We start from the raw sequence: 288,358 nt of genomic DNA on the forward strand, positions 1-288,358 counted from the left end.
AACCCTCACCTCTTAGCCAAGTACTGAAACAATCAATTCACAGATACTCACTTCATCAATACCCTTCTCTTAATCTCCCAGCCTACTGGAATATTTGAAGCAAATCCAAGACATCTTATGTCATTATAATATAAAAAAGTAACTGTACTACCATTATCCTCCCTACAAAATTAACAACGAAGATTTTTGCTACTGCCAAGGTGGAGTAACAAGGACTGGATTTACCCTCCTACCTGAAACTGAAAACAAAGGACCAAAAAAATGAGACAACAGTTCTTACCTGGACAGCAGGAAAATAAGGACAGTGGTCTCTGGGTGACAGGAAACAAGCAAGGTGATTCCTATAGTTGTCCTGGCTATGGCCCATACAAAGTTTCCAGGCCATGGTGTAGAGGGGCAGGACACCGTGGTCCCCAGGAGGTGAGGATCAGAGCTGCAAGTCTGAGGACGCCCACGTGGCAACACTTCACAGGGCAGAACACCTCAGAGGAGACAGCTGCAAACAGAGAGCACACAAAGACTGGCAAAGGTCACCCTCAAGTGCTCAGCTGAGTAATGATCACTGTCCGTATGTGAGGACGATAACCAAGGCTGGGAAAGTATCACTCAAAGGATTAGATGGAAGAATTCCTGAAACACACAGGGTCAAAAATACTGTTTTCATAATATTTCAGAATTCACAGGGTATCAGGTAGAGTACCAAAAAGGGTCTTTCCTCAGTTGTAGGGCAAAATTATCTTAAATGTTGATCTGGTTGGGCAAATCCCAAAGGGGTCAGTCTGTTTCCAATTAACTTAACTGTACCTCATAAAAAAGTTTAGGCCAGGCACGGTGGCCACGCCTGTAATCCTAGCACTCTGGGAGGCCGAGGCGGGTGGATCGCTCGAGGTCAGGAGTTCGAGACCAGCCTGAGCAAGAGCGAGAACCCGTCTCTACTAAAAACAGAAAGAAATTATCTGGCCAACTAAAAATAGATATAGAAAAAATTAGCCGGGCATGGTGGCCCATGCCTGTAGTCCCAGCTACTCGGGAGGCTGAGGCAGGAGGATCGCTTAAGCCCAGAAGTTTGAGGTTGCTGTGAGCTAGGCTGACGCCATGGCACTCACTCTAGCCTGGGCAACAGAGCGAGACTGTCTCAAAAAAAAAAAAAAAAGTTTAAAAATTATTGCAGATAAATATTGTAGAAAAATATTTATCACCCAATAAAATAAAATTCACAATGTCTGGCATTCAATTTAAAATTTCCAGGCACACAAAGCAGCAGGAAAATTTGACTCATAATGGGGAGGAAAATATTTATCCATCAAAACCAATCCTGGGCTGAGTGCTATGGCTCATACCCATAATCCCATTGCTATGGGAAACTGATTTGGGAGGATCATTTGAGGCCAGGAGTTCGAGACCAGCCTGGGCAACATTGCAAGAACCTGTCTCCACAAAAAATTTAAAAATTAGCTAGGTGTGTTGGCATGTGCCTGTAGTCCTAGCTACTCAGGAGGCTGAGGTCAGAGGATCACTTGAGTCCAGGAGTTGGAGCTTGCAGTGAGCTATAATGATGATGCCACTGCACTCTAGACAGGGCAACAGAACAAGTCTGTCTCTAAATAAATAAATAAAGACAGCAACAGAAACTATCCAGAATGAAACAAAAGAGACTGCAAAGAGATGGACGGCGTAGCAGTGAGAGAGCCGTGGGGCAGCTTCAGCTCACTCACACGCTGTGACCAGAGCGCTCAGAGAGGAGCCGAGGGATAGGAAAAAATATTTGAAAAAACAATGGCTGCAATTCTTCCAAATTGGAGGAAAACTATAAACCTACAAAGCTTAGTGAACCCCAAGCACAAGAAATGTAAAGAAAAATACATAATGGCAAGTCAATATCAAATTGCTTAAAACCAGTGATAAAGAGAAAATTTTAAAATCAACCAGAGTGAAAAGGACACATTAGGTACAGAAGAGCAGACACAGGATGACAACAGATCCCCACTGGACACTGTGGTGAGCAGCCTGAGGATGCTCCCTAAGGGCCACCTCTTGGTGTCCATGTAAACCCTCTGTTTGAGTGTGGGCTGGACCCCGTGATTAACTTCTACCGAACAGAATATGGCAAAATATGGGCTGTCACACCTGAGGTGGCACGACTGACTCCCGGTGTGCCCGTCGCCCGCTCTGCCCTTAATGTCTCTCAATAGCCTGCAAAGCGAGGGCAGCAAGTTGCCAGGTGGTGGGCCGCACGATGGAGGCCCACATGGCACGGACCCGGCGCATCGGCCAGCAGTGCCCAGGACCTGAAGGGTGCTGGCGAGTGACCCGGGAGCAGATCGTCTCCAGTCCAGCTTCAAGGGGACTCCGGCCCCGGCAGGCACCTGTACTGCAGCCTTGGGAGAGCCAGAGGCACCAGCGAAACCGCACCTGCAATCCTGGGCCACAGAAACTACGAGCTAATAGACGTGCTGTTTTATGTGGACAACTTAATTTGTTATAGTAATCAAAAACTAATATGGAAAAAAATGCAAAGTAGAGGAAAGTGGAACAACCTCTTTAAACAACTGAAAGAAAATACCAGTGAAAATACCTTTCAAAAACGGTGGCAAAGTACTTTTTCAGATGTACAGAAGCTGAAGGAACTCATCGCCAGTAGACTTTCAGTACAAGAACAGGTCACGGACATCCTCCAAGCAGAAGGAAAATGCTATGAAATAGAAATCTGGATCCGCACAAAGGAAAGGTACCAGAAATGATAACTGTACTGGAAAACATAGACTACACTCCAGCCTGGGCAACAGAGCGAGATCCTGTCTCTGGGGGGAAAAAAGTGTACTGTAGATTGAAAATGTAGTAATATAAAGCATGGGAAGGAAGAAATAGAAATACACTGTTGAAGGTTCTTATGCTGTATTTGAAGAGCTATAATATTACTTGCAAGTAAACTGTGGGCCGGGCGCGGTGGCTCACGCCTATAATCCTAGCACTCTGGGAGGCCGAGGCGAGTGGATTGTTTGAGCTCAGGAGTTCGAGACCAGCCTGAGCAAGAGCGAGACCCCGTCTCTACTAAAAATAGAAAGAAATTATATGGACAGCTAAAATATATATATAGACAAAAATTAGTCAGACATGGTGGCACGTCCCTGTAGTCCCAGCTACTCGGGAGGCTGAGGCAGGAGGATTGCTTGAGCCCAGGAGTTTGAGGTTGCTGTGAGCTAGGCTGATGCCACAGCACTCACTCTAGCCCGGGCAACAAAGTGACACTCTGTCTCAAAAAAAAAAAAAAAGTCCACAACAGAAAAATTCTTAGAAAATCCCCAAATATTTGGAAATGAAACAACACACTTCTAAATAACACATGGATCAACATTGAAATAAAAATGAAAATCAGAAAATATTCTGAACTGAATGAAAAGAGAAATATATAAAAATTTATAAGATGCAGCTAAGGTAACAGAGGGAAATTTTTAGCACTAAAGGCCTATTATTAGAAAATAAGAAAGTTTGGCTTGTCTGCCTGATGATAGGAAAATAAAATAAAATAATTTTAAAAGGAAAATAAGAAAGGTTTCAAACAAATGACCTCAGCTGTTATCCTAAGAAACTAGAAAAGAGCAAATAGAAACCAAATTAAGTTGAAGAAAGGAAATCATAAAAATCAAAATGAAAATCAGTGAAATAGAAACTGAAATGCTATAGAGAATTCAATTAAACCAAAAGTTGGTTTAATTATATGTTAGCATGAAACAACTGAAATTGAAATCATAAAAACAAACTATGACCAGGCTTATGCTGAAATCCCAGCACTTTCGGAGGCTGAGGTGGGAGGATCACTTGAGGCCAGGAGTTCAAGACCAGCCTAGGCAACATAGTGAAACCCTGTCTTTACAAAAAATAAAAAACATTAGCCCAGCATAGTGGCACACGCCCATAGGCCCAGTGACTCAGAAGGCTGAGGCAGGAGGGTTGCTTGAGCCCAATAGTTGGAGGCTGCAGTGAGCCATGATGATGCCATTGCACTCTAACCAGGGCAATAGAGTGAGACCTTGTCACAGAAAAACAAAACAAAACAAAAAAAACAAACTATTTACAATAGCATCAAAAAATATAGGAAGGGCCAGGCGCGGTGGCTCACGCTTGTAATCCTAGCACTTGGGAGGCTGAGGTGGGTGGATCGTTTGAGCTCAGAAGTTCGAGACCAGCCTGAGCAAGAGCGAGACCCTGTCTCTACTATAAATAGAAAGAAATTAGCCAAAACAACTAAAAACAGAAAAAATTAGCTGGGTAGAGTGGCGCGTGCCTGTAGTCCCAGCTACCTGGGAGGCTGAGGCAGGAGGATCGCTTGAGGCCAGGAGTTTGAGGTTGCTCTGAGCGAGGCTGACGCCACGGCACTCACTCTAGCCTGGGCAACAGAGTGAGACTCTGTCTCAAAAAAAAAAAAAAAACATTGGAAACTACAAAACAAGGCTGAGAGAAATTAAAGGAGACCAAACGACTGGATTGAAGATTCAATATGGAAGATATTAATTTTCCCCTCAAATTGACCTATAGCTTCAGTGCAATCCCAGTTAAAATCCCGACCTTTTTTTAATAAGTTGATGAGCTGATTCTAAAATTCATATGGCAAAGGACCTAAACAGCCAAAATAACTTTGAAAAAGAAAAGAAGTTGGAGGACTTACACTGTGTGACTTTGACGCTTCCTAGAAAGCTACAGTAATCAAGATAGGGTGTTACTGATGTCCACATAGAGAAATAGATATAAAATGGGAATCCAGAAATAACTAGACTCACACAGTATAATCAACTGATTTCCAACAAAGGTGCAAAATGCAATTCGATGGAACAAATTTCCAATTTTCAACAAATGGTGCTGGAACAGTTTATATGACTATGTGAAAAAAAGGAACATCATACCGTTTACAAAAATTAAGTCCAAACAGGTAATAAACATAAATGTAATATCTAAAAATATAAAACATCTAAAAAAATAGGATGCAGTCTTTGTGACCTTAGGTTAAACAGAGATTTTAGATTCACCATAAAAATTAAGAAATTCTGCACTTTGAGAGACACTGCTAAGAGAATGAAAAACCAAGCAACAGACTGGGAGAACATTTTTGTGCATCAATTATCTAATAAAGGACTGTAGCCTAGAATATATAAAGAGCTTTCAAAACCAATAAGAAGAAAACAAACAACCCAATAAAAAATGAGAAAAATTCAAATGATCATTTAATCTAAAAAGATATATGAATGGCAAATAAGAACATGAAATATTGTTAGTCAATAGGGACATACAAATTAATACCACAAGACACCACCATACACCTATAAGAATAGCTAAAATCACACAGACTGACCAAATCAAAATCACAATGAGATACTACTTCACACCTGCTGGGATGTTGAGAATAAGAAAGGCAGAGCTAAGTATTGGCAAAGATGTGGAGGACCTGGAGCTCCTCCACACTGCTTGTGGGAATGTAAAATGTGCAACCTCTCTGAAATACAGTTTGGCAGTTTGTAAAAAATTAAGCATACACCTGTCAGATAACCCAGCCATTCCACTCCTACATGTTTACCCAGGAGAAACGAAAGCACATGCCCACACAAATGCTTGTAAACAAACACTCCTAATAGCTTTCTCTGTAACAGCCCCCAAACTGGAAACAACTGCGATGTCCATCAACAGGTGAATGCATAGATGCTGGTCACTAGATTAATATTACTATATTAGAGACAGAAATTATCTCAGCAGTTTTGCAGGGCTTTGCCCTGAAGGAATAGGCAAACTTGATAGTTTGCATATCAAAAGCTGCCTGACCTGGGGGGGCGTCTCAAATGTCAGTGGCAGCTGCTTTCCAAGATGACCCTGCAGTCTCGGGCCTGTGGTTTTCGCCTGCTTTGAATGACAAAGCAGGTTTGCATGGAGCTGCAGGACAGGAGCTGATCAAAGAAGTGCCCGCCCCGAGAGACAGACACCTGCGGCTAAAAGCAATTAGTCTAACCTTCTGTAGTGTGATTTTATTTTAATTAAAAGGAAACAGGCTATGGTGTTACAGCGGGTGGTCCCGAGGACAGACCAAGCGGCACACGGAGAGTCGGAGAATTAAGGTTTATTCGCCGGCAGGCTCAGAGGGGTCTTGCCACCAAATTCTGAGCCCCGTCTACCCAATTTTTCCCACTTTTATTAAGTTGGGGTGGTCTGAGGGGTGGGGTCTCAGGTGGCTAATGTGCCAGGTAATAGGTTAGTTGATGTGCCAGGGAATAGGATAGTATTATGCTGATGCACCAGGTAATAGGTTTAGTGTTATGTTACTACTCCTGTCTGGTTTATGTAGTAGCAGCACTCTTCCCCTAGGAATATACAGGTCCCCCCCTTTTCAGCAGTGAGGAGGTCTAAGGCCCGTCTGTTCTGTAAGGTCGCTGTCACTAGTGAATTCAGTTGACTCTGGAGGGACAGTAGGGAATCTGCTACTCGTTCCATGTCTTCATTTAGTTCTTGGGGTAAGTTGTGGTAGATGCTCAGGGATGTTCCTAGGCCTCCTCCTGCTCCTATCCCAGCAGCAATTCCTCCCGCTGTGAGAACTGATGCTAGTAAGGCCCGCCTTTTCCGGGTGTTTGGGTGGGGGCTTAGTGCAGCTTCCAGTTGCTGGGTTTCAAAGATAGAAACATCTGGGTCGAGGAAGACCTGGGTGCAGGTCCCCGTCCAGTTTCCTGGGAGGCAGAGGTAGGCAATGTCTCCACAAAGAAAGAATATGCCATCCCGGGAGCAGGTGGCAGTGGCATTACTGGGTAAGGTTTGGTTATTTGTGCAGAGCTCACCTCTGCACAAATGGTATGAATCCCAATATTTCATTTTCTCCCGCGTTAGTAATGCAAGTGATATGCATGTGGGAAGTTATGGCTAAACGGACATCGTATGCTACTAGTCCCACCAGGGATGTTCTGTTTGGGCCTCGGTTCAAGATGCTGGAGTTCCAGCCTGGAGGTACAGGGACCCCAATATAGACTCATTTCTGGAGAGGTAAACAGACCCAACATGAAGTATGGTTGGGTAGGGCCTGGAGGGTCATGTTGAGGAACCGGGTTGTTAGGGGAGAGGTTTCCAGGGGTTCAGTGATCTTTCATATGCCTGTAAGATCTGGCCTCTTATGAGCTAACTCTGTTACTGAGGCTGTCTTAATAAGCTGAGCCTTTGTGTCTTCGAGCTGTTGGATTCTAGCCTGGTCTTGGACTCCTCCCCCATCAGACATCCCCCAGTGGGTGTAGTAAGTCCAAGCTGGATTGCACCTTGGGGCTATACAGGTTCGAATACCACCTGTAATGGTTCCAGTCCAGTATTTCTTTCCTCCACTGTGGCACACCTGAGCCTCACTATAACATGTCTTTGGCATGTAGGTGCTGACTGTGAAACCTCCCGTGGTCCAGAAGCCTTGAGTAATCCCAATAGTGGAGGGAATCCAAGTCCTAGCATAACAAGCCTCAGGGCAGGGTTTCTCTGCCATAGTTATTAGAGTGAGTGTCCCATCCAGGAGGAGGGTAGGGACTGAGGCAGGAGCAGACATCCTGTAATGAGCCAAAATACCACAGTTAGAGACGCCCTCTACAGTCCAGTCCAATCTCCCGGAGCTACTGAGAAGAGTCCAATCCCCAGTAAGGTCACTACAACCACAGTGAGGACCAGGGCCAGTGGTCCCGTTTACTCCTGTTCAGTCCTGGGTGTGGCTGTCCTTGTTGGCAGACGGTTAAGCTGGATCTTCAGCGGGTTCCGCTGGTCCTGATGTGCAGTCCAGAGGTGAGTTTCGTTGTCTGGTTCGGCCTTTTTCACCCGGGAATGGTGGATCCACGGAGTGATACCTGCAACTTTAACAGCAGTGGGAGTAACTAGCATCACAGTATGGGGACCCTTCCAGGTGGGCTCTAGGGGTGTTCTTTCCAGTGCTTTACCCAGACTAGATCCCCAGGTTGGTGGGGTGGACAGGGAGACCCAGGGCCATAGGGTTTTTTTCTAGGATGGGTGGTGGATATGGCGCATAGTTTTGGCTAAGGCTTGGAGGTGTGTGTTTAAATTCAATTCCCCTAGTTGTTTGATGTCTCCCCTTAATTGCTTGATGAGTGGGAGAAGTCTACTGAACAGAATTTCAAAAGGTGACTATCCTGTGGGCCCCGGTGTGCACCTGACTCTGAACAGGGCTAGGCTTAGCGTGTCTACCCAGGGTAATTGTGTTTCCTGACATAGCTTTGCTAGAGTGGTCTTGAGGGTCCGCTTCATGCGCTCTACTTTCCCTGAGCTCTGTGGCCTGTAGGCTGCATGTGTTTCCATTTGATTCCTAGTGCCTTGGTGAGGGTTTGCATGACCTCCGCAGTGAAGCTGGGTCCGTTGTCACTGCCAAAGGAGAGTGGTAGACCGTACCAGGGGATGATTTCTCTCAACAGAAACTTTGCCACTTCCCTAGCCTTTTCAGTCCGGGTAGGGACTGCCTCGACCCAGCCTGAGAAGGTGCGTATCACTACCAGCAGGTATTTATAGCCCCGACATGGTTTTTACTTCTGTGAAATCAACTTCCACATCCTCGAAGGAGAGGCTCCGGTGTACTGAATTCCTGGGCGGGTCTCGGCCCGGCCGCTGCGTTGTTTTTAGCGCAGGTCTGGCAGCGGGCGCTGCCGCGGTGGACGGAAGTTTGGCGATGTAGCGGTACCGGGCGAGTAGCTGCGTGAGGGCTGTTTTCCCCAAGAGAGTCAGGTTGTGATGTCGGGAGACAATAGTGTATGTTAATTTACTGGGGATAAAGATGTTATGGTTCCGTAAGTGTCACCATCCGTCTGTGTCCTTCTTGGCCTGCTCCTGTTCTGCCCACTGGTTCTCTTCTGGAGTATATTTTGGTTTTTCAAGCCACTCGGTTGGCAACAAGATTTGGCATTGGGTCTCAGTATTGTCCTCTGAACGTTCTCGGGTGGCTGCGTTTTTGGCTGCTTGGTCTGCCAGGCAATTGCTGGTGGCAATTGGATCTGTGCCCTTTTGGTGCCCTTGACAGTGGCTGACCGCAATTTCTTTTGGCTCCCAGACTGCCTCCAGCAGTTGGAGGATTTCATCCCTGTTTTTGATCTCCTTTCCACCTGAGTCAGCAGTCCCCTCTCCCTGCATATTGCCCCGTGGATATGTATTGTGGCAAAGGCAGACTTAGAGTCTGTGTATATGTTTGCCTTCCTACCCCGGGCCTGCCTGAGGGCTTGGATGAGGGCCCATTGCTCTGCCCTTTGTGCCGACCACGCTTGGGGCAAAGGGGCTGACATGATGACCTCATCAGCTGTGGTGACAGTGAAGCCCGCCAGTCGTTTCCGATTCTGGATAAAACTGCTGCCATCCGTGTAGAGTTCTAAGTCCGGTGCCGGTAGAGGACTATCTTTCAGATCCGGCCGGCTGGCACAGGCCTCCTCTACCGCCTCGGTGCAGTCATGGTCCGGGGCCCTGGCTCGGTGGGCAGGAGGGTGGCGGGATTCAGGGTCTGCACAGTCTCCAGGGTGACCCGCGAGTTTCCGCACAGCAGCCCTTGGTACTGCGCTAACCGGTTGCTTGAGAGCCACGGGCGCCCTGAGGTGTTCGTTAGAGATATCGCTGTATGAGGGACTCGCACACGGAGGTTCTGTCCCAGTGTGAGTCTGTCTGCTGCCTTGACTGGCAGGACGGTGGCCGCCAGTGTGCGGGGGCAAGGTGGCCATCCTGCCGCAACCGGATCTAATTGTTTTGACAAGTAAGCCACTGGTCCCTGCCAGGGGCCCACAGTTTGAGTCAAAACCCCCAGAGCCACTTGTTTCTTCTCGTGTACGAACAGGTTAAAGTCTTTGGTGAGGTCCGGTAGCCCTAGTGCGGGGGCTCTTTTTAGTAAGTTTTCTGTTTCTTGGAAAGCCCTTTCCTGCCTCTCGGCTCATTTTAACTCTTTGTTTTCAGGCCCGCGTGCGGCCTCATACGGAGGCTGAGCCTTTAAGGAGAAACCTGGGATCCGGATGCGGCAGAACCCGGCCACACCGAGGCATTCCCTGCGTTGTCTCCGACTGGTCGGCCTGGGAATCGCACAGACGGCGTGCCTCCGCTCACGGCCCAGCGCCCGGCGCCCCTGAGTGATGTGGAAACCGAGGTTCTTCACCTGTTGCCTGCAGATCTGTGCCTTTTCCAGGAGACTTTGTATCCTTTGTCAGTGAGCAGTTGAAGCAGGCACCGCTTCCCCGTCGACAGTCTTCCCTGGTCGGGCTCGCTAGAAGGAGGTCATCGACGTACTGTGGAAGTGTGCAGCAGGTTTCTTCTCGCGGAAAGGAGCTGAGGTCAGTGGCTAGGGCTTCCCCAAACAGAGTTGGTGAATTTTTTAAGCCCTGTGATAGTCACGTCCAGGTGAGCTGGGTTTTCCTTCCAGTCTGAGGATCCTCCCACTCGAAGGCGAACAGGGGCTGGCTCTTCGGAGCAAGCCGCATGCAGAAGAAAGCATCCTTTAAGTCCAGGCAGGAGAACCAGGCAGCATCAGGAGGAATGAGGCCTAGGAGGGTGTATGGGTTCGGTACCACTGGGTGGAGAGTCACTGTGGCCTCATTAATCAGTTGCAGGTCTTGGACGGGCTGGTATCCACCTCCACTGGGCGTTGTGACTGGCAGGAAGGGAGTGTTCCATGGGGATTGGCACTCCACCAAAATCCCCTCCCGCTTAAGCCTATTGATGTGTTCCTGGATTCCCTCTCGAGCCTCCTTGGGGATGGGATACTGTGGTCTCCTGGTCGGTTGGGCGCTCGGTTTCATCTCGATCACCAGGGGTGCATGTTGGTGTGCAAGACCAGGAAGGTTGTCCTCCACCCGTACCAATGGAAAGTCCTGCCGGAAGTCAGGTGGGTTCTGTTCCTCTTTGGCTTCATCGTATAGCTCCATTCCGATTCCCAGGGCAAGGTGACTGCCATCATGAGAGTCTCTGGAGCGCCGAGCGTGAGGCTCATGGTCCCTTCTGGGTGGAAGGTGATTTGGGCTTCCAGTTTGCTCAGGAGATCCCGACCTAGGAGGGGCACGGGGCAGTCTGGTATGTATAGGAATTCATGTCTTATCTGGTGGCCCCCCATCTGGCACATTCGGGATTGGCAGAAGGGTAGAGCTACTTGAGTTCCAGTGGCTCCCACAGTGGTGGTTTCCCAGTTTGTAAGTGGAGCCACGGGGGTTGTTACCACCGAATGTTCTGCCCCAATGTCAACTGTCCACCATGCATGTTATTGGTCAGCCCCCCACTTCCATTATGACTGTAGGTTCTCAGGGGCCAAGAGTCAGGGAACCTGGTTGGTACTATTTCCAGTCGACCCCAGTGAGACCAATGAGGTCCTGGGTCTCGGCTCCTGCTGGAAGCCCCCGGGCAGGTTCCTGTTTGGCGGTGGGTGGTTTCTTTTGTTGGGGCATCCATGCTTCCAGTGACCAAACTCCTTACCATAGGCACACTGGTCAGGCTTCAGGGTCCCTCATCTCCTGGGTCCTCCTTCCCGTGGTGGGCCAGGTTTCTTGGCTGGGTCAGGTCTTCTGGGCAGTGGTCAGGAGAGCGGCTTTCAGTTTCATTTTCTGGTCCTTCTCCCTCTGGGCGATCTGGTCTCGATTAACATAGACCTTCTGGCCACTTCCATCAGCTGCGTGATGTTCATTCCTGCAAACCCGTCAAGTTTCTGGAGTTTCCGTCGGATGTCAGCATAGGACTGCTCAACAGATGCAGCATTCACCATCCTCTGGTTTTCAGCTGCCTCTGGGTGGAAGGGTGTATAGACTCGGGAGGCCTCACAAAGGCGCTCGTAGAATTTCTTCGGTGATTCCTCTGGCTTCTGGGTGATCAGAGCGACTTCATTCATGTTGGTTGGTTTCTGGCTCCCTCCCGGACCCCGTGGAGGAGAGCTTCCCGATACCTTCCGAGTGCCTCTTGTCCACTCGGGGAGTTGAAATCCCAGTCCGGTTGGTCTCAGGTGCTGCTCTCAGTGCCCACTGCTCCGCGTCCAAGGTCCCTGCTGGAGCCTGGTCCTGGAGCCACCTCCAGGTCCCAGCTGTAATCCAGCATCGTTCTTCCATGTTAAAAAGGGTCAGAAGGAACTGGCGTTAGTCTTCCCAAGTGGGACGGTGGGTCTGACAGATGGATTCTAGGAGGTCAATGAGGGCCTGAGGTTTTTCGGAGTAAGGCTGGTGTGGTGTTTCCAGTTCAGGTCAGAGGTGGAGAAGGGCTGGTAGTCCAGGACTGGCTGCCCTGGCTGAACGGACCCATCGTCTGTAACCTGCATCAGACCTGGCACCTCACGCAGGGGCATCTGGAGGCTGAAGTTGGGGCCTGAGCTGACCGTAGCCGGCGGGTGATGGGAGTGCCGGCACCTGGCTGGTCTGGAACTGCTGGCGGGGAGACTGACGGTGGCGGGGTGTCTGGCGGATTCGGGGGCACTTCAGGAGGTATCACCGTAGGGTTGTAGGGCGGTGGTGGCTCCTCTTCAGGAGGTTCCTGATGGATGGGTTTGTACATTCTGGAGTCTCTGGTCCTTTGGGCCACAAAAATCCTGCCCTGTCCCTTATTAGCACAGAATCGGACCCAAGGGGGCAGGGTCTGGGCAATCTCTAGCCATGAGTCTATGTAAGGGAACTGGTCGGGGTGGCCAGGAGTCTCTGTCTTGACTCTCCAAACTGCTCGCATGGTGGGGAGGTCTAGGGTTCCTGTTGGGGGCCAGTCGACCCCAAATGCCGGCCATTCGTGTTCACACAGGGCACTAAGTCTGCTGGGACTGAGTGTGACGCCGTAATCTCCTGCGAAACCCTTCTTAAAGTTCTTTAACATGCATTTAAGGACCGTAGGCTTAGACTCTACACTACCCACCCTAGACCCTTGAACGGTGTCACAGCTTAACAGACAAAGGTGGGGGGTTCTCTCCGGTGTCCGCCTGGCTGCGTCCCCTGCGGGAACTTAGGCGCGTCTTGGCAAAGGTGTGTCCGTATAAACCCCGGGCCTGGTCGCTCCATTTAGGGGAGTGAGTCACCGTTATGCTGTAGGACGCCACAGAGAACCGCAGGTGACGACCCACTCGGGCTCCGTGGCCGTAGCCGTGGAACCAGTCACTCTTCACTCAGACAGGCCGAGGTCACACGTTCCCGCCCCGGGACTTCCCTGCGCTCAGGAGGTGACCAAGCTCCTCTTCCGTCGTCTGACGGGCCTGACTCGGACGGTCCCGGGGCCCCACCTGGTCCGCTGCCCCCAGCCCTGGCTTGACTTGTCCCTCTCTCCGGCGTGTCCGGGCGAGCCGGGGACCGCGGCGGGCGGCTCCCGAGGAGCGAAGATACTCCGCAAAAAGGCGGCTGTCGCTGAGGTCCCGCCGGTCGCTGCGCCCCTCCCCGGTGGCTTCAAGGGGCCAGCGCGGTCGATTCCCAGGCAGGGAACCAAAATGTTACAGCCAGTGTCACAGCGGGCGGTCCCGAGGACAAACCGAGCGGCACACGGAGAGTCGGAGAGTCGGGGAATTAAGGTTTATTCACTGGCGGGCTCAGACGGGTCTCACCACCAAATTCTGAGCCCCATCCACCCACTTTTTCCCATTTTTATTAAGTTGGGGTGGTCCAAGGGGTGGGGTCTCAGGTGACTAATGCCTGCCAGGTAATAGGTTAGTATTATGCTGATGTAGCTGGTAGTTGATGTACCCGGTAATAGGTTAAGTGTTATGCTGATGCGCCAGGTAATAAATTAGTTGATGGGCCAGGTGACAGGTTAGTATTATGCTGATGCAGGTCTTCCGTGACGGGTGGGGGTCTCAGGTGGCTGCTGTGCCAAGTAATAGATGGGGGTTTCCTTATCAGTGGGAGGATGAGTCCACAGATGATCTTAGTCTCAGACATCATCTGACTGCAACTGCATGGGGGCCCCAACTGAGGACAGTCGCATCTGTCTCCAGGCTTAGGAAGGATAATGTCCCTTCCACTAGGTTTGGAGCAGTTTGCGATGCGGCAATGGATAACCAGGACAGTAGCATAAATGTATTTAAGGCAAACTGGATGGCCTTCTTCTGGGTGATATTTGTTTGTGAACTTTAAATGCTAAACTTAATATAGTTATCTCCAAGCTAATGAGTGAAGAAAACTTACATTTATATCTTTCTGATGTTTAAATGTTACATTAAATGCACATTAAAGTGGGAATTATTTTAGCTTTGTGCATACTAGTTTATTTTAATCTTGCTGACTTCCCTTTGGAATTACTGAGTTGAGTATTTTAACGTAAATAAATATAATCAATTTCTGTACTGCTATTATCACTGAAGATGCCAGATTTCAATAATTTTTAGGGTAAGGTGGGGGAAAGGGTGAATTGTAAGGGTCTAAAATGGTAGGTTGCATCTCAGTCTGAGAAGCAAGCAAAAAAAGATAAAAGAAAAAAATAATAAAAAAATAAATACAATGGTAGGAAAGGGGACAGTTATTGCCTATGAAGGATGTTTCAACAATAATACTTTATATTGTGAATTAAATCGCCACAAAGAATGCTGTACTGTCGGTAGTAAGACTGACCATGCTAACATGCTAACTCTGGAGAGAAGATGCCATGTTGACTTTTATCCCCAAGAACTTTGGCCAATCAGGTTAGAAACACTAAGTACCAGCCTACATCAAAACAAAATCTATCACAGGTACTGGAAAAAACTCAAAGAATATTCCTGATTTACAATAAATCAGGGACATAATCTCTAAATAGACAGGACACCATGGCAAGTGCCAAAGGCAAGTGGAAGAATACAATCAGAAAATTATTAAATGTGTGTAAGAGCAGAAAAAAAAATCTAAGCTGAATTTTTATACAAGTCTTTATTTACAACTTAACAACTGTACACTTTTTGTAGCCTTGAAAACATTTTTGTACTTGAATGGGAAAATATAGTTTGACCAAATCTTAACTTTATTCTTCATATACATATACATATATTATATGCATACATATAAACACATACATATAATTAATACCACAAGTCGGCAGTCATAAAATTAAAATGAATACATGATATCAAAAAGAAATGTAAGATTTCAAAAAACTAAAAATTCATTTTCTTGTGGTTTCTTGGACTTTGTTTTTGTGATTTTAGTTAAAATTTCTTACTAAGGCTCTTTAGCAAGTCATTTACCACAAAAAAAATAAAAAACAGTGAGAAAATCCACCAATCTCAACATATAGTAAATGGTTGGTAAACTCTAAGTAAACAGGTGGAAAAATGCTTGTACACCGTTATGTACAATGTTACTCAATCTGTATTGTGTTTCATCTGTGAAGTGAGAAATTTAGAGTCCTATGTGGACATCATTTTTGGATTACAATGACAAAGAATGAAACTGTAAATTCAATAGTTAACCAGAAATAAGAATATAGCTAGCAATATCCTTTTTGCAAAGACTAAAATGCAAGGAGAAAAACTACAATGTCAAATAAGAAACTAACAATTCACACAATAGATACTACATAAGACGTGAGTGCCGGCCTTGAGAGCCCAGTGAGTAATGAACACAACTTCCGCTCCAATGGACTAAGGTGTTTACCAGCTCATCTAGAAAGTTTAAAAAATACTGTAAGGGAAAAACTGCCTTTTTCTATTCCCAAACTTTTTATAGAATTTATTAATCAAAATATGGCAAATTATTGAATTATTAGAAATGTGTGAATTTTGCCATTCATTACATAATCAAAAATTGGGCGTTAAAAATGGTGAGCAATTGTCAAAACATAAAAATTGCAAAACAAGATAAACCTGGAAATTATTTTCTGAGTACAAAGCATTCTGAATTATACAAGACCTGTAAAAAGCAAAGTTCGTGACCACCATGACATTTTAGTGCACCTGAATCATAAATAACTAAGGCTATTAGAAAACAAAAGATTACTGGTTAAAAAATTAAAAGGCCTGAAATCATTGACTGGCATTTGTGTATAGTCATTTCCTGTATTTGTAGTAAAATGCTGTTTCTTAGCATATGGAAAATTTACCTTAACTAATATGAATCTCTGCAGAACACATTAAATTAGGCCACCAAGAAAATAATAAACTGAAAGCACACCATTTACTCATCTGTCCTTGAACTGCAATAAGAATTTCATCATAACTTGCTTGGAATTTGACACTACGGGACCAAGTCTATTGCTTGATTATAAATATTTAAAAGGAAGAAGAAAGCATCAAGCTTTTTTTTTTTTTTTTGAGACAGAGTCTCGCTCTGTTGCCCTGGCTAGAGTGAGTGCCGTGGCGTCAGCCTAGCTCACAGCAACCTCTAACTCCTGGGCTTAAGCGATCCTCCTGCCTCAGCCTCCCGAGTAGCTGGGACTACAGGCATGCACCACCATGCCCGGCTAATTTTTTCTATATATATTTTAGTTGTCCAGATAATTTATTTCTATTTTTAGTAGAGACGGGGTCTTGCTCAGGCTGGTCTTGAACTCCTGACCTCGAGCGATCCACCCGCCTCAGCCTCCCAGAGGGCTAGGATTACAGGCGTGAGCCACTGCGCCCGGCCAGCATCAAGCTTTTAACTACGCACTAGTGGACTCAAAAGAATTATGATCAGTCCATTATTTTCATTAAAAGATTCAAAGACGTGTCACTGTTGATCCTTTCAGTTATGTCAAGCACTCTAGTAACAGGCCAAGTAAATTAATAAATATTTAATGTTTTCATTAGCTAAGTCACTGGAATAATAATGTTTGCTTCATACATAAAATTTAATTTGATTCATAACCCAAGTTAATAAGAGCAGGAAGCTATGAAAAAGAAACAAGGAAATTATTTGCATTTTGATGTATCTTTCAGGTAGAAGAAGGTCAAATGTGACTTTTGGGAGAAATGTTTAATGGAACAGAAACAAAAAAACTATTGGCAACTTTCATTAGATCTATATAGATTTAAAAGTAATAGAAGAATATGATGGTTATCAATTTTTATTTAAAAATAAATTAGGCATTCACATCGGTTTGCTTGTTGTTAGACAACTATTTATCACCAATTTAAAAAGAACATATAAAAAAGGAAGAAGACCCTGAAGATACTAAAAATGATTTATGAAATGATATAATCAGATCGCTTGAAAAATCAAGTACTGAGAATCTGTTTTTAAAAAAGAATATATTGAAAACTAGCTTAAAGGAATGGGATTTTGATGTTTCCAAGGTCCTTAAAAAGGGTTAGTATTAGTTTTTTATTATGTAAGAAGAAAGATTTTTTAACTATGGTGGTAAAATCTAAGAGTTGTCCTAAGTTAAGTGACTGCCTTTATTGTGTCCTCATTTTCTCTGCGGGCATGACAAGTGCCATCAAATAGCGTTGTTTTTTTTTTTTTTTTTGAGACAGAGTCTGGCTCTGTTGCCCAGGCTAGAGTGCCGTGGCATCAGCTTAGCTCACTACAACCTCAAACTCCTGGGCTCAGGTGATCCTCCTGTCTCCATGCGAATTAAATTAAGCCACCAGGCTTAAGCGATCCTCCTGTCTCAGCCTCCCAAGTAGCTGGGACTACAGGCATGCACCACCATGCCTGACTAATTTTTTTCTATATATATTTTTAGCTGTCCAGATCATTTCTTTCTATTTTTAGTAGAGACAGGGTCTCGCTCTTGCTCAGGCTGGTCTCAAACTCCTGACCTCGAGTGATCCTCCCGCCTCGGCCTCCCAGAGTGCTAGGATTACAGGTGTGAGCCACTGCACCTGGCCTATCAAATAGCGTTTTTAACAGTGATAGAAATATTCTGTGTCTCTGTTGTCTGATAGGTAACCACCGTCACATGTGACTACTGAGCACCTGAAATGTGGCTAGGACTGACAAACTGAGGTTTTAATTTTATTTAATTTTAATTAATTCTAATTTAAATTGCCACATGTGACAGTGGCTACTGCACTGATCTATAAGCTACTCTTAACCTAGATTAACAAGAAGACAACAGAAGTTAAGATACTTAGAGACTTACCTGTTCAAAAATTAATTAGTGGAAGATAGAATATTGTATTTTGGCCTCATATGTCTGTGTATGTTTAATTTTTAATTTTTTACTTTAGGAGGAACAAAAGCAGCTCTTTCCCTCAAAGGCCAGAGTCTACATGTCTCTGCTCCAGCACTGCTTTCTCTGGCTGACCTCCCTGAACAGAGCACGTCAGTAGGACAGGGAGCGACACAGAAGAAAACACTACAGAAACTTTTACACTCTAAAAGCACATCTCTCATCTAAAACAAAATAACAACTCTGAGAAAATGTTCTTAAGAGCAAATATCCCTATTCTTTGGTAATAATCATATCCATGTTTATGTAACAACACATATTTCAGTACTTTTGGACTATGATTTGAATGTTAATATATTCAAGTTACAAATGGAAGAGTGCTGGCTCCTCAGAAAACAAACAAACAAAAAAAACAACCCAATAAAACAAGCTAAAAACTTTGCTACATATGAACTTAAGAAAATGGCCAAGTTCATAAAGCCTATCTTTTACAGCACAACTAAGAATATTTCTGTAGCATTTCGGAGTACTCGCCAGCTCCTGCCTGCAGGTGCCTGCAAGCATGACTGCAGGGAAGGGCGGCCTGCAGGCTTGGGTGTTAGGAGGCAGGCACTCAAAGGCAAGTACAGCTTCTGATTAACCACAGGGTTGTTTAGTTTTTATTACTGCAGCTCCAGAAAACATCAAGTTTCAAGTGTCTTTGCATTTGAGAGGATTTGGCTTCACGGTATTATGTTGTAAGAGAGTTTTCTTAACATGACATGTAAAAAGTAATCCACTCCCAATAGCCCCATCGTAGCTTCACATGGATTTCTAGACTTAGAACTGCAGACTCCTGGCTCTGAGATATTAAAAGAAAATGCCAGAAAGGTAGAGAATTAAAGTAATGATCTAATATTAGTAAAGTGCTATAAATCTTGCAGTATACTACATAAATGATTAGACGTAACAGTAAATAATATTAAGATACTCATCTCTAATAGAGGTGTAAATAAAATGAACACACTATAGAATATATACGGTAATCACTGTCCATAGGTTGACAAATACACCAAGAATAAACACAAATGCTTTTTATTAATTTCACAACCTAATTGCTAAAGTAATTATTTTCCTTCATTAACTCAGAGACCCCCTCAAATGATGATGCCTGCAGGGAAGTCTCCATGCGAATCAAAGCCTTAGCATGCTTTGGCAGTTTTCTTTTCCTCACTTTGAGGCTGCTTGTCTCATGATACCGAATTCCTCCTTCGGACTCTGCGTAGAGACAGTTTAGGATTGACAGGCCCACGGGCCTGACATTGGGAGGCTGTGGACACCTCTGATTTCATCTGTAGACCTGAAGCACCTGATTCTGAGCTCCTGATGCTCATGTATCAGATACACAAAGGCTCACTTTAAATATACTTTTTTAAAAAAATGTCTCCTTTTGCCTTCATTTTAAATGAACCTATGTGTGGGGCTACTGTGTGTAAACAGGAGGACACGACGTTGACCCTGTGGTTTGTAACCAGACAAGCCGCAGATGTAGGTAACAACACAGATGGGCACAGACTTCTCACCTCCTCAAATCGCTGTATCCTTAATGGCCTAAAATCACTACCTTAGATTTAGTAATGGGTTGACAGTCCCAAAATGAAAATAAACATTTTCCCTCCACTAATGAACACACAGTTATGTGCCTAGTTAACGCCCACTGAAAGGAAGGAGAACTAGAAGACAGATTTTGGTCTACTCTTTTATCAAATGATCATGTAATAAAGACAGAAGATCTTATGTAAACTGTTACTTTAGGAACACTTGTTTAGAAAGTGCAAGTTTCACTGTGTTAGTACTTCTACCTGCCTGGGTATTTGTTTGTAATTAGGCCATTTCTTATTCCAACAATCCATTCTATTCTCTAGGAATGCATTTGCCTTGTTAGTCTTCTGCTACTTTCTTAGATTTCTATTGTTACTTATATACAGCATGCAAATCTAATCTTATAGAATATTATTGGAAAATATAAGAAAATAAAAATAGTAAAGAGAGATATCAAGTAATTCTGATATCTATCTACCTATCTATCTTAGGAAACACGGACTCCCCACAATCACCAGAACTCACATACTTGCCATAATTAGGTTCAGGTCTCTTGTTTCTCAAATAAACTAACATCCCTTTCTCTATCATTTCAGTGCAATGTGAAGAATCCAAGGATATTCATGTTTTAAGATAACATGAAATATAAATTTTGTAAGTTTTTATATTTATAAAGATAACACATATGAATTAGATTGATAAAAGGCTGTTTAAAAATCAAATAATCCATACATACTCCCGGAACATCATTAGTGGTTTAAAAGAGATGGCTCCCACCACATTTGTGCTTTTCTTCAGCGAAATATTAACACTTCTGTAATTTGGGGGAATGGGAAGGGTAGACATGATTATAGCTGTATTAGCAGCAAATTATATTTTTTTAGGCTCCTGAGAATTGAACAGTATCTACTGTAAAACTTTAGATCATTTCTGTGCTAAAATTGGACAATAAAATTTTCAAATATTTTAATATTTTGAAAATAAATTTTTCAAAAAGGAATATACACTATTATTTCAATATTCTTTATAGGAAGTACAAAATTGAATGACAGATACATTGAGAATAGCCTTCCTCATATAAAAAACTTCATGATATATTCAAATCGTTTTAGTCATAAAGAATATGTTCTGAAACCTCTTTCTGAATATAATGAAACTGGGTTGGATAATTATCAAAGTAAGCTGCCACTTTGACAGGATTATAGGAAAAGATTATCTTTATTGAATGGAAAATCCTTGTAATTTATAAAGAGGGGGAAATAAAAAAAACATGATAAAATAATTTTCAAAGATTCTGACCCCCATTTCATCGTGCTCAGTACCGTCTTTCAGCCTTCGGAGTGTCAGGGGCTTTACTGCTACCGACAACGCCACACGGGTCTGACGGCTCGGCAGAGTCCATTCATAATGTAAGGATAAACAGTCAAAATATTCTTCTATAGTTTAATGAACGGACAACAAAAAACATTTTGTCTTCATGTTGTTGTTTTGTCCTTAACAAAAAAGCAAGATGCCAAGCACTTTCCTCTCCCTTTGGAATCAAAGATTGTTCTTATCCACATGGCTGTAAACTAGCTAGGTTTCTATACTAGCTGTGGGTTGTGATGCTTTTTCAGATAAATCTCACATGTTCCATCTGGGGATAAGTGTGACATTCCCAGAGTCAAGATCTGGACAGGTGAAGATTAAATGCAGAGAGTTAAGAGAATTTTTAAAAATTTAGATTTTTGTTTCAAGAAATTCTTATATTGTGACAAAAATTTTCAAGTTTTTGACATGATATCATCACTAAAACAACAAATGAATGCTTGTGTGGGAGCAAAAGACGAACCTCTCTTATATCATTACTCAGTTAACAAGAATAAACCTAACTGCTACTGAAAAGGAAACATGAACAAAGTGGCTTATAAGTATTAATAAAACGTATCTTTTCTTCAACCTAACTCATCTTTCACTCACCAACCACTCACTACTGATCTGTTTGCACAGTACATAATTATAGTTAGCTCCTTTGTGAGAACTAAGGAAATAAATAGGCTGATGTTTCTGACTGGGTAATATTTAGCTTGATTTTGTATAATTGAGCTTTTTTGTATATTAACAAAACAATAAAACCTCAACAAAATTACAGACCACAATATTACCTTTATTATAATGTAATCATCTCATTAAGCCAATTTTACCAGATTAAGGATATCTACTAGAAATAAATCAATCTTGATAAATTTTGGAACATGGGTCCTTTATTTAGGGATTTTTTTCTTGGTTATTATCAAGTAGTTAGACAAATGATAAAAAGATTTGATTGAGTTTTTCAAAGTTCCTTTAAAATAAGTACAATTGTATAATTTATTCTCTTTTCAGATGTTATAAACTACTGTTTTGCTGGATTCTTTCCCTATTACAAACTTAAATACACGCTGTGGAACGCAAAGGCTGCTTTAATATTCTTTAGTTATTACCTTTATACTCTTACCCTGGTTAGAATGAGAACAAAAAATGAGCTGTTTGTTTGCAGGAATTCAGACCCTGGGGACAGCTCACTCCACCCTAACGGATCGACACTGTGTTTACTCCACTGCTGCTGCCCGCAGGAGCAGACGGGGCTCCAGGGACTTGGTGAAAATACAGCACAGCATCACTCCCATCTAGCAAGGCTCCTGGTGTCTTTTACCTTCCAGATAGACCATACGTCATCACAATCCTCCTGAGAAATTATTACTCATTACTGTCCAAAGCTGGGCAAAAGAAACAGTTGCCACTGTTGGTTATGTTTTATTCTTAGCTTTGACACCTGAAAGTATATTCGGAAGCTATTTTTTTATAAAAGCCTGTTTTGTTTTGTTTTTAACCATCATAAAATGTTTAGAAACAGAATTGCCTCTCTGTAATGAAAGTAATAAACCAAATTTTAAAGGTGCCATAGAGGAGAGTGAAAGTTATAATGTAAACACCACGATGAGAGCATACGACAGATGCTGGGGGAAATCAGAATTAAAGCTCCTTTCTAGAAGCTTGGCACCTTTCCAACCCAATTAGAGAAAAATATCTGGATGGGTGAAACAGAACTGGGCAATAAACAGGGAACAAAAATTAAAACTTCTTATCACAGAATAGAGTTTATTTAATCATAGTTCATAGATTCTTGCTTTCATCTATCTCACCTGCACATATAATTTCCCAATAATTTAAATTTCACCAAGGTTAGTGTTCCTGTCCTAATTTGTTTTAAAAACAGCTGAATCCTTATGCTATTTGTGAAATAAGGGTGGGGGGTAAGAACCATCTTAGTTTTTAATCTTTTATTGCAAAACTCTGCATGTGGCTCAGGTCTGCCTGGCCTCCTGCCAGCCCACCAGGCGGCTCTCCCTCATCACTAGCTCTTGCTGCTTCGCGGTCCCAGCAGGCAGGAGGCTCACGCAGTGCGCAGACTTCTGCACTGAATACAGTCAGCACAGCGCACGAGGCATTTCTGTGCATATTCTGATACCTTTCTCCAAATAGTTTCTGAGGACAAATAAAAACACCACTGATTTTGAGGTCAGCTTTCTTATATAAAAAGGAAATAAGGACTTAAAATTAAACACACGAATATAGTTTTGAAAATTTCTTAATTATATTTAGCTTAATTTAAAATTATTTATATTTAATATACAGAACTAAATGAAACCTGAACTTCCAAAGAGCAAGTACATGAAATGACATCCTCCTAGTAGGTGACCTATCTAAAAACAAACAAAAAACTCGCCTAATTTCAAAAATTTTTTGCTTTTAAAAAAATGGGCTGCGGTACCAAAAAAGGGACAGAGGGAAACTTAAATATAATTTGGGATCAGATACTTAAACAAGTCAACGTGGAAAGTTAGACCGAAGACATCTCATTTTCAAATGAATGATATTTCGCATTTATATAGCACCTTACATATACACAGTGCTTTACTGTGATCACTTGGCAGCCATTCATCACTGTAAATAAATGTGGTTTACAATCTGTGGACAAAAGGAATAAGCATTTTGAGGCAACCCAATACCAAAGAAAATCTATTTAGTAACAAATTCCTGTACTAGTAAATAGACGTAAGAAAAAAATGTAGAGATTTATCATAATATCACATATAAGAAGTTACTTATTAATCTTAATGACTGATTTTAAGATGTTAATTGTTAGGAATTATTGAGAAATGGAAGGGTTTACATTAAGGACTAAGCAAAACAAATGAGGCACAAGTGAACAAACAGCCCAAAAGGTAAGGCTACGTATAACTTGTAAGTATACGTACGAAAGATAAATAAATCTTTCAGATGTGGAGAGCAACTGAAAGTATAAATGTCAACCATATTGTTAGCATCAGATCCTCAGTTACTAAGATATTCCAAAACAAACAAAAAAATTAATGTACTGCCTGATCTTTTTTTTTTCTGTAATATACCCCCAAATAACCTCACCAGTGCATTCACTTCTGCCAGCAAACAAGATAGCAAGAAATAATGAAATTTTACATATTTATGTTTTAAAAATAGTCTCCAAATCTATGGACAAATTTAAATTTCCTACAAAATAATGTGAAAACTCATTTTTTCTCTAAATAATTCTACCAGGTGCCTTAAATAATATCTGATTAGCACCTCTGCCAATGTATTTACGTCTTTGCAAAAAGAACACTTGTCAACCATTTTGTATAGTAAATATGCAAGTTATTTGAAGTGCATTTGGAAAACAATTGAAAACAGAGATTAATACATCATAAAAAGATTAATTCCCTTTAAACAAAGACATTCTTATAAAGCATGATAACACATAGGCACAATAAGGAATATAAATTGTGTATCAATTATTGGCAGAAAATCTAATTCATTACAAAGCCTACACCTTTGGGGAAGAGGACATTTTCATACAAAGAAAAGTATTACACTATTATACAACATTTTTAATTGGACATGTATAAATTTTTGGCACATTAAAAGGAACTGAAAGGACTACAAAATAAAGGACAAAGAATCTAAAACAAAGATACAGGAGAGAGAAAAAGTCCCCAAATGAGAAACACTCCATGTTAACAGAGAAGAGAAACAAAAAATAAGCTGGCTGAATTTCCTGAAATGTTGTTATATGGAACAGAAGTATGCTTTGAATGCAGGCTGTTTTTTGTTTCTAATGGCAATACTTCTCTACCTTGCTGTAGCTGGCTGAACATGGCCGGGGTAAGATCTCCGTGTGCTGGTTGCTTGCCTCTGTCTAGCCAGAAATGACTGCCCGGAACCTGTGCTAGCCAGTCTGTCTTCAGCTGCCTTTTTATGCAGTGTCATTCCCTGTAACAGGAAAAAAAAAAAAAAAAAAAGAGTAATCAATGAAAATATAGTGGAATATTCTCTGAAAAAAGAAAATTTCATCATGCAGAATTTTGTTACATTGCATCAAAAAGCACAATTAGGAATATTAATTCTACTCATTGTGGATTAAAATCTTATAGAAGCATTTTAGTTCCAACAATTAGGTACAAATGTTTTGGAAAAATTCAGGCTTAATTGTCTGATTTCACAATAAGCAAGACAATACATAATGGAGACAGACTTTTAGAATACATTACCCGTATTCAATCATATTTCCCTTTCAAATTAAATGTATAAAGTGATTTTCCAAGAAAAAAAGTGCAACTGATTGGCAGCAGTTGATTCACTTGCGTTGTGGAAATCTCTGGGCTTATTTAGAATAGAATAGAAAAACACAAATGAACTTGTTTCTTAAGGTGGAAGCCCAGGCTAGGCATTACATATACATACCACTACGGTGTTTTTCTTCACTTCAAGGCAGACTTGTATTCTCAAATTAAGAAAAGTTCCTGACAGCCCACAACACAGGGCCCACCGAAAGCAGGTGGTCCTTCTCGAAGACAGGAGAAGGATCGCTTACTAGTCGGAGGGCGGAGGCACAGCTGCTGGGCGGGCGCGGCTCGACAGGAAGGAGGAACCCCCCAGGGCACTCCCCGACCGGGAGGAGTAACAACGGCGCAATAATTACTCTACCTTACTCAAGGCGGAGGCTGCGAGGGAAAAGCAGCCCCCGCCAGGGAAACACTAAGCACTGGGGGCTGCCGCCGCGTCTCGGCTGCAACGAGTGGGGGCGGCAGCAGGGACGAGGGAAGCCAAGGGCCCAGGGAGGCCGGGAGGCCGGGCGCGCGGAGACTCAGCTTTCCTGGGCGGCGCGGGCGCGCGCGGGGCACGGGGGCGCGCGGGGGACACGGGGGCGCGCAGCGGAGAATCTTCCTAGCGTTAGTTTCTAAGGAAAAGCAGGTCACGGCTTTGCATTCTTAACGATTTCAGCCTATCGATATATACTCAAATATACCACATTTTCCGAATGAGAAAATCTAGAACATGTTTTTTAACTCAACTTGAAATCAAAGCATTTAAGGATTTGAATAAAATTGTCCAATATCTATTGGTAATCTTTAATTCAGTAATTTGGCTACATATATTAAAAACTATATTTGATTTAAAATATTAAAAATTTTTCACTTTCACATTTCAAGCAACTGTATTCAGATTCTTCCCTCACTTCTCAGACCTGGTACCCGCGGCCAGGCCACCGCGCTGCCGCACCTGCTCGGGGCCACTGAGACCGCGAGCTCGGAGGCGGAGGCGCGACGCTGCTGCTGGTTTTCTTATCTGAACATGACTTGTGGGAGTCTATTTGGAGTTATTCTTTCGCTCTGAAGCATTAAAAATTAGTACTGTGCTTTAGTACCATGTCACAGAATAAATAAAATCTGGTTCCATGAGAAACACAGTATGTGAAGTCATAAAAATCAATCAAGAACACAAAATTACCAGTGAGGACTGAAATGAAGGGTTCCAAGATCACTAACACTAAGCTTCAAGGAGGACAAAGAAGAGACAAAATAGTTGAAAGTCGAGACTAATTCCCAGAAAACTTCCTTAAATATATAGTTTTCTTTTCTACCTTTAAATTTTAATTTTCAAGAAATCTACATTTGTTAACAATAATAGTATTCTAGATGCAATATGATTTCCTCTTTTGTTTTTTAAAATTGTGATAAAATCTTAACTACATAGTTTTGACCAAGGCAAATGTAAATGTGGCTATGTCATGAAATCTATGAATTTTTGACAAAGACCAAGTCACATTATAAGGAGGCCAGGGACACTGCCCTTTGAGAGGCAGTATCAATTCTAACTGCATAACAGAAACAGTGACACTGTGCCAGTAACAGAGTTACAGGGTCAGAGGATTTTGAAAGGAATCTGGTCCAATTTCCTGTCTCAGACAACCAACATTTTGAAAAGTCAGAAGTGGCGGTCTTGCTCGGGAAGAAGAACAAAAAAGGAAAAGGAAGACAAAAAGTCTGGGGAAAAAATATTGAAAAAAGTACAGCATTCTTTAAAAGTCATAACTATTCATGTCCAGACCAGAATATTGATGAGCACCAGTTTTTTTGTGTTGGGATACTCAATTTCAAAACCTCCCACGGCTCAGGGTCTGACACTGTGAACATTTCCAAACCCCCTGAGCTGGTTAAAACCATCCTGACCTAAGCACCACCTTGCGAAAGCACCGAACAGCCCCACAGAACAGCAGTTATTGCAGCTACGTACAGACATTACTAATGTCGTCTTCCCTCACAATCAACAGCTCTGAGGGCCAGAAATTAAGCTGACATTTATCTTTCTACCCTTCAGAAATGCTGCTGCTGTGAAAGTGCTCCAGCCCTGCCTGTGGTGCTCCTCGCACCTGCTCCTCAGCTCTGAGGCAGCACGAGGTGCCGCTCGAGTGCCAGGGCGGCAGTCGCTCTCAGGTTCGTGCGGCAGGGTGACTTCCACAGCAATGGGGTATAGCAGCACAACGCAGGCATCCAACTGCGGGTTGTGTTCTGACGTGCTATTTTCTTACCATATTGTACCAGGCACTAACAATATATTTCTCCTCCATCTCTCTCTGACTCTTCGTTTTCTCATATTCTTTCTAAAAAAAAAAAGCACACGTAAATATGAAAAGATATAAAATAACTCAACATAAAAAAATACAATTAACTGTCTAAATTATGGATACAATTATATAGCAAGGATCCCAGAAAATAAAGAATCAAAAAACAAATATTTTGGCTGGTCTCATGGTAGTGGGTTATCAGAACTTACTAACATTAGTGTCACTAAATTTGGTATATACAACCCCCGACTGCTAAATTTGACTGGCTTAAAGAAAACTACCACCAATATGTTATTGCATAGTACAGTGAACTACCTACCTCTAAGGAGTGGAACAGTCGGTCCCGTTCCTGGAGCTGATTTTTAAGAGCTTGTATTTCTGGTGCTGCTCCTTGATTCTGTTTAGGATCTAAAGTACGGATAACCTGCAAAAAGTAATAAAAGAAACATTTTCAAAGTCTCAAACTTAAAAACTAAAACATCTAAGAAAGCAATTAAAAAAAATCAAGGGATAAACCAATGAGAATCAAAGGCTATCTTCCAATGGTACTTTGGAAGTGAACATATAAAACAGTATTAACTGTTATAACTTTTTTCCTTGAGACAGGGTCTTGCTCTGCCACCTGGGCTAGAGTGCTGTGGCATCATCACAGCTCACTGCAACCTCCAACTCCTGGGCTCAAGCGATCCTCCTGCCTCAGCCTCCTAAGTAGCTGGGACTACAGGCATGTACCCACATGCCTGGCTAATTTTTCTATTTTTTGTAGGGATGAGGTCTTGCTATGTTGCTCAGGCTGGTCTCAAACTCCTGTCCTCAAGCCTCGGCCTCTCAACGTGCTGGGGTTACAGGTGTGAGCCACCACATCTGGCTGTAATTGTTGTAACTTAAATTTTTTTATGGCTACAGAATAGTCGTACATATTTATAACTTTTTAATTATGTAAAAGAATCAATTATAAGAAGCAATTCTGGCTAAAATTAATAAATATAGTCATCTGTCACACAATGGTGTTTGGGTCAACAATGGGCTGCATACATGATGGTGGTCCTGTGAGATTAATGGAGCTGAAAAATTCCTATCACACAAGTACTTACCATTGTGGCACGATGTCCTCACACTATTCAGCACAGTCATATGTGGCACAGGTGTGTAGCCTAGGAGCAAGAGGCTACACCACACAGCCTAGGTGTGCAGTAGGCTAGGCTACATCATCCAGGCTTATGTAAGTTGACTTTATGATGTTTGCACAACACAACTGCCCGATTCTGCATTTCTCATAACATGTCCCCATCATTAGGCAACTCGTGACTACACACAGGCACCACTGACAGCTGTCTACCCTTTTCCTTTCCTCCGATTCAGGTCAGCAAGCCCCCCGCCTCTCCACAGGCACGTACCTCAGGGAGTGGGCACTGACTGGTTCAAACCTATTGCTGTGGCCCCATCTCCTCCTCTGCTGTAGCTCAGCCTGGGCCTGGGTACCAGGCCAGTCCTGGCTGGCCAACAAGAGGGCTTCTGGGAAAGTCTTCTTACTTTTTTCCTTAAAGCTTTTATTATTAAAATGCTTAAGCCTATAGAAAACTTGAAAGGGTAGAACAATACAAACCCATTTACCTTAACCTAGAGTCACCAATTGGTACACAGATGCGCACACGCACACACACGCACACAAATGCTTACAGGCATAGTTACTTGTTTTAGGGACTATTTTAAAGTAATTTGCAGACCTTATGAAATGTAACCCTTAAATACTTCAACGTGAATCTCCTTAGATTAAGGATATTATTCTATATAATTACAATACCTTATCATCTGTAAAGAAAATGAACAATTCTATAAAATCATCACTATTTAGTCCAAATTCACGTTTCCATAGATGTCCCTAAAATGTCTTTTATAATTGACTTCCTCCACCTCCAATCCCAGACCCAAAGGTGAATGCACTTCATCTGCAAATTAGGTGGGGCTCTCCCACACTCCACTGCCTGTTTTTGTTTTTATGACCACAACTTTTATACCAAATTTTAAATTTACCTAATGGTTTATTGAAGGTGTTATTTAACTTGTTCCAATAAACCTCATTTTTTCTGTGAACTGGAAGTTGCTTGGGTTTGGGCTGATTATTACTTATAATGACACTCCGTCAGGAGGCACAGGATGTTGGTTGTCCCACTGCAAACTAGTGTTGTTCATTCTGATGACTGGTTACGGTGGTGACTACCACTTGTTTCCTATATCAGGTGTATTTCCTCTCAGTAATTAGTAAGTAATCTGTGAAGTGACCTATTTTGATCACTGCTTCTTGTTCAGGCTCCTATTTGTTGACAGATTTCTTTGTTTTTCCCTGACAGTTCTCTGTGTGAGAACTCACTACACTGTACGTGCACTGCATTTCAAGACTATAGTGAAACATGGTCAGAAAATGGAGTGGGTGTCCACAAATTCATACTTACACTTTTGGCTTTCTCTAAGTATTTTTTATATCGTTCTTCCATTTGCTTCATTTCTTCTTCTTTCTTCCGTAAAGCTTCTTGTAGTTCTTCAATTTTTAAGGCTGCAGATGAGACACAGTAAAAAAAAAATACTTTTACATCGTAACAACTTTAAATATATTTCAATTGACTAATAACGAATAGTTAAAAGCTTTGAGAGATTTTATACGCAATTTTCTTTCCTAAAAAACCAACTCATAGCTGGTCGTAGTGGTGCACGCCTGTAGTACCAGCTGCTTGGGAGGCTGAGGCAGGGGGATCGCTTGAGCCCAGGAATTGGAGGCTGCAGTGCACTATGTTTGAGCCACTGCACTCCAGCCTGAATGACAGAGCAAGACCTCATCTCTAAAACCAAACAAACAAAAACCCAATTCATAATTTTTTTTACAAAAAGCTTTTCTTATAAATGAACAAAAATTTTGCCCAATTTGTGCTTTATACATTACTCATAACAGTATAGAAGCACATAAATTAAAAAGTAAAAATTGATGGATGAACAGATAAACAAAATGTGGCATGTATGTACAAGGTACCATTATTCAGGCTTATTTCTGATACATGCTAAAACAGGGAGACATTATGCTAGGTGAAATAAGCAAGACACAAAAGGAAAAATATGATTCTACTTATGTGAGTTAACTAGAATAGTCAAATTCATAGAGACAGAAAGAATGTTGCTTACTAGGGGCTGGGAAGAAGGGGGAGTACAGAGTTTCAGTGTGGGATGATGTAAACCCATTCTGGAAATGGGTAACGGTGACAGCTGTACCACAATGTGAATGTACTTAATGCCACTGGACTATAGACTTAAAATAGTTGTTTGGTTATGTATTATTTTACCACAATAAAAAAAGTAAAAGCCTGTCCTCTTACCTCTCATCTCTTGGTTAATACAAAAGAATTAACAAAGTTAAGCTACCTACAGGTGTAAATATCAATGGAAGTACTAGTTTGGCTGACTTACACGCAACTATAATACAATATGAAAATATCTAACTTCATATAATATTCATTGGAATCCACGGTTGTGGAAAATTTCATAACTATAATGAGAAATTTAAGACATAAAGATGATTATATACTCTTTCTGTAAAAAAGCAAATTCTTTAATTGGTAGAATATGTAATAGGGCCTATTTCTTAAAGAAAAAATTTATATAAACTCATTATCACTAGGGTAGTGTATGGTTAGCCCATTTTAAAACTAAGAATTAGGAAAAACTCACAGCTGTTGTTAAATCTTGGCTCAAGATCTTCGATAATGGCTCTCTTCTTCTGCAGTTCATTATTGGCTTCGTGCAGCTTCTCTCTGTAACAAAATATGTAACATTGTGTCACCTACTACTGTTTCTATTTAATATATTTTTCCCACTTCAAATTAAAGATCTAAGTTCTTTATATTTGGATTGCACACAAGTGCTATGAAACAAAGATGAAAAGACTAAACTAACATGAATATATTTTAAAAATAAGTAAAAAATAAAGACATTTTTGCTTTGTTTGAAATAATAGCCATTTCTTTTATGTAAACCGGTATAAGCGAGGACACAGATCTTTATTTTTTCTAGGAATAAGGATATTGTAAAAATTAAATTTAAAACTTAGCAGAGGTTTTACAATGCAAAATCTTGTTGCAAAAAAAATAAAGTTCTAAAAATAAGAGAACACTACCTATCCATAAAAAGAATGAACTAATGACACAGGCAACCACATGAATAAATCCCACAGAATAATGCTGAACAAAAGAAGTCAAAAGGGTAATTAATGTATGACTCTATTTCTATGAAGGTCAAAAGTGTAAAAACTAAGGGAAGGTGATATGAATAGATCTCACAGAATGGTGAACAAAAGAGGTCAAAAGGGTAATAATGTATGACTCCATTTATGCAAAGGTCAGAAGTGTCAAAACGAATGGAAGGTGACTTGGATCAGCACTGTGGCTCGTCTGGGGATGAAAGCAGTCAACCGGAGGGAGAATGCAGAATCTTGCTGGGTTGCTGGAAATACTCTACATGTTGATCTGGGTTACATCACACTGTACACGTAGGACTCAGGATATGCATACTTTCTTACTTAAGTTATATTCCAATACAAAAGCAAAAGAATTAACACAAAGCAAATTTTTCCCCTGGTATTTGTATATGTGTAGTTCTCCTTTTATAGTATTTATTTATTTATTTATTTATTTTTTGAGACAGGGTCTTGCTGTTGCCCAGGTGAAAGTACAGTGGCGTCAGCCTAGCTCACAGCAACCTCAAACTCCCGGGCTCAAGCGATCCTCCTGCCTCAGCCTCCCGAGTAGCTGGGATTCCAGGCGTGTGCAACCATGCCCGGCTAATTTTTTCTATTTTTTTGAGGGACAGGGTCTCCCTCTTGTTCAGGCTGGTCTCAAACTCCTGACTTCGAGTGATCCCCCCGTCTCAGCCTCCCACAGTGCTAGGATTACAGGTGTGAGCCACCGCGCCTGGCCCCCTTTATAGTATTTAATGTGGCACTATGTAACATGAGTTGGAAAAACAGCTGTAAACACTGGAAGATATAAAAAAACATGAATTAAAAAAATACAGCACTTTGTTATATCTATTTCTGATATTTATGTATACATATATAAATCTTTTTCTTTCTCAGTTCTTTTTTGAGAGTGTGACATGTGACTTGTGTTACATATGTGATTTATATAATATATATAAAGAATGAAAACTAAGCCTAGTGACTTGCCACCAGGTTAGGAAACAGAAATCATCCCAAACCTTAAAAGCAGCATATATCGCTATCCCCTTCCCTGAGGCAATCAAATCCCTGCATTTTAATCATTCTCATGATTTTCATGATGGTTTTATTGCCATTGTGTTATTCCTAAACAATACATTGCTTAATTTTGCCCAATTTTTACTTTATACATTAATCATTATATATTATTCTGATTGCATCTTGCACTAACCATTAATGTCTTTAGATTAACCTATGCTCATGTGCTGGCCCTAGTGCACGCATTCTCCTCACTGTATGGTGTTCTATTGTTTGAATATACTTCATTCTCTCGCTTTCCAACTGGTAGGCATTTGTATTGTTTCTCCTTTTCTGTGATTACAGACAATATTCTTCCATACTTTCTTCTACATGTCTCCTGGTACACATGGACAACAATATCTCTAGGAATCTAGGGTATATATAGTGGAATTGAGAGGTCATAGAATATGTGCATGTTCAAGTGTACTAAGTAAACTGATGTATATAGTCCTACCAGTGGTGGATAAGAATTACCATTGCTCAACATCTTTAGCAGTACTTAGTATGCATGCTTTTAAAAATATTTGCCAATATGGTGTGTGTAAAATGGTCTCCATTGTAGTTTTTTTTTTTTTTTGAGACAGAGTCTCACCCTGTTGCCCTGCATAGAGTGCAGTGGTGCCATCAGTCATCACAGCTCACAGCAACCTCAAACTCATGGGCTCGAGCGAACCTCCTGCCTCAGCCTCCCGAGTAGCTGGGACTATAGGCACGTGCCATGATGCTCGGGTAATTTTTGCTATTTTTTTGAGAGACGGGGTCTCACTCTTGCTCAGAGTTGGTCTCAAACTTCTAATCTCAAGCAATCCTCCCACCTTGGCCTTCCAGAGCACGCTAGGATTACATGCCTGAACCACCATGCCCGCCCTCTACTGTAGTTTTAAATTTGTATAAGACTATCTTTTGAGACGTCTATGGGCCTTGTGGTGGGTTGAATTGTATTTCCTCCCAAAAATAAATCGAAGTCCTAATCCCTAGGATGTATGTATGTATGTATTTCACCATTTGGAAATTGCATTTCTGTAGATGTCATTAGTTAAGATGAGGTTGTATTAGATGAGGGTGGGCCCTAAATCCAATGATTGGTGTCCTTATAAGGCCACATGAAGACACAGACATATAGAGAAAAGAATGTCACCTTGAAGATGGACAAAGAGATTAGAGTGATACATCTATTAATACTAGCTTATTAAGTATGAAATGCCTGACAGTTGATATCTCTGACATTTTGCTTTGACACTTTTTTTTTTTATTGTGAAGGTGCATCATCGTTTCAAATGCATGTTTCAGCCTGTGATTACCTTTCAAAAAAAATTTTTTAGAGCAATTTTTGTGAAACCATGCATAAGTCAAGAATTTGTGTTATTTTTATATGTATGTTCCAGCGCAGAGAGCTTGAAATATCAACAAAGTGTTTGGGAAAGATGTAGCTAATGAACGCACAGTACACTGATGGTTTGAGAAGTTACATTCTGGTGATTTAAATCTTAAAAATGAGCCATATGGTGACCTGAGACCTGGCTGGATAAGCTGAAAGCTGTCGTGGAAGCGAATCCATCTCAACCTATGTGTGAATTAGCAGCCAGGTTTCATGTTACTAGTCCAACAATATTGGACCACTTGAAACAAATCAGCAAGGTAAAGAAGCTGGATAGATGGGTTCTGTGTAAATTAAATGAGCATTAGAAGAAAAATCGTCTCAAAGCTTGCCTTTCTTTGCTGTTACGACATAAAGGCGAACCATTTCTACACCGTATTGTTAGTGTGATGAAAAAGGGATTCTTGTCCACAATCCCAAGTGTTCAGCACAATGGTTGGATAAAGATGAAGTGCCAAAACACAATCCAAAACCAAATATTCACCCCAAAAAGCTAATGGTGTCTGTGTCTGTTTGGTGGTCCAGTGCTGGTATTACCCACTACAGCTTCGTGAAACCTGGTCAGTTGATGACCGTGGATGTCTACTGCAGCCAGTTGGACAAAATGATGATGATGCTTGCGATTAAGCTGCCAAGATGGGTCAACAGAGACAGGCCAATCCTCTTGTAAGACCACATGTAGCAAAAAACAATGCTGTTCAAACTGCAGAAGCTCGACTCAAAACTCTCTGTCATCCATCATATTCACCAGACCTTGCACCAACTACCACTTCTTCCAGGCTTTGGACCACTTCTTGCAAGGAAAAATATTCAATTCTCAACAAGGTATAGAAAACGCCTCTTGCGATTTCATTGCCACTAGCTCTCCAGGCTTCTTCGCTGCTGGCATAAACAAGCTACTGTTAAGATGGCAAAACTGTCAACAGTTTAGGCTCATACTTTGATTAGTTGTATTGCTTCTTGTTTGAGATATAATAAACTTTTGATTCAAAATCGGACATTTCACGTTTAATGACCTAATACAACTAAGGAACACCAAGGATTGCTGGCGACAGCCACCAGAAGCCAGGAGAGGGGCAGATTCTCCCTCAGAACCTCTAGAAGGAACCAATCTGCTGACAACTTGATTTTAGACTTCTAGCCTCCAGAAAGAACTATGAGAGAATATTTCTGTTGTCCTAAGCCACCTAGTTTGGGGTAATTTGTTATGGCAGGAACAGAAAACTAATACAGCTTCCATCTTCATTAATGGATCCTTTCTGATGAAGATTTTTACCACGTAAATGACTGAGCACAGAACAATGGTCAACAGTTTTACGGAATGACAGGTGTTCTACCTTTTGCCATAAAGGAATGGGAAATTAATAAAAAGAAGACAGGATTTAGTATTAAATTCTCACTGTAATTCTTACAAAGGCTGGAAGTAACACTTTCTGTTCTTCCAGTACATTAAGATTCTGCCCATTGGTAGACTTTCTAGCAATCTCAGTTGCTAGGAGTATCTCATGTTGCCCACATTTAAAAAAAAAAAAGAAGAACACAAAACTGGATAGCATGAGGCAAACTGTCAGACAACAGAATTTCTTTCCAATCCTAGTAGAATAAATGAAAATTATCTCTGTGGTACTGAGGATGTCTGGTTTAGCACAGTGTAACACGGTGACACTCCGATGGGCTGGCAACTGATGGCCCCCAACTCGGGGCCTGTCAGGAGTTTCACCAGGGAGTGACAGGAGGATTAAAGCTCCTATGGGGTGTGAGAAAACCACGAACCATTTCTAATATTGTCAACTTCAGCTAAAGATAAAGATATTATATAGATGAAGATTTCTTCTTCATGAGAAAACAAATGTAACTGCTTTAAAATTTATTTCACCTTTTAGGTTAACAAGATGTCTGTAATTCAAGGAAAGATTTGAAAATCTGCTACTGACAAGTTTTTATACTTTAAAAAAATTTACTTAAGAAGGAAGATTAGTCCTGCCACACCTAAGAGCTGGCCAACAGCAGCCTGTGGGCTGAATCCAGCCTGCGGCCTGCTTGTGTATGTGAAGTGTCACTAGAACACAGTCGCAGTGTTAGCTTACGTGCTGTCACGGCTGCTTTCGAGCTACAACTGCAGAGCTGAATGGTTGGGACAGAGACTAGTAAAGTCATCACTGACGGGCTCTTTATAGAAAAAGGTGTCTGACCCATGGTCTGGAGTGTCTCAAATTCCTAACTATGATTATAAATACTATAACAAAGATATAAAAGCCTGGAGTGTCATCTGAGAGAGCAGTTCTGAAGCAGTCATTGTTCCGACTTGAGGACCTTGGGGGGAGAGGGCCCTGCAGACACTGGGGACGCGCGTTAGTTTCCAGATGGCTCTGCACGGCCGGCTGAGCCAGTGCCCAGGGGCCTGCAACCCCCTGACACAGGCACCACGGCCACACATCAGAAGGAGCTTCAACAGCCACTATACTTACAGATGTTCTTCAAGCTTCTTTTTTAGAAGAACTGACTAAAAATGAAAAATAAAAATTAGTTATTACCTACTATTTAAACTAATGTATTAATTTTTAAATTAAGAGTACAATAGTAATTAATGTGGGGTGAGTCCTCAGTAATATCTTTGTTCAAAGACCTCAAAACACACAACGTATCCCAGTTTAATTCTCTTTAATAAAATGAGAGAGGGCAGCCCATAAAGGATAGCTATCGGTATAAAATACCCAGAAACTGGATACCCGAATTCTATATGTGTAGCTAGGGAAATGAATAAAAAAGTCACTTAAATATAGATCTAATATTCCTGGACTCAACAGGCAGGCAGGACTCTAATAATAACAAACTTTCCTTAGGATACCATTTAGCTGCCATATTGTTTTCCTTGTATCATGGCATTCTTGGATCAATTCCCATAAATACTTGTGACTCAACCAGTGATTTACAAATACGCACAGGTTGCAGATCATTCATGTGATGGTATGGGATGTGACAGATGGTACGTGCAGATGGTATGTGCACAGAATTTAATATGATGGAGAATGTAGCTTTGACTGGGTATTAAAAAAAGGTCTCCTGTAAAGCAGGAGATCAAAATTAACCTAAAAATAAACAATGAAGACATTCTATAAAGGACCACTAAGTTTCATAACTAAACACTTACAAGGTACATATTATTAATGAATTTTACAAAACATTTTACTTTGAGATAAATGGTTATATAATTTAGTCAAAACCCAGTTAATATGGATTTATAAAACAAATCTTCCAATTTAATCAACAGCAGCAATAAAGGGAAATGAACTTGAATATTAAGTTCTTGGATTTTCAGTTACCTTATTTGATAATGATTACTGTAACTGTTTATTCAAGTCTATTCTCACACATCTCTAGGATATTTCAAATCCTCTTAGCTCAGTATGTTAACTATAGTTAGGTCAGCAGGCCACAAGGAATTCTATCACTGCTCCCTCCAAATATACAGAAAGATAACAACCACATAAACTTTCGATTATTACTCATTCTTTCTTTAGTACAAAGGGTAAAATGTAAATACTTTTTAAAAACCTTAACCTTAATTTTGTGCTTACGTTTTCATTAGACTCCAGCAAAATTTTAACTGAGATAATATGTGATAAAATGATTAGATTTGAGTGGTTAATATGCCAGGCAATGCACTAAGTCATGTCACGTATACAGTCTCACGGAAACCTCCCAGCACTGTGTGTGCAGCAGCCCCACCTGATGGCGAGGGAAGCGAGGGCTGGATAACGTGATAGCAGTTGCTAGGTGGCAGACCTGAAATTAAAACCTGGGTTTGCCAGACCCCACAGCCTATGCATGGTCTTCACTTACAGGCCTTCCGTGCTGCAGTGCCTCTCCAAAGTGAAGACAGTTACTACCAAAACAGGTGGCAGGAGGAGGCCAGACTGCGACAAGAAGCTAGCGTCAAAACAATTTATATAAATGAACTAGTAATGGTGTGGAACAGAAGTGGGATGGGGAAAAAAAAAACCCAAGAGCAGACTTCTTTTGGTTTAACTTTTTAAGATCTTGATATTCTTTAAGTGTCTTAATTGTAAGAGTCATAAACCTATATATAATATAAGGCAGGTAATATTGATAGTCACTCTGAATAAAATTGCCTTAATTAAAAATTTCAATACCATCAACCGTGATGGCAGATAATGCTTAAATCAAAAAACTGCTCAATATATAAAAATGAAAAGGATGCCATACTTACAATAGCCTTGAGCAGAAGCCATGCCAAGAGACAGAGAGGACAAGTTAGTAGGAAGCAAACACAGCAGCCAAGAGAAGGCATGATTTAGAATTCATGAACAGAAGTAAAAGATACGCATTTTTTTTTTCAGAAATGTACATTTTTCTTTCTTCTATGGTCTCCTCATCCTGTCTTGTTCTTTGAAGTTTTATATATTGTGGCTAGCTCAAATTATCCATGTGACTGGATATAACAATGCTTTTCTGCTTCCATGCTAAAAACAAATGACATAATAATGATAATCAAAATGTGCAAACCATCCTACTCTGACTTATGGTCACACGAAAGGACTATGCTTTTGATAACAGACAGGCAGAAATTGTGCTGTTCTTTGTCTGAAGGGACCGATCCCTTTGGCAGGTTGTTCTACGTATTGCACATTCCTGAGATGCAACACTGTAGGTTAGTGAAAGAGAAGAGTTAAGACAAAAACATAAAAAAATCTGCTGGGGAAAGAACCACGTATCTGTATTGCACTATTTCTTTCTCCAAACCATTTGGAGGCAGAGCTTCAGCCATCTGAATGTTTTCTACATATGGGAAAGAGATCAGAGAGAATTTCTGCTTAGTTTAGAGCGAGACATCTCATTTGCATCTGGACAGTCAAATGAAGTGATTAATTTATGCAAATAGTACTTGATAGGGCTGGCATCTCACCTCTCAAAGTTCTCTTTAATATGTCCTCTTGAAGTAATGGCACACAGCATTTTAAATTAGATGTGATTACCACAGTGATACCTCATCAGGCTATGCCAGATTCTTTTTTAAAGAATAAATGCTTTTATTTATGTTTTAAATAAGAGAACCAAGCTAATGGTGATCACTGTAACACTAAAGTTTAGCTGGTCCTGGTACTTCGCCATTTTTACCTCCTACATGCTACATGCCCTTCTCCTCCCTGCCATAATGAAGCAACAAAAAGTCTCCTCACAGCTTCTTAGAGACCAGAATGAATTTTACATTCATCTCAGTTTAAGGGACTTAGTGATTTCACTGAAGTAGGAAATGTTACTCCCTTTGGTTCATCTCTAAGGTACAGTTAATTAGGCTTAATAATTTTTTTTTTTCCAGACAGAGTCTCACTCTGTCGCCCGGGCTAGAGTGCCGTGGCATCAGCCTAGCTCACAGCAACCTTAAACTCCTGGGCTCACGCGATCTTCCTGCCTCAGCCTCCCAAGTAGCTGGGACTACAGGCACACACCATCATGCCTGGCTAATTTTTTCTACATATTTTTAGTTGTCCAGCTAATTTCTTTCTATTTTTTTAGTAGAGATGGGGTCTTGCTCTTGCTCAGGCTGGTCTCGAACTCCTGAGCTCAAACGATCTGCCCACCTCGGCCTCCCAGAGTGCTAGGATTACAGGCGTGAACCACTGTGCCCGGCCAATAAATATTTTAATACACTAATGGTGGCTTTGTTTCACGCCTTTGTGGCTTAGCATTTTAGATAAAAACATATTTTAAATTTTAATAAGGACGCAAAGTAGTCCTTTTATGTTGGTGACAATTTTAGGAACTGAGAATCCACCTGGGAGTCTAACAGGGACTACCAACACATAACGAAGGGATAAACTAAAATCGCCAGTCATAGACAGAAGGGTATGCTGCTAATATCAACTAGATGATGTTTGGAGAAACTGATTAAATTTGGTTACTGTGAGCTTTTTATATCTCACAGTCTCAGTACATTCTAAGTAACATACTTAACTCCCCTTCTTTGGCTCCTAACCCTCTTATATTAATAAGGCTGGATGGAATCAGCAAAATCCATAGTTTTGAAGTTGATCCCCCCAAAATGACTCTATCAATGGAAACAAACAGATTTATACTGAAATGTCAGAGTTTATAGCAATTACACTGGTAATAGGAAAAAAAATAAAAAAGCCACAAAAGAACTGGCTGAAGCAAAGACTGGTCACCAAAATTTAGACTTTTTCCCCTCTTACACTATTTTTGAACACTTTATAAGTCTTGGCTTTATTGTTTACTGCTCACTAAATGTAAAGGGGTTTGCAAAATACAATGTATGTGCACTGTTGCCCGAGGTCAGCCGGCTGTGGAGGACAGTTAACGGGTCGAGGTGGAGACATAGCCCTTGGCCCCACACACTGAGCATGCCTGCCGTGAGCCTGCCGTGAGCCTGCAGAGTGGGGGCAGAGACGCGCAGTGTGCGGAGGGAATACGAACAAGGCCAGTGGGGGGTGGATTCAGAAATTTAGAGATGATGAGATTCTAGGGATGACATTACTTTCTTAAATATCGATTCTATATTAAAATTTTCTAATTGAACATACTAAGTTTCTATTAGCATTTTTTTTTGACCAAAGGGGAAAAACCCTGTATTTTACCTTTGAATACTGAGCTGAACAAATTTAAAACATAAAGCCTCAATTAACTCCTTAGCTAATGACTAGAAATACACCTCTAATTCCCAGCACTGGGACCCTGAAAGAGATGATAAAGTACTGTTTGGTCCTTGTTATAACGAATGTTAGTAAAAAGGAAAACACTGTTTCTTTTCTATAACTAATATAATGCTAAATTATTATGGTAAAGACCATCAAATAAAAAATAAAAGCTATATCTTTTCTCAACATTGTGAAACTGTTGGACCACGGCGGGTGAGTATGAAAACTTACATCTTCTGCTTTTGAGCCTTGATCCTGTAAAGACTTTTGCAGTTCCTCAACTTGTGACTGTGCTTCCAGAAGTCTTTGATTCACCAGCCTAGAAATCAAATGTACGTTAATTTTGCAAGTACTGACTTACTTATGCCTTTTTTCCTTAGGTTATCATATTGGTTGGAAAGTATAATTAGCAAAATAAAGTCTCATTTATAGTAGTAGTAGTTGCCTCATGTCATGAGTAGTAGCTGACTTTTCTGATGATTTTTTATATTGCCTGAAATTTCTAACGATGATTTCTAACATAGTATTTGGGTGGACAAATATTTTGAAACCGATGTACTTATGCATATCCATGCATCTGAAATTTACTTCAGTATGTGTTGATGAAGTCTATGTGTCAGGCACTGTGCTCAGCACCAGTATTAAAAGATCCTGCACTCAAGGAATTTACAGTCTAGTGCAGAAGTAAAAATGTAACCAAATAGGCAAATAAAATGCAATGAGATAAAGGCAGCACAGAGGCATACAAAAGATGGTAACTTGCCAAAGAAGCAAGGACTCTAGAGGAGCTGAGACAGGCTTGATGTGAACCGAGACTAGAACAATGATAAAATACTCATGTGATTAAGGGTGGAATGGGGTTTCAAGAGGTGTGTCCAGAGTACACAGGAAAATGAGAGGGTACAGAGAGTTCAGGAATGGTATGGCTGACAAATAAGTTACGAGGGGAAGAACAGCTGGCAAGAAAACTAGAGGAGAAAAGGAGCAGATCAGGCATAACGTGGTGTGGAATCGAGATTGTCTGAGATCATCCTGTAATCAACAAGCCTCAAATCTGACCAAAACTGGAACAACCCGAGCAATCTACCTTTTTTTTTTTTTTGAGACAAAGTCTCACTCTGTCATCCTGGCTTGAGTGCTGTGGCGTCAGCCTAGCTCACAGCAGCCTCAAACTCCTGGGCTCAGCCGATCCTCCCGCCTCGGCCTCCCAGAGTGCTAGGATTACAGGCGTGAGCCCTCGCGCCCAGCCTAACCCAGGGAATCTTTACTAATGCTGATTCTAGGGCCTGGCCTTCATAAATTCTCTAGGTCGTTACGATGCAACATTCAGTAGACCAGTTTGGTTCCCTAGGTCTTGGGTGATATTGAAGGGTTGCGAGAAGGGGAAATACGATCAGACAGCAGTTTAGAAAGATCACATTGGTTTTAGAGAGGAAGACGCTATTGAAAAGGTCAGAGAGCAGACATGAAGACTGAGAGGAGACTATTACAATTATTACTAACTATGCCTGAAATAGGAGGAAATGTTTTGAGAAAAGGCAAAAGAATGTAAGGAATCAAAAATATTAGCACTAAATAACACTTAGGATCTTGGTATTCACCAAGAAAGGGAAGACAGGAGGAATAGGTTGAGAAAGGGATGTAAATTATCTGATTTTGTTTTTGTTCAAAATGAAGTGCCTGGAAATGTCTGTCAATAGCTAGAGATCTGAACCTGAAGCACAGGGTGAAATCTGAGTTGACCATGCAGATTTGGGAGCCACTTGGAGTTAACTGAAGGCAGGAACCTAAATGATATTATCTGAAAAGAAAGCGAAGAAGAGTGTAGAAGACTAACAAGGACCACCCGTGGCAGATCCATCAAGGGGCGTAAGCTCAGTCTGGAGAAGAACCAGAGAATTGGGGGCATAAGTGAGGGGCCTATTGAAATAAAGAAAAAATGAGAAGAAGGAGGAATTTAGCAACAAAACTGAATATAGTAGAGAGATGACGAGGAAGGAGAGTCTTAAAGGCTCCCCTGGATTGGCCATTTGAGAGATGACTGGTTATTTTAGTAAGAAATATTTTAGTGAAATGATAGTTGAAAAGCCATATTGCCCCAAATTAAGGACAAAACGGCAATAAGTGTTTAGGATCCAAACAGCCAAAAAGTTCAATAAGAATTTTTGTTTTTACTTAAGTTACAAGAAATTATAAGCCCTTTAGGCTTATTATTTACAGAGAATGACAGTAAAATTTAATCAATCTGTAATAACTTTTTCACATTAAGGAATACAAAATATGAATGCTGTTTGAGTAGTAAAAGAATAAATTATCTGAAAATCCACATTCAATATGGGGACACTGTAATCTTGTTCAACCATTTACTGAAAGCAGTATGGAAACACGTATTTAGCTACAAGACTATTTCAACTATGCATTTTAGCCATTTCTGAGATTATTACCAACATGGTGAGCCTACTAGATGGGCAGCATTGGAAATGTCATTAAAGCACAACCCCAGTCTATTCCAGGATGTTCCTTGGAGGGATTTGAAAACAATTTAAATGCCCTGCAATGGGGAATGGACGAGCAAACAGTAATGCAACTGTTAAACTATGAAGTATGTAAGCAACATAAATATAAATAAATGCACATTAAAAAAGTTCATCTACAAAATAAATGAGCATTATAATGCCTCCCTCATGGGGTTGTTTAGAGGATTACGAGATGATATATGAGTGCCTGCACACGGCAGTGTTCTATAATGTGGATCGCCTCTGCTTGCTTTCTCCCCCTTCAGGGAGTTAGCTAACATCTTAATCAAAGTCTAATTACTGAAGACACAGAGTTGTCAAGGGAGTGAAGAGGAGAGTGAGCTTGCGATCACAATGCAAGTGAGATCACGGATCCCTGCAAAAAGCTCCCTGGACAACACTGATACGGCTCCACCCTCAGCCTTTCATCCCTCTCCTAATATTGTCTGAGGGTCAGGAGGTATTATAGACATTTAAAAATGCTCACTCACTGGGAAAACTAATTGGAAGGGACTGTGGAGGTCTAATGCAAACCTTGCCTTCCAACGGATGATACATGGGTGGTGAGCAAACTATTTAAGGCAATAGAGTTAAAAGACTCAGTGGGACTAAAACTCAGGTTTCCTGGTATCCGGTCCAGTGCTGTAAACTAGTAAGTGATTAAGTTGGAAACAAGGTAATGTAAACACTTATAAAACTCAGTAAGAATAAACAGGGTAATTCACATAAGAGAAAAAGCATCCTGTGAGACAAAAAGACAGGAAAAATAATAAATGTTCTGCAAACATGGTATAAGATAAATTGGCAAGAAAGAGGGTATTGGTTAGTCACGGAGGCTTTAGAGCCAGGCGGCCTAGGTACGACAGGCCAAGAAGGTGGCTCACGCCTGTAATCCTAGCACTTTGGGAGGCTGAAGCAGGAGGATCCCTTGAGGCCAGGAGTTTAAGATCAGCCTGGGCAACATAGTGAGACCCTATCTCTACAAAAAATCAAAAAATTAGCCTGTATGGTGGTGCATGCCTGTAGTCCCAGCTACTTGGGAGGCTGAGACAGGAGGATCACTTGAGCCCACGGGTTTGAGGTTGCAGTGAGCTGTGATGACACCACTGTACTCTAGCTCAGGTAACAGAGTGACCCTGTCTCAAAAAAAAAACAAAACAAAAAGAAACGATAAGAGAACATATTTAAAACACTTAGCACAATGTTTGGAACACACAGGTACTTAATAAATATTGCTATTATTATTACTTTTGTTATAGATCATAGGTGGCCATAATCTAAAAATAAGTTATCATCAGTGTTGCAATTTAAGAAACAATCACAACACTAAGTTGCAAACAGCTGCAAATAACACAGGAAGTTGGGAGGTAATTAGTCATCTATACACATGGATACTGTATGAATGATGATAGCTGTCCCATCTCTGATAAAGAAAGAGAGCAGTAATTGCAAAGCCCGCAAGAAACAATGCAAAAGCATTCTCAGGAAAGTTGTGGCTGTTTTTTCATTAAAAACTTAGGGTAGGAAGAGACTTTCCTGACTAAAATGGTTAAAATATACCCCAGAGGCAGAAGACTGATGAGGCAAAGACAAGACACTTCCAACACAGCTACACATGGCCCAGCTGCTTCCCTCCTGCGAGGCCCTTCCCCCACCTTCTCCATTTCCCAGTCTCAAGCACTCTGTGCTCCTGAGAGCTGATGTAAAAATTTTCTCCTTCTGTTTATGCTTATTGGTGCTCTTGTAATTACCCTAGGATTTACACTGACTTATGCTGTTTGCTGATTCTACCTCAGCAGCTTCAAAACTTAAAGCTATAGGAGGAAGGGTAGGATGTATAAAACTGTCAGAGCCATTTAGGGACGATAAAGAAAACTTCTGTAATATCAGGCAAGCTATGGAGCTATTAATAAAAATGTCAACTCCCTCAAAAATGACAGAATATCACAGCAATAAAAAAAAAAACACTATATGTTTGCTATTTAAGCAACATTTCCAAAAGGTAAAAAGAAGCAAAAGACAGTCACAACAAAATATAAATGTAACCCATATCAGATTAAATTACTGATTTTAAAGTAGCTAACTTTGAATGGCTCTATAACACCATGCACTGAAAAATTATAAGCAGAAAAGCAATTTTCTTGTTAAATCTGTAAATTTTGAATTCTGAAAATAATTGAACTGTTCATAAGATCACTGATTTCCTTTTAGGGTCAAAATAAATAACAGATCAGGAAAAAGGCTTTGTCAATTCGGTTATGACAGATCCCACCTCTCTCCCCACACCAGCGGACCCTTGGAAACCGCTGGCTGGTGAACACACAGCAAACTTAACCAACCTAACAGTGATTAGGAGTTGAAATTGCTGGGAAAGACTGAATTAATGGTTAGATTTTATTTAATCCTCTCGCTTTAATTAGTCATTAGAAAGGGTAAATGGTAGAGCTTTGATATCATTTTGGTTGAAGAAAGAATGGTTAATGTCATTATAAAGAGGCACGACATTTCTTGGCAAGTTGGTCCAAAAGTGGAGGAATGGATTAAAGTTCTCTTAAGAGGAAAGAGCCAGGCGTGGTGGCATGGTGGCTGAAGCCTGTTGTCTCAGCTTCTTGAGAGGACAACTTGAGGCCTGGAGTTTGAAACCAGCTTGGGCAATATAGCAAAACCCCATTTCAAATTACAATTCAAATCTTTGTTAAAGGGAATCAAAATGAAGGCAAATAGGGAAAACTCGTGCCACCTATATGTACTCTACCTATTTTCTGTCTCCAGTTCATTCTTGCGTAGGTTTGCATCATCTAGAAGGCTCTGCAATAAGGCAATTTTTTCATTGTCTGAACCCTCTTGGTTAATTTTTAACATCCTGTTCTCATGCTGAAGACGAATAAGTTTCTCCCTGAATGAGCAAAATAAAAACTGATTATCTGGTACATCAATGCAATATAGGGTCAAAATCCAACTAAACAGTTACAGATTTAATACACAGAATAGAAATAAAAAACAAAGTACCTGCAACTAATTTAGCTCCTATTATAACTGGCCAAGACATTATATTTCCTGTATTAAGTACTTTCTTTTAAGAATGACTAATCTGAAGATAATAGAGTCTCTAAATATCATGGTTTTGTAATAAATGAGATTTTAAAATCCTATTTTCCTTTCTGATTTCCATATTTAAGATACGAATGCATTCACTCACTTGCTCTTTGCTTCTCATCAGGAAGCATGATCTCTAATGCTATGCTCTTAAATTACCAATCGCTTGGTAGCAAGATATACCCACTGAGGATCGCCTTCAATGCGTGCGGTCCACCCATTCCCACAGACACATAAAATCGTGTTCTTGTAACAAGCCAGATTATTAGAATCAGGTTATTGGACTGTTTTGGGCTCGCTGTATTATGCTGAAAGCTTACACTGAGAGATGCTGAAAGCAACAGCCATACAGAACTTGCCACCACATTTACTGTAGGGATAATGTAATTGAATATTAATTCCCATGAAGATAAAGTTGTAGAAGATACAGTTCATTCTTTACTTTACACAGGGTCATCTTTAGAGAGCCCCATGAAGACAGTACTATCAGATCTGAGATATTATGAAAAGCTGCGTTTCTCATGGAAAAAGAAACACCAAATCAAAATAATAAACACACACACACACAAAATTCTGCTTATTTTGTAAATATCATAAATCTTATAAAGTATTTTTACTTTTGCTACTGAAAAGACGAGAGTCAACTCTGTGACTCAATTTAAGCAACTATATAGGACTTGGTATATTTTGTATTTGGGCAACACTGACTTCATATTTTTCAATTACAAAGTAAAAACAGTCATCGTACAGGAAAAAACAAAAATGAAAAGAAAATATGAACCCTCCATAACTCTATGGTGCAAAATGCTGCTGAAACACAGCCTTCCAATGCTAAGCAGATACACACATGCACTTTTAAAAAATGAGACCACACAGCACATGTTACATTCGTACCTGCTATTTACACTTAAAATTTCATAATCATTTTGTATCATTAAATATTATACTTTAATATTTTAAATAACATGGTGTTGAACTATATAAATGTATCACTTCTTTAATCAATGCCCAGTTATTGGGCATTTAGATTGTTACCAATTTTGAGCTTTAACAAGTTAATAATGATCAGCTTTGTAAATATACCTTTTCGTACATCCTTGGTTATTTCCTTAGGATTAATTCCAAAAAAAGTAATTTTGGGGTCAAAAGATAGGTGCTGTTTTAGACAACAAATTCTGCTCAAAAGAAAAGCTGTACTACTTTAATCTTCTATCCCTAGATGATGAGATTTCCAATTTCTCTATACCCTTAGCTTTAATGAAAAGTATCAAATATTTTTTTTTTTTTTTTGAGACAGAGTCTCGCTCTGTTGCCCGGGCTACAGTGAGTGCCATGGCATCAGCCTAGCTCACAGAAACCTCAAACTCCTGGGCTTAAGCGATCCTACTGCCTCAGCCTCCCGAGTAGCTGGGACTACAGGCGTGCGCCACCATGCCCGGCTAATTTTTTCTATATATATTTTTAGTTGGCCAGATAATTTCTTTCTATTTTTAGGAGAGACGGGGTCTCACTCTTGCTCAGGCTGGTCTCGAACTCCTGACTTCGAGCGATCCACCCGCCTCGGCCTCCCAGAGTGCTGGGATTACAGGCGTGAGCCACCGCGCCCGGCCAAAAGTATGAAATATTAAGCCACCATCTATGACATATGTTGCAAAATTTGCATCCCTCTTTATCATTTCATTTTCTTGATAGCTATTCTGGGCATAGAGCATATTTTAATTTGTATCTAGACATACTCAGAAAAGCCATATTTGTTGAATCTTTATGCTTGTTCTTAGTCTAGAAAGCCAACTGCATTACCAATAAGCTTCCTTAATAATTATGGCTTTTTTGGACATAACCATGTATTTATAAATATTCACAAATATTATGTATTCATTCAACTAATTTTATTAGTTCAATTATAAAGTAGCATATCAGATGGCGAAAAGTAATAGACGTACAAGATGCTCCCAGACTTGGTGCTGCATTACAAACAACAGTAAACTGTCTTCATTTATTCAACAGTATTTTAAAACTCATTTCAACTTTTATAGTTGATAAATAAGACTCTTACACCACCATTACTTCATTTAATACCCGAAGGATGTTGTACAGAATCAAGGCCAGTGTCCATTTTCAAAAGGGGCAAACGGGCCCAGAAAAGGCAAATGCAATACTCAGGGCTGGTCGCTCCCCCACCGAATTTTAATTCTTACACATAAAGCTAGGTATGTACTGAAACAAATGGAATTTTGAAAATGTGATGACTAAATAAAAATATGAGGTGTTACTGAGGGAAGAGTAGTAGAGATGGGGAGAGATCTCCTCCTATCTACAACTGCCTATCTTTCCCAGGCCATTTTATGGGGTTAGCAGACACATCTCAGTAACAATTTTGCAGGCTGATAGCTAAAAGCAGAGCCGTGTCTATGGGCCAAGTGTTTTTTCACCGCTAAATGTCTGCTAAGGATACTCCAGCTCAGGATGTATTAGTTTGCTCTGTATGTGTGAAAGATTGGTCTGTTGAAGCAAGAAAATCAATTCTCTACTGGGCCAACTGAAGAAAGCTGCTAACAAGTTGAACATGAAAATTCAACACTGAGTTCATGCTGAAAGTGTGAGTAATAGAGAATAAGGAACTGATCCTCCTAATGTTGCAGCGGAGCGTTTTCTCGGAATACTGTGCAGTGTGACTATGAACATCACGATCTCCTTACCTGATTTCAGGTGTAGTAATCTCTGCTGCCAGACTGTCTGAAGACTCCTGACTTCCCAGAGGCATCAACCCTATAAATATATAAACATGAACACAAGGTTAATAGAGAGCACAATTACTAACCCAACTTTGAATATTAACTTTAACAGCTAAAATCTTCGCTTTTCTCAAGTCAAAGGCCATGTCACAGTAGTCTTATAATATTATTACCTGTATTTTACCATTTTAATTATTTTTAAGTATAGCATTAAGAGTAGCATTAGGTACATTCACAATGTTGTGTGACCATCACCACTATCTATTTTCAAAACATTTTTTATCATCCAAATCAGAAATACTGTAACCATTAAGTAGCAATTCCCATTTCTCCTTCCCCTAGCCCTCATTAACCATTATTCCACTTTCTGTCTCAGTCCATTCTAGATACTTCATATAAGTGGAATCATATAATATTTGTTATTTGTGTCTGGCTTACTTCACTTAACATGATGTTTTAAAGATTCATCCATATTGCAGCATTTATCACAACTTCATTCTTTTCTATGGCTAAATAATAGTACATTGCATGTACATACTATATTTTGTTTACCCATTTATCTGTTGATGGACACTTGGGTTGCTTCCATCTGTTGCCTGTTGTGAATAATGCTGCTATGAACATTTGTGGGCAAGTACCTGGCTGACTCTCTGCTTTTAATTCTTTTGGGTATAGACTTAGGAACAAAACTGATGGATCATATGGTAATTCTGTTTAACTTTTTGAAGAGCCATCAAACTGTTTTCCACAGTGGCTGCACCACTTTACATTCTCACCAGCAACGCACAAGGGTTCCAATTTCTCCACATTCTCACCAATACTTAATACTTATTTTCCTCTTTTTTTTTTTTTTTTTTTTTGGTAATAGCTATCCTAATTGGTGTGAAGTGGTATCTCCTTGTAGTTTTGATTTTTTTTTTTTCCTGAGACAGAGTCTCACTCTGTTGCCCGGGCTAGAGTGCCGTGGCGTCAGCCTAGCTCACAGCAACCTCAAACCCCTGGGCTCAAGCGATCGATCCTCCTGCCTCAGCCTCCTGAGTAGCTGGGACTACAGGCGCAGGTACCACGCCCGGCTAATTTTTCTATTTTTAGCAGAAATGGGATCTCACTCTTGTTTAGGCTTGATTTTCATTTTATTTATTTATTTAGAGACAGAGTCTCGCTCTGTTGCCTGGGCTAGAGTGAGTGCCGTGGCATCAGCCTAGCTCACAGCAACCTCAAACTCCTGGGCTTAAGCAATCCTCCTGCCTCAGCCTCCCGAGTAGCTGGGACTACAGACATGCACCACCATGCCCGGCTAATTTTTTTCTATATATATATTTTAGTTGACCAGATAATTTCTTTCTATTTTTTTTAGTAGAGACGGGGTCTCGCTCTTGCTCAGGCTGGTCTCAAACTCCTGACCTTGAGCGATCCACCCGCCTCGGCCTCTCAGAGTGCTAGGATTACAGGCGTGAGCCACCGCGCCCGGCCTTGATTTTCATTTTTTAATGACCAATGATGTTGCACACTTTTTCATGTGCTTATTGGCCATCTGTATATCTTCTTTGGAGAAGTGTCTATTCAAATACTTAGCCCACGTGTGAACTGGGTGGTGGTGTGGGGTTTTTTTGTTTTGTTTTTTGCTGTTGTTGAGTTGTAGAAACTCTTTATGCATTCTGGATATTAATCCCTTATCAGAGTTATGATCTGCAAATATTTTCCCCCATTTTGTGGATCATCTTCACTCTGATAGTATCCTTTGATGCACAAAAGTTTTTAATTCTGATAAAGTTCAATTTATCTATTCTTCTTTGTTGTTGCCTATGCTTTTGGTATCAATTCCAGGAAATCACTGCCAAATTCAATGTCATGAAGATTTTATTCTATGTTTTCTTCTAAAAGTTTTATAGTTTTAGCTCTTATGTTTAGGTCTTTGACCCATTGTGGGTTAATTTTTATATATGGTGTAAGCTAAGGACCCAACTTCATTCTTTTGCATGTGGACAAGCAAAATATGCAATCCCTTTCTTCTTTTTCTTTCCCTTCCCTTCCTTTCCCTTTCTTTCTTTCCTTCTTTTTTTTCTTTTCTTTCTTTCTTTCTTTCTCTCTCTCTCTCTCTTTCTTTCTTTTTCTCTCTTCTCTCTTTTTTCCCTCCCTCCCTCCCTCCTTCCTTCCTTCCTTTTTTAGTCTGATTGCTTTGGCTAGAACTTCCAGTACCTATGTTGAACAGAAGTGGTGATGATGGGCCAGGTGAAGTGGCTCATATCTGCAATCCCAACACTTTGGGGGGCCGAGGCGAGAGTATCACTTGAGGCCAGGAGTTTGAGACTAGCCTCGGCAACATAGTGAGACCCTGTCTCTACAAAAACTAAAAAATTAGCTAGATGTGGTGGCATGTGCCTATTGTCCTAGCTACTTGGGAGGCTGAGGCAAGAGGATCTCTTGAGCCCAGGAATTTGAGATTACAGTGAGCTATGATCAGCACTCCAGCCTGGGTGACAGAGCAAGACCCTGTCTCCAAAGAGAAAAAAAATTTTTAAATACAAAAATTGAAGTGGTGATAGTGGGTATCTTTGTCTTATTCTTGATTTAGAGGAAAAGCTTTCAGTCTTTCATCATTGAGTATGATGTCAGCTGTGGGTTTTCAAATATGGTTTTTATCACGTTAAGGAAGTCTTCTCTTTCTACTTTATTGAGTTTTTAAAAATCATGAATGGGTGTTAGATGTTACCAATGCCTTTTCTGCATCAACTAAGATGATCATTTGATGTATGACTACATTGATCTCTATGTCTACACTTATGCAAATCCCATGCTGCATTAACACAGTTTTATAATAAATTTTGAAATCAAAATATGTAAGTTCTTCAATCTCTTTTTCCATGATTTTTGGGTTATTTTGGCTCCTTTGCATTTTCATACAAATTTTGTTTGTAAAGTTCTTCAAAAAAATCTGTTGAGATTGGGATTACGTTGAATCTTTAGACCAACAAGGAGAACTGTGTAATCTTAACTATACTGAATCTTCCAATACCTGAATATGGAATGTTTCTTCATTTATTTAGATCGTATTTTAATTCTTTCCAGCAGTGTTTTATAGTTTGCAGTGTATGTCTTATATTTCTTTGTTAAACTTATTCCTAAGCATTTTATTCTTTTTGATACTATTGCAATTTCACTTTCAGATTGCTCACTGGTAGCGTAAGAAATATAATTAGCATTTGTATACTGATCTTATATATTAAGACCTTGCTGAACTTATTTATTAGATCTATGATTTATTATATCCTCCCTTCTAACCTTGGATGCTTTTTATTTCTTTTTCTCTCCTGATTGCACAGGCTAGAATCTCTGATACCACGTTGAAAAGATGCGGCAAGAGTGAACATTCCTGCCTTGTTTCTGACCTTAGGGGAAAAGCAGTCAGTATTTCATCAGTAAGTATGAGGTCAGCTGAGGTTTTTTCATAGATATTCTTTACCAGGTTAAGGAAGTTTCCTTCTATTCCTAGTTTGCTGAGAGAGTTTATCAAAAATGGTGTTACCTATTTTACTTTTTTTTTTTTTTTTTGAGACAGAGTGTCGCTTTGTTGCCCTGGCTAGAGTGAGTGCCGTGGTGTCAGCCTAGCTCACAGCAACCTCAAACTCCTGGGCTTAAGCAATCCTACTGCCTCAGCCTCCCGAGTAGCTGGGAACACAGGCATGCGCCACCATGCCTGGCTAATTTTTTTTTTCTATATATATTTTAGTTGGCCAGATAATTTCTTTATATTTTTAGTAGAGACGGAGTCTCGCTTTTGCTCAGGCTGGTCTCGAACTCCTGACCTCGAGGGATCCACCCGCCTCGGCCTCCCAGAGTGCTAGGATTACAGGTATGAGCCACCACGCCCGGCCCCTATTTTTTTAATGTAATGGTATAACACACATCACTCTATGTCGGGCATATACAAGATACACTTGATTCTTTTTAAAGGCTTTATGGCATACAATTGAATAAGAACGCCATTTCTGTACTGCTGAACTTTGAGTTGTTTCTAAATTTTACTATTAGAAGCAATGCTTTAATTCATTAGGGTAAGTTTCTAGAGCAAAATTGCTAGGTGAAAGGATATATACATAAAGAAGGTTCATTTCCTGCTGTTTATAACAGAATACCTGAAACTGAGTAATTTCTTACAGTTCTAAAGCCTGGGAAGTCCGAGGCCGAGGGGACACGTGTGGTGAGAGCCTGCTTGCTGATGGGACGCTCTGCAGAGTCCCGGGGCAGAGCAGGGTAAAAGGGGGCTGAGCATGCGAGCTCACGTCTCTCTTCCTTTTCTTACAAAGGCACCAGGCCCACTCCCAGGGTAACCCATTAACCCATTAATCCATGAGTGGATTTACCCATTCATGAGGGCAGAGCCCTCATGATCCAGTCACCTCTTAAAGGCCCCACCTCTCAATACTGCCACACTGGGAATTGAGTTTCAACATGAGTTTCAGAGCCAGGCATAGTGGTGCCCACCTGAAATCCTAGCCCCTGGGGAGGCTGAGGCGGGAGGATCCCCTGAGCCCAGGAGGTTGAGACCACCTGGGCACATAGTGAGAGCCGGTTTCAAAATAAAAACAAAACCAAAAACAACAACAACAAAAACCAACATGAGTTTCAGGGAGACCATTCAAACCAAAGCAGAAAGTTAAACATATAGGTTTCTGGGTAGCAAAGAAATAAATCTGAGCGTTTACATGAGATGTCCTATCTTTTCTTGATGATACAGGAACTGAGAGTAAAAGGGTTAAGGTTCAGGTGAGATTCTTAAAATTTTGTAAAAACTCATGTGGAGATAAGATTAGAGGCACATGAAAGAACTGCCAGGGCCAAGCGCAGTGGCTCATGCCTGTAATCCTAGCACTCTGGGAGGCCGAGGGGGGAGGATGGCTCGAGGTCAGGAGTTTGAGACCAGCCTGAGCAACAGTGAGACCCCGTCTCTACTAAAAAAATTGAAAGAAATTAACCAGCCAACTAAAAATATATAGAAAAAATTAGCCGGGCATGGTGGCGCATGCCTGTAGTACCAGCTACTCGGGAGGCTGAGGCAGGAGGATCGCTTGAGCCCAGGAGTTTGAGGTTGCTGTGAGCTAAGCTGATGCCACGGCACTCTAACCAGAGCAACAGAGTGAGACTCTGTCTCAAAAAAAAAAAAAAAAGAAAGAAAAGAAAGAAAGAAAGAAAGAAAGAAAAAAGAAAGAACTGCCAGGCAGCAATGAGGATCCAGTTATAATTAGAAGTTATATATTTTTGGTGAAAACAAGAAAGATACATAATGTTCTTTAGCTGGACTTGGTCATTTGGAAAAGAGAAAACAACTTTGAGATATCTGAACTAGGGTTTGACGAGCTTGGTCTGGGAGCAGGTCAGAGCATGGAGCCGGAGAGGAGCGGTGACAATGAGTGAAATCGGGTGACGCGGAGGCTGGGCGGGCTGGAGGCAGAGGCCAGGAGAGAGCTGGCTGACACAGACGGGAGAGAAGCGGTCAGGAGGCGAAATGAGGCAGGTGAGCATGTTTGTCAGAAGGAATGAGGAGGGGAAAAAGGAGGTTGTAGTCAGAGCAAACAAATTCTGGTTTCAGGTAACGGGAAAGCCCAGGGCTGGTTGTCAGTGTGGGGGTGAACAAACGGTGAAGCTGCGCAAGCCCCCGGCCGCCCGCGGGAGGGCCCGGCCCGCGCCAGGCCCGGCCCCTTCCGAGTGAGACAGAGCAGCTCTCTACTTGGCATGTAAGTCTCTTAATGGACTCACCCCAATTTCCTCAGGTGAAAAAAATCACTGATTTAGAAGGTTTGATATAATTTTAAAGAGGTCATGAAAAACGTTTCAGGTTAACATTTAATAAATGTTTATGCTTTTGACCTAATAAAATGCAAATGTTTAAAAATTTTTTTTAAAAGTAGGCAAGTAAATCCAGTCCCACAACTACAGCCTATTTGCCATAAAATCTGGGCAACAGCTTAAAAATTTATATCAGTTTTATTGCCTTGCCAGCAAGTTTTTATTTTCTTCTGTTGGGAGTGAACCTAATATTTTTACTGATACCATTAGAAATAAATCATCTTGTTTCGGCTGCCAAAATGTTTTTACCTTGAGTTGTGAGCTGCCCTTCTTGAGCCTGTACACAACGAAGCTCTTCAATGGTTTCCTTCAGAGAATCCCTTTCTGTTCTTAATCTCTTAATAGACATAAAAACAAGGAAGGTTAGCTTCAACTTTTATGAATTTATTCATCAGTGGTCTGTTAGGTCTCACCTAACAGAATGATAAGCAACATTGAACATGAACATGGTTTACCTTTTGACCTTTTATGGAAAGAACATGGAAAAAATTAAAACAATTTTTTTCCATTTAGCAATACTGAATGCCTACTATGTGCAAGGCAATATGCTGTCCACAGTTAAATATAAGAATCAGAACTGTCTGACTCGATCCTTAACAGTAATTTCTTAACATTCTTTTCATCAAACATAAAAGATCAAAGACATTAAATAATGACAAAGTAAAAACATTTTTAAAAGATTTGTAATATGCTGAACAACAGTCCTCTATATTAAACATACAGAAAACAGAAAAGCTACAGAAATTTATAGAAAGTCATGAGCAGAACAAAGTAAAGGAGGAAACAGTGGTAGAAAGGATAAATATACCTATAAGAGAAGTTAGAATGGAAGTAAAAATATTCTTTGTATCTTTTATTTTAGATCTATTTCTGAAACATGAATGACAATCTTTTATAATTTAAAAATAAAAATCTCTAATTTTTCAGTTCATAAACAGAAGGGATTAATATAGTAAAAAATGTGAATATCATTGCCTTAATTTTAGCAGTGCTCAAAACCAAAATGCCTAATACATATACTCACATCCTTTTCTTTTTGAAGACTGTCAACTTTTTCTTTTAGCCGCTTATATTCAAAATCTAATTTATCTGCTTTCTTCGATTCTTCAGATAATCTATTTTGCAGTTCTACTACCTGATACAGAAAGATACCATTACTTTTCATAATTTGAAACATCAGAAATTATCATGATTTTCTTCTATAGTTCTACGAAAATCCCCTCCCAGAAATACTCAAATAAATGCATATGGGCTGGGTGCAGTGGGTCACACCTGTGACACTAGAACTCTAAGAGGCCGAGGCACAAGGATCACTTGAGCTCAGGAGTTTGAGACCAGCCTGAGCAAGAGTAAGACTCCGTCTCTACAAAAATAGAAAAATTAGCCAGCTGTGGTGGCACATGCCTGTAGTCTCAGCTACTCCGGAGGCTGAGGCAGGAGGATCGCTTGACTGAGCCCAGGAGTTTGAGGTTGCAGTGAGCTATGATGACATCACTGCGCTGTAGCCCAGGTTACAGAGGCAAACTCTGTCTCAAAAAAAAAAAACTACAAAAAAACAAACACACACACACACACAAAAACCCCCAAACAACAAAAAACCCCAACAAAAACAAAAACATATGATCCAGCAATCTAACACAATGGAGAGAACCAGGAGCAAAAATCTGCCCAGATAGTTTGTATTTCCAAACCAGAATCATCCAGAGTAACAATGTTCAAAGTGACAAAAGGACTTTCATTTCCAGCAATACAGATAACTAACTGGGTAGTCTGAAACCCTTTTTTGTATAAAACAAAAGAAATGCTAGGGAGGAGGGGAAATCCACTTGCATAGCTAAGCTTGCAAGGAAGGCAGGGAAATCCTCAAAGGCTGAAGCAGGAACAGGAAGTTCGTGCAGAAGCTGCGAACAGAGGTGCCAACTGCCAACACCATGAACACAGAGCTTTGAGTTTAACCAGAGACAGGTGGTGGTTAAACCACCTCAGGCTTTAAAAGGTGGCAAGTCAGTCAACAGGTGGGTTAGGAAAAAAAAAATCCATCAGCTGGAAAAGTAAACTGAGTGCTTTGGGTTTAAAAATGTATAAACAAATTGTCTGGAGAGGCAAACCTCAACCCATGACCCTAGAATTCCCAAAGATAAAGATGAGGCAGTAAGAGAACAAAATCCAAAATTACAAAGGCCAGAGAACTACACCACAATGAACAAGAGTCAGTGGAAAACATTAACAGCAATAACAACAACAAAATAGATCTTCAAGGATTTCAGATTAGAATTATATACAAACACAAACACACACACACACACACACACACACACACACACACTAGGCGTAATGCTTAAAAAAAACAAAGAGGAAATCTGGGCTGGGCGCGGTGGCTCACACCTGTAATCCCCACACTCTTGGGAGGCCAAGCAGGGAGGATAGCTTGAGCTCAGGAGTTCGAGACCAGCCTGAGCAAGAGCGAGACCCCGTCTCTACTATAAATAGAAAGAAATCAGCCAAAACAACTAAAAACAGAAAAAATTAGCTGGGTACAGTGGCACGTGCCTGTAGTCCCAGCTACCTGGGAGGCTGAGGCAGGAGGATCGCTTGAGCCCAGGAGTTTGAGGTTGGTCTGAGCTAGGCTGACGGCACGGCACTCTAGACCAGGCAAGAGAGTGAGCCTCTGTCCCCACCTCCCCCCCCCCAGAAAAAAAAAAAGAGGAAATCTAAATTATAACATTGAGTAAAAGACCATAAAAAATAATCAGGGAGGTTTGAAAAAGCACACAAAGAAAACTTGTAAAAAGAAAATATTATCATTAAAAAACAAAGCAAATTAAGCAGAAGAGCAGAGTCAGGTAGAAGAAATTAGTGTATTATATAGTTTCACTACAATATTTGTAGGTATAAATATCGTTCAAATTCTGATATCCTTCATCAGTTCTGAAAAGTGTTCAGCCATCTTTTCCTTCAAATAATGTCTTTCTCCAATACTTTCTGTTCTCTCCTCTGGAACTCTAGATAGATTATGTACCATTTTATACTTCATATCTTTTAATTTTACTTATAGTTTCTTTGGGCTATATATTTCTGAGTAATTTCTCAGTCTATCTTCAAGTTCATTAATTCTTTTAACTTTGCTGTACGTTTGAAAATTTTATAATAAAATGTTGGGAGGAGATGTATCCACCAAAAAAACCCCCAAAACCTGCAGCCATTCTTGGTATACAGGGTTGTTCTACCAAAACTTCAAGGAATATTAGCTGGGCGTGGTGACGCATGCCTATAGTCCCAGCTACTTGGGAGGCTGAGGCAGGAGGACTGCTTGAGCCCAGGAGTTAGAGGCCGCTGTGAGCTATGATGATGCCATTGTACTTTATCCTAGTCAATAGAGTGAGACTCTGTCTCAATCAATCAATCAGTCAAAACTTCAAAGAATAGAAAATTCCAGTTTTATACAAATTCTGAGAATGATAAAAAAGAGGCCACTTTCCAACTCATTTTATTAAGATAGTATAAGTTGAATACCAAAACCAGGTAAGGAAAACAAGTAAGGAAAGTATGAGAGAGAAAATTTCAAGTGACTCATAGAGGGAAAACATTCTAATTAAAATGAAAAAAGCAAATCTAACAACATGAAGACAATAAATAAATCCACCATGACCAAGCTAAGTTTCTCTCAAGAATGCAAGGACAGTTTGAGCTTAATTCCATTAATATAATTCACCACATTAATAGAAAGGAAAAGAAGCATAAGCCTCTCTCATTAGATGTAGGAAAAGTAGTTTAAATCCAATATCTATTTGAGATAGAAACTCTGAGCAAATTAGGAATACAATGGAATTTCTTCATCCTAATAAAAGGTGGCTTGAAAAACCTATAGTGATCCTTATGATATATTGGTAGAACATTTAAAACACTTTGTACATAATCAACAACAAGAAATTGTTTCCCACTATTATTGTTTCCACTTAAAGTTGTATTAAAGGCCAGGTATGCTGATTAAGAAGAAAAAAAGAGTATGGAGTAGAAAAAAAGAAACAAAACTGCTTTTATTTGTTTACTAGATCACTTCTGACAAGAGAAATCTGCAGACATTATCAGGAGTAACAGAATTTGGCAAGGTTACAGGATCAACCTATAACAAACTGAAAATATTTTTCTTTATCTAACTGCATTAACAAAAAACACCAACCAAAACATAAAATACTTAAGAATAAATATAATTAAATATGCACATGAGCTTTAGAAGAACATTGTCAAACTTAACTGAAAGACAGGGAAGACCTAAATAAATAGAAACATATCATGTTCACAGATAGGAACAACTCTCCCCAAACCGATCAACAGATTCAAGGTAATTCTAATTCCCAAAGGTTTAGGGTTTAAAGGGAAAGCAAAGGGTCAAGAATAGACAATTCTGAAAAAGAACAAGGTATGGGGGTCTACACTAACATATATCAAAATTACTAAAAAACTAGAAAAATAAGATAATGTGGTATTGTTGTATGAACAGACAAGGAGGCCAATGGGACAGAAGAGAATGCCCAGAAATAAGCCCATATACAACACGGACACTTTAGAAATGTAAGGTAGAACTGCAGGTCATTGTGAAAGAATGAACTACTAAGTAAATGGTGCTAGGTTGACTGGTTATCCACACAGACAAAAACAGTATCAAATGGGTCCCTACCTCACACCCTACACAAAAGTCAACTCCAGTTGATTTAAAGACCTAACTGTGCAAAACAAACTTTAAATCTTTGTAAGAAAGATAGAGGAGATTTGGCCGGGCGTGGTGGCTCATGCCTATAATTCTAGCACTCTGGGAGGCCAAGGCGGGAGGATTGTTTGAGCTCGGGAGTTTGAGACCACCCTGAGCAAGAGTGACACCCTAGTCTCTACTGAAAAAATAGAAAAAATTAGCCCAGCAACTAAAAATAGAAAAAAAAAAATTAGCCAGGTGTAGTGGCTCACGCCTATAGTCCCAGCTACTCGGGAGGCTGAGGCAGGTGGATCCCTTGAGCCCAGGAGTTTGAGGTTGCTGTGAGCTAGGCTGATGCCATGGCACTCTAGCCCAGGCAACAGAGTGAGACGCTGTCTCAAAAAAAAAAAAAAGAAAGAAAATAGAGGAGAGAGGAGATTAGACTTATATACTTAGTAAAAAATAATTTTTTGGCCGGGCGCAGTGGCTCACGCCTGTAATCCTAGCACTCTGGGAGGCCGAGGCGGGTGGATCCCTCAAGGTCAGGAGTTCGAGACCAGCCTGAGCAAGAACGAGACCCCGTCTCTACTAAAAATAGAAAGAAATTATCTGGCCAACTAAAATACATACATATATAAAAAAATTAGCTGGGCATGGTGGCGCATGCCTGTAGTCCCAGCTACTCGGGAGGCTGAGGCAGTAGGATTGCTGAAGCCAAGGAGTTTGAGGTTGCTGTGAGCTAGGCTGACGCCACGGCACTCACTCTAGCCCGGGCAACAAAGCAAGACTCTGTCTCAAAAAAAAAAAAAAAAAAAAAAAATAATAATAATAATTTCTTAAACAAAAAGCACAAATCATAAAGAAAAAGATACTTAAAGTTCATTACACATTAAAATTATAAACTGCAAAAAAGGTAAAAGGACAGGTCATAGACTTGTAGAAGATAAAAAGGGAAATGTGCAAGTGATGAAAAATTAATATCTAGAACATAAAAAGAACTTTTAGAGGTCAATAAGAAACAATTTAATTTTAAAAATGAATGAAAGATTAAAAATAGGCAATTCACAAAAGAAATATGGTCAGTTAACATTTATAAACAGGGTAATGCAAAATACAATCATAAGGAGATACCATTTTATACCCATCAAATTGGCAAAATTTAAAGTTTGACAATACTATGAGTCGGTGATGATGTGGAGCAACAGAAATTCCTACAAACAGCTTGCTGGTAATGCAGTCACTGAGAACAACCTGGTGATACCAAATTACACTGAGGATACTCTAAGAAATTCCATGAAGATGTAAAACCTTCACACATGTATAAAAGAGGACCTGTTCACTACTTATATCCTTATGTATTTAATATATAAAAAAAGCTGAAACATGCTATGTCTTTCAATAGGAAAATGGATAAATTTTGGTATACTCACAATGGGATGGATACTACATTGTACTGAAAATGAATGGTATAAAGCTATACCTATCAACATAAATGAATCTTACAAATATATACCACTCAGCAAAAAAAGTAAATTACAGAGGAGTACTTTCACTGTATCATTCATAGACAGTTCTGGAATATGTCAAAATGCTCTAAATTTTCATGGATATATATACATAGTGAAAGTATAGAGATTCATGGGAATGAAAATCACAAAACAGCACAGAAGTCGCCTGTAATGAAGAGGGGAGAGTATGTTTTAGTTTTTAAGCACGGATATTTACTGTGTTATTCTTTTACTTTTGTGTATTTATTACATAATAAATTAATAAATAAAAGCATCTGCTATAGAGACCAATAACTTCTGAATAAGAACTAAGTTTAAACTTTTTAAAAAATAAGATAAATACAAATACGATAAAGAAAAGATAAAAACAGAGTCCTGTAAAACAAAAGCCAGTAGATTTTTGATAAGCCACATGTTTTAATGGGAAGGTTGCCTGAACCCATCATTAGGAACCATGTTCCTGCTCTTTTACCTGTCTCTTGTAGGTCTCAAGTTGGCTTCGAGCTGCATTGGCCTTTCTTAACTCTTCCTCTAGACTGACAGTGTTCTGCATGTACATAGTATTCTTCTCTTCTAAGAGTTTAACCTGCCGCCTCAAATCACCGAGGTCTTCTAGCTTCTTTTTGTAAGATTCCACTTGACCTTCTAGTTTAGACACTTTATCAGAAGAATGCCTAGAATGAGATGGGAAATTAAAAATCAGAAACATACCCACAGTTGTAAAGCTTTTTAGACAGTGCCAAACCAAGAGGGATTGCCAGAAAACACATGTTCTAATGAAATTATAAAATCAAAAGTAAACCCAGGTTAATTTTTGCCCAGGTTAAAAAGTTGACCAAAATTACAGCAAAATGTGTAACAGAGAATGTTCTATAACTGCAGGAAAGCGAACAGGAGGGGTAGCCAGCAGGGTCACACACAGGACGAGAGTAAAATAAGCCGTGCAGTGTCCTGTGTCCAAGTGACCTGGCCATTATTAGTGACCATAGGAACAGCGGTTTCAGTGGGGCTGGGGCAGGCAGTGGGATTGAGGAGAAAACACAAATTTTAGCTTATGTAATCTAAATTTGGTTCTGGAGGGAAGGAGGGAGTACTAAATCCCTCTCTTTTTTCTGAGATTGAAGAGCCCTAAACGTGTGTGCGCGCATGCGCGCTTGTGTGTACGGGAGGGCGAGTCAAACGGCGACTGACGCCACAGCCCCTGCAAAGGCGGGAGTGCGCAGGCCCGGGGCTCTGACGCAGGACTCAGGCCCGGGCAGCTGCACAGCAGGAGGAATAACAGGTCTACACCCTCGAAGCAAAAAGGAAAAGATGGCGAGGAACGCGGGGCCGTTTGCCAGTGCCGGAGACGGCGGCCGTGGGGATCGCAGCGGTCCGCAGCCTCCTTCCCGCGGCCGGGGACAGGCCCGCCGTGGCCGGCACCAGGGGAGGCGCGTCCCGGGGACAGGCCCGCCGCGGCCGGGGACAGGGGAGGCGCGTCCCGGGCATTAGCAGCTGCGACAGGGGGGATGGCGCCACCTAGTGCCGAGCAGGAGGGTGGGCCGGTGGGAAGAGCCCAGTGAAGAGGGTCGCTGACCTGCAGTAGGACAAAACTTACCACCACGTGATTGTCCCCATTCCTTCTCAGTACTCAAAAAGCAAAGGTGGAAAACGGGGATGGCTGAAATGATCCAACAGAGGACAGGAGATCGTCTAAGAAGTAGGTGGAAAACCGAGGTGGCAGGGAGTGAGGTGCCCAGGGGAGAGAAATTGAAGGCACAAGAAAAAGGTGCAGCAAGAAAATAAGGCCTCGTGGGTGACAGTGTCTGAGCAAGGGGCAGGCCCCAGGCCGCAGGGCCCGGCACGGATAGGCAGGAGTCGGAAGAAAATCCCCAGAGCTGCGCCAGGCGAAGAATCTCTGCTGAACGCTGACACAGCGAGCCCCTGTCCCGTGTTTACAAATACAAACTCACTCCCTTCCTCCTACACCTGAGGCAGGCACGCGTCGTATTTCCATTTTACAGATGGGAAAACGGTTACCCAGAAGTCAATAAATGGTCGCCCCGGGATCTGCACCCACGTGGCCTGGCTCTCAGACCCGCCGGCGAGCCCGGAGATGCGGGCGTGCACCCGGCGGCCAGGCGGAGGCCAGAGGGAGTTTACCTGAGCACGTCGATCTCGTCTTTTAGAGACTGAGCTTCATCGGCCAGGGTGGTGAGTTCTTCATTCTGTTGCCGAAGTTCGGAGATTTCCTTTTCTAACTCTTCACAGCGTATTCGATAATCATCTTTGGCAGCTTCCAGTCTGTAACCAAAATGAAACAGACCAAGAAAGGACAATTTACTGTCACGTAATTCTCCTCAGAACAATAAAAGAAAATAAAAATGCAAAACATGAGAATAAACTCTTCTTAAATACGTCTCCTACTTTTGTGGCCATGAGCTGCATTCCCAAGTCGTAACTGTCCCAAGGTCGGCAAAGGTGAAGACTGACTACTGCTCCACTACCAGAAAGCTGGACCCCAAGTACTCCTTTTCCAAAATACTACAGATAAAATTTATTTAAGGTTTTAATATGAAATTAACATATACTGCTTGTTGAAAATTTACAAAATACAGAAAAGCAAACAAAATAAAAATTATGTATTAATCCAGGTAGATAATTACTGCTAACATTTTTGGAGTATATCCTTCAGCCTGATTTCTGTTCCTATTTTCCCCCCAAAATATGGATAATACTCTTCTTACTTTTGTTTTCCTTTTTTTTTTTTTTTTTTGAGACAGGGTCTTGCTTTGTTGCCCAGGCAGGAGGGCAGCGGCGTCAGCCTAGCTCACAGCAACCTCAAACTCCTGGGCTCAAGCAACTGCTTCAGCCTCCCAAGTGGCTGGGACTACAGGTATACACCACCACACTCGGCTAATTTTTCTAATTTTTTTTTTAGAGATGGGGTCTTGCTATGTTGCTCAGGCTGGTCTTGAACTGATCTCAGCTGGTCTTGAACTGCTGCAGCTACCCACACTGCTACTTCTTATTAACCAGATTTGTTTACTTAACATACATCCTACTTTGACTTACAAGGCTCTTTGTCTCTCATGTCACAAATATTTTATCCAGTTGATTATTTACTTTTTGAGACAGAGTCTCCCTCTGTTGCCTGGGCTAGAGTGCTGTGGTGTCAGCCTAGCTTACAGCAACCTCAAACTCCTGGGCTCAAGCAATTGTCCTGCCTCAGTCTCCTGAGTAGCTGGGACTACAGGCATGTGTCACCATGCCTGGCTAATTTTTTCTATATATTTTTAGTTGTCCGGTTAATTTCTTTCTATTTTTTAGTAGAGACGGGGTCTTGCTCTTGCTCAGCCTGGCCTTGAACTCCTGACCTTGAGCGATCCTCCCGCCTCCGGCCTTCCAGAGTGCTAGGATTACAGGCGTGAGCCACCGTGCTCGGCCAATTTACTTTTAATTTATATTTACATGTGTTTAATGTATACTTCTCAACTTTATGTAATTTAATCGATTGATCTTATACTTCATAATTTCTGCTTTTAGTGTATGCATAGAAAGTTTTTTCTTTTAATCCTATGTTTTCTGTTAGTACTTTTAATGGTTTCATATTTAACATTAAAGTTTTTAATTTCCCTGGAATTCACTTTGATATATCATGAAATGTAAGAATCTAACTTTTTCTGCCAAAATATCTACCCCAAATCATTTAACAAATAATCTAACCTTTCCCTTTTGATTAGAAAATGCTACCTTTACCATATCACACATTTTTATATATTTGGATTGATTTTTGGATTTTCATTTTTGTCACTGGCTTATCTGCATTTTACTGTGTGAGTACTAAGCTATTTTAATTAGTACAGGTTTATAACATATTTCAACAGTGGATATGGCAAGTGCTCCCTCATTATATTTTGTTCTCAAAGTATCTTGGGAAAAATCTTGCTCATTAATACTTGTAGAGGAGGTCAGGTGCCGTGGCTCACACCCATAATTCCAGCACTTTGGGAGGCTGAGGCGAAAGGATCGCTTGAGGCCAGGAGTTCAAGGCTGCAGTGAACTATGATGACACCACTGCACTCCAGCCTGGGCAACAGAGAAAGACTCTGTCTCGGAAAAGAAAAGTAGTAAAATATTTTCATATATGAATTAGAAGTTTTCTTCACATAAATCCCTCCTATTACTTTAAAACTGGAAGTTCTTCCCGATGACACTAACTAGCTCTTGCTAGAAAAGCTTATGATCTACACAAACATGTCTTATATAGCTACCCTTCTGTTAAACGCTTATAGGGTCAGAACTTTTCAGTTGATTCTTTTATATTTCCTAGGTAGACAACACTATTATCTACAAATAATGATCATTTAGTTCTTGTCTTTCCAACATTTTCATCTCATTGCTTTTTCTTATTTCATTTTCTAGAAAAGTAGTAATAGCAGCTAAAACTCATGTAGCATCAGTCAGGCGATAGTCTCAGTACTTTACATGTATTGACTCGTTTAACCCTCACAAAGATTCTGGGAGGTAGATAATACTAGTAGACCATCTTGAGAGTTGAGGAGATGGAGGCATGCCCAATGTTACACACAGCTAGTAAGTGGTCAGGCTAGGATTTTAGAATCTCTAGGAAAAAGTCAAATAATAGATGAATACTCATCTTCATTTTGTTCTTAACTTTACTGGGAATTTCACATACCAAGACTATTTTATACTTTTATTTCTCCTTTAATTCGTGGATTGAAGGAAAGAGACTTAATAGTTATTGTAATAGATTAATAATATCTAGTAAGTTAACAAGCCTAGGATACAGTTTATCTTACTATAGTGCTAGATTGAATTTGCTACTGTTTTATTTAAGACTGTTTAAAGAACCTTTCCAAATGAGCTGCTGGTAATTCTGTTTTCAAAATCATTTTTGTTGGCCTTGGCACAAGGGACAGGGAGTAAGGGTGAGCTCAAGCTGTCAGCACCACGACCCTTCATCCCTATGCTCCTCAGGAATGAAGACATTCTTTTACTTTTACATAATCACAACACCATTATCACATTGAAGATAACTAATATTAATTTAATAATATTGTTTAATATGTACCTCACATTTAAATATCTCCAACTGTAACAAAAATGTCTTTTATAGTTGCCTCTTCCCACCCTGGCCCGGGACCCAATGAAAGTTTACACATTATCTTCAATTGTAACATCTCTTTTCTCTCTCTGTCTTTTTAGTTTCCTTGTTTTTTTGTTTTTTGTTTTTTTTTTGTTGTTGTTGTTGAGACAAAGTCTTGCTATTACCTAGGCTAGAGTGCAGTGGCATCATGGTAGCTCACTACAACCTCCAACTCCTGGGCTCAAGCGATCCTTCTGTCTCAGCCTCCTAAGTAGCTGAGACTACAGGTGTGCGCCACAAAGCCCAGCTAATTTTTCTATTTTTAGTAGAGCCAGGGTCTCTCTCTCGCTCAGGCTGGTCTTGAACACCTGACCTCAAGTGATCTTCCCACCTCGGCCTCCCAGAGTGCCAGGATTACAGGCATGAGCCACCACACCCGGCCTATCTCTCTGTCTTGTTTTTTATGACAGTGACTTGAGTAGTCTAAGCCATCTTATTAGGATATTCCTTACTGTGATTGCTTCTTCATGATTGGATTCCAGTTAAATATTTGGCACCAACACAACGTAGGTGAGTTGTGTACTTTTCATAGTACCATGTCATGCGGCCCATGATGTCAGGGTGTCCCACTGTAGAGCTGCTACATTTGATGACTGGTCAAGATCATCACTGCCAGATCCCTCCATTAAAAAAGTACATCATCCCTTTGTAATACAAACCATCTACGGGACTTAAATCTTAAAAGCCAACAGTGCTAAAAAATAAAAATAAGAAATTGAAGGTATTTTGTCATAATAAAGATGAGCCAGAAGCATTATATCCTACTATAAAGAATAGTTAATCAAAAATACTGAGATATATAAATAGAGTATTGATAAAATATTTAAGTTATTAAAATACTCCAAAATATTGCAAATATGTAGTTTGGAACAATAAAAGCATAAAACACTATTTTCTTGAAATGAAAATCTAATTGATGCTTCATGAAATGTAAGATAACTCTATTAAATAAATACCAACACCCCAAACCACAATTTATAAACTAGCCACAATTTAGAAACAAAAGGGTAAAGTCATGCTTGGATTTACCACCCACTGATTCTGTCTTAGGAAGTCAAGATGCAGATGAAGGGTTCTCAGATTTTTATGGTCTCAAGACCCCTTCACACTCTTAAAATTACTGAGGACCCATAAAACTTTTATTTACATAGATCTTATCTATCAACATTTATCACATTAGAAATTCAAACAAAGTATATTTAAATGTACTTAGTTCATTATAAACAACATATTGTTAATGAGAAATAACTATATTTTCTAAACAAAGAAATAAGAAGGCTGGTATTGTTCTACATTTTTGCGATGCCAGTGTCTGGTCTAACAGAAGACAGCTAGGTTCTCACATCTGTCTCTGCATTCGTCTCTTACGACACGCTGTTCTGGCTGGAGGGCAGGAAGAAAACCCAGCCTTGCCCAGACACGGCTGGAGAAGAGAGGGCCCTGCAGACTCTCTGACACTGTTGGAGAACAGGGCCCTGCAGACTCTCCGACGTGGTCTTGGCGAAACTCCAGGGGTCCCTGACCACCCTGTGAACTGCTGGTGCACAGCACAGGGAAACAGATTGTTTCTAAGGTTTCTAAGACCAAGAAAACCTTTTTATTATCCAGACATTTCAATGAGGAATAATGAATGATGGTAGATATGTTACCCCCCAGTTATTTCATAAAGTAAAAATCTAACTAATGCTTAATTTCTCTGTTTTAACACTGGAAATCCATGGCTAGGTAAGAAACAGGTTATACTGCACTTTTTAGTAAATTGTAACAATATTTTAATTAAAAAAATTCTCATCATGCTCCTAAGTCTTCCAATTTTGTGGTTCTGTTTTCTCTTCCAGGACACCAAATTTTCCCTTTTCTCCCTTTCCCCTTCCCCATTCATTGCCAAAGGGCTGTTCTTCCTTCCTTTCGGCCTTTTCCCCCTAGATGTTTGGAAGGCTGTTCCTTTAAGTGGTGACTATCCTGTTAAATCATCTTGCCCCTTTAAGTAAGTCTATCTCCATAAATCTCTCTCGATACACACATATTAAGTCTCTATAATTCTGTAAATGTACCTGGCTCTTGTACTATGTACCTGGAAAGGGCATCCGTACCTTTAAACTCCCTGCCTGCATCTTTTCATGGCATCAGGCCCTTTAAGAACATGAACTTACTTTGAAATCTCCACTCTGCAGTCTGTAGTCTACTCTGCCCAGTTACCTTTTTTTTTTTTTAAAGTAATTGTAGGTCTTGGGTGAAAGTACTCTTTCTGATAACAGCTCAGGCCTCTTCACTAGTATTCTTCCTTTAATATTCTCCCACTCAGCCTTTGCTTACCACAGAGCTCCAGGGCAGGGCTGGGTGGGCAGCTGTGGGGTGCTGGCTGGTTTCACTCACAGTTATTCTGCAGCTGGGGCATTCTGTCTTCAAGTAATATGAAGGATGTAGCTCTGAAAGAATTTTTCCTAGATGTGAAGTTATTTAATGTCATGTGGGGAGATTCTGGGAAGCTGTTTATTATACAGCCTCCTTGGTCTACAGTAACCCAGAAGTTCTAACACTATAATCTAAACTTTAAATGAGAGCTATCACATTTTTTTTAAAAATCTGGTTTTAAAGAGTGATCTTTTACCTGAATGTTTCTTCTTGGAGCTGTTCTAATTGAGTCTGGAGCTGCAAATGCCTTCTTCCTGCTGGACTGTTAGGATCTTCTATAGAATCAGACTGATTGAGTCTTTCCATCAATATCTGATTCTCTGCCAACAAACTACTTTTCTCCTCCTGCAATGCTGCCACCTGTTGGAATACAGGAAGTTATTTCCTCCAATTACACTGGTACCAGCTCAGTCACTTGTGAATTTCCATTATGAATTAAAGCCTATTTTTAAAGAAGTACAATTAATCTCCACTTAAAACATTTATATTATTTTGGAATGTTGCACACAGAGCAATAGGTAAGAGTAAGAATTCATTCTTGATTTCATATTTGAAAAAACACTTCATCAAAGAACAGATGGCAAATAAGCACACATAAGGATAATTATCAGTAGTTATCAACAAATTGCAAATTCAAAACACAATGTTATACAACTACACTCCCACTGTAATGGATAAAACTAAAAAGACTGACTGCACCAAGGGTTGGCAAAGAAACTTCTGGTGAGAATATAAAATGTTGCAAACACTGTGGAAAACAGCTTAGCAGTTTCTTAAAAAATTAAACATGTAACTACCATATGATTGATTTATCCATTCTACCTCTAGGTAGAATGCCCTTACTCAAGAGAAATAAAAGCATATGCCCACACAAAGACTTATAAAAGATGTATATAGCAGCTTTATTTATAAAAGAGAAAAACTGGAAACAACTCCAATGTTTATCAACGAGTAAATGGATAAACTGTAGTATATCCACATAGGTTGAACATCCTAACTCCAAAAATCTGAAATGCCCCAAAATCTGAAACTTTTTGAGCACTCACATGATGCTCAAAGGAAATGCTCATGGGAACATTTCAGATTTCGGATTTTTGGATTGCGGATGCTCAAGTGCTAATGCAAATATTCCAAAATCTGAAAAAATCCAAAATTGGAAACACTTCTGGTCCCAAGTATTTTGGATATGGTATATATGACCTGTATGAAAGAATACTATTCAGCAATAAAAAAGAATTCTTGATACTGATGACATGGATGAATCTGAAAATAATGGAAGAAGCCAGCCCAATTCAATATATATGGCAGAACTCCTTTTTACACACACAGAAAAGGGAATATAACTTTGAAAGCATAAACATGATTCATTTAAGAAAAAGTCACAAGGCAAACGGGCTTATAATGAGACTTTTCCCACTTTCTAGACAGAATGGAACAGCGTTTTAACTATTTCTAATTTTACTGCTTTTGGTTGTTACTTTCTATCTGTAAATAATATGCTATATAACATTATTTCTTGATTTATCAGCCCAGTGACTCTCTCCTCAGATATGCCAGATTATAGTAACTTGTTCTGTCACCATTCTCACTTCTTCACTGGTCACCTCTGCAATTTTGCACAACTGCCTGCTGCTTCATCCTACGCGGTCGCTGCTCACATCCTCGCCGCGTGCTCACTACGCGCTAGGGACGGCTGCACTTCTCCAGGTGCAAGAGATACAGTGATGAGCAAAATAGAGAAAGTTCTTCCTTGGATGTTATACATTTGAAACCAACCATAATAGATATATAAATAAAAAACAAATCATATGACACAGAAAAGGAAATTACTACATGCAAAACCAAGAATGAAAAGTGCTGTGCAGCAGGTTGAAATAAAAATAACGGGAGAGACCGGATAATTATTTTGGACTGGCCAACCAGGGAAGGCCTTCCTCAAGAGACCTACCTTGGACCCACTTTAGTGCCTGGCACATCTACACGCCCAATAAATATTTTATGACAAATAAATCAGGTGAGCTTGAGCTGAGTGAGGTTGGATGACAACCAGGAGCCAGCCATGTAATGATTGTTGCCTCACAGAAGCGGTTCCTGACACCTTACTTAGGAAGATGGAAACATTTTGGGCCCTCGCCTCCCTCATTGCTCCCACTCTACTCTTAAGCCTCAAGCATCTGTTCCTTTATTTTTACAATAATGTTTCTCTATAGGACAATTCTAAATGTTGACATTAAAGATCACATCATTACGACTGTGTTACCACTGTTTTCTGCATAGCAAAGGTCTTGTAGGGGTACCCCTTCTCTTCTTTGCAACACTATCATTCAGTTGGCAACCTGTCTATACCAGGACTGGCAAACCTTTCTGGTGTAAAGGACCATATAGTAAACATTTTAGGCGTACAGAGGTCTCTGGGGCAAGGACTCTACTGTGTCACTGTAGCGTGAAAGTAGCCACAGACAATGCGTAAATGAATAAGCATGACTGTGCTACAATAAAAGTTTATAAAAACAGATGGCAAGCTGTGTAGTTTGCCAATCCTAGCGTGCAACTTTAATTTTATATTATCTAAGATAATATTTATACCCCACTTGTAAAAATAATGAATTTTTACTTATTAATAAAATTCAGCATTTGTGTATATAGTTAAATTTCTAAATTTGAAAAGTAATTAGGCCAGGCATGGTGGCTCACGCCTGTAATCCTAGCACTCTGGGAGGCCGAGGCGGGTGGATTACTCGAGGTCAGGAGTTCAAGACCAGCCTCAGCAAGAGCAAGACCTCGTCTCTACTAAAAATAGAAAGAAATTATCTGGCCAATGAATAAACATATATAGAAAAAATTAGCCGGGTATGGTAGCGCATGCCTGTAGTTCCAGCTACTGGGGAGGCTGAGGCAGTAGGACTGCTTAAGCCCAGGAGTTTGAGGTTGCTGTGAGCTAGGCTGATGCCACGGCACTCACTCTAGCCCGGGCAACAGAGCAAGACTCTGTCTCAAAAAAAAAAAAAAAGGTAATTAACAGCACTTACATTATGACTATGTAAATATTATTTCCTATATAACCTAACAATACTTGCCAGGATTACACTTTGTTCTAAACACAACCAATGCAATGACCAACTCCTATGCCTTTCAAAGTAAAATGCTTCTTCCAGTACAAAGTATTATGAACTCTATATATGCATGACCAGCTTTAACAGGTATCCAAACGTGACCAATTATGTCTCATGTGTACCTCAATCTGGTGCCCCCCTTCAATTGAAGTAAACTCCAGACAAATAATCTAATTTCTGCCTTTTTATTTGTGAGAGATTTTCTTGACTTTATCTTTAATTATCCTATTGAATTTTTTTATTTTGACAGTTCTATTTTTTTATTTATTTTTAGAGAGTCTTGCCATGTCACGCAGGCTGGAGTACAGTGGCTATTCACAGGTGTGATCACAGTTCACTGCAGTGGAACTCCTGGGCTCAAGCAGTCCTTCTGCTTCAGCCTCCCAAGTAGCTGGGACTATGGGCACAAGCTACCAAGTCTAGCTTGACAATTCTATTTTTAATTTACTTGTTTCTTGATCTCTAATTTTTCCTTTGTAAGATAGCATCTTGTCCTTATATATGTAATATCTTGATTGAGGGTTTTAAATAGATTAAAAAGAAAAACCTCTCTTACTCCTTAAAATTTCTCTACTTCCTTTAGGGCTAGTGTTCTGTTCATATTGATCCTTTTCTCTTTTGTAATGCAGATTTTCCTTATATGCAAGAATTAGTCAATAGCACAGGTAACTAGAAGCTCTAAATTCACGGCTGCACTTTAGGGCTTATCCACAAGAAGCTGGCTTTTGTCTAAATTAGGGAACCCAGAAGGCCAAAATGAAAAGCAGCTTATGCTGCAATACTAACACTCTGACCTCTCTATACTTCTGTTTGTTTCATTTCTTTAGAAAAGAATCCTCTGATTTGGAACCTGGCTATAGGTCAGTCTATAACATAGTAGTTGACACAGCTGACAGGCTGCCTGTTCTATATAGTCACAGCCTCACTTCAGCTTCCCAGCACACCTGTGGTCCCTCTGGGGCTCTGCTACAGCAGCCCTGCCACCTTGTGGGTGTTCTTGGCCACTGCATTCTTGCTTCTTTCAGCCACTCAGCACTTTTCTATCTACCTTTTGGCTTTCTAAGGTTGATGAAGACTGGTGGTGTGCTGGAGCTGGTTAGCACCAAGAGTACTGTGAGCTGGTTGTTAAGGCATCAGTAACTTGAAATCAGCCATTGTGATAGTATTAACATTATGGAAACTGGCAGGCACTACAAACTAGGGCTTTTTATTTAGCTTATTTATTTATTTATTTATTTTTGAGACAGAGTCTCACTCTGTTGCCTGGGCTAGAGTTCCATGGCGTCAGCCTAGCTCACAGCAACCTCAAACTCCTGGGCTCAAGCAATCCAACTGCCTCAGCCTCCTGAGTAGCTGGGACTACAGGCATGCACCACCATGCCTGGCTAATTTTTTCTATATATTTTTAGTTGTCCAGCTAATTTCTTTCTATTTTTAGTAGAGACGGGGGTCTCACTCTTTGCTCAGGCTGGTCTCAAACTCCTGAGCTCAAACAATCCGCCTGCCTCAGCCTCCCAGACTGCTAGGATTACAGGTGTGAGCCACTGCGCCCAGCCTATTTAGGTTATTAAGTATGAAATGTCTGATTTCCTTAAGTACTAAGTTTGACAGCTGATATCTCTGACATTTCACTTTGACACTTATTTTATGTTTATTGTGAAGGTACATCCTCAGTTTTTCAAACGTACATGTTGGCTTGTGATTATCTTTCACATTTTTTTAGAGCAATTTTTGTGAACCCATGGGTAAGTCAAAAATTTAGTTATTTTGGAATATGAATTCCATCATGGAACCAATGCTGCACAGACAGTTTGAAATATCGACGAAGTGTTTAGGAAGGATGTGGCTAATGAATGTACAGTACATTGGTGGTTTGAGAAGTTCTGTTCTGGTGATTTTAATCTGGAAAATGAGCCATGTGGATGACCTGAGGCCAAGGTGGATAATGTTGAGCTGAAACCTGTGGTGGAAGTGTATCCATCTCAACCTATGCGTGAATTAGCAGCAAGGTTTGACGTTGCTAGTCCAACAATATTGGACCACTTTAAACAAATCAGCAAGGTAAAGAAGCTAGATAGATGGGCTCTGCATGAATTAAACAAGCATTAGAAGAGAAATCATCTTGAAGCTTGCCTTTCTTTGCTGTCATCACAACAAAAAGGCGAACCATTTCTACACCATATTGTTACGTGATGAAAAATGGATTCTTGTTGACAATCGCAAGTGTTTGACACAATGGTTGGATAAAGATGAAGTACCAAAATACAGTCTAAAACCAAATATTCATCAAAAAAAGCTAATGGTGTCTGTTTTGTGGTGCAGTGCTGGTGTTATCTACTACAGCTTCATGAAACCTGGCCAGTCAGTTACAGCAGACGTCTCTGCAACCAACTGGATGAAATGATGAGGATGCTTGCGATTAAGCTGCTGAGATTGGTCAACAGAAACAGGCCCTCTCTCTCTAGGCTTCTTGGCTGCTGGCATAAACAAGCTATGGTTAAGATGGCAAAACTGTGTCAATAGTTTAGGTGCATACTTTGATTAACTGTACTGCTGCTTCTTTGAGATTTAATAAACTACACTTTTGAATCGAAATAGAATTTTCATATTTATTTCATATTTATTTCAAATTATTTCATATTTATTGATCTAATAAAATCTCCCTCACCCCTCCTGAGAGACAGTTTACTGACACACCAAAAGACTCCTGTGTGCTACCCTCCTGTCTTCTTTTCCTGTGGGTTTATAACATTTCAATTCATTTATTATAAATGTAATGGGGTTGCAGGAAGAAAAGAAAGGACATTAACATCTTTGCTCAGTCACCTATCTTTAACCAGAAACCTGTTTTCCTTCCTACTTTTTTTTCTTTAGGGTTGCATTATAGTCAAGCTGTACTTCATGGCAGCATACAGCACATTTGGTGGTACATTTCAAATAGGAGGTACACAAGGAAAACCTCTTACCTGCATATCCAGTTCATGGCATCTTTGAGCAATTTCCTCCTTTGCTGACAAAGCTTCATTTAGTTCCTCTGTAGTTTTCTTCAACTGGTTAGAAACAGTTGAAACAAAGAGATACGATAAACATTTCAATGCAAAGTGGCAATAATTAATAGTTACATAAGTACAACATAGAATTAAAACATTTCCCCCCTTTCTTTCTTAGGGGTGGGAGGAACGTGAGGGAGGAAATCAAGACCCCCTTTGCAAGAGTTATTATAAAAGAAGGCACTTCTGACATTGAATTAATTTCTTTTAACTCTAAGTCTTATTTTTTCTGTCCTTTGAATTTGACTCATTCCCCAGATCAAGTTTCTTATCTGTCTTCTTCAAACTGGACTACTTGGTTCTTGGTGATGTTGATTCTTTAGTCACTGAGAAATTTTACCATAGTAAAGTACGTATGTGCTAGAGGAACAGGGAAATACATAGCTAGGGCACTTCAACCCCAGTTTTTTAATCGTATTAAACAAACCTTTATGCTAATTTGTACAGCACCATTTTATAATATTTTTCTTCTTTTTAAATTTATACATATTTATTTATTTATTTATTTATTTAGAGATAGGGTCTCACTCTGTCACCCAGTGATCATCATAGCTCACTGTAACCTCTCCTGTATCCCTAGTAGCTGGGACTACAGGCATGTGCCACCGTGCCTGGCTAATTTTATTTTTTGTAGAGATGGGGTCCCGCTATATTGCCCAGGTTGGTCTCAAACTCTTGGCTTCAAGTGATCCTTCTACTTCGGCTTCCCAAAGTGCTGGGATTCCAAGTATGAACCACCATGCCCAGCCCCTGTATAGCACCATTTTAAAAGAAAAAATTTTTATCATTCTGATTCTCAATGTAAATCAAACATTCCCAAGCTGTGTACCATTATTATATAAACTCTAAGTTGGCAAAGTATGAAATAAATTCTGATTAAAATAAAATTGTATTGTCTCTTCATTTCATGTGACCAAACTTCTGTGTAGCATAGATACAAAAAAAAAAAAATACATTCAAGGTAACAACTTTAAAACCAAACACTACAAGGTAGGAGAGAGACAAATTACAGTTTGGGTTAAAATTATAGCATATCCAAAGATTTTCCTGCAAAACATTTCGAAACCATGGGGAAGAAATGAGAGAAGATAAAGAATACGAATATTTCTGTTTATGCTTTGAAAGAAATGTCTCAGACAGCTGGAACATAGAAACCGACAGTGTAACTAACAGTATTTTATTAAGAAGCAATATTTAAAAGTACAGAATAACTCTTCCATTAAAATCATTAAAAAATTGCAGGATTCCTATAAAAATATATTATTTCCCTTAAAGTATTTAATTATCTACTGAAAGATTATTCACTACACTACTTCATGTCGTTTTCCAGGAATACATCTACTGTGTTAAATGTGGCATACAGATTTCACTAACAGAAAAAGAAAAAATCATGACTAGGCTGGGCATGTTGGCTCCCACCTGTTAATCCCAGCACTCTGGAAGGCCGAGGCAGGAGGACTGCTTGAGGCCAGAAGTTTGAGACCAGCCCGGGCAACACAGAGAGACCCTGTCTCTATCAATCAATCAATCAATCAATCAATCAAATTAGTTGGGCATGGTGGCACATGCCTGTAGCCCCAGCTTCTTGGGAGGCTGAGGCAGGATGATTTCTTGAGCACAGGAGTTAAAGATTATAGTGAGCTATGATTGTGCCATTATACTCCAGCCTGGGTGACAGAGTTGAGGCACTGTCTCTAAGAAAATAAAAAATCATGACCAGACACAAAAAATTACAGTAAGTCAAAGAAATTGATCTATCTTAAATTTAATTACAAATGGATTTAGTTACAAATTATAAACTTAATTATAAATGTGTAACAACCATTAGTAAAATAACAAGTTCTTAAATTTTAGATAAAATAAAAAGAATTATACCAATATATTCCATAAGCAATTTCAACTGAAATATTCTTCTCATTAATATCTGAAGTTTATCCTTGTCAATCTTTGCATGAATAAAATCAATGCAAAACCATATACCTGGCGATCAAGGTCAACATAGGTGTCATTTCCAGCAGAAACAGGAGACTCTTTACTCATTAGCTGAAATTAAGATTTAAATGACCATAAATAGGAGGCAAAAAAGACATTCTACATAATATACAACAAAACGAACACCCAGCCACTATAGAAATATAAAAATGAAAATGAGAATACAAATGTAAAAGGAACATTTACCTATACATTAAAGCCTTTGAGTTCAGAACTTTTTTTTTCCACTCTAGGATAATGCCTTCATTTAAAATTAGAGTCTAAAATCTCACATGTTCTCACTTATATGTGGAGCTAAGTATTAAGAACAATTGATCTCATGGAAACAGAGCAAAATGACGGTTATCAGAGGCTGGGAAGGGTAGCAGGAATGGGGACAAAGTGCGGATGGTCAACGGGTGCAAAAATAGAGCCAGATATGCTTGACAGCACCACAAAGCAACTACAATCAACAATAAGTTAGGGTAGACTTTAAAATAACTGGAAGAGTAGAATTGGAATGTTCTAACAAGAGATAAATGATAAATGCCTGAGGCGATGGATAGCCTAATTACACTGATCTGATTAATTCAAATTGTATGCCTGTATCAAAACATCACATGTACCCTTGAACTATTATGCACCCAGAATAATCAAAAATTTAAAATTTAAAAATAAAAATAAAATTAGAGGTCTGAATTCTGGTGCTCATTTTCACTGTAAGCCCAGTCATAAGGATCAAGTATTCCTGATTCTTATCACTAAGATAGCTATTAAGTTAAAAATCTGACTAAACATTTAAAAACAGTGACTTTTCAGTAAAAATAGCAACACCAAGTATCTGTTTATTTCTAAAGAATAAATGTGGACATCAATACTAGCCAAAATTAATCGGCTCATGTTTAATGACCACTCACCCCCCCCCCCCACCCCCCCGTCCTAGCCTCTCTCACACTCACATCCCAAAGAGAGATCCAAAGGGCGGGAAAGGGGTGAGGGGAGAAGGGACAGAACTCTGATTATAACTGTCTGGGGCAGACTCAAATGGCCCTACCTTCTACTATTTCTTTCTTATGTTCTGTCTGAAGGACAAAAGGGAGAAAGACCATCAGAAACGTGGAGACGTACTGTCGGGAGATCTTGTGATTTCAGCCTCCACCCTCTCCAGAGAACTGAACTGTTCAGCTGTGCCTTCTTCTCTGTACTGGGGCTCTCAAAGTGAGGCCCCCAGAGCAACAGCACCAGCACTGCCTGGGAACTTGTCAGAAATGCACATTCTTGGGCCCCATCCCAGGTTTACTGAGTCAAAACTCTGGGGTTAGGGGCCAGCAACATGTTTAATAAGCCCTCCAGGAGATCTGATGATACAGTCCAAAATCTGGGAACCACTGCTCTGTATTAATGTAATGAGAAGAGCTGAAGATCCCTTAGCACAATTAGGGGGAAAAAATTTTTCAGGAAAAGAAAGAAATATTATCTTAAATTTTTATCCTTTTATTTTGAGAATATTCATAAAAATATTTTAAAAACATCTTTCTTCTAATTGAAAAAAAATAATGCCCAAGGTAAAGAGAAAAAAATTCAGAAAAAAATAAAGAAAAAATTATTCTAAGATGTGGTATATGTATACCATAGAGTACTACTCAGCCATAAAAAGGATGAATGTTGCCTTTTGCAACAATTTGGATGGAACTGGAGACCATTATCCTAAGTGAAATATCCCAAGAATGGAAAAATAAACACCGCATGTACTCGCTAATGGATGAGCACACACGTGCACAGAGGAATATAAATCTTAGTGGAAGTCAAGCAGGGGGGAGAGGGGAGGAAGGGAGGGGCAAAAAACCTACCTAGCAGGTACAGTGAACATTGTTTGGGTGATGGGCACACCTATAGCTGTGACTCAAGCATTACAAAAGTGATCCACGTAACCAAAAACATTTGTACCCCCTTAATATTTTGAAATAAAAATATATATAATTCTGAAATTTTTAAGAATTTGCTATCTGTGGCAACCATGGGTCTAGCAGGATTCACATAAGGACAAATCAGTAGATAAATGCACTGCATTGTGATAATAAGGGTCATGACAGAATATTCCGATAGAAAGCATCTAGCTTAGAGGCAGGTGGAAGAAGGGAGGAGAGATATTTTTGTCCAGTCTTTTCCCCTTTAGTATTGTTACACTTTAGCTTTAGTCCTTATCATAACACAGCAACACCTCTCAGTAAAAATCTAGAGCGCCCACTCTGAGCACGGCCTTCTCTCACTCAGTTATATCTCCTAACTCGTTCTGCAACGTCAGGAGGCTCCTGGGCCCCTTCCCTCCATGCTGCCTCCCTCTCTCAGTCTCAGCCATGGCTCTCAAACTCACCGTCTTCCTCGTTTTGTTTAGACTCTGCGAAGAACACTGTGGCATCTGCCCGCCTAAAGTTTACTCTTCTTTCTTCTGCTAATGTCATCGCCTTATTTTGGGGGAATGAATATCCCCCCTCTACTTTATTTTTTTATTTTTATTTATTTATTTATTTTTTTTGAGACAGAGTCCGGGCTAGAGTGAGTGCCGTGGCGTCAGCCTTGCTCACAGCAACCTCAGACTCCTGGGCTTAAGCGATCCTCCTGCCTCAGCCTCCCGAGTAGCTGGGACTACAGGCGTGCGCCACCATGCCCGGCTAGTTTTTTCTGTATATATTTTTAGTTGGCTAGATAATTTCTTTCTATTTTTAGTAGAGATGGGGTCTTGCTCTTTCTCAGGCTGGTCTCGAACTCCTGACCTCGAGCAATCCACCCACCTCGGCCTCCCAGAGTGCTAGGATTACAGGCGTGAGCCACTGCGCCCAGCCCCCCACCCCTACTTTAGATTCCATGTTTTTTCATTTGTTTACTCAATTACCTTCTCTATTTAACCTAGATTTCATGTCCTATTACTCTGATGAATTTTGTCAATATTCTCAACTCTCTTTCTTACCTAATTCCTTCTTACTGGCAATATCTCAATCCAAGATCAATCCAACTAAAGATCAATCCAACTACCTATCTCTTATGGCCACATACCCTGACTGCTAACCACAGTCATCCCTTGGTATATATGGGGATCAGTTCCAGGACCCCACGTTTACCAAAATGCGTGCACACTCAAGTCTGACAGTCAGCCCTACGGAACTTTTGTATATGAAAAGTCAGCCCTGTGTATATATGTGGGTTTTGCTTTTCTTAAATACTGAATTTTCCATGAGCACTTGGTTGAAAAGAATCTGTGTATGGGTGGACCCATGTAGTTCAAACCCCTGTTGTTCAAGGGTCAAATGCACTGAGAGTAAAAGAAAAAAAATTAAAAACCACAAAACTGGTGTCACTATTAATAAACAGTTTCCAATCTCAACTGGCCTTCAAAGCCGCTCTCAGTGTGCGTGGATTTTTGAATAATCTATAACAAAATAAAGAGACTGCTGGTTATATTGTTATTGTACATACAAGTGTATATCTTGTTCTGTTCACTTTTGAAGCATAGCTGTACTTTTTCTCCTTAGAGATCATTTCAAACCTATCCTATCTCTCAAACCTCACCAACTCCCCCACACTCTTCATCAGAAAATCTTGCCTCCAGACAAGATATTCCCCAATTTCCAATATCCTATTTATAAAATTAGCAGCAGGCATGCCCACCCCTTCATTCTTCATTCCTATTTATAACACAAGCCTCTGCTTCTCACCTGAGGCTGACCCTCCACTTGTGCCCTCAACTTGGTCTCTTCCAGATTCTCAGAGACCCTGCTGCATTTATCATCAATCCCCTCTCTTGTATTTCAACCTCCCTCTTCTGGCTGCTTGCTATTAGCATTTATCTTTTTTTTTAAATTTCATCTTTCCTGATTAATTTCAGCTATTAGTATTTAAAGAGTTAAAAGACTACCATTTACTTGAACAGACATTTCTCCAAAGCAGATATTACAGAAATGGCCAATTAAGCACATGAAAAGATACTCCACATCATCAGTTATTAGGGAAGTACAAATCAAAGCCACAATAAGACACACCCACTAGGATGGCTATTATCATAAAGATGGACAATAACAAGGGTTGGCGAGAATGTGGAGAAATTAGAACCCTCGTGCATTGCTGGTGGGAATGGAAAATGATGCAGTTTGGCCATTCCTCAAACAGTTAAACACAGAATTACCATATGACCCAGCAATTCCATTTCTGGGTATATATCCAAAAGATCTGAAAACAAATGTTTAAAACAACTTGTACACTCATGTTCGTAGCAGCATTACTCACAACAGCCAACAGGTGGAAATAGCTCAAATGTCCATCAACTGATGAATGGGTAAATGAAACACGGCATAATGCGATGGAATATAATTCAGCCATAAAAAAACAAAGTATTCATACATGCTACAACAAACCTTGAAAGCATTATGCTAAATGAAAGAAACCAAACACAAAAAGGCCACATAGTGCATCATTCCATTTACATAAAATATCCAGAATAGGCATATCCACAGAGGCAGAAAGCAGACCGTGGGGTGTCAGGGGCAGAGGAAGAAGAAATGTGAGTGACTGCTTAGTGGGCATAGGGTTTCCTTTGGGGTGATGAAAAGGTTCTGAACTAAACAGTGGTGATGTCTGCATAACATTGTGAATGTACTAAATGTCACTAATGGTAAATTTTATGTTACGTGTATTTTACTACAATTAAATCACTGTCAGTAGTACCTGAATAAAGACATAAATAGAATAAGCCTTGAGAAAAAAAAAAACTATTACAAAAGTCCTTCTTTAATTTCATAAATCTATCCAGTCATCCCCTTGCCTCTTCCTCCAGTGTGATCAGTCACCAAGCCTGGTTTCACATCTGTCCCCTTCTGTCTGTCCTGCCTGCTGTAAGCTAGTCCAGGCTCCATTAATCTTCTCTTGGTAATTATCAAGGGCTCTTAACTTGTCTCCCTTTTTCTAGCCTTGTTTTCCTTCAGTCCGTTCTTCCCATTGCACCAGTGTTCTCAAATGCAGACCTCAAATGTATTTCTCCTTAGAATCTATCCAAAATTATAACTCTTAGCAAAACTGCACAAGGTCCTAATAATCTACTGTCTGTTGCTTCACCTCTGAGCACTTTCCACCTCACACTGTTCGCTGCAGGCTCTCTTCTTTCGGTGCCTCCACCATGCCACCCCGGTCCTGCTCTCTTGCCTCTGGGACTTGATGGTAACATTTGTGCCTCTCCTACCTCGCCTCACCCTTCAGTTCTCACCCTCACCTCCTCTGAGAAGTCTTATCTAATGCCCCCAAACTGAGCTGGAGACCCCTTTCAAGCACTCCTATATTTGTCCCCACCGTGGCACTTTTCATACTGTCTTTGAATTGCTGGTTTAACCATTTTCCCTGCAGGACACACACTCATGGCAAGAGGCCATGTCTATCTTTTTCACAGGCGCATGACTAGCGCCTACTTCAGTGGCTGATGCACATTGGGCACTAAGTATTAGCTGAATGAACACACACATAATAGACATAGAATCTGTTTAAAAAGTCTAATTGGGATTCTACTTGTATATACAATTGTATATCTTGTTCTGTTCACTTGACATTTTGACTTTTTTCCTCTTAAGATACCCTTTTTACACATTTTTATCAGTTATACAATATTTCATTGGATGGAGCTACCATGATTGAAACACTAGATTAACAATGGATATACATTATTTTCTCATTTCTGTTTATATAAAATTGTTTGATAAACACTGTTGTACCTAATAATGGTCTGAATTTTTTTTTTTTTTTTTTTTGAGACAGAGTCTCACTCTGTTGCCCAGGCTAGAGTGCCGTGGCGTCAGCCTAGCTCACAGCAACCTCAAACTCCTGGGCTCAAGTGATCCTCCTGCCTCAGCCTCCCAAGTAGCTGGGAATACAGGCATGCGCCACTATGCCTAGCTAATTTTTTCTGTATATATATTTAGCTATCCATACAATTTCTTTCTATTTTTAGTAGAGATGGGGTCTCGCTCTTGCTCAGGGTGGTCTCGAACTCCTGAGCTCAAACAATCTGCTGGCCTCAGTCTCCCAGAGTGCTTGGTCTGAATTTTTAAATAATTTCTTGGGATAGATTTATAGAATAAAAATCACTTGGTCACAGATTTTAATTTAAAATAATACCCCTGGTTATAGATGAAACATCTTTTATTATAGAAAAATGGGAAAATACTGAACAGTAAAGAACATTCAACTTTTTGGACAGAGTTAACATTTAACAAGTTTCTTTGTTTTCATTCATTTTAATTTCAATTTTTATTTTTAACAGAAATGATCTCATACTGTTGATGTGCTTTGTATTCTTCCTTTTCAAAACCTAATACAAGCTTTCCCTTATGTCATCACTGTTTCCAAAAATACGCTTTAATGCCTGCATAATATGCTGATATATGTTATACCATAATTTATTTTATCCATTCCCTACTGCTCTGTGGTTGGGTCTCTCTAATGTTTCAGTACTAGAAAATACTGAAACAAACTATCTTGAGGAGACACAACACAATGGCCATAGGTTGGGCTCTGGATTCAGACTGTTTAGATCTGAGTTCTAAGTCAGCCACTACTTCCCATGTGAACTTGGGCAAGTGACTCAAACTCTCTATGCCTCAATTTCCTTTTATAAAATGGGGACAATAATAACACATACCTCATAACTGTGGTTCCCGACCCTCGGGCCACAGACTGGGTGACAGAGCTCTGCCACGTCCCCCTTCCACAGAAAAATTATCTTCCATGAAACTTAGGAACTGGGGGGGGGGCGCACAGCAGGAGGTGAGCGGGTGAGCAAGCAAAGCTTCGTCTGTATTCACTGCCGTTCCCCATCGCTTGCATCACCGCCTGAGCTCTGCCTACCCCCATCCCTGCCCCATCTGTGGGAAAACTATCTTCTGTGAAACCAGAAAGGTTGGGGACTGCTGTCTCATAGGATTGCAGTGAACTTTTTCATTATTTTTTTCATTGTGGTAAAATATACATAAAACTTGCCATTTTAACCATTTTAAGTGTAAATTCAGTAGCATTAATTACAATTGTAGTAAATTTTAAATGAGTTAACATGTAAATTGCTTAGTAATAGCCCAATCTAGCACATAGTAGGCGATAAACACGATGTTATTACTATTATAATGTATCTTTGTACTTCACATTTCCTTAGGATAAGTTTTCAAAAGTGGATTCACAGGACCAATTACAGCAAGGCAGGACTGTTGCGTTCCTCTTACTTTTCCCCCTGCTCTTGCTTAGTCACAGAATCCTCAGATTTTGGCAGGGTCCCCGAATACCTGGAATAAGGACTTCATCTCCCAGTCTCACCGTGTGACTATGTGAGTAAGGTCTGGCTAATGGGAGTGAGAATTCCTGCAAGTTGACTTATCAGAAGAAGAAAAGCCTTCCTTCAGTCCTTCCTGCTGGCTGTGAACGTAAATGTGACCGCTGGAGCCTGAGAAGCCCAGCTGAAACCGCCAGTGGGAATCACGTCGTAAGAACGGCACAGCAACGCGGCAGAAGAGAGGGCGCTCCTGATGCCTCTAGAGCCTCCACACCAACCCAAGGCCGCCAAAGAGCGAATTAAACTTATGTCTTGCCTGGGTAACTATAATTTTGGTATTTCAATGCTTATGACCAAACCTAATCCTATATGACATAAAAGGGCATACCATTTTTAAAAGATACACCAGTTTACATTCCTACCATCAGTGCTGACTGCCAAACTGATCAACTTTTAAGCTTTGCTTTTTGAAAGGTCCTGTGTGATAAGGAATTTGGCCGGCCTTTGCCTCCAGTTCCTAGGTGGAGGCCTCTAAATCTTTGGAATTTCCCGAGTAACGGGTATCTCTGTTCCTCACGGTGGAGATGACTCCAGATGGGGGCTTGCCATGTGATTAGAAGGCTGAGACTTTGAGTCACATGCCATCAGCCAGACCTCCAGGGAGCAAAGCGGGGCTAGAAGTTGATTTCAACATCATGGCCAATCATACCTACATAATCAATCATACCTAAGTAATGGAACCCCAATACAGACTCTGAACACAAATGCTCAGGAGAGCTTCCCTGGTTGGCAATACTCTGTGTATTGTCACAAGAGGATGTGCCTAGAGGGTGACTCATCCTGATTCCATGACATAGGGACAACAGAAACTTTGCATTTGGAACCCTCTCAGACCTCACTCTATGAATTTTTTGGGTTAACAAAAACTTAATTCAGAAACCCATTTGATTTGATTTGTATCCATTTGCTATAATAAAAGTGTTATCATTCCTGAGTTCTGTGAGACATTCTAGCAAATGGTAGAACCTGAGAGGGTAGTGGGAATCCCTGAATTTGTCACCAGTTGGTCAGATGTATATGAGGGTGGCCTGGGGATCCCGGAACTTGGGACTGGTCTCTGAAGTGAAGGCAGTCTTGTGGAGGACAACGCCCCTAACCTGTGAAGTTTGCCCAACTTTGGGTAGTTGGTGTCAGAAGTCATTGCCAAAAGATTTTCTAAAAATATAACTTTATCTTAATTTGCATCTAGCATTTTTCATGTTTGTATTTTTTCTATGTTACTTGCATATTCTGTGCTATATAGTTTTTTATTTCCCTTAAGAATTTTTTCCATTGCTTTTATGATTAAAAACATACTCACAGGGCTGGGCACAGTGGCTCACGCCTGTAATCCTAGCACTCTGGGAGGCTGAGGCGGGTGTATCGCTCGAGGTCAGGAGTTCGAGGTCAGCCTGAGCAAGAGCGACACCTCGTCTCTACTAAAAATAGAAGGAAATGATTTGGAAAGCTAAAAATATATATAGAAAAAAGTTAGCCGGGCATGGTGGTGCATGCCTGTAGTCCCAGCTACTCAGGAGGCTGAGACAAAAGGATCGCTTAAGCCCAGGAGTTGGAGGTTGCTGTGAGCTAGGCTGATGCCACGGCACTCTAGCCAGGCCAACAGAGCGAGACTCTGTCTCAAAAAAACAAACAAACAAAAAAAAACATACTCACATCCTGAAATTGACCAGCTATTAGTCACTATTTTATTTTTACTTTTACAGTTTTATGTTTTCAATTTAAAATAAAGATTCACCTAGAAACTGCATTGGGTATGGATGTAGTTGAAGACCCATTTTCTGCCAAACAGGAAAACAAGAGTTAAGTGTGAGGAAGACTGCTGGTTTAAGACAGATATTATTTATTATTAGTTTTAGGAATTAGTCTACTATTCCTACTTCACTCGGGGCATTTTTAAAAATTAGGAACAGTTACATCTATAACTATAAAATAAATGTTTAAGATTTAAATAAAAATGAGAAATTTAAATGAGTATGATTTTTTAAAAATACAAATAATATAAGCTGTATCATAAATGTAAAAAAATTCTCTAAAATGAGAATCTCATTTTAAAATTTCTACTTCTATTATTTATACTCATGTTTGCTCCTTTAATTTTTCAAAAACAGCAAGCACAAAGCTCCAACATACCTCTTGAATGGCTGTCATGACAACATGCTGAACAGATTCCTCCATCATCATAATGGCTTGGATGTACTCTGAAAACAAGAATAACCTGGAATGTCACTGTTCAAGTTAAAGACAGTCAAGGGACTAAAGGCTAACACTTCACACATTCTCATAAGCAGCTTCCTGTGTTCTGATTCTTCCTAGGAATCCCTCACACATGGTTAAATATATTGCCATAGGTAAAGTCTGAAAATCACATTATTTTCCTTAAGATAGTTCTTTCCCCTCTCACCATTCCTTATAAAGTTGAGGTGGTAGGTCATGGGAATGCAGTATCAACCTGGGTGTGTCAACGTAAAACAATGAAATGGTAAAGCCTAAAGCCAGGATGGAAAAGACTCCATCTTACTTTTTCTAAAATCTAAAAATTATCCTTCGTATTATTGTTTGCTACATGGTAAAAAAACTCTGAGGTCTGCGGTTTATTCTTACATGACATCAAAGCACTGAATTGTATAATTCCTAACTTAACAGTTTCTACTATTAAAAAAACACTTAATGAAGCTGAGAGCTGCTTAGGACAAAGAATTAATTTAAGATAAATTGATACCATAGTTAAACAGAGATTGTAAAACCCTGGCTTTAAAATAAAGACCCACATCTTTGATAAGCTAAAGCAGCAACTTCATCAATCTCACCCTTACCACTGCCGAAAAAGAGGAAGATCTCTTTACTGTTAATAGTGACAAAGTTAAAAATGATTTCTTGCCTTCTAAAAAAGCCCCAGAAGAAGTTTTCATTATTTCTGAATCTAACAATGGATGACAAAAGTGACATTAAGCATAAAAAAAAAGAAAAATCAACAGGCTAGGTGAATTCCAACAAATGTGGTAAATATGCTTTAATAAGAAACATGTAAAAGGGTGACATAATTAAGAAACTTTACAGTCAACCTGCCTCTCCAATCCCATACACCCAAATACATGCACAGGAAAAATCTTCTCCCCCATTGAGGTAGTATATGAGGGAGTCTTACTGTTAAATTTTCAAAGTTGTTTTTTGACAAGAGACTCATATATTTGCAATGACAAATAAATCCTTTGCTAGACAGGTAACTTGTTCTAGAAAAAGATGGTATTTTAAAAACACTATTAAATTATGACATTATTATTATGATATTTTTGTTAATGCCAAAGCTTTTAGTATCAAAAACATGTTTTTAAGGAAGTATTGTCCAAAGATACTTGTATCCCACCAAATGTTTGGTTATACATATAAACATACACCATACGACTAAATCATAGGCATTATTCCTCTGCCAACAGTAGGAATATATCATAACTTATTCACTATTTGGTCAAAAAAGAATTTCTTTAGTCTGAGCTCAATTTTTTGTTTTTTTCTTAATGAGGACCCCCCTATGGGTGTTGGAATACAGTACGGGAGCTGTCGGATGTTCTGTTCAAAGCTATCAAACACAGAGCCCAGCGGCTATGGAGAAACTAGCATGGCTAGGATGACTAAACAGCCCTCAAAATAAAAGACTGTGAACATGGAAGAGAAGCAGCAGAAGCATTGATAGTGGAGAAGAAAACTGAATGACAGCCTGTGGAAAGTGAAGAAAATAACAGTGGACTCGGCGGGTGAGGGGTTAGCAGGTGTGAGAGGGGAAGCGTTAGTTAAGAAGCGGTGTTGCCACGTCAAGGCCCTTCCCCGAGAACACCGTAAAATGCTCAATGATCAAACGGTGATGAGAGCTATTGATGTACAACCTTTTAAATGAAAAAAAAAAAAAAGGACAAATCTTTAAAATCCAACATACAACTGTATGCTATTACTGGGTGCACACCTATGAGGCAATGGTGGAGAATGAGGGGTGCTACGTATAAGAGTTTATCCTGAAAGCTTAGCTGTTCAAAATTCACAGCATCATTTAGCACAGAGTATTAAGTTTACATGTGGAAGACACATGGGCTTTTGTCTTTGCCTAGCCTCTCACAAGTAGGAAATTTTGGGCAAGAAACATAATAGATATGAGTCCCAGCTTCCTAAATTATAAAAAGCATTTTTGTTCTGTTAGTGCCTAGGAAAGTACCAGACAGAAAGGAAACACTAGAAACACTAGACGTGGCGGCTCATGCTTGTAATTCCAGCACTTTGAGAGGCCAAGGCAGGAGGATCGCTTGAGGCCAGGAGTTTGAGACCAACCTGGGCAACATAGCAAGACCCTGTCTCTACAAAAAATTAAAAAATTAGCCAGGTGTGGAGACACACACCTAGGGGCTGCAGCGAGCTATGATCGCACCACTGCACTCCAGCCTGGATGACAGAGTGAGGCCCTGTCTCAAGAAAAAAAAATCATTATTAATTTGTCTTCTACTACTAATCTTTGTTTGTTCAAATATATCACCATTTTATTTGGCCCAGTCTGAGAAGTCAGGTAGCCAAGACAAATTTACATTGAGTTAGCAGTCCTGGCAGCTGCACCTCCCTTCTGCTTAGGAGCCACACCTAAGTAGAAAGCCCTTTTTATCTGTACAGTGCTTTATGGATTACAGAGCAAATACACACACACAATTTCACTCATTCCTCAAGACTACCAGGTTTCGCATCTTCATCTTGCACACCAGGAAACAGGCTAAGTATCTTGTCCAGGGTTAGGCAGTAAACAGCAGGGCTATTTTGGTGAGCTTTACATTATGTACCATACATATGCAGGGACAGCAAATACTTAACAATCCAGAATCTCATTTATTTGATTCTTAGCTTTCTACTGTGCTCTTGAGAGCAGAGAATCCCCTAAATCTCGACAAGTAAGATGTTAAAATCCTGTTCTATAAGTTTTCATCATTTATACAATTTCAGGGGAAAACAACCTAGCTGTTTCTATAGAACACCTGGTCTGTGTGAGAGCCTCAATAAGTATTATGACTGGACTATCTTCTTGTCCATAGGAATATGGATATGGGTAGCATCTTTGTCTTTTCCTAGTCCTATTCTGTAATAAATATAATTAGCAAACTCTTAACAGCTATACACTACACCAAGGACCCCTATGTATGAAGTAGAATCCCAGACATTGATGAGTTTCCTAAAAGAATACATAAGAGTTCATTATCTGCTATCAGTGAACTATTAATATAATTGAATAATTTTTCATCCTTTACACTTAAATCCCTTCCTCACTACACTCCAATTATAGTTTTGTGGGGTTTTTAAATCTCTCAAAGGCAATCTAAGCCTTTCTTACATTCTAGTATTCAGATTACTCTTAACCCATTACCCTCCAAATCTGTTTCAATAACTTCCCCCACAATGTCCCCCATTATACTGTGTCTTCAGAGCACTCACCCTACTCTGATTATATAGGTATTTGAGGCATTATTTAATGCCCTTACCTCCACTCAAGTTCCACAACGGCAGGTACTATCTGTTTTGTCTACCACTGTGTTCCTAGCCCCTAGTATAATATATCAGTTCAATAAATATTTGTGAAATAAATTGATTAGAAAAGAGGGGAAAATAAATTTAAAGCAAAATTTATCTACTTTATGTATGATAAATTTAAACAGTATTTTTTAGAAAACAAGTGATTTTTATGCAAATGAGTAGTTGAAAATAGAGGGAACAAAAAAGCTATTTAAGATTACACACACACTTTGGAAGAACTAAAAAGAGATATTAATTACATTATTATCTACATATCAAAGCTAGTCTTCAAGTAACTTCAACAAAGTGAAAATGTGTCAACTTGGATTTGCTTACACATGAAAGTACATTTATCTAACAAAATCTGTAAACTTTAACTTACTGAGAATAGCTTCTCTAGATCTAAATTATTGGTTTTACTAATTTACATTTCATATATTCATAGGATAAATACAAATAATTAGATAAATGCCACCTTATGATAATTGACATTTTAAAATTTGTGGTTATCTGGAAGTTCACAAAAAACATAAAATAGAAAATTGAACTAAAATTAATGTTTTAAAATACTATATATAAAAATTATAATGTTTCCATGTTTACTAGTAATAACAAACATTTTTTGAAACATTACTATGTGCAAGACACTGTACTGTTTTACATACCCTATCTCACTAATCTCCACAATAACCTTATGAGGTAGGTACTATACTAAATCTCTACTTCACTTAGAAACTAAATATTGAGATTAGGTGATTTTCCTGGTATCCCTCCCATGGCTGTGATGGGTGGAATCATAGTTGAACTTCACAGACAGTGCAGCCCATGCTCTTAATCCAAGTACAGAAATATTTCCTAAACTGCTATTTGACAAACTGATTAATAAATTAACCAATACTTTGATAATAATGATAATGATATAATATGTTGGGCCATTTCAGCTCTGGGAACTTAAAATTGGATATCCTAGGTTGCAATGCCAAGAACACAAGGAAAAACAAAAGATGATAGCTCAGATTTACATAGTTAGTCAGAGATTTTTGTAGCATTGACATATACACAGGGAAATCATTAATTTAATAGTCTTTGTTTATCTTTGTGAAAATTAATCACAAAAGGCCCTTGAATTTCAAGGCTTTCTTGACAGAGTGCGTTAATACAAAATATCCTGTGATATTTCTAAAAGTTTTACAATTATAAATAAGTGAGGTGAACCAATCTTGATATGTGTAATATTGTTCTTTCCTTTAAAAGGTACCCAAGGCAATATCTAAAATTCAACACTGAAAGTGAATTCTTGAGGAAGAATATCTACCAGATTTAGGGATAGGAAAGCTAATTCCAAACCTATTTTTACTAGAGACTGCATATAATGATATTCTTTCCTCCCTTTTCCCCTACAATAAAGACAAACTTTGTATATGTTTCCTTAAAAAAAAAAGCGTAAGGCATTTGTCTATTACAGATATATGCTGGGAAGGCAGATCTAAATACCTATTAAACTGCTGTACATCTGCTCATTTTTACCAAACTAACAGGTGGATCTTGCCCAGTTAACAGTAAACTTCATCACATTCGGTGTACTTAAGATGCATTAAAAACAATCCACTCAAAGAATCATGTGGCCTTACAGAAAGGAAAAGAATATCACTACAATCAAATTTATTTTAACTTGTAAAATTAATTTAAATTAAAAAATAAATTGCTAGCAAAATCATAGAAAACGGCATTCTTTTAGGGTGGCCTTAAAAAGAGGTTACTGTTTGTACTGGTGATTTATATGTAAAATATACTATATATGTCACTTTCCTTAATTATTTTAAATGCATACACTAACTTCAAACAAATTACCTTGCTTCTGTTCACAGTTCACGGCACAGCCTAAGATGAGCTGAAGCATCCTGCCAAGCTCTGCTGCGTCAGAATGCTCCCCGATGAGGTTCACATCAGGAAGGGTAAAGTCATTAATTTGCTGTCCTAAAACCTGAACGGAGATAAAAAGATTATAATTGGATTTACATGTATATGACCAAATAAAATATTTGATCGAAATCTGCTTGCTATCACCAAAAACTCACTGCCAAGAACAGAGAGCGATTATGTCAATCTCACTCCCAAATTCTATTTTTACCTCCCATACCTCAATTATAACTATCTTCGGTGATAGCAACATAGTCCTCTGGTACATATTATGTACACTGAGCAAAAAATGTGAGTACGACCGATTGTTCCACCACTTCAAGAAAGACTGAGGCAGAGGGCACCAGGAAGGGCTCACATTAAACATAAATTCACGTCTCAACAGCAAGATTTTCCTCAGCCACCTTCATTCCATTTGATTCTCAAAACAGAGGCAGCAAAATGCCTCTATCTGAAAGCAGCATAGAGGGTTCTTTTATGGGGAAATTGGCACCAAATGAAATAATTTATACACAGACGAATGGGTAGGTCTCTGCCTGATCACTCTACAGTGAAACTTACCACTAAAAAGCACCCCGCTCAGATTCCAATCAGCTTTTCATAGAGCTTTACTTGGAAATACCAACAAACAACCAAGGACCATTAAGACATTTGAGGAAAGTTTCCAACATGAAAAACAGACAAAAACAAAGAAACTCTGAGGAAAGCAAAAAATGCAGAAAGTGGATGAAAATAAAATTTTAAAAATCGTATAACTGTGTATGTATACACAGGTGGCAAAACTATAAAGAAAAGCAAGAAAACAATTATTTAAAAACTTGGATCGAGGTTTTCTAAACTGGATAGGAGGTGAAGAAAGAGGCTGTGACCAGCAAGGCAAACACAGGGCCTTCCAGGGTGGTGGCAATGCTCTGCCTACCTACGTTACATGAGTGTTCACTGCAGAATTAATGTTAAATTGTATGTATACATATCGTGTGCTTTTCTGAATGTATGTTTATTATACAAGGAAAAAGTAATGGGGGTGCTGGGGAAGAGGGATTGCTAGTTTACACGGGTGGACAAGAAAGGCCTCTATGTTAAGGTAAAAACTGAGCAGAGACCCAGAATGAGGAAGCAAACGACACAGTTACATGGGAGCAGAATACACCACACACAGGTTACATCGGACAATGTCCTGAGGTAGGAGTGTATGATGAACTCCAAGAACAGCAAGAAGGTCAGTGTGGCTGGGTGAAGGAGTGGTAGAAAATGTGGTGCAGGAGTTGGGATGGGTGGAGGCAGACCATTCAGGTCCTGGTGAGTTATGTTATTGAAAACAAACTAAAGTAAATAAATAGAAATATACCATCAACGCAGATTAAATTTAATTTTTCCCTTTGAATAAGAAAATCAATCTCCAGAAGGATATATAAGAAGTTGCTAACAGTGATGCCCCCTGGGAGGAAACTGGGCAGTGTGGGGTTAAGAAATGAATTAAAAAAAAAAAAAACTATGATTAACATTTTCAGAGAGGTAAAAGAAAATATTATATTTGTAAAGCAATAATAGGATATAAAAGTTCCATTGAGAAAACAAAAAATTCTTCGGAATTAAAAGATATGACAGTAGAAATGAAAAATTCAACAGGCAAGCTAGAAGAAAGGTATGTAATTATCTCAGAAAGTAGAGTAAAAACACAAGAGAGAAAAAAGGACAGGAAAGGTTAGATAATTAAAGGATCAATTCAGGAGTTTCAACAGCTGAGTAGGAATTCTAGAAAGAGAACAGAGAAAATAAAGGGAAAGAATTAAAAAAAAACCTTATATATATATGAAAATTTCCTAAAACCAAAGCTAGCAGGCATTCAGATTTTAATGGCTTGCTAAGTGCCAAGCACAATAAAACAAAACAAAACAACAAAAAAACCCTCCTTACACCAAAGCACACCAGCATGAACACGGAGCTAAAAAGAAGATCCTAAAAGCTTCCAGAAAACGAACAAGTTACCAACAGGGAATGGGAATCCACATGAAAGACTTCCCCCAGAGCACAGGAAGCCAGAGGACGATGAAGCAATGACTTCAAAACACGGAGGAATGATCCCAGCCTAGGATTCCATATCCAACTCAACCAAAGTATAAAGGGAGGACAGAGATTATTTTCAAATATGCAAAGCCTAAAAAAAATTATCTGTCATGTACTTTTGTGAAGATGCCACTGGAAAATGAGCTCCACCCAAAGAAGAAAGTAAACCAGGAAAGAGAAATATAAAGAATTCAGCAAACAATAAGATAGGAGAAAGACAAAGGAATTCTCAACATAAGGGTGAAAGGGAATGTCAGAACATGAATTTATTTGTTATCCCAGTTAAAGTGAATAACCTTAAATTCTGCTGCAGAAATACCAATGTAATAGATTAATGGGCAACCCCAGACCCCACTGGGGGTATTTATACAACCCATGGTGTGTGCATCATGTTACCTTTCTAAAATCTGAAGAACTATGGATTATAAAATGCATCCAGCCTAAAAGATTTGGGATTTGAGACTATGGACCTGCATATATGTTTTTACGTATATTTCTGTAAAAATTGGAATCATATGGCTCACACCTCATACTTTTGTATTACTGAAGAATTTGCATAAATATGAATTTTCATAGCTAAATGGCATTTGTCCTATAAATGTTTCATAATTTTCTTATTGTTAGACATTTGGGTTATTTTCAATATTTGTCTACTATGAAATGATGAGATCGATAGCCTCACATAGTTCCAAAAGACAAATTTCTAGAAACAGAATTACTGTGTCAAAAGATACATGCATTTATAAAGCTTTTAAAGACAAAGACAAGTACCTTCATGTAATTTACAAATAAATAAATGCACAAAGAAATATTTAATTACAAATTATAGTAGGTAGTAAGAAGGAAAAGAACCTTGAGCCATGAGAGAATAAATGTGTAGCACGGGTTCACTCAGTGGTCATATAGGCTCAAAATTAGGCAAACACTACACAAACTTTAGTTTTACTCGCATTCCAACTTTCTCATAACCATGTAGTAGTAATACGATTAGGCTTTTACAAGGGCATAAGAAAAGTTCCAAAGGTGCCGCCCCATCATCAGAGGCTGTGTTTCTTTTTACCCTCTGAGCACTACTGGCGTGGCAGAGATATGCTACCCAGGGCCCAAAGAATTGCCACGAATATGCTGGAGTCGGGGGCTGGGCGGGAGATAAAAGAAAAGTAACAAGAGGGGAAGAGGAGGAGGTGTACACAGGTAGGTGATCTGATCTGAGCCTCAGTGAGAGACGGCTGTGACAGGGACTTCCTCTGGGTGGAGCACAGCACTGAGCAGGACACCTGGCTCAGGACAAAACTCACTGAAAGGGCCCCTCAAACATCATCTTGTCTTTATGCCTTAAATTTTCTATTTCTTTTTTCATTGTAATACTTGGTTGAAAATTACCACCTGTATTTTACAAAAGGAACATGATGCTCAGAACAAAATATTTCTTCATAGCACCCTTAGGAAGTAACAATAACTTCTCCAGGCCAAAAAAAAAAAAAAAAGAAAGAAAGAAGAAAAAGAAAACATTGTCAAGATGTCAGCCCCACGTACAGTGGCTCATGCCTATAATCCCAGTGGCTGGAGGGGCTGACACAGGAGGATCGCTTGAAGCTAGGAGTTCAAACAAACCTGGGCAACATATTGAGACTCTGTCTCTATTTGAAAAAAGAAAGATGCCTAATACTAACCCTATCTTCACACTTATATATCTTAAATATAGTCTTTGGAAATTAATATTTGAATTTTCTTTCAAAATAATATTTACTTGAGAAGGTTAGGAAACTCACAGTGCTATGGTGTGACAGCACTGTGCTGGGGCTGGGACATAACAGTGACTACATCAGTCTGGCCCTGACCTCATTTCATAGCTCTAATAATATAGTGGGGTGAAACAACCAAATAAACCAACAAATAAGGGGACTTCTGAAATGGCAAGGATTAAAGGGAACAAACAGGGTGAGGGGCTGAGTGCTGGGGCTGAGGGAGAAGGTGGCCCTGGCTGAGACAGCACACGCTCAAGGAAAGCCTCTCCGAGGAGGTGATAGCAAGTCCAGGTAAGCACGAGCATGCAATGGCAGAAGCCAAGGGAAGGGCAGTGCGCACGGCACATGGGGCAGAGGCTCTGAGAAGAAAAAGCCTTGGTGACCCTGAGGCTCAGAGAGGATGAATGCGGCCGCAGTTGTGGGTCAGCAGGAAAGTGGAGTAACAGGTGGGCAGAGGGGTCACATGGCACCTGGTGGCTCACGGTGAGAAATCTGGGAGTGATTCTCCAGGGAGCAGGACACCACAGAAGATTTTAGGGAGGAGAGTGATATAATCACATTTATATTTTTAAAAATCATCCTGGCTTTAGAGCACAGAATAGACTACAGGGGGGCAATGGTGAGACTGGGGTCGGCAGTTAGACTTCTGCAACCTAAGCAAGAGTGAAAAACAGCCTGGGGGGTGGGGAGCTGTGCTTTGAAGGTTTACCTAAGAGGTCTCACACAGAATGATTTCTACCTGGGCTGGAGCAGCAGGGTGAATGGGAGGGTGATGGAGGGAGATGGAGGAGATCAGTGTTGTGGTCACCCATGTGGGCATAAAAGTAGGTGAGCTTGTGGGGAAAACACAGTAGGGAAATAAGGCAGGTTTCTAGGCAGCGCTGTGTCCATTTGACATCCATGACCATGAAATTTAAAGTGAAACTAGTTAGTTCCACCGCTTGATTTTCCCCCCAGCAGCTGACTTTTCTGCAGCAGATTCAGAGGATAAACTTGAGTTCATGCACGGCCGGGGCTCCGCAGAGGGATAAAAGGAAGCAGGCAGCGGAGCTGACGGCAGCGGCGCACGGAGTCTAAGCTACCTTCGCTAGCGAGGGCAGAAAGGAGAGAATTAACAGCACAAAATCAAATTTAACATTTATTAGTGATCATGTGCAAACTACCTATAATACAGTGAATAAGGTTATTCATCTATTGACCACCTAACAGCTGTTTGAACCGACATCCTAGAAACTATAAATGGAAGACAAACTGATTATTAATTTTGAAGGCAATTTTTCCTTAACTTGAAACTATTATAAAATTAAAGTATCCTATAGTAATACTTCCAGGCAGAATGAGAAAAAAGTCCTTACCTCATGATTATAATCCAAGATTCCTTTTAAAATTTTCTTTAAGTTGCTTATCTGTTTAAAGAGAGAAAACAACTGAGTAAAAGGCAAACATAGATCAAAACATAGTTTAACACAGAAAATTTGTGAGCCAACTAATCACTCTACTTAATCAAAAAGTAATTATAAAAAGATAAAATTCAACGGCATATATGAATTACCATCATCATCAAAAAAGGACTATTAAGGGCTTTTTTTCCTTTTTTTTATCAACAAGGATGAACTCAATATTAATGGCTTTTGATCCAAGAGGTTTGTAAAATACATTATGTTCCCAATTATGTAAAATTTTCAATGTTATGACCACACTGACAACAACTGGAGGGTAATAAATAAGACTTTTTACAGGTAAAGAAAAAATATGTCATCCTTAATAATGAAAACTTGAGTTCAGTGCTGTTTTCCCTAGGAAAGTAGAGCTGCATCTACATCGAGTTTAAGTTCTAAAGTTAAAATATTAAGAAAAAATTATAGTCAAAATTACCCTTGGAAATCTCTTTAAAATAATTCACAAAGTATAATGTCTCCAAGTTCCTCCACTGTCCCAAAAAACCACTACTGTTTCTTTAGTTAAGCACCAAAGTAAATATTTGAGGACATAAGGTTAAAAAAATTACTATTATATGTTGAAATACTAGAGCACCACTCAGCATTGCAAGATACTTGTGCTATAAGAAACACCTAGAAATGAGATAGGATGAGGAAGCAACATACGGATGTCTTCCAACATTCACTCCCTCCAGAGTGCAAGTTCACTGGGCACGTTACCTGGGGTGAAATGACAGGCAAAATCACTGCACTATTTACTGTCAACTGCAATTTTTTTCCTCTTTTTGACCCAACTCATGCAATTACATCTGTGTTAAATGTGTACATGATCATGTGTCAATCCAGATGACCTGGCCAGCGTGAGTACTTGAAGGTCTCCTGGAACAGCAGACAGCTGAGCCTGAGGCTATCAAATAAAAGAGCCTGAATCATAGCAGTGCAATCCAGGAGTTAATTAAAGACATATTTATTTTTAAGGGAGAAAAGAAATGGAAAACTTAGTTTATTTTTTTAAAAATCTCATAAATAAAGTATCTTATACTTCCGAAAAATTTTGGAGGTATGGAAATTTTTATTTTATTATATTTTATTTCCTTTATTCTAGGATGTTAATTTTTTCACATATCTATATTTTAAATAGACACTGCAGGTATAATTTTTTCATATTTTTAATATTTGAAATTAGAATGTCTTGAAAATCAATGTGTTCATTTAAAATGATAGTTTTTTATTCCATCACAAAAAGCTATGTATCTTATATTTAATCAGTAGCATCATAAAACTGAAGCAGTATAACAGAGTAAAAGAGAACAGGAATTTCAGTTTTGAATGTCAAGAACAAGATCAATCTTTTCATCCTTCTCCATATTGCTACCACTGTGCTACTCGTGATCCTGAAGGTGATGGGTGTGGGGTGTGTGCGAGTGTCTGTGTGCATGTGGGGGAGGGGATACACACTCCCTCTGCTCAAGCCAGCAAGCAAACACAAAATGATTAGCAGCACTATTTTAAACATTCATGGATTGTTTTAAACATGTTATAACATTAGAAAGTAATCATTTTCATTATCTGTTCTTGAAAAATTGTTTAAAAGTTAAAATAGTTCCATTAAACAGTTTGCATTTACTAGCTTAGAAAAAAGAAGGAAACGGATTTTGGCAGACACAATACTTAAGCACTCAGTAAATACCTTTTTTTTTTTTATCAAACATGTGTTTCTTAGGAGAAATATAAAGACAAACCAAGCTTAGCACATCTTAAGTCTAGGGGCATCACATGCTTAATCATTTGTATTTCTGAGTCTATACTAATCTGTATCAAAAAGAAATGGTCCCAGGGATTTCCAAACTGCCAGTCATGACCATTACTAGGTCATGAAAATCAATTAACACAACAAAATCACAGAGATGGAGAACAAAGGGATTGCAAGGGATTAGAGGTGGTGTGGATGTGGCACCAGGGAGCCATGTGGTGACGAGACAGTGCTGTGTCTTCATGCAGTGGTAGTTACAGAAAGCTACACGTGAGACAGAGCTACACAGAACTGCACACACACACCAAAGAGTGCATGTAACACCGGTGAAATCTGAATAAAATGTGGATTGTACCCACATCAGTTCCCCAGTTTTGATACTGTATTATAGTTATGCAAGAAGTTGCTACTGGAAAAATTCGGTAAAAGGTACATAGAACCTCCCCGTGCATTTTTTTTGCAACTCCTTGTGAATCTATAATTATTTCAAAATATAAAGTTAAATGAAAACATCACTGCATAAAACAAGAGGAAACACCTGTTCAAATATATTTGCACATATATTTTAGGAGGGCAGCAGGCTATAATGTAAACTGTATTTCTTGCTGTGGGTTTTGGTCAAAGAAGCTTGAGAAATACCAGAACATAAAAGCTGCTGGGAAAGAAATGAAAATGTTTCATTCTCCAAGTGCTCTGGACAGAGTTAATAATGATCAATATTATCTCATTATTAACAAAGCTAGCAACTGACATATGTCCCATGCACTATTCTAGTAGGTCCTATTGCAAACCCCACTTTATACATGGGGAAGCCAAGGCACAGAAGGGTCACATCATTGCCCCAGACAGTACATGGTGGAGCTATAACGTGGACACAAGCATGCTGACCCCAGAGTCCATGCCCTCAGTCACTGCACTTCACTGACTCATACCATGTCATACCCAGGTGAGCAACTCCAGGTGATCCCCAATCTTCAATTCTCGGTTATTTCACTATAGGCTAACCAAGTTTCTAAAGCTCACTGGACACACATCAGATTTAAAAAAAAAATCAACAAATATCATATACACACAAATATTTAAAGATTTAACACATGGAAAAAATTAAAAAATACCTTTAGCCTCCAATTATCTCCTACTTCGGTTTTGATTCTGTTTAGCCAATTTTCATCAAAATATGCAGGATCTCTGCAAAATAAGGAAAAACTAGTATATTAAGATCATGAAGCTATCAAGCTAATAAAAAAATCGAATCCCATCCCATATCATCATTTAACTGCAACATAAAAATATGTTTGCCACATATCAGCCACTAAATAACTTAGCACTTGGAACCAGATGCAATTACAACAGACTTCTCTAAAATCGACTTAACATTAGTATCTCATTTAAAAAAAAACAGATTTTTTTAAAAATCAAAAACAAACTAAAAGGCTAAAAGTGGTAACACACAGCTAACACATTTTACAAACAAGTTATAGGCCAGGCGTGGTGGCTCACGCCTATAATCCCAGCACTCTGGGAGGCCAAGGCAGGCAGATCGCTTGAGGTCAGGAGTTCAAGACCAGCCTGAACAAGAGCGAGACCCCATCTCTATTAAGAAAACAGAAATTGGCTGGACAACTAAAAATATAAATATATATAAAAAATTAGCCAGGCATGGTGGTGCATGCCTGTAGTCCCAGGTACTCGAGAGGCTAAGGCAGGAGGATTGCTTGAGCCTAGGAGTTTGAGGTTGCTCTGAGCTAGGCTGATGCCACGGCACTTTAGCCCGGGCAACAGAGTAAGACTGTCTCAAAAAAAAAAACAAAAAAAAACAAGTTATAGATGTATACACTAACCTGAAATTACCTTAATTGTAGATAACACATGAATATCTAAAAGCAGTCAAAATCAGTGATAGGATTTTTAAATAGACGAACATATCAAGAAAGGCAAAATAAAATTATCAGTTAATATAAATTATTGTCCAAGACCACAGAACACCTATGTTTGTCCTGCTCTAGCAATTGCTAAGTCCAAAAATCTTTCCGTAACACAACTGTCTCTATTCACACACACACAAAAACAGAATGGCAATGACACAGATACATGTAGGAAAAATCTGTATTTCAACTTTTACTGTAACTCAAACTGATAAAAATATAACCATCACTACTAAATTTTAGTTAAATTAGCTTTAAATGAAGCAAGATGTTCCTTAGAATTTTTAACTTTTGTTACTAAAAAAGAAAAATGTGCTTATTTAGGTAATAAGTAAAAACAGTTACAGCTAAATCACCTCTATAGAAATCTGCCTGGATTCTTTTTGAAGCCTGTATCACATCACTAGACAACATATTAACTTTTCTATTTTTAAAAACAAACTTTATTGAGATATAAGTCACAGGTGATATAATTTATCCATTTAAAATAGACAATGCATTTCAGTATATTCATAGAGTTGTACAACCATCACCACAATCTAATCTAATCTAAGAGTATTTTCATCTTCCCAAAAAGAAATCCTGTATCCATTAGCTGTCACTTCCATTTCTCCCTCTCTTCAGTCCCTGGAAACCACCAATCTACTTTCTGCCTCCATGAATGTGCCTATTTTGGACATTTCACATAAATGAAATCATACTATGTGGTCTTTTGGTTCTGTCTTCTTTCACTTCGCACGTTTTTCAGGTTTATCCACATTGTAGCATGTGTCAGCACTCCACTCCTTTTTACAGCTGAATTACATTCTACTTACAATATACCACATTTTGTTTATCCATTTATCACTGATGTACATTTGGTTTTTTTCCACTTTTTGGCTATTAAGAATAATGATGCTTTGAACATTCCTGTACCAGTTTTTGTGGGGACATATGTTTCATCTGGGGACATGTCTAAGGATGGAATTGCTGGGTCCCCTGATAAATCTATGTTTCACATTTGAAGAGTGCCAAGATTTTCCAAAGTAGCTGCAATCTGCATTCCCACCAGCAATGCATGTGGGTTCCAATTTCGCCACAGCCTTGCCAACACTTCTTATCGTCTGTCTTTTTAGTTATAGCCATCCTAGTGGATGTGAAGTGGTTCTGATTTGCATTTCTCTACTGGCCAACGATATTAAGCATCTTTTCACGTGCTTATTGGCCATCCATATATCTGCTTTGGAGAAGTCTATTCAGACTACCTGTTCTTTGAAAAACTACATTTTTTATTGATTTGCAAGAGGTTTTTTGATTTGTTTTAATATTCAGAATACAAGCCCCTCATCAGCTATATGATGTGTGACTGTTTTCTCCCATTCTATGAAGTTGTATTTAATATTTTCACTTTCTTGACGGAACACAAGGTTTTAAATTTTGATGAAGTTCAATTTATATTGTACTTTTGTATCTAAAAGCCCTTGCCTAATCCAAGGTCATGAAGATTTATGTTTTAAGAGTTTTATACAGTTCTGGCTCTAATATTTAGGTCTATAATCCACTTGTACATGGTGTAAGCAAGCAGGCTAACTTCACTGTTTGGTACGTGGATACTCATACCCATCTATTTTTGTTTTAAGCTTAGTGTCTTTAGTTGAGGTTCTTTTGTTATTAAGAGAAACCAATTTGAGCAAACTTGTACAAAAAAGGCAACTTACTTGAAGATCACTGAGGTATGTTATGGTACTAGAAGACAGCTGGGCCTCACAAAGTACTGGAAGAAGAATCTGGACAGTATTCTCTTCCTTTCATCTTTGTTTTTTCTGTCCACCTACATCATTTTCTCTCTATAGACCACTTTTTCCTATTTCCCCATACACAACGCTGGAAATGGTTGCAGACATGTTCCAAGTCTTTATCACTTCAGTTCAAGCAATTAAAAAACAGATATCACTCAGTCCCAATTCTAAATCCCCAGGAAAATCCACATGATCCAGCTGGTCTGTTTTTCATCCCTGGCCCAATTATATGTAGCCAAAAGGATGGGAGGCTGCAAGGAGGACACACACAACTTTGGGGGGAAGAGAGACCACACCTGTTGGAAAAGGGCTGAGTTCTCAGACGGAGGGACTGCTGTACACTGGGGCAGACATCCCCCGACAGTGTTCTCTATACTCAAAACCTCTTGGAAAAATAGCTTATCCAAAGAAAAAAAGCAATTGAAGTGAATTCCACTAAAATATTAAAGGATTATTATAAAAATCAATTCACAAGTTAGAAAACATTCACTGTAATATCTCCTTTGCTGAAACAAAGTCATTGTTAATTTTGATACTTAAATAATTTAAAAAGCTATAATCCAAAAACCACAATCAGAAATCAAGTATTAATCTTTTCAACTAAAAACAACTCACACGGAGGAAAATCTGGAGTCTGGTGCTACGCGGAGCTGAAGATTACCCAAAGTCACGGGCATGGAACTTACTAAGTGAACGGCAAGTCAGGTTCACGCAGCTAAAAGATACAGTACTTACATTTCACCAGAAAGTCCCTTATTTCTTTAAAAAATGATTTAAAATGTTTAAGAAATTATATACACCAAGAACTTCAAAGTTATGGAATACTTCATTTGCAATTTGGAGTAATATAGCTTATGAATAAAATGACTCAGAAAAGTCTACATAAAATGTTTCTAATCAAGTACCATGATACAGTTTGCTTATTCCTTAAAAAATTGCCAGATCAAAAACTCAGAATCATATCTGAGCTAGGAAGGGAAGATAAGAAAAAAAGCTGCTACTATCATATACACCACTTATTACACCAGTGATACATGTATTACATCAGTAACATACCTGGCATCAAACCAGACACTTCACATTCACAAAGTCATTATTATCCTGACATTACAGTTAAGGAATATCAGACTTAGAAATTAAGTAATTTTCCCAACCAAGTTAATGGGATAATTAAGTGGCAGAGTTGTTAGTACAATCATTTTTGTTAAAACAGATCAGCAGAATTCAATACATAACTGGGTCTAGCAAAACCACACAAAGGTCCTGTGGCTAATTATCTCCCTACGTTCAGTAAATTCGGTCACACAAGCAGAAAAAGCTCAGCATCACTCACAACTCGTTAAGGGCAGGCATTGTTTCATTCACTGCCGTCCTGCCCAACACCTCATGTCTGGGACACAGCAGTTTCTCAGTAAATCGGGTAAAGTAGCACTCACTTATTGCCAATCTACTACTTAGGCAGAACATAGCAAGAATAGTAGTCTACAATTTTTCTTATATTCAATGTAACTTTTCCTAGTAATAAACGTTGACTCCATATGCAGGTACCTAGCCATAACTTCTATTTCTATAAGTAGGTCACAATTTCAGCAATGTTTTCTAAGGACCCCTTCATTAATGGTCTCAGGCTAGAATCAAACAACATAAAGGTAATTTTCTCAAAACTCTTCATGGATGACAGTTCTGCACAGATATGTAAAGCACAACTGATCATCTTACTGGGGATGTTCTTCATGAGTAAGAGGCTATCTTTAGCTTCTTACTATGTCTTGACTCCTACTAAGAAAAAAAGAAAACATACAAAATCATTTCCTTAAATTTTGCCAGTAATACATTCACTTGTCTGTAACTTATGTATTAGTTACAGCCTAAGCTAAAGAAAAAGTCCATTAATCTTGATCCTCAATATAATTCCAGAAATATATTGTCTTCTTGCAGGCAAACGCCTTCACAGAAACCAAAAAATTAAACTTTATTTCTACTGCTATAATTATTTATGCAAAGTAATTTTCTTAATGAAATGCAAATTAAGATGGGGTCCAAAACAAGTGTATTTGGGGTCCATTTCTTAACAGGGCATTTTTATTAGCAAACTTTTAGTATTTTTTACAGATATGTTGATTCTTAGGTATGACTATTTCTTAATGATGTCTTAATTACCTAAAATAATCATCTTGGTCCTCTGCCATTAAATGTGTATTAAAGAGTTGACCATAATAATTAAATTTCACATCCATAATGACAACAAAAATATAGCAAATTATGCTTAGCCCCTGCTAAGACAAACAATACAGGTACATAAGGGATAGATTCCAAACCAAGGACAGGTACTTCAGTGTGCTATAAAATTAAAAGTCTCTACTAATATTTATGAGGCTCTACACCATGGTCTCTGCTTGACCTTCACGGCATCTACTCTGGTCTCATCTATTCTCCTTCCCCTTCTTGAACTTTGAAAACAAAACTGATGGCACTTAGAGGCACAAATTGTTACTTCTGACCTTACTCTTTCAACCAGCATGTAGTTGTGGTATAGTAAAAAATATCTTTGGTCTGTGTCCCCAGTTCCTGGCATTCATCCTCTAAAACCCTTGGAATTTCCTGAGGGTCAGGAATGTCTTTTGTAACTCATACTGAGGCCCTTTCGACCATACCCGAGTTTATGCTAATGAAGTGATTCACCGTGGGGCCCCTGGACTGCTACGGGATGGGGGCTGGTCTGAGAGGAGCCAGCCAGGAGACTAGAGGCTGGAACTTTCAGCCCACTGGGAAAGGGAAAGACTGGAGATTGAGTTCAATCACATGGGCAGGGATTTCAATCATGCCTATGTAATGAAACCCTAAATAAGCACTGTAAACAACCGGGTTGGACCAGCTTCCAGGTTGTGAACCCGTCAGTGTGCAGGGAGGGTGGTGTGCCCAGAGGGCATGGAGCTGTGTACCCCCCCCAGTCCACTCCTCGCCCTAAGCGTCAACTTGGGGGGGATCATAGGACGCTCCAAATTTGTAGTTGGCTGGGCAGAAGTATGGGTGAACTGAGGACTCCATTTTCAGGTGGGTGCCCTGTAGGACCGAGGCCCTAACTTCAACTTGTGGGGTCTATGCTAACCTAAAAGGAAGAGGTTGAGACACAAAATATAATTTAAAGAGCTTACTTGAACCAAAGTGAAGACAGCTGCTCAGAAGACTCAGTCCCAAACAACCCTGGATGCGAGCTCTGTTTGGCCTTTGTTACAGCAGGTTTTTTTTTTTTTTTTTTAAATTTTTTGTAGAGACAGGGTCTTGCTATGTTGCCCAGGCTGGTCTTGAACTCCTGGCCTCAACTGATCCTCCTGCCTTGGCCTCCCAAAGTGCTGGAATTACAGGCGTGAACCACTGTGCAGGGCCCAAAAGCAGGTTTTTAAAGGCAAAAAAAAAAAAAGGAGAGATAGGGAGCGAGCTGATACAAAGTTGTCTGTCAGAAATTCTCATTGGTTTACATAAATAATATTCATTAGTGATCGGCTGTACATTGTTAAGTTATAGGCTGTGGGATATACTTTCTGGTGCAGCATTATAGCAAGCAGTTTTAAGAGATGAATACATAGCTCAAGGGGGGGAGTAGGATGTGACTGCTGTCTCATTTTAATGTTTCTCTGGGCCTGATAATCTAAAAGGACTCACATTTCTCAGATCAAAGTTCTTTTCTCTACTAACTCTGGGTAGTGTTAGAATTGAAGAACTTTGCCCTTAACTTGTGGGGCCTGAGCTAACTCAGATAGTGTCAGAATTGAACTACAGGACACCCACTGGTGTCAGGGAAACTGTTGATGGAAAATGAGAGTGGTGAACCCTTCCTGAAGACAAAGGCCAAAAGAAGACAAAGTTGCTTTCTTTTAATTTTAAAGTTAAGTTGCATAATCCCATATTCATTTATTCAACAAATATTTTCTGAACACCTGCTACACTGCAGGACAAGGGGATGGGAGAGTGAGGGAGGTGGCAATATCAAACAGGGTGGACTACACTGAGAAACTGACGAATGTCAGCACAGGCTGGAAGGGGGAAGAAGAGTGGGATGTGAACAGCAGCCACTGGAGAGGCAGAGGCAAAGGCCGTGCAAAAGCCGTAACGCAGGAGATACCGACGTGCTTGAGAAGGAGCAAGGAGCCACTGCCTCCCAGAGCACTAGGTCACGAGGTCAGAGTGGTGACAAGTGGTCCTGAGCACTTAGAATCTTATACACTATTGTCAGCACTTCGGCTCCTACCTTGGGTGAAATCAGACACCAATGTAGGGTTCTAAGCAGCAAATCTGATTTACTAAAGAATCACTCCAGTATCCTGGGAGCCAAATTTAAAGTGTTACAAGGAGGTAAACAGGACAAATGTTATCAAATGATGCTGGCAAGTTAAGAGAAGAACTGAGAATGGGCCACTAGCAATATCTAGGTCACTGGTGGCCCTGCCAAGTGCAGCTTTAATATAATGGTAGGGACAAAAGCCTGACTGAATGAATTTAAGAGAGCAGGAGAAGAATCCAGACAACTGAGTATAGACTATTCTTCAAAGGAGTTTTGCTGCAAAGGGGAGGAGAAATGGAATCATGATAGAGAGATGTAAGACCGAGAGAAACATTTCTAAAGAAGGGAAAACTGACGGTGTAGGAAAGAGCGGAGAATTGGTAAAGTGAAGGTCCTGAGTAGGTGAGAGGCAGTGGGAGCCAGTACACAAAAGGCAGGGACTAGCTTGGAGATGGGACCCTCTCCCAAATCCTCCAGCTCATATGTGGTCACAGGCAGCAAACAGGTGCTGCCAGGTGGGTAAACACAGCCACGGGATTCTATGGAAATGTTCTTTTACAGGTATTTGTTCCAACTTTCTTAGAAGCAAGATATATCCTACTTGTAAGGGGACAGATGAGAGACAGAGAAGAGAGGTGGTACTGGAGGCTGAGAGAGATGTGGGACAGTCATCCAGAAGAGTGGGAATGAAAGAACGCAGGAAATACGGTGTGATGCTGGATTCCACGAGGTAACACCTGGAGTTTCCTGGTAAGAAATTAAAGACGAGACCCATCAGCATGTTTGTGTGTTTTTCCAGCCAGGCTCAGCTGCACTGGTGAGAAACAGAACAGGCAAGACATTAGAGTTAATCAGAGCTGTGGGTTTGTCAAACAAATACAAAGAAGTATGAGAAGACCTAAAAATGTGGGTGTGATTATGGGTACAAGGGAGCGACTATGATTGACCTGGAATCTCAGCTGAATAAGAGGAAAGAGAGAGAGCACAGCATGAAGGTGAAGGCCGTGCTGAGATCCACTGGTACCAGAGAACTGAAGAATTACTGGGGTCTCGGTACTAGAAAGTAGTGATCAGACAGTGGTAAATGAAAACTGAGATTATGAAGGGATTATGTATTACTGGTAATCAAGAGGTAGAGGGCATAACTACGGGAATGAGTGGAGGAAGCTGGGTGGAAGACGTGATTAATTGAAAAGAGTTCCAAGAAACTGATAGGCAAGGATACAGAGGATCATAAAGGTACATAGTCAAATCACCAAGAATCTGGACAAGAGTGGCAGTGAGCCAGGATTCCAGCTGTTGGGAAATGGCAGGGAATTATATCAACAATGAAGGGTAGTGGATGATGTCATAAGATTCAAAATTATAGGGCTTTTGGGAAAATGAAGGAAAGTGGCCTGGAAGCAGAGCCAAGGAGTGCCCTTGCTGGCGTAAGTGGCACATGAAGCCTGTGGCATCTGTATAATCTATAGTGACAGAAAGCAGATCAGTGGCTGCTTGAGGATGAGAAACGGTTATCAGGAAAGAAGGGATTACCAAGGGGCATGAGGACCTTTGGCAGTGATGGATATATTCCTTTTCTTGATTGTGGGGATAGTTTCACAAACATATACACAGGTCAAAATTTATCCAATTATAGTATACTTTAAAAATGTGTCATTTATTGTGTATTCACCTCAATAAAGCTACAACAAAAGGGGAGGGTGTCTAAAAAGTAGTAAGCCATCAAGCCAGGAGAAGACATGGAGGAGCCTTAAATGTACATAGCTAAGTCAAAGAAGTCAGTCGGAAAAAGGCTGCGTACTGTGTGATTCCAGCTATGTGACAGTTTGGAAAAGGCAAAACTATGGAGACAGGAAAAAGATCAGGGTCGCCAGGGGTGTTGGGGGCGGGATGAGTAGGCAGAGCACAGAGGATATTTAGAGAAACTGCTCTGTGTTACACTGCAGTGGTAGATACATGACATGCATTTGTCAAAACCCAAAGAATGTGCAACAGCAGGAGCGAACCCTCACGTACTCTACGGACTCTGGGTGATAACGACGTGACAGCGTTGGTTCACTGGTTGTAACAAACATATGGCTCTGGTGTGAGATGTCGACAGCAGGCGGAGGCTATACGTTTGGTGGGGCAGGGGTTATGTGGGAACTCACTGTATTTTCTGCTCAATTTTTAAAAACTTTTAAAAACTGTAGTAACGGCAGCAAGTACATTCATACTATTGTGCAACCACTGCTACTATCCATCTCCAGAACTTTTTTTTTTTTTTTTTTTGAGACAGAGTGTCACTTTGTTGCCCGGGCTAGAGTGAGTGCCGTGGCGTCAGCCTCGCTCACAGCAACCTCAAACTCCTGGGCTTAAGCGATCCTCCTGCCTCAGCCTCCCGAGTAGCTGGGACTACAGGCATGTGCCACCATGCCCGGCTAATTTTTTCTATATATATTTTTAGTTGTCCAGATAATTTATTTCTATTTTTAGTAGAGACGAGGTCTCGCTCAGGCTGGTCTCGAACTCCTGACCTCGAGCGATCCACCTGCCTCGGCCTCCCAGAGGGCTAGGATTACAGGCGTGAGCCACCGCGCGCGGCCTTTCTCCAGAACTTTTTCATCATCTCATACAGAAGCTCTTTTCCACACACTTTTCTGTGAATATAAAATAGCTCTAAAAAACAAAGTCTATTAATTTTTAAGAAACTAAGTAGGGGACACGAACCTACACAGACAAAAAGAGAAGACCAGCAACAAAATTTTGAAAGTTGGAAACCAGATGAACAAATAGAAAATGAATAAAAATATCAGACAGAAATTTAAAAAAACTTATACAAACAATAAGCATACTCAGATCCATTCATATTTGATAAAATTCCTCCTAAAACTACAAAATGATACAGTTTTTCACTTACCACCTCAGACAAAACAAAAAGGGTTGACATTTCCAGTAATATTCTCACTGGGCACCCCCACTGGATTGGCTCTCTTCCTTCCTCTGACCCCTCTGCTGGATGATGCTCTAACCAACACTAAGGGTCAAAGTTCTTCCAGGCTCAGGTTATATATTTCTTTCTTCTTACCTAATATTGTCCCCTAAGTGATTTAATGCAAACTGATGGCTTCAACGAAGAGACACCCAAATAGATATCTGCAGTCTGGACTCAGACTCTTCTGAACTCTAGACCTGCACAGTCAATTGCCAACTTGACATTCCCTCTCAATGTATCGATATCACTCAGATTCAATGTCCCCCAAACCAAACTCATGATCCATCCAGCACCCTCCACAGCCAATCATCTTTCAGTGTTCCCGTATCAGTGTTCTGCACCCTCTTCTGTGTATCTGCTTAAGTCAGAAACTAAAAAGTCAACTTTGACACTTCTCTTTCACTTACCACCCCCATACCAATCATCAAAATCTGCTGCTTTTATGTACCATTTTGAGTCCATCCACTTGTCTTCATCTCCTTCACCACTTCCTGGTCCAAGGTACCATCATCTCCCTTCGGGATTACCACAAACTCCTTTCCAACTAATTATCCCTCATCACCCTGATCTCTTCCAATTCATTTTATACCTGTAGCCAGAATATTTTCAAAATGTCAATCAACTGTGTTAATCCTCATCTCCTACCTTGATAACCCCTCAATTGCTTCTCATAGCCCTTAGAAGACAGACACAAGGCTCTGCACGGTCTGGGCCCATCTACCTTTCCATCCTTATGTTGCACCACACTCCCCTTCTCTGCTGTAACCACTCCCAGCGTGTCCTTTCAGCAGCAGCGTTCACCACACCCCTCCACCCTGCAGCGCCTCTGCACACACTCCACCCTCTGCTAAGAACTCTCTCAGAACCACCTTTCAGATGTAGCTTACATTTACAGGGTATCCCAAAAGTCTCCATACAAAGGAAAAATTCTGTAAAATTTCATAACGAATATTTTGTAAATAAAGGTACATTTAGCTACAATTTCCTATTTTCTCTATGTATGGCAACTTTTGGGACACCCTGTATTTACTCAGTTAACATGTTCATGATGTCCTAGACTAAGTTAAATATATCTCTTGTAAACTTTCATGACACTGTGTACTTCTCCTCTGAGGCATTTGTCAAAACAGCAATTTTGATCTTATGGTTAATTAAAATGTTTTTTTCCCCATGCTATAAATGCTGAGGGTGGACATCACGTCTGCCCGGCTCGTCCCCCTATCAGCAGTGCTGGACACAGAGCAGCCATTCAACAAATACCAAACTGACAAAGAAGTAATCAAATGTTGGTGAGGTTGTATATATTATACAACTACTTAAAATAGATATTATGCAACAATATGGATGAATGTCACAGACATTATATTGAATGGAATAAGACAAAAAGGAGTACATACTGTATGATTCCATTTATAAGATGTTCAAGAACAGGCAAAACTAATTAATGGTGTAGAAGTCAGAATCATGGCTATCTTTGGCATGAGGCGTATTAATTAGGGGAGCCATCAGGTAACTAGAAATGTTCTATACCTCAGTCTGGCTAGTGGTTACAAGGAGATACAGACACATAACACATATACACAAACTTATCACTTGTTTTTGGTATGCTTTTCTGTTTGTGATATATCTCAAAAACAGGAATAAGGAAAAAACGAAGGCATTCTGGGAGGGAAAAGATAGAAAACTAAGTATTGATAAGATATATGCCCACAAGACTTCGGTAAGTTAAAACAACCACTTTGCAGAATACAATGTATGTTACGATCTTTTTTTTTTTCCACTTAATTATTGTCATTGGAAATAGACAAATTATAATTATATATGTTTATGGGGTACAAAGCAACGTTATACATAACAAACACAAAGTGGACTAAATCTAGCTAATTATTGTAATACGAATCACCTCAAATACTTATCCTTTTTCATGGTGAGAACATTTGAAATTTATTCTTTTTTAAAAAATCCATAATACATTATTATTATTAACTAGAGTCACCATGCCATCCAGTAAATCTCAAAAACCATATTCCTCCTGTCTAATTGAAACTTTGTGCCCTCTGACCATCATCTCCCCATCCCCCACTCCCCCAAGCCTCTGTAACCACCATTCAACTCTCTGCTTCTCAGTTCAGTTGTTTTAGATTCCACAAACAAGCAAGATGGTATTTGTCTTTCCGTGCCTGGCTTATTTCACTTGGCATCACATGCTCCAGGTACACCTATGTTGTTGCAAATGACAGAATTTCCTTCTTTCTAAAAGCTAAATTGTACTCCTTGTGTTTTCTTTATCCATCCACCCGTTAATAGACACTTATGTTGATTCCATAACTTGGCTATATTAATAATGTTGCAGTGACCATGGGTGTGCAGATATCACTTCAATATACCAACTTCAAGTCCTTTGGCTATATACACAAAAGTAGAATTGCTGAAGTAGAATCGCTGAATCGTATGGCAATTCAATTTCTAGTGTTTTGTACAGTTCTCCATAACAGCTATACTAATTTACACTCCCACCAACAGTGTACAGGGGGTTCCCTTTGCTCCACATCCTTGCCAATACTCATCTTTCATCTTTTTGATAATAGCCATTTTAACAGGCATGAGGTGATAGCTCACTGTGGTTTTAATTTGCATTGCCCTGGTGATTACTGATGTTGAGCATTTTTTCATATACCTGTTGGCCACCTGCATGTCTTCTTTTGAGAAATATCTATTCAGATCCTTTGTACATTTTTAATTAAGTTATTTGTTCTCTTGCTATTCAGTTGTTTGAGTTCCTTCTATATTTTGGATATCAACCCCTCATCTAATGTATGTCTTACAAATAGTTTGTCTCTTCACTCTATTGATTGTTTCCTTGTTTCCTATGCCATGCAGAAGCTTTTTAATTTGATGTAATACCATTTGTGTACATAAGCTTTTGTTGCTTATGCTTTGGGGATCAAATTAAAAAAAATTGGCCAGGTGCGGTGGCTCATGCCTATAATCCTAGCACTCTGGGAGGCCAAGGCGGGCGGATTGTTTAAGCTCAGGAGTTCGAGACCAGCCTGAGCAAGAGCGAGACCCCACTAAAAAAAATAGAAAGAAATTAGCTGGACAACTAAAAAAATATATATAAAAAATTAGCCGGGCATGGTGGCGCATGCCTGTAGTCCCAACTACTTGGGAGGCTGAGGCAGAAGGATAGCTTGAGCCCAGGAGTTTGAGGTTGCTGTGAGCTAGGCTGACACCATGGCACTCTAGCCCGGGCAACAGAGTGAGACTGTTTCCAAAAAAAAAAAAATCATCGCCCAGAACAATGTCAAGAAACTTCTCCCCTATGTTTTCTTCTAGTAGTTTTACAATTTCAGGTGGTATGTTTCAGTCTTTAATCTATTTTGAGTTGATTTCTGTATATGGTAACAGGTAAGGGTCTACTTTCATTCTTCTACATGTGGATAACCTTTTCCCAACACCCTTTACTGAAGGACTGTCCTTTTCCCATTGTGTGTTTTTGGCACCTTTGTGAAAAATCAACTGACTTTAGAAGCATGGGTACATTTCTGGGCTCTCTATTCTGTTGGATTAGTTGAAATGGCTACTTTTATGGCAGTACTGTGTTATTTTAATTACCATAGCTTTGCAATATAGTTTAAAATCAAGTAGTACGGTTTGTTCTTTCTGCTCATGGCTGCTTTGCTATTTGGGGTCTTTTTGTGGTTCCATTTTCAAATTGTTTTTTGTTTGTATGAAAAATATCATGGGAATTTTGATAGGGATTGCATTGAATTTGTAAATTGCTTTGGGCAGTGTGGACACTTTAACAGTATTTTTCCAATCCATGAATACAGAATAGCTTTCCATTTATTTGTGACTTCTTCAATTTCTTTCATCAGTGTTTTATAGTTTTCAATGTAAGGATCTTTCACCACCTTGGTTAAATTTCTTCCTAAATATTTTGATGTTTTTGGTAGCTATTATAAATGGGATTGTTTTCTTGATTTCTTTTTCAGATAGTTCACTGATAGTGTATAAAAATGCTGCTGATTTTTATATGTCGATTTTGTATCCTACAACTTTACTATACTCATATATTAGTTCTAACAGTTTTTGGTGGAGTCTTTATGGTTTTTTACTAATATATATAATTTCATGTTGTCAGGAAACAGTGACAATTTCACTTCTTCCTTTCCAATTTGTATGTCTTTTATTTTTTTCTTGCCTCACTGCTCTGGCAAGGACTTTTAGTACTATGCTGAATAGAAGTGGTGAGTGTGAGCATCCTTGTCATGTTCCTGAGATCTTGTATTGATAAACCAATAAACATATACATATCTTTCTTCTGGTTTCTGCAAATGATAGAAATCCTACTCAAATTAGCTTAAGCAAAAAATTCACGTATGACACATACCTGGAAAGTTCACTTAGCTAGGCCCACATGCTCACAAATAATTTTTATTAGGAACTTCAATGAAACTCTCCAGAGTGGGGAAAGCTAAAATTTATTAGGGTACCACTCATGTGACCATGAAAATTATAAGATCACTATTCTCAGAGTGCTAGACCCAGGGCAGGCCAGGTTTCCAATGAGCCTTCTTGAGTTCCATCAAAAAACCTGTATGCCTCTATGTCTAGAGAAATGTGCCATGCATTTTAAGTTATAGAAGAAAGTGAAAACAACTATAGTTTCCAAACACTGAGTTCCCATTTCTAAAAGCAAACAGACAGATTCTCTGAAATGGAAGTATCTGAGTGAGCTACTTCTCAGATGGACAACTCTATGTAACTAACTACAAAGTAACACTAAGAATTCATTTAACAATGATACTGATTCTCAAAAGAACTGCAAGACATCCCAGGTAGTCATATATAAACCTCTTAGTGTTATCAGGCCGACAAGTGCTCAGGACTTCAAAATATAAGAGTATCCCCAACTCAATGACTTCTTAAATTCATATATAATAATTTATTTTAAAAAATTTCTAGGTCAAAAGTTTATAGTCATATAATATCAACTTCACAACTATTATGTTTTCAAAGTATTTAGAAAGAAAGAATCAGGTATGTTTTACATATCCCAAACATTCCTTTAGTTATTCAACAAACATGAACACCCACAATGTTGATTGAACCATGAGAAATCACTGATATTTGACCATTCTGACCTATAAGGAAAAGCAATTTCATATGGTTCGGCCAAAAACTAGGCATTTTCCTAGTTGCTAGGATACAGCAGTGAGCAAAACAAATTCCATGGCTCCACAGGAGCTTACATTCTGTGTATGTATCTGGGGTGGCAGGGAGGCAGCTAAATGAACAGCCAAATATACAGTGTATCACATAGTGTTACATCCTTAGGAGAAGAACACAAAAGGTTAAGGGGGATAAAGGGTAGGGAGTGGTTGTTGCTATTTTATTTGGGTGGTCAGGGAAGGCCTCACTGATAAGATGACATTTGAGAAAAATTCTAAAGAAAGCCTCTTAGATTCTCCTACAATGGCAAAATCTGGCCACTAACATGAAAATTTCTGCCAAGAACAAATAATTCTGCTAAAACCATTGGAGTACAGTAAAAATTACAGCTTCAATTAAACTTGTAACCAGCATATACCTAACAAGTAAGTGTTATTGAAATTATCACTGCTGCTCACAGTGCTTATTCTACATGCAAGTTTCATGTAAGCATTTTCTTTAATCCATGTTTTCAATCTAATAAATATCCACATCTAAGAACATACATAAAAATCAGTAATTCATTCTTACATCTTTTGAAGAACCTGGGCCATCACAACCCCATTCGTTAAATCTTCCACAGTCTGGCATGGTGCATCCACATTAAATGTCTGGATCTGAAGGAGAAAAGGGGGGGGGGGGAGAGATTCTGTGGTTACCCATATAGAAGATTTCTTAGGCTTCTTTTTGTGATTATCTCATCTTGGGGGCTGGAATAAATTTTAAAAAGGAAAACAGTTGGAAACTTTTTCCCTTCTGGGAAATTTCCTGCAGATTATTATTGCAATTTTCCCCCACTGGTAAAAGAGACATTGGGTGGACAATGAGTGACTTCCAGCCTCAGTTCTACTCCCAGATGACCAATCTAGGAAAATCATGGTACCTTCTTCCCATCTACCAGTGACTAACTCAGGGACACACAGGGAAAAGACAATTTGGACCAAGGAGATACTTCTGGGGAAGAAAAGTCAACCTTCTCTTGATGTGAATAATACTGCTGCCTCTATTACTGCATCATCCTGTGGCTACCAAGGGAATCAGTCATAATGCAGTGAAAGGCAGAGAAGAGGGACAGAAAGAACTGGGTCCTTAAGGTAAAAACTGAACCACTGAATTAAAATACTTTGGCTCCTCTATTATGTGAAGTATATGTCTTTTTTTTTTTTTTTTTTTTTTTTGAGACAGAGTCTCACTCTGTTGCCCGGGCTAGAGTGCCATGGCGTCAGCCTAGCTCACAGCAACCTCAAACACCTGGGCTCAAGCAATCCTCCTGCCTCAGCCTCCCGAGTAGCTGGGACTACAGGTATGCGCCACCATGCCCAGCTAATTTTTTATATATATTTTTAGTTGTCCAGATAATTTCTTTCTATTTTTTTTAGTAGAGATGGGGTCTTGCTCTTGCTCAGGTTGGTCTCGAACTCCTGACCTTGAGCGATCCGCCCGCCTTGGCCTCCTAGAGTGCTAGGATTACAGGTGTGAGCCACTTCACCAGTCCAAAGTATATGTCTTTACCGTTTAAGCCTGGCTTAAAATTTGAGGTTTCTCTTACACCCAAAATATCTCTATAGAGACGCAGAAGTCGCACTTACTATGGTTAGGTTAGAGATTCAATTTATTTTGACTTCAAATATATTCTGAATTAGAACTTTGTACCTGTCAACATGATAAGGCCAAGAAAATGCTGTACTTTTCCTAATAGTAGAAATTATTTCTACAAGAAAATGTGGCTGAGTCAACAATGCTTATGCCCAGGAGTGCACACGCAGGATTTAGAAGGAAATAAATCACTGACAATAGACAGACATAGGCCATTCTTTCCCGGAATGTATAGCTTAGCAAAATAAACAGTATAACAGGAAGTACAAACAGCAAGCACAAAGACTAGAAGTGAGAGTGCGATGCAATCAAGGAATAAACAGCTTGGTATGGATTGAGGGGTGGAGAAAAACTGGAGGAACAGATGGAATAGGGAAAAGTAAAACCAAAAGATTAAGGGCTAAAGAATGAAACAGCACCTTATGCACACATTAGGACTTTATCCCAAGAGTAAAGTAAGCACAGGATTTGAAGCGGGAGGTGAGGCCACGAGATGCGAGTTCTATAAAGATCACACTGGCGTCAGTAAGAAAGGACTGGCGGGAACGAGGCAGGAGAGCTACCTGAGTAGCTTTACACATTAACACACAGGAGGCTAACCAGGCAGTGACAATGGGAGCCTGGGGAATGACACTCAGGCGACCATGTGTCTGCACATATATTTTTCTTTATATTTATTTATTGGGTTTGGAAAGAAGCAAAATCGCTGGCTCAAACTGTATGCACATTTTAAGGTTTCTGATCAAACTGCTAAACTGTCCTTAATAAATGCTGTAACAATTTACTCTCTTACTAACAGTGAGTGAGTGTCCACTTCTCTGCACCGTATCATCTATCAAACATTAAAAACAAAAAAACTATGAACAGTACAGTCAGGAACTTTACATTTTACGTAGAAGAGTCTTATGGGCAGAGACAGTTGTGGCGGCAGAGGCCAAGGGAATTATTACAAGGTCCCCAGAGCAAGGAGTTTTTATTTAGGGTCCTTCCAAGCCACCCCCCTGACACTAACCTGATACTTGCTACAGGTTCAATAAATAAATGGAACAAATAAACTCCGTACCATCTCCAGCTGCCTCCTCACTGGTGATGTGGTAATAATTTTAAAAGAAATAAGAACCTGCTTTCATTTGACAGTTGCAAAGTTAATGGACCCATTTTCAAAAGAAAAAAGAAAAGACAAAGAAAAACCCATCTCTTTCCTGTAGGTTTGCTTAGAAGGAAAAAGAAAGGCAGCATGAGGGCCATGTCTCATTTACCTCTTTACCACTGACCTTAGCACAATGCATGAGACAGAACAAGTCTTCAGTAAATGCTGCTTTGAATGAAATGAATTTTAATCCCTAGTTTACTCCTAATTTCCTGTGTAACCTTGGAATTGTCACTTCCATCTCTCTAAATGTCAGTTTTTCCATGTAAAGACTGGGGAAAAATATCTAATGGATGGGTGTGTCACTTAAGGAATGAACGAGAAAAAGAACACACATCAGGTATTTGGAGAATCTAGAGCAGTGGTCCCCACACCTGGGTGTGTATGAGAATCATTTGGGAAGTTTTCATCTTGAAAACGCACATTTCTTGGCTCCCTAGGCTGAATAATCTGTGTGCGTGTGTGTAGAAAGCTTGGAATCTATTTTTAACAAACTCATCAAATAATTCTTATGCAGCTAGACACTGGTTTGGCATCGGAACCCTGGGATCTACAGCACTTGCAAGTGGAAGGGATGCAAGATCAGGAAACTGCCTCGGCCCAATCAGAAGAAACAATTCAGTAAAGCAAGTCATTCAAAAAACACAAGTAATCTCAATTAAGACTTAATCTGTTTTTCTCTTGGGACTTACAGAAAGCTAAATTTTCATTTTATTTTATTTTATTTTTTATTTTTTTTGAGACAGAGTCTCACTTTGTTGCCCGGACTAGAGTGAGTGCCGTGGCATCAGCCTAGCTCACAGCAACCTCAAACTCCCGGGGTTAAGTGATCCTACTGCCTCAGCCTCCCCAGTAGCTGGGACAGGCATGCGCCACCATGCCTGGCTAATTTTTTCTATATATATTTTTAGTTGGCCAGATAATTTTTATTTCTATTTTTAGTAGAGACGGGGTCTCGGTCAGGCTGGTCTCGAACTCCTGACCTCCAGCGATCCACTCGCCTCGGCCTCCCAGAGGGCTAGGATTACAGGCGTGAGCCACCGCGCCCGGCCTTCATTTTATTTTTAAAATGTGGCTTTATTCAAACATTTTCTCTGTATTAGCCCTTGAGATCCGTAACTGCCCATGAGCGCTAGAGATGGCGACCTCTGTTACGAGAGTGAAGTTGATCTCAAAGGAAACATCCTACAGAGTTTCTTTTTAGGGTGATGACAATGTTCTTGGAATTAGATAGTGGTGATGACTGTACAACCTTGTGATCATATTAAAAACCAATGAATTGTATATTTTAAAAGGATGAATTGTTTAGTATATGAATTATATCTCAATTGTTAAAAATCTATCTGTCATCTACCAGTTCTCTGAGCTAACATCTATGGCGTGTTTCAGGATATAGTACAGTAAAATTGAAAGATATCTGCACCTGACTGCATTAAGGCAAGAAATTCTACCCAAAGGGTCATAATCTTCCTTTTAATTCCAAGAAGCTCTATAATGCCACCCAACCTCCACCTCACCCTCCCTCACAAAAGCATGAGAGGAATAAAGCATGAGATCACCTAGAATTATTCTAGAGCAGTGGTTCATAACCAAGGATGATTCTGCTCCCTAGGAGACAATTTTGGTGTAACAACTAGGTGAGCGCTACTGGCATCTACTGGGTAGAGGCAAGGAATGCTACTATTAAACATAATACACATAGCGTTGCCCGTGACAAAAATTATCCAGCTCAAAATGTCAAATGATGGTAAGGTTTAAAAACCCTGCTCTAGAGCATCTGTTCTCAAAATGTGGTCCCCGGGTCACCTGGAAACCTAGAAATGCAAAATCTCAGGCCTCGGCCCAGACCTACAGAATTAGAAACTCTGAGCGTGGGGCCTCGCAATCAGGGTTTTAGCAAGCCCTCTGGATGATGCTGATCAATACTAAGGCAGGAAAGACTCTTAGAATTGACAAATTCAGTAAAGGCTCAGGTTAAAAAAATCAATGTACACAAATCAGTAGCATTTTTATATACTAATAACAATGAAGCTGAGCATCAAATCAAGAACTCAGTACCAGTTACAATAGCTACAAAGAAAATAAAATACATAGGAACATACTTAACCAAGGAGGTGAAAAATCTCTATAAGAAGAACTATACAACACTGATGAAAGACATCATAAAAGACATAAACAAATGGGAAAACATCCCATACTTATAGAGTGGAAGAATCAACATTGTGAAAATGTCCACACTGCCCAAGGTGATTTATAGATTCAATGCAATTCCCATCAAAATACCAACATCACTTTTCACAGATCTAGAAAAAACAATCCTAAACTTTATATGGAACCAAGAAAGAGCCCAAATAGTCAAAGCAATCCTAAGCAAAAAGAACAAATCTGGAGGCATCACATTACCTGACTTAAAATTATACTCCAAGGCTACAGTAACCCAAATAGCATAGTACTGGTAAAAAGGTACAAACATAGAGCAATGGAATAGAGAACCCAGAAATAAAGCCATATAGCTACAACCAACTGGTTTTTGGCAAAGCAGACAAAACCATACACTGGGGAAAGTACACCCTATTCAATAAACGGTGCTGGGAAAATTGGATAGCCACATGCAGAAGAATGAAACTGGATCCCTATCTCTTACCATACACAAAAATTAACTCAAGATGGATTAAAGACTTAAACGTAAGATCTGAAACCATAAAAATTCTAGGAGAAAATGTAGGAAAATCTCTTCTGGACATTGGCCTAGGCAAAGAATTGATGATTAAGACCCCAAAAGCAAAATATAAAAATAACAAAAATAAATAAATGGGACTTAATTAAACTATAAAGTTTCTGCACAGCAAAGGAAATAATCAACACAGTAAACAATCTACAGAATGGGAAAAAATATTCACACACTAAACATTTGACAAAGGACTAATATCCAGAATCTATAATACAAAGAACTCAAACAAAACAGCAAGAAAACAATAACCCTATCAAAAAGTGGGCAAAAGACATGAACAGATTTTTTTTCAAAACAAGATAGACAAATGGCCAACAAACATATGAAAAAATGCTCAACATCACTAACCATCAAGGAAATGCAAATTAAAACCACAATCAGATACTACTTTACTACCCTTGTCAGAATGGCATGAAAAAGTCAAAAAACAATAGACACTGACATGCATGTGGTGATAGGAGAACACTTACACACTAAGAACTAAGAAGGGGGAGGGTGGAGAGAGGTTGAAGGATAAAAAATCTACCTATCAGGTACTATTCTGGTAATGGGTACACTGAAAGCCTTGACTGCAGCATTATACAGTTCATCCATGTAACAAAAAACACTGTACCCCCTAAATCTACAGAAACATTTAAAAAATTTTTTAAAAACGCTAAAGCATGAGAACCACTGCTGTAGTTAGCAAACTTAATGCTAAATGTGAGTGCAATCAAGAAGCAGAGGTGAAGTTACTTGACCAAAGTTAGTATGAAACAAAATCAGGATTTGAATCCAGGTGGTCTCATGTCAGAACCTGTCCTCTATTTTTAAAAAATGTGCTTTAACTTTTGTATATAAGCCATTTCTTTATTCTTCCATCAGAGGACAAAAACTGCTGGCAGAATGGAGTTAGGCAGAGGGGGAAACACCATCAAAATAATTATATCTTTCTTAATTCTATACACTAGAAGGCATTTTACAGGCTGCCAAGTAAGTAATATGGAAATAATAAGGATACGTTCATGTTGCTGGGTTTCCCAGAAGTGTACTGATCATCATATAGTGACGATTCTTTCTCCACTTAGCTTCTTGTCATTACCTGGTAACATTATAGATTCTTTCTTGTTTTTCAGTCTCTAAAACCTGGGAAAGTGCATTCTCTTCATTGAGATTCATGTACAGTTCAAGAAATTAGGCTTGACAGGTGTAACAGGCAGGGCAGACTTTGACTCAGAGGGTGGGGAGAGGAGGCACAGTGGGAATTTTCAAGCACATCCAGCTGAACTTGCTTGCTCCACACACTTTGATTTGGGATTTAAGCTTAAAATGTTTTCCATTGACAGAATGATACATGGTCTTTCCATAAGTATTCGTCTTTCAACAAAAACTTGGAACATGATTCTTGAGCTAGTAGGCTCTCTGATACAATAGCAATTTATCAAGCATTTGAGGTAATGAGATGTTCCACAGAACTGAGTTCTGCATAGGTGACTAAGAGTCCTATCCCTTTAAGCACCTGAGCTTGTATTTTAACCATTTCTAGTGGAAGAATTTCTAAAATGGATTATATACATCTCTCCTATCTGAGACTAAATGCTATGTAGTGAAAATGAACTTTATTTGATACTCAGAACTATAATTATGATCTTCAATGATTGAACATGGAGGCTCTAACAGTGCACAAAGCTGCCAGACCAAAGACTAAATCACCCAGACTGACCTTCCAGCTCTTGGTCTCCTATCACTGACAGCTGTTTGTATTTTGCTGGGTGCTGCAGTCACCTTCTGGCCTACCATTTGCAAAAAACCCCCATAAGCCCACTTGACTAGAAGTTTATACAAAATAGAGAAAATTATTCTAAACGTGAGTCTTTACGTTAGAATTTATTGTGTACATTTTCACTTATACTTGGTTTTGAAAGTGTTCAGCATTAATCTGGCTTCCAGACAAGAGGGGTGCTACTAGACTAAATGTACATGTTTAGCCACCTCAAATGTCATTCATGTTTTAGCTACCTCACATGTCGTTCATGTAAACATTTATTCCGCTTTTTATGATAACTAAAGAAAACAAATCCAGCATTTAATCTCAATTTTATTTGGAAACATTTCAATATACGTTTAAAAATGTTTCCAAATCTTAGAACTGTATTATCTGTGTGTGGACGCTGTCGTTGATAATCTCTAATCTTATCTTCTCCAGAAATTTTCCTTGATGTTTCCCAGGACATTTCAAAAAGCCTATTCTACAATACCATATTTCTTGACCTCTCCCTGAGGCTGGTAACATGGTTTACCTGTTTTCTTGACATTTTATCAGATTCTATGTAGATTCTCTCATATTGTCTGGTTCTGTTAGTGCCCCTTCAAACTTCCCTCCTATGACTTTTCCTCTGTCAGCATTTCTCACTCAAATAACTGCACTACCATATTTTTGTGAATACCCTTCAAATACAGATTGGTGCCCGGTTTAGGATTTTTTTACTTTATAATGATGCCAAAGACATACACAACACATTCAGTAGAAGCTGTACTTTGAGTACCCATACAAACATTCTGTTTTTCACTTTCAGTAGTCAATAAATTGCATGATATATTCAACATTTTATTATAAAATAGGTTTGTGTTTGATGATCTTGCCCAAATGTAGGCTAATGTTGGTGTTTCAAGCATGTTTAAGGTAGGGTAGGCTGAGCTATGATACTCGGTAGATTAGGTGTATTAAATGCCTTTTTAACTCATGATATTTTCAATTTACATTGGGTTATCTGGCTGTAATTCCATTGTAAGTGGAGAAGCATTTATACACCTCTGTATTTCCATGGCTTTTCCCCCCTAGATTTTAAACAGTGCAATCCTACTTCAGATTAAATTAGCTTCCTCATTTTTGCCTTTTTTCCCCTTAACATTGAGGAAGACACTGCTTGTTACAGACTCAAAAACTGAAACCTGAAGCTCCTCAGCCTTCTGTTTACAACCTCTGCCAAATCTATTCCTTCCACAGCATCAAAGAATGTAGTAATTCTTTCCTTTATCTCTCTCCTGCCTTGTCAAGCTGCGGCCACATTATGCAATTTGTCAGTTTTCCTCTCTTGTAAAATACACCAGTGAAACTCATCTCCTTCCCTGAAGGTAGAAACCATTAGAGTTGTAAACTGTATGTTAACTCTACAGCATTGCTAACAATCTCAAATCCCCAAAATGGTCTAATATAAAACTTACTGAATATATCAAGCTCTACCGTCGTATATATTGCTTCAGAGGACACAATTTGATTCGTGATGTGACATAACCGAATTATAAAATCCTCAGACTCTATTTTTACTACACTTGTTACAACCAACCTAAGGCAATGCTTCTCAGCAGCGTGTTCCGGTACAACAGTGAAGTCTATAATCCAGGGATCTGAACTTGTAAGCCAAGGCACCGCTGAACAGAATTTCGTTGACGTATGTGTAAGCATGGGGTTACTGTCCCGTTCTAGAAGAGGATGCTAAAGTCACGACTGTCGACATTAGAACTGAACACGCATTTACTTCAAAATGTCTTTGAGTTCCATTACTGATTCCCAGACACCTTCCAGATTTACTTAAATGTTCACCCTTGACGCCTTTTATAAGTAGCTTCACATCACTTGCTTTCTGATGGCCAAAATGCGTCTCGCATTTTAAATACTCTGTCCCTGGGTGCCTTTCCGTATTTCCCTACCCTCCCTTAAAGCACCTTTCTTTTCCAGTGGGCAGGGCTCGCCCCTCAAGGGCTGCGCTCCATCCCGGTGAGCGTGACAACAAAGGCGAGAGGCCGCAGCCGGTCCCGAGCGCCTCTGCCGGCGTCGCCGGGCGCGGGGACAGCCAGGGCTCCGGTGTCCCCGGGAGCCGAGCGGAGCGCCAGCGCCTCGGCAGCCGCGGACAGCCCTGATTACAGCGTCGCCCGCGCCCCGTCATTAGCCTCCGCTGGGCCGGGCCACTCGCGGAGCAGCAACGCCTCGAGCCGGCAAGTTTCTCTCGGACCCCGGGCCGAGCCTGCTCCCCGCGCTCCGCCGCCGCCCGCCGACCCCGGCCCGGCCGCGGGTGTAGACGCGGCCCGCACCGGCGAGCCCGGCTCCACCCGCCCCAGGCCCCGGATGTGACGGCACCGTCGCCCCCGGCGCTCGCCCCCCGGGACGAGCGTGGGGGGATCCCGGAAAGGCGGCCTGGGGAGGGCGTCCTCCCGCGCCGCCAGCCAGCCACCACGTACCCAAGTGAGGAGGCTCTCGCACAGCTCCACCCGCTCCACTGACTCCACGCTGAACATCGTCCCCGCTGGGGCTTGGCGGCGCCGCCCGCAGCCAGACGCCGCCGCTCGGCCTGGGCTCGCTCGGAGGGCCCGCGCGGCAGACTCGGCCTCCGGCCCACCTGCTTCTCGGCCCGGCCCGGCTGCCGACTGTCGCCCCGGTGCTGGCAGCGGCTCCCACGGCGTCACCCCGGTGCCCCTCCTTCTGCTCCCGCTCGGGGCCGCGCGCCCGCCGCGCGCGCCCCGGCCACGCCCGCCGCCCCGCGTCCCCGCCCCGTGCGGCCCACAGGCTCCTCCCAGGAGCGGCCCGGCCGGGCGGACGCGCCTCTGCGCACAACCGCGCGCCGCCGCCGCGCGCGCCCCCGCCGCCCGCTGCGTGTCGCGGAGCGCGCGCGCCAGGGCCTGGCGGCGTGTGCTCGTCGGCCGTCCGCACGCGCCTCGCGGAAGCCCGGCAGTGCGCGTGCGCCGGCGCTCTCCAAGTTAGAAAAGACACAGCGAGTGGTTGCCCGGGAGGGGTGGTGGGAGCAGTCCCCGGAAACGATCCCTGCCCTCGGTCTCCGGGCACTGGCGAGGTCGCGCCTCCGCGGGGCCGAGGTACGCGCGCGCCCGCCACGCCCCCCCACTCGGCCGCGACCTGCGGGGGTCGCCCGCCGCCGGGCTGGAAGGGGCGGGGGCGGCGCCGCCTCCCACCCTCCCGGCTCCGCCTTCCCGCGGGCGTCCGCGGGCTGAGCCCCGGGATCGCCCGGTTCCGGTCGGGCGTCGCCTGGAGACGGCGGAGGGCCGACGTGGAGGCGTCCCGGTGGCTCGAGGTGGGCTTGGCGCGCGGCGAGGGGAGCCCGCCGTTCGTTCTCGGGCCGCGGGCGCCTCGACTCTGGGAACTTTCCCTGGAGAGAGGGTGTGCGCCGGCTCGCCGACCCGTAAGGACCCCGCAGCCCGTGGGGCCTGCTTCTCCCAGGGGCTCGGGCTGGCTTCCCGCACGGGGAGGTGGATCGTTCTGAAGCCCTCGCCTTTTTAGAGGCACGAATCTCTGCAGACTACTGATAAATTTGTAGCCAATAAGGTATATGCAGAAAAGTGCATAAAACATACATGTTTAAAGAATAATTAGTAAGACACCCAGATAAAAAGTATTGTCAGCATCCCAGGAGTTGCCTCACTCATACATATCCTGTGTCCCTTTCTGAGCATAATTTTTTCCCTAGCCTGAATTTTTGATAATCACTTTATTGCTTTACCTCATATCTTTACCATCTATGCATGCAATAGAGCTTTCCTTTTCCTGTTTTTGAACTTTTATGAGTGGAATCATATCGTGTTTTGGGGCTTTCACTTTATATTAAATTTGTGTGCTGTATAGCTATAGGTAATTTTCATCGCTGTCTAGTCTTTTATTGGGTGAATATAACAGTGTATCCATTCTGCTGCTTGATGAACATTTTGTTCCAGCTTGGGGCTACTCAGGACTATGCTATAAACATTGTTATACCTGAGCCCTAGTGCAAATGTGCTGGAGTTTTCAAGACACCTTGGAGTCCTAAGAGAATTGTCGATTCATAGGGTGTGCATAACTACCAAATAATGCCAAACCTTTATTTGGAGTGTCGCAAAGCTAACTTCCTGGAATGCATCTTCACTTTGGTTTGCAGTTCCAGGAACCCACCCGCCCCCTTTTCCCATTAATAGTAGGTTTTCTCATTGAACACAACTGCTGAGACAGCATTGAGTTTTTAATGATGCCTTACAGAGTACCAGTTAACAGTTCAAACCTGATGATTTATCGTTTTGCTAATGTGAAAAAATCTTACTTGAAGTCTTTTCGATGGTCTTTCTTTCAAACATTTTTCCCTACACCAAGGGCAGAGAAACCTTTAGAAATTATAGGTATATATCTCACGTGCCTCTGTTTGTTTCCTCTGTTGGTGCCTCTGGCTGTTTGTCAAACCAGAGCTCCCACGTTCTGTACTAGGTTGTTTCTGTTGAATCCCTGTCACTTTGAGTGACCTATACCATTGTTAGGCAAGTGAATGAAGTGTCAGTAGGTATATGTTAAATTGACTTAGGCCTGACCGGCATGCAGCTTGTCTTTGAATGTGGAGACAAGGTGCCTTTGCTGGAATGTCTGTGGAGGTGTGAGCACCGTTACTGTAGATGTTCAGGTTTTCAAAGCTTTGACACAATTGACCTTAAGCCTCATTTTTAAAGTTTGACTACTTATCCAGAATGCTTTTGTGCATGATGGTGCGGTGTTCTTGGGGTTTCATTTTGTAGCTCCAGTTACCCTTGATGAAGGAAATTATATTAAAAACTCCTTGGATGTGAGTAATTATGTGTAGAAGCCATGTAGCCATCAAGTTTCTACATGAGCTTGGGAAAAAAAGACACTGAGCTGCCCCTTTGTTTCAGGAAGTTCTGGAGTTTTCTATTTTCCCCTTATTTTTCTCTCTCTGTTTTTTTTCCCCCTTCTCTGAAAACTTTGGAAATGACCAAGAAATGAGTTGAACTTGTCTTAGCTGTCTCCTTACTCCGGTTAGTTGGAGGCTGATTCTCATCTACAGCTGTTTATCAGATTCAAGTGAATGTGGTCGTGTCCCGTGTGGCAGTGCTCCCAAATTTATCCTGTCTTCCTAGGGAACACATAAAGCTCTGATTAAAGAGAGTTTGAGATGCTATGAAGGCATGGCTAAGTTTTATCATAGTTCTGCTGATTGCTTGACAGTTGTTAGTGGTCAAAGTGTTACAGCTTCCATCTACTGAGAGCCTATACAGTGTGCCAAGCAATATTTTAAATGCTTTACTGTCATTATCTCATACTCATACTCCACAAGGCAAAACTTTTTTTTTTTTTTTGCTAAAAAAGTGGCAGCTTGATATGGTTCAGCCTAATTTTATGTGTTTTACATATGAGGAATCTGAGACTCAGACTTTATGTAAGTAGTTGTCTGACTCCAAAGCTTATGCTTTGCTGTATTAAGGAACTCCTCAGTAAGACTTAGCCAGCTAAGCAGTAACAAAGCCAGTTCCTTTTAAGGCTTCTATCACACCACACAGCTTCCAAGATCTAAGGTGTTTTGTTTTTGTAAATCTCAAACATTTAAAAACAGAGTATGAGTAACTCTTATTTTCATATTTGACGGGATCCCATGAAGTCGTTACCATGTTCTGTGCATTTAATAACCTTGTTTCTCGGTTTCATGTAGGCAGCATTTAGTGGCCCCTATAACATGGAGGACCCTGTGCACTACTCAAGGGAATAAGATGTGGTTCTTATTGAAAGGAGTTCATTTTTTTTAAGTTTATTTTTAATTTTTTGGATGCATTATAATTGTACATGTTTATGGGGTACATGTGATATTTTGATACAAGCACAGAATGTAGGATAATCAAATCTGGGTCCAAAAACCCCTGCAACAAAATCTTCAAATAACATGAAAAAAAAAATAAATAAATCCAGCGAGATGTTATTTTGTATGCTTGGAACTAAGTGTTTAACATTCTATGATTAGTAATCATAAGTTTTGAAGGTAAAGCAATTAAGCACAATATGTATTCTAAAATTCAACTATAATCAATTTGGGGTGGGCCATCCATAAATATTCGGCATCTGTATAAACATTATTTTGAGTAATGTCTTAAAAAATAAAAAAGAAAGTTCATGATGGAGGGAAAGAGTGTAGCGATTGACACGCCCTGTGGCCAGCATGGGTGCCCCCCATGGGTGCCCCCCATGGGTGCCACTGAGATATTTAGGAGGCACCAGGAGGAAACAGAGTGCCTGGGCAGGAGGCGAGAAATGGGCATTGTGCACTGAAACCTGATTGCATCTCTAGGCAGGAAGCCAGCACTGGCTTTATTTCTATTGTTAAAGTAACAGGTACTTGAAAGAATTCAAGTTGTAAAACTGCGTCCTAGGAATGCTGAAGGCCTGGCTTTCCTGGTCCACCTCCCCACTCATAACCAATTTAACCTTTGGTTTTTATCTTGCCTGAGTCTTCTTTTCTTCCAAAACTCTGCATCAGAGAAATGTGGTGGAAGGAACTAAGAAATCAGCAAATCCAACTTTAACATTTTGCAGAAAATGAGCAGTCCTGATAGATTATGTGGGGTTACAGTTGTTAACCTAAAATTATTAAAGAGGTCAGAATCTAATTTAAAGAGAGTTTATTTAAGTGTAAAGGTTGAGGACTGGCCACCTGGCAAAGTACAGATTTTAAAGAATGGAAGTCAGTGTTCCAAAGTGTAGAAGTTTGGGATTGTTTATAGAGACAAAGTTTAGGGAAGTTTAAGAGAATTTTAATATCTTTTTATGTAAGACTTAATGTATAGTTATAACAATCTGATTAGCTGAGGTGGTCTGTTTTGTTGGGGGGCGGGGAAGGTATATTAAACATTTTAACACTGAAGATGTCACTATTATGGGGTCCCTGTTTGGGGCACTATGTGGTTTGAGTTAGATACAGGACAATAAAGGAGACAGTTAATCTATAATAAAGGTCAGTGATCGGAAGGGGGAAGTCTGATCTCTGGTCTTTTTTAGTCATTTATAGAACATGAACAATGAGGAAGAGAGTTAAACTATAATCTGAGAAGAAGAATTGTAAACATGTTATGTGACTCAGATCACAGTAACATCTCTCTTGAGGTTTAAAGTGTTTGGGGGGTTCTAATAGTTTTTTAATTTAGTTTTACACAGTTTTGGTAGCAGAATTGGAGCTAAAATCCAGGGCTCTAAATGTCCAAGCAGCAAATGTCTGGGCTTCACTTAAGAGCATATGCTGGCCGGGCGCGGTGGCTCATGCCTGTAATCCTAGCACTCTGGGAGGCCGAGGCGGGTGGATCGCTCGAGGTCAGGAGTTCGAGACCAGCCTGAGCAAGAGTGAGACCCCCGTCTCTACCAAAAAAAAAAGAAAGAAATGATTTGGACAGCTAAAAATCTATATAGAAAAAATTAGCCGGGCATGGTGGCGCATGCCTGTAGTCCCAGCTACTCGGGAGGCTGAGGCAGGAGGATCTTTAAGCCCAGGAGTCTGAGGTTGCTGTGAGCGAGGCTGACGCCACGGCACTCACTCTAGCCCGGGCAACAAAGCGACACTCTGTCTCAAAAAAAAAAAAAAAAAAAGAGCATATGCTATTGGACAAAATCAGTAGCACTGTTTAGTTCTAGATAAACACTGACTGTGACAAACAAAAGTTGGAGAACTGAAGTCCAGATTGATTTTGGAATTCATTTTCAAGACTGAGGTATTATGTTATCTTGGCAAGTGGAAATTTTCTTTTTATTGTTTTATCCCCTGTAGTTTTAAATCAGAGCAGCCTCTTTCCAAAATGAAGTAGTGTTTTGATACCTCATTTTTGAGCCATTAACACCTACAGTTCCTTTTTTACTCCGATTGTAAAAAAAACTAAGACAGTTTCTTTAAAACTATTGAAGCCCCAACAAATAGGTCAAACACAATTAGTGGATCTGCACATGACAGGAAAATGCAGTGGACTTCTCTGTTCCTCTCAGCAGCATTGAGAACTTCTGCTGTACAATGATGCAAATAAAATTATGTGGCCATGCAACACTTAAAGTATCCTGGGACTTGAGCTCTTGGAAGTGTGCATGAAGCGCTGTCTTAAGGGTATGATTGCATAGAATTCAGTCACATTAACACTAATTGCACCTGGAAGGACATAGAAACAAATGTAATGCATTTTTTTAAAGTACAAAGTAGTAAACTGCCTAAATGTATAGAATAGGAGAAAATGTAAACAGTAAACATTATAATACGTTTGTTGATGCACTCAATTTACAAGGTACTTTTGCCTCTGCTAATTTGGTTTAACCATCACAACTCTGTGAATTAATTAGAGGCTAGGAATCTTGACACAGGAAATAACATTTTGTTTATCTTTGAGCAGATGCAAGTAGTTCTCACTGCCCTTAGGACTTTTGACACAGTCATAGAATCTAATTTAAAAAGAGGAAACTTAATAAAATAAAGGTCTGAATTGATTACGTGGCCCACTCCTAGATTATTTGAGGCTCTCTCTTCAGTTTCAGTTGGGCAGTTTGACTGTTCTTTTAAATGAATATACTGAAATTAGAGCTCTTTCCTTGAGACTCCTGGTGTGCACCTTCATAATGGGTATTTGAAACCTGTCATTAGAAAATTCCTGATGTGGCAGGCTATTACTATGTGTAAAGCTGAAGAAAACTGCCTTTGATCTATTTGTTTGCTTAGGTTTCTTCCATGAGTGGCAATTTTCTTACTAGCAGCCAGTTCAGATTCTTTTCAAAGGTATTAAGACTTTCACACTCAAAATACTGATTAGTGATGATATTGGATAAACTCTTTTCAGTTCAGTAAGTTACATAAGTGTAGAAGTTTATTTGAATTATTAATATCTCATATTTAATTGAATATTTATTAACTTTGTTTCCCTTTAGGTATCTTGTAAGACTTTGAACTTTACTGTTTTATCATCTGAAAAAAATATGAATTGCCTGTGATATTTGGACTCCAGTGTGGTTGGGCTATCTCCCCTCACACCTATAGAATTGGGGGCTACCCTTTTGCTCTAGTTTAGAGTATGGGAAGGAAAGTTTCATACCCTTCATTTTTTTCTTCATAAGGAAATGCAGCCTCAGAGTGATTCTATATTCCAGGCAGTTCAAAGAATTCTGAATCGTAAGCTGAGCTTAGTTTCAGGTGAGGATAATAGTTTTTCAAGTACCAAAATTTTCATGAATTCAAATAGTCTTGATGTAAATGTAAATATCCTATAGCCTAAGTGTGTTTTGCTTTTCAGATTACTGTCACTATAAGCATGGAAAGTCACTGTTATTTAAACCAATATTACTAGGTTCTACCATGTACAGGGCATATGCTAGGTAATACAGGAATGTTTACAAAAGACTACAACATATTTCCCTTCCCGTCCATACATGGTAAATTCCAAAAGATGTGCTATGAGGGAGAAGAGGGATCTGATCTACCTGGAGAATTTGTCTGTTATTTAGGAGTAAGAAAAGAGCAGTTGGGCAAGAATGTCTTCTTTCTTAAAATTAAAGGAGCTAAGCTTGGAGAAGAAACACTATTTTCAAAAATATAAATGGATGATAAATTATAGTAATTGTTTTTCTTAAAGGAAATAGAATATTGTACTTCCCAAAATAGTGTGTCTGGAAAATTTTAAAGAACTCAATAATAGAACAATACCCACTGGAGTTGTGCTTAATGCAGCCTACCTTATGTGGATGCCACGAAAATTAAATGTATTAGAAGTCAGTTATATTTATATTGCTTTTATTAGTATATTTCATTTTCACTGTGTCATTTGTAACTTTTTTCTTATTTCTTCATATTTTAGACCTGTAATGGCCAGATATCAAGGTGAAGTTCAGAGTTTGAAACTGGATGATGATTCAGTTATAGAAGGAGTAAGTGACCAAGTACTTGTGGCCGTTGTGGTCAGTTTCGCTTTGGTTGCTACCCTGGTATATGCACTTTTCAGGTGAGACTAAAGGACAAAATTATATATTTACAAGGGCCATTGACTTTTTGCCTCCTAGTAACATGCAATACTTAATGTGAAAAGCAAGTGATAGATGTTAGTGATTGTAGATATTTACTAAGATATTTTATTAATATTTTCCACTGGTCTCTGAATGCTAACATATATTTTTCCTGTCATTAACTGTCTTATCAGATAATATATAAATTCATCATTCATATTTTAAGGCTGGGTGTGGTGGCTCATGCCTGTAATCCTAGCACTCTGGGAGGCTAAGGCGGGGGGGGGGGGGGGGGGGATCGCTTGAGGTCAGGATTTCAAGACCAGCCTCAGCAAGAGCGAGACCCTATCTCTACTGAAAAAATAGAAAGAAATTAACTGTGCAACTAAAAATAGAAAAAACAATTAGCCGGGCATGGTGGTGCATGCCTGTAGTCCCAGCTACTTGGGAGGCTGAGGCAGGAGGATTGTTTAAGCCCAGGAGTTTGAGGTTGCTGTGAGCTAGGCTAACGCCACGGCACTCACTCTAGCCCGGGCAACAAAGTGAGATGCTGTCTCAAAAAAAAAAAAAAGATTAGAATTAATTTTATTTTACTTATTAGTTATTTATTAATACTTTATTTTTTAGAGATGGGGTCTTGCTATGTTGCCTAGGTTGGACTCAAACTCCTAGGCTCAAACAGTCCTCCCACCTCAGCCTCCTAAGTTCCTGGAACTACAGCACATGCCACTGCACCCAGATCTCTCTCTTTTTTTTTTTTTTTTTAATTTCATCATATTAGCGGGGTACAAATAAATAGTCAGGTTATGTATATTGCCTTTGCCCTGCAGAGTCAGAGCTTCAAGTGTGTCCATCCCTAAGACACCACACCCATTAGGTGTGAATATACCTATCCCCCGCCACCTGCCTGACACCTGATGAATGTTACTACTATATGTGCACATAAGTGTTGATCAATTAATACCAATTTGATGGTGAGTACATGTGGTGCTTTTTTTTTTCCATTCTTATGATACTTCACTTAGTACAATGGGCTCCAGCTCCATCCAGGATAATACAAGAGGTGCTAGATCACCATTGTTTTTTGTGGCTGAGTAGAACTCCATGGCATGCATATACCACATTTTATTAATCTTCTCATGTATTGATGGGCACTTGGGTTGTTTCCACATCTTTGCAATTGTGAATTGTGCTGCTATAAACATTCTAGTGCAGATGTCTTTTTTTCCTTTGGGTAGATGCCCAGTAATGGGATTGCTGGATCAAATGGTAGTTCTAGTTTTAGCTCTTTGAGGTGTCTCCATATTACTTTCCATAGAGGTTGTACTAGCTTGGAGTCCCACCAGCAGTGTATGAGTGTTCCTGTCTCTCTACATCCATGCCAACATTTATTGTTTTAAGACTTTTTGATAAAAGCCATTCTCACTTGAATTAATTTTAATTAATCTTAATTAACTATTATAGAATCAGGAATAATATTTAAAAGTCTCAGATGTCTATATATCAATATGCAGAGACTAGGTAATAAAGTAGAAATTTATGAGTTAATACATGAAGATAAATAGAATTTTATATATATCATTGAAAACAGAAATGAAAAAATGCAAAATTTAAAAAAGGTTAATTCTAAAAATTGCAAATCAGTATGTTTTCCTGTAAAAATTGTAGAAAGGATTATTAAACAAAATGTGGACACTTGAAAAAATGATTATTCTTTTACCTCTGCATTGATGGTCTCTTTTCTTTTTTTTTTTTTTGAGACAGGATCTCACCCAGGCTGGTGTGCAGTGGCCTGACTATAGCTCACAGTAGCCTTGGGCTGAAGCGATCCTCCTGTCTTAGCCTCCTGAAGAGTTGGGACTATAGGCATGCGCCACCATGCCCAACTATTGTTTTTTTTTTTTGTAGAGATGGGGGGGGTCTCACTATATTGCTCACACTGGTCTCAAACTCCTAGCCTCATGCAATCCTCTGGTCTCAGCCTCCCAAAGTGTGAGATTACAGGCGTGAGTCACATATGCCCGGCTTGATAGTTTCTTATTATCATAACATTATCTTAATTTCAATAGGTTATTTTACAGAGTGATAATCCAGAGTGACACTGGTGACACACTTGTGGATATAATGGGAGGAATGATGACTAGGTGATAGCAGACTTAAGTGAGTTCATAACTGGTTGGCAGGTTGTTCTTAGGAGTCCTGACTAATGTTTTAATATAAACCAAAAAGGAGAACATTGTATATTGCTGTAGGCCTCTGTTGTTGGGACTGGTCTATTCAATTTTAATAGCAGCTTGGATGAAGAAGACATAAGAAGCATGTTTATTAAATTGTCAGTTGAGAGGAATAGCTAACGTGTTGGTGCAACAGAATCAAGATTCAGAAGTGTCAGCCTGAGCAAGAGTGAGACCCCGTCTCTACTAAAAATAGAAATAAATTATCTGGCCAACTAAAAATATATATACAAAAAATTAGCCGGGCATAGTGGTGCATGCCTGTAGTCCCAGCTACTCGGGAGGCTGAGGCAGTAGGATCGCTTAAGCCCAGGAGTTTGAGGTTGCTGTGAGCTAGGCTGACGCCATGGCACTCGCTCTAGCCCAGGCAACAGAGTGAGACTCTGTCTCAAAAAAAAAAAAAAAAGATTCAGAAGTGGTCAAGCCATGTATCTGTGGTCAACTGACCTTTGACACATGTGCCAAAACCACTCAGTGGGAAAAGATTTCAACAAATGGTGCTGGGACAACTGGATAGCCATATGCAAAAGAATGAAGTTTGAACCATAGCATACCGTATTAACTCAAAATGGGTCAAAGGTCTAAATATAAGAGCCAAAACTATCATACTTTTAGAAGAACACATAGGAGTAAGCTACCATGACCTTGATTGGATTTGGGAAAGGATCTTAGATGTGATACCAAAAGCATGAGCCACAAAAGAAAAAGTAGACAAGCTTAATTAAAATCAATAACTTTTTTTTTTTTTTTTTTTTTTTTTGAGACAAGAGTCTCGCTTTGTTGCCTGGGCTAGAGTGAGTGCCATGGCGTCAGCCTAGCTCACAGCAACCTCAAACTCCTGGGCTTAAGCGATCCTACTGCCTCAGCCTCCCGAGTAGCTGGGACTACGGGCATGCGCCACCATGCCCGGCTAGTTTTTTTCTATATATATTTTTTAGTTGGCCAGATAATTTCTTTCTATTTTTTTAGTAGAGAAGGGGTCTCGCTCTTGCTCAGGCTGGTCTCGAACTCCGGAGCTCAAGCAATCCACCCACCTCGGCCTCCCAGAGTGCTAGGATTATAGGCGTGAACCACCGCGCCCAGCCTAAAATCACTAACTTTTTATGCTTCAAAGAACATCATCATGAAAGTGAAAAGACAACCTGTGAATAGGAGAAAATATTTGCAAATCATGTATCTTATAAGGCATTTGTATGTACTACATATGAAAAACTCATGACTCAATAATGAAGTGACAGCCCAATTAATAAGTGGGCAAATGATGTGAATAAAAATTTCTCCAAAGAAGATACACAAATGGCCAGTAAGCACATGTAAAGATGTTTAACATCACTAATCATTAGGGAAATGCAAAATTGAAACCGCAGTGAGATACCACCGCACACCCATTAGAATGGCTACTGTCAGAAAACACCGAGTGACAAGTGTGGTGAGGAGGCGGAGAAACTGAAACCCTGCGCACTGTTGGTGGGAAGGTGAAATGGTGCTGCACCTGTGGGAACAACACAGCAGTTCCTTAAACTGTTAAAAGTAGAATAACCATATGATCCAGCAATTCTTTTTCTGGCTATGTACCCAAAGGAACTGAAAACAGAGACTTGAAGAGATATTAGTCTACCCATGTTTATAGCAGGATTATTCACATTAGCACTAAAAAGCGAAAGCAACCCAAGTGTCCATCCACAGATGAATGGATATACGCACAACAGAATAATATTCAGCCTTAAAAAAGAAGGAAATTATGTAGTTCTACCATTAAAAGAAACACTAACACCAATCATCAAACTTTTCCAAAAACTTGAAGAGGAGGGAACGATTCTTAGCTAATTCTCTGAGGCCAGGATAACCATGATACCAAAGCCAGATAGAGATGGTACAAGAAAAGAAAGTTATAAGCCAGTACCCCTGATAAACATAGATGTAAAAATTCTCAACATAAGGCTAGTCATTAAAAGGGTCATAAACTGTAACCAAGTGGTGTATATCCTGGGGTGCAAGTATGGTTAAACATATGTAAATCAATGAACATGATACACCACATTAACAAAAAGGAGAACAAAAATCATATGATCATCTCAATAATTGCAGAAAAAGTATTTGACAAAATTCAACATGCTTTCATGATAAAAACTCCCAACAAATTAGGTACAGAAGGAATGTGCGTCAGCATAGTAAAGGCCACACATGACGAGACCACAGCTAACATACTCAACAACGGAAAGCTGAGAGCTTTTCCTCTAAGACCGGGAACAAGGCAAGGATGCCTACTTTCCCCACTTCTATTTAACATAGTACTGGACATTCTTGTCACAATAATTAAGCAAGAAAAAGAAAAAAGGCATCCAGATTGGAAAGGAAGAAGTAAAATTGTTTCTATAGATGATTTGATCTTATATATAGAAAACTGTAAAGACTCTATCAAAAAACTTTTAGAACTAATATATGAACTCAGTAAAGGTGCAGGATACAAAGTCAATATGCAAAAATCAGTAGTGTTTCTATACACTAACAATGAACTATCTGAAAAGAAAGTCAAGAAAACAATCCCATTTACAAAAGTGTAAAAAAGCCCTTAGGAATAAAGTTAACTGAGGAGGAGAAAGGTCTGTTTACTGAAAGTTAAAAAACATTAATGAAAGAAATTGAAGAAGACATAAATAAATGGAAAGATACCCTGTGGTCATGGATTGGAAGAATTATTGTTGTTAAAAGGTCCATACTTACCCAAAGCGATCTATAGGCTCAATGCAGTCCTTGTCAAAGTCCCAGTGACATTTTTCACAGGAATAGGAAAACAATCCTAAAATGTATACAGGCTCACAGAAGCACCCAAATAGCCAAAGCAATCTTGATTAAAAAGAACAAAACTGGAGGCATCATACTACCTGACTTCAAAATATGCTACAAAGCTACATTAATCAAAACAGTGTGGTAATAGTATTAAAAATGGATGTTATAGACCAATGGAACAGAATAGAGAGCCCAGAAGTAAATCCATGCATTTGTGGTCAATTGTTCTTTGACAAAGGTGCCAAGACCACACAATGAGAAAAGAATAGTTTCGTGGAGGAAGGATATTGGGAAAATTGGACATCTACATGCAGAAGAAGGAAATTGGTTCCTTCTCACACCATTTACTAAGATCAACTCAAAATGGATTAAACACTAAAATGTAAGACTTGAAACTTCTAGAAGAAAACACAGGGAGTAAGTTTCTTAACATTAGTCTGGGCAGTGATTTATTTTTTAATATGACCCCAAAAGCATAGGTAACAAAATCAAAAATAGATAAATAAGATTGCATCAAACCAAAAAGCTTCTGCACAGCACAGGGAACAATGAACAGAGTGAATAGAAACCTACAGATTGGGAGAAAGACATTTGTAAGGCATACCTCTGGTAAGGGATTAATACCCAAAATACGTAAGAAATTCAAACTTGATTAAAAAATAGCATAAAAACAAATAACTCAATTAAAAAATGTGCAAAGGACCTGAGCAGACATTTCTCAAAAGAAGAAATGCAAATGGCCAATGATAGGTATATGAAAAAATGTTCAATGTCACTAATCACCAGGGAAGTGCAAATTAAAACCACAAAGATACTATGTCATTTCTGTTAGAATGGCTATTATCAAAAAGATGGGGAAAAAAGATGAAACATAAGTCAAAAGATCTGTGTTGGCAAGGATGTGGAGCAAAAGGAACCCTGGTACACTGTTGGTGGGAGTTTAAAATGGCACAGTCACTGTGGAAAATAGTGTGGAGGTTCCTCAGAAAGTTAAAAATAGAACTAGCTGTATGATCCAGCAATTGCACTTCTGGGTATATATCAAAAGGAAATTAAATCAGTATGTCAAAAAGATATCTGCACTCCCATGTCATTTCAACATTGTTTACAGTAGCTAAAATGTGGAATCAAGTGTCTATCAGTGGATAAACAGATAAAGAAAATGTGGCATGGATATTATATAGAATGGAATACCATTCAGTCTTAAACAGGAAGTTCTGCCATTTGCAACAACACGGACAAACCTGGAGGACATTGTACTAACTGAAATAAGCCAGGCACAGGAAGACGAATACTGTATAATCCCATTTATATGTGAAATCTAAAAAAGTTGAACTCATAGAAGCAGAGAGTGGAATGGTGGTTGCCAGGGGCTGGGAAGATGTTAGTCAAAGGGTACAAAGTTTCAGTTAGACAGGATGAATTTTAAAAAGAGAAAGAAAAACAGATCACAAAACCATACGTAAAGTAGCCTATGACAGCAAAAATTCTAAGATTAATTTTATTTTTAAATATTTTTTCTGTTTTCTGATTTCTCTACTATGAATATTTATTGATATTTGTATAATAAAAGCTTTTTTTTCCCACAGACTGGAATGATATGAAGCCCAAACTAAAAAGTTTCCATTTAGTAAGGCAATTGTATGTTGCAGATGCCAAAACCGTAATGGTGTGGGCTGCATTGATAAAAATAACCAGCTAAAGGCCACATCTGGATTATATTCAGTTTGGGACGAGCATTTTAAACTGGAAATCATTCAGGAGAGATTGTCAGAATGAGGAAAGCTACAGAGAAAAATCCTATGAAACGCTGGAGGGCTCTGGGGATGTGTGGCATAGGGCAGGGGACTGTCGGACATAAAAACGATCTTTAAATGTGATGAGGGCTTGTTTTGTTAAAGAAATAGATTTATTCTGTGTGGCTTCATGGGCAGAACCAGAGCCAGTTGGTAGAGATAAATGATGAGATTTGGGCGCAATCTAAGAAATACCGTTTCAAGTTTTGTAAGGTGCTCCGTTTCCTGGACGTGGTCTTGAGTCTGTCCTGTGACTGGGTGGGACTTCAGTTTCAGTTTCTGTGCAGCTCCGTAGACTCAGATGAAGTTGGCAGTCGCAACACTGTAACTCCAGCTGAGGGAGTCAGTCAGTCAGGGGTTGGAGGGGGGTAGCACGTATAGTTTAAAATTCAAACAAGTCTCTTTTTCGTAATGTCTTTGGTTTTAGTCATTATAATTCACTTTTTGCATTGTGGTAAAATGTACATAACATGAAATTTATCCTTTTAGCCATTTTTAAGTAGCATTAAGTATATTCACACTGTTGTGTAACCATCATCACCATTTACTTCCAGGACTTTCTCATCATCCCAAACAGAAATGCTATACCTTTTCAAATAAATAACTCCCTGTTCCACCTCCACCAGCCCCTGGGAACCTCAGTTCTCCTTTGTGTCCCAGTGAATTAGCCTATTTTTGGTACCTTGTAAAGCAGATTCCTACAATATTTATCCTTTGGTGTCTGGCTTATTTCACTTAACATAATGTTTTCAAAATTCATTTATACTGTAATATGTACTAGAATGTCCTTCCTTTTTATGAGTAAATAATATTGCATGTGCATACCACCTTTTGTTTATCTATTCATCTGTTGGTAGCCATTTGGGTTATTCCCATCGTTTGGCCATTGTGGGTAATAATGCTGTGAACACTGGTGTGCAAGTACCTGTTTGAGTCCCTGTTTTCCACTGGAATTTCAGGGCCGTATGGTAATCCTAGGTTTAACTTTTTGAGGAACCTGCAAACTGTCTTTCACAGCAGCTGCCCTGTTTCCACTCCTGCTAGCAAGGCACTGTGGCTCCAGTTTCTGTACATCCTTGCCAAAACTTGTTATTTTCTTTTTATTTTTTTTAAATAATTACCATCCTCAGAGGTGTGAAAGTAGTATCTCATTGTGGTTTTGATTTCTGTTTCCTTAACAAGTAATGATGTTGAACAATCATTTCGTGACTGTTGGCCATTTGTCTGTCTTTTATGGAGAAATGTCTATCCAAGTCCTCTGCTTATTTTTGATTTAGGTGGTTTTCTATTTTGTGTTTTAAGAGTTCTTTATATATTCTGGTATTATTATCAGATACAGGCATACCTCAGAGATATTGAGGGTTCAGTTCCAGACCACCTCAATAAAACAAATATAGCAATAGAGTGACTCACACAAATTTTGGGTTTCCCAGTACATATAAAAGTTATGTTAGCACTATATTATAATCTATTAAGTGTGCAGTAGCATTATGTCTAAAAAATGTGTATACCTTAATTGAAAAATACTTTATTGCTAAAAATGCTAACGATCATCTGAGCCTTCAGCCAGTCACAATCTTTTTGCCCGTGGAGAGTCTTGTCTTGATGTTGATGCTGTTGACTGATCAGGGTGGTGGTTGCTGAACAGTGGGGAAGCTGTGGCAGTTTCTTAAGAAAACAGTGAAGTTTGCTGCATCTATTCACTATTCCATTCATGAAAGATTTGTCTGTAGCATGTGATGCTATTTGATAGCATTTTATCCACAGTGGGACTTTCAGAATTGGAATCAATCCTTTCGAATTCTGCTACTGTTTTATCAACTAAGTTTATGTAACATTCTAAATCCTTTGTTATCATTTCAACATGTTCACAGCATCTTCACCAGGAGCAGATTCCACCTCCAGAAACCTCTTTGTTCATTCATAAGAAGCAACTCCTCATCCATTCAAGTTTGATCATGATATTGCAGCCATTCAGTCACATCTTCAGTCTCCACTTCTAATTCTAGAAGTTCTAGTTCTCTTGCTTCTACCACATCTGCAGTTACTTCCTCCACTAAAGTCATGAACCCCTCAAAGTCACCCATGGGGGATGGAATCAACTTTTTCCAAAGTGCTGTTTGGAAGGTTGGCATTTTGACCTCCTTTGATGAGTCATGAATATTCTTAATGGCATTTATAATGGTGAATCCTTTCCAGAAGGTTTTAAGCTGACTTTGCCTAGATCCTTCAGAGGAATCACTCTCTATGGTAGCTATAGCCTTACAAAATGTATTTCTTAAATAAGACTTGAAAGTCAAAATTACTCCTTGATCCATGGGCTATGGAATGGATGTTTTGTTAGCAGGCATGAAAAGATTAATCTCCTTATACATTTCTATCAGAACTCTTGGATGATCAGATGCATTGTCAGTGAAAGAAATCTTTTTTTGAGCAGTAGGTCTAGACAGTATGCTGTCATCCAGGCTCTGTTGTTCCATGAACAGAACATGAATAGTGTACATTTTACCCAATAGGTAATTTTCCATCCCTCGTCTCCCTTCCAACCTCCTACTTTCAGAATCCCCAATGCCCATTATACCATTCTTTGTGACACATAGCCATAGCCTAGCTCCCCCTTGTAAGTGATAAGATGTGGTATTTGGTTTTCTGGCCCTGAATTGCTTCACTTAGGATAAAGGCCTCCAGTTCCATCCAAGTTGCTCCAAAAGACATTATTTCATTCTTTTTTGTGGCTGAGTAGTATTCCATAATATATATATCACATTTTATTTATCTACTCATCAGTTGATTTGCACTTAGGTTGATTCCATAACTTTGCAATTGTGAATTGTGCTGCAATAAACATACAAGTGCTAGTGTCTTTTTGATATAATGATTTCTTTTCCTTTGGGTAGATACTCAGTAGTGGGATTGCAGGATTAAATGGTAGATCTACTTTTAGTGTTTTGAGAAATTTCCACACTGATTTCCCTAGTAATTTTAACTATTTTTCTTTTTTTGAGACAGAGTCTCACTCTGTTGCCCAGGCTAGAGTGCCGTGGTGTCAGCCTAGCTCACAGCAACCTCAAACTCCTGGGCTCAAGCGATCCTTCTGCCTCGGCCGCATGAGTAGCTAGGACAACAGGCATATGCCACCATGCCTGGCTAATTTTTTCTATATATTTTTAGTTGTCCAGTTAATTTTTTTCTATTTTTTGGTAGAGACAGGGTCTCGCTCTTGCTCAGGCTGGTCTTGAACTCCTGACCTCGAGCGATCCTCCCACCTCAGCCTCCCTCCCAGAGTGCTAGGATTACCGGCATGAACCACTGCACCCAGCTGTAATTTTAGCTCTTAAGTTTAATTCTTTGATGCATTTTCATTTAATTTTCATATATGGTGTGAGCGAAGGGTCCATTTTGTATGTGGATATTCAGTCTTCCTGGCACCATTTACTGAAAGACTGTACTTTCCCCATAGAATAGTCTTGTTACTCTTGTCAAAAATCAATTGACCATTGTCTCAGTCAGTTTGGGTTGTTAAATAACCATAGACTGGATGACTTAAACAACAAACATTGCTTTCTCACAGTTCTGGAGGCTGGGAAGTCCAAGATCAAGGTGTTGTCAGGTGGTGTCTGGCAAGAATCCACTTCCTGGTTTGCTGATGGCGTTTTTCCTGTAGTAGCTTCACGTGGCGGAGTAGAGACAGGAAGCAAGCTCTCTCCCATGTCTTCTTATAAGGGCACTAATCCCATCATTCAGGCATCGCCTTCATGACCTAATTACCTCCCAAGGGTCCCATCTCCAAATACTGTCACATTGGGGATTAGGGTTTCAACGTATAAATTTTGGCAAGGGGTAGGGGACATAAACATTCGGTCTATGGCAGCCATATATGTGAGCGTTTATTTCTGAGCTCTGTGTTCTATTCCATTGATTTATATGTCCTTGTGACACTACTACCCTGTTTTGATTACTGTAGCTTTGTAGTAAGTTTTTGAATCAGGAAATGTGTGTCCTTTTATTTTCTTCTTTTTCAAGATTGTTTTGGCTAATTTGGGCTTCCTTTTAAGATTCCATATGAATTTTAGGATGAATTTTTCTATTTCTATAAAGAATGCCATTTCTTTGATAGGGATTGCACTGAATCTGTAGATAGATCGCTATGGGTAGTATTTTTATCTTAACAGTGTTAAGCCTTCCAACCTGTGAACACAGGATGTCTTTCCATTTCCACAGTGTTTTGTAGCTATAATTAATTTTTAAAAAATATTTTTATTTGTTTTTCCTTCTTAAGCTATTTATTCATTCATTCATTTAAGACAAGGTCTGACTCTGTTGCCCGGGCTAGAGTGCAGTGGCATCATCATAGCTCACTGCAACCTCCAACTCCTGGGCTCAAGCGATCCTCCTGCCCCAGCCTCCTGAGTAGCTGAGACTATAGGTGTGCACCACCATGCCTGGCTATTTTTTTCTCTTTTTGATAGAGACGGGGTCTCACTCTTGCTCAGGCTGGTCCCGAACTCCTGACCTCAAATGATCCTCCCATCTCGGCCTTCCAGAGTGCTAGGATTGCAGGTGTGAGCCACCATGCCTGGCCTCTATTATCAGATTTTAAAATGCCTACATCTTTTATAGAAAGAAGCCAAGGAACCTTCCAGTCACATGGTTCGTTATCGGTACTGTGAAATGTCATCCTTATTTTTTTCCAATAAAAAGAAAATGGTTTTCTATTATCAAAGGACAGAGAGATGCCATTTAGCTAGTTATTCACTGGTATTTAAATGAGAGGGTTCCTGTGCCACGGTTGCTTCTTGACAGATTGCTTTCATGTGGAGATAGCTTTATTTCATAGATCATCTATTTAGTCATAGGAATGTAACTTATTCTAAAATAAAGAATCCATCAAAATTTAAGGGTTTTAAACAGAGTTCAAGTAGTTTCATTACATTTATGTTGAGCTTCTATTTAGATATTTGACTTCAAATTGCTTTTATGTCTTCTCTGAACTAATGGTTATATTTTGTCAGTTTTCTTTTCTAAAATTTGCATTTTTTACTAAAAATTGAATTATCATAGGATGGATTTACTTTTCTCTATCCCATTAGGACATTAGAGTTGAATATTGGCTTACCCAGAAGTTAAAGACTCTTCTATAGAGTAACCCTGAGACTGTGTAGACTTAAAATATTGTTGTTCAAGATATTTAAATTTAGAAAAAACATCTATGGCCAAATGAAATTAAGCTGTGATTCAAATATAAATCTGGACCCCCACGCTGCCAACCCGACCATCTACTTTTCAATACTCTCGTGTTGTATCCCATCTGATTATATCAGCCACTAACTTCTTGCCTTTCATTCTCCATTTTAATTGTTAATGTCATTAGTTTCTGTTCTGCTCTTGTCCCCTCATACCTGAAAAGTTAGGAGAAAGACCTAATTAAATGTGGAAAAGTGTTCAAATGTAAAATAATATGTAGAACTATATAATTGCTTATTTTTAAGGAATTCCACACACAAAAAATGTGTTAATTGCTCTTTGTATTATTTGTAAGCAATGACAATAAATTCCCAGGTACGAGGCCTCTGGATTCTATCATTCGCCATTTTAACCTGGAATCAGCTAATGATCCATGATCTCGGAAGAACTTGCCACAGAATAGCCTGGAATGTACAGTCCTTTGAAGGGCAGTTATATGCCATCACTTACATTTATTAAGTTAACAGTAGTTCTAAAGTTAAAAATTAGACCCATAAAGAAAATGGATTCATCTGACAATATTTTTTATTCAAAGTTTATTATATTCTATTCAACAGAAATGTACATCAAAATATTCACCCAGAAAACCAAGAGCTAGTAAGGGTGCTTCGAGAACAACTTCAAACTGAACAGGTACTGTTACATGAACATGCATTTATGTAAGGAGTAGATGTTATAAATCCCTTCACATATGAAATTATGAGGAAACATTAATAAATTACTTTTTGGAAATAGGCTTCTTTCCTGCTTTAAATTACCTTATATTATTCTATAGATTGTATATTTTTAGGTTAGGCAGATTGCCAAGTATTAATCTAGATGTTTTCATATTTTGATTATTATTAATTTGCCTTAAAAGACAGCAGTTTTCCTCTAGTTTCTTAGTGCAGCAGTAATCACTGTCTAATTGGCCTTAATGAGATGTAGTGTTGAAACAATTATTTCTAGCATACACTCCCTGAGACCTACAGAGAAATGACTAGAAGGAGTGGCTCTTCTGGGCTGGGTCTTTTTCCCCCTTTTCCTTCAATGGTCAAAGTTAACAAAACTAGTTAGGCAAAGAAGAAAGCTTCTCCTCTGTCTCTTAGCTTTTTACCAGTTTGAATCTCTAAGAATCAGAAATGTAGTATACTTTATGGAGGCTGGAATAAGTAGGATTTGTACATGTTCATGCCCAGATAGTTAACATCAAAACACAAAAATTAAAAATTGCTTTCCTTGTCTTCAAAAGTGTTGCAAAAATTTTTTTCTAGTTAAAAAAATTGCTTTCCTACCTGATAGAACTTTAGTTCCAATAAGAGTTTTAAAATGTATCCATCCACCAAATATTTTTTGAAATTCTGCCATATGCCAGACATTTTCTAGGCATTGGGAGTTCAATTGTGAACTATACAGATAAAAATTCCTGCCCTCATGGAATTTAAATTCATTGATGTAAGAATAATTTAAGCATATTAGTAGTACTCAGTTCCAGAATTATTTTTATCAATAATTCATGTTAGGATAGTATTTTATAATTTACAATGTGCTTTCACAACTATCTTATTTAATCTTCAAACATGATAAGTAAGGCAACTATTATTATTCCTGTTAGTATATTAGATCATTAAGATTTGCTTAAATTCTCACACTAGCAATTATATGACTAGATTCAGCTATGTAGGAGTCCCAGATTGAGGGGAATCTTCTGGATTTCTTTGCAGCACTGTCCCATTCATCTCCCTCACACCTTCCTCAGGCGTGGCATGGAGCTCTTAGAGTTAGAACAAGGCTGGTGACCTAGCAAGTCTGTGCCATTCAACGTGGCAGCCAGTAGCCATATGTGGCTATTTACATCAGTTAAAATTAAATACAATTTGAAATTCAGTACTTTAGTCACACTGGCCACATTTCAAGTACACAGTGGCCACATGTGGCTTGTGGCTACTGTATTGGACAGTGCCGATAAAGACTTCCATTATTGCAGAAAGTTCCATTGGCCATCATGGGCATCACTGTTTATGGGATTTTTGTCAATTTCTAAAACAAAAAAATGAGAAAAGATAGGGCAACATTAGGTGCTATACATTTTTTGTATGATTAAAAGTGACATAAATGAATATAATGACCTTGAATTATAGAATATTGTGATAATTTAGGACTGTTTTAGGAAATATGAAATTTTAATTATGCTTTTTTGGGTGGCAAAAATCTGATTCAATTAAGAACATTTCATATTTAGCGAATTTGATGCTTTTTCCTATAATTAGGTGTCTTTCATGCTAGCTGCTTTATAAGATGTGTGCTGGGTGCTATCAGAACAGTTTCTGATAAATAAGTATTTAAAAAGATGTACATTATGTACTAGTGCTAGACACTTCTCTAGGTTTTGAGGTAATACGAGTCCTACAGATAAATTCTTTGCCCTCACGGGACTTACATTCTAGCAGGGTCTTTGATATCTGGATGCTTCTCATACTGGTAATTCTACTTAACATTCCTATTCAATCACAACACTGATGTAACTGAGAAACATGTTAATATTTACTTATATGACCGTGTGGAGGATTAAGTTCAAATTACCAGTGGTCTTAAATTTTTCTGTTCCCAAAATGAGCAAACATTCTTCTCTGAAAGTTTAATTCTGATCTCCTGTAAGGTACAGCATACATGCAGCACTTGGCAAGAGGACAAGTGTTAAAATCAGAAAAGGTGTTATAAATGAAAATAAGCTACATAGAAAATAGTTTGACATCTTATTCTTAGTGTATGCATTAGTTCAGTCTTGCGTTACTCAGAATAACTTACTCATTCCAAGAGAGTAAAAGTGGAACTCCTGAGTCAATCTGGGCTTTTATCTTTAAATGGTTTTCAGGAAGGAAGGTAGAAGTCATGCAGCTTAAGTAAAACAACAGTACAGCCTTCTAACTTTATCAAAATTATAAGACCTGTGACATTACCCATCTAAAATTTGGTGAGGATTACACACTATTGACTGTATTCTTAAATGTATTATTTAACGTAAGATATTGCTGAGAACTTGTGTCACGTGTAACTATGTGCCTGTGTCTTCTCCCCAGGATGCCCCCGCTGCTGCTCGACAGCAGTTCTACACTGACATGTACTGTCCGATCTGTTTACATCAAGCCTCCTTCCCTGTCGAAACAAACTGTGGACACCTGTTTTGTGGTAAGCAAACAATGCTAGACGTGGTAAAAGTGACTGTTCAGATCAACACCTATCCGTGTGCACAGTCTGCATTCCTGATTTTCTCTTGTCACATTTTGTATTTTGTGAGTAAGGTAGATTGCTTCTGATATCCTGCTCTACTTGTCAACAAAGTGTAGTTAGCATCTAAATAATATACTTATTTATTTTATATTTGTTATTTAGCATGTGGGTTCAAAGGTTAAAAAAACTAATCAGTTTCTCAGTAAATAGACATATGTTTCTTTGAATAGTAGTTCGAGTATGTCAGTAGCATAGGGGATTCACTAAATCCCTCCTTGTTCACTCTTTTGGTTCACATCTATTTATTCATCCTTTCCAGGGCAGGAAGGTTCTTCTCGTACTTTGCCCAAGACCAGCCCTTAGCTCTTCCACCTCTTTGTTCTCTGAGTTAGTATAAAAGGTCTCAGTCTCTGTCTCTTTCTTTGTGACCTCAAGAGGGTTGGAAAGGAGAATGAGAAACACAGAGCATGTAGTAGAATAAGAAGGGAATATTGATTTCATACTTACTCAGTTAGAGGTGCTTTCCACCACTCATCGTTTTTCCTGACCCTCCAGAAAGATTTCATAGAGAATAATGAGCTATCATATCGTTATTGCTTATTATGGCCATATAAGATCAGAGGGGGGGAGTGTCAGTTATTACATGCCTACTATGTGCTGGACACTTAACATACTTCATCTCATCTAACCCTATAAATGAGGAAGCTGAGGCTCAGAGACATTAAGAAATTTTACAGAGGGTAACCCAGCTGCTAAGTGACAGAGCCAGGTTTTTAAACCTAGGTCTGTCTTCAAGCCCGGTGTTCAGTTCTGCTCCATAATTGGTGGTGAGCACCCTGAGAGCTACTCAGTACTTACACTGTCCAATCGCTACACCTGTTGGGGTGTTTTTTGAGAGGGGGTCTCGCCATGTTGCCCACTGGAGTACAGTAGCTGTCCACAGGCAATCATGGCGTACTGTCAGCCTTGATCTCCTGGCCTCAAGTGATCCTCCCACCTCAGCCTCCCAAGTAGCTGAGACTACATACAGGTGCAGCCACTGTGCCCAGCTTAGACCTATTTTTTTTAAATTAGGTTTCTTTTTGTTTGAACAGCTGTGTTCAAGATAGGGTTTTTATTGCTTTCAAACTATACCAAATTTTCGTATAAAGACTAACTTAAAATGTAGCATACAATGATCCTATAAATTGCTTTCTCCCTTTTGCCCAACTCCATCATATAGAGTTAATAGACACAGTGTTATTATTTCTGAGACTCATGCTGTGCAATGCAGAGTTTGCTGTGCCTTGTGCTCATTTAGTAATCCAGTCCCACTCTTGCTTCATCCATTAAATTCAATCTCTTCCCTAAGGTTTTTGACTGAGTAGCTAACAAATTATAAAATACTTATTTCAGTTTTGTCTTTTAATTTTCTGTTGGAAATGCTAATCTGCAGCAAAATAATGAAGGATCAGGTGGGGGACATTAAATGGCCATAAGAGAAGGCAGATACCTCTCTCCTCTCAAACCTAATCAATCTGACACTCAGTTCTGAGTCTGAATGTGGCCTCAGTCATCCTCTAACACAGTACCCCAGGCAGGTGTTTGGAATCAGTGAGGTTTGTTGGCCAAGATGAACCTATCTGCCACCCCAGGCTCAGGTAATTCCCTTAGTGGGTAATCCTTTCAGTTGAAAGATGCCTGTGTTGTGTTCCTGGTTTTACCTCTGGGTCTGAGGTAATAGGGTAGGTTGCTTCTGATACCCTGCTCTACTTGTTAGCCACTTTACTAGTGTCTGCAGGTTCAAAGGTTAAGAAAACCTAAATATTCAACTTCTCAATAAACAGAGATGTGTTTCTTTATATGGTAGTTCAGGTATATCAAGTATATACCACGTATATCAAAAGCACTTTAGCTTAGTTCCTATATATAGGACCATAGCTCTGTTCCCTTAGAGTTCAGAATAATAGCAACGACAGATAACACCTTATTTGCAATTGTAACCCACATTATTTTACTTAATTGCCTAGCAGTCTTGTGAGGTCTTATTCCCATTTTACAGATAAACAGATTCAGAGAGATTGTGACGAGATTAAAGTTACTGAGTCATCTCTCCACCAGCCCATGTAGGTGGCTGTCTCTTTATGAGAGGGCAAGTTGAGGAACAGGAAAACATCAAGTGTGGGATAACGGATGTGCATGAACTGAAGTGTCTGGACTTGCTGGGCCATGGCTTTTCAGTGCAGGCAAGTGGCCGTTACATAATTTGCAAAACAAGGACACCTAGACCCCAATTTGTGGAAAAGACAATGTGAGATTAAATGAGTTTAATATATGTCAAAATATGTTGAGTTCTTGGGTGAAAAAGCAGTAGATAAACCTAAGACATCATTTACTGAGACTACCATTGCTCAGATGGTAGTAATAATACTAACAGATTGATAAGTTTTGTTTTCATATAGTTCCTATGTGAAATTAGATTACTCAAAGTACTTAATAAACATGATCTAATTAAAACAGCACTCTGAGAATTAAGATGACAGATATTGTTTAGCTTTAAATTCATCTTTAAATTGGTGAATAAGTTTTTCCCAACAGTCACTGGTGGACAACTGCCTGTTGACCACCGTCCTCACACAACACTTAATTCTGCTGTAGCATCTGCTCTTGCTGTCCGTGCAGCATCCTCCCTCCTGCTTTTCTGCCCATCTCAATCTTACCTGTCCGGCAAAGTTCACTTCAAATCCTTTCTTCTAGGTTACTCTCTAATGGATCCTTCTCTGCACTCCTTTTATACTAAAAGTTAATATTACACAGTTCAAGATTAACTATTAATAACTGATTTAAGTCTTTCAACTTGGTCTCTTTAGTTGGATTGCCCTTGCTTGTTCTGAATGATGAACGCTTACTTGCTCTGGAGGAGGAAGGATGGGAACAGAGGAGGGCTAGGTTGGGTTGGTCAGGCAAGAGTAAGGACACAGAAAGCATCAAGCGGGAGGGAGACTTAACACTTAATTCAGACTCACAGTGGAACCTGGATGGCTGAAGACACAGGTATCCTGCAGAGAAGAAAATGAATTGGCCCCTTAAACACCAGACAGTATTCAGAAACATTCCTCCATTTGTTATTGGCCTGACGTTCAGTGCTTGTACACTTAGCTCACCTGCCATTTTTTGAGGTGACATAAACCATTTCTTTAGGCCATGTTGTCCATCCTTAGTGTTCTGCTGCTCATGAATACCTTCAAGCAGAAAAATCAAATCCATCTGGTATAAGAGTTGATTCAATTATTGAACTGGATTATAAACTTTATTAGGATACAGAGCATAAAATCTTGGTATCCTTTGATTCCTTGCTCATACTACTTAATTACTATTAGTTAATACTTCAGGAATTGGTTTTATAAACTCTTACAAAGTTGTGTTTTTGTAACATACATATCAAATTCGGAACAGAAAATTTATCCTCTGATTTGTTGGCTGTTATATCTACAATGATGTTTAATTATTGTTTTATTTATATTACATGGGAAGTGCAGTATTTTCTGTGAAGCCTCATAGCAGCAAGACAGTTAACACATACTTGCTTTTGATTGTGTAAAATGTCTGTAGCTTAACTAGTAGTTTAAATAAAAATATTTTTTAATGGCTGGGAATTGTTTCTAGATATGAGTATGCCTGAAAAGTTGGTTGGATGAAGTAAAAATATTTTTAAATAAAGTGATACTGTTAAAATATTTCAAATATTTGAAACTTTCTGAGGATATATGGACTTTAAAACATCAGTATTAATGGTTTTTTTCATTAGGTGCCTGCATTATTGCTTACTGGCGATACGGTTCATGGCTTGGGGCAATCAGTTGTCCAATCTGTAGACAAACGGTAATGTTTTATATCCAGAAAGCATCATTTATGCTAGTTCATTTTGTAAATTTTCATAGTTTTTGTATCTAAAATTTGAATAACTTTCATCTTTTTAGCAGAACTTCATTTGTCCAAAGTTTCTGTGTGTTCCTTGATTATTTTTTAAAAACTGTCATTAAGATGTCACCAAAAAAAGGATATTCTATTTGAAAATCTGACAGTCACAGTGAAAAACAACTGATAAGTGAATCTTTCCCAAAATCCTAGTAAGTCTTTGTTGCAATACCAGCAGGGGACTAACTGAACCAGATAATCGGGCTCAAGCATATACCCCCTCCTTATGCTTCCTTTGAAAAAAAATTGTGTTTCCTTTTTTATTTATATTTAATCTGCCTTTTTTCAGTGAGAGTCCAGATAGCTTTAAATAATGCATAATAATTTTTTTAATGTTTCATTTAGAGACAGCCACATTGCAGTATCGAGAACAGATCAGACCGTTATGGTTAGCGTAGAAGCCACCTCAGGAGGAAGGCAGTAAATTTTTATATGTGTGAATTTGAAGACTATTATAAAACATCAGCACACATGAGATGTGCCTAATTTTCTCAATTTCTTTGACAAACTGGAGAAACAAAATACTGAACAATTCTGAGAAACCAGAGATCTTAGTTTTTTAATATGGCAGAGTAGGACAGTCTATCAGTTGCACAGTTTCACAATTTCTTTTATACTTATTTTTCATTTAAAATAAAAATACAGTAGTTCCCCCTTAACTGTGGGGGATGTGTTCATACACACATGTGCACACGCTTCACCTTTTTTCTGGCTCTCCGCTTCCCCCATTGCTGCCTCCTTGTTTTGCTGCAGAGGCAGGTCCAGGTCCTTTTCTTCTTGCTTCTACATAACTAAATCCTGACACTTTCACATGTGACTTTTTAGCACGTGATCAGGAGGAAAACTGATGTTTTTCTGTTGCCTCTCTGCCTGATTTGATGTGTGACACAAGGCAGTCAACACTGAAGCTTACTTGCCAATACCACCTCTTACCACCTTTTGCCATCAGCCAGCAACACTGAGACCCTGAGGCAGTAGGTCTTGCATTGAAGAATTAGTCCTACCCTCTTCTTGGCTCTACCCATGGCTTTTCATAGAGCATATGTACGTGAGCTGGTGGTATCCTTCGTGCCACTGATAAACTGACTAGAGGCTAGTAAGTCTGTCTTAACAGCTCTTGGCCCCCCAGCTGTAGAGTAATTCATCCTGGATACAGGACAGATGGCAGACACCTGTTCTACCTCCGTCTCACTGGGCTCCTTTGGGAAACGGTGATGGAAACAGGGGCGCACAGGCTGCTGCCTCCGGCCTGAACACACTCCCCACTTCTCCCCCGGGTGCATCCACACTAGCCCAAAACAGTCCTACCCACACTTCAAGGCTTAGCTCAAGTTTCGACTTTCTGGCCACCCCAGGCAGAAGGGGTCCTTACCCTCACAGCATCATGATAACACCTACCACAGGGCCAGGTAACAGGCTGTTGACCAGGTCTGCCTCTCCTTCTATTTTGGGTGTTGTGGTCACCCAGGAGCAGGGTCATGTCTTTTTTTTTTTTTGTATACTTCACAGTTAGCACACTGCCTGGCCAGTAGTAGGTGCTCCCATTAATGTTTAATGAAAGAATGCATTTTTATTAACAAATTTGTGAAGGAAGAGATGGCTGTACCTGCTGTTCCTGTCACCTACTACACTTAGTCATTCTTTTGGTTAGCTGTTTGAGAAGCATTTGGGCAGTGGGAAGCCCTGGTTTTACAGCTGAACAGAGGAAGGATAAAAACGACAGCTAGATGACTTCAAACTAAATCTGTCACTACTCCTGCCCGTTTTTATCTCCTCATACAACTCATCAGTGACCATTTTCTATAGGGGTTTTATATTTTAAAATGTATTTATTTTTCAAGGTACCGTCTGTCACCTTCAGATTATCCCAGTATGGTCCTGGGACATTTGTATGTACTTTTTTTTCTTTTTTTTGAGACAGAGTCTCGCTGTGTTGCCTGGGCTAGAGTGAGTGCCATGGCGTCAGCCTAGCTCACAGCAACCTCAAACTCAGCGATCCTCCTGCCTCAGCCTCCCGAGTAGCTGGGACTATAGGCATGCACCACCATGCCCGGCTAATTTTTTCTATATGTATGTTTAGTTGGCCAGATAATTTCTTTCTATTTTTAGTAGAGACGGGGTCTCGCTCTTCCTCAGGCTGGTCTCGAACTCCTGACCTCAAGCGATCCACCCGCCTCGGCCTCCCAGAGTGCTAGGATTACAGGCGTGAGCCACCACGCCCGGCCTGTGTGTACTCTTTACCACAACCATGGAGGAAGCAAGGTTAAATGTATTATGTTATATAACAGCATCGAAAATTACTTTTTTTTAATCATAGTAGGGATTGGTGTTTGAGAGCTGGTCCTTGCAATAATTTAATCTCTAAATTATGGTTGGTAGCATTCAAAGATCTTTCAAATACCAGTGAGAATAAAGAATCATTAGTTTCACACCAAAACAGGAATCCATAATTTGGCTTTCTCAAAGTGATATGTTTTATGTCACTTTGCTCCTGAATGTGTTCATATCTTCAAATATCTGTCAGCCCAGAGAACTACTGAACTTATCCCTGGTGTTGACGGGAAAATATTAGAACCAGTGTTTGGATATAGTGCCTATTTTATTTTATAGGAATTCAAATTACATTCTGCATTAGATTTTATTATAAAGTAGTAGTAACTTACCCTCCCACCCCCTGCTGCCAGGTTGCCTTTTTAAAAAGAAATGAGTAAAATATGAATTCAGATGCTTTTATCATTCTATGGAGTGACACAAAATGAAAAAAATGATGCAGGAAGTTGAAACAATGTTTTTCCTGTAATGTACAGGTAACTTTACTCCTGACGGTATTTGATGAAGATGAGCAGTCTCAGGATGCTGTACGATTGCATCAGGATATTAATGATTACAACCGAAGGTTCTCAGGGCATCCCAGATCAGTAAGTAATATTATAGCAGGTACAAAGTTGCAAAGTGAGACTTACCAACAAGTATTCTGTGATTGTGAAAAATCTCGTGTGTATTGGGTCAATTTTTTACCTTCACCATTGCCAATCACTGAGTTACAGCTTTCCCAGGGACTGCAGTTTTCTTTGTTAAAACATAAACAAAAAGCATTATAAAAATCTTTAAGAAAGAAAAACTAGCAAAGGAGCAATAGGAAAAATTGGAGGGAAATAGAAAATTGTTGACTTCCAAGTGATTCCAAAACAATTTGTCTTATGAGAAAACTTACACATGAAAACTTGCAACCGAAGACTTCTAGACAATTTATAACCATTTTACTGTTTCCTTTACCCCAGCCCGTTTGAAATGTTCCCTTAAATAACTCAGGTTTTGGGGGATTTTTTCGTATGTCGTCTTAGCTATTCAAAAGCTTTCTATTTTTAAAGAATACGTTAATTCCATAGTTGAACTCTTCTCCTGCCCCAAAGCATTTGATAAATTAAAAACTGTTATATGTTACTGACTCATTCTGGTTTTCTTAAAATCTAACAGATTCTAGAAGTGTGTGTAAAACTGAATAAGTAATTCAAAAACTAGAATACACTAAGTATAAATTTATATGGGAAGCCCAGACCTCCCCTCGGAGCGGCTTCAGCTTGCATTTCAGCTTGGCTCTCAGCAGAGGCTTCTCGAACTTAACGTGTGTGACATGGAGCTGATTCCCTCCTTGACTCAGCTTATTCTCTTCCCAGTTTTAATTTCCTCCTCTCCCTCATTCTCATTTGATCTGTAACCAAACTGTATCCTTTCTTTTCTTTCTCTTTGTTGGGTTTCCTATTATTTTTTACTGCATAAAAATGTCCTGGCTGTGTCTACTTCTCTCAGTCACTGCAGTCATCTCTGCTTAGGACAATGACAGGGGCCTCCTGACTTCTGCTTTTTTCTCTGCACAGCACCGAGTAATATTTTCAAAACATAAATCAGACCATGACGCTCTTGTGTTTGAAAACTTCCAATTTTTTTGAATAATGTTTTGACTCCTTACTATGGCTTATAAGGCCCTGCATGATCTGGCCATCCCCTCCCTCTCCCCGCTCCTGCTCCACCCCAACTCCGCCACCGCACCTCGGCCACCCTCGCCTCCTCCGGACACACAGGTCCTCCCCTTCGAAGGCTTGTCTCTCTGCCCTTCTCACGGCTGCCTTCTGCCCGTTAGGTAAGAACCAGCTTAAATAGACCTTCCTCAGCAAGGCTTTCCCGGACCCTCTGCTGTGTTCTCCGTGACTGCCCTTCATAGCATTTGTCACACACAGCACTCAACTCTGCTTCGTGCTTTCTCTCAGGAAACTGAAAGCTTCCTGGGGCCATGTTTATTAATTCACTACTATAGTCCCTGCCAAATTTAGTGCCTGCGATACAGGCCCTTAATGGGTGCTGAATAAATTAATGAGTGATCCTTACAATAAGACTCGATAATACTACTTCCAGCCAAAAATATTAGGCTATTAAAATGCTTCAGTATTAAACAAACACATGCTTTGGTGTTCCCTTTTTTCCTTGTTCTGTGAGAGCATGTACATTTAAGGGCATGTATTAATAGTTTCAACTGTTGTGAATGATAATGGGTAGAGTTACCCATTTTTCAGGTGTTTGCTTAATGCAATCACTATGGTCCTCCATAATTATTTGAGAGCCTCCCCTGCTATTTTTGATGCAGCAAGTTTTTTTACATATCTTCCAGTGACATCTATAGGACAATTCTTTGAAAATGCAACCTGATTCCAATTCAAGAACTACCACTGAACTTACAAAAATCACTTTAATATTGTCGTTCATATTTTTAAATGTGAAACATACCCACTGCTCAATTATTATTTTTTTGTAGATGTCAGATATTTAATGAGTAAGAAAGCCTGGTATGTAATGAAATTACAGTACAATAAATGCATTTAGCTCTTTGATATTCTACCTCCTTCAAAGTTGGAGTAAGTTTATGGTTAATATACAAACATTGCTGAGTAAACCATCTCATTTATTTATTATTATTGTTTTTATATAATTGATGCCATACTGAAAGTCAATAAAACAGCTCTGATAAAAGATAGAAAGGTATTCAAAAGGCATACTGGCTGTTCATTAGAAGAATATCTAAAATCATTTACCATAGACTTTGTGAAAGCCCTAAAGCTATTTTGCTTTAAATATTAGTTTCTTCTATAGAGAATAGAATATTAACATAGGAAGTAATTCCAGATCCTTTATGACAAGTATTACAAAAGGAGTTATAGGATGATTTTCTTTGTCAGAGTTTTTAAAAGTGTGTTCTCCTCACCTGCTTAATTCTTTGCATTTTTGTCTTCACCTCCCTCTCAACTTATTTGGCACTTGTTACATAAAATGCATACCTGTGGTTGGATTTAGGATTTTTATATAGATTGTTAAAAATAATTGAACTGTAGGCAGAGGAATGACCAGAGGAATTGATTCACTGGATGGAATCAGTTTCATTGCTGTTCTTAAACTGTCAAAGCCATCAAAGTTCATATGTCTTTAATGTGTATAATATTTCTATATTATCTAGCAATTTATACATTTCTTTTATAAACAGTTATCTTTTTTAGTTCTTAATCATCCTTATTGCACATAAATCCTCAATTAGTTGTTGAATTATCTCTAGCAGGTAAACAACTATTTGCAAGATCACCTGGCTAATAAATGATTTTGAATTCAAACCCAAGTCTGTTTGACCTTAAAGTTTGAGCTCATGCCTTAGACTCTAATCCTGTATTCTTTGGTTTATTAATATTTTACTAACTCAAATTAGACATAACTTGAGCTTTGTGTTACTATAACCCACATTTTAGGCTGAATGACACTTAGTTGCTTTTGAATTATCTGTAATAAGACCTATTTTATAAGAACTTAGTATTCGAAGAACTGTATTTAAATAAAATGTATAATTACAAAATATGAGGCCGGGCACAGTTGCTCAGGCCTGTAATCCCAGCACTTTTGGAGGCTGAGGTGGGAGGACTGCTTCAGGCCAGGAGTTTGAGACCAGTCTGGGCAACATAGTGAGACCCTATCTTGACAAAAAATTTAAAAAATTGGCTTGGCGTGGTGGTGCGTGCCTGTAGTCCCAGCTACTTGGGAGGCTGAGCTGGGAGAATCACTTCAGCTCAGAGTTCAAGGTTCAGTGGGCTGACTGTTCCACTGTACTCCAGCCTGGGCAATAGGGTGAGCCCTTGTCTCTAAAAAAAAAAAAAATGCTGTTCAATATGTGAAATTCCTTAATTCATCTTAACTGAATTTTCATGTTATAAGAAAATTATATTATTTTGAAATCTGACATATGATGCTAAATCATAATACTTGTTTCTTCCCCCTACCAGATCATGGAAAGAATTATGGATCTACCCACTTTACTGAGGCACGCATTCAGGGAAATGTTTTCAGTCGGGGGCCTTTTCTGGATGTTCCGCATTAGGATAATACTTTGTTTAATGGGAGCTTTTTTCTACCTTATATCACCTCTAGATTTTGTGCCTGAAGCCTTGTTTGGAATTCTAGGCTTTCTAGATGATTTCTTTGTTATCTTTTTGTTGCTTATCTACATCTCTATTATGTATCGAGAAGTAATAACCCAAAGGCTAACCAGATGAAAAAAAAATGAGTTTACTAGATTAGAATACGTGAGCTAATGTATAAAATCAAACAAAAGGACCCATGGCAGTATAAAGCATTTGAATATTATCTTACAAGCTTAAAACCGCTATATGACAAACATTTGATTATCGTTTGACAAATGCCTGACAATATATAACTGGAACTTCTACATTTCACAGGTTCTAATGTTTAGAATTATAATGATCTACAGTTATATCTTGATTCTGTGTTGTCTGGAAAAAATATGGAATTACATAAAAAAGGATGTTTTTATATCTTTTTCTTTTCCCTAAAATTATTTAAATTGGATGTATAGTAAGATATTGTTAAATGTACTGTTTATCCAATTTATCCTCCTCAGTGGGTACCTGTATGATAATATATAGCTATGAAATTCATCTAAATATTTTTGTTACAATAAAATCTTACACAATTTGGGGGAAAGTCAGTGTTCTTTGAGTGCTAGCTCAGTTTTGTGCATTTGGAGCAGCTCTGCGTTTTCATTCTGGTGTAATTCTTTGTTATCAGCTAAAACTGAAAGAAGAAACTTGAATTTTATAATTTGATTTCATATTCTGGTTTACAGAACACTTTTTAATCAATGGAGACATTACGATGAAAAACATTTATCTCCAGTCAGCATACTTGATGTTTGCAGTTACGACAGTTAAACAGAGTTTGGTCCTTTTGTAGTAGACATAAAGTAACTTATAAAGGAAAAATTTTTTAGGAACCTGTGTGATACTGCAAACACATAGTAGTTTGATGCATTTCTGAGGAAAGGGGATCTTCATGTCTACAAGCATCAAAGCCTTTAAGAAGACTACGAACGCTATTTAAATTTGAGAAAAGAATTTATTGGTTAGCTCTAGCAACAGTTGGTCAAATTTGGCTTTCTATTGTCAGGAAACGTTTGTAATATTCTCTCAAGATGGCAGCATCATGTCTTACGCAGAGTGAATGACTATGTCAGAGAAGAATCAACACCACAAGTGTTAGGAGATCCTTACTCATTTTGGCCGGCAGTGCTCGTTAGTGAATTTAGGACCGCAGGATGTAAGGTCATGCCCAGGAGTCAGTGTGAGCGCTGCCATCTGCAATCACCGATATCGCTGTTATCCATTAGTGAGCCTCACTATGGATAACAGAGTATAAGAAGAAAATCTGTCACAGTCTCCCAGATTAATCAGATTCGCCATCAACTGAGATTCTGGATGAAACATAAATTTGTGTTTTCTAATTTGGACCTAGGACAAACAATAATGCTTAGATAGAGTTATACTTAAAGCAGTTTCTTGCTCATTTTTCATTTTATCCTTAGGCCAATTCTGCGAGGAGGCCAGGGCATCACCTTCCTCTTCACAGATGAAATGCCATGGTATTAATGAAAGTTTTTTGCCTGAAGTCACACAACAACTAAGTGATTGAACTGGTATTAAACTCTTAGTAGGACTCCTGCATAGGATGTTTAGATAAACATGAAGGTCACTATGACGAGAAGGACTTTGTTATATCACCATTTATACCAGACTGGAAATGCATTTTCTACCAGTTACAAATTTGGTGTGGGGCTACAGCAATGTTGTTTATTGACAGGATTTTATTTTCTGCGCATGTGTTTGGTTCCAAGCATCACATTTTTGGTTACAATAATTTTACTGCAATATTTGGAATTACTACTAAGATTTTCTTTCCTAAGAGGTATATTGTACCAACTTTTGTATTGTACAAAAACACTGTATGATCTGAAGTGTTATGAAATTGAAAAGGGTATGGGCTGACATCTCAGAATTTTAGAGCTGTTTTTGTCACCTTTGTGGATCACTGATGATAAATGCAGAAGGAATCTGAGAGAATATTTAAAACAAGTAGAGTCAATCAATGTTTTAAACATCATAGTAATTCTTCTGTGATTCAGAGTTAGATCATATAAATCAAAACAACAATTTGCACTTTTTAAAACAATATTGTAACTGTCACAAAAACAGATGGTCCAACCCCAGGAGCAGATAATAACTTGGGCGGCTCTGTGGGGAACATGACAGGTGAAAACTGTTCTAATTGCCCACTAGAACAGTGGTTGCAACCACTGTAATTCTCAGTGTTTGAGAGGAACAAGGGAACAAAGGACTCTTACTGATCCCTTGTGGCTGTGCAGATACCTACCTCACAGAGTTGTAGAAGATTGAAGTTTAGTTCAAATTTTGTGATTGAAACTTGTCAAGTATTTTATTCTTTTGAATAAAAGCAACATATCTAAAAATTTTTAAAAGGTGTTATTTTTCTTTTTCTTTAATATTGTTTGCTTTAAAATTCAGAACTCTTAAAAGAGCATTCAGTATAATGGTTATAGTGGCTTTCTTTATCACTAATGGACATCCAATATCTCATCACCTTTCTAATTAATTTTGCTTAGACATTTTTAAATTTAAAAAGTAGAAAAGAATTGTGTTTTGTTTTTAAGGAAAATTATTTAATCCGGGCAATCTGTATTAATTCTGGACAATAAGGTCGGAATTTAAATTAGAGATCAGACCTCTAGTTGACTTCCCATCCCCATTTCTTTTGACTGTATATTTAAACTGTATATTCGCTAACGGACATTTTCTTTCCTGAGTCTGTGCCCTCACATTTGCATCAGAGCCTTCCCCTCCTGCCCCTGCTCTTGGAAATCCCGGGCCCTTCCATTTGCTAATCAGCAACCCACATACAAGGGGCTGGATGGGCCCCTTAGAGCAGGAGGAGGTATTTAAGGCTGAGGCCCTGAGACTTAGGAATCTCTCAGAACCAGGCCAGCAGGCTTTAAGGGCTGCTAACAGGAGGCGGTGCTATCACAGAGATAAAGACAGCATCTGAGCCAGTTGTTCTGTTAGAACCAGACTATCTTCACGGCATCAGTATTTGTTTTAAGCATTGAGTCCTTGACTCCAGACAAATCTGAGGTGTTATCAGTCACTGTCATCCTTATCCACCTGCATCTTAACTTGTCCCATGTCCCAGAATGGTCATAAGAGGAGTAAATGCCCCAATAGGAAACACTGAGCATTTTTGGACACTGTCCTTACTCTCTTTCAGACGAGTGGTATTTAGCTCCAGACCTTTTGGTAGTATGTGGTATAGGAGAGGGTAAGAGCTAAAGATGTTTTAAAGTCACCGATATCTAATAGTCTAGATTTTAATTTAAAAACACCATTTAGAAAATAAAAATACCTGATATTCAGATCAAAATTGTAACCCTTCTTGGAGGTTACTAATAATAATAGATCTTGGAGAAAACCTAGAATTTATGTCTACATATACACCTAATGCAATGTAAATGCTACATAAATAGTTGTTATACTGTATTTTTATTTGTATTCTTTTTTATTGTTTGGGATTTTTGTTTTGGAATATTTTCAATGCACAGTTGGTTGGGGGTAGGGCCCTCATGAATGGGTTTAAGACTTAGCAAAAGAGGAGAGAGATGAGCCAGAGACTCTCTCCCGGCCAGGCACGGGTGTGCGTGTAGTTCACGGCGAGACGCGGGCTGGGCTATCAGCAGCACCTGGCCATGCTGGCAGGCACCCTAGTCTTGGACTAAACCACCCAATCTGGGTATTTTTGGTATATCCGTGGGATATGGAGGGCCAACTGTTTTTGTGCAATTTTGCATTCATTTTCAGGGGATTCAAAGCCCTGACCATTTGTAGGTTCCAGATTTAAAATTCCTCGTTTAGTCCCATAGCCTTATTCTACAAATGAAGACAATGAGGTCCAAAGCCTGAGTGCTAGGGTATTTTAAAATAAAAATTGTTTATAGAAAAGGAAGTTGGCATCTCAGCCTGCTATACCAAAATATAAGCATCTCTTCTTTAACAATAAAGGGCAATTTTGCATATCTCATGTAGCCCTTGTTGAATAAGCTATTTTATATTAAGTATAACAAATACCAAACTTTTATAAACCACCAGACTCAGATAATGATCATAAGTAAACAAACTGGCCATCAGCCCTTTCATTGCCTCTTTCCCCAAAAGTAACCTCTCCTGACTTTAGTTTTACTTTTCTAACTTTACAAAATGAATCCTATAGCACGTTTTCTTTTGCGTCTGACTTCTTCAGCACTGTGTGTAGGAATTGCCCATCTTGCTGCGGGCCGCAGCTGTATCGTGACTGCGGGACAGTGCCCCCCGCCGGGGACTGTGTTACAACTTACTCATTCAACTACCAACGGACGTTGGGTTGTTTCCATCAACTTTAGAAGGCAGCACAGTCACCTTTAAAAGTAAAAATGATGCCCTGTAACAGCCCTTGACAAGAACAGCTATTCCAGCCTTAGAAATGCTATGAAGAAATGGGCAAAGTAGGAAGAAGAAAAACAGACAACAGGTATGTTAGTTTGGAGGAGGTGAAAGTTATTTTTCTATTAAGAAAATAAATTAATTTGCAGAGCACACAGTGAAAATTTTGCAGATGTTTTACAAAGAAAAAATTTTCAACATTCAGTTCAAATTTGTAAAAAATTATATGCAATTCACAGTACCAATAAGTACCAGTAAATTTACCATGTGTAAGTAAGGAACTATTAGGATTATAGGCAACAGATAATAAAAGCGTATGTCTCATTTCCAAGCTACGAACAACTAGAAGAGAGAAAACCAGAGAAGGCGGCGCAGAGGCGGCCCTGGCTGAGGCACCCAGACTGCGGTTTCCCTCTAGCTGGAGTCAGGGTCGCAAACACACGTGCGCTGCGCTGGGCGGCGGTCCCCGCGCACTTGCGGCCTCGGCACTGTTACTACCCTTCCTCTCCCTCCTGACACTCCGCAGCCCCACAACCCCGCAGCCCGGCTTCCTAAATCCCTTCTCCCCTCCAAGCCCCTCATCTGGTTGCGGGAAGCAGCTCCCTTCTTTCCTCTAAAGGCCGCCTCCCCCAGTAACAGGCAGCCCCGTCCGCCCATCTCGCAAGGCAGACGCCCAGGCTCGGCGCCCCCACCGGCCTCTCCCGGTCCCCGCGCCGCCGGGACCCCGCCTCGCCCGGCCCGCGCTCGCGCTGGTGCGCTTCCCCGTGAACTCACAACCGTCAGGCTCACCTTGTGGACACGCTCACTCGGGCCGTCTCTCCCCTGCCTAAAGCGGTTCTTAAATCCAAACCAACCCCTCCCCGACGTCCTCGACCTCAGGTCGCGCTTCTGCCCCCGACTGGGCTCCACCACGCAGCCCCCGTCCAGTCCCGGGGCACACGGAACCGCCGGCCCAGCTGCCCGGCCTCCGCTCCACGCGCCGGGTCGGTCTCCGTCCCTCGGTTCTCAGGTGAAATGCTCCTTCCTCGCACGGGCCATCCAACCAGCCCGCCAAGGCAGGCAGCGGCCTCCCCGCCCCCAGGCACCCTCACCCCGCTCTCAGCTATTCAGGTATCTTAGTATGTTATGTTATGGGCATTTTAACGTCTGTCTTCCCCTCACTAGAATATAAACTCTATGAAGACAGGGATTATGTTAGTCTTGCCCACTGGGACCCTCCCATGCATAGCGCAATGCCTGCCACCGCAGTAAGTACTCAGTAAGTAGAGATTAACAAACACATGAAAGAAAAACAGACTGGGTGCGGTGGCTCACGCCTGTAATTCCAGCACTTTGGGAGGCCGAGGCAGGAGGTTGCTTGAGCCCAGGAGTTCGAGGCTGCAATGAACTATGATCACTCCTCTGCACTACAGCCTGGGCCACAGAGCGAGACATTGTCTCTAAAAAGAAAAAAAGAAAAGAAAAAAAAAAGAAGGGGCAGAATACGAGGAAAGATTACTTCTTGCTGCTTCTTGCTCTTTCATTGCTGCCACCCAGGTCTAAGTCACTGTCACCTGTCACCTAGGTGACCACCAAAGCTTTCCAGTCAGGCTCCCAGGCTCCAGTGCCTGGGCAATCTACACTCACCTCGGCAGAATGGTCATTTTAGAAGATGGTGTCACTCTTCTGCTCTGAAGTCTGCCTCCACTTCCCTCACGGTAGCCCACAGGGCCCTGCATGATCTTGTCCCCTAGTTTCTCCCTAACCCATCTCAGATGTCTCCAGGCCCCATGCCCGCTCACCTCGCTCTAGCCACACTGACCTCTCTGCTGGTCTTTGAACAGGCCAAGAACCCTGAGCCTTGAGCTTTGCCTTGGCCATTCCCGCTGCTGGAGGTTCTTCTGACATCCTCATGGCTGTCTCCAACTCCACATCTTTGACCAACGGTCACTTCCTCTATCAAGCCCATCCTGTCCATTGTATTTCAAGCTGCAACTCCCTCACCCCACAGAGCACCTTTCACCCAATACCATATTCTGAGGTCACAAACCCTTGCTGTTTGTCTCCTAAGAGAACAGTAGCTCCCTAAGGGCAGAAATCTTTACCTTGTTCATGAAGGTATCCCAAGTCCCTAGAACTGTACATACAACATAGATATTTGGTATTTGTTGAATCAATTACTGAGTAAAGAATTTCAGTTACCTCTAAGTTAAAACTTACTTTTTCAGTTTACAATGTTATCACATTCTGATATTTACTAGACACAGGCACAGCAAACCACAGAAAAAGTCCCACCTGTCTCAATACCCCTCAAACTACCATTCCGGTATTTTGGTACAGGTATACTTCCTTTTATTGAGCTTTGCTTTATAGAGTATCGCAGATGCTTTTTACAAATTCAAGGTCTGTGGCAACTATGCATTGGACAAGTCTATCAGCACTATTTTTCCAAAAGCATGTGCTCACTTCATGTCTGTGCCACCTTTTGGTAATTCTTGCAATACTTCAAGCTTTTTCATCATCATAGCTGTTAAGGTGATTGTGATCAGTGATCTTTGATGTTACTACTGAAGTTGTTTTGGGGTACCACAAACTGTACCCATATAAGATGGCATAATTAATCAATAAATATTGTAAGTGTTCTAACTGCTCCACAGACCAACCATCCCCCCGTCTCTCTCCCTCTCCTTGGGCCTCCCTATCCCACACAATCATATTGAAATTAGGCTACATAATAACCCTGCAATGGCCTCTAAGTATTTAAGTGAAAGGAAGAGTTGCACGTCTCTTACTTTAAATCAAAAGCTAGAAATAATCAAGACTGGTGAGGAAGGCATGGCAAAAGCCAAGACACGACAAAAGCTGGGTGTCTTGTGCCAAACAGCCCCATTGTGAATGCAAAGGAAAGGTTCTTGAAGGAAATGGTAAGTGCTACTCCAGTGAACACTCAAATGATAAGGAAGCGAAACAGCCTTATTGCTCATATGGAGAAAGTTTGAGTGGTCTGGATAGAAGATGAAAACAGCCGCAACATTCCCTCGCACCAAAGTCTAAGCCAGAGCAAGGCCCTTAAAAGGAGCTGCAGAAGAAAAGTTTGAAGCTAGCAGAGGTTGGTTCATGAGGTTTAAGATAAGCCATCTCCAAAACATAAAAGCACAAGGTGAAGCAGCAAGTGCTGATGGAGAAGCTGCAGCAAGTTCGCCAGAACATCTAGCCAAGATCACTGATGAAGATGGGTATACTAACAACAGACTTTCTTTTTTTGGCTAAAAAACAACACAAATTTATTACCTTACAGTTCTGGAGGTTAGAAGTCTGACACAGGTCTCACTGGGCTAAAACCAAGGTGTCAACAGGGCTGCATTCCTTCCGGAGGCTTGAGGGGAGAATGTTTCCTTGCCTTTCCCAGCTTCCAGAGGTCACCTTCATTCCTTGGCTCGTGGTCCTATTCTCTATTATTGAAGCCAGCCTTGTGGCATCTCCCTGACCATTCTTCCATCATCACAACTCTTTGACTACAGCTGACAAGTTGTCCACTTTTAATGACTCATATGATTAGCTAGAGGCCACTTGGATAATCCAGGATAATAATCTCATTTCCAGGTCCAAAATCACACCTGTAAGTCCCCCTCCCATGTCATATAACATTTACAGGTTCTGGGGATTAGGATGTGGACATCTGGGGTGGGGGTAGTTACTTTGCCTGCCACATAATGTATTTGTACAAATACACACGCATTATGTATGTATAGTTTCTGGAAAGATCTCCACTAACTTGCTTAGGGGAATTCTTTGGAAAGGTAAGGAAGTCTGAGGCATAACAGGGCATTTTTACTATTTATACGTCTTTATTCGTTGAAGTTTTACAGCAATAAGATATTCATGTGCTGCCTGTATCATTAATAAGCCTAAGAAATAACAACAAAAGACTTCCTGAGTTGGGAATTGGGACTCCTAGGCCCTGCCTACAGGACCCCAGACCAAAGACATTAACCCTGGAGACCAACAGGCACCAGACATTATGGTGAGGCCACCCCCGACCCTGAGAGGGAATGGACATCTCTACATCATAGGGACTTGGAGGGACAGAACTGGTGTGTGGTAGAGCTGGAAAACTCCCAACTGCCTGACCCCAGCCAGTCTCTTTGTCCTTGGGATTGGCCCACACTGCCTTTCTGACATCACAGCAAGCTAATCATGGTCCTCAAGAGATTGTGACATTGAGATGTAACAGCTGAGCTCAAAGCCATGTCGCTGGCCGGGTGTAGTGGCTCACGCCTGTAATCCCAGCATTCTGGGAGGCCGAGGTGGGAGGATTGCTTGAGGTTACGAGTTCGAGACCAGCCTGAGCAAGAGTGAGACTTCATCTCCACCAAAAATAGAAAAAAATTAGCCCATGCCTATAGTCCCAGCTACTTGGGAGGCTGAGGCAGGAGGGTCACCTGAGCCCAGGAGTGTGAGGTTGCTGTGAGCTAGGCTGACATCACTGCATTCCAGCCCGGAAAATAGAGACTGTCTCAAAAAAAAAAGCCACATTGCTGATGCTTTCAAAAGATGCTGGTGTCTGCTGGGACACATGGAAGTGGAGAGGACCTGGAGGTGAAGGGGAAAAGCCTGGAGCAGGAGGCGCGCCGCGTCATGAACGTCAGGCTGCAGACTGGGGCCTCTTCAGAGAAGTGCAGGGCACTCTCCTCATCCCCAGCCCTGGACCTTCTGGCGGCCCTACCCCTGGGCCACTGCTCATAGCTGCTGGAAGCCAGTTTTGGCCTCCGCCGTGGGGGGCAGGGGTGGGGGAGATATTGGGAGTTGTCTTAACAACAGATTTTCACTGTAGAAGAAACAGCTTTCCACTGGAAGAAGATGCTAGACAGAAGTCAATGCCTGACTTCAAAGCTTCAAAAAGCAGGTGGACTCTCTTGTTAGGAGCTAATGCAACTGATGACTTTAAGTCGAAGTTAATGTTCATTTATCATAAAAATCCTAGGGCCCTTAAGATTATGCTAAATCTACTCTGCCTATACTCTTTACTATTTGGTTTACTATTTCAAACCCACTGTTGAGACCTACCACTCAGAAAAAGAGATTCCTTTCAAAATACTATTACTCATTGATAATGCACCTGGTCACCCAAGAGTTCTGATGGAGGTGTACAAGATTAATGTTTTCATGCCTGCTAACACAACATCCATTTTGCAACCCCATAAATCAGAGTAATTTCAACTTTCAAGTCTTAATATTTAAGAAATATTATTAATACATTCCATAAGGCTGTAGCTCCCAAAGATAGTGATTCTGCTGATGGATCTGGGCAAAGTAAATTAAAAATGCTCTGAGGCCGGGCACGGTGGCTCATGCATGTAATCCTAGCCCTCTGAGTGGCCGAGGCGAGAGGATCGCTCGAGGTCAGGAGTTCGAGACCAGCCTGAGCGAGACCCCGTCTCTACTAAAAATAGAAATAAAAATTACCTGGACAACTAAAAATATATATATAGAAAAAATTAGCTGGGCATGGTGGCGCATGCCTGTAGTCCCAGCTACTCGGGAGGCTGAGGCAGGAAGATCGCTTACGCCCAGGAGTTTGAGGTTGCTGTGAGCTAGGCTGACGCCATGGCACTCATTGTAGCCCAGGCAACAAAGTGAGACACTGTCTCAAAAAAAAAAAAAAAAAATGCTCTGAAAAAGATTCACCATTCTTAATGCCATTAAGAACATTTGTACTTCATGGGAGAAGGTCAAAATATCAACATTAACAGAATCTGAAAGTTGATTCCAACCCTCATGAATGACTTTGAGGGGTTCAAGTCTTCAGTGGAGGAAGTCACCGAAGACGTGGTAGAAATAGCAATAGAACTGGAAGTGGAGCCTTAAGATGTGACTAAATCACTGCAATCTCATGATAAATCTTGAACAGATGAGGAGCTGTCTCTTATAGCTGAGCAAAGAAAGTGGTTTCTGGAGTTGGAATCTACTCCTGATAAAGATGCTGTGAACACTGTTGAAATGCAACAAAGGATTCAGAATGTCATATAAATTTAGTTGACAAAGCAGGGGCAGGGTTTGACAGGACTGATTCCAAATGTTATCAAACAGCATCACATGCTACCGAGAAATCTTTTATGAAAGGAAGAGTCAATCACTTCAGCAAACTTCACTGTTGTCTAAAGAAACTGCCACAGCCACCCCACCCTTCAGCAACCACCACCCTGATCCATCAGCAGCCACCAACATCAAGGCAAGAACCTCCACCAGCAAAAAGATGACAACTTGCTGAAGGCTCAGATGATTGTTAGCATTTTTTAGCAATAAAGTATTTTTAAATAAAGATATGTACATTTTTTGAGACTTAGTGTTATTGTACACTTAGTATACTATAGCATAGTGTAAACATAAATTTTATATGCACTGGGAAACCGAGGTTTGTTGCAGTCTTCTGGAACCAAGTCCACAATATCTCCGAAGTATGTCTGGCTACGAACTATTTTATTTATTGATTTATTTTTGAGACAGTCTTGCTCTGTCACCCAGGCTGGAGTAGAGTGGCCCAATTATAACTCACTGCAGCCTCAAACTTCTGGGCTCAAGTGATTGTCCCACCTCAGCCTCCACAGCAGCTAGGACTACAGGTACGCACCACCATACCTGGCTAATTTCTTGATTCTTTGCAGTGACAGGGTCTCACTACGTTGCCCAGGCTGGTCTCCAATTTCTGGCCTCAAGCAACCCTCCCAGCTCAGTCTGTCAAAGTGTTGGGATTACAGGCATGAGCCACCAGCTCTGAACCTATTTTAGATACACAGTTTCTGGGACCCCTTGATTCAACCAACATTTCCTGAATACTTAATTTATGCCAGAGACTGCAAGCTGCTGAGGTTTCAAACTTAAGACACAATCCCTATCCTCAAGGGCATCTCTGTTCTGATGAGGACAGACATGTATGCAGACATTACAATGTTTCACAGTGGTTTACAGAGGTAAGTGCAAGATTCCAGTAGAACAAGAGAGGTGCGTTAGTTGGAGAGGCTAGGAAGAGACAGTAAGAAAAGCTTACTAAAGAAGATGACACGTAGGCCACATTTTAAGGGTGGACAGGTGAGCATTTCAGCCCAGGGAAAACAGCCTATTTAAAGAAGCCAGAAAAGAGCCAGCCCTCTAAGACAAAGTTGGAAGAGTTTAAGGACAGATGGAGGCAGATGATGGTGAAAAAGTAGAAGTACCTGGTCCTAAAGAGCTTTATAGCTCATCACAAGATTTTACCAGAAGGATATGAGCAGGGGAGCAACAATCAGTTTCTATGGAAGATAGGAAAGATGCAAAACTGGAGACTAGGACAATTAGGGTGTTGCTGCAAGGGTAAGATACCACCGCAGCTTGATAAAGAACATGAAGCAGATGGAAAGGAATGGACTTAAGAGGTACTTATTTAGTCTATAAAATTAACCTGGTCATCAAGGGGTTTTCAAAGTGAGGGGTAAAAAATCCAAGATGACGCCAGAGTTTCTGGTCTAGACAGTTGTTGAACGGTTGATTCACAGATGATAATACAGAAGGCTGAACAGATTTACACAAAAGCAAAAAATTAGGGAATCACGGTATCTGATTGAGTTCAAGGAGCAAGGTGTCCAGTTGGAGGAGGGCAGAAGATGGAACCTTGGGGAAACGCCGACATTTAAGAGGGCAGAAAAAGTAGAGCAGAGGGCCATGGGAATACTTAACAGACCGCTCTCCGGATTTGCAGGCTGAGATCTACACAGAGGGAAAGGGCAGGGAATAAGGAGGCAAAAACCTCTCGAATGTGAAAATCGCCGCAGCAGCTCGCCATTTCCAGCACAGCACACGGAGACCACGGCAGCGAAGAGCCTTCAGAAACGCTTCCGCCTTGCCAACTGAGAGACAGCGGGGTGTCTTCTTTCATTTCTCAAAATTTGTCACCTTGGCTCTCATGGAGACTTGGGATACCTGAAGAGACAGGTAATGGGATAAAGATCAGCGGTCCCGGAGACGGTTCCGCCAAGTTTTCTAACTCATTACCTATCTGTGGCCGCCCTCTTAAAGAAATGTGCACAAGACAATAACCCAGCTTTACACTTGCTCTCCAACAGACGCTGTCTGTTTCCCACTCTAGACCGTCCCAGGAACGCTCCAGATAAATTCACGCACGGGAACACCACCGGGGTGGAAGCCGGACCCGAGAACTCAGGCCGCTCACAGCACCTCCTCCGCCCCCAGGCGGTCCCCATTGCCCGGCCGGAAACTCACAGGCCCCGCCCACTTCCGCAACGCCGAACCCGCCGCAGGAAACACCTGGCCTCAGCCAATAGCCTGCTTCCCAGGAAACGTTACCTCTGACCTCGGGGGTAATCAGAGGCAGTGGGACGAACTCCTCGCGAGAGGTAAGCTTGAAGCTGCCTCCGCCATCTTGGAGATGGGAGACGGGCGACGGCTGTGGTCCTTCTGCTAATGCAAACAACAAAACGGGCACATTAGTCACCCGGGGTGAGGCTATTGTCACTGTGACTGTTGACCAAAGCTACAGAGGAAGCGAGGGTGTCAAAGCCGAGCGCGGCGTTGACGGCAGCTTCACCTGCCTTCTGGGGCGGCAGAAGTGACCGAGGACCGGAAGGATGGTGCAGTCCTGTTCCGCCTACGGCTGCAAGAACCGATATGATAAGGATAAACCTGTTTCTTTCCACAAGTGAGTTCCCTGCGCGCCTCGCGGTCCCAGCTGGGGCCGGGGGCGCGCGGCCGGTTGGGCTGGGGGCGGGGCCGGCGCGTGTGCGCGCGAGACCCAGCGGGAGGGGCGGGGCAGGGGCGGGGCGTGTCCGCGCGAGACCCAGCGGGAGGGGCGGGGCGGGGCGAGTCCGGGCGTGTCCGCGCGAGACCCAGCGGGAGGGGCGGGGCGGGGCGTGCCTGGCGACCGTTGCTGGCGCTCGAGGAACCGGCGCGTTGCGGGCTCGCGGGGACGCCTGGGTTTTGCCACCGGCAGAGGCGTGGAGAAGCCCGGTGCCGTCGCTCGTCTGGTGCATTTGAAGTGGAAGCAAAGGCCAGCGAAAGGACGAAGAGATCACGGTTTTCGTCCTTGCCAGCGTCACACCGTTTAAGGATTGATTTGTTTTGTTTGTTTTTTGGCCAGGATATCAGGGAGGACTTTTGGACCCAATTTCTAGGAACCAACCTTTAAGGACCCCTAAGTTTTAGAGAAAGCTGGTACTGCCGAGATAAACCGTTATCATTTCCGCACACAGTGGCGACAACCTGGGCCGTAGCAAAGGCCCTCGCAGGCGCGGTAGGGAGGCCCTTGCGGGAGCAGCTGCCCCGCAGCTCTCGGGCTACTTTATCCAGTAGGTAGTGCGGTTGGAGTCCTAGGGTAAAAAATATTCTGTTGAAAATAGGAAAAGAAAACGGCAGAATTTAAATTTCACAATGATATCAATCGTCTGAAAAATATGACATGACATTTTCATCCAGCCGTATTTACAGATTTTACTACATTTACGTTAGGTTTTCTTTGCAAGAATTCCCAGCTATGCACATATGATAGGTAAGAAATCAGACCCAGTGATAAATTACATCAATTATTCATAGCTAAATAATTAGAAAGGGAAAGTTTTAAGTATTTCTTCAGTTTTTTTGGTGGGAACTGTTCATGTTTAATAGGGGATGTGGATGCATTTTTATGCTTTATATGTGAGATGGACCTTGTAGAAACGAGTGCCTAGAGCAGAGAGATCTCCAGTGTTGATGTTTCCCCTCAGAAAAGGGTATAGAACATTTTCAGCACTCAGTTCAGTGTGTCCTAATACTACCTCTTGATCAGTTGGAATTTCTGAAAACAGGTATTTTCAAAGTGTAGGAATAGGTCAGGCGATGGTGACAGGATCACACACATGTCAGAGGGAATCTGAAAATACGGAAAATACTGCACAGGCACATGACATTCACATATCAAAAATACTGTGTTTCTGCTGATGTTTAACAGTTGATTGAATCAAAAGGCCTAACCTGCATCTTATCCATTACCTAAAAGAACAGATTTTGGAGGAGTAGATGGGAAATACCTTGACAGAACCTCACAAGCAGCTGAGAATTTGTAGTCCTTGGGCCATTCAGTACTGAATTTTGCCAGTGATTGCTACTGTAGTTTGTGTTTCTAGAGGCCATTTCCAGCAAGGATTTTCTAGGCATATATCTTCTTCCAGTTTCTAAATATTGTCAGTGGAGAAAGCTATGCTTTGCAAAGAAAAGGGGCAGCCATAAAGATCTCTTAGATCTTCATGATAATAGCAGACTCAGGCTCTATCTAGCATACCTTACATGGAAGAGAAACTGTGGAACATAGATTTGAAACATCTTTCTTTGGTTTTTTTCTAATCCTCCAGTGTCCCAAATTCTTGACCTAGAAAAGTAAAATCACCATAAATTTACCTGGACCGAATGAATGTAGCCCAGTTGATTGAGAGATAAATCAAAATAAATAATTTTATTTTTTATAATTATTTCCTATATTTGATTAATTCAAATTTTATGAACAATTTTTGTTTTTTTTTGTGAAGCAGACAAAATCACTGGTAAAAACTATGAGTGTGGATTTATTCTATAGTATATATTTTAGTGTCCTCAATATGAAAAGTTAAACATTAATAAATAGATAACGAGCTAATCTTTATCAGATACTCCTTAGAATATTAACACCAATGTAAGATAGTTCTTTCCTAAGCTGGAAAGTTTGGGTGCCTTTTTTTTTTTTAAATGAAGTTAGAGAACTGAATTATGTCTTCTTCTTAGGTTTCCTCTTACTCGACCCAGTCTTTGTAAAAAATGGGAGGCAGCTGTCAGAAGAAAAAACTTTAAGCCCACTAAGTATAGCAGTATTTGTTCCGAGCACTTCACTCCAGACTGCTTTAAGAGGGAGTGCAACAACAAGTTACTGAAGGAGAACGCTGTCCCCACAATATTTCTTTGTACTGAACCACATGACAAGGTAATACGTGTTTTAAAGTATTGGGTTGTTTTCTATTTATAAAATTAATGTGTTCATTGTGAAAAATTTAGAAAATTAGGAGTTAATGTTAAGAAAATAAATGTACCTGGAACCCATCACCTGTAAATAATCACTGTTAACAGTGATATACTTTTTAAAAACACGAAATACAGTTTATTAAAGTTAAATATCCTGGCCGGGCGCAGTGGCTCACGCCTGTAATCCTAGCACTCTGGGAGGTCAGGAGTTCGAGACCAGCCTGAGCAAGAGCGAGACCCCGTCTCTACTAAAAATAGAAGGAAATTATCTGGCCAACTAAAATATATATAGAAAAAAAAAATTAGCCAGGCATGGTGGCGCATGCCTGTAGTCCCAGCTACCCAGGAGGCTGAGGCAGTAGGATCGCTTAAGCCCAGGAATGTGAGGTTGCTGTGAGCTAGGCTGACGCCACGGCACTCACTCTAGCCAGGGCAACAAAGCGACACTCTGTCTCAAAAAATAAATAAATAAATAAAATAAAGTTAAATATCCTCACTTGAAGAAACTCAGTTTCATTTTGTAACTTATTTAAAGATCACTCTATACTGCCACTTGTAGGTTGATAAGTTTTGGGTTTTCTTTGTCAGTGACAGTTTCAAAGTACTTTTTTTCTCCTCAGTTTTAAGTGCTTAGTGTTAATTAAATCTAATCATTATATCTCTGGCATCACACTTCTATTTCAGGTAGAAAAGTTTAATTAAAACTGAAAATATTTTCTCATTTTGGAATGTTTCTATACCACAGATTCACAAAAAAAGTCTAATATTTCTTAAATTCCACAGATTAATTATTTCAGACTTATTTTTAGTCACTAAATTCAAGCATATTCTGTATTATCGTTTTAGAAGGAAGATCTTCTGGAGCCACAAGAACAGCTTCCCCCAGCTCCTGCAACACCTCCCATTTCCCAGGTGGATGCTGCTATTGGATTGCTAATGCCTCCTCTTCAGACCCCCGACAACCTTTCAGTTTTCTGTGACCACAACTACACTGTGGAGGATACAATGCACCAGAGGAAAAGGATTCATCAGCTGGAACAGCAAGTTGAAAAACTCAGAAAGAAGCTAAAGACTGCACAGCAGCGATGCAGAAGACAAGAACGACAGCTTGAGAAGTTAAAGGAGGTTGTGCACTTCCAGAAGGAGAAAGACGACGTATCAGAAAGAGGTTATGTGATTCTACCAAATGACTACTTTGAAATAGTTGAAGTACCAGCATAAAAAAAATGAGATGTATAATGATTTTTAATGGGGCATATCCTCTTCTAGCATATAAAGGAGTTTCATTTGAAAAAATAACACTTGATTACTTATATAAAAACAATTCAGAATATTTTTTTAAAAAAAATAAATTCGATGATATATACTGTAAACTTATAAAATTTTTTGTTTGTAATTTCAGGGTTTTTACATTTTAACAAAATATTTTAAAAGTTATAAACTAACCTCAGACCTCCAATGTAAGTTGGTTTCAAGATTGGGGATTTTTGTTTTTTGACTATTTACAGAGATAATGAAAAAGTAAAATGCAAAGAGAATGAGAACATTGAAGTTAAGGATGATTTAAGTTTAAAATTTAAAATGAATATACTGTCTATTGAGAGAACTTAGTTATATTTTAAATCAGAAGTATGGGTCAGATCATAGGATACACACACTTATACATTCTTATTTGTAAAGTCAGAAGGTTCGTTTATCTTTCTGAATTGGTTGTCAAGGAAAAATTGGCAGGTCAATATTTGGGGAAAAAAAAGATTTAGTTGTCTTCAGAGCAGAAAATGAAGAGTCATTCCATATCTAATCAATAAATAACTTTACAAAGAATGGATTTTTAACAGGTGGGCCCCTATTTTCTCCCGCACTGTCTAGCATTATAAAATTAAAAGTGTATTTCAGTGGAAGAAACATTCTTCAATAAATAAAATCAGGCATTGTTATCAATGAAGTAATTAAAATTGGGGCCTGACCTGTGATACGCTTTTTTTCTCTCACTGCCTCCTAGCTAAAGGACATCCAGTTCCCCAACAGTAGTTGTATCTGCATCCAAGTCTCTAACAAATGTGTTGTGTTAGTAGAGTTTGATTTGTATCCTAATGTGGTAATCTTGCACTTGACTGATTGATTTTGGTCAAGGCATCACATAATAAATTATTTCTTCACTTTTAACACAAGTTAGAAATTATATCCCATTTACTTAAATGAGTGATTTATATTCAAAAGCAAGCTAATAGATAGTGTTTATTTTACTGAATGTTGATACAAGCACAGAGGTTTCTGTTCAAACTGTGAGTTGTGTTCTGACTTTGTGGGAAATCTTGCATTATTTGAAATGAAAATATGTTCTGAGTAAACACATTGCTATAGGAATTCTCTATTTAGAATTAGAATAACTGTTCCACTATAATTACTACTTTTATATTTCAGAGTACACTGAGATAGTTGAAGAGTAATAGACCCTTTAAGACAATATTAAAGATGTTCAAAAGTGTCTTTTGTAGACCTGGTTTTCATTGTAATTGCCATGCTGCCAGTGGATAGCACTTTGATTCATGGAGATTTGATATTTTATGAACAAGTATCTCAAAAATAGAAATAATGATTTAGAAGATTACTTACATAGTCTGATAACATCACTTAGAACTAACGAATGAATCAGAGGACTTTTACTGTTTATTCATGGAACTCATAATTGTTTTTTTACAAGCTAACAAAGTCTCTTCAAGTAGTTTGTTCTTACAGTAAATTTCTCTAGCAATTCCTGGAGGATATGTGGGTATTTTGAAAAGTATATATCTTCAACCGAAATCATTTTCTACATAAAAGTCAAATTGTTCTCTGTGTGTGTCCCCAGAACCAAGAATCCAGGTTAGATTATAATAGTGGTAATCATAATTACTTAGCATCTTAGCATCATTTAACCTGAAGCTAATTTCTTTTCATAACAGACATAAATCTCCATTTGGAGAGAACTGAGCAAGTAGCACCTATGCCAACTGCTTGCATTTAAATAATTTATCATAATAGTTTAACATAGGGAGTTTAAGTGCAGGTGTGTATTTCAGAATTTGAGATGTAACATTTGTTAAATGTTTTTAAAGTTCATTTTTTTCTACTGTTTAGAACATTGCCAAGAAACGTAGAACATTTAGGCTAAAATAGGTTTTGTTCAAGCATGGTGAAACTCAGTCTGAAACGGGGACCAGGTCTCAATCTAGATCACATGGGGAGAAGACCCATGTGAATTGCAGCGTTTGAAATTTGCTGGAAGTTGAAATTTATTCTAAGCACATATAGTAAGATACTAAAATTTCCATTTTTATGTGATATAATCTGGCCATAGTTGCAAGAAGTAATTGTTTCTTAATAGAACTGCTGGGAGAACTGTAGAATTATAGAATTTTAGAATTGGAAGGGATTTAAAAATTATTGAACAATAGTCTAACCTCCAAACCCTTCCATTGCATCTCTGGTAAGTGGTCATCCATTCTCTTTTTACCATTTACATTTAAGCAGTTAACCTCTGTTGAGGTTCTTTAAAATGGATTTTGAGATTAAGAATAGAATCAGTTGCCACTCCTTTTATACTTCTTCATAATGCAAATGCAACTTCACTTTGAACTGGTGCTTAGTTTGAACTGTCACATTCCAAACTGAAATTTTAAATTTTTAAAAAACAATTTAAATGTTTACTAATTGTATACCTGTTACATGTACTAAAAATAATTGTCATTGTGGTAAGAACATATTAGCAAAACTTTTTACTTGGAAGTCCAAGTACGAGAGGATTTTTTTCTAACTATAATTTGTGTGATCACTTTCTTAGAAGTATAACAATAATGGTAAAGGCATATGAATGTTTCACATGATATGGACTTTTTAAGCTTAAGTGAATATTCCCTGATCATCTTTTATTATTAATAAATCATACATGTATACAACATCTATGGCTTTTATAAAGTCAGTAGTAAGTAAGCAACATAATACATTTAAAAATCTGTTTGATCTATAAAAAGAAAACAGTCCACCCTGAACAGCATTTTTACCAAAAAACACATTTGCCTGCTTGGTCTTACTTTTCCTGGTATTGGGAGAGTAATGTGAATTGAGGGACATTTTGCTTGGCTGATGGTAACTGGTGTTTCTGGGCATTATGGTTTTATATGATGTTGTGTTTTAGAATATAGTCACTCACATGAAAGAAGACTGAAGAGCAAACAGTGATTTTCAAATAAGCAAAACAATTATAATTATGCTTCAGTGGACAAGTTTGCTCAAAGTAATGTTCTTATAATTCCATGTCTTGATATCTTTTTTACTTTGGATATGGCTTTATTCTACTGATTTTTCTGAATGGCAAATATTTTTTAAACTAAAAATCTATTGAGAATTTTTATTTGTTCTTTTCTAAATTCAAAGTATTTTGTGTCTTGAGATTATCAAAATTTCATTTTTAAAATATTCTAAAGGATACAAATAAACTTCATTGTTTAAAACTGGTTTTGGTGAGGTAAACTGCAGAATACCAACAATAACTGAACAGATGAATGACTTCCACAATGGCTGCATGAGGGGCTCTGCTGACCCACTTTCCAGTGTACTGGTTAAAATTTTTTTTTAAACAAGCATTTAAAGTCTCTGGCCGGGCGCGGTGGCTCACGCCTGTAATCCTAGCACTCTGGGAGGCCGAGGCGGGTGGATCGCTCGAGGTCAGGAGTTCAAGACCAGCCTGAGCGAGACCCCGTCTCTACTAAAAATAGAAATAAATTATCTGGCCAACTAAAATATATATAGAAAAAATTAGCCAGGCATGGTGGCACATGCCTGTAGTCCCAGCTACTCGGGAGGCTGAGGCAGTAGGATCGCTTAAAGCCCAGGAGTTTGAGGTTGCTGTGAGCTAGGCTGACGCCACGGCACTCACTCTAGCCTGGGCAACAAAGTGAGACTCTGTCTCAAAAAAAAAAATAAAATAAAATAAAGTCTCTGGAAATTGTCCTAAGGAAATATAGCAAATGAAGAAACATTCAGGAACATCTACTCAATCTCCATAAGAACATTAGGAGTCTGTGGCATTTCTGCCACACCCATTTTCTTCCTAACCAGCCCCCCATCCCAACTCAGTGCCACAGAAGCTCCCCTGAGTGTAACTCAGAAGACAGTGCTCCCTTTACCCCAACTCTCAAAGACTGGGATCTCCCAGGGAGGGGGGCTGCCGGTGTTTCTCATGCCCCTCCAGTTTTGTGTTGCAGAGGATAGTCTAGCCACGAGGTCAGGGACTCCCTCTACCCAGGTCCAGCTCAAGTTGGAGGCTGTACCTTGGGTGTGGCAGGCCCAGGGCACGGGTCCTGATCAGCCTCTCCCTACTTCACTCATAGGGTGGAGTTTCCAGGCCAGGAGAGGGAAGCCAAGAAGAGCAGAGGCTACTGTCTGCTCACATGGCCGGCATGTCAGTCCTAGACAGGTGGGCCACTCTCCTCACCCCTAGCTCCAGAGCTCTGGCTCAGGTTTTTCCTAGGGGAGATATACAGGTTATAAGAACAGAGAGCTCTGAAGCTTTCCTCAAAGGAATTGACTTTGGAACAGTGGGGAAATTCAAGCCTAATTCATTGCTCTCGAAAACAATGGAGAATTGTGTGGTAAGCAATTAAGAGGAAGCTGGTAGCTCCCTGACAGCAATAGCTAAATTGTAGGCTAGCTGATTTCTCTAGAACCAGAGAAAGAAGGACCCTTCTGGGGTCAGATCAAACCTCAAAAACTAGCCTCAAAACCTACTCCTGCATAGGGGCCCAAATGTAATTGAATCAGACCGTGGAGCAGTGTGGACCTCAGAGTATTGTCAAAAACAACACAGCAATCCAATGGCAGTTGGATCCTAACAGCTGAGTGCGGCATCGCCGAAGGCAGACAGGTTAACAGACCTGGGAAATGGGCAGACGGCGCTGCTAAAACTGCTGCCGTCCCCAGTGGTTATGTGCGTGCTCAAAGCTGCACTGTCTATGAAATCAGAGACTTTACACTGAAGAAGATATAAACTTCATTAAATTAGTCCAGCCAAGTAATGAAATAAAAGCACAAACAACGACAGCAAGCCCCGAGGATGGGGGTGGTTGGGTGGCTGGAATCAGTGTCTAGAAATCCTACAATATATTAAATATTAACTCAAACTCTGTTCTGAAGCCATGAGTTTTCCCATCAACATCCCTTCTCTGTACGAGGATCCCTCCTATCTCCTTTGTCTTCTCTAATCTAGTGCACGGGGTGGCCTCAATCAAGCTAGAGCTGCGAGTGAGGGTGGACCCTGTCCAGGAGCACGTGGCTGTGATGGGACTAGGTCCTTGCTGGGGGCCACAGAGGAGCAGGGGCCACCTTGCTGTGCATGTGGCTTTCCCAGCAGCCGTCTCAGCACAGATGCACTTCAGCAGTGGCCGTAAGCACCCCCCTCCCCGCCCCCCGCATGGCGTTTCCCTGCAGGTTAGGGCTTGCCTCAGCCTCAGAGGTCCTGCCTGCATCTGGCTCCTGCTTTAGTAGGAGGAGCCCAAGAAAGACATTATGGGCCAATCTGGGCATGGCGAAATGGAGAGATCACTATGACAAATAAAAGGGATGTGGTTTATTCAAGCCCACGCTGGTGAAACAACCCATACAGTTGCCATTCAGGAAGTGCCTGCTGCTACACAGGAACCTCACAGTGACCTTGTGGAATAGGTTTTAATATGAAGCTCCAATATCAGAGGAGATGAGGGGTCAGGCCCAGGTGGCTTTGGAAGGGCACCCATATGCTTGTCAAGAGGCTGAGCCCGCAGGTCTGACAGGCCGAGACCAGAGCTTGCATCTAGATGTCCCTAATTCTAAAAAGGCCATTTCCTAGTGTAGGAAGTTCCCACGGCTATGGCTTCACCTAAGTGTTCCCAGTGGGCACCCAGGTCCTCACAGAGTGTCAATATGGGAGGGTCCTTCTAGGGAGCACGCGCATGATGTGTTCAGCTGTCTTAGTCCATTTTGTGTTGCTATAAAAGAATAACTAAGTCTGGGTAATTTATAAAGAGAAGAGATTTATTTAGCTCAGGTTCTGCAGACTGAGAAGGTCAAGGGCACGGCCCTGTCTTCTGGTGAGGGCTTTCACGCTGCAATGGTGGAGAGGCTTGAGGGGAAGTGGACGTGTGGACATGTGTGAAGAGGGGGAAACCTGAGGGGCCTCCGGTCACTACCTGGAGAGCAGCCCCAAACCACTCACAAGGGACCTGCACCCACAGCCCGCACACCTCCCACCAGGCCCACCGCCAGCACTGCCACACTGAGGGCCAAATTTCCACATGAGCTTTGGTGGGTTCAAACTATATCCAGACCACAGCAGCAGCCAGCCCCGCCCAACGCAGCCCCTCCCCACAGGAAGGCAGAAGAACAGGGAATCTTTGCACTCTCTTTCTGCCTGTGAGTTTCCAAGTAAACACTATTCTTCATTTGTACCTCATGGTTCTTGTGATGGGTGGATTTGTGACCCTTTTGCACAAAAGACTCATGGAGGTTAATTAACTCACCCAAGATCTCACAGCCAGCAAATGGTACAGCTGGTATTTGAAACTGGGGTTCCCAATGTCAATTTTCCTGAGTTTTATGAATCCCATCGCTATGCACTGCCTCTTAGTTTTTGCAACGAAGTGTAAGACAATCTCCTATACTTCCCAGCATTTCCCTATTCCAAGCATATGATGTTGCTAAAATGTTGATATTACATGAAACAGCTACATAACAAATCAGAACAGTGTTTAACTAAAGGCCATAATCGGTGGTTGCTACACGTAACCTAACTGGCTGTTTGGTACCTTCTTGCCTTTGATCCATTGTTCTCCCAGCACCAGGGTGATGCCACTGACCTTTCTGGTCTTCTAGGAGGCCTGATGCCCCTCCTTCGTGTGTCCCCTGGACTCGGTGGAGTCTGTGTATTGCAGCACCTACAGGAGGTTATTGAACTTAGTTGTTCACATGCTGTCTCTCACTACAACTCTTGATACCTGAAAGCAAGGGTCAGTCTTACTCACCTTAGTCCCTGGCAGGGTGCGCAGCACATAGTAGGCATTCAGCAGTCAGAGGAATTCCTAGGAAAAATTATCCATAAAATATCAGTGTTAAGACTATAAAGAAAGATAAAAACTATCCAAGACATGGAAATAAGACAAAGGATAATTCCAAGTCCCCTCAGCACCATCCAAGAGCATTAACAGGCCCCCCCAAAGACTATTTAGTTCTCTAGAGCACTGTTCCTTTTTACTATTGATCACGACTAAGACTCTTTGACATCACATGCTAACTTGTAGATTGTTGTGCTTATGGATGCGTGAGATTTCTGTTCAGTGGAAGAGATACCCCCAAAGGTTGCAGTTCTGTGCCCGGCAGGCTATTAATCTGTTTTGTGCTAATCCAGTCCTTGTATTCTGCATCTGTCTTTCAAATACCTGAACCAGCCTTATCAACCTGCTGCTTCCCTCATAAATGAGTTAATAAATCTTTGACATTTGCTCACTTGGTATTCATATGGAAATCATGCTTTAATTTAAAAATAATTATACTTTGGCAGTTTTGGAGCCCCCATCAGAATGTCCACGTGGACTCACCTGTCAGAATGAACTGAAAACTTCACGGGGTTTGACCCCGGGCATGTCTCTCCTTGGCTCCCCAATGAGTCCAAACTGGAAATAGAACGAAACTTTCAACTGTCTTGTTCCTCCTCTCTCTTTTTTCTTCTGATCCCATGTTTTTACTGTGGTCGAGTCTGTTGGTCCCTTCATGGTTTGGATTCTGTCCCTTTCCATAAATGGGTCCTGTGGCTGGTGTGAAGTGGACCACTAAGTCAGCGTGCTTGAGTAGCCAGAGAACATCCTCTGTATATCCGACTAGAGTTTGTACATGGCCACAGATTATTCCTCATGGGTGGCAGTAATATTTGGGAATCTATTTTATGTTCTGACCATTTAGTGATCTCTTTTGAGATGCTGGGTATCTATTCTCTGTTGGGTAAGAGAGAGCAGAGAATGTTTTTATTTATTTGTTCCTCTGTGACTCCAAATTAATTAGGAAGATATCTTGTTCTTTGGACTGACGAGTTTTTGGGTTTTTGTTTACTTTTGACCAATGACTGATGCTGTAAAATTGAAGCTGTAAACACTCTGGCTGTTTGGCTATAATTAAGAAAAGTCTTGCCTTTTCTTTATGTGTATGAAATATTTTCTTATCCCTGAAAGGTATTCATAAATTAGATGACAGTCTCTTAAAATAGGAGCTGTCCTCTGATTGGTTTGTAGACACTAATTAACCACTTCCATGAATGTAGTGCTCCCAGAATTCCCAGCAAATGAAGACACAGAACTAATATGTTAAATGTAATAGCCTTTTAAGAAAAACCTAGCCAGGTGTGGTGGCTCACGTCTGTAATCCCAGTGGCTTGGGAGGCTGAGGTGTGAGGATTGCTTGAGGCCAGGAGTTTGAGACCAGCCTGGGCAACATAGTGAGACTCCACCTCTAAAAAAAAAAAGAAAAAGAAAAATTTAGCCAGGTGTGGTGACATGCAACTATAGTCTCAGCTACTTGAGAGGCTAAGGCAGGAGGATCATTTGAGCCCAGGAGTTTGAGGCTGCAGTGAGCTGTTATCATGCCACTGCACTCCAGCCTGGGCAACAGAGGGAGATTCCGTCTCTAAAAAAGAAAAAAACCTGCTCACAAAAACCGGTAGCTCAGAAGAAATTGTCTATAAGAAACCAAGTTCACATAACCAATATAAATCCCAGCTACCTGGGAGAGTGGAGTGGGAGGATCAGCGGAGACCAGTTCCCTTTGAATTAACTTTTCTTTCCGCACATCTCTTTAGTCATGTTCATTTTAGCATCTTCAAGTTGATGAACTCTCTTCTTTTTATCATCTAGATCTAGGTTCAGTATACTGATGATGCTGTCTCCTTCATTTTGTTGTTTCGATAGCTGATCTTTCATCAAAATCATGTCCTTTCCAGCTACTTGGTTCTGTTTGTCCAATTCCTCCAACTCAGCTGTCAGTGATTCCTTTTCATTAATACTCTGATGACGTTCTTGTTCCTTTGCCTCCAAATTAAGTCTTAAGTCAGGTAATTCTGAATCCAAACTCATGTCTCTCATAGCTGTACTTTTGATTACATCATACTCATTGTTCCATGTTAAAAGTGATGCCTGAAGTTCTTCCTTTTCTTGACTTAATAATGACTTCTCTTCTTGTAAAACTTGGACTTGGATTTTAAGTTTCAGATTGTCTTCAGTGAGACTGTTTTCCACATCAGACAGCGCTTGGCGCAGTCTGAACACTTTCTCCACTGATGTGCTCTGTGCACACGAATCCTTTCCTTTTGTGTCACAGTGTCACTGCGCTGCAATTTCCTTCATTCCAATTTCAGCTTTCACATCCTACAATTATTTGTCTCTTCTCCACACTTATCTGTTCTCGTTCTCTCCTCAAAACACGTCTGTCATTTTCTACAGAAGAGAACTTTTTATTTGTCTTTTATTTCATCCTCAAGTTCTTCAATTGCTTTGTAGACTCTACTTTTTCAGTTTGTAGAACTTGAATATTTTTTCGCATCTCATGGATTTTAAAGTGATCAGTTTCTGTGACTCCAGAGCCACCTTGCTGTGTAACAGGTTTTTAGTTCTTCAGTTCGTTCTCCAAAGTCATTAAATTCCTTTTGATGCCGACGACTTAAGTCTGTCAACTTCTGTTGATGTGCGCGTTCTGCAACACTGACATTTCGTGTTAATGGTCATCAATGTCTTGCCTTCCGTTTTAAGTTCCTTAATGATATTTTGCATTCACAGATTTCATTTTGATCACAGCACTGTTCCCTGTGCTTTAGAAGTCTGAGCAATATGCCCCCCGTGGCCAACTGCGGACTCGAGTCTTGAAACTTCACTTGACGATCTGCTCATTTCTTGCTGTGACGACATTACGTCAGCAGAGTCCGTGCCGCCGTCGCGGAGGGCTGAGGTCCCACGACCGGGCCACGACCCAGGGACGCCGGCGCGGCGGTGGCTGGGGCGGCCCGAGCGCGCGGACGGGCGGCGGGTCCCTCCCTCGCTCTGTGCCGGCCGATGTCGGCAACTTGTGCTGCTTCACTCGAAGCCGGGGCGCGCCCTGCTGCTCTCCCAGACCAGGGCGGGTCTCCCGAGTCTCCCCCGCTCCCCTCCCGAGGCGGCGCGGGGGCTCCGGGTCCTTTCTCCCGGCGGGAGGTCGCCCCGCCCCCGCGTCCCCCCGCCCGCCCTCGGCGCGTCCCGGGTGGAGTCTGCGACGCGGCCGGGAGGGAGGCCGGGCTGCGCCTCGCGGGGCCCAGAGCCCGGCCCGGCCGGCGCCGAGGCCCCCAGGCCGGGACGGCGTCGCTCCGAGAAAGGCGCCCGTGGCCGTCGGAGGACGCCGCCAAGTGTCCTCTGACCGCGGTCTCCGGGAGACTGAGTCGCTCGGGACGTGCCGACACGGTGCGGGTTGCTAGGCAACGCCGGCGGGGCGGGGCGGGGCGGGGCGGGGCGGGGCTCCCACCCATGGCGGGCCCTGCCTGGGAGCGCAGCGGCCTGTAGCGCAGTAGGGTGACCAGGATTAATAGTTTATGGTATATTTTGAAAGAGTTAGAAGCCTGGATTTTGAAGTGGTCCCAACACAAAGAATGATAAATATTAGAGGGGATGGATATGCAAATTACACTGCTTTGCCATTAGACATTGTATACAGGGGTCAAAATATCTCACTGTACCCCATCAATATGTACAATTATTAAGCATCAATTAAAAACATTAATCAAAGCAAAAAATTAACTTACTGCAATTTAATTCAGTTGAATTCTTCAAAATATTCTAGAGAAAATACATATAAAATAAATTATCAAAAACAAAAAATCGATACATCAAAGCAAACACAGCATAAGGTGGAGGTTTTTGTTCTTAAAATAGTTTCCACGATGTTATTCCCTCACTCAAAGCTTTCAGGGGTTCCCTGTTATCCAAAGACCAGCTCTGTTAGGATGACGCTGAGGGTCCTCCAAAACCTGCCTCTGAGCCGTCCATGCAATGGCACCTCCACTTCCCAGTGCAGTAGCCGAGTCAGTCCAGGTGTCATCTCCAAGGTCCCCACTTCCTCACTGCTGTGGTTGGCTTATTCCCCCTGCCTGAAATGCTCCCTTTCCTTCATCTCATTCAACTGAAGCTCTTTCTTTCCTTCAAGGCCTTTCTGCACCCTTCTCCTCCCAGTGGAACCATAATTTAATTGGTGACATTTTTTTAAAAAAACAACAAACCAGTTATAGCCCCCAGAAATTTTCCTAAGTGCACACACGAAATGAAGAAACTTTTGTTCAAAGCAGGGAGTTTGTGGCATTTGAGCGTGATCTGCTTCCGTCCTGCTCACCCAGCTCGGTGCAAGAGAAGATCTGCTCCGCAAGGCTCGGGTGGAGAAGACAGGGCTCGCTTTCCCACAGCTCCTGGTCTGGGGCTGTGCTTTCACCCTGTGAGGGGCAGGACAGCAGCGTCTGTTGCCAGCCCAGCTCTGTGTCGCAGAAGCACGATTCCAGGCAGGAGTGGCTGAGCAAACCCGGCTTCCTTCTCATCACTAGGCCCCCAGCACTGAGTGAAGAGACAATGAGGTTCATAATTTGGAAAGGAGAGCTTTCTTTCTCAGAAAGGGCTGCAGCCTCCAGGTGGCAATTCCAGCAGACTGGAAAACGGGGCCCCAGCCAGATGCCAGGAACACGTTTGAGGCAGGGACAAAGGGAACAGGAATTTATGCTGAGTGGGATCGCCAGATACACATATACAACAAGCTATAGGAGGAGTCATGAATATTTATGAAAGAGAAACACGTGCCTGCACAAATCAAATTTTGTCCCCTTTTATGGGGTCCATGTTCAGAAACGGCCACCCTTTTATGTCAAAAAGGTGAAGCAAGGACACACAGCCCCTCTCTGTGCATGCTCTGCAGACTGGTGAAAACACTGCATGGTTGGTGGCCCCTTGTCAGGAAAGAATGCTGGTCTGGACCATGAGATTGGTTTCTGTTTAGCCCTTAGGAAAAAGCTCAGTGGCCATTAGCAAGGGAGAGGGTATAATGAGGCACATCTGACCTCCAATCTGTCAGGGCTGGAAACTCAGTTTTAAGGTTTCTCTGGGGTCCCCTTGGCCACGAGGGGATCCACTCACTGAGCAAGGGGTTTAGGATTTTATTGTAGTTCACATCACTCATAGGGCAGAAGCTCTACTCCAGGTGTGGTGGCTGAGAACACTGTATTCCCATCACTCCTATCCCGGTTTGCTTGTAGAGGAGAGGTTCCATGACAGTCAAACCAAGCTGACCAGGAGCTACCATCCTACCTAATGCCCACTTATGGGGCAGGGGAGTCACACTGGGAGACCGGGCCATGGTCCCTGCTCCCAGCTCTACTGCTTTGGTGCAGGTTTTGCCCAGGAGGAGGGGCAGGCCATAACAGAGAGCTACGCAGCTCTTCCTAAGGAGACTGCCTGTACTTGGAACAGAGCTTGCACAGGTTTGCACCTAAGGGCATTGTCATAGACAATAGGGATTTGGATGGTGAGCGAGTAAGAGGAAGTGAAACAGCAGATCAGCAGGAAGTTTTCCTGGGAGGACCAGGGAAAGAGACAGCTGAAAGGGCCCTCCTAGTGCAACTGTACCAGGACTGTTGCCTGATGTGCAGTGTATTAATCCGCCAAGACCCCAAGCAGCAGCAGGGAAAGAGGCTTATTCACAAGACCTACAGCCAAACGAGGAGGTGGGGGGAAAACTCAGATCTGCCTCCCTGAGGAGTTCGGGGACGGGCATTTTGAGGGATTTGGATGAGCAGTGGCCCAGGGTATGGAGACTGTTGATTGGTCAGAGAGAGCAGGGCACGTCCTGGGGCAGGGAGACAAGGAAACTGCATTCTCAGGCTGAATCGTTTGCTCTGTGGGGCCTTCACAGTAGTCGGCCTCCCTCAGCCGTTCCCCTGGATTTCAGCATCTGAAAAGCACTGAAGCGACTCTTAAACGAAAGCCTGTGGCTCTGAAGTCAGGGATCCTACCTGTAGGAGCAGGGGGGCAAGTGGTCGGGGCCTAGTGCTACATGGCTCTCGGGCCGTGAGCAGGTACAAGGCAGTGGCCCGAGTGCAGCCTGAATGTGCTCAGTTCTAGCTACATTTCTGTCAGGGCTCGGCGTGGAATTCTTGTTAACCCTGTGATGATGGTTTCACCAGGGTCCAAACAGCTGCCAGTAATGGCGTCAGCATGGCTTTAGCGAAATTACGTGATACCATAGAGCAAGCTCGGCCCCAGGGTACTGTCCAAACCAGCAGAGGAGCCAGCCAGCAGCTAGTGGGTGGCAACAGCTGAGTGTGATTCTGGCTGAGTGACCAGCCAGAGCTTAACTGTGAGGTCAGTCGTTTCTCCTTTTTCCTTTTTTCAACTGATTTTAAAGGCGACTGAAAAACTTACATACATAACTGCACTGTTGGTCCTATGCCAGATAGAAATATAAAGTATTTTACAATGGCTCAAAGAGGTTCGTGCGTACAAAGGTGTGCTGACGTCAGGACATGACACCAGGTGATAACTGGAGCACACAGGAGCAAATGGACAGGAGCGGAGACGGTGCATAAGGTTGATGTAACAAATTACAAACACGTGCTTTCCCTTCTTCTCTCCGTTTCTGTGAAAGACACAAAATTATATGAGGCAATATTATTATGATGGTTTGTAACATATACAGAGATAATATGCATAACAGTAATAGCACACAAAAAGGGAGGGAGGGTGTTGTGGATATCTGCCGTACAGTCGATAGTTAAAAACACGGCATTGTGCACTTAAAAATTTACTGGGAGGATAGATCTTGTGCTAAACATTCTTCACACACACACCCCAAATAAGAAACAAACAAACAAACAAACAAAAAACCCGCAGAAAGACACAAGGCAACTTTTGGAGGGGATGGGTATATTTATTACCTTGATGTCTTGGGTGTATGTATATGTCCAAACTTATCACAGTATATACAGCAAATGTATGCACTTTAAAAATATAAATTATGCTTCAATAAAGCTATTTAAAAAGGAGTGCGTGGGGCATAGAAGGAACAGAACTATATAGAAGTCAGTTTTCTATGTCCCACTGGAAATAAATTAGTAAAAATCTGAAGTAGATTATAAATTAAGATATACATTATAATCCCTAGATCAATTATAAAGAATATAAGTAAAAGAACATAGCTTAAAAATAGTACAGCAATTTAAAAAAAAGAAACAAAAAATGAAAAATAACAAAAAAACCCCAAACAAAAAAAAGTGTAGTAAAGGAGAAACAGAGGCGCAAAAGGGACATGAAACATACAGACAACAAAAAGCAAATGGCATACTTTAAACCAGCTATGTCAACAATAACAGTAAACATGAATAGGTTAAATAATCTAATAAAAGGCAGATATTGTCAGGCTGCATATAAAAAAGTGATACAAGTATATGTTCTCTACAGGAAATGCTTTAGATTTAAAGACATAAATAAATTGAAAGTGAAAGGATGGAAAAGGTATACTATGGGCCGGGCGCGGTGGCTCACGCCTGTAATCCTAGCACTCTGGGAGGCCAAGGCGGGTGGATTGCTCGAGGTCAGGAGTTCAAGACTAGCCTCAGCAAGAGCGAGACCCTGTCTCTACTAAAAATAGAAAGAAATTATCTGACCAACTAAAATATATATATAGAAAAAATTAGCCGGGCATGGTGGCACATGCCTGTAGTCCCAGCTACTTGGGAGGCTCAGGCAGTAGGATCACTTAAGCCCAGGAGTTTGAGGTTGCTGTGAGCTAGGCTGATGTCACAGCACTCACTCTAGCCCGGGCAACACAGCGAGACTCTGTCTCAAAAAAAAAAAAAAAAAAGAAAAGAAAAGGTATACTATGAAAGGAACAATCAATCAAAACAGAGCTGGAGTGGCTGTGGCTATGCTAATATCAGACAAAATAGGCTTCAAAACAAAAATGTTACTACAAATAAAGAGGGGCATTTTATAAAAATAAACTTGTTAATTCATCAGGAAAAAATAATAGTTATAAACATATATACAACTAATAACAGAGCACCAAATTCCATGAAGCAAATGCTGTCAGAAATGAAGGGAGAAACAGACAATTCAACAATAATAGTTGGAGACTTCAATTGCCCACACTCAACAATAGCTAGAATCACAGGCAGGAGAAGATAAGGAAATAAAAACTTGAACTACACTGTAAATCACTAGACTTAACAGACATCTATAGAACTTTCCACCCCAAAGCAGCAGAGTACATATTTTTCTCAAGTGGACATGGAATATTCTCCAGGATAGACAATATACTAGGCCATTATAAAGTCTCAATAAATTTAAAAAGGTTGAAGTCATACAACGTATATTCTCTGATCACTATGGAATTAAATTAGAAATGAATAACAGAAGATAATCTGAAAAGTTCACAAATATGTGTAAATTAAACAACACACTCTTAAATAACCAATGGGTCAAAGAAGAAGTCACAAGGGAAATTAGAAAATACTTGGAAATAAAATAAAACAGAACTATAACTTATAAAAAATTATGAAATGCAGTTAAAGCAGTGCACAGAGGAAATTTATAGCTCTATGAGCACCTATATTTAAAAAAGAGGAAATATCTGAAGCTAATAACCTAATCTTCTACTTTGGAAGATGTAAAAACCCAAGGCTAAGAGAAGGAAGGAAATAATAAGGATGTGGATGGAAGTTAATAAAATATAGAATAGGAAAAAATGGGGGGATCAATGAAGCAAAAAGTTAGGGCTTTGAAAAAATAACAAAATTGTCCAACTTTTTGCTAGACTAAGAAAAAAAGGAGAATGAAATTATTAAAACTAGAAATGAAAGAGGGAAGCAATCTGTACTGGTCTTACATAAATAAAAATTATTTTAAGAGAATATTTTGAACAGCTGTGTGCCAAAATTTAGATGACTTAGATGAAATGGCAACTTCCTAGGCAGACACACGAGACCTATAAGAAGTAAAGACATTGAGTTAGTGCTATGGTTTGAATGTGTTCCCCTAAGTTAATGTGTTGGAAACTTAATCCCCAATGCAACAGTGCTGGGACATGAAGCCTAATAAGAGGTGATTAGGTCATTAGGGCAGAGCCCTCAAGAATAGATTGATATCATTATTACAGGAGTGGGTTAGTTATTGCCAGGGTGGGTTTGTTATAAAAGCAAGGTTGGCCTACCCTTGCTGTCTCTCTTGTGCTCACTTGCCATTCTGCCTTTTACCATAGGAAGACACAGCATGAAGACCTTTACCAGTTGCAGGACCCTCAACCTTAGACTTACCAGTCTCCAGAATTGTAAGAAATAAAATTTTTAAAAATAAATTATCTAGTCTGAGATATTGTCTAACAGCAACAAAAAATGAACTAAGACAATTAGTAATCAAAAAGCTTCCCATGAAGAAAAGACTAGGATCAGATAGCTTCACTAGTTCATTCTGCCAAGTATTTAAAGAAGAAATTAACACCAGGCCTTCAAAAATTCTTTCAAAAAATAGAATAGGGCACATGTCTCAAGTATTCTCTGAGATCAATATTACCTTAGTTCTAAACCCAAAGAAATAAATCACAAGAAAAGAAAACTAAAGACAAATATCTCTCATAAATATAGATGTACAAATTTGCAAGAAAATATTAGCAAACAGAATCTGTAAACATACAAAAAAGATTACACACCACAACAAAATGGAATTTATCCCAGAAATGCCAGATATTTTGTAGGCACATATTGGGTCTTGCTTTTTTTTTTTTTTTCTTAAACGTAGTTTACCAGTCTCTACCTATTAATTGGTACATTTTGACCATTTACATTTAATGTGTTTTTTTGATATGGCTGAGTTTAAATCTACCACCCTACTACTTCTTTTCTATTTGTTCTATTTTTTTTTTTTTTTTTTTTGAGATAGAGTCTCACTCTGTAGCCTGGGCTAGAGTGCCATGGCATCAGCCTAGCTCACAGCAACATCAAACTCGTGGGCTTAAGCAATCCTCCTGCCTCAGCCTCCCAAGTAGCTGGGACTACAGGCATGTGCCATCATGCTCAGCTAATTTTTTCTATATATTTTTAGTTGTCCAGCTAATTTCTTTCTATTTTTAGTAGAGACGGGGTCTCGCTCTTGCTCAGGCTGGTCTCGAACTCCTGAGCTCAAACAATCCTCCCTCCTGGCCTCCCAGAGTGCTAGGATTACAGGTGTAAGCCACCACCCCCAGCCTATTTGTTCTATTTTTATTTGTTCACTTTCTCCTCTTTTTCTCTCTTGTTTTGTGTTAATTAAATGTTTTATTATTCTATTTTGTCTTTTCTTGGATTATTACCTATGCTTTTTTTGTTGTATTATTCTAGTGGTTGCTTTAGGGTTTATAGTATACATCTTCAACTTGTCACAGTCTATCTTCAAATAATATCATATCATTTTTTGAAAAAGCCACAATGACCTTTAAAAAGTGCTAACTACAAAGGATTGACAAATTAGACTACATTCACATTAAGAATTTTAATTCATCAAAGAAAACAATAGAAAACAAAAAGATAACTTATAGAAAACTAAAAGATAATTTCCAAACTGAGAGAAAATACTTGTAGTACATATAACAAAAACAATCTGTCACAAAAATATTAATACATATCTTCCTTATCAAAAAAGGCTACCCAATAGAAAAATGATCCAATGATATGAATAGGAGTTTCACAGAAGGAGAAACATATTTGGGTAAAAAACATTTGGGGAGATACTCAATCTCAGCAATAATTAGAGAAATGGAAATAAAGACCATAATGGGAGGGCCAGGCACAGTGGCTTATGCCTATAACCCTAGCACTCTTGGAGGCCGAGGCAGGAGGATTGATTGAGCTCAGGAGTTTGAGACCAACCTCAGCAAGAGCGAGACCCCATCTCTACTAAAAATAGAAAGAAATTAGCTGGATAACTAGAAACAGAAAAAATTAGCCGGGCATCGTGGCGCATGCTTGTAGTTCCAGCTACTCGGGAGGCTGAGGCAGGAGGATCACGTCAGCCCAGGAGTTTGAGATTGCTGTGAGCTAGGCTGATCCCTGGGAAATAGGGCAAGACTTTCTCTCAAAAAAAAAAAAATCATAATGGGATATCATTTTACACCCACTTGGTCAAAAATTAAGAAGTCTGACAATACTAAGTGTTGGAGAGACGTGGACCAATGTGATAATTTGTATATTGCTAGTGAGAGTGTAAATGGGTACACCAATTTTGGGAAAAAAACTGGCATTATTTTGCAATGTTTAATATTTACATGACTCATAAACTAGGAAATCTATTACATTTATGTGCCCAAGAGAAATTCTTGCACATATGCACAGAGACACGTATAAGAATGTTCATGGCAACACTACAAATAGAAAATGAAAGAAACATGAAAAGAAGGGAAGGAAGTAAGAAAGAAAGAGTCCAAATGATCACTGATAGGAGAATGGGTAAATTGTGCTTTAGCCACACAATAGAATATTATGTAGCAATGAAAATAAACAAATTGAAGCTAATGCAACAACATGGGTAAATTGTTGTAGCAAAATTGTATGCAAAAATAGCAAGTCCTAGAACACAATATGTAGTTGTATACCCTTATTCTAAAGTACAAAACCAACAAACTTAAATAATATATTGTTTAGTCTAAGGTATATATTGTATAACTTAGTTTTTAAAGAAGGTATTTATTAGTAATACAGAATTCAAGATGGTGGTCATCGCTGAGGGCGAGGCAACAAAATGGGACAAAGTGAGAGACTCGGTAGCTTCAGTTTCTTAGTAATCTCATTCCTGGATCAAGTGAGTTCATGGGTGTTTAATACATGATTAAAGCAAGCTAATATAAAAAATAAATAATACAAGTTAAATAAAATTGATATGGGAAAGTGGACCCCAAAACTAGGGTCCATTTGAAGGTCAAGTGGGTTCTTGGCTTCATGCAGGAAAAAATTCAAGAGTGAGCCGACAGAGTTAGACAAAAGCAAGTTTGTTAAAGTAAGAAAAGGGAAAAAGAAGGCTGCTCCATAGGCATGGCAGTGGCTATCTTTCAGAGCAATAGGGAGCAGCAGCTTGTGAGTTTCTGGGGTCTTATTTTGTACTGTTTAATTGTATGTTATGCAGAGGGAGGATTATTCATAAGATTTCTGGGAAAGGGGTGGGGAGTTCCTGGAAATGAGGGTTCCTCCTCTTTTAAACCATTTAGGGTAACTTCTGTGAGTTGCCATGGGATTTGTAAATTGTCATGGCCCCAGTGGGAGTTTCTTTTAGTAGCTAATGTATTATAAGCAAGATATAATGAACAGTGAGGGTAACCTGAGGGCATTTTTCATGGTCATCTGGGTTCTGGCTGGTTTCTCCACTGTCCCTTGTTTTGTCAGAGACCTTGATTGGGGCTTAAGACTCTTTATTGGCCGGGCGCCGGTGGCTCACGCCTGTAATCCTAGCACTCTGGGAGGCCAAGGCGGGTGGATTGCTCGAGGTCAGGAGTTCGAGACCAGCCTGAGCGAGACCCCGTCTCTACTAAAAATAGAAATAAAAATTATCTGGACAACTAAAAATATATATAGAAAAAATTAGCCGGGCATGGTGGCGCATGCCTGTAGTCCCAGCTACTCGGGAGGCTGAGGCAGTAGGATCACTTAAGCCCAGGAGTTTGAGGTTGCTGTGAGCTAGGCTGACGCCACGGCACTCACTCTAGCCCGGGCAACAAAGTGAGACTCTGTCTCAAAAAAAAAAAAAAAAAAAAAAAAAAGACTCTTTATTGAACACGGCCTGCCTATTCCTATCTCAAAATGATTAATAAAAAAAGAAGTGCATACATAGCCAATGATGAGAGTGGGTTTTGAACCAAGGATTTTGGTTAATTTTGTGCACTGGAGGCTCCAAAAACAAAAAAGGAGAAAAATAACAACAAATAGCTAATTTACTAGTGGTTAATGTATGTTAGGCACTTTGCCAGACACTTTATGCCATTTAATTCTCACACCTCAGTAGTCATGGAGCTACTATTATTATCCTCATAGTAACATCTTGGACTAATGAGAGACAGAGAGGTTAAGCAACTTGTTTAAAATCACACAGCTGGAAAGAGGCAAGGCTAGGATCTAAACTCTGGGACCCTGACCTGAAAACTGCACCCTTAACCATCATGCTGTATTGACTCCTCTCAAAAGTAAGAAAAAAGAAATGCTCCCAACTGTAGAGGACAGATGTGTGTGATGCAGAAAACCAGGCCTGTTTATCCATGACACTATTCTTTATAAAAGCAAACAATCTGGAAAACCAGGGCTTACCAGGGGGCCAGACTCTTAGGAATAAGAAGCAGTTACACATTTTGAACATCTCAAATTCTAGCCTCCCCCGAGGAAGGATTTTAAATACAAGAAGCCATTTGGAGATGACTTGAACTTATTTGCACAAATTTCAGGGCATGTGGATAGTTTACAAACATTTCAGCAAATCTAAGTAACATTTAAGGACCCAGTCTCTAAAGCACTCACCATTTCTTGGTCTATTATAATTTTCTACCAAAGCTTCTGTTGAGGCTTTTTCACCTAAAAGCTGCCAACAAATGAATTATGCATCTGAGGACAGAGAACCGGAATTTTTGTTCTGTACTGTTTCCTCAGGGAAGTTTCTCAGGGTGTGAGCTGCAAGCTGTCGGCCTTTGAACTTGCTTCTATTGTCTTTGGAGAATAGGGTCACAGCTATTAAGGAAGGATGAGTTTAGTTCATTCGCAATCAAATGGACACACACCAAACTCGGATCAAAGAATTGCCTCTCCCCATCCTCAGAGCACTCCAGACTTAGTCTACAGTTCTAGATAATTTCTAGAAGATGTCAATGTCAATAACCCTCAATCACAAACAGATGCTTTAGAGGCTAAAACATAAGGTATGTGGATGACAAGTGCAAATGTTAACGTCCGGGTTGTCTTAACAACACTTTACGTTTCAAGTTATTTAAGATGTAAATTGTTTAAATATTGGTCTCTGTTTATGTTTTTTATTTCAATTGAAATTAAAGTTTAAAATCTTTTTGAATAAGTAATGCGTGTCTGTGGTACCAGATTCCAATGATATAAAAGGACACACAGTGATCAGTAAGGAGGCCACTCTCTCCCCACCAGGCCCCCACCCCTCCCCCTCCTGAGGTCACTGTTAACAATTTCTTACATGTCCTCCAAGGATTTCATTTATTTGCAAAAAAAAAAAAAAGGGCATGTCGTCACCACTAGTGCTTTTCTATAATCATTATTCCCAAAGAAGAGCAGTTTGTGGTTGCTTAAAAATAAAATAAAATAAATTCCAAGAAAATGTGGAAATTTTCCGTAACATGGGCTGGTGTGGGTGTGTGTCCTCAGGCCACGATTGAAAGATGATCTTTACGGGAAAATACTGGTTTGCGAAGAAGTTTGGTAGCGGTCGTGCTGAGCAAGGACGCAGGCGACCGGAGGCCGTCTCCGCTCTTCAGTCACATCTAAGATTTGCGACACATTTTGAAATTCTAGTTTCTGCCCTTGTGTCCTCCATCTTGCTCTCTTCTTTCTCGTTTACGTAACATTTTTAAATACAGTTTTCCTCCCATTTAAAAATACAAGTACACATTTTAATTATTAAATGTCATGTTTCAGCTTCTTAATTAGAACATGTCCGTTTGAAACAAGCTGATTAAAAGATGGGCAAGAGACTTGTGCATTCATTTCTCCAAAGGAGACACGCGAATGGCCACTAAGCACGCGGAGGGACGCTCGGCGACACTGATCATTCGGGAAACGCAACTCAGACCACGACGCGGCGTCCCCTGACCCACGAGGACGACTCGGGCGGACGCCCGGACACCCGGGAGGGACCCCGCGCCGGCGGTGGGGACACGATGCGGCCGCCGCGAACGCCGGGCCAGCGGCTCCTCAAAAGTAAAAACAGTCACCGGGTGACATGACCCGGCAGGTCCCCGTCTGAAAATGGAAACCAAGCAGAGGCGCGCCCGCGTCCACATCGTCACTCGCAACGGCCGGAAGGGGAGGCGGCCCGGTGTCCCGCGACAGGCGAAGGCAAACCCGGTGTGGTGTAGACACACCCGGTGTGGTGTAGACACACGTGGAATTTTATTCGGCCTTAAAAAGGAAGGAAATTCCGACCGTGCTCCGAGGTGGCAGGGGTGGACCTTGAGGACGTTACGCTAAATGAAGTGAACCAATCGCAACAGAAAGGCCGTGCAGGTTCCGCCCGCCCGGGGCCCGGGGAGCCGCGTCCGTCCCGGCGGGGCAGGCGCCGAGGTTCGCGGCGGAGCCGACGTGGGAAGCACCGCGGAACGTGCACTTGGGAACGGTTCAGTGGTGACTTTTATATTGTTTTTAACCACAATTTTCCAGGAAAATGAGTTTCTTTCACAAAATAGTATAATTGCTTGAAAATACCATCCTCATCTTTATTATGACTGTTATTCATGAGTAAAACACTTCTAGACAGTGAAATCTTTTTCATTCATTTTCACAAGTTTTGACCATGGTTTGATATGCATTCTCCTAAGTTCAGTGTTAAATTTTGATTTAGCCAGTGATAGATAAAGATCAGATTTTATGTTATTCTGCCATGTGTAATTCTCACAACTCAGAAATGCTAATTTTTAACTCTATAATAACTTTTAAATTTTGTTTTGGTGTCTTTATTTTTGCATAAAAAGTTTTATACAAGGGGAAAGAGATCTTAGTCTGAGGATACCAGTCTGGAGTTTTTAAATTTCTGGTCTGTCATGACTTTTTATTTTTTTATAGAGTCTCACTTCTCAGGTTGAAGTGCAGTGGCACAATCATAGCTCACTATAACCTCCAGCTCCTGGGCTCAAACGACCCTCCTGCCTCAGCCTCCCGAGTAGCTGGGACCCCAAGCACATACCACTATGCCTGGCTAATTTAAAATTTCTTTTTAGAGATGGAGTCTTGCTATGTTGCCCAGGCTGGTCTTGGACTCCTGGCCTCAAGTGAACCTTCCACCCCAGCCCCCAAAGTGCCAGCATTTCTCATAACTTTTAATAACTCAAAATTGTTGAAATCTTCTTAAGGAGCTGCTATCTTCTGATATGTGAAGAGCTTTCTAAAAGTAAAAGTGGAAATGTTTGTTTATTTATCTCTTTGTCGGAGGGCGGAAACAGAAGCAATGAATGATACACAGATTTAACCCTGCGTGAGGAGAAGCATTTTAACATTAGGACCTGAATTGCTCCATGAGTGATGAGTTCACCGTCCTGGGGCTGACAAAGGGGAGCCTGAGTGGTCATTGGCTTGGGACACTGTGGAAGGAATTCCTGATTTGAGAGGAGAGCTGTTCATTCTGAAACAAGGTGGGGCCAGCGGGACACGGCTTGAAGGAGAGGAATTGGTCACTTTATAAACAATTGTGGCCAAGCTCCAGGACACCCAGAGTCTTCTTGTATGTTGCTGACCTGAGACCTTTTCTCAGCCTGGGCACAGACCCTCTGGAGCAGATACTGCAGTCTCTGCGGGCCCTGCGCGTGCCTGAACCTTTGATTTCTGGGTGAGCTCAGAGTTTTTGTGGTTCTGGCTTCCCCTGGGCATGAACTGTGATGTTTTCAACATGGGCCTCAACAGAAGGGCACTGTGATTTCACCAGGAGGTCTTGTCCCAGCTCTTTCTGCACGGATAGCATCATCCTTTCTGGCTGTGCCACATCTTTGTATATTTGGGGAATTTCCTCTGTTGTGAGTACTGGCCGGAGACCAATTCCATTGGCAAGGCCAAAAATGCCAGAAAAATGGCTGCCAACTTAATAATGATATGATACCTTCTTATTACCAGGATTTTTTAATCTGTATACTCATCAAAAGTGCTTTCTCAGACTTGTTTAGACATATATCATCATATATCACTTGTGGAAGCATAAAAAGAAAAATATTATCACAATAGATTGCCTAAGTTGGTCCTGAAACTTCTCCTCCCCCAGAGTGTGATTTTTTTAGAGTCCTTGACAAACATTCTTTCCCCACACAGCATCATTGTCTGTTGCTAACCAGCTTCGGTGATGGAGCATTTAAGAGAGGGTTCTGCTATTGTCTCCTGAGGTTTCTTCCAATTGCCTGATACCAGCTTTTCAAGCTGTGGTGCAAACACTTGCTTAATCTTACCGCAAGATGTTAATGGAATATTCTCAGACAACAACCAGAGCTCACGTTCTTTCCTCGGATGGGCCTCGAGATGGTTGTGGACAGAGCTGTCTGGGGTTGCAGTTTTCCATCATGCCAACGGGAAAAAAGTTTGGGTATGTCCAGGGGACGGCAACTGCCATGTCTGTTACCTGGCCAACAGCAGCGATAAGGCGCCATCTCCTGGAAGATGCTCCTGATTTCAAAAGATGTTAAAAGTGAAAAAAAATGGTGTATAAGAATTGATGCAATATGGTCTTTCCTTTTATGGGTAAGTTAGCCAGAACTGATTCTTGTTTACATACAACTAAGAACCTTGACTGATACACTCTCTGACTCACATGGTCAAATTAAACACTCATCATACCTGGGGCCTTAAAATCAAACTCGTTTTGGGATGTGGTGCTCAGAGGATCAACACTGTGGCCACCCCGACCCCTTCTAGACTCTACCATCTAAGGCAGGACTCCCGGCTGGGGCGGGGTCCCCACTCTACATCTCAAGGGGGTCGTGTAGGGCACGGTGACCACTCAGTCTGCTAAAGCAGGTGTGTCACAATGGCCCTGGCTGCTGACTAGGCAGGGGAAATTTGGGCTTCTTGCCTAAATTCCACTGATGATTTTGGGGAGATTTCAATAGTTGATCAGCTCCTGGCTGGGGACAATTGCTGCGTGCTGAGCGTGAGGACCATTGCTTAGTTCCTCTGTCACTATTTATTTGAAACCCTCCAATTCTTTCTTTACTTTGGAATGCCTATTTTTCACATGTGTCCAGAGAACTCACTTTACCCCTACCTCACCTTTTGTCTTGGGGAACCTGTGGCAGAACAAGGTCATTTGTAACACATCTGGGGGGCTGGACATTCACCTGATCCAAGACGCCTGGACGTTTGTGCACGGGCCCTCACGGGGCTGCTGTCACACTGTTCTGATAGATGACGCTGCCGATCAGGCTGCTTACTAACATGCACTTTACTAACATACGTATCACTAAGTCATTTGACAGTTCCCATCAATTAAAAAGACACCAACACAGAATGTAGATAATGCATAGCCAGGTGCTGGGGCTCACGCCTGTGATTCCAGCATTTTGGGAGACTGAGGCGGGAGGATCACTTGAGGCCAGAAGATTGAAACCAGCCTGGGCAATAGCAAGACCCAGTCTCCACAAAAATTTAAAAAATTAGCCAGGTGGGGCTAATTGTACGCCAGCAGGTCTAGCTACTTGGGAGGCTGGGGTGGGAGGATGACTGGAGCCCAGGAGTTCAAGGTCAACCTGGACAACAAAGTGAGACCCCATCTCAAATACAAACAAACAAACAACCCTATAATGTAACTCACTAGATCAACAGAATAAAGGACACAAACCAAATAGAACTGTCAGTATATGCAGGGCCAAAAAGGTAAATGGTAACACATATTCATGAAAAAACAATCTCTTAGACAAGTAGCACCAAAGAGTATTTCAAAGGCTGTACAAGGCTGCTGGCTTTCACCATTTCTATTCAACACTGTACTAGATCCTAGAAAGCACAGTAAGATAATGACAATAAATATGAATTTGAAAAGAAATAGTGTCAAAATGCATAGGAAATATGGTTGCCTTCATAGAAAATCCAAAAGAATGTACAAATAAACTGTTATGAGTTAATGAAAGAGCTTAACAGTGTTGCTGGACACAAAATCAAAATAAACTGCATTAATATAGTCCAGTTAGGGTATCAAAAAACTAATTAGAAAATGTCCAGCAGGGCGTGGTGGCAACACCTGTAGTCCCAGCTATGCAGAGCCTGAGGCAGGAGGACGCTTGAGCCCAGGAGTTGGAGGCTGCAGTGAGCTGTGATGACGCCACGGCACTCTAGCCCAGGTGACAGAGCAAGACCCTGTCTCAAAAAAAAAAAAAAAGAAAAAAAGAAAAGAAAAAGAAGTCATCTAAATGTCAATCAAAGTGAATGTGAACAAACAAATTATGGTATACCCATTGCATGGATTTCTAGACAGCAGTGAAAATAACTACACTGGTCAACGTGGATGAATCTCATAAAAATAATGTTGGTTAAAAAAAGTAACCCACAGGCCGGGCGCGGTGGCTCACGCCTGTAATCCTAGCACTCTGGGAGGCCAAGGCGGGTGGATTGCTCAAGGTCAGGAGTTCGAGACCAGCAAGAGCGAGACCCCGTCTCTACTAAAAATAGAAAGAAATTATCTGGCCAACTAAAATATATATAGAAAAAAAAAATGAGCCAGGCATGGTGGTGCATGCCTGTAGTCCCAGCTACTCGGGAGGCTGAGGCAGGAGGATCGCTTGAGCCCAGGTGTTTGAGGTTGCTGTGAGCTAGGCTGATGCCACAGCACTCTAGCCTGGGCAACAAAGCGAGACCCTGTCTCAAAAAAAAAGTAACCCACAGAAGATTACATACAGAAGGATATCATTTATATAAGCTTTATGCAGGCCGGGCGCGGTGGCTCACGCGCCTGTAATCCTAGCTCTGGGAGGCCGAGGTGGGTGGATCGCTCGAGGTCAGGAGTTCGAGACCAGCCTGAGCAAGAGTGAGACCCCGTCTCTACTAAAAACAGAAAGAAATTATCTGGCCAACTAAAAATATATATATATACAAAAAATTAGCCGGGCATGGTGGCTCATGCCTGTAGTCCCAGCTACTCGGGAGGCTGAGGCAGTAGGATCGCTTAAGCCCAGGAGTCTGAGGTTGCTGTGAGCCAGGCTGATGCCACGGCACTCACTCTAGCCCGGGCAACAGAGCGAGACTCTGTCTCAAAAAAAAAAAAAAAAGCTTTATGCAAAATATACCAGTATTGTTTAGAGATACATACATATGTACAAAAATTATGAAGAAAGGTGTTGAGGTGATAAACATACAATCCCAGGTAACGGATACTTCTGCACAGGATGGGATGCAGGGAGGGTGGGTGTACAGGAGATTTCAAACTTTATCGACAATATTTTATTTCCTAAGCTGGTGGTGTGCGTGCACACATTCGTGGTGTTATTCTGCAGGCTGCACGTCTCATGGGGAAGAATTTTTTTAAACTGCAATGAATAGCCAGCAGGTGGCAGGGGAAGCTCGCTATCTGCTGTGTCTAGCAGCATAAAACTTTCCTAATCACATAAAAATAATACCTCCTTTAAAGACACTGATCACATATGTCACTCTCCAAAGTAAAATCAATCAGTTAGGGAAAACCATTGCTTGCTGGTTCATGCGTATCTGCATTCTAGTATACGTTTTCCTAAGAATAACATGGGGGTCTTTCTTTCAGAACTGAAGACACTTTCCAGTGGGGCAACCCTGGCTTTTATTCTCCTAGTGCCACAAGTGCAAACTTCTGTGACACAGGCTGTCACTGCAGGGCCGTGACAGCAGAGGGCCCCTGAGCACGCCCTGGGGGCAAGCGTTCCCCACGAGCGTCTTCCCCTCCTGGGTACAGACCAGCCAGGACAGAAACCTGCTTTCACAACTTCTCTGAACAACCTTCTTCTTGTCTGGGGGGAACCCGAATGCCACAGAAATGAAACATTTATCCTACTTTACGTAAAGCAACTAAGCAATACCGACTAGCTCTATAAAAAGGATCCGTCTGCACATTTTCCTAAGTAAAACAGCGATCCTCTACCCAAGAGATACTCTATTTTCTCCTAGGGCAGGGTTAGAATATTGACGATCATGGTCTTAACATACGTTTTGTGGGGCTACAGCTATTTGAAATGTGTTTTAATTGGTCAAAATTCAAAATCAGGAGAGATCACATCAAATTGAGATTTTAGGTTTCCCTTGAAAAATCAGGCATTCTGGCAACACCATTCCATGTGGTGGCCCTGTCCCTGGAAAGGGTGTGTGCAGGTCGCCCCACCCAGCCTTTTCCTCGGGGTTACTCCTTGTCTGGCCTTGACAAAGTTTCTCTCCTTGACCAAACTCTGGCCAGGGTCCTCTGAGCCCTTTCACTGCTAGACCTCAACCTCGGCCCAGAAAGAGCTGAACAAAACACTAGCATCATTTCCATCCGCTCAAGGCCACGTCCCTAGGGTGACTCTAGCCCCTCTTTACAGTGCCTGCCTGAGTAATACTCAAGGCCGCCAAACAAATTTACTGTTTGTTCCAGCCAACACCTGAAGACAGGGTCCCTGTCCCCAGCATCCGTGGGTGGGCAGGAGCCTAACTGGGACAAGCGCCAGCCAGGCCAGCCGGCAAACCTAGACGGGCTCCACGTGGGCCAAGTCCTCCCTCCCCTCACTCTCTCTCAAGCTCCAGGCCGCCTCTGTGCAGGTCCAGGCTGGGTTCCACGCATGCTGGACTCCTCCCTGTGGCCTCCGTCTGCTCCCTAAGCAGTGCTCACTGCTGGTCAGAACCTGCCCCCACCACTCTAACGAGCCCCCGCCTGGAGCAACAGCTCAACTGCGGCTTGCTGTTAACACAGTGAACATTCTCCTCCTGCCCCGTGCATGTCTCGTGTCATCCACCTTCTGTCTCTGCCCCCCGTGACGTGAGCACCTTAAGGATGCCAGATCAGTATTTCCAATCTGTTTTGTTGCCATTTTCTTAAAAATCATTCTTACCATACTTTTTTTTTAAACAGCTAAACAGAAGAAAGTAACTTAGTTTTCTTCTTTCCTCAGATACATCACCCACGTGTTGACAAATAAATGACTGAGGCAAAAATCTCAATGAGTGGAGGTTTATTGAGCCAAGATTTTGAGGACATGTCTGGGGAAAACAACCGCAGGGAAGCTGTGGCTATTTTTTCTGAAGGGGAGGTTGGGACCTTTAGCATTTTAAAGGCAGAGAGAAGGAAACAGGCAGGGGAGGTGGGGGCTGATGAGGCAGTGGCTGCATTTTCGGGAGGCCCAAGAAATCTACATCTGACATAAAATTAGAGAGTGAAGGATCATCAGTTATGTGGATGTCCCTGGGTAGGTGGAAGAATGTCTGATTCTGTCGCTTCCAGTTTTGTTACCTGTAAGATAAACTCATAACTCATTAGTAATGGAGACTCAGATAGGCTTTAGTTTTAGGTGCTAGACACTGGTCCAATTGGCATGTCTGTGGCTATGGGAGGTTAGCAAGAAAGTTCATTAATGAATGAGCTGTGGGCAGCTCTTCACGATGCCTGAGGCTGTGGTTTTCTGTTTACACCCATGAGCTTCAGAAGCTTAGGTTGCTTGTATTCTTTTCTTCTCTGAAACTTCAAGCAAATTCTCCACGAGGCTGTCACAAACTCATATGTTTGCTGGAAAGCAGCATCATCTACAGAAATTTACTATTTTTTTCTACATATGTAGAATGCATAAAAACTGTGATATTGGAGGAAAGTAAATGTTATCATCACTATACAGGACATTTACAGAAAAAAGTACTCAACTGTTAGTGTTACCAAAAACTTGGCACTTGTCCTTGAGGCCACATTAGAAGATATGAGGACAAATGGTTTGAGGAGGAGAGAAGTTTATTATTTTGCTGGCAAAGGAGGAAAAATGGTAGACCTTGTCTCAGAAGCAGAAATATGGAGCGTTTAGAGGGAGTGCCCTCAATTCTAGGTGTTGTGGTTAACTACTCTAATTGTCCCATCTCTGCCAAAGACAAAGCCCCACTGGGCCCACCTGGGGGGCTGGCAGGGCCTGGGATAAGAACAAAGGGCTTTCTCCCTGCTCCTCCCAACCGCTGGCCTAAGACAGGGATGCAGGTTTTAGTTTTCAAAAAGGAGGATGTTTTAAAGAGACAGAAAATGTTTTTGACCTTCTGTCAGGCCCTTCCCCGTTACATACTCCCCACTCTCAACTTTACACATCTGTACCTATGGAGGAGTGTTGAAACTGCCCTTTCCAAATGGACAAGGGGTGCGAGGCGAGAGCCGTGGGAAGGGCCTAAGACTAAGGCACAGGCCTAGCCGGTGGGACCAGCCACTTCCCCCTTTGCTTCTCTGTAATTGCTGCCTGGAGCCACACGGCTGGCGGTCACCAATACTCTTAGCTTTCTCCTCAGACAACAGCACCTTTCCAAACCTCAAGGTGGTTTCTGAGGTATCTTCTGGCCCCGCATTCCAGTGAACAGCTGACCCACCTTGGGGGCCCATACCAAGAAGCTGGCTGAACTGGTATTGCGACCCCCATCCAAGAACCGACCCAGCAAAGAAGACAATTTCTACACCTCTGTGGTTCCGCCCTGAGCCCAGCCAATCAGCAGACCCAACTGCCTAGCCTTTTGTCCACCACACTGTCTTTAAAAACCCTTTCTCCCAAATTTTCGGGGAGATGGATTTGAGAAATCACTCTTATGTCCTCGCATGGCGCCTGCGATATTAACCCTTTCTCTGCTGTAACCCCTGCTGTCTCAGTGTATCGGCTTCTCGGGCAGCGGGCAGTGAACCCGGGTGAGCGGCAACACTGGGTGTGGGGATCACTTTTTCCTCTTCCTGCTCATGTGTATTTTCTGCACAAATGTGTAGTAGTAGTAAAATAAGGGGGGGAAAACCAATAAAAGATATTTGAAAAATGCAAGTGACCAAATTATATAGTTTTTATTGTGGAAATTCTGAAAACATTACATAGATATTTAGAAAAAGACTTCAGAGGCAAACTTTTGAGGGGCATTTTTTATTATAAATTTAATATGGTTGATTAATGAAAAATGACAATGAAGTACCAAGAAAATGTTTGTCAATATAAAAATTTTAGCAGCATTTCCATAGTTTCAGGCTCTAACATTCGTCGTACTTCCTCCCTCCTGCTATCAATAAAGAAGAGAACCCAATGGGATTACAGTAGAACATCAGGACGTGCAGCTCAGCGAAGGCCTCAGAGAAATCCTCAAATCCAGTGTATTTGCTGCTATTTCAACTCTCTTCCCCTGCCCCACATTTCTACAATGTCAAAGCACATGAAAAGCCTCATCTGCTTTAACATTTGACATGAGAACTCCGTTCTTCAGGCTGCAGGGAGAACAGGGGTGAAAACTGAACTGCACTTGATACGAGTGCTCAATCACACAGCCTCCCAGCCGCACGTTCTCCACGCCGGTGACAAGGGAAGGTGACGAGGGAAGGCCACCGCGGGCTGTGTGGGATTTGCCGTGTGGTGACAGCGGCGCTGCTGGTGGGAGGGGGCCACAGTGTGGCCTGTGCCAGGCACCCGGTGGTCCTGCTGCACCCGGGGAACAGTAGTGATCGTGAGGAGGGAGACAGACAACGCGAAGACGTAATACTGGCAAACTACTCCCCTGCGTCTTTGGTACTTTCCAAAATTCTCTGATCAAAAAAGTATAAGAGAAGCACATCATTAAAAAAATTACAGTTTTAAGTATTTACAAAAGCAATGCTGATATATTACAGAATAGTCAATACACAGCATATGAACAAATTCTTCAGTGAAAGCACTTGTGGCCTTGTCCCGGCGCCGTGACCTTCGCACACCCCCAGGCGGTATCAGTCTGTTTCTCACTTGGCTTACAGTAGATCAGAAGGGAAACGTATCATTTGGAAGAAAAACATTTTCCAATCAGAACTTTCCTTTTAAAAGGCTCTTAAAATTTGCCACTGAAATTGTTTATGTACAAGATTTACGGAAAATTGAATTCTAGGCAATGATCTTCACTCCCATTTTGAGTATGTTTGCAATAGTGCTACCTATTCTATGTGTACAATATATATTTAATATGTAAGTAACTGCACCACTTTATGTCACCACGATACCGTGTAATACATATTATTATGTACAGCAGTTAAGTTAGCTCTGGAAGGACAATCTCTGCAGCCTGGGTGAGTGACGTGGCAGGGAACCCTCTGAAGGGGCTGTGGAGAGCTGGTCACAAGACAGCCACGTGTGGCCGGGACGTGCACACGAGGGCACACACCTCCCACACACCCACGTCAGACCTTGCTGTTTCCGGCTGCCAGAAGACAGGTCACACATACGGCAAGATCCCATACATGAGGAGCGCCATGATGGCCGCGCTGAACAGCCCCGCCACGGGCACAGTCACAAACCAGGCCACAAAGATGTTCCGGAAGAGGCGCCAGTCCACAGCTTTCCGAGAGCGGATCCAGCCCACGGCCACCACCGAGCCCACCTGCAGGAAAGAGGCCCACAGGTTACAGGTGAGACACCAAATCTACACTCAACCAACGTAAATGGGTTAATCTCAGAAACAAGCTACATGATAAAATTACCGAATCTTTCCCCTAAGTTTGGTAAAGCTTTTAAAATAATTTAGATTTTAGGTTTAATTGCTTTAGGATTACTTTATTCAGTATACAGTTCTGATGCACTTTCTACCTATAGAGCGGGAGCTCTATTTGAGTGGAAGTTAGGCCAATTAAATGTTTTCTATTCCTGCTAAACCTTATCAACGAACTACTAATGTCCTTGTTTTAAATATTCCCTCATAGCTTACTGCTTATTACAATATGTGAATCTGATTTTTTTGTATGATGAAATGGCAGTAATGAATCCTTCTCTTAGAATAACAGAATCCTGAAATGTTGCGGCTGGAGAAGACCTTGGGAAACATCTAGTCCAGTGGACTCGTTCTCCACAGGGTAAAACAGGATCACCTTAGGGGATGGGAGGAGAGATTGTGAATCAGGGGCAGGTTGAGAACTAGAACTCAGGCCTCTTGATTTCAAACTGGTTTTCTCCACCATCTCTGCAGCCCTTAGGCTTTAGCTAATTAGAATAAACAAATGAATAAACAAATAAATAAATAAAAAGGATCATGAATATTATTGAATCTAAACTGTCAATCATGACTCACAAAATTAGATACCTGAAAATCAGAATGTTAACCCTGATTCAAGTATTTTTCTAAACACTTGCAGTTCATTTATGGTTTGTTGAAATTTTAAAAAGGAAAAAAGATATAATTTAGAACATTGAAATCATAAGCAAATACAATGCCCGTAACATGTCATGTCTCACGTGGGGACTGGTTAAGCTCAGAGAGAGTTCAGCAGGCTGCCCCATGGTCACATGCGAGGTGGATTTTGAAAATCTCCATAAAATATGCTTTGTCTCTACTGAGCCCCAAATACTTGAGAATTAGCAGTGGCCAATGAGGCTCAAACAGGAAAGGCGATTTAAAGCAGCAGAGGTCTAGCCATAGAAAATAAAATCTAACACTTTAAATTTTATGTGGAAGCAAACTGGAACACCAAAAACCAGCAGCACATTTAAAGGCAGTTAACCTGACACTTGTCAGCTAGAACCGTGATTAACACACAATTCCGTACATGTCCAGGATGACAACTAACCACCTGTGTGCGGGCAGCACAATGAGGATTTTGCTTCAGTTCTTTGGCTATAATCGTGTACTGTAGGGACGCGATGATCCTCAGCAGTTCACAGAACATGCCGGACATTGAGATTTTCCTATGGCAGGAAGATCAGCTGGGTTCCTTCTGTTGGTCAAAACTGGCAAATCCACAAACAGTAGCTTCTGGGATTCGATTCTTCCATCATGTGCTGTCTCTCTAGAGCACTTCCTTTCTCAAGAGCTTTCAGTTGTTCTGGACTCTCTGAGTTCCAAGTTTACCTTTGCCTCTTCCTTTCTTGAAACATTTTCTTTAAAAAAGGCATATTAGTAACATAACAGTACTATTACAAGTTTGTGTAATCAGAGGGGTAGACAATTACCCAGCACCCACTTTTGTCACATTTATATATTCCTTTCTAGTCTTAAGTATATCTTTATTTGTAAATAATAGGGTACACTACTATTTCCTTTCCTTAAAAGAATTAACATTATATTGTAAGCATCTTTTTTACAGTGCTGCACAACTTGTATGATTATCATGTGAAATGGTACACCCTTTTGGTGTATGTACCTTAATTTACTTAACCATTTCCAATTTGCTTCCAATTTTTCCCTATTAGAAAGTTCCATGACTAGTATATTCATTCATATAGTTTATATTTAGGCTTTAAAAGTAATAGTCCCTGAAACTGATTATTAAAGGAGAACATTTAAAATATACCTTGAAATAGTTTGAAACCTGGAAAAAAATTGCAAGAACTCCTATATCCTTTACCCAAATTCACTCATTTTTACAAATTATTAATATTATTTTTAGAGACAGAGAGAGTCTCACTCTGTCACCCAGGCTAGAATGCAGTGGTCATAGCTCACTGTGACCTCAAACCCCTGGGCTTAAGTGATCATCCTGCCTCAGCCTCCTGAGTAGCTGGGACTACAGGTGCACGCTACCACAGCCTGCTAATTTTTAAAATATTTTGTAGAGATGGGGGTCTCACTATGTTGCCCAAGCTGGTCTTGAACACCTGGGCTTAAGCAATCATCTTGCCTCAGCCTCCCAGAGTGCTGGGATTACAGGTGTGAGCCACCATATCTGGCCTACTGTATTTTTTTTAGAGTCCTTGATTCAATTGTTACTTAAAAGAGCATTAAACGATATCCAAGAGGATACATTCTTATTTCAATATGTAATTAATTTTTAGTTTACTTTCATTGTGATTAGAGATTGTGGTTAACATACTTCTATTTTTAAAATTCATAGAGATTTTTATCATGGTCTTTTTAAGTTATGATGAATTTCTATAAATGTTTCCTGATGTTTGACAAGAAGGCACATGATCAGTAGGGTAAAACTTTGATACTTACTTAGGAATTATACTGCTCTAAATATACTGCTCAGATCCTTTGTATTTCTGCGTACTCTTTCTCTACTTCATCTGTCATAGGCTTAGACATACTAATTTCTGAGTTCTGACAACTTTATGTAATTTAGTGATATGTTCTTTGGATCATATTAATAAAAATCCAGAGTATGATGTCTTCACTACTATGTGTTTTGTTGATATAAAATGATTTTCTTTCCTGTGTTCTCACTTCCCTTTAGTAAACTGAGTGTGTTTCCAGTTTAAGGCCATCTTCAGGTACTAACAGCAATAGAATTATAGAGAAGTAGGAGAACCAGAGAGCAAGAATTAGAAATTAAATTAGAAATTATTATAATCCTTCCTTTTAAAATCAGCAGTGTTTCCTATAATGCTGATACAAAGTTGAGCAATGATTATGTCATCAATAAAGGCTGACAGCACGGGTGGCCCACACAAGGGGATAATCTCGATCCGCTCCAACCTGGAATTAACGCATTTGGAGAACGAACGTGGCTCCAAGCGCCACACTCAGCGGCCGTCACCGTGTGCTGTGTGTTAGGGCTAAAGGCCAAAGTTGACTAAGGTTCAGAGAATGGCAGAATAATTAACAAATTATTGAAACATACATCTGAGGATACTTTTATTTCCAAGACTGTTTCTTTAATTAAGGCTTTTGATCTTAATCGAGATATTATCCCAGGAAAATATCTAATGAGCTGAGTCCTCTGATAGGAAATACAAAAATGCATAAACTGAAATACTCATAGAGAGCAAAACTCATAATCAAAGCGGACTGTCTTATACACACCTTCTGGAATAAAATGTGATGACTGCTCTAATTATTTTCCTAATTACACATTCACCTTACATTTGTATCACATAATATAATGGGATTTCATAAATGTTTTAAATAGGGTACAACAGAATTTACACACTTAGCTACGTACACTTAGAAGGAAGCATAATAAAAGACATCTACTCAGATAAATTCAAAAGCTCATTTTTAACAATAGTTTCCATCTTTTGTCCTGCCAAGATCCAGATTCCAACTTTTGTCCACCTTCTAATGGACGGCTCTAAGCAAAAAATTCAAATATCAAACACAAGATAATTATTCCTGAAAATCTCATGTGATTCAGCTATGATTTTATGTGGCCATAAAGACCCTTCAAATGTTCCCAGGTTCACAATTTCCCTCACAAGGGGCCCCATTCTGTTTTTTTCTTTTTTATTTCAGCATATTATAGGGGTACAAATGTTTAGGTTACATATATGGCCCTTGTCCCACCCGAGTCAGAGCCTCAAGCACATCCATCCCCTAGATGGTGCGCATCGCACCCATTAGACGTGTATATAACCATCCCCTCCTCCCCTACCCACCTGCCCAACACCTGATGAATGTTACTACTATATGTGCACTTAGGTGTTGATCAGTTAAAACCAATTTGATGGTGAGTACATGTGGTGCTTGTTTTTCCATTCTTGGGATACTTCACTTAGTAGAATGGGTTCCAGCTCTATCCAGGAAAATACAAGAGGTGCGAGATCATCGTTTCTTACAGCTGAGTAGAATGCCATGGTATACATATACCACACTTTATTAATCCACCCATGTACTGATGGGCACTTGGGTTGTTTCCACATCTTTGCAATTGTGAATTGTGCTGCTATAGTGCAGATGTCTTTGTTATAGAATAACTTTTGTTCTTTTGGGTAGATGCCCAGTAATGAGATTGCTGGATCAAACGGTAGTTCTACTTGTAACTCTTTGAGGTATTTCCATAGTGCCTTCCACAGGGGTTGCACTAGTTTGCAGTCCCACCAGCAGTGCATGAGTGTTCCTGTCTCTCGAGGGCCCCATTCTTAACACCATCCCATGGCTCGCACAGTTCATCCTACGTTTGCCATTTGGAGACCGTTGCATGCAGAGGAAATACATGTGATATGAGAGAGTAAGTGTCAGGGGTGATGGCCCTTGGCACTTCTGCCACTTAGCCTTTGATGAGACCATTTGCTCTCTGACTGCACTGCAAATTACTCAAAGCCAGGACTCTGTCCTTAGCTCCCGCAGTGACTAGCTTTGTCCAGAAGTCCATGATCAATGATATTGGACAAACTGACTAGGATACGCATCTGTGCTGTTTCATCTCCTTTATAGATGACACACCACCGTAGTCTCACGGTAAGAAGCCAGCCAATGAACTGTCCTAATAATACGTATCATCAGCTTGAAGGAAATAAAACTTATCATGGATATATAGATATTTTAGGATAATGATAACATATAAAGTTATTCAGTAAGGTCCCATACAAAATGGATAGAAATCCCTTAGGAACACCTCCTTATTATAGCATACATAGAAATACAGTATTGGGGAAACAACATTTAAAGATAATCTAAGAGTTTTGTTTTTCTAATATAATTTTTATACTATTTCTATAAATTGTATTCAAGAGTTTAGTATTAGCACAATTAGTATTGTCAGTTTTAACACTTCATACATTAGTATAGATTCGATTGCTAATGCAGTTAGGTGAGTAAGTAACAGCAACCTAGAAAAACCAAACTTGTGCTGATTTTTTAAGAGATCTTTCAACTTGTGTGAAAGAGTTTGCTTAAGTGCAGGGGTAATCATTAAAAAGACAGTGCTGCATTTATTTAAAAACAGTCCAAGGCTAGGTGTGCTGGCTCACACCTGTAATCCCAGCACTTTGGGAGGCCGAGGTGGGAGGATCGTGTGAGGCCAGGAGTTCAAGACCAGTCTGGGCAATGACCCTGTGTCTACAAAAATATAAAAAAAATTAGCTGAGCATGGTGGCTCATGCCTGTAGTCCCAGGTACTCGAGAAGCAGGAAGATTGCTTGAGCCCAGGCATTGGAGGCTGCAGGGAGCTATGCCTGTCTCAAAAAAAGAAAAAAAAAAAAAAAAAAAAAAAAAAAAAAAGAAGCCGTGCAAAAGATTATTTATGCCTACAGAAGAGTTACAAGCCTAAGCCTATTTCCTTGGGAAAGAATATATTTAGCAACATGCATTTCCTCTCTGTTCCCACATATCACAGTGAATTGAAGTGAGGTGAAGAGGGAAGATGTCACTTTTCATTCTGTATAGTTTTGTACTGTTTGGAATATTTCAGTGAACACGCACTTCCTTGGTAATTTTCAGACAACCCAAATTAGAAAAGTAACAGTGAACGAGTAGCAGTCACACTGCCTCCGCTGGTGCCTCGGTGTGGCCGCCCCCTGGCCATGTCACCCTGTGCGTGTTACTGAACCTTCCTCTGCCTCAGTTTCCCCATCTGTGAAGTCAGGGGAGCACAGAACTCTCCTCCACTGGTCCTCGGGAAGGTGTGGGGAGTTAACATGCACACAGCCCGCAGAGGAGCTGCTGCACATGCCTCCCGGAGCGGGGGTACCGCCACTGCGACCAGCGTGACCACAGCTTGGGGGCCGTCACACGAGGTGGAGGTTTGAACTGTGGCTCCATCACGTGCTGACTGCATGAACTTGGGAAAGGGCCCTAACTCTGCGAGCCTCATTTCCTCATCTGCAAACTGGGAACAGCAGTTCCAAGGCCACGGGGCTGGACGGGCGCCAAAGGTCACACTGTGTGTGTCTGATGCACTATGCATAGCGCCTGCCGCTCTGCACGTGCTCAGTGAGCAGGAGTCATTTTTATAATGGAAATTTGTAGAAATCGAAGTTTTTCTATACGTTGCAGCAAAAAAGGAAAAACCGAATTATTTCCAATGAGGCGGATTCTTTACACCAGAGTCCCAGCCTGTCTTACCCGTGCCACTGGCCCTGGAAATTCCCCCCAAGTGCGTCTTGACCTCAGCACTTGAAACACTCAACCATCTGCGTTTAGCTGGTGTTTGTTTATAAACACACGGGTTGGAATTTTAAAACTGTGGGTCAGCAAACACCACCGGCTGCGTCTCCCCGGGGGCTGTGCTCCTCCCGGGCAGACACACAGGACGCACGCACAGGTTTTTCCGAAATGCTAGGAATGAACGAACCCAGGAAAAACCTGCAAATGGCTTTTGATTTGCTGAGATTGGTAAAAGCATTTTTGTATGCAGGAGGGCCATCGTAGATATTTTAGAATTCCCTCCAGACACTGGGCAGCCTGGCTCGTCAGAGCCGGGTTCTAGTCCTGGCTCCGCCCTGGCCGACCTTCCTCCTCACTGACCTCCCGCTTCCTCCTCACAGCACGCCCCCCCTCCAGGACACGGGGCTCCCCCTGCACAGCTCTGGGGTTCGGAGCACTTGGCAGTGGTCAGTAGTAGGAGTTACTCTTCGTGTGGAATTTTCTCTACGGCAATACAGTCACTTCGGACATCAATAAGGAAAAAAGCCTGGGACAACTGTGTCTTCCGACTCCACTGAGGCGATTTCTGTTTATTTCTATTCCCACGGTCAACGCCCAGTCCCTGCAGTGGCTGACACCAAGTGGCGTGTCCCCGTGTGAGCCCATGAACACGGTCAGCGCACATGTGACTTCAATGCAAAATCCACCGTGGAAGCAACAAGGGGAACAGGAGCAAGGGTGAGGGGACGCACGCTCGAGGAGGCCAAGCCCTGCCTTCGCACCCCGGGAAGCAGTCTGAGGAGGGAAGGGGCCACCCGGCCGGGCGGGACGAGGGCTGAGGCGCACTTGGAGAAAGCGCGTGCCACGACCAGCAAGCGTGGCAGCAGGCCCGGGGGACCTGGAGGTGACAGCCACCTACAGAGCGCCACCAGCTTCTCCTGCGTCCGCCCAGCGGCCCGGGACGGAGCGGGGCGGCGAGGCCGGCGGCGGAGCCTACCTTGCAGTGCGTGGTGCTCACGGGCAGGCCCACGTTGGAGGCGATCACCACGGTGAAGGCCGAGGCCAGCTCGATCGTGAAGCCGCTGCGGGAGGGAGACAGGAGACACATCACAGGCGCCCTCTGTGTCGGCCTGCTGTGGGGGCCAGACTCTTTCTAGAACATTCTTTGGGCCAATTGTTGACTGCTGACGGGGCAGGACTGACTTTAACACAATGGCCACAATTCACACCAAGACTCCACGCCGCGCTGTGCTCAGCCCGAGCGGCTTGGTTTGTGATGTTTTCAAAAACCACACACTGTAGTAACTGGGTCAGAAATTCCTGCTGTGTAACAATGAGAGAGGAAACCAGCCATCTCTGAAGTGGCACAGGAAAAACCATGCTCCCATTTAAAAAATGTGTACTTATTACAAAAAAGTGAATTTTTCTCAGATTACTAATTTTTCTTCAAATCAGTCTTCTAAAGGAATCCTTATTAAAATAAATTTCAAGGGGGAATACTTAAAATTAGAAAGAAAAGAAAACCTCCAGGATTTTTTTTTAATTTTAAAATTTTAAAAAGCTTTTTGTTACTCACTGTTTATAGCAACTCCAATATGTCTGAGAGAAAGAAAGAGAGGAAAAGTTTTCCTACAATAGGTAGCTCTGAATTTTGGTTGTGTTCTGGAAGTTGTAAGTTTATTTCACCCCTATACAGCTGAGGGCCACACAGCAGAGGGAACACACGTGGAGCCTGAGACCCACCAGGACGGCAGGGCCACCTGAGCAAGAGGAAGGATACACGAGGCAACCCCAGAAGGATGGCCAGTGAGAGCTGGTGTGGCCAGAGAACTTTCTGGAAAGGCCGGCCCTGGGCCCCAGAGCAGTCTGCACCCCTCCCTCCTCGCTGCCTTCTGGACTCACACTGGGCAAACCCAGCAGTGGCTGGGCGGGGCAGGGGCTGCACGGGGGGCTGCACTTCCCCCTCCGCTCTGCTCAACTTCTCCCACCTTCTCTGATCTTCCCGCCCCTCCTCTCCCACCCCGTGGATGCAGGTGGGGAACAGAGGCGTGATGTGGTGGTGCGAGGGTGAGGGGGCATTCCTGCCCGCTGCCCTCTCCTCCCTGTGACCACCGGCTGCAGACCACCTGCACCGAGGGGCCCCACACAGGCCTCGAGGATGAGCCCCGTCCCCCCAGCCCACCTGCTGGCTTACCTGGACGGTGTGATTGGGGTGAGGTCTTTCCCCATGGTCTGGATCACTCTTCTCCCCCAAACCCAGAGACCCGTACAGATTCCAACGCCTCCGTAAAACAGCAGCCAGACAGGAGTAGCTGCTTCCTGCATCACTGCACCTTGTTCGTAAATCAGCCACAGAGCGACCAGGGGACCAATGGCGTTACTGGGGGAGAAAAGAAGATCAATGATATACACAATTGGCGCTGTGCACAGTCCTGGCACACTTTGTTTTGTCGTGCTGCACCTTGTTGCACTTTGCAGATACTGCGGATTTTTTATAAACTGAATGCTCGTGGCCACCCTGTGTCCAGCAAGTCTCTCGGCACTATCTTCCCAACAGCTTGTGCTCGCGTCATGTCTCTGTGCACATAATTCCCACGGCACGTCAGATCTTCCTGTTGTCACCGCACGTTACGGTGATCTGTGACCAGTGATCTTTGATGTTATGACCGTAACTGTTCTGGGGCGCCGTGGGCTGCACCCACGTAACACGATGTTGTGTGTGCCCTGCCTACCCCGCCCGGAAGGCCAGGCCACCGTCTCCCGCCCTCTCCTCTGGCATCTCTGTTCCCTAAGACACAGCGATACCCTATAATGGCCTCTAAGTGTTCAAGTGAAAGGAAGAGTTGCACTTCTTTCACTTTGTTTTTTTATTTTTATTTTTTTTGAGACAGGGTTTCTGTCTCCTGGGCTAGAGCGCAGTGGTGTCATCATAGCTCACTGCAGCCTCCAACTCCTGGGCTCAAGCGGTCCTTCTGCCTCAGCCTCCTGGGTAGATGGGACCACAAGCATGCGCCACCATGCCTGGCTAGTTTTTTTCATATTTTTTAGAGACAGGATCTTGCTATGTTGCCCAGGCTGGTCTTGAACGCCTAGCCTCAAGTGATCCTCCCACCTCGGCCTCCCAGTTGCTGGTGTGAGCTGCTGGGTCTGGCTCATGTCTTTCACTTTACATAAAAAGCTAGCAATGGTCAAACTTGGTGAGGAAGGAATGTAAAAAGCCGAGACAGGCCAAAAACTCAGCCTCTGTGCCAAACAGTTAGGCAAGTTGTGAATGCAAAGGAAAGGTTCCTGAAGAAACGCCACTGAGCGTATGCATGACAAGCAAGTGACACAGCCTTACTGCTGAGGGACAAAGTGTGAGTGGTCTGCACGGAAGATCAAACCAGCCACAACACTCCCTTGAGCGCAAGCCAATCTCATGAAGGCCGAGAGAGGTGAGGCAGCTGCAGAAGACAAGCTGGAAGCTGGCAGAGGTTGGTTCGTGAGGTCTAAGGAAAGAAGCCGTCACCATGCCACAGAAGTGCAAGGTGACGCCGCAGGTGCTGAAGGAGAAGCTGCCAGTTACCCAGAAGCTCTATTAAGGCAAGTTATTATGGCGGCTACACTCAATAACACATTGTCACTGTAGATGAAACGGCGTTCCACTGGAAGAAGATGCCATCTAGAACTTTCATAGTTAGAGAAGAGAAGTCCATGCCTGGCTTCAAAGGACAGAATGACTCGTTAGGGGTTAGTGCAGTGGTGACTTTAAGTGGAAGCCAATGCTCGCTTCCCATCCTGCAAATCCTAGGGCCCGCAGGAACTACGTTAACTCTCCTCTGCCTGTGACCTAGCGACGCAACAGCGAAGCTCAGAGAGCGGCACATCTGTTTAAAGAATGGTTTCCTGACTATTTTAAGCCCACTGCTGCTCAGGAAAAAAGATTTCTTTCAAAGTATTACTGCTCACTGACAGTGCCCCTGGTCAGCCAAGAGCTCTGGCAGAGACACACGAGGGGGTGAGTGTTGTTTTCTCGCTGCTGACAGGACACCTGTTCTGCAGCCCACGGATCAATGAGTGATTTCAACTTGCAAGTTTTATTATTTAAGCAACACACTTTGTAAGGCGAGGCCTGCCATCGACAGTGATTCCTCTGATGGATCTGGGCAAAGTAAATCAAAACCTTCTGGAAAGGGTTCACTATTCCAGGTGCCATTAAGAACATTCATGATTCATGGGAGGAGGAGCGGATAGCAACATTAACAGGAGTCTGGGAGAAGCTGACTGCAACCCTCACGGGTGACTTTGAGGGCTGAGGGCCTCAGAGGAGGAAGGAGCGGCAGATGTGGTGGCAGCAGCCAGAGAACTAGGACTATCACAGAGTGGAGCCTGGGGATGGGAGCTAATCACCGCAATCTCAGGAGGAAACCTGAACAGACGAGGAGTTGCTTCTCAAAGATGAGCAAAAAAAGTGGTTTTTTGAGGTGGAATCTACTCCTGGTAAAGATGCTGTGAACATTGTTGAAATGACAACAGGAATTTAGGATATTCCATGAACTCAGTTGAGAAAGTAGGGGCAGGGGTTGAGAAGACGGACTCCGACCGGGAGAGGAGCTCTGCCGCGGAAGCCACGTCCGGTCCCCAGCGCTGTCGTCTGCTGACAGACAGCTCGGCCGCTCGCCTCCTGGCGATGAGCCGCAGGGTGGGTCTCAACGTGGGCGCACAGAGCTCCCTCCGAGACTGCTGTCAATTCTTTTGCACATGTACCCAGAAGTAAGGCTGCCGGATCATATGACAGTTCTATTTTTAATTTTTTGAGGAAACTCTGTACTGTTTTCCACAGTGGTCGCATCATTTTACGTTCCCGTCACTAGTGCACAAGGGCTTCAATTTCTCTACATCCTTGCAACATTTGTTATTTTCTGTTTTTTTTTTTAAAGTAGCCATCCTAATAGGTGTGTAATTTATTATTTTTTTAAAAAGTACTGAAAAATCACAGGAAGTGGACACAATAACCAAGAGCTTTTTTTCTTTCCTTTTTCCGCAAATTTCTGTCCTGCTACCACTATTGGCTACCAGTCTGGACAGACCTGTCAGGCCCCACACTGTGGGATCACAAATGGTTTTGCTAATCCTTCTCACGACCACCCTGCACATGGGGCACTGTCGCTTCTACCCTACTGGTGGGGAAACCGAGGCCAAGGTAACGTTGCTGGCAGGTGCAAGACTGGGCGTGGGCTCAAGCCCTCATGGCCGTCCCTGAACATGGGCACTGTCAGGCTGTCTCTAGCCCCAGCCTGCTCCCCCAGCCCAGCTGTGTAGACAGAGAGTCACGAAGAACCGGCTTCCAAGTCTGCTGCTCTCCAGCTGTGCGATCCCGGGCAAGCAGCCTCACGTTTCTGAGCTTCAGGTCTCGTCTTTGAAAGATGCTGCTCAGCTGGCTTGTGGGGCTGTTCTGAAGGAGGACAAGCTGTTCCGTACCGAGGCCTCGTGTGAACTTAACCTTCTGCTGGGTGCACAGAGGCTGCTCTTCACTGGCCTATTATTATGTCTAGAACTTAGCTTTTATCAGATGACATCCCTGCCCCCAAACCTCAAAACCAGTCCCCAGACTGCAAGCAAGTAATTGCTCTAGTCACCTGGAGCAGTTAGTGTCCTGATTCTTCCTTTGCACTTGAAATACTGTTTTTGGATGTGTTCTTACTTTTCCATGTATATGTTTTTCTCATCTCCCTAACTGGAGTTTAAATTCCCAAAGGACAGGGACTCCATTCATACATTTATAACACTCCACCAGTACCAGGCCTTCAATAAAGAATTCTTGTTGGCCGGGCGCGGTGGCTCACGCCTGTCGTCCCAGCACTCTGGGAGGCCGAGGCGGGAGGATCGCTCGAGGTCAGGAGTTCAAGACCAGCCTGAGCGAGAGCGAGACCCCGTCTCTACTAAAAATAGCAATAAATGATCTGGACAACTAAAAATATATACAGAAAAATTAGCTGGGCATGGTGGCACATGCCTGTAGTCCCAGCTACTCGGGAGGCTGAGGCAGGAGGATCACTTGAGCCCAGGAGTTTGAGGTTGCTGTGAGCTAGGCTGACGTCACAGCACTCTAGCCCGGGCAACAGAGTGAGACTCTGTCTCAAAAAAAAAAAAAAAAAAAAAAAAAAAAGAATTTTTGTCCAGGCTTAGTAGCTCATACCTGTAATCCCAGCACTTTGGAAGGCTGAGGCAGGAGGATCCCTTGACACCAGCCTGGGTAACATAGCGCGACCCCGTCTCTATAAAAATTTAAAAAATTAGCTGTGTGTAGTGGTGGCGCCTGTAGTCCCAGCTACTTTGGAGGCTGGGGCAGGAGGATCACTGGAGCCCAGAAGTTCAAGGCTCAGTGGGCTGTGATCAAGCCAATGTACTCCAGCCTGGGTGACAGAGTGAGACTCTGTCTCTAAAAAAACAAGAACTGTTTATGAGGAGGAAGAGGAAATGGGGTGGTGTGGGGGCAGCAGATAAAATAACATGGAGACAGATGATGCTGAGGAGAACATGGGATGCCCAGGCCTGTCCGGTGACAAGAATTCTTCAACACAGAGCAGAACTGCAGCTGCATGTGGGTACACAGTGCATGGCAACCCGTGGAGAGTCACAACTGGGCAACAAAAAGATGACAATTGAACATTTTCCTGATTTGGAAGAAACATCAGCCCCACATGACAGCAACAGTCATGGTGACAATGTGTAGATACTGAGTATTCGAGGAGCACTGTCCTGGCACGGTCTACAAAGTTGCTCATAGAATCTTCGTGGAAACTCCATGAGGTTGGTGCTTGTTTTACCCCTAGTCGACAGGTTGGGAAACTGAGGCTTTGGGAAAGTGACTCGTCCAGGGCTACACAGTTAGTGAGAAGGGCTCTGCTTCCTGCAGAGCCAGGCCCGGGTGTGTGGCTGGCTGGTGGGGCCGGTGCTGGAGGGTCACACCCACCCTGTCCTGACACTCCCTTTGCAGATGCCTGCCACACTGTCATCGGGCTTAGTGGAAAGAGCCCACTGTCAACAGGCTGCTTTGCCTCACGCAGCGGGGAAGCGGGGAAGCCGGGAGCCCCCAAGCGGCGCTGAGCCTTGTCACTGGTATTAAAGACGCCACTGAAGGAAAGTGCTCAGGCACTGGGGTTTGTCCAGCTGCGCAGCCCAACGATCATCTCACCCAGGGAGCCCAGCCTGGGAAGTGACCCTCCCCAGCAGCGGCCTCCCGGGCTCTGCACGCCCCTCCTGAACACCCCCGTCCTCCCGTCTCCAGTGTGACCACGGCGCCAGCCCGTCCTGACGGGCACTGCTCCCACCAGACTCCCGCCCTGCTGACCTCACACCTCCCTTGCACTGCGGGTGGCTGGGGCTGCGTGTGCCTGCCCCCTGCCCCCTGCCCCCAGGTTCTAGGTGCTTCTCACACACTGCTTCCTTCTCACAGCAGTTCTGCAGGGGGTGCTGCCTTCCCTGTTTCATAGGTGAGGACACAAGGCCGGGGAGGTTAAATATGTCACACTCCCTCTACACAAAAACGCCCAGCCTGACACACTCCTGTTAGGCTTCCAAGACCCCGTGGCAACGTCACCTCTCCCTGGAAGTTCTTCCCTGTGCCCCACGCTGTATGCACCCAGAGCCCAGCTCCCTCCTCAGACACAGCGCCCCTTGGCTGCACCCCATGTCTTATTCACCTCTCTAGCTCTGGAGCCTTATACACTACCAGGCATACAGTAGGTGCTCAATGAATGTTTGCTGACTGACTACACAAACGAATGAATGGAAAGCTGATAAATTACCAGCCTAAAAGTTTAATACTTTGTTTGCAGTTCTTTTTTTTTTTTTTTTTTTGGTTTTGGTTTTTGTTTCTGAGATGGTCTCACTCTGCTGCCCAGGCTGGAGTGCAGCAGTGTGATCACAGCTCACTGTAGCCTCCAACTCCTGGGCTCAAGTGATCCTCCTGCCTCAGCCTCCCGAGTAGCTGGGACTACTGGTGCTCACCACCACGCCTGGATAATTTTTTTCTTACTATTTTTTTGTAGAGATGGTGTCTCGTTATGTTGTCCAGACTAGTCTCAAATTCCTGGCCTCAAGTGATCCTCCTGCCTTGGCCTCCCTAAAGTGCTGGGATTATAGGTGTGAGCCACCAAGGCTGGGCTGTGTTTTGGTTTTGAAAACACCTTTTAGTAACAAGTTACAAATTTTTGAATGAATAGAAAAAAGATTTAAGGGTACACAAGTGTCAGCTTCCAGGTTACTGCTAAATGGACATGAAAAATCAGCTTCTAGAAAGTTCTTGTAACTTCTTGGTTCGACACATATCCTTGCTGTCTCCTTCCCGTCCCCGCAGCCCTGGACGCCGGGTGCGCCGAGCACGCAGCTCCCCGCCTTCTCGCCTCGCTGCTCAGGAGCCTCCCTCGGTATCCCCGGCTCTGCCACAGCGGAGTCCCGCATCTGTCTCGTGGCCCGACCACTCCCTGTACCCAGGTGCACACAGCCTGCTGTCTGCTCAGCTTGTCACCTGCATGTCACAGCATCTCACACATCACACGTCCACAAGCTTCTCTGCCCCAGCCCAGTCGGTCGCCCTCCCTGAGAAACGGCGACTGTGTTCTGCGAAGTGCTGGGGCCAGAGCGGCTGGACTCCGCCGCTTCTCCTCACGCCACTGCCACTGCCACTGCCACTGCCACTGCCGCCCCGTCAGCGCACTCTGTTGGCTCCAGTCCGGCTTCCGCCTCCTCCTGGCCCCGCTGCCCCTGCATTGCTGCGGTCGCCCCATGGCCTCCGCACGTCCTTGCCTCTGCCCAGTCTCGGCTCAAAACAGAAGCCACGCGGCCCCACCACCCGCGCACCGTGGCGGCCGCCGCTCAGGCCCCTCGCGGGTAGACGCTCCCTTCCGTGTCACACGCCCGCGAGCCCCAGGCAGGCCCGGCCCCTCTGCGGCCTCCGCGTTCTTCCCTGAGCGCACGCGACACGCCCGGGCCTGCGCCTGCCGTCCCCGCCCGCGCCTGCCGTCCCCGCTCGCACCGTGCCGAGGGCCCTTCCCCGGGTGGCGGAGGTCACGCCGCCACCCCAGGCTCCAGCCACCCTCCCCTTCCTTCTCCCTCGGCCATTTATCACGGTCCGCACGACACGTGCGTCTGTCCACCGTCTCGCACCCCCCCCCCCAAGGACGAACCGGCGACTCCCGCGGCCGGGACCCCCCACCCCGCCGACGCACGAACGCACCTACCTCACGTCGTTGCCGCCGTGCGCAAAGGATCCGAAGCAGGCGGTGAGGACCTGCAGGAAGTGGAACAGGAGGTGGACCTCGGCCGTGTCCTTCTCCTCCTTCTCTTCCTCCGCCGGGTCCTCGCGCGGCCGGCCGGGCCCCGCCAGCTCCGCCGCCAGCGTCATCTCCACGCCGCCCTCCTCGGCCTCGATCTCAGCCTCCGCCACGGCGTTGCAATAGCTCGAGTAGCTGTCATAGCGGAGTCTCTTCTTGGAGTAGGACACCGTGTCCCCCACCAGCTTCTCGCTGTCCTCGGGCGCGGATGAGTCGGCAGCCCTGAAGGTGGCGTGCACGGGCATCCCGCAGATGGCCGCCGTGTAGCAGGTGTAGCTGTTGTTGCGGCGCAGAAGCCTGTAGCTGTTGTCCTGGGCCGGCCTCTCCTCGGGGCCCCTGTCCACGTGGATCTTGTGCAGCAGGTCCTTGTAGAGCCCCGAGTCCTTGTGCACGGTGTGATACACGTGCCCGTCGCTCCTCGTGTGCCCGTCGAAGCCGAAGGTGCCGTTGGAGACCGGCGACTTCACAGAGCCGTGAGTCATGGACAGGGCCCTTCCTGGAACGGGTTAAGAAAAGTCTCATTTTCTAGCCTTTTGGATCCAAACCGTGTCTGGAAGGAAAGACTTCCTACCATTTAATGGAATTTCTCTTGGGAAGGCTGGATTATGAATGATTTTACTTTTTTCCCAAATACTTCATTTTCTAAATTGACTATAAAGGGCAGGTGATATGGTTAAATTAATGAAACAAAAGAAACTTGGAAACATACAATGAAAGGACAAAACCAATAACATGGTATTTTAAAAAAGATGTTAAGTCCTGCTAAAAAGTGTTTTCCAGAAATGGCTCCAGTGCTCTTTCTTCTCTCAGTACCCATGAAGGGAGGATCCTTGTAAGGCAGTGGTCCCCAACCTTTTTGGCACCAGGGGACCATTTTCATATAAGACAATTTTTCCAATGACCAGGACAGTTTCGGGATGATTCAAGCACATTACATTTATTGTGCACTTTATTTCTATTATTATGACAGTGTAATACATAATGAAATAATTATACAACTCACCATAGGTTGGGGACCCCTGTTATAAGAAACTTAGTTTAGAAAAATCTCATATTTGAGACAAAACTCACTTCACATGAGACAGATATTCTAGGTGCTTCTTAAAAGGTCAATCATGTCTGTCAAAGGCAGGATCTGTCAGACCACTGGAGCAAAATTCATTTGCTTTCTTCGGGCCATGTCTGAGATCACACCGGTGGCAGGCAGGTGCCAGGGCCCCACCTGGCCGAGAGGTGGGAGCCGCCCGGGCAGGCTTGGGTGTGTCCACGAACGTTAGGAGGCTAAAGGACACTCCCAGGATGCTCTGGATGCTTTCCAAGGTTTCTGGGATTCTGTGGCAGGCCCGTCTCCTTCGTTACAATTTTAGCTCTCTCTTCCCATCCCCTGTGAGGAAGGCATCCCTAGTAAAGCGGGTAAACCGGTCCTCCGCATCCCGGCAGGCCTGCAGCAGAAAGAGCTGCTCGCGCAGTGCCCGCGGTGGGTGGCCCCTGGCGCCTCTGACGAGACTATAAATAGCTCTTGGGAGAAAAGCCCAGGACGAGAGTGGGCCTGACCTGCTGACTGCGGGGTGGGCTCCTGTGGGCTCCTGAGGCCTCTTCGGCCCCGGGGTTTTCTCAAAACATAAAACTGTGCATTAAAACCAGACTTTGCACCCCCAGGCAGGGCTGGTTCTCCCCTGGGGAACTTCTCTGGGCCCCCACATAACCCGGGCTCTCCAGGTGTGTCTTACCGTACGCGGCCCGGGGGTGGCTCCCCACGGATGTGGCTCCCGAGGTCCCGGCCGTCTCCCCCGCTGGCCCCGTGAGTGGGATTACACTGTCATCGTGAGCCTTGGCACCTGGCAGCTCTTTAAATACTGGCGACTCCACTTCCTGAGCTTTACTGAGGCTTTCATCAGAGACTTGAGATAAAGCACCTTCTTTTTGTAATTTACCTAAAGAAAATATAGCCAGAACTGAGAATTTTGGAAGATAATCCTTCTTATTGAAAAATAAATATAAAAAAGGAACATATATCTTTAAACTTTAGTACTTACTTTGGACATACACACACAAAAAATTATAGCTAGATAGAGAAAATAAAGTGGAAAGTTCAATCAATTATCCAGAAAACCCTAGCCAAAAAATTTGGCCAATGAGGAAAAGATGGAAGTTTAGGGCCCAAGTAATCACATCCAAAAACAACAGAAAAAGAGGGTTAGGTTTTATGACCAAGGTTCCTTCCAGGGCTAATGTTCTGAGAATCTACAACCATCTAGATTGGCCTTCTATTTTCTTAAGCTAACCTCAGAATCATGGAAATGTTTATTCTTTTTATCTTTGTAGATACTGTTACAATGTTTGGTTTCCTTCTGGTCAATAAATTATTGGTCTCAGATTTTTTTCAAACAAGCAAAGTCTCTTCCTCAAAAGGAACAGGGAGATGCTACTTACTTTTAAAAATCCTTTACTTTAAAAAGAATCAAGGCATTTTGAAAAAGCTGTTTTAAAGCTCAGTGGTATTCTTTTTAATCAAATCTGATACATGGTGCTGCTAATTTAATTGTCTTGCTGCTTGCAAATTATCCTGGGCAAATTGCTGAGCTCTCACCTACAGAGCTGAGATGGAAACAAAACTTCTCAGTTCCTCTGCGGATGCTCACATATAATCTCCATCTCTATCTAGCTCTGTATCTACCTAGATGGTCAAATGTACAGATTTTCAAAACTAAATCTGTTATATACTACAGGGAATGCAAAAAAAAAAAAAGTACATAAAGATCTCTGAACTCAAGGTGCTTATAATCAATGAGAGAAGATTAATATTCATAAAGATGATAATAACAAAAATTAACATTTACACAAGACAGGTATATTATTATTTTTTCCATTTTATTAACGAGTGAACTGAGGCACAGAGAGATTAATTCATTAGCCCAAGGTCACACAGGTGACATGGGGCAGACAGAACCAAGCCAATGCAGGCAGGTCGTCTCTGTGGTCCGTGCCCTTAACCACTAGTCTGTACATAAAATAATAAAACAGGAAGTATATGGAAATATCAAAATATACAGAAATATATACAAAAAACGTCCCCCAAAATGGGGAACAGTGTCCATTTCTGCTGTGACATTCGAGCCTAAAGCTGGAAGGTACAGATTTTAAGGTTCATTTGACATTAAGGTTTAGCCATTAGGAAAAGTGTTCAAAAATGGAAGCATTTAAGTGTACTTTATCACTCCCACAGGGTTAAGTCAGACAAACAGTATGTGTGGGCGGCTTCCTCTGAAGCTGGTGCTCTGCATGACATGTGAGGGGACACTCTCAGCACGGAGCAGAAGTAGCTTCACAAGAGAGGAAGAAGCTGGTTTTTAATCCATTATGATGTGGCTTCAACATGAGCTTGAAGTCGTATGCATTCATGTGGATTTTAAAAGCTATTTGTTTTACAATTTATATGCAGTAAACTTACTTTGTAGGTGTGGACAGTCCTGAGTTTCACAACACTCGTGTAGGCACAGCATCATCAGGATACGGAAGAGTGCCATTGTCTCCCCAGATCCGCCTGCGTCAGACTCTGCCTAGTCCTGACCTTGGAACCCACTGATCTGGTTTCTGTCCCTGTAGTTCTGCCTTTTTCAGAAAGTCATATAAATAATGAAGTATGCTGGTTTTCGAGACTGGCTCCTTATTCAGCATAGCACCTTTGAGATCATCCATGTTGTGACATGCACCAATAGTTTGAGCCCTTTCACGGCCGAGCTGCGACCGATGTGTGAATGCACCACGGTTTATGTATTCTGCGGACAATCTAGGTTGTTGCCAGTTTTTGGCGATTGCTAATAAAGGTGCTATAAACATTCATGTACAGATTTTTGTGTAAATTGAAGCCTTCATTTTTCTAGGGAAATGTTTTATTTTTCATGGTCAAGAGTGTGTTTATGGCAAGTGTATATTTAACCATATAAGAAACTGCCAAACTGCTTCCCTGTACCGCTTGGCAATCCCACCAGCATGCATGAGAGTTCCAGTTGCTCTGCATCCTTGTCAGCATTTAGTATTGTCAGTTTTTCTAAAAGCCATTCACATAGGTGCGCAGTAATATTTCATTGTGATTTTAATTTGCACTTCCCTGATGATTAATAATGTTGAGCGCTTTTTCATAGACTTTTTTGCCATTCAGATATCTTCTTTTGTGAAGTGTCTATTAATATTTTGCTCATTTTTTAACTGAGTTGTTTGTTTTCTAAAATTTCTTTATCTATTCTGAATACAAGTCCTTTGCCAGACATGGGATTTGCAAATACCTTCTCCCAATCTGTAGCTTGTCTTTTCATTCTCTTAATAGTGTTTTCTCATAGACCAATAGTTCTTAATTCTGATGAAGTACAATTTATCAGTTTCTTCTTTTACAGATGTTTTTGGTGTCATGTCCAAAAATTTTGTTTAATCCAAGGTCACAAAAGCTTTCCCTTATTTTTTTCCCCTAAAAGTCTTATTGTTTTTTATTTTAGATTTAATAGATCTATGATGAATTTTGAGTTAATTTTTTAAAATAAGGTATAAGGTTTAGGTTAAGGTTCTTTTGTTGGCATACGGACATCCAAGTGTTCTAGCACCGTTTGTTTAAAAGATTATCCTTTCCCCACTGAACTGCCCTTATCCCTTTGTCAAAACTCCACTTGCCACATTTGTGTGGGTCTATTTCTGGACTCCACTCTGTTCCATTCATCTGTGTGTCTCTCTCTTCCCAATACCACATTATCTGGTGGCTTTCTAGTAAGTCTTAAAGCCAGGTGCTCTGAGTCCTCCAACTTTATTCTTCTTTTTCAAAATTGTTTTGGCTACTCTAGTTCCTTTGGCTTTCCACATTAATTTTAACAGTAGCATGTGCAAATCTACACAATATCCTGCTGGGATTTTTATTTAAATTGTGCTAAGTCTATAAATCAACTTGAGAAGAACCAACAACTTGACTCTATTGAGTCTTCCAATTCATGAATGCAATATATCTCATTTATTTTGATCTTCTTTGAAACATAGATTTTCAACTCCAGATAGACACATATTGAATCATGAAGCACATTCTGAGGACAAATGAAAATATTTCTCTTTTTTTTTTTGAGAGCCCTGTGAAAGCATGTGGCTTGAAGTCTTGGAATTCAATTATGTTGCTGGTCGGAGGAAAACAGCCCTGGCTGATTTCAAAGCCATATTCTTCTTTTTGAAAACTGTTTTTATTGGGGTATCATACACACAATAAAACGCACACATCCTAACGCACAGGCGGACGGCCCGTGGCAGGCGAGCACACCCGCAGGCCCTCCCCGGGGACAAAGACCGGCTGTGCCCTCTGCCCTCTCCCTCAGCCCCGCCCGCCGCGGGCCGGCGGGGCCTCTCACTACAGATTCATCTTGCCTGTTCTCACATGTTCTGGAAAATTCCATAAAACATTTAATGGAGAATTTAGGGAACTTTATGAAAAATGGAATCATACAGTGCAGCACTCTTCTGTGTCTGGCTTCTCCGGCTCAACACACGGCTGTGACGTTCACTGCTGCTGTCGTGTCTCCCAGTCGCTACTCTCCTGCCGAGTACCTGCTGTTGTATGAATTCACCACGGTTTGGTTATCCTGCTGACAGACACTGGGGTTTTTCCCAGTTTTTGGCTATTACGACTAAAAGATTCATATACAAGTCTTTTTTATGAACATATGGTTTCCTTTCTCTTGGAGAAATACCAGGAGTGAAATGATTGAGCCACACGGTAAGTGTATGGCTAACTTCATAAAGAAAGTACTAACTAAACAAATTTCCAAAGTGGTTCTACTGTTTACATTTCAGCATAAATGTATGAGAGTTCTAATATTTTTCTTTACCAACACTTGGAATTACTGGGCTTTTTACTTTTAGCCATTCTTGTGGGTGTGAAATGATGTCTCATTGTGGTGCTAATTTGCATTTCCCTGCAGACCAATGTTTTTACCAGGCTGGTAGAACTTGACTGCATAGTTGACTGCCAGTTAGCCATGGTAACTAGGACCTCACTGCTCACCTGGGTCACACGTTATCAAGCTTAAAGCTCAAGCCAGGAAGCAGCCAGAAGCCCACAGGCATGTGGGCGTGTGTCTCAGTGCACACTCCAGGGTTGGCCACACTCCACCTCCTCCATCAGTAAAGATAACTGTGCATTACTTGTGAAGTCTCAGGAATCAGGAGCATTTTTGTGAATCATAAGAACAAAACAGCCCATACCTGCTATTTTCCTCCGCATCCACGGACACACAAAGAGCCACACGAAACAGGCGAACAGGAGAGCGACACCGAAGGAAATGAGCACGATGGCCCACGTGGGCAGGACCAGGCCCAGCACTGGAGGGAAAAACAAACGGTGGCCTTGTCACTGGGTTCCTTCCGAGAGGTCAGGCCCCAGAGCAGTGGATCCCCGAATCTAGAACTAATCACCCGGATTTTGTAATAAACCTCTCAACCAAAAAAACAGGCCATGCTTTTTGGGGTAGAAAGCTATGTGTTTAAGACATACTATGTCTTAAGAATATGTGCTTAAACTGGTTAGTAAGCTAATTATTACAATTTTGCCAATTGAGCACGAACGTCGTATTAAGTTGAGATTAACGCCATTGACGCATTATCTCAATGTCTACATAGCCACTCCCCAGCCTGGGGACCGCTGCCTCTCTGGTCTCTCAGCAGTCAGCAGCCCAGCCTTAAATGGACATGACACCCTGACCACACGCACAAACCTTTTTTGGAATCAGCTGAGAAACAGAAATATTTTAAAAGGTCACTGACCATCCAACTTAATTCTTCTTTGAAGCATCAATTTATGGAATTACAATGTAGAAAGACTTTTCATTAAAATCCAATCATGCACACTAAGTAGCAATTATATTAACCAACGAAAGGGTGGACGTGCGCATGGTTCAGGAACGTCTTCTGTTCCCAGCACCGTAACTAACGTTGCCAGAGGTCAACACTCTGACTCTGGTGTCTCTGCTGTCACTGGCGGTAGCAGGCACGTTTCACACACGTTCACAGGTTCACAGCGTGACTCAGGCATGAACACACAGATATACGTACAAGAATACCCACCACACATTACTATTAATAGTAAGAATCTGCAGGACAACGAATATAGGCATCATTATGGAAATGTGAAATAATTATAGCACACAGCCATAAAAATGCGATCGGCCCATATGTACTGACGCGGTAAGTGGCCCCAAATCCAAGAAGTAATCCAGGCAGCTGTGTGACGCTGCACAGCATGACCCAATTTATGTTCACAAAAGAAAACACCCCGACTCCTGCCGTATGTGTGAACATATAGAAAAGGTCTGGAAAGACACAATGGTTTCCAATGTCTCTACAGAGAGGGGAAATCGGAATGGTACTGGTAACTTCTAAAATACACAATAAGAATGCCACTTTTGTAAATTATTAAAAACAATTTTTTTAATTTAAAGAAGTAAACTATTTAAAACTTTGCTCTTACTTTAAATAAAGGTTTAATGATACAGGCTTAGTTATATGGCTAACCATTTTATACATACAAACCAGCTCAAAGTTACTCAGCTAAGGTACCAGTAAACATTTGGATGGGTGTAAGAGGTTAAAGAATAGGTAGCTAATACTATAGAGTTGGAATTGATGTATATAAATGAAACACAAAAGCCCAGCATCGCCTCGCTCAGTTACAGCTCAGAGGTCGCCAGGGGAGGACAGGCACTTTGTCCCACCCGAACGCCGGCTCTGGCGGGCGGCTGCGCGCTGGGCCCGCCTCCCGGCTGCAGCCTCTGCGCCTGCACTGAAGCCGAGAGCTGCCCGTGCGACCCCTCGGCTGCCCTCCCTGGCCGTGCCTGTGGCCGTGGCTTCCCGGCTTCTGCCATCTACCGTCATGTTTGCACGCGTGACGAACAATCCCCCTGCAGCTGCTTCTTGCCAACCTGAGTGGTCAGTGTTCAATTCCAACGTCAAACTCGCACCAATGCCAACCACTCTTACGGCTTCAAAGCATGGTGTTTTAAGAGGTTTTCCCTTTTTCCTTTGTGGTTTTGTTGATGATAAAACTGTTAATTGTGCTGCTTTTGGCTTCACTGACTTAGCCTGATCTGAGAGAGGCAGCCCCGCCCTACTGCAGGGAGAGAGAAACAACTTGAGACACATATTTTTTAAAATGAGAGAACCGGCCGGGCGCGGTGGCTCACGCCTGTAATCCCAGCACTCTGGGAGGCCGAGGCAGGTGGATCGTTTGAGCTCAGGAGTTCGAGACCAGCCTGAGCAAGAGCGAACCCCCACCCCCGTCTCTACTAAAAATAGAAAGAAATTACATGGACAACTAAATATATATACAGAAAAAATTAGCCAGGCATGGTGGCTCGTGCCTGTAGTCCCAGCTACTCGGGAGGCTGAGGCAGGAGGATTAATTGAGCCCAGGAGTTTGAGGTTGCTGTGAGCGAGGCCGATGCCACAGCACTGTAGCCCAGGCAACGGAGTGAGACTCTGTCTCAAGAAAAAAAGATAAAAAAAGTAAAACAAGTGAACACTTTTGCTATGAGGCCCTGTTTTTTCCTGTCCATGCTGAGCAGGGCCAGACGCAAAAGCGGAGAAGGGCTGCACCCGCACTCCTTCCAAGTGCCCTTCATGCTCCCCAGCAGGGCCATGTGGACCCGGAGGGCCAGGACCAACGCCAGAAGGGAGGGACTGGGGTCAGGCACGGGGCTTCCCATCCTTTGCTTAGCTGGTTGGACACAGCGTCACCTGCCCTTTGTGCCTCTGCCACCACACCGGCCCCCGCTATGGATGTGGCCTGTGAAATGGCCAGACAGCTCCAAAGTCACCTTCCCAGGCATGAGAACAAGAAGGGAAAGCAGGGGAGAAGCGTGCCACTGCGGGCAGCGCTGAGGAGGGCGCGGGAGAGCGGCTGTTCCGGGCAGCGAGCAGCCGCGGGAGCAGAATGCGGACAGGGCTCTAAGTCGCTTCCAGCAGTTTAATGGTTTAACAGAGCATGGGGAGAACACAAGGATTTACTTTTAAATCCTACATATAAAAATGCAAACTGACATTACGTTACACAGCTCCGAACTGCACTAAATACATAACACCTAGTTTCACAGATAAAAAACAATTCAGCACAGAGATTCAGCACAGAGAAGTACCTGCATCAGTCAATGTGCATCTAAGGCAAAACCTTTTTCTTCTAAAAACTCAAGACTGACTTATCCATCACAAAATTTTTGACAAAAGTGCTTTGCATTGATTTGTCTTCTTGGTGCGGATCTCAAATTGTTTCCAAATAATTACCCTAGAGAGGGCAGTAAGCCATGGCACGTCATCTCACTCTGCGGTGACAAAGTAGGGCACTGCTTGAATGCTCCGTTCGCTCAGCCAAAAGTGGCTGCCAGGAACCAGCGCTGGGAGCTCTGGATCCCAGCTCTCGGCTCCAGCCACTAAAGGCCTTTCATCTCAAGCTCTTTTCTTTTTCTGAGCAGCAGAGTACAATGAGTAGTGATTTAGGTCTAACCTCAAGCATCTTTACAATTCTATTCCAAATCCCCAAAAGATCAGAAGAATATTCAAGTCACGTAAGGAAAGAAATACATAGAACTTTTTATAAAAATGCAGAGTCACCACTGTCATCCTTTATTGTACCCCTTGTCTTCAACATACAACACTCATTGTTGGAATCTATAAAATGAGTAAAACTTATGAACCAATAAGGCTTTAGCCATGTTAGTCTCCTCACACCCACACTCCCATCCCCCCCAACGACCTTCCTTCTCACTGACTCACAGCACAGATTTCTCTCTCATCTTAACTTTATAAATAACACATGCTCACTGCGACTGTGCCAGCAGCACCATGCCCACCGCACGACGCACCCACAGCAGCGTCCCTCACCACCCTCCCGCTGGAGCCCCTGCCCAGAGGAACAGCGGTAACTCCTGGGTGCCCACCCTCCCAGGCATCTTCTAGGTACAAGCACTGTGTAGAACAGAGTGTCTGCAAGGGTTTCTTTTTTTCCGTTTTTTTAAAGCAGAAGCAGAATCACACTACTCTGTGGTTTCACTTGTCACATAATAACATGTTGCAGATATCTTCCCACGGTAACACACACACTAATTCTCCTTTGCAGAATTAGTCTTTACTATCTTTCTTACCTGATAACTATGTTACTAGTTTCTGTTATGTTTTTTGTTTTAGATCAACATCATCAAAGCACGAGAGGAGTTACCCATGTAACAGGAATCCTGAAGCAACTTATTTAAGAAAATGAAGCATTCTTTTGAAATAAAAAGTCCTATTTCCTAACGTGCTCTATAAGTAGGATTTTTTTTTACATGTAGTACCAGCTTTCTCAAACTAGGGTTTGTTCATAATATGTCTGAGAAAAAAGTGAATTTAAATCACTCTGTCTTGAATCCAGCCCTCGGTCATAACTAGAGACTCTTCTCACCCCAGGCTTCCCTGATCCAGGACTAGGAATCGGTGCGGTGCAACTTCTGGCCTCTCCACGGCTCGCGCTGCACGAGCACGACACGGAACACGGAGACCCTGAGGACAAAGCCAACCCAGGGCTGTGGGCTGCTGACCTCCCATATCCCTGAAACCGGATCAGAAGCAGCTGCAAGTGGAGGAGGAAGAGGAGGAGAGGGAGGCAGAAGAGGCGGAGGGAGAGGAGGAAGAGAACGAGGTGGAGGGGCCGCCATGTCTCAGGTACAGACCTGCTCCAGGGAAGCCAGAAACCCGGTCTGGTTTGGTTTGAAAATCCATTTGCTGGTAAAAACCAGTGAATAAAGGTTGGTAGTTAGAACTTTTAAGAGCAGCCATTCCGTAAGAACCGTAACGAGGTAGCAATGTTTGTTTACGGGGAAAGAGCCAGTGCAGCAGAGGTTCTTGCGCTGCGGCAAGTGGCGGGCCCTGCTGGCATGCAGACTGCTGGGCTGTAGCGTTTGTCACTCGGCGGGTCCAGGACTGGGCCTGAGAATCTGTACTTTCGCCCAGTTACCACGTGATGCTGGGTGCTGCTGGCTCAGGGATCCCACTTTGACTCAGACACCACATGGACCCACCAGACTTAACCGGGTGATCTGCTTTGACCATTCCAAATGTGCAATGAATTTCGGCACTCAGCGTTTAAACACCGAACGAAAACCAGGTTCCACACAACTAAAGGCTTTTTCATTAGAAACGAACTTTAGGCTTGTATCCAAACTCAAGTAAGTACTTCATTTCTTACAGTTATTTTTGTTCTTGTAAATCATTTTTTTAAGAACAAAAATGCAAAGCCAATATTTTTAAAGTGATAACTTAGCCTTTGAAGCATAAGAATGACTTTTACTTGAGAAAAGTCATGTCAAATTCAAAGTAAAACAAATCAAACTAAGCCTAAGACATAAACAACTTCATAATTTAGAGCAGAGGGAAGCAGGAAACCAGAACAAAACCCTGTAACTCAACATCCAACACACCCCCACTTAATTCACTTCCATGCATAAAAATGCTACTTATCAAAATGTCATCAAGTTGAAACTGGGTAAGATTAATGCTGTCATTCATTTTTGTCAGAAAGTTTCACCTCTTCCCTCATCTCTAAGGCCCCATGTTCTAAGGAAGAAAGGAAGGAAACTGCCGGAAGGGTGCAGGACAGGCAGCGGGGAGGGCACACGGGAGGCCACCGCCGAGGCCACTCCTCAGCTCAGCTCTCCACCAGCTGTGACACGGTGGCTACTCACGACGCAGCCGGACAAGCAGACGCCCCACGTGGGGACACGTGTGAAATCCAGGCCAGTCTGAAGGGAGGCGGGCAACCCTCGTGCTCACATAACAATGACACCTGGACTTACCTACAGCATATTCTAGAAACATCCCCAGGAATCAAAGCATTAGCAAAGTCCTTCTCTGACTCATTGGGGGAATAAAATTGCTGGTCCTTCAGAGTCATGACCTTCCTCTAGAGATTTTCCATACAAACGTGTGGAAAAAACAGAAAGGATAACTCAGGACTTGCAGGCAACTTAAGGCCGAAAGACTGAGGCTGGTTATGACTGATGCGAACAAAACAGCCTCTGACACGCAGTGGGCCCTCGTGTACCCAGCTTCAGCGGACACGGGGCCGACGTAAGGGACTGGAGCATCTGCAGATCTTGGTACCAGGGTCTCAGGGCCAGTCCCCGAGGATACTGAGGGACAACTGCACCAAGAGGCGGTCGTGTGCCAGGCACATGCCGAGTGCTCATCCGCGCTATCTCACGGGCTACGGCGTTCCTTTGGAGGAGATTTCATAAAGCATCTCGCTACTTTGTGATAAGGACAGAGACTCAGGGAGGTGAGGGGACATTACGTTCCTGACGGGACGGCTGCCCTACCAAAGCGCTTCACTCAACTATCGGACGGGGAATACTGTCTGTGCTTCAACTGCATAATGGTCTTCAAGATCCTTATACAGGTTTTCTATATTCCTAATATATACAAAAAACATATAGCCAGGTTCCCAAACATGTTGGAAGACATTTTTAATGACAGTTAAGAGAAAAGATAGAATTTATTAAGGCTGATGCAATTTTGTTGCCTGGGCTAGAGTGCAGTGGCATCATCATAGCTCACTGCAACCTCGAACTCCTCAGGGCTCAAGCAATTCTCCTGTCTCAGCCTCCCAAGGACCTGGGACTGCAGGTGTGCATCACCATGCCTGGCTAAGTTTTTAATTTTTTGTAGAGATGGGATCTTGCTATGTTGCCCAGGCTGGTCTTGAACTCCTGGGCTCAAGCAATCCTCCCACTTCAGCCTCCCAAAGTGCTGGGATTACAGGTGTGGCCATCACACCTGTCTGGTGCAGTTTTTACTGTCATTAAGAGTAACATTACGTACCAGGTACTATACTGGATGTTTGACCTAAGCTATCTCACATTTCACTGCAATGCCATAACTAAGACCTGGGTTGGGGTCAGGACTAGACTGCCTGGTCCAAATTCTGGTTCTGCATCTCACTAGTTCTATGACCATGCATACTCAGCATTGCTCTACCTCGTTTCCCCACCTAAAGTGGGGTTAGCAAAATTGCCAATCTCCTGGAGGAGTTCAGAGGACTATGAGGATTAACTCATGTACCACTCAGCTCAACAGACTTGTATCATTTATTTCTCGTGACAGACCTATGAAGTATTTATATTGTCTTAGTGTCCCATCCATCATACAGTTTAGTTTTCCCTGGAGTAACGTGCTCTCCCAGTAAGATGATTCTTTTAGCAAATGTGCACTCAAACTACAGCAAAAAGATGGGGAAAAGAAAAAGAAGAGATGGAAAAAATAGGCCAAATATTTAAAAAATCATATTTTTATAAAAAAAATCATACTTGTTGTCTTCTGACATTTGGAAGAAGAACCAGGAAGCAAGAATAGACAGTGGAAAAAATAAAATGCAGGAAAAACAAGAAATCATCCTGAGCCGGGCGCGGTGGCTCACGCCTGTAATCCTAGCTCTGGGAGGCCGAGGCGGGTGGATTGCTCGAGGTCAGGAGTTCGAGACCAGCCTGAGCAAGAGCGAGACCCCGTCTCTACTAAAAATAGCAATAAATGATCTGGACAACTAAAAATATATACAGAAAAATTAGCTGGGCATGGTGGCTCATGCCTGTAGTCCCAGCTACTCGGGAGGCTGAGGCAGTAGGATCGCTTAAGCCCAGGAGTCTGAGGTTGCTGTGAGCTAGGCTGATGCCACGGCACTCACTCTAGCCCGGGCAACAAAGTGAGACTCTGTCTCAAAAAAAAAAAAAAAAAAGAAATCATCCTGTGTCTACTCTGTCCCGTTTCCAGGACTTGGCACTATGAGGCAGCCTCAGTCTCCATGTCCCCAGCCCAGGAGGCCTCTGGCGGAGGCTCTGCCTTGTTCAGCTGACGTGAGCTCGAAGAGGGTGCATAAAACTAGGGACGAGGCCCTGCAGGCAAGCTGCTCACGGACAGAGCAGTCCGTCCGCTGTGGCTCACTCCGTGTCTGCGCCCCCGGGCCTTGCCAGCGCCCAGCACTGTGCTCTAAGGCCCCGCAGCCCCGGGGGGAGTGAAGTCCCTGGCATGGAGCTGTTGCTTCTCTGCTGCTCTGATTTTTTTTTTTTTTTATTTACCATGGGACACAAACACTTTGAAAAGTCTGTGACAAATACATTTTACAGTCCATGAATCATAAAATCTGCAGTGACACTGGGCTGCTGTCACCTGAGTCCAGGACTGCATCTCTCTCTGGCTGTGCTTTCGTAGCAAGTGAAGCAGCTGTGATGCCTTCAGCCCCCGAAACCACCCACAGTCTGAGAGCGCCAAGAATGGGCATTTACACCTTTAAGATCAATGCTGCGAACGCTACCTACCAAAGTTAAAGGTTATATAATGTTAGAACCATACAGAAATATTTTTTATTTTCAGTAATGAAGTATACAAAATATAATTAGACAGCCTAATAAAATAACGTCTCCAGTGCATTGAGAAAGCCTAGCCTGAGAAAGTAGCAAGAGTTCACCTCTGTTTTGGAAGATGGCACTTTCAACTGTAACATGATGCGTCCTTTGGCAGAAATCTCATCTTTAGAACGCAGAGTGGGAGACTTTTCTGTCAGATGCGGCCAATAACTGAATCTTAAACCATAACGGCCATTAACAGGATGAAAAACAACACAAACTGACACCTGTCGACTCCACACCCCCACGACAGTGCGTGTGTTCAGAACCTGGCTGTAGGAGGCGCATCTCACGAAGAGAAACCCTTTCTACCAAAAACATGTGCAGAAATATTTAGTAGAATGTTATTAGTTCATCAGCATTGACATGTGTGCAAATAACAATACTGTACAGAAGTTTGTTTTTCCTATCCAGAATGTAAAATAAAAGAATTAATTTTTAACCAATAACCACCCTCCCTCTCCCCAAAAAACCCTTCAAACTCTTATAAAACAAAAGCCATTACAATGGGAAGAAAAGGTGTAATTCTGGAAAAAAATCATCATTGGTTTCAGTATCTGAAGAAACAAAGCATGGCTCCTAGTTCCCAGATTAACTGGTCTGGCGATTTCCAGGGATCTCTACATTGTGGCCACTTAGCGCCGCCCGCCGTGCCAGGATGTGGGGACTGCTGCCCGCCCCGCCGCAGCCCTGCGGGCGTGTGCCATCAGACCAGGCTCTGCGGCTCAGAGAGGCTGAGGGAGCTGCAAAGGCAACACAGCTGGGTAAAGGCCAGAATGGGGCTTTAATTTTTTTTTTTTTTTTTTTTTTTATTTCAGCTCATCATGGGGGTACATAAGTTCAGGTCATATACATTGTCCCTGTCCCGCCCATCCCCCCGAGTCAGAGTCCCAAGCGCGTCCGCTCCCACTCTCCAGACAGTGCGCCTGGCACTCGCCATGTATTCATACCTCGATCCCCTCCCCCCCCCACCTCCCCGAGTCTGCACCCTCAAGCATGACCATTCCCCAGAGGGTGCGCAATGCACTCGTCATGTAGGCATACACCCATCCCCTCCCCCCACCCCCCCATCCCAGTCTGATATTTTAATTTTTTTTTTAAACTTGAAAGTCTGCTGCTTTTGTACTTCACATATCTCTTGGGAAGTTACAACAGGTAAACGCATTTATTACTGTTTTTACTACTCCATAAAGACCATGAGTAATGCTTTTTACTGTGAGCTAACAACAACGCCAGCACCAAATAAATTGATACTGTTAGGATCTGATGCACCTTTGCCTGCTGGATTTCAGCTTCTGGGGAATTCTTACCTGGGGCTCCCGTATACATGATGGAAAACACATTTATTGCTATCGTAGCAGCATAGAACACTGGAAGTGCCCGGAGGCCATTGGGAACAGGGTCCTCCTGCGTGACAATGAGATAAAGTGGGAGGTCAGGATTTAAGGAGCATCTGCAGCCAACACAGGCAAAATGACAGAAAACACTATTACAAGAAAGTTTTCCCAAAACTCAGTGTGGCCAAAAAGGCTGGTGTTGTCACTGCCCATGATCTGCTTCACGCCTACAGAAATGGCACTGGCTGGGGCCAGCTCTCCCACACAAATGCCACTATTGTGGCCAGCAGGCCTGTTAATGCACTGGAATCACATGAGCTGATGTCAGACTTAGCAAAGGACTGTTAGGTGAGGTCAGTTCCTGGGGACCCAAGCCCAGAGCTCAGCCTCTAGTTTTTCAAACTGTGTGGCGCTCACTACCCTAACTACATCCAGGTGTAGCCCTAAAGGCCTGCCCTCAACACATACTCTGACACTCCAACCTCTGTTCTTTAAGTAAGTCAAGTGACTCAGACATCATCACATTACTATCAGGTTTTACGGCACTCTGTCACACAACACATTTTAGCTATATTACCCGGTGCTATGATTTTCAAAATCTTTTCACAAGGTATAGTATTTAACTTTCAACGACTAACAGCTAAAAAGAATTGTGAGTTCCTTGCCTAATAAAACATTTATTTAGAACTTTAGGCTTCTGCTACAACACTCCCTAAATCTAATACTTCAACAAGAGTGGTGCTGTACATGTCTTAGGTTCAATAACTTCGGAGAGCATGTGAGAAATTTAGTTTTAAGCAGATCTACAGAGAAATCTGAAGCAAACACATGGGCTAGGAACTCCTCAACACAGCACTGGCATATGGATGCTGCTGAAACAATCAAAACAGGGACTAACTTCTAATAACTACATAAGACACTCTTGCACATTTATATGAACATGCTACCTGCCGTGATTAAAGGAAAATTGGGTCTAAAACCTAATGTGTGAGGCCAGGTGCGGTGGCTCACGCCTGTAATCCTAGCACTGTGGGAGGCTGAGGCAGGAGGATGGTTTGAGCTCAGGAGTTCGAGACCAGCCTGAGCAAGAGTGAGATCCCATCTCTACTGAAAAAAATAGAAAGAAATTAGCTGGAAAACTAAAAATATATAGAAAAAATTAGCCGGGCATGGTGGCGCATGCCTGTAGTCCCAGCTACTCAAGAGGCTGAGGCAGGAGGATTGCTTGAGCCCAGGAGTTTGAGGTTGCTGTGAGCTAGGCTGATGCCACGGCACTCTAGCCCGGGCAACAGAGTGAGACTCTGTCTCAAAAATAAATAAATAAATAAATAAATAAATAAATAAATAAATAAATAAATAAATAAAAAAAAATAAAAAATATAAAACCTGATGTGAACTATAGAAGTATGGATAAGCAGAGACTTTTCTCAAAGACACCTACGCCAAATGCAAACATGTCTGGAAGTCACTTATGTTTGCAGAACAGCACACCCCATCAAAACAGTGCTCTGGGACGTTTCAGGGAGCCATCACAGTCATCGAGAGGCTTGAGTTGAGTGCAGGAAGGTGTAATCAGGAGCAGACAGTGACTCGACTGTGTGAGAGTCACACTGGACCAGGCCGGGAGGTGGAGGAGTGGCAAACACTGAGACCACTGGGCCAGGGCCAGGGACGAGGGACACAGCAGTATTATGATCTGCGATGCATCACGGGAAAAGAACTCAGGCTGCACTGAAAACAGAACACCGGGGTGCTTAAGTGCCTCTTGCCTCTGGTTTCCAAAGCATTATTTTCCTAGGGACAATAGTTGCTAGAGAAAGACTCCCAACCAATAACTTGTGCAGGTGTATAGCCAGCCCTGAGTTTGTGTTTTTCAATTAAATCACCTTAGGTTTTCTCAAATAACCTATTCTTAAAACTCAAATGACAAATGTCACCTTTGACCTGTATTTTCTTCCTCCTGTTCCTTTCTCTCCCTCTCTCTCTTTCCCTCCCTCCATCATCTGTCGCCTATCCGAGCATCCATTACTCCCTCTTCCCGAATATTTAGCAAGTGCCTTGTAAGTGCTAAGCACAGAGCTGGGCACTGGAGCACCAAAGTGACCAAGACAGTCACGTTTCTGCTCTCACAGATCTTAAGGTCAAACAGTGAACCGGCAACTAAGCAAGAAAGAAACAGCACACAGCTAAGTGTGGTGACAAGAAGGTACAGAGTGCTGCGGAGCAGGAGAGGGGTGACCGACCAGAAGTTGGGGGCAGGAGAGGAGAGGCTTCCTAGGAAGTGACACCTGAGGGCTGAGTAGGAGTTTGCCAGGCGACGGCGGATTCCAGGCAGAGGAAATGAAAAGGGTGAAGCCTGGCAGGGAGGAGAGGGTGGCACCTTCCAAGATGTAAACAAATATCAGCGTGGCTAATCCCAGGAGAGGGAATGGTGAGATATGACCATGGCAAGTTCACACTGTCCAAGAGAAAGAGCCTCTCGACAGCTGCCCAGGCAGCGCTAAGAGAAAAGAGCTGCGCTTTCAAGCGAGGGCACAGCAGGAGGAAGGCGCCCCTGCTAAGTGCAGCCAGGACACAGCTACGAAGACAGGTCTTGTGGCTCATCAAACACTGCGACAGCCTCTTGACTGTCAATAAACAGAGACAACCACGTTTTGTTTCTAGATTACTGATCTCAGTAAATTCTAAGTTTTTAAGACAAAATATATCCCAGTAAGTATATTTCCTTCTTTTTATCCTTTCCTCAAATTGAGTCATTGTTTCAAGCTTGCTTTCTCCATTAAAAAAACAAAATAAAACAGGAAAACACTTTTACATTTGAGTAAGAAAATTCTCCAGCTGTTTTTTTTTTTTTTTTTTGAGACAGAGTCTCACTCTGTCGCCCGGGCCAGAGTGCCATGGCATCAGCCTAGCTCACAGCAACCTCAAACTCCTGGGCTTAAGCCATCCTCCTGCCTCAGCCTCCTGAGTAGCTGGGACTACAGGCATGTGCCACCATGCCCGGCTAATTTTTTCTATATATTTTTAGTTGGCCAGATAATTTCTTTCTATTTTTAGTAGAGATGGGGTCTCGCTCTTACTCAGGCTGGTCTCGAACTCCTTAGTTCAAATGATCCACCCACCTCGGTCTCCCAGAGTGCTAGGATTACAGGCGTGAGCCACCGCGCCCGGCCTTCTCCAGCTGTTTTTAATGATAGTCAATTTTAGGATCTTAACACGATCTCATTCTATTCCGTCTAACATTCAGGAAACAATTATCTTTCCTTTTTGAGATCTGAGCACAGTTCCTAGGAGTGCTGAACTAAAGCATAGAGCCGAGAAACACTATTTGTAATGCTGGTTTCTGGGGGAGTCTGTAGGTAATTTACCTTAGCTCTTTCTATTTATAATAATACCTGACTCTAACTCCAGGGTGCTGTGCCTTAACAATGTGTGATACAGTTATTCCTCTAATCTCTCTCATTATTAATTTCTATTGAGTAGAACCAAAATTGGTTCTAAAATTTAATTAAAAAAAACCCAAACAGCCTCACTTACCTTTTTTAAGATGAAAATTCTGATCAGTACAAACAGCACGCCAGACATGAGACCAGACAACAGTGGAGATATAAACCAAGAAGCAACTGAATAATTAAAAAAAAAACTAATGAATGTTAAAATTCATACATAATCATGGCCATATTTATAGAATACGATGATAACCACAATATATTACATACATTAATAAATATTCCCAGAATTACCTGAACTCAGAACCTAAGAAGCCCTTGTGACTCGGCAGAGCTGACCTTCACCCGTTTACAGCTATACTCAGACATGAACACAGTCACGTGCAACTGGTCCCACCAGCAGGGCACAGCCAAGTGACTGTGTCCCACAGAGCCCCCGGCCTCTCTTCTTATCAATACATATGGAGACCCTGCCTTTGTCCCAGCAGTAAGGGTTATGTAAAAGATGGGCCAACTTCCACTGCAGTATCCAAGACCAGCCTGGTACTTCCATTCCTGACATCTGACTATGGGAACCTTGAGACTCTGAGCCTCTAGCCAAGTAGTTCTCAGCTCTGGCTGCACATTGCAATGATTTGGGGAGTTTTCAAAAACTAATTATACTCTGGCTCCACCCCCAGAATTCTGATTTAAAAGGTCTGCGATAGGGTCTGGGCTTTGGTAGTTTTAAATTGCTTCCCCAGGTAATTCTCAAGTGCAGCCAGAGTTGAAAACCACTGTTCTAGAAGCCTGGGATATAAGGTGATTATCCAGGTGGTCTGTGTCCCTGTTTGGCAGGTGAGGGATCCAGTTAATCCGGAGCTCCAAGACCACTGAGATTCTGGTTAATAAAAAAAAGGGTAACCCAGGGCATGGAGATGGCATTAGAGCAGTTTTCACAATGCGTGGGTTGGTGCTTATGGGGTTGAATGGATTTACCTCCAGGAGGTAAGTTCTTAGACCTTAAAATGAGGCAGGCCTGGAACCCAGAAGGAACACTAGGCAGGTGCTGCTTCCCTGGGGCCAGATCGGAGGCCCCTTGAATGCAGGGAGGTCACATGGGGCTCCCTCTGAGGCTTCCCCACCACCGTGACTCCCGGATTCGCGCCGTCTTCCTTACTGGGGCCTCGGCTTTCTCTGACCTACAGACTGATTTTGATCAAATAAATTTCTCTTCTGCCTGAGAAGAACAGAGAGTGATTTTCAAAGCTAGATGACAATGTAACATCTTAAAAGAGTGGAGTTAAAAAACTATCCAAGACATAACAGTTCACCATCTCCAGTAACAGAAATTTTAAGGGAAAATGCATTACCCATACCATATAGGTCTTCTAAACCTTAACATCTGAAGGAAAAATATAAAAGTCACATTTAACAAAACTTACTCTAGAAAAGGTAAACTGTCCTTACAGGTAAAAGAAAATGGCAATTACCGATCTTGACGAGCTCCATCCACTGCACACCTTTTGTGCCGATGGCCACAAGCGAGAAGCCTATGGTGGAGCCCACGATGCAGTGCGTGCCCGAGATCGGGAGTCTCAGGAAGGATGCGATAAGCTGCCAAACAGCGGAACCTACAGAATGAAATAAGGAAAAGTCAGACACAGAGTGCAGAGTCTCAGACAGCCACCAGGGGAACAAATCCAAACGGCTGTTCTCTGTAACATCTCCCTGAGTTTAGTTTTCTAGACTGTTTCTTCACAAAGTGCTCCAGTCCTGACACAAATGACTCAATTAACTGTGGTGGAAGGAACGACTATCCCTTCTTCAACATGGAGGGGACGACCGTGATTCTGTATCTAAAGACATGTCACCTGTTGTCACATTCAGGTGAGGGTGCTGGTGATGAGCTTGTTCCAAGTGAGGTTTGGCCAAAACCAAGCAAAAGAGCTAAAGGCTCTAGATGAGCAGAAAGATGAGAAAGGCAACGTACTGGAAACAGGTTTCGCTTAGTTGTTAAGAAGATCCCTTAGTTTGGGCCCCGTGTCCTTCCACCCCAATCTCACCACTCTCTTCCAGGCTTAGAGTTTTTCTGGGCTACAGTTCAGCTCAGGTATTTTCATAAGCAGATCAAATTCTGCAGTGAGTATTAAAAGCATCAGCTGGGAGAGATCACTTTCAGAAACAGTTGCTGAAAAGCCCTGCAGAACTGTAAGGGAACAAAAGGGTTTGGCTGATAAGCCGGGCACATTATTAATCCCAAATGTTAATTCTGGAAACCTGGTTGCCTGGCAGCAGCAACAATCTTAAGCAGACTCCTGGCCTTTCCTTCAAAGATATCTGAGTTGCAGAAGGTCATTCATGGCTGTAAATGGTCCCAGTTTGTGAAGCAACAAGAACAGCTGCTCCCATGAGTGCCCGGCGCTCTGACCTTCGAGCTGAGCCGGCTCTGACCCCGTGTCTATCCCTAGAGCGTGCGCTGGGAGGAGGGGGCGCCAGCCTTGCGCCGCCAAACTGGTAATAGGCTTGGTGGCAGCACCAGGCTCCCCACGGACAAGCCCCTTAAGCCTCCACATCTGAGCCTGGGCTCCCCGGGACTAGTTGTTTTAAAAGTAAAGCCAGAGTTTGGAGCATGTTTCATAGCATAGAACAGTAATGTCAAAAGTAAACTACATGATTCATATTCTTACAGCAACTAAAATAATCTAATGATGTAAGAGAATGGGATAAACTTCCCCAGTTGGATTCAGACCCTGAGATTTTTCCTTCCTGACAGCAGCTATCCTTTCTCTGGCTGACTTTACAAAGCACGTCCTGGAGCAGGAGTTTGTCAGGAGAGGCAGAGGGTCCGGGACTGCCTCTGGGAGGGAGAGGGGGGAGACAGGGACGGTGGGGAAGGTGGAGGAGCAGCAGGAGGAGGGCGAAGAGGCAGGAATACCTGCTCGGGGCCTGGGAGCGGGGCAGCTCCCAACCTCAGGAACGTTTAACGTCAAGAAGAGCAGTGGGAAAAAGAAAGAGATAATTTAGTGTAAGATAATGACATCCTGCAAAGAGGAAAGGGATTAAGCTTGGGATCAGGGTGCAAGACAATAAAACCTAGGGAAGGTGGGGAGATCGGCATCCCAGAGGCAACTGTTCCTGGGAAGGTGACAGAAATGGCAAAGCAGCTCGGGGTCACCAGGCAGGCGGGCGGGGGTGTGAGGCAGCAGAGTGTGGCTGGCATGGCCGCAGCTCTGGGTGTGCAGGGAAGGGGCACGGGGAGACGCCCGTTCAGGCTAGGATGGTTCTTCTGCAAGCAGACACGGAGCGCTGAATTTCCAGCAGGCTTCTGGAGCCACTGCTGGTTCCCGAGCAAGCGGACTGACCGCTGCCCCGGGGCCGCGGGGACTCTCAGAGGATGGCTGGCTCGGGAGAGGTAGCTGGCGCTGGATCCAGCCACCCTGGCTTCCACTCAAGCACCTTCGCCCCCACACAGCCATCAGAACGCACAGAGGCCACGGGCTTGGGGAGAAGTTACCGAAGGAAAAAGAAAAGAATAAAACGGAAGAGAGTAAGTGGCAGGGCAGAGAGGGAGCAGAAGTGGATGTTGAATTTCGGAGAGGAAGACGGAGAATTCTGGCATCTGGACAGAATGCGCTTAAATTTACCACCCTCTTAAATTTGCATAGCTCCCATCGCAAAGAACCCAACCTTAAAAATCTGGGTTAACTCATACAAATTCCCAACAAAATAGCCTTTGAGATTCATCTAACCACATACCAAGAAAATAAGAAAAAGAAACCAAAGCAAACAAAATCACGTTATTCAAGCAAAACCTCAAATTGCTTTGGCAAACCCAAATTCTACTTGAGGTAAGTATCCTTTGTTTTTTCAGTAAAGAGCCAAAGGCCAGGGATGGGAAAGCTGAAAAGCTGGGCAAGTTGTCCTGTCCCTACGAGAAGTCAGAGTGACACAAAGCTCAGTTCAGAAGACTCCATCGCACGGAGGTGCCCGCGTAGCCTCACTGACAAGTGTCTTAAGCAGGCACCGCCGGCCCTCCCAAGTTTATCCAACAAAAGGAAAAACTCCAGTTAAGATTTAATTTTGTCAGTGTTTTTCTTTACTTACCCATACTTTCAACACATCTCACCCACATCATCTTGACTGGAAAAATCTTAATTTCGGCTTGACAGAATTCAATCTTAGATACCTTCACGGCTATCAAGAGTGAACTTTACACACATAACGGTTATATTTCTAAGGGAAATTTCAATTTCATCTGACTATGCTGAGAAATAGACGTTCAGTGAAGGTCAGTAAAATTCAGTAATGCCAGCCGCCGTGGGAACCTCACGTCTTTACAACACAAGGTGTCAAGCTGAGAAACAGGAACGCTTCAGCGCATGCACCAGCCCGCTTGGTAAAATATCGACTCTCTGCCTAGTCCACATGGCTGCTTCTGGTCAGATGCCTCAGCAACTTCTCAAACTAACTTGCTGTAGCAAAAGGAGAGTTTGGCGAACAATTGCCACGTTCTGGGTGCTTAAGAAATGCTGGTGACAAACAGATCACTAGGGACCTGTGGACCACAGCTGTGTTCCTGGCACCCGGGCATCTTACCTCCCACTGCAGGACTCTTCCTACAGAAGGATATGTCCTGTGGAAAGCAGAAGGTGGCAGAATTCCTCTCTAACCCTCTTCTCCCTAGCCAAATTACCCGTAAGATCAGCTGTCTGCTGTGACGTCATCTCTACCTAGAGGCAAGCAGAGAAAGAGTCCTGTCAGCTGCACTTAACGCATTTCTGCCTGGAATGTTCTTTTCGGCTGTAGTGAGGGCATGCTGGAAGCAGCCCACGGTGCTGTGAGTCTGTGTCACCTTGTGCCAGGGGGAGATCACACCGACCGGCTAGTCTGCCTGGTCACACCGGCCCTCACGTCAGTACTTCTCTTCATCTAGAGGACTCCGGACTGCCAGTAAAAGGTCACACTATAACCAGGTGACAGACATATTATTTTTTGGCCAGAAAACAAAACAAACATACCAGATGGAGCTCCCCGAGGTGGAATCAGAAAATCAAAACAAAAGCCAACAAAAGGATCACAACGCAGGAGACCAGAATTTCTTGAAACATAAGCACTTAAGTAAGATTCCTTTGGTAACTGAATCTTAACTAAGAACTTAAACTGAGAATATAAAAGTTAAATTAACAAATATTATTTTTTGATATCTAAGTTTTCAAAACATTGTGTCCTAATTATGAAAAATCTTAAGAAAAAACACAAATCAATGTTCAAGGAAATTTCATAAGTTAACCTTTAAAACACATTCACTTAGACATGTTATTTCTTTAATAATTCTCAAATAACTTTAAAATGATAAAAAGCTATTCTACAAAGATCTTTTTCTGTACTTTATGAAAACTATCCACTTAGCCAAAATCTATTTTAACAATTAAGTTGGCTAAAACTTTGAGACAATAAATGTTTGCTTGATATTTAAACACTTTAAAAATCATGATCTAATTAATATGCAGAGAGCAAAAATAAGACAGTAAATATAAAACATCGAACCAGTTTTTGAAAAGTCAAAGCAAAAATCACATTTATGGATATGACCAAAGCACCGTATGGAATCGGCCGGTGGACGGGTGTGTCCCGTTGGCGTAAAGGAGAAAGGGACTCACCGACCATGGCGCTGACCTCCCCAGCCATGAGGGTCTCCACTGTCTCGTTGTACAGGTTCACGTCAATGATGCCTTTTCGAATGGTCTCTCCCACTTTGGCCCCCAATAACACGGAGCCAGTGGTCTCAAATATTGAAGCCAAGATGCATGCCTGCCTCAAGGTCACCACGCCGGACCCCACGGCTGTACCAAACGAGTTGGCAACGTCATTCGCACCCACAGAAAATGCCAAGATAAAAGCTATGATAAAACCTAAGATGACCATCCACAAATACTCATCCACGGCCATTTTAGAAAGTGGGTTCCAGGTACTTTTCTTTTGCTGAAATATTTTAAATAAACAAAGCTGGAGGTCTTAAACTTTGTAAGGCTGAGAGTTCTTGTAAACAGTGAGTTAGTTTGCTCTGGAAAGTGCTGGACAAGGTTATAGCCCGAACAAACTGCTAACTGCTGGTTTTCAAACCACTGTCAGGACAGTTCATTGGGCTGTGTTCAGTCAGCGGTAAAGCACATTCCATGTTTCTCCTCCCAACTCGGGAAAGCTGTGATGTCTTCTCCTGCAACAGAAAGAAAACAGAAGACATCAATTTCCTTAAGCAACCTGTAACAGTTTGTTCTTTCTGAAATAAATGTTTTAAGCCTGCTAATGGGATCTAACTTTGGCATGTGACAGATCTAACCATAAAGCAATTCCAGACAGATTATAATTAGGATAACCTCCCCCAAGTGGGGAAAAAACCAAAACACCTGGTTTCTAGAATTAGCAGAGGTTGAAGCATGCTTAGTAATTATAGACTGGTAGATAGATAGTAAGTCTCACTAGGTTAAGTATTTTATGCAATCTGAAAAACGTATTTGGCTGTTATTTTCAGAGAGGAACAACGGCCTCAAATGAGTGAAAGATAAAGAAATGAGAAATGTAGCCTACGCAGTCTTTCAAGTGAGTGGAATGTGCCTGGTTTCCTGGAACAGCAAAGACCAAACCTGACTCTGTGACACTGCAGAGTGTGGCCCGTGGTCTCCCTGCACATTTCCGCATAAGCAACGAGCACTTTATGAATACATCATGCTCGTGTGTTTACAAGCTCCAGTGCAGTCACTCACTTAGAGGGTGACAAAGACCCCGCTCACTGGCCTAAGCTCTTACCCACCCACCTCCCTCACTCGGTGCCATGTCGCTGGCTCCTTGCTATTCCTGGGCCACACCAAGCACACTCTAACCGCAGGGCTTCTGTGCCCGAGGACGACCCTGCCAGGAAGAATCTTCCCCAACAGCTGCACGGCCCCTTCTTCTCTCCACTCAGGTCGAATGTCACCATCAACGGAGGCCTCCCTTGACCTGGTACAGAGCAGCCCCTCCCCCCACGCCTTTTGGGACGAAGAAGAGATGCCACAAAATATATCCGTGAAGTAAAAATGTCACTAAAAGCTTCATAACTCTGGTATTCTATTATTGGATAGCTAAGGGACCAAATCTGTGTATTTTCTTTGAATGGTATTGGCATACAGAATGGTGCCTAGCACAGTATGTTTCTTCATAAAAGCTTATTGAACTGTACTGAATAAATATCATGCCACATATAATATAATGCTTTGACTCATCAACAATGAGGTTATTTAGGGAAAAAAAGCAGGACACAGAATTTTATGTACACTGCAGTTATGGCAATGTTAAAAATGACCAAAAGGTAGTATACTAAAATTATAACAGAGGTTGAGTTTGAGTGGCAGGTTTTTTGCCTTTCCTCCCAAAATTGTATACTGTGGTTACACACTTTTCGAATGAAAAGAATATGTAATAAATAAATCAACAAACATATACTGAGTACCATGTATGTCTGCAAGCTATAGGCATGCAATGAAACAGAAACTATACGCTGATGGATCTTACCGTTTTCCACGATTTTTAGCCTATGCAATTCTGGAGATTCACATCCCAAGTGAGATAAACGAAAAGACTACTCTACAGGCAAAAGACAAGATTCCACCAAGAGTATTTTATTAACACGATGGAGACAAATGCAGTGGTTCACGCCTATAATCCCAGAGCTTTGGGAGGCCAAGGCAGGAAATTGTTTGAAACCAGGAGTTTGAGACCAGCCTGGACAACAAAGCGACACCCCATCTCTACAAAAAATAGAAAAACTAGGTGAGTGTGGTGGCGCCTGTAGTCCTAGCCACTTGGGAGGCTGAGGCAGGAGGACCCCTTGAGCCCAGGAGTTTGAGGCTGCTGTGAGCTATGATGATGCCACTGCACTCTAGCCAGGGCAACAGAGCAAGACCCTGTCTCTAAAAAAATTAAAAAAAAAGATGGACACACTAAATCTATACATGAAAATCAAAATAAAAAACACTTTGGGCCAATACTATCTATCTTAAAATATGAACAAATTCTTGATGAAATCTTCTATAGGCTAGCTTGCCAATAGGACAGACCAGGGCAATATTCAGCAAATATCAAGAACCTTCTTCGCGACAGTCACTAGAAATCCAGTGATGAACAAAAGTGGACGTGGGCCTGGCGCATGGGGCCTACGGGACGGTGAAGGAAAACGGACGCTAAGCAAACAAACACACGCAGGTGTGACTATGCGCTGGTGACCGGTGCTGTGCGGGAGGGAGAGGCAGCCTCACAGTGTCATGAGAGCACAGACGTGGCGGGAGCCGGTTTGAGGGCAGCACAGGCCCCGCGAGACTCGGCGGCCGTGGGCGCCAGCCCTGCTCGGGGAGGGCGCTCAGTGCGGGCAGCGCCCAGGGCGGGACAGAGGGCCCCGGGGGCCGGAGGCCGCTGCGAGGGAGGTCAGGGGCGTCCTGTGACTGTGGCCACCACGTGGACGGCGGGATGCCACTGAAGGGGTTTGATCAGGGGGGTGCTGGTGCAGTCAGACTTGGCATGTTCAACAGACTGCTCTGGCTGCAGCATCGGGGCTGGCGGGGGCCGCGGGGGAGCGAACTGGTTTAAGAGGCATCTCAGCGGTGAAACCCGACAGCACTGGTGGTGGTTCATATCCGGGGGCAGAGAGAGGACAGACGGCTTGTGGAACCCGACTACAATACAACTGAGGGCTTTTTTCCTCTTTTTTGTTGTTTTTAATTTTGCTTTTTGGTGCTAGGATGGGGTGTGACCACAGACCGGCTCTTGGACACACTGCCCAGATAGGCAATGGTGGGTGGAGGCCGCCCCGTGTTGCTCCGGGAGGTCGTCCGTCATCTCAACGTCACCTCAACACACCGCCAGCCCAGGGACCCCCTCTCCTACCCAGACAATCGTGGGTAACTTATTTCCATAATGGGGTCTCGGTGCTTCAGTTTGGCTTTTGTCCTTCACACCCACACCCTAGGCTGACCAGCCCAAGTCCACTAATCATCTGGTCGAGGAGAAAGGGCCACCTTCTCCTTTTCTCTCCGCAGGTAAAAAGGGGACGTTTGTTTCTCCATGTGGAGAGGTGCAGGAGCACAGGACCTGCAGCCAGAGGCCCTGGGTCCAGCCCAGCCGGCCACCGCTACGCATTCCCGGGCAAGCCACCTGAGTGACTCGCCTCAAGCACAGGCTCGAGGTCCAGAGCCACCGTTATGTGCACACCGGGTAACGGGCGCACAGCCCGAGCTCAGCACCGGATCCGTGCGTGGGGACTGTAATCATTACCAGCAGGTAAAGCCCAGAGGCAGCGGGCAGGAAACGGGAGGCCCACTTCCAGTTCTGTTGCCGTCTAGCAGTTGACCTTGCAAAACTCATGCCCCCTTTCTGAGTCCAGTTCCATCACCTGCAACATGGGGACAGTGGCGGCACACCACTGTACGACGTCACTGTGAGGATCAAATCTATTACGTAACAGTGTTGTGACAGTTGTGGTCAGCCTCAAGGAACTTGAAGTTATTGGTATCACTGTAGTCACAGGAAGAAGAAAAACTTGAGGTTCCAAAATCCTTCTAGAAGGATCTCTCAGTCCTGTGCTCCTCCCTCCTTAGCGGTCATGTGGGTACACCTGGTCCACACCCTCTAGTCCTGTGCTTCTTCCTCAAGGCACAGACTCTGGCCTTGTCTCTGGTTAAAGAATGACACACATCATGAGGGACAGGGAATTTTTTAAGGGTGGTGAGGAGGTAGAGAAAAGAAACACTAAAAGGAGCTATGAACAAAAGTCACTCAAAATGACAAAGCCACTTTGGAAAACAGTTTGGCAGTTTCTCATAAAGCTAAGTGCACGCTCACCGCCGGACCCAGCAGTCCCGATCTGAGATGTATCTGCACAGGAGAAATGAAAGCACATGCCCTTATAGAAGCTCCTCTCTCTGTGTCTCGCGAGCGGTGGCGGTTATGCTACTGTTTGTGTTTGTCAAAACTCATGAAACTGTACACTTACAACTGGTGAACTGATCAGGAAACAATACTGGTCATGTTAATAGAAGGTCATATTCACTTTTGAAATTTTTCCCTGTCTAGATTGTAAACATTGGCCCCAACCTCCACCAAGTCCCCTAGGATGTTATATAAATTACACAGTTAAGAAAACAAAGAAAAAATTGCTCTCTTATTCAACGAAAAAGGGAACCTTCCATGGAGACAGAGTAAACCTGTCCAGTTCACCCCGTCAAGCAAGGGCTCAGGGACAGGTCATCGCACCACGCTTAAAACAATGGCATCACGCAGCGAGGAGCAAACGCACACAGATCCGTCAGCAGGTGCCGCCCTGGCACTGCAAAGACGAAGCCCCACAGAAAGGGGTGCAAGGCGCAACTCCCCCAGGGCGAGAGAACAGGGGCTGTGCCTGGGCCAGGCCGCTGGCCGCTCTTCAAGTCCACAGGGAAGAGGAGGGCCGGGCTTTCCTACAGGGGCGAGTCTCCAGCGTGGCTGCTACAGGATCTGAACGGTGGAAACCCACTCATTAGTATTTAAGTTTTGGGCAAACATAAACGTTTCAATGGAAAATCGCTCCTATGAGGGCCCAGAAATTGAAGATACTTAAATCTGGACTTGTGGGCACCTCATCGACCAAGAGCTTCGAGGAAGTTAATCAGAGAAAGTTCGATGTAAGCAAGCCAGCACAACAGGGTCACCCTGACGTGTGGCGCCAACACCAGCTCTCAGATCAGCTGTGTAATGCCACCTGTAACGTAGCGTTCTGCAGTGTTACCTCCTGTGAGAACAGCTGGGAACGGGCTAAGCAGTTCTAAAGCCAGCACTTACTCTCTCATAGGAAATGGCTCCTGCAAACACACCAGATGCACGACAACCCCAGTACCCTCTTTTGAATAAAAGGTATTCAGGTGGGGTGTGGGTGTTCTCAATGACATTAATCTGAAGAGTCTGAGAAGATAATCAAATACTTTGAAATGTGGGCAAATACTGACGTACAAAGATGCTTACTGTAGTGTCATTTACTATGATCATGAAAAAGAGGAAACCATCTAAATGTTCCCAGACAAGGGAACGGCTGAAGAACTGGCAACTTCTCAAGATGAAATATTATGTAGTCACTAAAATGACATAACTTGAGAGTTTTTCATGACGTTGGAATGTAGCAATCCTAAGTGAAAAGTCGGTGTGCACAATGACGCTGCGTGTGGTCCAGCCACGCGTGAGCGCCCTGGCGCCAGCCCTAAGGAGCCTGCCGAGGTCAGCAGGGGCTCTCTGGGTGCTCGTTACCCATTTTTGACATTATCCAAAATTTTCTAGCATGTGCAGTGACCACTTTTATCAACGGAACACCCTTCAAAACACTACAAAGTACATTTTTACAAAAGCTACCATGTACTGCCAAAATTTGCATAGTTTTCTTTAATAAAAAAATAAATTGATCATGAACCTATTTATGTTATCAGCCCAGGCCCCTCAGGCAATTTTTCCTCAGGCTCACGACCTACAGTATAAGATGTGACACACATCTTACATTCCTTTAATTTATCTTTGTTTTTCACCGTCAAGAATATCCTTTTGTTTTGGTATCTGAGCACTCGGGTAAAAATGTCTCTGCATGGCTGGCGTCTCCTACTATATTCCAGTTAGCAGGACTCCAAAAGCTGCCCTCAGTCACGCCGGGCCTTCCTCCTCTGAGGTTCTTCCTTCATCTTCCTCCTCTTCCTGAGGTCTGGCTACCAATGCTGAACTGAATAAAAGAGTCCTGAAGGTGTCAGTGTTTTGCTGGCCTCTTTTTACTGGAATAGTCTTTGGGGTTAATACCAGAAGCGACCTATAATCACTCTTTTATTTCTGTTGTGGTTGACAGAACTAGAGAATCACAGAACATTTGAGTTTGAGGAGACTTTAGAAGTGATCCAGTCCAATTTTGGTCATTCTGAAGATGTGACTGTCATAAATAATATGAAGCTTAAATAGTGAGTCCCTCAAATGCACCCTCCAGTTAACCGTCAGTCAGCACAATGGCAGGAGGTACAAATGAGAACACCATGAAGGACTCAGGTTGGACACTTGTGAGGCTTCCTTGATGATACTAGGGCCTCTTCTGGTAGCTCAGATTCCTTGTGGTCCTGGCCCCGCGGGGGTGGGAGGGAGGACAGGGTGCTGAGAGGATGGATTCCTAAGAACACTGCAGAGCCTTCATGCTTGGAAATGCACAAGATCACACGGCACCTCCCAGTCCTGCCCAACTCTATCATTCCACACAGCAGGAAGAGACAGCCCAGCCGGGAACCACGAGCCACAGGCTGGCCCTGTGGGGTGGGGGGCAGGAATCTCTGACCCTTTTTAGAGCAGTGCAGCCAATGGCCTCCATGAGTTCAGGGCACGTGAACAAACTTATTTCGATCCTCTGCCTGAAGTTTCTACTTCGGACCCTCAGGCTCGGCCCTGCCGGACCCCTTTTCCTCTCCGGGCCTTGTTCCTGCTACATTCACTCTCCCTCCTGCATTTTTCTCATTCTGACATTTAAATTTCTTTCCAGCTCATAAAGCTTTTGTGTTATTTAGATGTTTTCCACACTGCCTCTTGCTCTCTGGGAAGGCATTATGTAAATCTATTAAATATATTTTTAAAGAAGAAAGTAATTAAAATGAGATAAAGTTAGAGGAGGTAGGGTGATTTGGCCTGAAGAAGAGAAGATTTAGAAGGTCCTACATGGAAAATATTTTTTAAAAATTGAAAGACTGCCTCCGGGAGGCATAAGGACCATCTCTTAAAGATGTGTGGATGGAACCTGAATGAAGAGTAATTGTAAAAAAGATTTTATTTATTATTTTCATTTTAAATTTATAATTCAATGCACCCATGAAAAGGTTATTATAAGGAAATACATAACAGCCCTCTGTTTAATTTAAGGATGGAGCACAAGGAAACAGTCTTTCATGTAATAAGAAAGACTATTTGGATAGGAAGAAAAAAACTATAACTCAATGGGTTGTTGCACACTGAAATCAGCTCCCACTGGAAATGCAGAATTACCTGCAGTAGACATTGTTAAAGCAGATTTGCCGCCTTGCTGGAGTGTTTGGGGCACGATACTGTTGGAAAACAGGGACAAGAATGGCTGAGCTCTATACATTTATTCCCACCCTGAGATAGACAAAGCTTTTAAACATTTCCCCCCTTCTCCCTTTCTGTATGCACTAGAGATGAATTCACCCAGATAGTCTAGGTATTTTTTTACTCATAACCAAAAATAGCTTAATTTTCATGAACAAGTCACTTAACACATGAAACTTCTACCAAATGGCAAACCTTGGATCACTTGTTCCCATTCTGTGCCCTCAAGTGTTGGGCTGTTTGGCTAAGTTCCAAGAGCTATATTAGGGAAATACTTTCCTTTCAGCCACAGTTTAAAATGGAACCATGTATGAAAATAGATATAGTGCTTATATATTTATTTGTTAATCTTGTTCTGATTATATTGGAGGCTCAATAAAAATATGGATGGTGCTCATGAAACTTTGCGGATACTACTGCATGTTCTATTAATGCAACATTAATATAAATAGAAGAATTAATCAATGAAGATTATTATCTTAACTATTTTCCACTCTCAACTTACAGCCCCATATTTCTTGTTCTCATTCCAGGATTCCTAAGCAATAGTTCTAGGCAGCAGAAAAAGCAAGAGAGGACAGATGACTGTTAAATCGGTTCAGCCAGCCTCTTCCTCTTTGCTCTGTAGCAGAGGCTGTTCAAGCCTCTGAAATGCTTCCTGAAAAGTCTGGAAACCTGATTCAACTCCTCCAATAACCTGCCAAATTAGCAGTGTCAATAGGCTAAACAGGGCAATAAATTCACAAAATTGTTCATGTGACTGGTAGTCAGGTGGCGATTTAGCAGTTCTTCCCATCATCCCTACTGAAATTGAAATCCTTTTACTACATTAAGAAACCGTAAGCATTTGCTTGATATGTCTTCAAAGAACCATGGGACTAGCAGTTAAAAAATATAAAAGAGATAAGACCGTTTATAAGATTTCGGCCGGGCGCGGTGGCTCACGCCTGTAATCCTAGCACTCTGGGAGGCCGAGGCGGGTGGATCGCTCGAGGTCAGGAGTTCGAGACCAGCCTGAGCGAGACCCCGTCTCTACTAAAAATAGAAAGAAATTATCTCGACAACTAAAAAATATATATAGAAAAAATTAGCCGGGCACGGTGGTGCATGCCTGTAGTCCCAGCTACTCGGGAGGCTGAGGCAGGAGGATTGCTTGAGCCCAGGAGTTTGAGGTTGCTGTGAGACAGGCTGACGCCACGGCACTCACTCTAGCCCGGGCAACAAAGTGAGACTCTGTCTCAAAAAAAAAAAAAAAAAAAAAAAAAAGATTTCTTTGAAAATCATGTCCTTACTCTGAGAGTGTTCAATTCCTCAGGCATGATCAAGATTATCCTTCCCGGGCAAGGTGTCAGCTCTGCTTGCCCCATTGTTTCCTTTAGAGTTTTCTAGCTCGGGGCTCTGGAGTGTGCTCCGATGAGCTTCCATATGCTAATGAGAAAGCAGCCAGATACAAGCTGTTCTTTTGGGACATCCTAAATGAGTTAAGAAAAGAAAGAAAAAGCAGCATGCAATTCTACTGTCTCCTACCATTGCCTACTGCGGCGCCTTCCCCTCCCCGGGCCCACGTGCGAGGTGTGTTCAGCCCACAGTCCCGTGTCTCCTGCAGCCTCAAGAGCCTCCCTAGCGTTTCTGGCACGGCGGGTCTGTTAGCAGCGGATCCTCTCAGCCATTATTTACTTGGAAATGCGTCTCTCTTGCCTTCACTCTTGAAAGACAGCTTTGCGGGATGTAGGACCCAGCACGTCACCACGCCGTCTGGACGCCTGCCGCCCATTTCCGGCGAGAAGTCAGTTGTCACCTTGCCGGAGGCCCACTGCACTCGGCGACCACCTCTCTAGCAGCTTCCAGGAGCTTCTCTTTGTCTTTCAGACTTCGACTGCAGTATGTCTGGGGATGGATCTCTTTGCATTTGTACTCACTGGAGTTTGTGAAGCTTCTTGGATATGTAGATTAGTGTTCTTCATCAAATTTGGGAAGTTAAAAAAATTTTTAAAATATTAAAAATGGCTATTAATGCTTTTTAAATATTTAAATTATTTTTTCTGCCCCTTTCTCTCTTCTCCTTCTGGTACTCCCGGTGGTGCACTGAATGGTGGCTCACATTTCTCGTGGCCTGTTCATTTTTCTTCATTCTCTTTTCTTTCTGTGCTTCAGACTGCAATATTTCTATTGTTCTACCTTCAAGTTTGCGGAATCTTTCTTCTGCCAACTCAGATTTACTGTTGAACCCCTCTAGTGAGTTTTTCATCTTGGTTATTGCAGTTTTCAACTACAGAATTTTCTGTTTTGTAAAAAATTTTTTTAAATTGTGGTAAAATATATAAAATTTACCATCTTATCAATGTGTAAGTGTACAGTTCACTCACATTCGGTACATTCGGATTGTGGCTCTATCATCACCGCCACTGTTCACAGAACTCTTCTGATTTACAAAACTGAAACTCTGTACCCATAAAACAATAACTGCCCATCCCCCCTCCCTATCCCTGGCAACCACCATTCTATTTTCTGTGTCTATGAACCGCACTACCTATGGACCTCAAGAGAGTGGAATCATACAGTATTTGGCATTTTGCAATTGGCTTATTTCACTTAGCATAAGGTTTTCAGGGTTCATCCATGTCACAGCATGTGTCAGTATTTCCTTCCTTTTTAAGACTGAATAACATTCCATTGCATGTATGTACCACACTGTTTATACATTCATCTATTGGACACTTGGGTCGCTTGTATCTTTTGGCTATTGTGAATAATGCTATGAAAATGGGTATACAAATATCTCTTTGAGATCACATGTTCAATTCTTTTCGGTATATACTGAGAAGTGGAATTGCTAGATGGTATAATTTTATACTTAATTTTTCAAAGAACTGTCATAGTCTTCCACAGGAACCTTGCTGCTCAATATTCCCACTAATAATAGCGCACAAGTGTCCCAACTTTTCTACATCCTTGCCAACACTTGTTATTTTCTATTGGTTTTCTTCCTTTTAGTAGCCATCCTAATGGGTGTGAGGTGCTATGTCATTGTGGTTTTGATCTTCATTTTCCTAATGGTTAGTGATGCTGAGCATCTTTTCACATGCTTGTTGGCCATCTGTATATCTTCTTTGGAGAAATGTCTATTCGAGTCTTTGCTCATGTTTTAATTTGGTTATTTGGTTTTTGTTGTTGAGTTACAGGAGTTATTTATGTATTCTAGATACTAACCCCTTATCAGATACATGATTTGTAAATATTTTCTCCCATTCCATAGGTTGGCTTTTCATTCTGTTGTGTCCTTTGATGTACGTAAATTTTAAATTTTGGGCCAGGTGCGGTGGCTCATGCCTGTAATCCTAGCACTCTGGGAGGCCGAGGCTGGTGGATCGCTCGAGGTCAGGAGTTCGAGACCAGCCTGAGCAAGAGCGAGACCCCGTCTCTACTAAAAATAGAAAGAAATTATCTGGCCAACTAAAAACATATATATAGAAAAAATTAGCTGGGCATGGTGGCGCGTACCTGTAGTCCCAGCTACTCGGGAGGCTGAGGCAGTAGGATCGCTTAAGCCCAGGAGTTTGAGGTTGCTGTGAGCTAGGCTGACGCCACGGCACTCACTCTAGCCAGGCAACAGAGCGAGACTCTGTCTCAAAAAAAAAAAAAAAATTTTAAATTTTGATGTAGTCCAATATTTTTACTTTTGTTGTCTGTGCTTTTGGTGTCATATCACCATTTGGTTCTTTTTAATAAATTTCTCTTTAACTACACTCTGTATTTGATGAGTCTGCCACCACACTTTCTTGTAATCTTTAGCATGGTTTCCTTTAGTCTTTGAACATATTTACAATGGCCACTTTGAAGACTTTGTCTGCCAAGCCCAATATCTGGCCCCTCAAAAGCAGTCTCTAGAGTCTGCCCTGTGTGTGTTTTACACTGTCCAGGTTCTTTACGTGTCTCCTGATTTTTATGTTGAAAACTGGGCCTTTTAGATATAAATTGTAACAGCTCTGCTTACTGACACTCCTACTCCCCAGAGGTTTGTTATCTGACTGGGTATTTGGCTGAACTAATTCTTTTTCTCCCCGCCCTGAGACAAAGTCTTGCTCTGTTGCCCTGGGTAGAGTGCAGTGGCGTCATCACAGCTCACTGTGTCGTCAAACTCCTGGGCTCAAGGATCCTCCTGCCTCAGGCTCCTGAGTAGCTGGGACCACAGGTGCTTCCACCACACCCAGCCTGGCTGAACTAATTCTGTGAAGTCTACTTTCCCTACAGTGTGCAGCCGCTGCCACCCCTGCTCAGATTTTTTTCCTTTGTTTTTGTATTTTAGTCTGACTTGCTAGGGCTCACCTGTGGGACAGCACAGCTACTTTTTGGTCAAAGGTTGTGCTTAAATTCCCTCAGCCAGTTAAATCTGACCTTTACCATGGAGGTGTGTGCGGCTTGGAGGCTGCTGCCACAGCTCAGGGAGTGAGGGCTGAGGGAGGGTCTGAACACACAGGGGCAGCACAGGAGTATGTATTCTTTGGGGAGCTGGAATTATTCCGTATCCTGTCTGTGCTGCTGGTCATAAAAATCTGTGCATGTGTAAAAACTCACAAAACTGTACACTGGAAAAAGTGAATTTTACTCTGTGTAAGTTATAAAAAAAGTGATCAGGATTTGCATTTAGAAAAAGATACTTTTACACCTGTACTGCTCTTTCCTAGCTGCGTCCAATGTGATCTTTTGAGTTCTCAGAAGTTCACTACTTAATATTTAGTGGGGAAATAGAAAATGAAATATTTTCTTATTATACCATTGTCTGGTGACGATCATTTCCTCTTAGAACACAATATAAAGTAAAGCTTTAAAAAATTATCATTCTAATACATAACAGTTAGCACGATAATGTCAAATTTTTATACCTGATCAGGAGAAGTTTATTCCAGGTCAGGCTTTGAGTCATTTTTCTTCAAGTAAAAATTCTGGATTTATTTAATTGTTACTGACATGCCCCAAAGGGCCTGAAGGTTCTACGACTGAAAGGTCAGGGAAAAGCAAGCAAGCGTCAACGAGAGCAGAGATGGCAAAAGTCAGGCCTGACAGGAAGAGGCGCGTGGCCGGCGCTCTCCACGGGCCCAGAGACACCGCGCTCCGCACAGCGGCCAAGTTAGGGACGACTGAGCGTCGCAGCGATTCCCTCGTCCTGCGCCAGCTGCCACTGTCATTTCAAGTCAGGTCTAAGACAGTCACTCTTTCTTTTTAAAACCTTTATGACAGAGGATCTTTTATAAACTCCTAGCAACCTCACAGTGTTCACTACTTCATACCTTACTTTGGCTTTTAGTCTTCAGGTAAAGGCAAAAACAAACAAAACAAATGAACAAAAAAAAAAAAAAAGAAGAAGAAAATAAACTCAATCCAAATCTTTAAACTGAGATCTATCCTCTTCTTCCTCTTACCAAAGCCACCCTCTTTCTCTTGATGGCCACCAGACAGGTTTCCTGCCTTGTCTAGCTTAGTCTATAGCCTCAGAAAATATTTATCTGCTCTATCCCTTTTAAAGAGGTCAAAAGATGTTTTCTTTCTTATGTTGCACCATGCAACTTACAAAGAATTCAATTTTAACCACCAGTTCACTGCCCCTGGGCGCGGCATCGCACGCCTGTGCTCACGCGTGTGCAGGGCAGTTTGGGGACCCAACTCGGTGGGATGCGCTGGCGGCCGGGACGTGCGACCCACCTGCCCACCGCGTCTCTCTCTGGGAACAACGCTCCGTCCGCTGAATGTCGGGCTGCTCGTGCCGAAGGGCTCACCCACACCGCCTTCCCTCTCCCCCACCCTCTCCCCCACGCGGGGCAAGGGGCAGGACTCCTCCTCCCCCCTCCTCCCAGGATGATCAACAAAAGCGAGGATGAAAGAAGAGCACTCCTCCCTCTGATGAAGAATGGTAAGAAGGAAACTTGAAAAACCAGCTCTCTGAGTCCCATGCAGTCCGGGAAACCCCACGTGAGCAGCGAAGGCTCCGGACCACAGGCTTGGCCACCGTGTGGCAGCGCCAGTCTGCGAAGGCGCTTCGGTCTTAAACGGAGTTCAAGGTATTTGTCCTGTTCAAAGTGGGTTCAGTTCAGTTCCCAAAGGAAACCTGGTGACAGATGCCACTTCACTCCAGGCCCAGACTTAGGACCATATGTCAAAGAGAGACCCCTTACATGAGCATCACGAGTCCTTGTTCTCACGTGTCACCGCACAAGGCAGGCTGAAAGGAGGGCTGTTGCTTCTGCTCAGGATTTTCTTAAATCAGCCGCCACAAGCACCAAAATAGTCACCCCAAATAACCCGCTGCTGAAGGCCACAAGGACATCCTAGCAGCGTCTGGCAGCAGTAACTGGGGGAGCCATGCGCTCTCACAGCGCTGCCACGCTAGTCAGCACGGGGGCACACTCTGACAGTCCAAACAGATGCTCTGGAAACTAGTTTAGTGAGGCGACTTGTTCTTTCCATCAGCCCTTGTCACTGTCACTCAAAATACAATCTAAGGACTCAACCATCACTACTCTGAACCTAAGGTCTTGAACTATGGTCCCCTACCAAATTTAAATAGATAATCACAACACCAGACATGTTGTTTTTTTATTTCAAAGTATTACTTAAAAATATGCTGAATTCCCCAGCTCCCTTCCTTAGCTCTCCAAATAATACTGAATCTGAGATCCTGGCCAATTTCCGGTCAGATTAGAGTTCACTGAAGATCCAGCACAGCAGTGGAAGTAGACGCTTGCTGAATACCTCTAATATTGCAGAATTAACCTTTACCAATAACTGCTACACATCGGTTTGTTTGGGCCTTTTCCCCAAGAGCTATGATCCCAAGTCTCTGCCTCAAAAATAAGTCACATTTTTCTATTATAAAAATAATATGTGCTCACATAAAAAACTTGGTAAATACAAAGGTAGAAAGTAAAACAAGGAAAAATGTTCCTAGCCCACTGTAGCAAAGTAACCATACTCTTTTGTTGTTGTTTTTTTGAGACAGGGTCTCACTCTGTCACCTGGGCTAGAGTACAGCGGCACGATCATAGCTCACAGCAACCTCACACTCCTGGGCTCAAATGATCCTCCTGCCTCAGCCTCCTGAGTAGCTGGGACTACAGGTGTGCCCACCACACCAGCTAATTTTTCTATTTGTTGTGGAGACGAGATCTTGCTATGTTGCCAGGCTGGTCTTGAACTCCTCTCCTCAGACGATCCTCCTACCTTGGCCTCCCAAAGTGCTAAGATGAAAGGTGTGAGCCACCACGCCCAGCCAGAATAACCACAGTTAACATTTTGGTATGCCAGTTTTATCCTTTGGGTTAGGCACTACTTACATGAGCCACTGAGAGGCCACTGCTGAAGGAAATAAAATATAAAGATAAAAATAAAAATGAATTACAACTGTTCTCTTTTAAAAGGAAAGTTGTTCATTATTCCATAAGTAATCTATGCTCATTGAAGAAGAAATTTAACATGCAGGTAATCAAAAAGACGGGGGTCACACATAAGCTCGTATCCTAGAGACGGCCGCTGCGCGGTGCACGGCAGGCGTTCTTCACACACGCACGCAGCACGCGCCTTCCCTGTGCAGAGATGGGGTCAGAAATGCATCGTATTTTATAACCTGCTGGTTTTAGTCAATAAACATCTGACATCATCATTTTAAATGGCTGTATAGTGTTGTACTCTATGGCAATCCCCCAAATTATTTTAATCAGTATCTTAATTAGGGTGCTTCTGGGGATGTTTTATTGAATTACTTGATCAGTAATTCTTACACAGTCTAATAATAAGAAGGAGTTTTCTCACCTTTCTCTTCAAGTTTAATTTTTTTGTCTGAACAACCTTAATGAGACCCAGTTTATCTCTTCACCACCCTAATTTTTAATGGCACGTTTATGAACTAGCTATAGACTGATTTTAGAAACTATTTTTCCAAGGAAGAAATACCAAAAAAGAATGACTATTTAGTGATTTCTCTTTCTTCAGAAATGAAAATAACCTTTGGGCTGCTATTATTAAGCACCAAATCGAACAATTAGAATTTTCCCTATTGGATATATAGTTATTGAGAGTTGATTGGTTTCAAACAAACCACCTACATTCAGAGGCTTATTCAGGGTGTTACAATCAGCTACCCATGCCCTCTGGACTGGGGAGACACGTCTGTCTTATCTGTGTGCAACCGCCATGCTCACTGGGACTCATTATTCTGAAAATAGACACACGGAGAAGGTAACAGCACATGCTGACTGTGGGAGAGGTCAGTTTTTCAACCACGACAAGGTCAAAGATTGAACAGTAACATCAGTGAGTGCACTTGCCACCCTCATCCCTCTCTGTCCCATTACAAGGCGAACCGCAGTGTGGGCCCAGCCGCTCTCAGCTGTCTTTTCTCACTTCAAGGAGTTTTGAATACTCTGCAAACATGTACTTACCTAGAGCTACAAAAGCCAAAGAGTCTACTGGTCCCATGTGCAAGTGCTGAAGCACTAGGACACAATTCCCTGGCTAAGGTAGGGCATGTCTTTTTTGGACACAGCAGTGTGTTACTTGAGTGTCACTTTTTAAATAGCACTGGCAAAACGTCCTCAGGGCCCTTTCTTCATGACAGTCACAAAAAAGTATTGTACTGAATGCCACAAAGTGTAACAAACAGACACACCTCAGCAGTTTGTGTTCTCAACCCAAGGCAGTTCTGTCAAGCAAAAGCACAAAGGAAAATATACAGAAGGGCAAAGACATAACTAAATTAAAATGCATTTATATTATGTGCAAAAAAGTGGGAGCTCACGCCTGTAGTCCCAGCACTTGGGGAGGCCAAGGCGAGAGGATCGCTTGAGGCCAGGAGTTTGAGACCAGCCTGGTCAACATAGTGAGACCTCGTCTCCACAAAAAGTAAGAAAAATTAGCTGGGTATGGTAGCAGGTACCTATAGTCCCAGCTACTTGAGAGGCTGAGGCAGGAGGACCCCCTGAGCCCAGGAGTTCAAGGCTGTGGTGAGCTATAATCATACTACTGCCTCCAGCCTGGGCGACAAAGTGAGACCCTGTTTAGGAAAAAGAAAAGCGAAAAAAAAAAGAAGCGGTGGGGGTGGGGCAGAGAGCAGACACGAAGGAGTAACTATTTTGACTGGGAAGGGTAAGAACTGCCACCTCCCTTGCTCTAGATACGTGGGGGAGGGTACAGCACTTGTGGCCTTGGCCATTTCAACTGAACAATGAGAATTTATTTGTATTAAGGGTCTCCTGTGTGGACCACTGAGCTATTTGCTGCAGATACCAAAATGCCCAAGGTAAAACATGTGCCTCCCTGTCCATCTGGCAGAGACCGACACGCTGACTGTGCGTGGGTCTTCGCTGGGTCCTTGCGTGTCGCCCTCCTCCCAGCCGCGCCGGGAACCCCCCGGGCAGGAGTGAGGAAGGCCGCCCTGCAGGCGGCATCGGTGTGTCGCTCACCCACCAGCTCTCCTGTGGAAGTGACAGCGCTGGGGAAATAGGTAGAGTCCCACTTTCCCTACGGATTCCTGTGTTCAGAAATGGGCTTCGTGAAGAGTGACGGACCGAGCCAGCAGCCCAGAGACACCAGTGCTCATGGGCCGACACCCCTCAGCACCCTTCTGTTCTGCCTGCCTACTACCACGACCTACCACCTCTGCCCACACTTCCTTTCAGGTGGCTCTGAGAAGTCAAACAGGGAGAAGACAGTCTATTTAGTACACTGTAATAAAATAAAGTAGGAGATATCTGATAACACAATATGATTACTCACATATTATCTCATGTGATTCTCATTGGAAATGAACACTGTCTTAACTACTGAGTGCACAAAGGTAATTGCAAAATTCTTCTGGTTAATTATTACTCTTCTCTAAGTAACAAAAGGAAATCAGAGCAAAGTCAGGGCTGGAAAGACTCTGAGAGGTCACTATCTCCTGACGTCGGAGATAACACTGAAAACATTATAAACACAGACCCAGTTTTAGATGACTTCAGGGAAAAAGCTTACATTTGCCAGCATCCAAATTCCCCATTTTATAATCCCTTCTTAAATCTCATCCAGTGGTCCTCAGACTTCAGGGTGAATCAGAATCACTCGGGAGGCTTGTTAAACACAGGCAGACAGGCCGGACCCTGCCCCACGGTTTCTGAATCAGCAGGTCTTGGGTGGGGCCTGAGAATCCGCATTTACCATGTTCCCAGGTGCCGTGAGCACCACTGTGCCAGCCTAACCCCTGCCAGACTTAACCCACGTGTTCCCCATGGAAACGGGGACTAGGTGGTCCTCACCTTTTGGCACTAAGGCCCACTCACCCTTGAAATAACAACTCAAGGGTCCCCTGCCCATTTTTCCCCCTTCCAGGCTAAATAATAAAAAGTTGCCTGCCCTTTTATTATAGGTATCGTTTTCCAACCCTTAATTATTTTTTGAAGTTCTTTGTTGAGCCCTCTCCAAGTCCCTTTTAGTTGTGGAGCCACGAACTAGTCAGAGACGAAGGCTGGGCACGAGGGGAAGAGTGACTCACAGCCAGCCTACCGCATTAATGCATCTCCAACACCCAGGCCCCTGCTCAGCCCTTCCTCTGATTCATGCTCTTCCAACCCCCTGAGCTACAGCAGTGCCTAGCAGACCTTCCGATGCCTTTCTTCTGAGAAGCTCCAGGCGTTTCTCTAATTTCACAGCTGACTCAACAGCCTAAACCAGTGCAGGGTTAAGTAACTTGTGCAACTGCAAGTCAGTTTAGGAGGGAAGAGAGAATCCGGACCTCAAATTCAGATTTCTATCTAAATATCATTTTATGGAGAAAGATGCTTTTTATATTTACTGGGCTTTCTATCCACATGGTAACAGTTTCAGGTACAAGCGAAACTACACGATCTTCTTCCCTTTGCAGGAGGGTAGGGCTCTTGTGCTCACTCTTCTCACTTGTCCCCATCACTTCCCCAGCTGCCGGAAGGGAAGGGACATAGCAGCCTGGGTGGCACAGCCATCTGTCCTGATCCTCTTTGGCAAGAGCTCAGGTGAACTGAATGCTGAATTTCCCTGGACCACCCCACTCCATCTTGTTTTCCTTTCCTTCGTTTCCATATTTTTTTTTTTCTTTTTTGAGTCAGGGTCTTGCTCTGTTGCCCAGGTTGGAGTGCCGTGGCGTCACCCTAGCTCACTGTAGCCTCAAACTCCTGGGCTCAAGCGATCCTCCTGCCTCAGCCTCCTGTGTAGCTGGGACTACAGATGCACACCACTGCACCAGACTAACTCATAGTCTTTCTTCTGCCTGTTTATATACTGAATGTCAGGGGGCCAGTTTCTGCGTACTGCTTAATTTTAGCATGTGAGGCACTCTGAGAGTGGGCACTGTGCCTTCCTTGTGCATTGTGTGTGCTCTGGGGGTGCTTCCTACATGCTACATAGTAACAGCAGGCCCAGTATTTCCCCAGAAGTCAGCATTCCTACTACCGTACACGTGTGTACAAGCCAGGCAAAGCCCAAGGCCTCCCTCTGCTCACTGTTGGTTTCACTGTCATTAAAAAAGTTCAAACTCAATATAACAAAGCCTCTTCCTACAAAATTTCCTTTTGAAAGAGAACATTCCAGGGATGTAATTACAAAGCATTCAGCTCCAAACCAAAAAGCAACCTGTCATATAATGTAGTTCCCATATAGCCACGCAGACCAGTTACCCATTAAACCCCGTGCAAATGAAGGGGACCCCAAGGAAAGAATCCTCTCTGCTTCCCCGAAAAGTCTCTCAAAGCTTCCGAGCAGAAAGCTATTCTCTAGGAATAAAGTAACATTAAAATAAATCTACTGCAATCAGCTGCCATTCTGTCAGAGCCTCTGGGTTTATATATCTATTTTAAGAGGCATAGGATGAGAGGACAGGCAGCCAGACGTCGTGGCTCAAACAGGACTTGCGCCAGATGTGCACAGTTACCTGCAGTGAGGGTGACAGCAGTGGAGGGTGCAGGTGGGAACAGCTCCCGGACCCTTCCTGCCGGCCACAAAGCTGCCGTGGGTCTCAGCACCTGGGCGCCCCATTTGTGACTGCAAGTGGAGCTTCTTGGGATTTGTCACACCCAAGGTCATACCCAGTCGACAGAGCCTGTGCTTGTGGCTCGGGCACAGAGACAGGAGGCAGCGCGAGAACCGCAGCCCCGGCGGGCGGAGGCACCCGGCACAGACGCTTACATGATCAAACTAGCTCCTCTTTCACGCACCTGTATCACTCTCTCACAGCACGTAAATCATTAGAACACACACTCTGCAAGTGTTTACGAGCATTTTAAAGACTTGTCATAAAACATACGCTTCCTAGTCGTAGAAAAACCTACAAAAACTTTTTTCTGTTAAATTAAAAAATGGATAAATTCTAATCAGCTTCTCCCTTGGTAGGACTAAAACTACAACTGATCGAGTGACAACCGATCAAGTGAATATTAGCTTGAAAACTAACATCCAATGAAAGGATGCCTTTAAAAACACTCCACTGAGGTTCTCATGGTGCCTTATTAACAATTAAAAGAAAAAGAACTATTACATTCTTTGGATAAAAGTAAATATTATGAAGCATTACTAGAAAAAAATCTCTTTTACTGCTGAAAATAACATTAGAGACTTTTCTGTTATAATTAATCTGGACAGCAAACTTCTCCTCCACTCAGTGAGAAACTAAGTTTAAAAAAAAAAAGTTTCTTTCTAAAAATAGGCCAAGAACTCAGTTCTATGTTCCCTTCTTGCATTCTTTTCCTACTTAATGTACCACTGAAACATTTCCCTCATTGTTGACATCTTATGTCATTTGTATTTAAAATCAGACAATACATAATAAAGAAGTCGTTAAATAAAGCTTTTCAAAATGGGAAAATGGCATTCATGATACTAATGGAGGGCATGCGCCCCCTCCCCCGCCACGGCGATGACAGACATGGATACCTGGTAAGCAGCTACTACACCACCTAGTAGAACTGTCCATTGCAATCAGTCTTCCTAGAGCTCATATAATTTATGTGCTAACTGATAAAGAAATTCCAGCAATCTGTCTGGCGTAACGTCAGGCCATTCTGAAAACACATTTCTCACTAAGCAAGGTGATTCAGATGTAATTTTAAGTATTTCTTTAGCCTAAACTTAAATTGGTAATAACTTGTTAGATTAAAAGCAGTTAAGATTAGACAATTTTGTGGCCTTTGCTTAATTTTGATAACTAACTCAATCTTCCAGAGGATGCTTTAAATTACTCTCTGAAACCTTGCTCCTAAATTAATTTTTTAAGTACTTCCCTTTAGGAGTCTATGCATCCATTTTTAAGTACAAAATACTCCTTAAAAAAATGAAAGCTGTCCTTCTAAATATTCAACAAAATTACATTTGGCACGCCATTATTTCTACATCATAAACTTGTAGTGCAGGGTACAGTGGGAATTCACTTTTAACAGTTTTTTCCTCAAGAGTTAGGTTACCATAGAAAATAAAACTCAATGACACAACTGAAATCTAACGTTTCTGTATTGACAGGAACCATATCCATTAATCAAATGTTTTAACAGATGAAATGAGTAATTATCTACAGATTGCTTTTGCAAAAGTAAGAATCAAATACTTTCTCTTGGGAAAACTGAGTAAGGCAGTTTCTTGTAGTAGGATACATTTAAAGAAAAATATTTTGCCACCATTTTTAGATTTCTCTAAAGTACCAACCGCAACGTTTGCAGTTTTCCCAAGAGATAAAAACTTACTGTGATGGTAACGTTAGGAAGATTTAAGGAGAAAAGGACAAAGAGAAGTCTTAAAAATTCACCCAGTACTTACAAGCAGTTTCAAAGAAAACTGAGCCACAATTCTCCAGAAGACTGCTCTCCCGATCACAAACCCCATCCGACGTCTAACATAGATGTCCTATCACACTAGGCCGAGAAGTCACATTTCAGCTTACTAACTTCTACTTGGGTAGACAGTGTTACAACTCACAGAACTAACCCTGGCTAAAATTAACTGCAGCCGAGCGGCAGGCAGGAACACGCTGACTGGCATCATGTGTGCCGGGGTTTATTCACTAGGACAACACTGGTGTCCTCTAATGGGAGAGCTGGCCAAGGGGCGTGCCCTGGCGAACAATACATAGCATCGTGGTTATGCTAATTATTGAATCCAGTCCAGTGATGCTAACTTCTTTTAAGTTGTTTTTGCAAGTACTGACAAAGAGAAAGAGTAAAGCCCTTTTCACAACAGGCATTCACTTGATTTTTAAGCACATTCAGATCAGACCAAACAAACTCTGGCAACAAGGTGGCAGTGCTGTATGCTCTTCTCAAGGAAAAGAGGAGTGAAAGGACATTCTGTCCGATTGTTTGAACAGTCTGACTAGATGTGGTACTATGTGAAATTAAACAGGCACGGAATATACATGCGAGTAAGTCTACCGATACATACACTTAAATAAAAGCCTTTTCTTTATGGATGATGAACTAATTTCATTTACTTACTTTCTGGCTTTGTCTTTCGCACCTCCCAAGGAGTTGCTATGAGGACACAGGTTCACTAATAAATCACAACTGAGAACAAACATCTCAAATATTTGCAAAAGGTATTGTCCTTGGCAAGAAGCATTTTGAAGTGCATTTAACTGCTTAGCCGGAAAAACTGTCCTCTACAGATGACAGACCATCTGTGAAGCATACTGAAGCTCAAGCTAACGTTAAAGACCCCAAGTATATGGCTGATATTTAAAGGAAAATTAGAACATGAAACTTTCTCTCAAAAATATAAACATTCTTAATAAGTCCAACTTACAACAAAGACACAGAACTGCTAGTATCTACTCAGGATGGTTCAGGCTAGTTTGCTTTAGATGTTAAGGTTCTTATGACATGTTTTGCTCTCATTGGACACTCTATGAAAGGTATCAAAGCACTTTACAAACATTAATCAAATCTCCAAACATCTCTGGGAGATGTCATTCCCTCCCTCCCTTTTTGTAAACAGATGGGTGAACAGACACGAGGTAATTCAATGGCTCGAACCAACCCTGGACTCTGTTTCCCTCCTGAGGCCTCTCTAACACGTCTTCCCTGTTATCCTACAGATCTCAGTGCTGTTTGTTTTCCTAATTTAAAAATATCATGTGTTAGTTTGGACTTCAGAAGATTTATTCTACTCATCTCCCAAATCCCAGGTCTAAGCTTCAGGGGCTTAAAAAACACCCCTTGACACTGCGTCACAGGCAGGGACCCCGCAACACGGACCCCTGAAACACGCCCGTGCTCAGCACCGTCCATCCACGCTTGCAGGCCAAACGCGCAGACGGGCTGGTTTGCTTTGGCGTGAGCCGATCATCATGGGCACGGTCCCCTCCTGTTGTTTACAAAGCCTGCTGACCCCAGCCCCACTGCCCAACCGCAGGCTGCGGCCAGCACTTGCTTCACCTTGACAAGACAGCAGCTGGTGGGCACTGACTGTCACTCTAAGGCACTGGAGGTGCCAAGAGGAAAGAAGTGAGCACTAATCAAACACGGCCGACCTCTGATTGATATAATTATTTTCAATACTCCTCAGCAAACTTAACTCTGGAACTCATAATGCCAAAAAGGGCATCGTGAGGCTATTTTTGACACAATTATTCTTATCTTGTTATGTCACAGTTCAGTAGAAAAGTCTCTAAGCCAAAACATTATTTCTGCCCTAAGCCAGAAAGGAAGCAAAAGCAAGTACACCAAGTTTGTTTCTGCATCAGATTTTGGATTGGGAGGAAAAGTCTGATGCTTGCTGGATCCCGTACCCATTATCCTGGTGGCAGGGGACACTGAACAATTCTCTAGTTGCTCTCACTTCAAATATGCAGAGCATGACTCTGCTGTTTCTTTCAACAGCAGCCACACCTGTTCCAAAATGCAAGAACCAAAACCTGGCAAAGAAAACAGTGTATCCTCCAACTTACATTAGTCATTCAGCAGCTTCCTTTCCATCAGCGAAAATAACTCGAGTCAAGTCTACTTCTGTTCTAAGCACTTAAGACAGTAGAGAAAAATCTACATGTATCATTAAACACAAACTGAATTCTTCCCATTTGTTCTCAGGAAGTTTGGGTCCTGGGGAGAAGGAAGAGGCAGTGCCACGCAAGTGGAGGGTGGGTGATCTATGCAATCTTTAGGTCCATGAAATTAAAAAAACAAAAACAGTTTTTATGAACTCACACTAATGAATTAACCTGGATACTGACCTACATGTTATACTTTTAAATTTTCCAGTATTACTTTTAAACAAGTAACCACAAAAAGGTAAAATTAATTTTAATAATATATTTTAACCCAATATATCCAAGATACTATCATTTCGGCCTATAATGAATATAAAAAGTATTAAAGAGGTATCTTACATTCTTTTGTTTGTACTGTCCTAAGTCTGTGAAGTTCTCTATTTTACGCTTCGTACACCTCAATTTGCATGATCCACATTTCAAGTGTTCAGTAACCTCACGTGCCTAGTGACCATCATAAAGGACAGCTCCAGTCTAGAAATATCTGACAACAGTTTTTCTATAACATGTTAATAATATGCACACACGTTTGGGAGTGGGCTCACTCACATACACACAATACATATAAACTAAATATATTCCTAGGTATTTTATTTTCTTTGTTGCTATTATGAAGGGTACTAAGTCTTTGATTTGGTTCTCAGTTTCATTGTTGTCGGCATATAGGAATGCCACTGATTTCTGTGCATTGATTTTGTAACCTGAAATTTTGCTGAATTTGTTTATCAATTCCAGTAGTCTTATGGCAGAATCTTTGGGGTTTTCTAGATATAAGATCATACCGGCCGGGCACAGTGGCTCACGCCTGTAATCCTAGCACTCTGGAAGGCCGAGGCAGGTGGATTGCTCAAGGTCAGGAGTTCGAGACAAGCCTCAGCAAGAGCGAGACCTCGTCTCTACTAAAAAATAGAAAGAAATTATCTGGCCAACTAAAATATATATACAGAAAAAAATTACCCGGGCATGGTGGCACATGCCTATAGTCCCAGCTACTGGGGAGGCTGAGGCAGTAGGATCGCTTAAGCCCAGGAGTTTGAGGTTGCTGTGAGCTAGGCTGACGCCACGGCACTCACTCTAGCCCGGGCAACACAGCGAGACTCTGTCTCAAAAAAAAAAAAAAAAAAAAAAAATCATACCATCAGCAAAGAGCGATAGTTTGACCTCTTCTGCCCCCATTTGGATGCCCTTGATCTGCTTCTCTTGTCTCATTGCTCTGGCTAGGACTTGCAGACCATGTTGAATAGAAGTGGTGATAGGGGGCAACCTTGACTGGTTCCAGTTCTAAGTGGGAATGCTTTCAATTTTTCCCCATTCAGTATGATGTTGGCTGTGGGTTTGAAAATAAAACACCTAGGAATATATTTAACTAAGAAGGTGAAAGACCTCTACAGGGAGAATTATGAAACACTGAGGAAGGAAATAGCAGAGGATGTAACAGGTGGAAAACCATACCATGCTCATGGGTCGGCAGAATCAACATTGTTAAAATGTCTATACTACCCAAAGTGATCTACAGATTCAATGCAATCCCTATTAAAATACCAACATCATTTTTCACAGATATAGAAAAAATAATTCTACGCTCGCATGGAACCCAAGAAGACCCCATATAGCAAAAGCAATCTTAAGCAAAAAGAACAAATTGGGAGGAATCAATTTACAGGCTTCAAGCTATACTACAAGGCTATAGTAACTAAAACAGCACAGTACTGGCACAAGAACAGAGACATAGGCCAATGGAACAGAACTGAGAACCCAGATCCTCATACAGCCATCCTCATATAGGATAAAACCATCCTCATATAGCCATCTAATCTTTGACAAAGCAGACAAAAACATACACTGGGGAAAAGAATCCTTATTCAATAAATGGTACTGGGAAAATTGGACAGCCACATGTAGAAGACTGAAACAGGATCCACACCTTTCATCTCTCACAAAAATCAACTCACGGTGGATAATAGACTTAAACCTAAGACATGAAACTATAAGAATTCTAGAAGAAAATGTTGGAAAAACTCTATAGACATTGGCCCAGGCAAAGAAATCATGAAGACCACAAAGGCAATCACAACAACAACAAAAAATAAATAAATGGGACCTGATCACATTAAAAAGCTTCTGCACAGCCAAGGAAAGTATCATGAGAGCAAACAGACAACCTACAGAGTGAGAGAAAATATTCGCAAGTTATACATCTGATAAAGGGCTGATAACGAGAATCTATATAGAACTCAGGAAAATCAGCAAGAAAAAATCAAACAACCCCTATCAAAAAGTAGGCAAAGGACATGAACAGAAACTTCAAAAGAAGATAGAGTAATGGCCAACAAACATATGAAAAAATCTCAACATCTCTAATCATCAGGGAAATGCAAATCAAAACCACAATGACATATCACTATCTCCAGTGAGAATGGCCTTTATCAAAAAGTCCCAAAACAACAATGGTGATGTAGCACCTCTTGTATTTTCCTGGAAAGAGTTGGAAGCTATTCAACTAAGTGAAGTATCCCAAGACTGGAAAAATAAGCACCACATGTACTCACCATCAAATTGGTTTCACTGATCATCACCTAAGAGCACATTTAGGAATAACACTGATCGGGTGTCGGGCAGATGTGCGTGGGGGAGGGGATGGGCATATACACACATAATGAGTGCAATGCGCACTGTCTAGGGGATGGACACGTTTGAAGCTCTGACTTGGGGGTGGTGGTGGGGTAAGGGCAATATACGTAACCTAAACTTTTGCACCCCCACAATATGCTGAAATAAGAATAAAAAAAAAAGTTCCAGAACAATAAATGTTGGCATGGATGTGGAGAGATAGGAACACTCATACACTGCTGGTGGGACTGCAAACTAGTACAAACTCTGTGGAAAGTAATACGGAGATACCTCACAGAGCTACAAGTAGAACTACCATTGATCCAGCAATCCCATTACTGGGCATCTACCCAAAAGAACAAAAGTTATTCTATAACAAAGACATCTGCACTAGAATGTTTACAGCAGCACAATTCACAATTGCAAAGATGTGGAAACAACCCAAGTGCCCATCAATACATGGGTGAATTAATAAAATGTGGTATATGTATACTGTGGAGTTCTACTCAGCCACAAAAAACAATGGTGATCTAGCACCTCTTGTATTTTCCTGGTTAGAGCTGGAACCCATTCTACTAAGTAAAGTATCCCAAGAATGGAAAAACAAGCACCACATGTACTCTCCACCAAATTGGTATTAACTGATCAACACTTATGTGCACATATAGTAATAGCATTCATCGGGTATCGGGCAGGTGGGAGGAGAGAAGGAGGGGATGGGTATATTCACACCTAATGGGTGCGCTGCACAATGTCTGGGAGATGGACACGCTTGCAGCTCTGACTTCGATGGGGCAAGGGCAATATACGTAACCTAAACATTTGCACCCCCATAATATGCTGAAATAAAAAGAAAATTTTAAAAAAGGGGAAAGGCATATCATGATTGTTTCAGGTGTGTATGTTTGATGGATCTGATTTATAGATAAAAAATAAATATAAAGTAAGATATTGTAGATATAAGGTTGAAAAAAGCCTAGTTTTTGTCCTTAAGGAGCTCAAAGTCTAGGTATTCTGCATTCTTAACCTCTGAAAGAACATGAAATATGTTTTGTGTTCATTGTGTGTATTTTTCTGGGGAGATAACTTTCTTCACAGCTTTATCAAAGGGTCTGTGACAGACCCTCTAAAAAAGTTAAGAGCCACAAGAGAAGAGCAGCAGCAGACATTGGGAGGCGTGGAAAGCTGAGGGACACTGAGGAGCTGAGACAGAGAGGGGGAGAGGTCATTTACACAGGAGAAAGGACTAAGTGGAAGATAAACCAAAAAGAAGGAAGAAGACAAAAGAATTTCATTCCTAGGCATAGAATTTTACAGGTATAAAATCACGAGACAAAAATTGGCAAGTTCCAGGTACTATGCTGGGTGCTGAGGACACAGAGGTGAAAGGCAAGGTCTCTGTGCTGCAGGGGTTCAGATTTCAGCGAGGAACAGACTCACGCGGCAAAGGCGATATTCCCATAAGCGTGAAGACGCGCTTTATGTGCAACGTGCTACGGCGGGCACAGAGAGTCACAGTTCATTTCTTAAATGAAGTTTGTTTTCTGATGAAGTTTTAAATCTATATTCTGGAACAACTCAAGATTCTGAATTTTATTTTGGAACCTCAGAAGAGTCATGAACAGATCATAGAGAGATCAAGTATCCAAAATATTTAAAATGTAGTATCTGGAAGTAACACTAAATTTTCCATTCTGGGCTGTTTATCATCTTCAAATTAAACCTGGTTATTTGGCCCAACTAGGGAAAAAAAATTTAGGTTTCACCATGGTTCCCAGTTTTTCAGAGGATAACACAAAATACTCAAAACTTTCAAAAAATGAATGCTGAAGAAAAAAACATAATCCATCAGGGAAGAAATTCTTCTTTGTGTTTTTTTTTTTTTTTTTGCTTCTTGAGACAGAGTCTATCACCCTGGGTAGAGTGCAGTGGTGTCATCATAGCTCACAGCAACCTCACACTCCTGGGCTCAAGTTATCCTCCTGCCTCAGCCTCCCCCGTAGCTGGGACTACAGGTGCATGCCGCCATGCCCAGCTAATTTTTTCTATTTTTAGTAGAGATAGGGTCTTGCTTTTGCTCGGGATGGTCTTGAACTCGCAACGTCAAGCCATCTTCCTGCCTCGGCCTCCCAGAGTGCTAGGATGACAGGTGTAAGCCACCGCGCCCAGCTGAAATTCTTCCTTGGATTATAGCTGTGGAGTCAGAAAGACCTGGGTTCAAGATCTAGTCCACCACCTACTAGCTATCTGACCTCAGGCAACTCAGTTAACCCCTGAGTTGTCTTCCGCTTCTGCAAAATGGGGATAATAAATGCCCACATCAAGGGACAGTGTTAGGACTAAACTGATGGTCTGCAGCATGGGCGGGCAGGCACTCTCAGTAAAGGGCAGTGCCATTATGATCACACCATGTCACGCATCAGTGCAGTACTTGCTGGAGATCAATTTGGGATATTACTGACGGAAGATTAAAGGCTCCCGGCTTTTATAGCAAAAAGCTTCAAAACATAGAGAGTTGAAAGGAACTTCAAATGATTGTTATGTATTTCAGGAAAACTGGGGTCTCTAAACTTGGAAAACTCCACAGCTGTGACAGCCTGTTTGATTTTTCTCTATGATTTTGCCTCATGTCACTAGCCGAAGGTTGAATCAGAATTTAGGGACAATAACTGATTAATACAGACAAGTTGCATGTCTTGGCAAATTGTTGCAGTCATGCTCCCCTATTTCTTCCTGCTTCCCCGTATCCCTCTCCTTAGGGAGTCCCTTACCACAGTGGCTCTGGGCTTGGCCAGGAGCACAGTAGCAAGTGTAACCCGGAGCCTCGAAAAGCGCTGGCCCTCTGGGGCTTGCCCTCCCTTGCTGCTCTCGGGAAGCCCACTGAGGACGAAAAGACCACAGGGAGCAGGGGACAGCCACCACGGCTCAGGCCCTGCACTGGCCAGCCCGCCGCCTGCCCGACGTGGAGGGAGCCATCCCAACCCAGGTAGCTCCAGCCACGCTGCCGGCTCACCGCAGAGATCAGCCTGGCTAGTTCAGGCCCAAACCAGCGAGGTGACTTACAGAATCATGAGACACAGAAATTTTGTTTTTTTAAACCACTAGTATTAGATGGGTTAAAAAGCTCACTAGCTTATTAGCAAAAGCTCACTAATACACATACCTTCAAAAAGCCCGTCTGCTCAGGATGACTATACTGGTGTAACCCATAGCTATTCAGTCTAATACTTCAGAAATGGATTCAATTTATACATACATGAACAAAGAACTCTACAAAGCATAAAGAATTATTTTCTTCAGTATTCATTTTTTTGTAAGCTCAAAAAAAAAAAAGATGCATGCAGTGGCAAACTCTGCAAGACAGTTCTTTTAAAAACCTTGATAATAAATAGCTAATTCAGCATAATTTTATTATAATTTTGTCATGACTGAGAAAGCAAATGCAGCATTATTACTGCTGTGGTTTGAATATTTACTTTAACAGTTGACTTCTTAAAGTATGTTAGAATTCCTGGGAAACTCCATACAACTGTACATTCTTAACAGTCATTGTCCATTTAACAAACATTTGCTAAATAGTCGATTCCTGCCATTATGAAACTCCCAAGCATCTGTCAGATTTGTATGAATGACAGCATGCGGATGACCACAGCAGAAAATGGTATAAATGACAATTCTGCCTTCGAGAGGCTGATAATCTGAAAGAGACTGGACAGTGTATATGCACTTTTTACCATACAAGGGAGTAATCAGTAAGCATCACAAAGGGTAAAACTTCATTACAATAGGAATGTAGGAAAAGAGAAAGTGGCTTCCAGTTGTGTTAATGAAGAAAGGCATCTTGAAGGTAGTGACAAGTGAATGGAGCCTTTTGAATGCTGGTCAGATTTCAACAGCAAAAGGAGTAAAAAGAAAATTATACAGAAGAAATGACACAAGCAAAGATGGAAAAAAGGAAAGTTATAATGTGTCTGGAGATAGCTTGGATTTAGATTGCAGCTCCATCAATTAATAGCTGTTTTGACTACTGATAAATTACTTAATCTCCCCAAATTTAGGCTATAAAGTATCCAGTGAGAGTATGGAGTCCACAGCAAGACTCCCTGGGCTCAAGTTCCAGCCTCATCATGCTGTGTTGTCCTTGGGCAATTACTTACTCTCTCTGTGCCTCAGTTTCAACATCTTTAAAATGAGGGAAAAAACTTATACATACCTCATCAGATTATTATGAAGATTAAAAAAGTTTATATTTGTAAAGCACATAGACCAGTGCCTGGTACGGATATGATCAGCACATAGAAAAGAGCCTGAAGGAAACATTTTGTTAGGTAAGTAAACTCCCATGTTTATGCCTACACAGTAAACAGATACCAGACACAGACAGATGTGTATGAATATAGATATGTAGATACAGCTCTACCACCAAGAACAGTACCATTCCATGTACTGGTATGTAGCAGTTTAAAGAAATTTTTTTTAATTTTTCCCTTCCTCCTCCTTTGTCTGGAGTCCCTAGAGATCTCTACTAGCGCACAAGGTCAGACGTGTTTTCACGTACTCCAACATCAACCTCCACTTAGTTAGAAAGAGCAGAGGCTGTCCCTCTATTCTGAAACTGGAGGCTTCCTCCTTTCTCTTGGGGGCAATAATTCTGCACTTGCTGACAGAAGATTGCAAGGCTTGAAACTACAAGGGACAGACACAGCACAGCCACCAGCTTAAAACCAAAGGAGCACTAACACCTTATGCTATGAATACACTTTAAATGGAAATATAAGCATTGGCTCATTAAGTACAATCAGACCTTCTATAATTTATCACTATTCAAGCTAATCTAAAACAAGAAACCTTAAATATCCTGAGATTTTGGAAGAAAGTCAAACATTAGATTTAAAGCCACAGTAATTCAAAAGGTAGGTTAAGAAAATCTTACTAAACGAAGACTAATCGGGTAGAAGTAGTTACATATGTAAACTGAAAATATTTTTAAATGTAGTTTTATTACTTGAATCTATGAACAAAATGTTAAACTGAGTTCTCTCTGTTTTTAAGATGAAAGTATTAAAGATAGTTACCAGATTACACTGGTAAAAAAATACCACCACTACAAGTACTTGAAAATATTCCACTATGTCGAAATAAGTAATATTTTCCTGCAATCTTATTTATAATATTTATTTGTTTAGAAACCACTTTCTCACAGATATCACAAAGGTAAACCTCACCCATCACAAGTAAAACTTTATTACCAACTCTGAACAGTGCTTACCACAGATGTTTTAAAAAGGGAAATATATATATATATATATATTACTATATTGGCTATGTAAAGTAACAGTGAAGGGGAATTCCTGGTTGAACCACCTACAGCTGGTAGTTATGACATCTACTTTAGGGTTCTGAGTTTTTAGGTTCCCTTGCTGTCTTATTTCAGGTGGACAGGGAACTTGCAGGGTAAGACTAAGAGGACCCTCATACCAATAGCCCAAAGCCACCAGTTTTACTATAAATAATTTCAAATATATGCCCGTGGCTCCTGCTACTCCACTACCAAATCCCTGAGCATCTGTAAGACTCTTGTGAAGGGCAGATGCCCAACGGTGTGTAGAAGACAACAACTTGATATAGCAATCTGCCAAGAGACCTGGGAAATCAAGAATCTATTTTCTAATTTTTAATAATTTTGCCATAAATGGATATGATTTCTTCCCAACCAGATAAACTTTGAAGTGGTCACTGTTAGGTAAGCAGTTTAAAATCAACCTTAAATTAAAAGAGATAAAATATTTGTAAAAGATTCTAATTGCGCTTGGCTAGTCCAGCAGGTGGCTGGGTTTAACAGGGGGCATAGCCTAGGTCTCTTGATAAATGTACATGATTGTATGTACCCTTAGGCATTAAGCATTTCATTTAATAAAGTACTCCAGCGGCTAGACATAGTAGCTCATGCCTGTAATCCCAGCACTTTGAGAGGCCAAGGTGAGAGCACTGCTTAAGGCCAGGAGTTTGAGACCAGCCTATTCAACATAGTGAGACCTTGTCTCTACGAAAAATTTAAAACTTAGCTGGGTGTGGTGACACATGCCTGTAGTCCCAGCTACTCAGGAGGCTGAGGGATTCCTTGAGCCCAGGAGTTTGAGACTATAGTGAGCTATGATCACACCATTGTACTCAAGCCTGGGTGACAGAACAAGACCCTGTCTCTAAAAAATAAGTAAATATAAAAAGAAAAGAAATAGAAACTAGTCTTGGAAATAAACAAAAACAAAAAAACCCAGAAGTTTCAACAACTCAGCTCTAAGAACTATAATAGACTGATAATTATAATAATCCAGGAGGCCATTTTCAGAAACACCAGAACCAGTTCGTTTACACAGGCACTGGTTCACAAAAGAGGAGTAGACAAACAGTGTCAGGGCAGCCGTGGTTGATTGTAGACCGTGCAATAATAGACAATTATCCATTTTAGACCTTAATGCTTTCATTGTTAGAGTCAGTTTTTTCTTTTTGACATTATGTTCTTGTCTCTACAATTGCCAGAAGAGGGTGCATTACCCAGTTCTTTGGTTCAGATCTTTTTTAACAAAAAAAAAAAAAAAGCTCTTAAACAATGACTAAAAATTGATGTACAAAGAAGAACTGGTGCCTATCCTACTAAAACTGTTCCATAACATCCAGGAAGGGGGAATCCTCCCTAACTCAGTCTATGAAGCCAGTACCACCCTGTAGGCCAATATCCCTCATGAATATAGATGCAAAAATCCTCAACAAAATACTAGAAAACTGAATCCAATAGCACATCAAAAAGATAACTCACCACAATCAAGTGGGTAAGTGGGTTTCATCCCAGGGATGCAAGGATGGTTCAACATACATTACATCAATAAATGTGATTCACCACATAAACAGAATTAAAACCAAAAACTATATGATCATATAATAGATGCAGAAAAAGCATTTGATCAAATCCAGCATCCCTTCATGATAAAAACCTTTAACAAACTTGGCATAGAAGGAATATACCTCAAAACAATAAAAGTCATATATGGCAAACCCACAGTCAATATCACACTAAATGGGGAAAAGTTGAAGCATTTCCCCTAAGAACTTGAACAAAACAAGGATGCCCACTTTCACCACTTCTATTCAACATAGTACTGGAAGTCCTGGCCAGAGCAATCAGGCAAGAGAAAGAAATAAAGCGCATCCAAATTGGAAAAAAGGAAGTCAAACTATCTCTGTTTGCTGATGACATGATCTTATATCTAGAAAACCCTAAAGACTCCTCCAAAAGACTCCTAGATTTGATAAATGAAGTCATTAAAGTCTTAGATTACAAAATCAATGTACACAAATCAGTAGTATTTGTATACATTAATAATGATCAAGCTGAGACCCAAATCAAGAATTCAATCTCATTTACAATAGTTGCCCCAAAAAATCAAATATTAATAGGTGAAAAATTTCTAAAAGGAAAACTACAAAACACTCATGAAAGAAATCCTACATGACACAAACAAATGGAAAAACATCTCATGCTCATGGATTGGAAGGGTCAATATTGTTAAAATGACCATACTGCCCAAAAGAATCTACAGGTTCAATATAATTGCTATCAAAATACCAACACCCTTTTTCACAGAATTAGAAAAAACAATCCTAAAATTCATATGGAACCAAAAAAGAGCTGAATAGCCAAAGCAATCCTAAGCACGAAGAACAAATCTGGAGGCATCACATTACCTGACTTCAAATTATACTACAAGGCTACAGTAACCCAAACAGCATGATACTGGCATAAAAATAGACACATGGATCAATAGAACAGAATAAAGAACCCAGAAATAAAATCATATACCTATAACCAAGTGATCTTTGACAAAGCAGACAAAAACACTGGGGAAAAGTATGCCCTATTCAATAAATGGGGCTGGGAAAATTGACAGCCATATGCAGAAGAATGAAACTGGATCCCCATCTGTCACCATATAGAAAAATTAACGCAAGATGGATTAAACACTTAAATGTAAGACCTGAAACCATAAAATTCTAGAAGAAAACCTACTAAAAATTCTTCTGGACATTGGCCTAGGCAAAGAATTTATGATTAAAACCCTAAAAGCAAATGCAACAAAAACAAACAAATGGGGCTTAACTAAACTAAAAATATCCTGCACAGCTAAAGAAATAATCAGCAGAGTAAACAGCAAACCTACAGAATGGACAGAAAATATTCACAAACTATGTATCTGACAAAGGACTAATATCCACAGTGAGTTCTACAAGGAACTCCAACCAGCTCAGCAAGAAACAAACAAATAACCCCACTAAAAAGTGGACAAATGACATGAACAACCAGTTTTCAAAAAAAGATATCCAATGCCCCCAAAAATATGAAAAAATGTTCAAAATCACTAATCATCAGAGAAATGCAAATTAAAACCACAATGAATAGGGTTTGCTTTCCTTGCAAGAGCAATCAGGCAAGAGAGCAGAATCAAGGGTGTCCAAATGGGGACAGAAGAGATCAAACTCTCAGTCTTTGCTGGTAATATGATGTTATATCTAGAAAACCCCAAGGATTCAACCAAGAGACTCCTGGAACTGAAAAATGAATTCAGTAAAGTCTCAGGATACAAAATCAATACACACAAATCAGAGGCATTCATATATGCCAATAACAGTCAAACTGAGAACCAAATCAAAAACTCAATACCCTTCATAATAGCAACAAAGAAAATACAGTACCTAGGAATATATTTAACTAAAGAGGTAAAAGACCTCTACAGGGAGAACTATGAAACACTGAGGAAAGAGATAGCAGAGTATATAAAACAGATGGAAAACCATACCATGATCATGGATCAGAAGAATCAACATTGTTAAAATGTCTGTACTACCCAAAGTGATCTACAGATTCAATGCAAGCCCTATTAAATTACCAACATCATTTTTCACAGATATAGAAAAAATAATTTTACGCTTTGTATGGAACTAGAGAAGACTCCGTTTAGCAAAATCAATTTTAGGCAACAAGAACAAAATGGGAGGTATTAACTTACCAGACTTCAAACTATACTACAAGGCTGTAGTTATTAAATCAGCTTGGTACTGGCACAAGAACAGAGACATAGGCCAATGGAACAGAACTGAGAACCCAGATCCTCATACAGCCATCCTCATATAGGATAAAACCATCCTCATATAGCCATCTAATCTTTGACAAAGCAGACAAAAACATACACTGGGGAAAAGAATCCTTATTCAATAAATGGTACTGGGAAAACTGGATAGCCACATGTAGAAGACTAAAACAGGACCCACATCTTTCACCTCTCACGAAAATCAAATCATGGTGGATAACAGACTTAAACCTTAGGTGTGAAACTATTAGAATTCTAGAAGAAAATGTGGGAAAGACTCTTATAGACATTGGCCTAAGCAAAGAATTTATGAAGAAAACCCCAAGGCCAATCACAGCAACAACAAAAATAAATAAATGGGACCTGATTAAATTAAAAAAACTTCTGCACAGCCAAAGAAACTGTCATGAGAGCAAACAGACAATGTACAGAATGGGAAAAAATTTTTGCATGCTATACATCTGATAAAGGAGTGATAACTAGAATCTATTTAAAACTCAGGAAAATCAGCAAGAAAAAATCAAACAACCCTATCAAAAAGTGGGCAAAGGACATGAATAGAAATTTTTCAAAAGAAGACAGAAAAATGGCCAACAAACATATGAAAAAATGCTCAACATCTCTAATCATCAGGGAAATGCAAATCAAAACCACAATGAGATATCACTTAACTCCAGTGAGAATGGCCTTTATCAAAAAGTCCCAAAACAATACATGTTGGCGTGGATGCGGAGAGGCAGGAACATTCATACACTGCTGGTGGGACTGCAAACTAGTGCAACCTCTGTGGAAAGCAATATGGAGATACCTTAAATAGATATAAGTAGACCTACCATTTGATCCAGCAATCCCATTACTGAGCATCTACCCAAAAGAACAAAAGACATTCTATAAAAAAGACATCTGCACCCGAATGTTTATAGCTGCACAATTCACAATTGCAAAGATGTGGAAACAACCCAAGTGCCCATCAATACATGAGTGGATTAATAAAATGTGGTATATGTATACCATGGAGTATTATTCAGCTATAAGAAACAATGATATAGCACCTCTTGTATATTCCTGGCTAGAGCTGGAACCCATTCTACTAAGTGAAGTATCCCAAGAATGGAAAAATAAGCAGCACATGTACTCACCATCAAATTGGTTTCCCTGATCATCACCTAAGAGCACATTTAGGAATAACATCAATCGGGTATCGGGCAGATGTGGGTGGGGGAGGAGATGGGTATATACATACATAATGAGTGTGATGTGCATTATCTAGGGGATAGACACACTTGAAGCTCTGATTTGGGGGGGCAAGGGCAATGTACGTAAGCTAAACATTTGTACCCCCATAATATGCTGAAATAAAAAAGGACTCCACCAAGAAAAAGAAACCACAATGAGTTACCACTATACCCCAGTCAGAATGGCCATTATTAAAAAGTCAAAAAACAATAGATGTTGACATAGATCTGGTGAAAAGGGACCACTTATACACTGTTGGTGGGAACGTACAACCTCTATAGAACATAGTACAGAGATTTCTCAAAGAACTAACAGTAGATCTATCATTCGATCCAGCAATCACACAACCGGGTATCTATCCAAAAGAAAAGTCATCATATCAAAAAGATGCCCGCATGAGTATGTTTATCACAGTACAATTCACAATTGCAAAGATTTGCAATCAACCCAAGTGTCCACCAACTGATGAGTGGATAAAAAAATGTGGTGTATATATACCATAGAATACTACTCTGTCATAAAAAAGAATGGAATAATGTCATTTGCAGCAATTTGGATGGAACTGGAGGCCATTATCCTAAGTTAAGTAACTCGGGAACAGAAAATGAAATACCCCACGTTCTCACTTATAAGCAGGGCTAAACTATGGGTTGTACAGATTGGGAGAACAGACATTGAAGACTCAAAAGGTGGGCGGGTCAGAGGGGAGCAGTGAGGGACGAAAAATCACCTACTGGGTAGAATGGACACTATTTGGGTGATGTGTACACTAAAAGCCCAAACACCATTGCTACACAATATATCTATGTAACAAAACTGCACTGTATCCCCCGAATATAGTGAAATTTAAAAAATGACTGGAAATCATCCTTTTTACTTCCCAAACTGAGAACCTTTTATGTAAACCATGTTGAAAGAGGCTCTTGATAGATCCAGATTTCAAGTTTTTTTTTTAAAAACCCCTTTTTAAATAAAATGGATAGAAACATAAAAGGGTATCATATTTATAAATTCCAGCAAACATTCTGATATTGAAAAAGAAAAATCTTGCCCTTCTTATTCAACATTATTAAGGTAATAACCAGCTAGAGTATTCTAGTTGTTCATACACAGCATAGCAGAACTCTGTATACCCAAATCACATCAGAACAGTATTCATTGTTCTTTGAATCTGCTTTAAATAAACCATTTCTTCTCAAAAGAGTTTTGTGGCAGTCAGTGTTCAAGAAAAATAATTACGATAAAGGGCAAATAAGCAACACATAGTTTAAATAGTATCCAAAAGAATATCTCTGAGATCATTTACTATAGTAATCGCCCTCAAACCACGTTTAACTTAAATTAATCCTGGGCACTGAAAAACAGGAAGAATAAATCACATTTAAGTTACAATTCTTCAGAATGTGTTGGACAATTCTGAGACACATGAAGGAAAAAATAGTATTAAAAATAGCCGAGAGGATTTGACAGCAGCTAAAACACAAAGGCCAGGGGTGAGATCAAACTTAGAAACATATAATGTCTAGAGAACTGTCCATATAAGGGTATCTTTATATCAGTAACTAAATTGGGATAATTCACTGCGCAAAATAAACAGCCGCCATCGGCCGGGTGCGGTGGCCCACGCCTGTAATCCCAGCACTCTGGGAGGCCGAGGCAGGAGGATCGCTTGAGCTCAGGAGTTGGAGACCAGCCTGAGCAAGAGCAAGACCCCGTCTCTACTAAAAATAGAAAGAAATTATCTGGACAACTAAAAATATATACAGAAAAAATTAGCCGGGCATGGCGGCACATGCCTGTAGTTCCAGCTACTCAGGAGGCTGAGGCAGGAGGATCATTTGAGCCCAGGAGTTTGAGGTTGTTGTGAGCTAGGCTGACACCACGGCACTCTAGCCCGGGCAACAGAGTGAGATTATGTCTCAAAAAAAAAAAAAAAAGCCGCCATCATTGCAGTGGCCGATTCGCCATCTCATTCAGAAGTCTCCAGAGTCTCAGGAGACAGATGCAACAGGACTTCCTGCAGTTACATGGAATTACACTCAATGTTTGGGGGTATTTTTTAAAGCTGGTCTTACATTCCTAGTCCTAGATGATAAACTTCCTATATTTTAATCTTTCCTTCTTATGAAAGTATGGAAAACAAAACGAAATGATGAAAGCTAACCACATTCCTAACCACATCTAGCACAGCATATTTACTTGCATCTGCAGCCCACAGATTTCCTGATTCCCCAGAGTTGGCTGCTGCTGGTTCATACCTACTTATTTATCCATCAGGCTCTCAGGGAGCTTCTTAACCTGGTGCCAAGAGCCAGAGAAATGAAATAAACAGGATCCGCCATAAATAATTATAATACAGTGTAAGTCCTGTAACAGAAGTTTGTACAAAAGTAGGGGATGCAATTCTCTTTCAGACCTGGGGAAGGTTTTGCGGTGGAAATGGTGAGGCAGAGAAAGGGTGAACGGCGTGCTAGGAAGAGCCGTCAGAGGTAGGAAGCAACACCACGTGTTCTGGGAACAGCAAAAGGCCTGTGTCCAGAGTGCCAGTGATAGGATGTGGGGGGAGAAGAGGTAGATTAGGCTGAAAAAGCCAACTGGAAGTAGGCTGCAGGCTTCGCACGTGCCACGCCAAGGTGTTAGTCCATTATCCTGTGGCCGAGAGACTCCCAATTCTGGATAGTCATTAAAATCTCCTGGAAAGCTGTAAAAATACTGATGCCTGGTATTTGTTAGTGAGAATTGGTCTGGGATGGGGCCTGGCCATCAGTATTTTTTAAAAACTTCCCATGAAGTAATTCTGCTAAGTGGTCAGGTGAGAACAATGGCTGTAGGCAACAGGGAGTGAACACAACTGTATAAGCAGGATGCTGATGTAAAAACACTTTTTAAAAAAGTTAACTGGGTAACAGCGTGAAGAGTAAATTAGAAACAGAGAGACTAGGGGAGGAATGTCAGGTTACAGGCTGCTGAATACCGGCAAGAGATAAGAGCCTAAGCTGGTAATTATTAACCTCTTATGAGTTTCTGACTTGCGTAAATGCCAATGACAAAGGCTAGGAGCGCTTTCCCTGGGAAAAATGCACATGTGTCAAAAACACACGAGTGCTCTCAGGGACTACGCGACTCAGTCGTGGCGGCAGCACAGGCAGCCTGCGTGAAGGCGGGAGGAGAGAGGCAGGTGAGACTCCAGGGTAGAATCAATGGCACTGGCTTCGGAAGAGGAAGGAAGGGTGGCTTCCAGCTTGAATGCCATAAATAGTAAACAGGTACTGTGAACTTGCTTAAGTGCCAGGTGCCATACTAAGCACTAACGTTGTATTGATCTCATGGATTTTTCCCAATTCTGTAGGACAGACTGCTGTCATATCTAGTTCATAGTTGAAGAAACAGAGCTTCCAAGGTGTTAATTAGCTTGTCCAAGGTCATATGGAGATAAGTGGTGGGGCAGGAATTTAATCCCAGACAGCTGTGGGATTAACCGCTCCGTATGCCAGCTCTGACAAACGGTCCCCGTCAATTAAACAGGTGACGGGAAGGTATGGCAGCAGGTTTAGTATGAGAGAGGTGGGGTGGGAGATATAAAACATGTAGTTTGAGCCAGGCTGTGTCCAAGACAGTACAAGACTTGCAGGTGACAGTATCTGTTAAATCAGGAAAAGGGAGAGCAGGCCCAGCAACAGCACGTTTATTTATTAAGGTCTCTTGGTGCAGGCGCTGCGCTAAGCGCTCGCGTTTTCTTTCCTTTCCAAGTGAGAAAACAGACTGAGGAGATCAGGGTCACGTAGCCACCAAATTGTGGAGCCACATTTGAACCCACAAGCCTATCTCCTGAAGCTCCAACCTACACCCTGTAGCGCTACGACAGGAGTGGAACCGGAGGATCTAACGCAGCAGCAGCCCCCAGCTGTTCTAAGACTACTAATGTGAGACACAGGGCTTTAAAAAAGTTTTATATAAAAAATGTTTGCAACATATATCCATTTCTGCAACCTGAAGGATTTTTATATTGCCTCAATTATTTGAGGGATGATAAGGGATACCTTGGTCTCAACCAACTGAAACAAATCTTGGAGACACATGCACACGGGGCGGTGCGCAAACCCGGTGCGAAGCTCTGTCAATGACGAAGCGCAATACAAGCTCCATCCGGTGCTACTATCGCCCGAGTCAGAATCCGGAACAACGGGTCTCATGGAGATAGTGTACCCGTGTTTCCCGAAACGAAAATGAGGACAGAAAGTGGTGAAATTTCCTTTTTCACTCATTTTTGTAGCTTGAGAAGACTGATTCTTTTCCTCTCTAAATTAATAAAAATGAAACCTTAAAACCACACTATACACAAGTCTATGCTACTTACTTCAGGTTGAACAGCAGAGTAACTTCCGCACTGCAGTTGCAGCTGAAAACCTGTTACATTTCAATTTTTCAGCACCTCTGAAACACCTGTGCTGACAACCACGTGGCCTTTCAGCTGAAAGCATTCCTTTTAGAAATGTACTTCTAAAGAAACTACCGTATTATCCTAGAATTTTCTCCTGGTTTAGAATTAAGGTACCTAGGAAAAGAAATATAAAATTTCAATTAAGAGTTTTGAAGTCCTGTTGTACGACCTTTCACTCCAAGCAGGAATTCTGTCTACAGCCGCAACCCAGTCACCCATCGCTGGGCTTGAAGGGCTCCACCAACTGGGGACTCTGCCTTCCAAGGCAGCGTCACATTGCTGGAGA

General features: G+C 41.7%; 4 protein-coding genes and 2 long non-coding RNA genes across 31 annotated transcripts in view; 2 read left to right on the plus strand and 4 right to left on the minus strand.

Moving 5' to 3' along the window:
• Window positions 1-20,768: 20,768 nt before the first annotated feature.
• HOOK3 (hook microtubule tethering protein 3) lies at window positions 20,769-124,931 on the minus strand. 2 transcript variants are annotated; one of them, XM_045535681.1, is made up of 23 exons: window positions 124,637-124,931; window positions 115,473-115,558; window positions 99,881-99,953; window positions 96,929-96,979; window positions 91,690-91,822; window positions 86,431-86,498; window positions 76,950-77,012; window positions 74,886-74,969; window positions 69,003-69,166; window positions 63,385-63,525; window positions 61,715-61,916; window positions 56,069-56,179; window positions 55,294-55,381; window positions 49,162-49,231; window positions 46,122-46,262; window positions 41,082-41,169; window positions 36,642-36,676; window positions 31,232-31,314; window positions 29,968-30,068; window positions 27,834-27,938; window positions 27,479-27,550; window positions 24,743-24,879; window positions 20,769-23,076 (listed from the first exon to the last, which is right to left on the minus strand). In XM_045535681.1, the coding sequence occupies exons 1-23, from the start codon at window positions 124,691-124,693 to the stop codon at window positions 23,019-23,021; spliced, it is 2,211 nt and encodes a 736-aa protein (XP_045391637.1). In that variant the 5' UTR covers window positions 124,694-124,931; the 3' UTR covers window positions 20,769-23,018. The 2 variants fall into 2 exon arrangements, with proteins under 2 accessions (XP_045391637.1, XP_045391638.1); XM_045535682.1 differs by having other exon boundaries at window positions 20,769-24,879; window positions 124,637-124,845.
• A 229-nt stretch (window positions 124,932-125,160) lies between these two features.
• Window positions 125,161-160,254, plus strand: RNF170 (ring finger protein 170). 9 transcript variants are annotated; one of them, XM_045535685.1, is made up of 8 exons: window positions 125,496-125,732; window positions 131,289-131,364; window positions 132,026-132,169; window positions 144,792-144,867; window positions 147,294-147,402; window positions 151,232-151,305; window positions 154,209-154,319; window positions 157,719-160,254. In XM_045535685.1, the coding sequence occupies exons 3-8, from the start codon at window positions 132,033-132,035 to the stop codon at window positions 157,986-157,988; spliced, it is 777 nt and encodes a 258-aa protein (XP_045391641.1). In that variant the 5' UTR covers window positions 125,496-125,732; window positions 131,289-131,364; window positions 132,026-132,032; the 3' UTR covers window positions 157,989-160,254. The 9 variants fall into 9 exon arrangements, with proteins under 9 accessions (XP_045391647.1, XP_045391648.1, XP_045391640.1 ...); XM_045535691.1 differs by lacking the exons at window positions 125,496-125,732; window positions 131,289-131,364 and adding an exon at window positions 125,161-125,266; XM_045535684.1 differs by lacking the exons at window positions 125,496-125,732; window positions 131,289-131,364 and adding an exon at window positions 125,367-125,481.
• A 9,491-nt stretch (window positions 160,255-169,745) lies between these two features.
• Window positions 169,746-170,520, minus strand: LOC123626601. The gene is made up of 2 exons (XR_006730938.1): window positions 170,335-170,520; window positions 169,746-170,207 (listed from the first exon to the last, which is right to left on the minus strand). It is a non-coding gene; the product is annotated as an uncharacterized LOC123626601 (long non-coding RNA).
• Window positions 170,521-170,610: 90 nt separating this feature from the next.
• Window positions 170,611-174,805, plus strand: THAP1 (THAP domain containing 1). Of its 2 annotated transcripts, XM_045535693.1 has the most exons (3): window positions 170,611-170,943; window positions 173,034-173,229; window positions 174,114-174,805. In XM_045535693.1, the coding sequence occupies exons 1-3, from the start codon at window positions 170,873-170,875 to the stop codon at window positions 174,486-174,488; spliced, it is 642 nt and encodes a 213-aa protein (XP_045391649.1). In that variant the 5' UTR covers window positions 170,611-170,872; the 3' UTR covers window positions 174,489-174,805. The 2 variants fall into 2 exon arrangements, with proteins under 2 accessions (XP_045391649.1, XP_045391650.1); XM_045535694.1 differs by lacking the exon at window positions 173,034-173,229.
• Window positions 174,806-180,296: 5,491 nt separating this feature from the next.
• LOC123626602 lies at window positions 180,297-182,359 on the minus strand. Its single transcript, XR_006730939.1, has 3 exons — window positions 181,877-182,359; window positions 181,304-181,360; window positions 180,297-181,216 (listed from the first exon to the last, which is right to left on the minus strand). It is a non-coding gene; the product is annotated as an uncharacterized LOC123626602 (long non-coding RNA).
• A 20,830-nt stretch (window positions 182,360-203,189) lies between these two features.
• SLC20A2 (solute carrier family 20 member 2) overlaps window positions 203,190-288,358 on the minus strand; it is a 103,955-nt gene continuing 18,786 nt past the window's right edge. For 9 of the 16 annotated variants that reach the window (XM_045535704.1, XM_045535703.1, XM_045535700.1 and 6 more), the window contains 10 exons: window positions 247,136-247,692; window positions 242,966-243,106; window positions 241,582-241,667; window positions 238,018-238,114; window positions 228,495-228,611; window positions 223,991-224,194; window positions 222,168-222,756; window positions 215,138-215,323; window positions 213,941-214,025; window positions 203,190-206,589 (listed from right to left, as the gene is read on the minus strand). In XM_045535704.1, coding sequence (XP_045391660.1) covers window positions 206,425-206,589; window positions 213,941-214,025; window positions 215,138-215,323; window positions 222,168-222,756; window positions 223,991-224,194; window positions 228,495-228,611; window positions 238,018-238,114; window positions 241,582-241,667; window positions 242,966-243,106; window positions 247,136-247,424 — 1,959 coding nt within the window. In that variant the 5' untranslated portion in view covers window positions 247,425-247,692 and the 3' untranslated portion in view covers window positions 203,190-206,424. Of the gene's footprint in view, window positions 206,590-207,769; window positions 208,080-213,940; window positions 214,026-215,137; window positions 215,324-222,167; window positions 222,757-223,990; window positions 224,195-228,494; window positions 228,612-238,017; window positions 238,115-241,581; window positions 241,668-242,965; window positions 243,107-245,579; window positions 245,680-246,071; window positions 246,206-247,135; window positions 247,693-268,418; window positions 268,886-285,889; window positions 285,909-288,358 lie in introns of those variants that run through there. The other 7 variants (XM_045535706.1, XM_045535708.1, XM_045535697.1 and 4 more) reach the window with 7 other exon arrangements.

Source organism: Lemur catta, chromosome 22, assembly GCF_020740605.2.
Source record: "Lemur catta isolate mLemCat1 chromosome 22, mLemCat1.pri, whole genome shotgun sequence".
Lineage (NCBI taxonomy): Eukaryota > Metazoa > Chordata > Mammalia > Primates > Lemuridae > Lemur > Lemur catta.

Bases quoted from the DNA above. Each gene is read 5' to 3' on its own strand.
- HOOK3 (XM_045535681.1), bottom strand. From the start codon at position 124,693: ATGTTCAGCGTGGAGTCAGTGGAGCGGGTGGAGCTGTGCGAGAGCCTC. The intron at 61,917-63,384 runs GTAAACTCCCTC...ATCTCATTCTAG, and splicing joins GACGAGATCGACGTGCTCAG to GCATTCTTCTGATAAAGTGT. The intron at 56,180-61,714 runs GTAAAAGAGCAG...TTTCTGTATCAG, and splicing joins TTGAGACCTACAAGAGACAG to GTAGTAGAACTGCAAAATAG.
- RNF170 (XM_045535691.1), top strand. From the start codon at position 132,033: ATGGCCAGATATCAAGGTGAAGTTCAGAGTTTGAAACTGGATGATGAT. The intron at 132,170-144,791 runs GTGAGACTAAAG...TCTATTCAACAG, and splicing joins CTGGTATATGCACTTTTCAG to AAATGTACATCAAAATATTC. The intron at 154,320-157,718 runs GTAAGTAATATT...TCCCCCTACCAG, and splicing joins TCTCAGGGCATCCCAGATCA to ATCATGGAAAGAATTATGGA.
- THAP1 (XM_045535693.1), top strand. From the start codon at position 170,873: ATGGTGCAGTCCTGTTCCGCCTACGGCTGCAAGAACCGATATGATAAG. The intron at 170,944-173,033 runs GTGAGTTCCCTG...TCTTCTTCTTAG, and splicing joins AAACCTGTTTCTTTCCACAA to GTTTCCTCTTACTCGACCCA. The intron at 173,230-174,113 runs GTAATACGTGTT...TTATCGTTTTAG, and splicing joins GTACTGAACCACATGACAAG to AAGGAAGATCTTCTGGAGCC.